The sequence below is a fragment of the Macaca thibetana genome, chromosome 13 (assembly GCF_024542745.1).
Source record: "Macaca thibetana thibetana isolate TM-01 chromosome 13, ASM2454274v1, whole genome shotgun sequence".
NCBI classification, from domain to species: Eukaryota; Metazoa; Chordata; class Mammalia; order Primates; family Cercopithecidae; genus Macaca; species Macaca thibetana.
The window spans coordinates 14,637,808-14,926,165 of NC_065590.1; the positions used below are offsets into that span (position 1 = coordinate 14,637,808).

The following is a 288,358-nucleotide window of genomic DNA, read 5'->3' on the forward strand; positions in this document are numbered from 1 at the left end:
ATACCTATGGGCCAGAGCTAAAACTCTTTTCTCATGACCTCCCAATTTTTTTTTTATTTTTTTAAATTTTTATTTTTTTTAATACTTTAAGTTCTAGGGTACACGTGCATAACATGCAGGTTTGTTACATATGTATACATGTGCTGTGTTGGTTTGCTGCACCCATTAACTCATCATTTGCATTGGGTATTTCTCCTAATGCTATCCCTCCCTGCTCCCTGCACTTGATGACAGGCCCCGGTGTGTGATGTTCCCCACCCTGTGTCCAGGTGTTCTCATTGTTCAATTCCCACCTATAAGTGAGAACATGCGGTGTTTGGTTTTCTCTCCTTGCAATAGTTTGCTCAGAATGATGGTTTCCAGCTTCATCCATGTCCTTGCAAAGGACATGAACTCGTTCTTTTTTATGGCTCCATAGTATTCCATGGTGTATATGTGCCACATTTTCTTAATCCAGTCTGTCACTGATGGACATTTGGGTTGATTCCAAGTCTTTGCTATTGTGAATAGTGCCGCAATAAACATACATGTCCATGTGTTTTTATAGGAGCATGATTTATAATCCTTTGGGTATATACCCAGTAATGGGATCTCTGGTTCAAATGGTATTTCTAGTTCTAGAACCTTGAGGAATTGCCACACTGTCTTCTACAATGGTTGAACTAGTTTACAATCCCACCAACAGTGTAAAAGTGTTCCTATTTCTCCACATCCTCTCCAGCACCTGTTGATTCCTGACTTTTTAATGATTGCCATTCTAACTGGTATGAGATGATATCTCATTGTGGTTTTGATTCGCATTTCTCTGATGGTGAGTGATGATGAGCATTTTTTCATGTGTCTGTTGGCTGCATAAATGTCTTCTTTGAAAAGTATCTGTTCATATCCTTTGCCCACTTTTTGATGGGGTTGTTTGATTTTTTCTTGTAAATTTGTTTAAGTTCCTTGTAGATTATGGATATTAGCCCTTTGTCAGATGGGTACATTGCAAACATTTTCTCCCATTCTGTAGGTTGCCTGTTCACTCTAATGGTAGTTTCTTCTGCTGTGCAGAAGGTCTTTAGTTTAATTAGATCCCATTTGTCTATTTTGGCTTTGGTTGCTGTTGCTTTTGGTGTTTTGGTCATGAAGTCCTTGCCCATGCCTATGTCCTGAATGGCATTGCCTAGGTTTTCTTCTAGGGTTTTATGGCTTTAGGTCTAACATTTAAGTCTTTAATCCATCTTGAATTAATTTTTGTATAAGATGTAAGGAAGGGATTCAGTTTCAACTTTCTACATATGGCCAGCCAGTTTTCCCAGCACCATTTATTAAATAGGGAATACTTTCCCCATTTCTTGTTTTTGTCAGGTTTGTGAAAGATCAGATGGTTGTAGATGTGTAGTGTTACTTCTGAGGCCTCTGTTCTGTTCCATTGGTCTATATCTCTGTTTTGGTACCAGTACCATGCTGTTTTGGTTACTGTAGCCTTGCAGTATAGCTTGAAGTGCTGACTCTAGTTTTTTAAAAACAAAGCTTCTCTTCCTTAACCAATTGCAAATCAGAAAGCCTTTGAATCTACTCATGACCTGTAAGATATCCTGCTGCTTCACAGTAACTCTTTTAGGCCAAAACCAATGTGTAATGTCTATGTGTTGGTTTATGATTTTGCCTGTAATTTCTGCTTTTCTGAAATTGTCCCTGCCTTAAAAAAACCCTTACCTGCATGCCATCAGTGAGGTCAGGATTTAAGTGTTAGCTGTCTGGTCCTCTTTGCTTAATGTTCTGTAAATAAATGCCTTCCTTTCTACTGCTACAAACTCAGTGTGAATTTCTGGTCTTAGTATGCCAGCGAAGTAGCTGAGTTTGATAACATGAGCCCAGTTTACAGAGGGCATTAATCCATTCATAAGGAAGGGTTGTCATGAATTAAACACTTTCCATTAGGCCCTACCTCCCAGTTCTGTTGTATTATGGATTAAGTTAACACCAAATGGGTTTGGGGAGACACAGTGAAACCATAGCATTGTCCTAAAAGATGCTCATTCCAAGCCCTGTGCTCTGCTATACATGTGGGCAGAGCTGCCTTCCCCAGCTTCAGGGAGAGCAGTGAGGGTCAGAGACGGCCATTGAAAGTCAGCTGAAATACATGAAGGAGAAAGGCCTAGGGTGCAGACAGGGACTACTACATCCATCCAGAAAAAAGAAAACGAAACAAAACACATGTACTTTCAATCTAGAGCTGCATCCCTCTAAAACATTGTTTCCCAGCAGGTTGGTTGTAAGTGAAGGAATCTGGGAAATAAGGTCTCAAGATATGCTGCATTGGTATGGTGATTACTTTAAACTGAAGGCACTTAGAAAACAGCAAATATACAAAGGGGATTTTCCTAAATCTTCTTTATCTGCCTAAAGGCAAATTCTCCTGAAGGAAGCCAATTGTAATGAAAACAGAGTTGGCTTGATCTTATAATGCTTTTAAAGTTTAGCAAAAATGCCATGCCCTTGTGCAACAGAAAATGAGTCACTTTTCTCTTTAAAGTCCCGAGGTTAAGGAAGTTACAGTGCTTTAGAGTGCACTCAGGGGGGTGCAAGTTGAAGATAATCAAGAAGTGAGAATAAAAGTGTTCTTTCAGTCTCCTTTCTTTCCATATGACCCAGGATGGAGGAGAAGACAGGGAGTGTCCTTTGGCTGTTTTCCCTCCCTGGTTTCTGAGTCCTGGCACCATGTTAAATGTGCTGCCCATGGTTGAAGACATGGTCCCCCAAATGATGAAACTGGACGAACTAAGCGATGGGACTAAACGCTTACCCACGCAACCTTAGCTTATCCACCTTGTGTGATTTCCCTTTGACTTCCCAAACCTGTGTGATTTGCCTGGCTCCCTCAAAAACGAATCTCTAGAGAGACTGTGTTGCCTTTGGGCAAGGGTCCTTTAATGTGCTACACTGCCTGCTATTATGGCCCATGCCAAAGCATTTACCCTTCAAAAAGATGGTTCCAGGTAACTTCTGAACTTAAAATCCCCTTACTAATTAAGAACTATCTTAATCGGAGACAGAATAGGCAACTTAAAAGACCGTAGCAACCGAGCGGTCATTTTTCTACTGATGGGACAATATCGGGACTAAAATCTGGCTGCAGAAGACATTTTACTTCTATGTTGAAAGCAGAGCTCTCCCTTCCACAGAAGTAGCAGTAGAAAAGCACAAAATGAGTAAGTTGTGAAGCTGCAATGCACTGCAGAGAACCAGCAATGTGTCTCATAAAGAGAATTTCTATTTCCACTAGGGGGCGCTCTTAGGTTAGAAATACCATGTGCTCCCCAGCGTTAGTAGCGAGTAATCTCACTGTGGGAAAAAGGGGAGAAGAACTCTGTTCCTAGAAGACTGCAATGGCATTTTCCTGACCTATAAGTCTGGTCTACAGCATTTCCTGTTGCCTAACAGGATTACTTCCCTAGGCTGTAAAAATTCCTGTATATTTGGCACACACAGAGAGAATAAGAGACCACAGATAGAGAAAGAAGGAAAGAAGGAAAGAAAGTTTTTTGACAGGATAGCTGGAAGAACAGCCCAGAGATTGAAGGACAGATTTGAGGCTGAGATTTGCTCCATACTCACTGCTCCAACGAATGAATTCCCTGCCCATGCACCAAAATGATATGGCTCTGATGACTGGAGGGGCCCAGGTCCTTTGTTTTGTGCTGGTTTAGATAAAATGGCAGAGATGCCCATCAAGTGCTTTTAAGGAGCTGACAGTTTATTAGGCAAGAAAGAAGGAAGAAAAAACAGCTTCCCCATACAGAGACAGAGGGAGGGGGAATTTGAATAAAGAGAAACCCCGTGTATGGTGGAAAAGTGTTTGCTTATATTGGGATGCTGGAGGAGGCAGTTTCTGGTTTGCATAGGGCCCAGGGGATTGGTTTGACCAGGTTTGTTATTTACATAGCCTGCAAAAAACCTGGCCCTTCCACCTTGGCTCTTTAATATGCAAATGCATGTCACCATGATATTCTGAACAGATGGTAGCATTTGGAGGCAGTCATTACACCTGGCACACATGGTGACAAGAAGAAGAAGGCTTAAATTGCCATATTGAATGGATTGTTTCTAATGTCCGGCATTTGCATATCAAAGCTTGCCGGCCTGGTCCTTCAAGCCATTTTTCTTTTGGAAAAGAAATGGTTTGGGGGTTGCTTTTATTAAAAGAAAAAGCCTTACCAAGAACTTATTTTACCCTCTTTATCTACCTAAAAATTATGTCTTAATAACTCCTGTATTAATTTGGCCACCTTTAATCAGGCATCGATAATATCCCTGGAGTCCCCTAGACTCCAGGACACTGATGCTGGTGTAATTGGGATCACTTCCCTTGCTGCTGAAGCAAGCTCGGATGCCCTGGGCCAAGCTGGGGATGTGAGATATAATGTGTGCAAATCTGCATCCAGTTTTTTCTAGATTCAAGTAATTTCTCTGCAAACATGGGCATTTGCTTGATAGAAGATGGGGCCTCTCTCTTGGATTTGAGACAAGGAGGCTGGCATCTGGGCCAGAATGATGTCCCCAGTCACTGTTAAAGAGTAAAAGGTAGGGTGGCATTGATGATACAAGACGCTGACATGAACTGAGCAGCAGCCATTCTCACTTACGAGAAAGGGTTCACTGACCTGGTCTTTCCCAGGGAGTCTTCCCCTTACCTTCTCTCCAGAAAGCCAGACTCCAGGGGAGCTGCACCCGAGCCTCCAGGAACATGGCAGTAGGGAGTGCAGCTCAGAGCGTTACCCAGGGGATATGATGTTGATTCCTGTGCTTTGGGGACAATTGATCGTTGGAGCCTGAATTGATGCATAGTTTCAAGTTTACCCTAATCCAAGCTCCTATAATTGTAGGAAGAAACAAGTTTTTTTGTTTTGTTTTGTTTTGTTTTTGTTTGTTTGTTTGTTTGAAGTAATCCAATCTGGCATTACTTTTCAGCCTGTCATGCTGAAAAACTGAAGGAAATAATACCCAATGGCAGAAAAGAGGGTAGTACATGGGGGTCCCCAAACCAACAATAAGGTGCAGCTCACTTAGTCTGTGGGTATTTCAGAGACCTATAGCTTGGTATGATAGTGGATCTATGAGTGACACATGCATTGAGGAATCATGGTATCATTTTTGTGCATTGGCAGTGACTTGCTTGACCCTACACTGGCAATAACAGTAGCTTTGGTAATTACAAGCTGCTTTTGAATATATTAAAATGCTTCTGATTAAATCTTTTTTTTCATTTCAGACAAGGAAGCAATTTCACACTGACAGAGATGTTAGTGCAGCACAAAAGATTTTTATGCCTACCTAATCCATTTGAGAGTAATGTGAAGATCTGATATCGCCATCTTCTAAGACTTTGTTATGCATTCCCTACAAACAAGGATTCTCTCCTACATTATCCCAGTACAATTATTAAATACATTACTGTATCTAGTCCTTAAATTTTGACAATTGTCCCCCAAATCTCTTTTGCAACAATAGGGTCTCTAGAGAGAAATACATTTCCTCCACACAAATCTGTCCTGCCCTGGTCTGACCTAGGACCCTGGGGACACTGCCCCTGTGCTGAGTTACTGAGATGAGCCAGCCCTGCAGCTGTGCCCAGTCTACCCCACACCCTGCCGATTTATACGTACCCAGAACATAGCCCCCTGCCCTGAAGACTTTTTTATAGGCTGGTCACACCCTGTGCAGGCATCAGTCCCAGCAAGGACACAGCATGGACATGAGGGTCCCTGCTCAGCTCCTGGGGCTCCTGCTGCTCTGGCTCCCAGGTAAGAAAGGAGAACATTAGGAATTTACTCAGCTAGTGGGCTCAATACTGCCTGGACACTCAGGGAAATATTCTTATAATGTGATTAATAGTTTGAATATTTGTTTTTATGTTTCTAATTTCAGGTGCCAGACGTGCCATCCAGATGACCCAGTCTCCATCCTCCCTGTCTGCATCTGTAGGAGACACAGTCACCATCACTTGCCAGGCAAGTCAGGGCATTAGCAATGAGTTAGCCTGGTATCAGCAGAAACCAGGGAATTCTCCTAAGCTCCTTATATATAAAGCATCCAATTTGCAGACAGGGTTAGCATCTCAGTTCATTGGTGGTGGATCTGGAATAGATTTCACTCTCACCATAAACAACATTCAGCCTGACGAGGTTGCAACTTATTACTGCCAACAGGAGAATAGTTCCCCTTGCCCAGTGTTACAAGTCATAAACTAAACCTCCCAGGGAAGCAGATGTGTGAGGCTGGGCTGCCCCAGATGCTCCTCCTGGTGCCTCCATCTGTGGAGAGCATTTCTCAGACTGAAGCCATACTTGGAAGGTCACTGGAAAGTTTTGGTAGAAGGGCCATAAAGCCTCTTGTATACCTTAACTGTCTTTCCTTCTTCTCAGCCCTAGCAGCACAGACATGGCAACGCCTCTCCTGATTTTGTTAAGAACAGATATTATTACATCTGAGTCTGAGTTATGGTGTGAGTTGGAATTAATAGCACAAAGGAGAAGCCACTCTTGGAATTCCAAGTAGAATTTTTTTCAAAATACAGGGAATGAGAGTCTAAACTACAGCTTTTCAAGGCTTGGGATCATGGTAGTTAAATGTGCAAATACTGGAACGGAGGGATTCTTTGGAATTCCCCAAGAATCCAGAGTTTATCCACCACAGAAGGATTAATCGCCAATCATGTGGTCCTCAGACCTGCCTGGGAAGCTCAGGATTGGGGATGCTGATGCTCCCAGCTGCCTAGAGGACTTCATTAGGTGATTCTCCAATCCTCACCTCTGTCCATGTATCTTGCTGAGGTGCTGATAGATAGTATTGAATCCTCCTTTTCTGACTTCCAAATCTCAGCAAGGGCTTTTCACTGGTCAACTCTACTGAAAACGAAAGAGGTAGAAGGGGTTCTGGAAGATGTACTTCTAGGATGGTAGTAATGATGGGGAAGTAACAGCTGACATTTCAGTGCAGTCTTTACATTACAGCTCTCAGGGGTTTGTCAGGTGATGGCCCCAGAATACATTGGGATGTGCTTCCAAATACTATCAACAAATTTGAGATAATAGCAAGGACATTTTATTAAGTCATATATTAAATAAAAAATTAGAAAAATAGGAATTGCATTAAATGTATATAGCAATCATTTCAAATAAACTTTGTGGACTACATATATGTGTGTGTCATACACACATATGTCATACACATATATGCTTGTGTGTCATACACACAGAAGTGTAACATTCTTTGTCCTTAATATAAAAACCTTGCTACTCAAAATTTTTCCAGAAACCAGCAGCATCACTAAGACCATGTCATAAATGCAAAATAGCAGACCCACCTTTCATTAACTCAGTGGGAATCTGCATTTTAACAAGATAACAGATCTATAGAGGTTTAAGAAGCTATGTTTTAGGGAATGTTTACTTCAGCTAAGGAGTATTTGTTTTTATTCAATGTGGCAATTTAAGAAAATTAGTTTAAAGTTACATGTTATTAATAAAAACACATCCAATTTTATTTTTAACACCATTTGATTTGATTTAATTTTATTTAAATTAACTTCAGTTTGCTTTTTTAATGCTGAAGGTTGAAAAACAATCTCATTAATTATTTGTCGATGACATGATCAAATACCTTGAAAATTAAATGGAGAAAAGGTCTTAGAAACTTGAAGAATTACTAAGGTTAAAGAATAAATGCACGTTTTGGGTATTTGTGTTGGAGCTGTTGGGACTTAAATTTGCTTCTGTAGCTTGACCTCAGGATGTTGGTCATTGTCCAGGATAATCACTGCTCCTTCAGTCTTAACCCCAGAACAAAGAAAATCCATACATTAGCGATAAACTCAGTGACCTACAGCAGAACCACCCAGCTGAGCCCTGCCTAGATCAGCTGAATTATTGTTATTATGAACATCTGTAAACATGAAAATAAATACAAGTATTGTAAGCCACCACATTTTGAGTGATTTTTTGCAAACCATTACTGTTAAAAACATAATTACATTATTGAATATCCACACATATAGATATATAAATTTTGTGAAAATTGACTTGATAAATTAGAAAACCTAAAAGAAATAATATATATATATATATATATATATATTTTTTTTTTTTTTTTTTTTTTTTTTTTTTTTTGAGATGGAGTCTCACTCTGTCACCCAGGCTGGAGTGCAGTGGCTGGATCTCAGCTCACTGCAAGCTCTGCCTCCCGGGTTTACGCCATTCTCTTGGCTCAGCCTCCTGAGTAGCTGGGACTACAGGCGCCCGCCACCTCGCCCAGCTAGCTTTTTGTAGTTTTTAGTAGAGATGGGGTTTCACTGTGTTAGCCAGGATGGTCTCGATCTCCTGACCTTGTGATCCGCCCGTCTCAGCCTCCCAAAGTGCTGGGATTACAGGCTTGAGCCACCACACCCAGCAAGAAATCATAGTTGAATAAATAGAATACAACTTAGCTCATTTATGGAAACATCTAACAGTAATGGTTAGTAGAGTTTACCCATATGATATGATTTGGCTCTGTGTCCCCACCCAAATCTCATCTCAAATTGCAATTCCCACATGTTGAGAAAGGGACCTGGTGGGAGGTGGTTGGATCATGGAGTGGTTTCCCCCAGGTTGTTCTCATGATAGTGAGGGAGTTCTCACAAGATCTGGTTGTTTGATAAGTATCTGGAATTTCCCCTGTGCACTCTTTCTCTCCTGCTACCATGTAAGACGTGTCTTGCTTCTCCTTCACCTTCAGCCACAATTTTAGGTTTCTTGAGGCCTCTCCAGCTATTCAGAACTGTGAGTCAATTAAATGTCTTTTGTGTATGAATTACCTAGTCTCAAGTAGTATCTTTATAGCAGTGTGAAAACAGACTAATATATCATATGTAGCAATACTCAACAGAGGAATCAGAATGAGACTTTATATATATGATACACACTTATTGAAAAATAATTAAGTTCACATTTTATAAATAATACATGTTTATACATATATGTGTTTATATGTGATCTATATGCATACATATTTAGATATATTGCTTGCATAAACTTATCCATACAAATAGTCATGTTTTAACAAAGTTATATGACCATATTTATGTGTATATACACACATACACATACAACACATACACATGTACAAAATTATCAGGGTGCCAAGGAAATGTAGTTTAGCCTTTCCAGGCCCTACCTTACAGAAAGAACCCAGAAGATTAGAGAATATAAATGAAACAAATTCTAAAACATCAAGACTCATGTGTACATTTTGTTAAATAATTTTGTTTTTACGTTCGTCATTTTCTTTAAAGTTTTATAAGGTGCTCTTTTTTGGTCACCTTTGTAATTTAGATTTTAGGTTAAATTTGTGACCCATGAGGGATGGTGGCTGCTGGACTGAAGGTATTTGGATTTCACCATTGTTTAGGTAGAGGTGATTGCACTGTTATTTGTAAAGGAAATGTTTGCAATATGTTAGGTGGTAACACATTGCTCTCGATGTGTTGAAAAAGGAGTTCAAATGTGGGAAAGTGAGCACTGTTGATGGAAAGTCACAAAGGCAGATTGGGATAGAACAAGCCCTGTTACCCATGAGAAGAGATGAATCTGAAAGAGACTAAAATAAGGGATGAGCCGCAGGACAAGGATTCAGATTTCTGGTAGCTGCTGGCAGGGCTGTTGTCCTTCTAGAGGCAGCAGTGAGGGGAGCAGCTCTTTTCTCCCCAGGAGGCAGCCTGAATATGGAGCCACAGGCAGCATGGACCTCCACAGCCTACATCAGCAGTGCCATTCTTGGAATTTTTCTACAGGCTTTGCCTGGAGTTATGGCTTCCCAACAATTTGTGAGCAATTTAATATGCTATAGTAAACCCCTTTTTGTTTAGGGACTTGACATTTGTAACCAACAACAATGAGCAGTTCACACTAAGTGCAAGATCACAGCCTCCTCTTTTCTTGCTAAGTATAATGCTTTCCAGGCGGGCCTGCCAGAGGAGGCCAAAAGAAACAATCTCTGTATCATCAAGAGTACAGGACCAATAAGCTCAGGGGAGCCACCAAGTTCTCATCCAGTTGCACCATCTCATGGCACAAAAAGAGAGGACTGAGGAATCTTTCTGTAATCCTTCAGCTGTTCTTTCTGCAGCCTTGGGTAGGTTCTCCACGTGCATGCACTCATCAGTGCTCTGGAATACCGAGGGAGGGCTTCTGGGGATAGCCTGGGCTCTGTCTGTGGAGCTCCCTTCTCTATTTCTCTGTCTCCACCTTTCTGGACCACCAGCTCTTCTTCCTCTATTCAGGGATACTCCTAGGGTTCTGCTAGGGATTATTCCTGAACAATTTTCTGGAAACTTCCTCAGGGTGTAAGATGGATCAATTTAAATCGCACCTCCTCTGCTTTCCAATTCGCTGGGACAATTATCTTTGATTTCTAATGTCCAATGACTTGAAAAAAACTGCTTCATGTAGTTTGTGCTGTGTTTTAGTTAATCCAGAGAGGAGTGTCAATCTGGTCTATGCTAATCTGTTTTGGATCCAAACTGAATTTCTGGAAGTGACGTGTGGATTTAGAATTTTGCACTCCTTGGGGTTCTGTATCAGAATCTCGCAGTGCAGGAATAGCAGGTCCTAATCTGGGGTCGCAATTGGGCCCTCACTGCCATTTCCTCATCTCCTGCCCTGTCTCACACCACACCCAGCCTTCTGCACACAAATACAGAAACTTCACCATCTTCACACCATCCTCATATCACCCTATAAGCAGCAACCCCTTGGCCTCACATTGCACCCGGGGAGTGAACACCTTTTGTGTAGCCACTCCCAAGAGAATGAGCCCATGGAGGAGGACAGTGTAGTCTCTGGGAATTAGGCTTGGAGTATTAAATTTGAAAGGTCAAGGTCCCAGGAACCTAGAGAGTCATGTTGCGGAAGAAAATTGACTCTAAATTAGCACAGTTTCTCTGTGGGAAAGACTGGAGGAAATCCAGGTGCGGGGCTTTCACTTCTGGGGCCCAGAGCAAGAGGCCCCTCTTGTTGGGTGTGACTGTGGCTCTGGTTGATGCATTATTGCTGTGACACTTTGATACTCCCATTAAAATACAAGATTGGAGGCCTCCAACCATGATGCTGTCAGTGTCCACAGGGCTCCTTTATGATTCAGTAGGTTGTTGAGGACTCCCTGGCCTTGATGTTCTCGCAGCAGGGCTGGTTTTGTCTCCACCCTCATCCTTCCTTCCTTCATGTCTTCCCTGAAACTCAGAGCAATTCCCCAGGTGATGTGATCTTGTCTTCATCCTACTTTAGAGAAAATTGATCCCCAGGAATTCTGGGCTGTTTCAGCAATCTAGATTTATTCAAACTTAGGTTCCAGTTCATGGGCCATCTTGTTTTGTTAAAGAAAGAAAAGTATTTTTTTTTCTTGGAATCAGTTTTGACATCCCTATTCAGAACTTTCATGCTGATGTGCTGACAGAAATAAGGCCACATGTCTCAAGTAGGTAGATTATGGAGTCCTCCAAACCAAGAATAAAATGCCCATTTAGTTGATGAATACTAAAGAGGCTGTTGGCTTCATATAATGATTTGCCTGTGAGCTACACACCTTTGAGAATGCACAGTGGTATGCATTAACAGTGGATTCCTTGGTCTTAAAATGATAAGAAGGATAGCTCAATGCCGTTATAAAACGCTTTATAATTCCTCGGGCATTCTCTTAGGAACTGCCATTGCTATTTTCTTTTTAAAAAATTGTAAAAATTTCACCCTTACAGAAAAGTTTTAAGTGTAGTGCAATGTACCACTTTTTTTCCACTGGACCGTTTGAGATTGACTTGATGACCTCATAGTCCCAACCTCTAAGACATTCTCTATATAACCTAATACAAGTGTGGATTCTGGGAATCAGCATTAATACATCACTCCATCTAGCCCTCAGGTACATTTCGAGTTTTGTCAATTGTCCCAGTAATGTCTTTTGTGACAAAATAATCCAGTCTAGATTCACGTGTTGCCTTAACTGGCCCACGCCTCTTTAGTGTCCTTCAGTCTGGAACAGGTGCTCAGTTTTTACTTGGACCTTATGACTTTATTACTTTTGAAGATTAAACACCAATTACTGTGTAAACTGGTTCTCAACTTGCATGTGATTGAGTTTCTGGGGGATTAACTCTGCTAGTGTTCCTGTGACAGGAATACCCAGAAGTGATGTTGTGCTCTCACTGCAACCTAACCGGGGGGTGCGTGATTTCCATCTGCCTGCCCCATGACTGAGGAGGTTCAGTTTGACTCCTGTTGAAAGGGGTGTCTGCCAGGCTTCTCCCCTGGACCTTCGATCTTTTTCACTTTGAAAGTAAAAAGAATTTGTGGAGAAGTTCTTTGATACTTCATACTTCATGAATATCCTCATCCTAATCAAAATTTGGACTCATGGATTCAGTTTCTTCAATGGGTTAGACTGAGCTACCTTCATTATTTTCTTGGTCAACACTCCCTGAATTTGTCAGTGGGAGCCCCATTCACTCTTACGCCTACTACCGATGGGTGGCTAAGCCATGGTGGTGTGACTTATGCACAAAACTCCTGCTGACTGTCTTGGGGTCTGATGCTCTAGGGCATCTGCTTGCAACCAGCCAGCCAGGATCCTATTCCAGAGAGATGCAACAAACGTGGGTGATCTAGATTTAAAATGCACATATTTTCTGAGTAGATGTGATGGTCATTGGCTTTCCCTTCACTGTACTTCTACTGACTGCCCATGGCCATATCTGCCCCTGCTGCTCTCGCTGAAGCTGGAGAAGACAGCTCTACCTGCACACATGACAGGCCTCAGGGCCCAGAATGAGCATCCCCTGGGATGCTCTCAATCAGTGAAAAGAGGGGAGGTGTATACATACCCCATCTCCCTCACCTCTCAAGTGAAATAACCCAGAGGCATTTTCCCCATGTTTCCATATGGGTTGAGTTCTAGTTGTGCTCAGCAGTAGCTGCTTGCTGATGTATGTCTCACCATCCATCTTCTCTTCCCTCCCTCCTTTCCCCCTTCCTTTCCTGGATTTCCTGCAGCTTGTAAACATGTTGTCAGCACGGAAATCCTTATTGCTAGAAATCCAATCTAAGTCTATAGACAAATCCTCATTTGTAGCAGTATCTCTCATCTAAATTCTTGCCACTTCTCCTTTTTTGATGGGTAGAAAAATTCAGAAAATTCAGGAAACAGTTAATTTTTCTTTACCTGTCTGTCTTAGATTGGACTCAGGCAGCAAGTTATTTCTTCTGGGTCAAAATATTAGGGGCGCCTCTAACAAATAGGTCCACACTATGAGGTCCACATTAAAGTGGCAGCAGCAGAAGAATCCTCCAGCCCAGGAACCCCCAGACCAGAGCGCCCTGACTCAGATCCCTCCAGCTCTCTCAGTTTATAAAGCTGCTGGCTGCTCCTTCTTCTCCTCTTCTCCCAGCCATTTGACTTTGGATTCTTCTTTAGGGGAGGACAGGTGGAGGATGATATGGTTTAACTATGTGTCCCCACCCAAATCTCATCTTGAATTGTACTCCCATAATTCCCATGTGTTGTGGGAGCGATAATTTGAATCATGGGGGCAGCTTCCCCCACACTGTTCTGGTGGCAGTGAGTAAGTCTCACGAGATCTGATGGTTTTGTCAGGGGTTTCTGCTTTTGCATCTTCCTCATTCTCTCTTGCCTCCACCATGTAAGAAGTGCCTTTCACCTCCTGCCATGATTCTGAGGTCTCCCCACCCATGTGGAACTATAAGTCCAATTAAATCTCTTTTTCTTCCCAGTCTCAGGTATGTCTTTATCAGCAGCTTGAAAATAAACTAATACAGGAGATGATAAGGGGGGTTGGTAGCCTGAATAATCCTGCTCTCTCCACTTAAAAGAGGTCCGTGTCGTAATTTCTGGAACCCATGAATCTGCCTTATATGGCAAAAGGAACTAGGCAGATGTGATTATGGATCTTTCTATGGGAAAATCATCTTGGTTTATCTTGTGGGTCCCAGATAATCACAGGTGTCCTTATAAGAGAAAGGCAGGAGGATCAGATTTGGGGAGATGTGACTGTGGAAGGAGAGGCTGAGTGATATGAGGAAAAGGCCATGGCCAAGGAGAGATAGCAGTGTCTGAAAGCTGGAGAAGGCACAAAAACAAGTTATTCAAGGGAAGGTTGACTTTAGCCCAGTGAGACCTGTGTGAGATTTCTCCCTTCCAGAATTGTAAGAGAGGAAACAAATGCTGTTTGAAACCAGCAAGGACATGGAGATTTGTTACAGCAGCTACAGGAAACACATACACAGGGAGAGAATGGGATTTGCCTCTCTAAGGGGATGTTTTTCTCTGATCTCCCAACCCTTTCCAACTTGTCAGCCTTTGGTGTCAATTTTGACAAAAGATGGAGCACAGTTTACTATGAGGAGAGCTAGCACAGAATTCCTCTTAGGGAGAAAATCTCCTGGGTAAACCCCTTGATTAACTTTTGTACATTCTGAGTATCTGAGACACTAGGGGTCAAATCCCACTGTGCCTGAGAGAAGGGTGGGTTTGCCTAACAGGAGAATAAATTAGATTTGCAGGACACAATCTGAGATTGAAGGACAAAGTCAGAGATGGAAACAAATAGAAGAAAGGAGGAAGGGCTCAGGGCAAGGCAAGATGTACTCCTGCCCTCAAGTCTGAAATAAAGCCATTTAGAGTTTGTAAAGGCTTGGAGAAAGTTGCATTTTGTAGAAGAAACTGCAGAAGGTGCTTAGTTTAATGTTAGGATTGCATAATATGAGACAGATGCAACACGGAACTGTGAATTTCATAGCATCTTGGATTTGTCTCTTCTACCATTTTATAGGTTATGGGATCATCTGTGGCTGGACATATCCGTGTGGAAGGAACCGACTTAATGTCAGACACACATGGATTCAAATCCCAGTCCCAGCACTCACTGACCATGTGACTTTGTGCAAATCACCCATGCCCTCGAATGAACGATCTTCTCATCTCTGAAATGGAGCCCTGTAGATATCAAGGGCTGTCCTGAGGGTTTAACCAGATGATGTGCCATGAAATTTATCTTTATTTTTTTAGAGAAGAGTACTCAGTTCTAGGTTCTGTGCACCTCTGAATCTACTAGAATGAAGAGGTTTTAAAAGATATGACTAGTCAGATGTCATTTTCAACACAAAGGCATCATTATTAATTCTACAATAGGTGCCCCACTGTGGGCTATGGGTTTCATGTGCATTTATTTCCACCATAAAGTCTTTTACCTATCTATTTATGTGTAGCACTAGAAAGTTGAACAAGAAGATTGCAAATGACTATTGGACATTTAGTCTAGATTTTCCCTGAGCACTTTTTGTGCTATTTTTCAGGGGCTGCTATAATAAATTGCCAAAATTTGGTGTCTTAAAACAACAGATATGCATTCTCTTATAGTTCTGAAGGCAGAAGCCTAGAATCAATCTCACAAGGCCAAGATCATGGTGTTGGCAGCCAGGCTCCTCCAGGGGCTCCAGGGGAGAGTCTGCTCTTGCTCTTCCAGCTTCTGGTGGCTGCAGCTTTCCTTGCCTGTGGCCACGTTACTCCAGTCTCTGCCCCTGTGGTCACTTTGCCTTCTCTTCTCTCTGTGTTAAATCTCTCTCTGCCTCTCTTATAAGGATAGACACTTGTGATTGCATTTAGGGCCAACCTGGTTAATCGCTCCATCTCAATATGCTTAATTTACACCTGCAAAGGCCCTTTTTCCAAATAAGAAAGACATTCACAATTTCCAAGCAAGAGGACCTGGCATTTTGGGAACCATACTCAGTGTATTAAACTATTAAAGTGTCCACTCTTTGCACACACCATACTGCCTCTCTCACCTCACCCCACTTCTTTTCCTTTTTCTCATGATCGCAAATCATGAATTCACTTCCATAAGTGCATCCAATGCCACCTATGTCCAGGTTCAGAGTTCGGAGAGGCACCCACAGGAGGGCCTTGCTCAGAGTTGGCATGGAGACCCGCTTTGTTCCCCAGCATCATGCCCAAGGAAGGACAGAGCCAAAGGCAGCCCTCAGCCATCTGGAGAAGCTGCCTCTATAGACAACAATCAATCGTAGGCTGTGACTCAGGAACTCTGATGATCTTCAAAAGCCTGCGTCCTTGGCCCTTATGGAAGGTTTGGGTGTCTACTGACTCAGATAGGATCCACCTTTGCTTCCCACTTGCCCCTTTCCATGCCCTAGGGAAATATATTTGGTGTAGACTGAGTGAGGTGACAAAATTGTCCAAAGTATAGAAATGACTATCATTTTGTTTGTATTTTTCTGAGCTAAGTTTATGAGGTATTTTGAGATGTCTGCAAAGTGTATGAGAATCAGATCTTGACCCAGTAGTTGGAAGAAATTCCTAGTTTAGGAGTAAAATGTTTTATCCTCCTAGTTTAGGAGTATAATTTTTTCTACAATTTGGGACACAAAAATCAAATGTTGGCCCACCTTCCCCTGCCCTGGCCTCAGCTACTGCTGACAACTGTTAGGAAGGTCCACTTTCCACCCACTTCTTTCATCTGTCTCCTAACCGATTCCTGTGATGGAGAAGGCCAGAGGGTCCCAGAGGCTCCTTATGAACACAGGAGAGCTGGGGGGCTCCTGGGATCTCCGACTACCTGGTCTGAGCTCAGAACAGCTGTTTCCTTGGCAACCACTTAGAGCTTAAAGCAGAACAAGCCCATCTCCAAAGGAACAGAATGTCCAGTGACCTCTCTACAGACATCTGGTTGGCTCTGGGGTGACCTCTGCTCCAGCCTCTAGAGAGGAGCCCTGTGAATGGGGCAGCATCACTGGCCCTGCTCAGTCCAGCCTCAGCCTCTGTGGGACCTGAGGCATCCCCACCACCTCCACCACCCCTTAGCAGCCACAGGTGGAGTGAGCCTGACTGCCCTGCGAGGCTCTTGGAGAGGGGCACTGGTTCAGGTCATCAGGCAGGCAAATTGGCTCAAAGGAAACCTGTGTCTATTTAACCCTGGGGGCATGGGCTCTGCTTCTAGAGCAGCTCTGACAGGAACTATCTGCTCAACCGCACTTCCCTTGCTCTTAGGTCCAGAAGCAGCAGGTCCTCTGGACACTCCAAGATGTGCTTCCTGGCCCTGCTCCTCTGCCTCCCGGTGACGTGCTTTCAGGATGAGTGCATTTCCCCCTGCAGACCATGAGCAGGGACTTTAGCCTTGCACCCAGCAATGATGGGCTAAAACATGCTTTGGAAATTACAGTGTGACATAAGGAGGTGATTTGCCTTTACTCTCTATTAGGAAAATGAGGCGTAGAGTCCAGGGCTTACCACGAGGCAAAGGGTCCCACAGCCCTAAATTTCTCCTGTCTTCCTTAGGACCACAGAGACTCTGTCCCTCCTCCCACCCCATGTCTGCCTCTCTTGAGAGGCTCACTGAGGTCCTGGTCAGGTTGTGAAGAATGAACCTGCCCATTGGTCCCTCAGGGTGGGGTTGCACCATGCTGTATGACCTTTCATAGTTACCCTGGTCCTGAGGACACCTCTGCAGCCATTTCTATCTGGACTCTTGTGCACAGGAAAGGTGGGAAGGTCTGGGGTGCTAATATCTGTCATGCTTAAGCATGGCATGGGCCTTTTAAGAAAAAGGGCAAGTTTCTTCCAATGCTTTGGGAGTAGCAATGCATTACACTGCCTGAACAGGTTGTCCTTGCGGGATGGAGGGGGTAGATCATCCTGACTCAGTCTCCAGAGACCCTGACAGTATCTGGAGGTGAGTTTGTCGGCAGCATATGGAATTGACTTTTCCTCCATCACTTGTAGAAGCAGCACAGATATAGGCAGCTCCATGGTCTGGTACCAACAGAGACTCTAGGAGGCTCCCAAGCTGCCCAGCTTTGGGGACTCTCCCTGGGCTGCTAGAATCCCTCCCAGATTCCATAGAAGTGGCTCCGGCTTTTACTTCTCCCTTGCCATCCAGATTGAAGGCTGAAGATGTCGGGATGTTTTACTGCCAGCAGCACTTCAGTCAGCCTCTCACCCTTTCTGGATGGAAGACTCTGCCCTGCTGCAAAGACACCTGCTTCATGAAGGAGCCATAACCTGAGAGTGTAAAGGGTCCACATTGTACACGTCCATGTTCTCAGAGTCTGTGCTTTCTGACCTGTTGATGCAGGGGCAAATTGAAGAGTTATTTCCTCACATTATACCAGATCTACAGAGGAGAAGAGGCAAAGGGGGAGTGACGCCAAATTATTTTTCTAGACAGGTGTTTCACCTGGCTTAATTTATTATTTTCTCCATTTTCTTGCAGTGTATCAGAGTACCACAAAACTTGAAAGAGTGAAACAACAATTTACTATTTGTTATGACCTGCCGCCTGTCCTGGACTCTCTCATGCAGCTGCAGTCAGCTGGGTCAGTGGGGTGGGCAGTTCCTGTTGGCCTCACCCACCTGCCTGTCAGTCAGTGCTGGCTGTGGCTCCTCTTCGTGACATGAGAGGCCACTGGGAGCACGCCAGCTCAGCTTCAGGCCTTTAAATATGAAGTGTCTGCAGAAATTTTTGTGTTAATAATAAAAGTGCTTCTTGTTAGAAACATGCACTGGCAATTCTGAACAATATCAGACAAATATCAGATAAAATATTTCTTCCTACTGACCATTTCCACTGCTCATCATCCCCCAATGCCTCTTTATGTCACTAACCACTTTACCCACTTTCAGCAGTTGGTGCTGGTGGTTACCCGGCACCTGGGTCTCTACTCCGTGACCTCTCCTAATAGGTTAGATGAGTTTACACTCCAAGAAGGAGGTGAAAGCTGCAAGGCCTGGGCTCTCGGGCACAGACTTCTTTTTACCACATTCTACTGGCCAAAGCAAGGCCAGAGCCCAGCCTAGATCCAAAACATGGGGAAATAGGTCCTCCATGGGAGAACCATGTGGCCAAGTTTTTCTAATCTCCTATAAATGTCTTGAATTATCAATTTCACATCAACAAAGGTAAGTATGGGTGCAATATAAACGAATGGTTTTTGTGTGTCATTAATTGAGCTAAGTCTTTATATGAGAAGTGTGTTTTATTCTCATCCTCCAGCTGAAGATACTGATGTAACAAGAGGTCATAAAATGTGTCCAAGGTCATCAGATTGTAAGCCAGGATTCTAATCAGAAAATCTGATTCACAGATGTCAGTGAGGTGCGTGACAAGCTAGGGATTCTGCAGGGCTAGCTGGATGGGACACTCTGTGAGAGGCCCCAGGACTGCTGCTAGAGAGTGGAGTAGTCCCCATGCAATTCTCTGCGCACATGATTTCATCTCTTAACACCATTTAATAAGTTCATTGATTGATATGAAGATAAGGAGTGTGATAAAGATGTCATTTTTCATAGCTAAGAATCACAAGAAAAAGTGTTATTTTATGTTACTGCTAAGATAGTGACAAAGAAACAAGAGAATAACATGAAGACAAAAGAGAAAAAAATAGATTGAGGCCTTTGGATAGCAGGTTGAGACTCCTAGAAGAGGAACACATGGGGCATCTCCTTTCAGAAGATGCCAACAAGCAGGAAAAGGAAATGCGAACTAGAGCAAAATCTTGGTTACTCACAAGGAGCCTAAGAGGAAATGAGAACCTCTTCTTCCTGAGCGCCAGAAGGTGGAGAAAAAAAATCTCAATGAAAACAAACAAACAAAAAACACAAGAGAACTTAGAGGTATTTCATGCTCAACACATTCCACAGAACACCTTGTAACTAACACAGGTGGAGTTGATAATCTTAGACTTGATATATATCCCTAATCTCACCCACTTGCAGTCTACTCTCAATTCAGTAGCTACAGTGGTCTTTTAAATAGACGAATCACGCTTCTCCTAGGTCAAAATCTTGCACAAGTTTTCACATCACACAGAGTAACAGCCCAAGTCCTTCTGATGCCTACCAGGCCCCATCTGCCCTGAATCATCCCTGTTACTTCTCCAACACCTTTTATGGCTCTGCCCTCTGACTCACTGGGATTCTGCTTCCCTGGTCTCCCGGTTCTGCCCCAAACAAGCCTCATACAGTCCCATCCTTGAAGCTTTAGTCTCACTGGTCCCTCAGCAGTGATGCTTTTTCTCCAGATCCCTATTGGGCTCACTCACTCACAAAGTCGGCCTAAAGGTTCCCTTCTTAATGATCCTCCTAAATGTTTTAATAGGACACCCTACTCCGTGCTTTCATTGGAAACACTTTTCACATTCTGACTTATGATCTATTTTACTTCTTTATGATTTTACACTTGATAGGTTGACTCTCTCTAGTAGAACTTAAGCTTTATAGGGTCAGGGGCCATTGTTTATTATTTGTATTGCTGTATCCCAGTGTAATGGGAGTGCCTGGTAAACAGTAGGTGCTTAGTCGAGGGCCACTCTTCCCAGGAGTCTGCATGTCTAGAAGTCTGGGAGGACTGTAAAGAGTGGATTAAACTGCTTGTGATATGGACAATGTTCCCTCTTCCTTCTTTTATTCATTTTTCGTATTCATTCTTCAGGAAATAAGGCAAATCACAATTCTCAGAGTTTAACGCATGGACTTTGTCTCAAGTGATATTTTAGGTGGCATTTTCCAAAAGCATATAATTATAATATAGTATTATTGTATGCAATTGATCACATTCTCTCTCTACATATAACATGATATATAATAATATATACTACACTAGGTATAACTATACTAAATTTATTGACTCTCTATTTAAAAGATAAAACTTATCAGATTATTTTAGGAGTCAGATAATTAATATTTCAGTTTTTTTTAGCCCAGAAGTAAAACTGAATACACTATCTAGGTATTAGATAAGAGAGAAAACAAATTTCTGCAATTTTTATTAATGATTTCAAATAGAATGCAACCCAAAGAGCTTCTCAACCTGTTCAGGGGAACATCCCTCACTACCACATGTTCACAATTCTGAGGAACACAGGAAACCCCAGATTAGATTCTTGTGTAGATGAGTAGTGTAAACAGAGATTTCCAAACTTTTAAAGAGAAAAGAGCCTGAGTCTGGGTGAGCGGATACATTATGCAGCATGGTGTGGCACAGAGAATGGAAGATGCCCCAAGGAATTCTTCCTGGCCTGCTGCACAGCGCCATCTACTGTCTGCAGGGAGTGGAATCACACACTGAAGAGTGAGCCTGGAGTCTGCTTCTCTGTGCAGCTCTGGTCATCCTTGTACCCACAGTGCTGGGCCTAATTGAGTGTTGTCCTTTACTAGATCTTCCAAAGAGTGGTGCAGCTGAGTGAAGCTAAGATGTTTCATAGGAAAGATAACCAAGCTGAAAAGGAAAAGTGTCTTTGGACAATGAATTTCTGATTAACGACTTTTCAGCCAGGTACAATCATGCACCAAGGGAGATGACTGGGGATACTGGGAGAAGAAAGAGAAAAGAAACCACAGGCTTCTATTATTTTTTTCCAACAGGTTTGTAATACACACCATCTGTCTGACTCTGGGTGATTGATGAGGCAAGAGGGCAGGGATTAAATTCCATGTCCTGGCTGGGCATGGTGGCTCATGCCTATAATCCCAGCACTTTGGGAGGCAGACGCAGGTGGATCACCTGAGGTCAGGAGTTCAAGAGCAGCCTGGAACAACACGGTGAAGCCCCGTCTCTACTAAAAATACAAAAATTAGCAGAGCGTGGTGGCACGTGCTTGTAATCCCAGCTACCTGGGATTCTGAGAAAGGAGAATCGCTGGAACGCGTGAGATGGAAGCTGCAGTGAGCTGAGATCCTGCCACTGTACTTCTGCCTGGGCAACAGAGCTAAACTTGGTAAAAAAAAAAAAAAACCTGTGTCCACAGGGGAGAAGTTTTGCCCTCATGCTGAGCCAACAGCCTTTTCTGACCTGACCTCCTGGGCACGGGCTGCTCAGTGCAGAGAAGAGGAGGCAGGTGGAAGCCTAGCCCCTGCCCCAGCCTCTTTGCACATTCCTCCCAGCTGTCCTGCTGTCCAGAGCCCGTGTCAATGCCTGGGTCAGACCTCAAGTGAGGAATTGCTCAGTTCAGACACAGAGGGAACCATGGAAGCCCCAACTCAGCTCTGCCTCCTATGACTCTGGCTCTCAGGTGAGGGGAAGAGGAAATGGCTCTGCACTGAAACTCGATCGACCTTGTTGGTTCCTCTGATCTGGCACCTCTTGCTGAGCAAGAATAATAATTATCATTCAATGTAGATCAGTGATTCTGGTTGTACCAGAAAGAGAGTGACTTGATGTAGTTTATATGGGTGACTTTCATGTTGTATTCCAATCTCAGGTACTTCCAGAGAGGTTATGTTGATGCAGTCTCCCGCCTCCATGTCTTTGTCTTCAGGAAAAAGAGCCTGAGTCATCTATGGGTCTAGTCAGAGCACTGGCAATTCCTTAGCCTGATGTCAGCAGAAGTCTGGTCAGGCTCCCGTGTTCCTCATCTGTGGTGCATCCACCAGGGTCACTAGCATCCAGTGTGGTTTAGTGACTGTGTGCCTGGGATGGACTTTACTCTCACCATCAGCAGCCTGGAGCCTGAAGACTTGACACTTTATCACTTTATCAGTATAGTGGTGTGTGTCCAACAGTGTTCATTAGCATGAAACAAAACCTTTCAAAACACAATAGGTATTTTCTTTTTCTTTTGATCATGCCAGCTGCTTCTTTTATGGACAGCTGCTTTGGTGACCCCTGGATTTTTAACATGATTACCTCTATTTGAAAATTTGGAAGTTGCAAGGAGTAAATTGCCACAAACATTTTATTGTGATTCTTGACTTTTTCCTCAGACTTAGTTGTACAGCCAGGTTTTAGAACAATTTCATTGCCAACAACATTTGATCAGACTCATAGGTGTGGATGCTTAAAAATAGATTTCTCATGCCTCATGCAACAAGGAAACATCTCATTCTCCCCTTATAAATAAGATGCGCACCCTTATCAAAGTGCACAAGAAAGTCTGGTAGATTTTTTTTTACATTTCTTCCATGTGAGGATGCAGAGAAGGGAGAATCTACAAGGAATAGGCCCTCACCAGACACCAAATATTCCAGTGCCTTGATCTTGAACTTCCATCTCCAGAACTATGAGAAATAAAATTCTACTGTTTTTAAATTACCCAGTCTGAGTATTTTGTTATAGCAGCAAGAATGCACTAAGACAGGAAGACAGAAATTGCTACTGCGAAGTGGGGTGCTGCGGTCACAACTCCTAAACTCCTAAAATGTGGAAGTGGCTATGGGTAGAGGCTGGAAGAATTTAGAGGTGTGTACTGGCAAAGCCTGTATTGCCACCAACAGACCACAAAGGGTGACTCTGGTGAGGGCTTAGAGGAAGAGCAGAGCTGTAGAGAAAGCCTCAGTCTCCTTAGAGACTGTCTAATTGTTGCGAAGACAATGTTGGCAGAAATATGGACAATAAAGGGCATTATTTTGGGGAATAGAGGTGAATAAGTAACATGCTATTGGAAACTAGGGGAAAGACACTTCTTATCATAAAGTGGTAAAGAACTTGGCAGAATTGTGTTTGTGTCCCAGTGTTTTGTAGAAGGCAGAACCTAAGAGTGATGAAGTGGGATGTTTGGCAGAAGAAATCTCTAAGCAAAGGGTTGAGGGTGCAGCATGGCTTCTCTTGACTGCTTACCATAAAAGGTGACAAGAGAGATATGAATTAAAGAAAATCAAAAGGAAACCAGAACCTAAAGACTGGAAAATTTCTCAGTCTGGCCAGATCATGAAGAATGAAAAAGCTTTTTTGAGGGAGTACACCAAGGATGTGGTCAAGTGAACATTCGATACAGAGAATAGTAGACTTATAAGGATGGCAGATGCTATTCATCAAGACAATGAAGTATGTCCCTGAAGGCATTTAGGAGATTTACCAGGCTGCCACTCCCATCACAGGCCTAGCATGCCAGGGTCTTGAGAGTGGAATGGAAAGGAGGGCACAGGGCACCAGTGTGAATTTAGGGCTCTGTGGCCAGGACTATAAGAAGGGAGATGGGTAACTGTGGCCAACCAATGTTTTGTTTCATGGTATGGTTGGTGGTCACCCATGTGTGTTCTCTCTGAAAATTCATTAAGTTGGGCACTTATGACTTGTAAATATACATACTGTGAATATGTTATGTTTTTTATATGTGGGGTTTACCCTACAAAAAATATTAAATCAATTAGTCTATAAAGCATAATGTCATTTCAACTAATCAACTTCAAATGAATTTTTCAAAGAATCTCATCAAATTATATTTCATAATATCATAGATTCATTTTCACATGTCATGTATAAGTCCATCTCAACAAACATAAGAGGTTCTACAATTTACAAGTTTCACAAAGTCTTAATGATCTCAGGGACACATGAATCACCACCCTGTCTTTTTGGTCCTGCAAAAAAATTGAAATTCCAATCTACTGAAAATGAATTGTACTTAACAGTGATTCTTAGTGCCTCTAAATTTATGAAACAAATTAGGTAATATTCACAGAACAAGAACAATTTGCTTCAAAGTATTTTCTACCCCCGAGACTGCACTGAAGCCTCTGCCAACTTTACTCATTGAAAGGTGAAACTAAAACCTAGTCTTTTTCCTACTTGGTATATCATTCATAGAAATGAGATGAGTAAAATTCAAGTAGATAGGTGATGAGAGTTGTTCATCGTCATTCATTTTGAAGAAGAGCATCACAGAGAATTCTGGCGACCCCATTTAAGAACAAACCTGTCAGTCACTAGTTCTAAAGTTAGATCATATCAATATTTGCAAACCTTATCTCAGAACAATGGGTCCCATGCACATCCAATAAATAGATCTTTTGCGTACAGTCTTCATGTTTCTTGCCCAACTTCTGTTTGCTCTTAGAATCTTGTAGTTAAAATGACCATCTTTATGGTGATATAATTGATACACCATGTATTTCTTCAATTTAAATTGAACAATTTAATTATTTTAATATATTCACAGAGTTATGCAATAATCACATTGTGAAAGGAAAATAAACCACGGGGCCCCAAAATCATTAAACTAAAGGGAAAAGTCAAGCTGGGAAATTCTTAGGGTCAACCTGCCTCCCATTCTATTCAAATCATCCCTCTGCTCACTGAGATTAATTCATACCTTATTGCCTCTTTGGAAAGGCTAATCAGAAATTCAAAAGAATGCAACTGTTTGCCTTACCTACGTGTGACCCAGAAGGCTCTTCCCTGCTTGAGTTGTCTCACCTTTCTGGACATAACCAATACACATCTTACATATATTGATTGATGTCTCATGTCTCCCTATAATGTATAAAATCAAGCTGTGCCCCCACTACCTTGGGCACCTGTCATTAGTACCAGAGGTTGTGCCACAGGCTCATGTCCTTAACCTTGGAAAAAAAACTTTCTAAATTAACTGAGACTTGTCTCAGATATTCAGGGTTTATAAAATGAATCACTTATAGAGCATTTCCATCAGTCTTAAGAAACCCTGTGCCTATGAGCAGTCACTTGGATTTTGCCCATCTCCTCAGGCAAACAAGAGTCTACTTTCTATGTTTTTTAGATTTGCCTATTGTGGACATTTCACATAAATACATTCACATATAGGCAGTCTTTTGTGACTGGTTTAGTTCACTTACCAAAATGTATGCCGAGTATTGCTATGTTATAATGTCTGTGGGTACTTAACTTCTTTTCATGACCTAATAATATTCTATTGCATATAATACTATATTTTGTTTTTCCATGTATCAGTTAATGGGTATTTGTTTTTTCTAGTTTTTATCTCTTTGAATATTGCTGCTACGGGCATTCATACACTTTTTTGTGTAGATATATGTTTTCATTTGGGAGTGTATAATCCTATAAGTGGAATGGCTGGATTATATGGCAATTGCATGTTTTACCATTTGAGAAACTGCCAGACTGTTTCCCAAAGTGGCTGTAACATTAGGCTGTGTAGTAAGAAGAAGGAATCTCTTAGTGAATGAGTATTGAGAACAGCTGAAATATTTGAGGATGTAAAAAATAAATCTGAGGTAGCTCAGGGATATTCATTACTCTTTCAATTTTTCCCACTCTTCATACATGAGGGTCTCCAGTTTCTGCCTTGTGGATGCCGACTCACTCCCAAAGTTATTGAGAGGAAGGTACAGGCTGAGAACCACACTGGGAAGTTGGGTTACAGAAGGAGGGATTGGCTCAAGACTCAAGCTAGGAAAAACAAATCAAAATTAAAATGGGGAGCTATATAAGGAAAAATAAGAACTTCCTGTGGGAGGAACAAGAAATTGAGAAGGAATGCCTTGTCTTTATGCTGTGTGCCTATCTTTAGCTTTCTGGGCTCTTAAACTTCTGTCAACAACCCCTAATTGGAAGTGACTGGGACACTAATGTCTACTCCTTTTACTAGTTAACTGTTTTATTGGTTGTCGAAACTCCTCACATAAAGTAGAAGAACCTCAAGGAGGCAGATTTTTTTAATGCCTAGTTGAATCAATCCCATGAATCTCATACAATAGGACAAAGTATATTTTATTAATAAATGACCACTGTGAGTGAGTTCTAACCAAAACGGAGGGAAAATATAGGAAGGATCAAAATGCAAAGAAAATACATTTTGCATACGCATCTACAGTCTTAAAGAAAACACAGGAAGTTGTTTTCAGGTCTGTGTCTCTGTTTCAGGAAACTCATCCTCCTGCTGAGAGGAGCACGTTGCAGTCTCCTCAGCCTCCATGGTGTTGATGGTGATAGTGAAATCAGTTCCAGATCCAGGGAGATGGAACCAGGCTGGGACCCCACGACCACGGTGGAAGCCCTTAACATCCTTACCGTGTCTTGTGAGATATTTATTTATTGCCCTTCACAAATTGAGTTTAAAATATTTGCATTTTATTTTCTATCTACTGTTCTGCTGTCAGGCAGTATTTTTTAAGATGGTGGGATAGGGAGCAATTAGTCCCTTCTGAACATCTGGTCAGTGGTTAGTCTGATGAGAGGAGATTTTGTTAAGGGAACATTAGTGCTTCAGTTGTCCTGATTTAACATGGATTCCCTTCCCTTGGGGAGTGAATACACGTTTTACTCTGGCCTTCACAACAGTGTAGAATCCAGAAGTGTTGGTATTAATGCCACTGTGTTGCTTTTTATGATTTTGTTTTTACACTTTGTTTTTTTGTTTTACTCATATTTTTAATATAGTTTATTTTATTTGTCTTAAATTTTCCTTTAAGGATAAACATGAGGAAAATTATATACGCATACTTTAATTTTATGAAGCCTACATGAATCTACAATTTTGTACTTCTAAAGTCAAGAAAAAATTGATCATTAATTTTCAACATATACTTAATTAGCATAACAGCAAAACTGCTCCTTTTATTGCCTTCACCCTGACTCTGCTTTATGTTTTTGCATAAGGAATATTATCATTTTTATTTAGATTTTTTAGATTATAATTACATGGTATCATATTACATACCTTATATTTCAAGAATTATTCCTATACAGTGACCTGCATTTATAAGTGAATTTTCAACTGATTTAGATTCTTGGTTTAATCATTTCTACCAATCAAGCAAGATTCCTTCCAGCAAGATTGTTTTGTTTTGTTTTGTTTTGTTTCTTACATTTCCTGGTTTGTTTTAAAGCATAAAACTCAGGAAGTGCCTGACTAAAGAGATGCATATGGCAAGATGAGGGGGTAGGTTGAGACAGGATGAGATGGTGCAAAGCTTCCATGTCCACTCCAGACAACCACCTGCCAGCACTTCAATGTGTTTACCAAACCCAGAAGTTTTACTAACAGATTTTTATTTTTATTTTTTTATTTATTATTTTTATTTTTTATTTTTGAGATTGAGTCTCACTCTGTTGCCCAGGCTGGAGCATAGTGGCACCATCTCGGCTCACTGCAACCTTGACCTCCTGGGTTCAACGATTCCCCTGCCTCAGCCTCCTAAGCAGCTGGGACTACAGGCACCCACCATCAAGCCTGGCTAATTTTTGTTTTTAGTAGAGACAGGATTTCACCGTGTTGGCCAGGCTGGTCTCAAACTTCTAGCCTCAAGTGATGCACCTGCCTCGGCCTCCCAAAGTGCTGGGATTACAGACGTGAGCCACTGTTCCCAGCCACCAACAGCCTTTTAAATTGCAAGGCACAGCTTCCTTTACCTGAGCATACTGCTTAAACTCTTGATGAATCAAAATAAATCTTTCAAGATTTTCTATTTTTTTTTACATGTTCATGAACTTTTTGTTGAGGTATATTTTCAAAATTGCACATTTCCTTCATATTTGATCATTTCCTTAGTTCACAAGCCTGGGCATAATCACTTTTTGTGGTTATGTAGCTATCACTACATTGTTCTCTAGGAACCGGGCTCACAAACTACATTGCTGAAGCAAGCTTGATTTTTATCTCTGAAAAAAAAAAAAAACTCCCTCAGATTTTGGATTTTTATTGGATCTTGATTTTTTAACACAGAAAAATCACCTGTGTGTTTGCTTCCAAATTTTGCCTAGATTTCTGAGTCTGTTTAATTTGCACTCATGAATATATAACAGAGGCATACGTATTTTAAATTATGTTTCTCTTTATCACCCCTGTTCTAATGACTAGTATACAGGGAAATATTTCATTATTGGGCTTGACTTTCAATTTTGTTTTTCTGTCTGTTTCACTCTTTCTTTTCTTTATTTAATCTCATATACCTCTACTTTGTGAACTGAGACTGTTCTTCCAAGTTTTATATTACTTATTTGCTCATTTGCAGGGCCAGTTCTGGTTGCTACAGTCCTGCCCCTTAGTTGCTTTTTTAAACAAGTACATTTAGAGTTTTATTTTCTCATAGATCAGCAGTGTTGATAGATCCATGCTTACCTTTTCACTTGTTATATCTGAGTGAAATGAGTATGAATGAGTATGTTCGTTCCATTTTCATCTGGGTCCTGATATTTTTTCTTCATTCTATTGATTATGTAAAATATTTTGTAGAAATTTTCTTCGAAAATTGCAGGATGTTTTATTTTGTTTTTTTTCTTTAATCTTTTAAAAATCAAGCAATTACATTTGTTTATTTCAATTAATAATACTCAGCCATGATAATCTGTTAATTACAATGTTTTGATCATGATGCAGTTTCATCTACGACTCTTTGTTGTTTATTTATTCAAAACTCAGTCATTCATTTGGTGATTAATGGTAATGTTCCATTACTGTGAATGTAAAGCTCCTGTGACTCTAACTCACAAAATGCAAGCTGGGGCAATAACTTATATATCATTTGAGGTTATCCACAATCACACATTCCTATCTCCCAATGTAGTTTATTTCTTTTATACGTATGTATCAAATAACATTTTGCAATTTATTTCTTTAAAGCTACAAAAATGTATTAATGCAAACTGATTTATTAGTCTTTTCTTTCATGCTTAGTGTTTTGCATATTCTCTTTAAGAAATCTTTCCTACATGCATATTCATGACATATCTTTTTATACTATTTTCTAAAAGCTTTATTATTTTGCCTTTCACATTTCAATTTCTGACTAATTTAGAGTTGATATTTGTATCAATGTAGAAGTAAAAGGAAGAGGTTAAGATTCATTTTAATGTAATATGGATATACAATTGATCCAATATAATTCAGTTATTATTTTTTTTTCTACTACATCACTGCTATGGCCTGAATGTCTGTGTCACCTCCAAAGTTCCTGTTAAAACTGAATCCCAAGGCAACAATATTAGAAAGTAGACCCTTTGGGAGGTGATTAGGTCATGAGGGCTCAGCACTCCTGAATGAGATTCATGCCTAGTAAGGTGGCTTTACACAGACTTGCCACTTTTGCCTTTCCGCCTCCAACATGTGACGACACAGCCACGAGGTGCAATCTTGGAAGCAGGAACAGTCCTCACCAGACACCAAGTTTGCCAGCGTCTTGACCTTGGAATTCACAGCCTTTATAACTGTGAAAAAATAAATTTATATTGTTTGTTAATTATCCAATCTAAAGGATTTTTTTGTACAAATGGTTTGAGACAATTGCTGTAGCACTTTTATTGTAAATTGAGTGATTATATATATGCAGATCTGGTTTCAGATTCTCTGACTCATTGCACAGGGTTAACTCTCTTAGCCTTCACCAATACTACACTGTTTTCATTCCTGTTCCTTAACATAAGCTTTGATATTGGAAAGTGTTAATATTCCAATCTTGTTCTTATTGTGTAAGATCACCATTGTTGTTTTTTTTTGCCTCTTTGAATGTCTATCTGCGTTAGAAACAGCTTCTAAATGACAACAAAATTCACAAGGATTTTGATTGTCACAGTATTCAATTAATTCGGAGAGAGTTGTTATATTCACAGTGTTAAGTTTTCTAATACAAGAACATGGTTAAACATTTCTCTTATTGAGTCTCCTTGATTCTCTGTCAGTAACCTTTTGTACATTTGCACATACTCTTTATAACTCTTTATTTTACCATAATATCAAACAGTGACGAGTGGGAAAAACACTGCAAGAAATATAAACTTGACCCAGATTCTACTATCAATAGTTGACTTTCTACTTCCATATTCCTTCTCTAAGTTGGTATCCTAGGTACTATTAATGCACACAAAACGAACTACCCCCGAACTTAATAACGCATGAAAACTGCAATCATCTGCCTATCATCTCTATGGTTCTGGATTTTGCCTGGGCTCCCAAGGCTCCTGTCAGGCTTTCCTAAGGATACAGTCAGTGAGTGGTTAGGGTAGGCGTCACCTCAAAGGTGGATGACATTAGACATAAGGTTCTCAGCTGGGGTTGCCAATTCATGTGGATGCTTGGTTTACTTGAAACTTCCAGAGGAGGAGCAGGCAGAAGTTATGCAGCGTTGATGACCTCTTATAGACTCAGAAGACAAACAGCATTTCTTCTACACAGTCGCATGCCTACCAAAATTCAACAGAAGGAAGCATAAGGCAGTAGGTTCAATGGGAGGAGAGTCAAGATCACACTGTTAGAAAAAAATGTAGGATAGGAGATCTTGTCACAGCCATGTTGGAGAATGCAACAGGCATCAGTCCACCCTGTGACCAAAGCAATTCACATTCCTCCCACATGCTAAACACTCTAATTCTCACCTCAGCATGTCCAAGTATTATTCCATGATAGTGTTACTGCATCTTCAAAACGATATCCTAGGGGAGTGATATCAGCGAGATGACTGACTAGGAGACACCAGCCTTTGCCTGCCTACCCAAAAAAAATACAAACACAAAAACAAAGGCAAGACCAACAATTGTACAGCTATCCAAGAAGGCAAATAGCCCTTGGAGTGTTCAAGAGCCCAATTAAGAGTGTGCAGAAACACAATTAGAAAAAACGCCCAGAATAACCATACAGAAAGCGTTGCTGGAAGATGGCATGCCTGAGAGTCCTGAGACCTCTAAGATGAAAGAAGCAGGAGGCAATTGTTATCAGCCAGGAGGCAGGGCCACTGCAGTCCCCATGGTCTGCTCTGTAAAGGACCCTGCAGCCTTTGCAGCTGATGACCTAAGTAAACCCCCAGGCAGCCCCGACCCCTACAACATTCCCAGAGGAGGCCCATTAGGGTTCATTGTTGAGGATTATAGCAGCCTGCGCCACAGAGGACACTGCTGCTTTTGGCATTAAGGTAACCTGCAGCTATAATCACACCACCCCAGAGAGGAAGATGCTGTGAAACCCTCCTCCCACACCCTCTCAAGAAGCATCCCCTGCTGTGCCGCCTAGGATGGGGCTTCAATGCCCTAAACCCAGGCTCCAGGGCCTCATCCAGTGCTGGCAACTCAGACACTGAGCCACCTCCATGTGGACCAGCCCAGGCCCAGGCCCAGGGTTGCTGTCACTCCAAATGCACTGTCACTCCAAGTGCACCAGCACTCCAGAGCCTGGTCCTGTGGCCGCTGTGGGAATTGCCTAAGACATAAAACAAATAGAAAATATCCAGCCACACAGTAGAGTGAAACACAGAGAAAAACCACACAGAAAGGATCACTGGGAGATGGCATACCTGAGAGTGCTGAGAAACAATGGCAAATACATCAAGAGTAATAAAAGACATTGGTCTGTAGGATCAAGAAAAAACACACACACACACACACAGAAAAAATAATGAAACTTATTCAGGGTGAATGCCATGCGTTACCCTAAATAGTAGTGTAACCGTTCAGGATAAACTACAACTGTACATATTATAGTTAAAACGATGAATGAGACAAAGAGAAAAATCTCAATTGTATCAAGAAAAAACTGGCTCATTATACCAGAAACACAATAATGAAATAACTGGCTAACTGTTCAGAGACTGATAGAGGCTAGAAGACAGTGGGATTACATATTTATATGCTAGGTCGGGGGTACTCAACAAATGGTTCAATATCCTGTTAAAACACGCTTCAAAAATAAAGGTAAAGTAAAAACATTTCTTTATTAGAAAATGAAGAGAAATGATTACTTGCAGAGATGTGCTCTATAAGACATTCAAGAGGAAATTCTTCAAAATCACAGGAAATCACAGCAGATAGTAGCTTGAATGCATAGGGAGAAAAGAATACTTCAAAAATAATAAAGAAACAAGAAAGAAGCAAGAAGCAGTCAAACAAAAGTGTTTACTTCAATTTATATGAGATTGTAGCACAGGGAAAACCAAATTATTATAATGAATATCAGAATACCAGTTACCTTGATTGGGATGGGGGAGCAATTGTTGCCTGGGAAGGTGCACAACGGGTGAGTCTGGAGAATTTGAAATATTCTAGAGATTCATCCGGATGGAGAACATACCTAAAACTTAGTTGCATATTTAACATTTCCATCCTTTGTGAGTGTTTTATATCAATTAAAAAATTTAAGAAGCCAATCCTTTACTCTTAATTCAATGTGAATAAAAAAATAAGAATCATCATATGTTTATGGAATCTTAACCTTACTAAGGAGAAGTGAGAAATGCACCTGGGAAATTCTAAGAAACAAGAAATCTAAGAGAGAAGACAAAGGGAAAAGGGAATTTATCTTACTCATGCAGCATAGATTTTATCTCTATTGGTCTCTCTAAACAGAGACAATATTTAAGTCATTTTGCCCTCAAGAGAGGCTCCCACCATCCCCTTGGCTCTTTCCACCCCACTGCACCCACAGGGGAGTTGCATATTATCCCCTGGGAGGACCTTCCCTTGTGAGTCTGAGATAAAAGCTCAGCTCTTACCTTGCCTTGACTGATCAGGACTCCTCAGGTCACCTTCTCACAATGAGGCTCCCTGCTCAGCTCCTGGGACTGCTGATGCTCTGGGTCCCTGGTAAGGACAGCAGGCAGATGAGGGAGGAGAATGGGGTGGGAGGGTGAGCTCTGGGGGCCCCACTGCCTCCCATGTGTGTTCCATCCACATGTTAGATGTGTAGGTCTTCTTCTCCAGCATGAAACATACGATGTACTGATCTCTGAGAGTGAGGAAGACTTTAGAAGAAGGAAGGATATATGCCCTGAAGAAACTCAAGTCTTAGAAAGAGGGTGATGGTATAGGAGACCTCTTTGTGTCTGTTGAGCTCTTTTTGAAATTGGATATTCTTGAAATTGCAAAGAAATTATACAGGCTGGAATAATAAATCGAAAATTATGAACGTGATGCATAATATTTTTATGTAACTTTACCCTCTTCAGTCACCATTCCAGGAACTAGTGGAGACATTCTGTTGACCCAGACTCCACTGTCCCTGCCCGTCACACCTGGAGAGCCGGCCTCCATCTCCTGCAGGTCTAGTCAGAGCCTCCTGCATAGTAATGGAAACACCTATTTGGATTGGTACCTGCAGAAGCCAGGCCGGTCTCCACAGCTCTTGATCTATGAGGTTTCCAAGCGGGCCTCTGGAGTCCCAGAGAGGTTCAGTGGCAGTGGGTCAGACACTGATTTCACACTGAAAATCAACCTGGTGGAGGCTGAGGATGTTGGGGTTTATTACTGCATGCAGACTACACAATGGCCCCCCCACAGTGCTACATCCTGGAACAGAAACCTCTCTGCTGGGGTTGCCCAGCTGCCCACATGTGCTGCTTGTCTGGGGAGCAGCTGAGCAGGGTCTCTGAGTCTGCAAAAGGGGAAGCTGTTGGAGAACTCAGGTTTGCTGTTGAGGACTCTGGGCCATGAATCCTCAGCTGCACCTCAAGCACTACCTGTTTATTTACTTCTTTATGTTTTCAAGACAGGGTCTCGCTCTGTTACCCAGCATGAAGTGCAGCGGTGTGATCATGGCTCACTGCAACCTTGAAATCCCAAGCTCAAGTGATTCTCCCACCTCAGCCTATAGACTAGCTGGAAACACAGGGTGCATGCCACCAAGCCTGATTAATTTTTGTAAATTTTTTTTTTTGTAGACATGGGGTTTCACCATGTTGCCCAGGTTGCTCTTGAAATCCTGGGCTCAAGTCATCCACCCAAGTCGGCCTCCCAAAGTGCTGGGATTAGAGGCATGAGCCATCACACCAGATTCCCGCTCTTGTTGATGTTCCTGTCACCTGACACAGCCTTGACTGTCATAAGTAGCAGGAGTATGAGGAGGTTCTAGGGCCCTGTGAGTTAAAAATCAGGACGAAAAGGAAAGGAGGATGGAAGCTCATCTTCATCCTCCCTCCTTGCTTACAGTTGTTTATTAAATTTATTCAGCAAAAGAGCCAGACAATTGATCATTTCTGGCAAAACACATTGAATACATCTTAGGGTTTAACAGTTTGATATAGGATAGATAGATATAGATATAGATATAGATATAGATATAGATATAGACATAGATATAGAGATAGATTATAGATAGATCTTTTTTGAGACAGAGTCTCTGTCGCCCAGGCTGGAGGGCAGTGGAGCAATGATCGCAGCTCACTGCAACCTGTGCCTCCCAGTTTCAAGCGATTCTCCTGCCTCATCTTTCAAGTAGCTGGGATTACAGGCTCTCACCAACACGCCCAGCTCATTTTTGTATTATTAGTAGAGACAAGGTTTCATCATGTTGGCCAGGCTGGTCTCAAACTCCTGACCTCAAGTGATCCACTGGGCTTAGCCTACCAAAGTGCTGGCATTATGGGCATAAGCCAGCGCACCTAGCCATATTTTTAAGAAAGTATTTGGTTATATTTAAAATTGTCATTTTCCTACTTTTTTTTGTAACTTCCGCTTATTCTGCTTAGCACTCATTGCCCACTCCCTAAGACAGTAGAGACAGCATTCTCCACTAGTTCTCCTCAGAGGGAGCTGGCTGAGGACAATCGGTAACATCTTGGTAGTGAGTGTCCAATAGATTTTGTAATTTCATAGCAGATACAAGATACTAATACTGAAACTTTTTCTTTTTATTACAATTGCCTCTCACTGACAGAAAACGGGGGTTCTTGAAATTCCAAAAGTTGGTTTTAGAAATAAAAAGCAAATCTTGGAAGATGTAGTATACTAAAGATGTAGTATTTTCCATGGATCACTGGGAAAATAAAGGATGTCGTAAACTTTTTTATTCCTCAAAGTTCAGAATTCAAGATTGGACAGACTGCAGGAAGGGGGGCACGAGGGGATACAGGAGAGGTCAGCTATTGTTCAGTTAAACTGCCCTTGGTTTATGGTGGGTGGGGATGTGGATGGTGGTGGGCATGGCGGTTCATGTGGACCCACAAAGGGGCCAAATATGTTTCTTGTGTAGAACCACAGAGTTGAAGGCACTGCTGCCTGGCTTCCTGGGTGGAGCCTGTGCCACCAGGAGTCCCAAAGGAAAGTAATGTTGTGAGTAGGGCTTTAGGTCTGTAATCACCAAAGGTTTAGTGAAGTTCCTGTGCAAGGAGACCTGAGGTCATGTCACTCAGTCCGAGTCAAATCACAACAGCCAAGCAGAGCTTCTGAAACTCATTCTGCCCCTAGAGGAGGTTTAGCAGAGACCACTGGTTGGATCTGGAGATGTCACAAGCACTGACATGCTGAGCCGAAGGCCAAGCACAGTCTACACCAGCAGGGGGCGCAGTGGGGATCCAGAACGATGTCCGTGATTCAGACATGTATTCAGAGTGTTCTGTGCAAGTCTGATGATTTGGAAGAGCACGCTGAGTCTGTGGGAGTTTCATGTTCTTCTAGCCCATCTCCTCCAGCTGCCTGATGACTCAGAACTCAGCAAATGCCCCCATGGAGGATACAGGCCTGTAAAGAGGCTTCCCTGTGCAACCCCTGAGGGTCAACCCGATTCATTTTTCCCAGGAGACCTCCTCTGTCTGTGCCAAGACAGAGCTTGTGTCCATATGCAAACTTGGCAGATTTGGCAGAAGGACAAAATGTCAGGAGAGCATCAGCTCAGCCAGAAGGGGCCCTATTCACTTTGGAATTTCAGGTCACTTTGTTCTCATTTCTTCCACCACTCTCTGATGTTATTAATATAAAATTTTGTATTGTTTTCTCTCCAGGTTCTTGCAGTGGTTCTCTTAGCCTTTCGACCCCACATCGTTGTCCCAAAATAGGAAGATTCCTTTTGAAACTTACTAGTCATTTAGAAATGGCAATTTGGGTTCTAAATTATCACAAAAAGCAATAAAAGGTTTTGAAATAAGTGAATGTATAATTTTTACACGATGAGATCATTACCTGAAAATAAACCTGACTCCCATATTCTAATGGTAGTGGGATGGAAAAAGTATGCTTTGCATGGTTTCACTCAAAATAATTCCTCAAAAATATTTGTGAAGATATTTAAACCAAGCTTTCCTCTGGAATCTTACCTAGAATTTAATTTATTTGTATTTTTGGGCAATTAAATAAGAATTTCTGTCAAATTACCCAAGATTACACAGCACTGCAAGCTAGTATTTCAATTGTTCCTGGTTTTTTTGTTTGTTCATTTGTTTGTTTCGTTTTGTTTTTGCTTTTTTTTTTTTTCGAAACGTGACTGTCCTTGTGATAGTGTTTGGAGCTGACACCATTATTCAGGAGCTGTTCAATTAAATAATAAGCACATCACTAACAAATGAAGAAACATGAGATTGTTACCGTTTGTAATGATCAGCTGTGGGGCAGACTCACATGCCTGAGCTGTGCACTTCTTTACATGAAACCATGAAAATGTCAGCTTCAGGTACAGGTTACCCTGAGACATAAAACTGTAGATGCAGTCCTTGCTCTTCTCACGTAGACAATTTCCTTCTCAACTGCAGACTCACGGCTGTGGCTGCACCACATCTAGGCTGGGGGAGACTCAGGTCTCACTCAGGGTTGGCAAGAACCTGGAAGACCTGATAGGACCTGATCCCACATGACCAGGGAGACTGTGTGAGAAGAGTTTTCCTAAACACCACTCAGAAAAACATCATGCAATGTCATTTCTTATTTGTTCTGTATCATTAACTGAGGAAATTCTTCCCTATGAGATCCTGCTGGTTAATCTTGTACATGTGAGATGATTATGATGAGATATATCACAGATTGAACAGTTGGTCACCAGGAATTTTATATTCACTGCCTGAGGCATAAAATTCTTGCCCCATGTTCTCTTGCTTACACTGGGCTCTTGACTCTAAATGTAGAGACACACATCATTCTCCCTGTGAGGCCCTTGGCCATAGCGCATTTTTGGGGCCTACTTACCAGGTGCCAGGGAAGGGGAGATTCTAACACTTGCATTGAATCATCTTCACCAGTTACCCTGGAAACAGCAGACACCAGGCAACACTTGAACTGGCTCAGGAGCACTTTTCATTTGCAGGCCCTCTGTCCGTCAGTGCTTGTGGAAACGGGGCTGTTTTCTTCTCTAGATTGACTGGAGGGAGCCATGCAGGATGGCATTCACCTCCCAGAGATGCATCCTAGAAACACATTTTCACACTGTCAGGGTCCTTGTGCTTTCTCAGTGTGGCACACACTGCACAATGTGTCCCTGCTCAAGGTCCCAAGTTGCACAGTCAGAGCCTTCTTCCCTTGACCACAGTCAAACTTGACTTGAACTATGTTTGTTTTGCTCCAACGAACATTTTATGTCACATTGTTCATGGAAGAGACATCCCCGCTCTACACCACTGACCCTTTTCACACTGCTGCACCCACCAGGTGATTTGCATATTGTCCCCTAAAAAGGTCCCTCCATTGTGAGTGTGAGATAAAAGCTCAGCACTAACCTTGCCTTGACTGATCAGGACTCCTCAGGTCACCTTCTCACAATGAAGCTCCCTGCTCAGCTCCTGGGGCTGCTGGTGCTCTGGCTCCCTGGTAAGGAGAGGATTAAAATGAGGTGGGAAAATGGGGTGGGAAGGTGAGTTCTGGGGCTCCACACCTTCATATATTTATTTCAACAATGTGTTAGAGGCACATGGTCTATGCTCCAGGAAAAAGAATTCATATTTTTGTGTCAGGAATAAGCATGAATCACCTCCCAGGAACAATGACCAGGGCTCTGGTTAAGATCTTGAAAATAAAGAGTTCCCTGCTGGCTAGTAAATAATGGGTTCATTTTAGAAAGTTTACTTTTTATGATATAAATCCAAACTTGAAAATATATGTAACTGTAAATCAATATCTTAAGGGAAATCAGGAACCTTGGTCAAAATGTGTCTATATACCCTTGTGATTCTCTGTTATTATTTCAGGATCCAGTGGGGATATTGTGATGACCCAGACTCCACTCTCCTTGCCCGTCACCCCTGGAGAGCCGGCCTCCATCTCCTGCAGGTCTAGTCAGAGCCTCTTGGATAGTGAAGATGGAAACACCTATTTGGATTGGTACCTGCAGAAGCCGGGCCAGTCTCCACAGCTCTTGATTTATGAGGTTTCCAACCGGGCCTCTGGAGTCCCAGACAGGTTCAGTGGCAGTGGGTCAGACACTGATTTCACACTGAAAATCAGCAGAGTGGAGGCTGAGGATGTTGGGGTTTATTACTGCATGCAAGGTATAGAGTATCCTCCCACAGTGGTACAGCCCCGAAAAGAAACCTCCCTGCTGGGGTGTCCCAGCTGCTCACATGTGCTGCTTGTCTGGGGAACAGTTCAGCAGGGTCTCTGAATCTGCAGAACAAGAGGCTGTTGGAGAATTCAGGGCAGAGTTTGCTACTGAGAACTCTGCCTGGGACGACAGGTGCATGCCACTAAGCATGGCTAATTTTTCTATTTTTTTTGTAGAGTCGGTGCTTCACCATGTTGCCCAGCCTGTTCCCAGCCTCATGGGCTCAAGCCACCCACCTGGCTTGGCCTCCCCACGTGCTGGGAGTCCAGTGTTAGCCATTGTGTCAGGTCAGTGCCCTGTTTATGTTCCTGTCTCCTGTCACAGCCTTGACTCTCATAAGCGACTGGAGAATGAGGAGGTTCTAGGGCCCTGTGAGTAAAAAATTGGGAGGAAAGGGCAAGGAGAATGGAAGCTCATCTGAATCCTTCTTCCTTGCCTGCATTTGTTTAAATTTATTGAGCAAAACAGCCAGACAATTGATCGTCTCTGGCAAAACATGTCGAATACATCTTAGGGTTTAACAGTTTGGGGTACATTTTAAAGAAAATATTTGGTTATATGTAACATTGGCATGTCCCACTTTCTAAATCCCTGCTTCTTCTATTTACCATTCTTCTCCACTCCATGAGACAGTAGAGACAGGATTCTCCACTAGTTCTCCTCAGGGGGAATTGGCTGAGGACAGTCAGTAAAATCAAGGTTGTGAGTGTTAAATATATTTTGTAATTTCATAGCAGACACAAGTTCCCAATACTAAAATCCTTTGATTACAATTACCTCTTGCTGATAGAAAAAGGGAGTTAATAACATTTCAAAAGTTGGTTTTAAAAATAAAATGCATATGCTGGAAGACGCAGTATACTAAAAATGTCGTATTTTCCATGGATCACTGAGAAAATACAGGATGATGTAAACTGTTTTATTTTCCAAAGTTCAGAATTTGAGATTGGGCAGACTGCAGGAATGGGAACATCAAAAGAACATAGGAGAGGTCAGCTACTGTTCAATTAAACTGCCCTTGATTATGGTGGATGGGATGTGGATGGTGGTGGATATGGTAGTTGATGATGTGGATCCAAAAAGAGGCCAAATATGTTACTTGTGAAGAACCACAGAGTTGAAGGCACTGCTGCCTGGCTTCCTGGGAGAAGCCTGTGCCACTGGGAGTCTCACAGGAAAGTAATGTAGTGAGTAGGGCTTTACTTCTATAATCACCAAAGGTTTAATGAAGTCCTTGTACAAGGAGACCTGAGGTCATGTCACTCAGTCCAAGTCAAATCACAGCAGCCAAGCAGAGCTTCTGAAACTTATTCTATCCTTCGAGGAGGTCTAGCAGAGACCACTGGTTGGGTCTGGGAGATGTCAGAAGCACTGATATGCTAAGCAGAAGGCCAGGCAGGATGTAATCCAGCAGGTTTTGATAAATGACAATTTTTATATTAAGTTGCCATAAAAATCAATAAAAGATTTTGAAATAAGTAAATGTATTATTTTTACACAATGTGGTCATTACCTAAAAATAAATCTGATTTCTATATTCTAACAGTAATGGTATAGAAAAATGTATGATTTGCATAGAGTCACTTAAAATAATGCTCCAAAAATATTTATGAATTTTTCATGAGCATGTCAGTTACCTGTCATGGGGTGATATGATTAAAGTAATGTTTGTATCAAAAGGACAAAATATCTTTTTTTCTGGTTAAGAAATGAATCACATCAGAAATTATTGTCTATTCTAAGATGATGGATCCCATTGTGAATGAATTTAAAATTGTATTTCCAAGAAGAAATGTCAAAAAAAAAGGAAATCATGGAATACAGCAAGGAATTTGTCACACATACAAAGAATGACAAGTCTTTACTTTTCCATTCATGAGTGAGAACACACATCCAACCCAAAATCTATCGATTTCCCTCCCACAATCACCAGTGTGGAGACTAAAGGTAGTGCAATTAAAAATATATTCCTAACCAAAAAAAGTTCAAAAACAAAGAAAGAATGCTTTATAGAAAATATTTTGCAAAACAAAGAATGACATGTCTGTAGAAGGTATTCACAAGTGGGGACTCACATCTAACCAAAATTCAAGGGATTTCACCATCACAAACACTACTTTGGAACCTGGAGATGTTGCACATCCTCCTGTGAGCAGGACGCTCATTGGGACCCTGCACAGTGTGACGGCCCCAAACACAAAGCTCTCAAGGAAGCTCAGCCTCTCCGTGTGGAAGGAGAGGTTGTGGTGCCAGGGAATGTGTCCACAGAGGGTAGAATCAGGTGGGCTCAGGCAGTTGCCTGGAGAGTCTTTGAGGAAGAGGACATGAGGCCTCAGTCATGGGTACATGCTCCTCTTCTGTGTGAACAGGGGCCAGGTCTCTCCAAGGCACCTTCCAGAGCCTCTTCCTTCCTAACTCCTTGGGGCGTTCAAGCCCCACAGACCCTCCAGTGTTGGCTGCCATATCCTCCCTGGAGCAGCCACTAAAGTTTCCTGCTGTCCTCATGGCTGCAGGGATGCTCAGTCACGTCACTGGGAGGAGATCCTAGTGTTTCCTGTCCTTACCTGCTACAGGCATACTTGACTTGAACTATGTTTGTTTTACTCCAACGGACATTTTATATCACATTGTTTACAGTAGAGACATACCCCTCCACCATTGACCCTTTCCACACTGCTGCACCCACCAGGTGATTTGCATATTGTGCCCTAGGGAAGGAGGTAAAAGCTCAGCTGTAACCTTGCCTTGACAGACCAGGACTCCTCAGTTCACCTTCTCACAATGAGGCTCTCTGCTCAGCTCCTGGGGCGGCTAATGCTCTGGCTCCCTGGTAAAGACAGAAAAAATATGACCTGGGAAAATGGGGTCAGAAGGTGAGTTCTGGGTGCTCCACAGCTTCCCATATTTATTTCAACCATGTGTTAGAGGCACATGGTCTATGTTCCAGGAAAGAGAATTCGTATTTTTGTCTTACAAATAATCAGGATTCACCTCCAAGGAACAATGACCTCTGATTAAGATCCTGAAAATAAAGAGTTCCCTGCTGGCTTGTAAATAATGGGCTCATTTTAGAAAGTCTACTTTTCATGATATAAATCAAAACTTGAAAATATATGTAACTGTAAAATGGAAATCATGAAAGCTGCTCATAATGTGTCTATATAACCTTGCACTTCTCTGTTATTATTTCAGGGTACAGTGGGGATATTGTGATGGCCCAGACTCCACTCTCCTGGCCTGTCAGCCTGTCACCCCTGGAGAGCCACCCCTATCTCCTGCAGGTCTAGTCAGAGCCTCTTGTCCAGTGATGGATACACCTATTTGTATTGGTCCCTGCAGAAGCCAGGCCAGTCTCCACAGCTCCTGATCTATTTTGTTTCAAACCGGGCCTCTGGAGTCCCAGACAGGTTCAATGGCAGTGGGTCAGGCACTGATTTCACACTGAAAATCAGCCGGGTGGGGACTGAGGATGTTGGGGTTTATTACTGCATGCAGGCTCTACAGCTTCTTCCCACAGTGGTACAACCCCATAGAGAAACCTGCCTTCTGGGGTGTCCCAGCTGCTCACATGCACTGCTTGTCTGGGGAGCAGGTCAGCAGGGTCTCTGAGTCTGCCGAAGAAGAGGCTGTTGGAGAATTCAGGGCAAAGTTTTTGGCTGAGGACTCCGGCCCATGAGACCCTCAGCTGCACCTCAGTCCCACATGTTAAGGCCCCATCAGCTGTCACATGTGGCCACGTGCTCTGAGAACAGCCAGCTCTGATGAAGGAAGAGTGAGTGAAAGCTCATCCTCAGCCTCCCTGTCTGGCCCATATTTGTCGAGTCCATTTATTTGCAGAACAATCAGATCATGGATGCAGGTTAGTGCTAACTCAAGTGAAATACATGTTGGAAATGACTGGTTTGGGGATAGTTTTATACATGGTAATACTTGGTCATGTTGGGAAATTACTGTCTTCCCGCTTTCCAAACTTTCTCTCTCCTTTACCACTCGCACGAACCTACCCTTCCTAGTATTATGGTGGAGAAAACATTTTACACCAGCTATTTTCATGGGAATATAGCTAAGAATAATCAGTTATCATGTTTGTTTTTTTTACTACTTATAGATTTTTAAAATCCAGGGGAAATATAAATCCTAATACTGAAATAGTTTGATTTACCTTAATTACCTTTTGCTGACTGAAAATGGGGTTCTTATAATTCCAAAAGTGGGATTTGAAAATAAACAAAATAACTCAGAAGGAAAACATGAAGTTTACATAATGTACCATAAGAACGATGTAGAATTGTATGAGACTTTTATTCTCAAATTCTTAGAATTTTAAAAGTATTTTACTGACATAGTACTTTAGAGAGGAAATATTTAGTACTATGTTGTCATAAGAAAATCATTCAAAGAATGAATAAATGCATTATTTTTATGTGACACTATTTTTTCCTGAAAATAAATCTGAATCCTCTATTTTAGTTGTAAATGCATAGAAAAATTATGCTCTTAATAGATTCTATTGACAATAATGTTCTAAATTTATATGCTTTCTTAATACAAGGGCTACGGTCTGATACATATCTGTATACGTTTTGCCATGCAAATTTTAAACCTAACAGACAAGCTTTCTGTTAAAAAAGCAGTAGTGCTTTCTCCACCATAATGCTAGAGAGGGCAGTTTTGTGTGAGTGGTAAAGGAGAGAGAACGTTTGGAAAGTGGGAAGAGAGCAATTTCCCAATATGACCAAGTGTTACCACGTAAAAAACTATCCCCAAACCAGTCATTTCTAACATATATTTCACTTGTGTTACCACTAATCTGCATCCATGATCTGATTGTCCTGCCAAATAAATTTATATGAATCCGAGTAATGAGTGACGTCTGTTACATGTGATAACACGGTGTAGAGATAGAAGAAGGCTGATTGAATCAATAGAACAAGATCCTGATGCAGGCTAATGGTTTAAATTATGCTTGAGATGATTTATGTTAAGATAACAGATTCTGTAGTAAGTGCAATTAAAATTCCAATGTGTCATTTCTGTTAGGTTTAAAAGTTGCATGGCAAAATGTATATACATATTTATTAGATCGTAGCCCTCAAATTAAGAAACATAAACACTTAATATGTTATTCAAAAATACTAATTCATGCATCATTGAGCCTAAATGTTGTTACAGAATGCAGTAAAAGAAAATAAAATGTAAATAGCAAGAACAGGAGCTAAGCAATGCCATCGTCACTTTTAGCCCTCCTGTGATTGACAGCACCTAGCCACCTTGAATTTCTGCTTTTTTATGAGACAGGAGATAAAATCAAAACCCATTCAAGGTTGGTTAGATATGTTTTTAGGAAAAGCAAACAAATGTACAACCTGCATGATGCTGATATCCCAAAGGTCTATACTCTCAAGTCAAATTGGTGGAAAATACATGATTCCAAATCTGAAAGAGGAGAGATACAAGGAGAATCAGAGCATAATCAAATTTATTGCAAAGAAGCCTCAAAATATGGTGGACTAAATGGGACAAGGTTTCTATGTCTGTGCCATGGCAGTGCAGAGGCAGGCAGGTGACCTTGGTGATGTAGGTGGCTCTGCTCCATGAGGTCACTCAGGTGGGCAGGAGGCACGAACACCCTGAGAACACAGCCTTCCTCCTACCTTAGAGTCACTGCCCCCATGGCCATCCTCAGCAGCATGAGGTGGGACAGAGTGGAGAGAAAGTTGTTTATTTCTAAGGACCAAAAATAAAAACAGAAACAAATAAAACCTCAAGCTTTCCATCAGTGACAAATGTACTTTTGACTCAATCACAGATTTGAGAAATTTTCCATTAAGTGGATCTCCTGATAAAGCCACATTCATTGTTTGTTTGTTTGAATCTGAAAATGTGTTTACATGATTCTTGTAGATATATTTTGACAATAAACATACATATGTGGTAGCCTATTTGAAGCAGTCATTTACTATTTCATAATTGCTGCTAAAAAGTCATTTGTTAAAAACTCTGTGACTCTAACTGTTCTTTTTTTTTCTTTTTTTTTTATTATTATTATTATACTTTGACTTCTAGGGTACATGTGCATAACGTGCAGGTTTGTTACATATGTATACTTGTGCCATGTTGGTGTGCTGCACCCATCAACTTGTCAGCACCCATCAACTCGTCATTTACATCAGGTATAACTCCCAATGCAATCCCTCCCCCCTCCCCCCTCCCCATGATAGGCCCCAGTGTGTGATGTTCCCCTTCCCGAGTCCAAGTGATCTCATTGTTCAGTTCCCACCTATGAGTGAGAACATGCGTGTTTGGTTTTCTGTTCTTGTGATAGTTTGCTAAGAATGATGGTTTCCAGCTGCATCCATGTCCCTACAAAGGACACAAACTCATCCTTTTTTATGGCTGCATAGTATTCCATGGTGTATATGTGCCACATTTTCTTAATCCAGTCTGTCACTGATGGACATTTGGGTTGATTCCAAGTCTTTGCTATTGTGAATAGTGCTGCAATAAACATACGTGTGCCTGTGTCTTTATAGCAGCATGATTTATAATCCTTTGGGTATATACCCAGTAATGGGATGGCTGGGTCATATGGTACATCTAGTTCTAGATCCTTGAGGAATCGCCATACTGTTTTCCATAATGGTTGAACTAGTTTACAATCCCACCAACAGTGTAAAAGTGTTCCTATTTCTCAACATCCTCTCCAGCACCTGTTGTTTCCTGACTTTTTAATGATTGCCATTCTAACTGGTGTGAGATGGTATGTGGTTTTGATTTGCATTTCTCTGATGGCCAGTGATGATGAGCATTTTTTCATGTGTCTGTTGGCTGTATGAATGTCTTCTTTTGAGAAATGTCTGTTCATATCCTTTGCCCACTTTTTGATGGGGTTGTTTGTTTTTTTCTTGTAAATTTGTTTGAGTTCTTTGTAGGTTCTGGATATTAGCCCTTTGTCAGATGAGTAGATTGCAAAAATTTTCTCCCATTCTGTAGGTTGCCTGTTCACTCTGATGGTAGTTTCTTTTGCTGTGCAGAAGCTCTTTAGTTTAATTAGATCTCATTTGTCAATTTTGGCTTTTGCTGCCGTTGCTTTTGGTGTTTTAGACATGAAGTCTTTGCCCATGCCTATGTCCTGAATGGTACTACCTAGGTTTTCCTCTAGGATTTTTATGGTATTAGGTCTAACATTTAAGTCTCTAATCCATCTTGAATTAATTTTAGTATAAGGAGTAAGGAAAGGATCCAGTTTCAGCTTTCTACTTATGGCTAGCCAATTTTCCCAGCACCATTTATTAAATAGGGAATCCTTTCCCCATTTCTTGTTTTTCTCAGGTTTGTCAAAGATCAGATGGCTGTAGATGTGTGGTATTATTTCTGAGGACTCTGTTCTGTTCCATTGGTCTATATCTCTGTTTTGATGCCAGTACCATGCTGTTTTGGTTACTGTAGCCTTGTAGTATAGTTTGAAGTCAGGTAGTGTGATGCCTCCAGCTTTGTTCTTTTGACTTAGGATTGTCTTGGAGATGCGGGGTCTTTTTTGGTTCCATATGAACTTTAAAGCAGTTTTTTCCAATTCTGTGAAGAAACTCATTCGTAGCTTCATGGGGATGGCATTGAATCTATAAATAACCTTGGGCAGTATGGCCATTTTCACAATATTGATTCTTCCTATCCATGAGCATGGTATGTTCTTCCATTTGTTTGTGTCCTCTTTTATTTCACTGAGCAGTGGTTTGTAGTTCTCCTTGAAGAGGTCCTTTACATCCCTTGTAAGTTGGATTCCTAGGTATTTTATTCTCTTTGAAGCTATTGTGAATGGAAGTTCATTCATGATTTGGCTCTCTGTTTGTCTGTTACTGGTGTATAAGAATGCTTGTGATTTTTGCACATTGATTTTGTATCCTGGGACTTCGCTGAAGTTGCTTACCAGCTTAAGGAGATTTTGGGCTGAGACAATGGGGTTTTCTAAATATACAATCATGTCATCTGCAAACAGGGACAATTTGACTTCTTCTTTTCCTAACTGAATACCCTTGATTTCTTTCTCTTGCCTGATTGCCCTAGCCAGAACTTCCAACACTATGTTGAATAGGAGTGGTGAGAGAGGGCATCCCTGTCTTGTGCCAGTTTTCAAAGGGAATTTTTAATTGTGATGTTAGAGTGTCAAATTTAGATCTTTCCAGCTTTCTCTTGTGGGCATTTAGTGCTATAAATTTCCCTCTACACACTGCTTTAAATGTGTCCCAGATTTCTGGTATGTTGTATCTTTGTTCTCATTGGTTTCAAAGAACATCTTTATTTCTGCCTTCATTTCGTTATGTACCCAGTAGTCATTCAGGAGCAGGTTGTTCAGTTTCCATGTAGTTGAGCGGTTTTGATTGAGTTTCTTAGTCCTGAGTTCTAGTTTGATTGCACTGTGGTCTGAGAGACAGTTTGTTATAATTTCTGTTCTTGTACATTTGCTGAGGAGTGCTTTACTTCCAATTATGTGGTCAATTTTGGAGTAAGTGCGATGTGGTGGTGAGAAGAATGTATATTCTGTTGATTTGGGTTGGAGAGTTCTATAGATGTCTATTAGGTCTGCTTGCTGCAGAGATGAGTTCAATTCCTGGATATCCTTGTTAACTTTCTGTCTCGTTGATCTGTCTAATGTTGACAGTGGGGTGTTGAAGTCTCCCATTATTATTGTATGAGAGTCTAAGTCTCTTTGTAAGTCTCTAAGGACTTGCTTTATGAATCTGGGTGCTCCTGTATTGGGTGCATATATATTTAGTATAGTTAGCTCTTCCTGTTGAATTGATCCTTTTACCATTATGCAATGGCCTTCTTTGTCTCTTTTGATCTTTGATGGTTTAAAGTCTGATTTATCAGAGACTAGTATTGCAACCCCTGCTTCTTTTTGTTCTCCATTTGCTTGGTAAATCTTCCTCCATCCCTTTATTTTGAGCCTATGTATGTCTCTGCTTGTGAGATGGGTCTCCTGAATACAGCAGACTGATGGGTCTTGACTCTTTATCCAGTTTGCCAATCTGTGTCTTTTAATTGGAGCATTTAGTCCATTTACATTTAAGGTTAATATTGTTATGTGTGAACTTGATCCTGCCATTATGATATTAACTGGTTATTTTGCTCGTTAGTTGATGCAGTTTCTTCCTAGCCTAAATGGTCTTTACATTTTGGCATGTGTTTGCAATGGCTGGTACCGGTTGTTCCTTTCCATGTTTAGTGCTTCCTTCAGGGTCTCTTGTAAGGCAGGCCTAGTGGTGACAAAATCTCTAAGCATTTGCTTATCTGTAAAGGATTTTATTTCTCCTTCACTTATGAAACTTAGTTTGGCTGGATATGAAATTCTGGGTTGAAAATTCTTTTCTTTAAGAATGTTGAATATTGGCCCCCACTCTCTTCTGGCTTGTAGAGTTTCTGCTGAGAGATCTGCTGTTAGTCTGATGGGCTTCCTTTTGTGGGTAACCCGATCTTTCTCTCTGGCTGCCCTTAAGATTTTTTCCTCCATTTCAACTTTGGTGAATCTGGCAATTATGTGTCTTGGAGTTGCTCTTCTCGAGGAGTATCTTTGTGGCGTTCTCTGTATTTCCTGGATTTGAATGTTGGCCTGCCCTACTAGGTTGGGGAAGTTCTCCTGGATGATATCCTGAAGAGTGTTTTCCAACTTGGTTCCATTTTCCCCCTCACTTTCAGGCACCCCAATCAGACGTAGATTTGGTCTTTTTACATAATCCCATACTTCTTGCAGGCTTTGTTCATTTCTTTTTCTTCTTTTTTCTTTTGGTTTCTCTTCTCGCTTCATTTTGTTCATTTGATCCTCAATCACTGATACTCTTTCTTCCAGTTGATCGAGTCGGTTACTGAAGCTTGTGCATTTGTCATGTATTTCTCGTGTCATGGTTTTCATCTCTTTCATTTTGTTTATGACCTTCTCTGCATTAATTACTCTAGATATCAATTCTTCCACTTTTTTTTTCAAGATTTTTAGTTTCTTTGTGCTGGGTACGTAATTCCTCCTTTCGCTCTGAGAAGTTTGATGGACTGAAGCCTTCTTCTCTCATCTCGTCAAAGTCATTCTCCGTCAAGCTTTGATCCATTGCTGGCAATGAGCTGCGCTCCTTTGCTGGGGGAGATGCACTCTTATTTTTTGAATTTCCAGCTTTTCTGCCCTGCTTTTTCCCCATCTTTGTGGTTTTATCTGCCGCTCGTCTTTGATGATGATGGTGACGTACTGATGGGGTTTTGGTGTAGGTGTCCTTCCTGTTTGATAGTTTTCCTTCTAACAGTCAGGACCCTCAGCTGTAGGTCTGTTGGAGATTACAGAGGTCCACTCCAGACGCTGTTTTCCTGGGTGTCAGCAGCAGACGCTGCAGAAGATAGAATATTGCTGAACAGCGAGTGTACCTGTCTGATTCTTGCTTTGGAGGCTTCCTCTCAGGGGTGTACTCCACCCTGTGAGGTGTGGGGTGTCGGTCTCCCCTAGTGGGGGATGTCTCCCAGTTAGGCTACTCAGGGGTCAGGGACCCACTTGAGCAGGTAGTCTGTCCCTTCTCAGATCTCAACTTCCGTGTTGGGAGATCCACTGCTCTCTTCAAAGCTGTCAGACGGAGTCATTTGCATCTGCAGAGGTTTCTGCTGCTTTTGGCTTTTGTTGTTGTTTACTGTGCCCTGTCCTCAGAGGTGCAGTCTACAGAGACAGGCAGGTTTCCTTGAGCTGCTGTGAGCTCCACCCAGTTCCAGCTTCCCAGCGGCTTTGTTTACCTACTTAAGCCTCAGCAATGGCGGGCACCCCTCCCCCAGCCTCGCTGCTGCCTTGCTGCGATATCGGAGACTGCTGTGCTAGCAATGAGGGAGGCTCTGTGGGCGTGGGACCCTCCCGGCCAGGTGTGGGATATAATCTCCTGGTGTGCCTGTTTGCTTAAAGCACAGTATTGGGGTGGGAGTTACCCGATTTTCCAGGTGTTGTGTGTCTCAGTTCCCCTGGCTAGGAAAAGGGATTCCCTTTCCCCTTGCACTTCCCAGGTGAGGCGATGCCTCGCCCTGCTTCAGCTCTCGCTGGTCAGGCTGCAGCAGCTGACCAGCACCGATTGTCTGGCACTCCCTAGTGAGATGAACCCAGTACCTCAGTTGAAAATGCAGAAATCACTGGTCTTCTGTGTCGCTCGCGCTGGGAGTTGGAGACTGGCGCTGTTCCTATTCGGCCATCTTGCTCCGCCTCTTCTAGGGTTTTTATGGTTTTAGGTCTAACATTTAAGTCTCTAATCCATCTTGAATTAATTTTCATATAAAGAGTAAGGAAAGGATCCAGTTTCAGCTTTCTACTTATGGCTAGCCAATTTTCCCAGCACCATTTATTAAATAGGGAAACTTTTCCCCATTTCTTGTTTTTGTCAGGTTTGTCAAAGATCGGATGGCTGTAGATGTGTGGTATTATTTCTGAGGGCTTTGTTCTGTTCCATTGGTCTATATCTCTGTTTTGGTACCAGCACCATGCTGTTTTGGTTACTGTAGCCTTGTAGTATAATTTGAAGTCAGGTAGCATGATGCCTCCAGACAAAGTTGGTTTTGAACTCAAGCAGTCCTCGTGTATTGGCTTCCCAAAATGCTGGGATTACAGGCATGAGCCACTATGCCTGGCCTTTTATTTTATGTAGATCACTGTCCCTTAATGAGTATTACATAACTGTTATTATAAATCTTGTATAGGAGATTACATGTGTTGGCCAGGCATGATGGCTCATGCCTGTAATCCCAGCACTTTTGGAGGCCAAAGTGGGCAGATCACCTGAGGTCAGGAATTCGAGACCAGCCTGGCCAACATGGTAAAACCCCATCTCTATGCAAAATACAAAAAAAAAAAAAAATTAGCCAGGTATAGTGGCACATGCCTGTAGTCCCAGCTACTGGGGAGGCTAAGGCAGAAGAACTGTTTGAACTTGGAAGGCAGAAGTTGCAGTAAGCTGAGATCATCCCACTGCACTCCAGCCTGGGCAAATGAGTGAGAATCCGTCTTAAAAAACAAAACAAAACAAAACAAAACATAATTCGTACAGTATTCCAAAAAACAACAGTATGCTTTGCTTTTCATTACCATGAATCTATAAGTTATTAAGCTTTCAGTACTGCAAATATTGTCACATATTAACAGTTTGACTTGAAAATATGTACAATTTCTACTAAAAATAGAAAATAAAAGCCTGTCTTTAGAAGCTTCCAAGGACATTATAACAGAAGTTATATTTTCCACAATTTGGGTTTAATTAATCTTATATAGTGCAATTGATTTAAATAAAATTTTAATTTTTGAACACTATTGGGTTTACAGAAACATTGTAAAAATAGTATAATGTTCCTGGTAAGTACCCAAACTCTGCTTTCTCTATTACTAACATTTTATATTAGTGTGGTGCATTCATTACAATTAAGGCATCAATATTGTTATACTATTATTATCTAAAAACCATACTTGTTCAAAATTCCTCAGTTTTTATTTAGTGTCCATTTTCTGTTCTAGTATACATCCTAGAATCACATATTACATGTAGTCATGGTGAGAGAGACTCCAAGTCAGTCAGTGTTGAAACAGGGAATATTAAAAAAGAACCAACATAGATTACAAAAGGAAGACTCGAAGCTTCCGGAATGATTTTCTTTCTATCTAAAATCATTTTCTATCTTTCATCCTATCAGCACTCATAAATTACACACACTCATAACCTGCCACAAATTACTGGCAGATTGTGAAAGTGGAGCAGGGCATGTCACATAGTGAAAGCAGGAACAAGTGAGTGAGAGGGGAGATACTACACACTTTTAAACAACCAGATCTTGTGAGAGCTCACCTGCTATCATGAGGAGTACCACGGAGATAGTACTAAACCATTCATGAGAAATCCACCCTCGTAATCCAGTCATCTCCCTCCAGACACCACCTACAACACTGGGGATTACAGTTCAACATGAGATTTGGGTGGGGACACATGTCCAAAACATATCACAGGGGTTTCCCTATGTTGCTTAGGCTGGTCTCAAACTCCTGGCCTCAAGTGATCTTCCTGCCTCAACCTTCCAAAGTGCCAGAATTACAGGCATCAGCCACCATGACCAGACAGAATTTTATTTCTCAAGGGGCTTTTCATCTCACTTGAAATTTTAGTTTAGGGATCTCCCAACTTACAAAGGGTTTCTGTTCCAAAATTTTGTTTCTAAGTCAGGTAGGCTCACTTTCCTAAAGAAAATGAGAAGAAGCCAGTCTCGAAGCAAGCAATAAAAGCCTGTTGCCTCACGGGTGAACTATGATGTTGCTAAATCCATCAGAAGTAATTTTACTTTTGCTCTTTGTTGAATGGGCTACTGTGAGCTTGTGGGGGCACCTAACCACCATTTAGAATTCTATAAATAATTCTATAATTTATAGAATTATTTCTTTGAAGCAGGTCATGCTGTCATGTGTGGTCAAAAGGGAATTAGTGATGAGAACGGGGCTTTCTCTGCCTCTCTCCCTTTTGACTGCCAAGGTCCAGGGAAGTTCACATCTACAGTGGTCAGGGGCTGGCCAAGTAGATCCCCACCAGTTGCTGGATAATGCCTGTGAACTACTGGCTTGCATCTGTTCTGAAAAACTAACTTCTGGTTTGCTTGTTTATTCACCAGTAGTTCACATAATTTTCTTATGACAATCTGGCACCTAACATAGATCCCAAAAGAGTTTAGGAGGATTTACCCTTTAGGCAAAAAATATTGGCAGTGTTTATAATCCCCTCAAAAAGAGAGAGGGAGAAAAAAAGAAAGAAGAAATTTTTTAAAGGCAGAGATAATATCATGTAACTAAACTAAATAACTTTCTATATCTGACTGAAAATAAATTTTTGTTTTTTCCTTATTTTGGCTCATTTGGTAAGCTAACAAACTGGAAGAACTAGTTTTAACCAAACAACTCTAAAAGATTTCAGAATTTGAAAACTTAAGAATTATGAATAGATTTGATTCATTTAGCCCCAAAATTATCAAAAGAAGTATATAAAATATTAATAGTCAATTTTCCACCAAAACCATTGAGCTATAGAATTCCAGATATCAAAAATTCTAAGGAAATGTTGTGTTTTAGAATCAAATCATGTACTAGGCTGAAATTAAACACCATTACTGAGTATTGTTATTAGGATAAACATCTTTCCATACTTTGGTGAAATTGGAAATACTCTTGCAGAAGTGTTTTCATCTCTCACCCAGAAAAAATAAATAATGACTTCTTCCTCCTTCCACTTAAGGTAAAATCCTACCTTTACGTATATTGCATCATCCCTTGTTTTGTGATTATTTGCTTACAGATTTTCTCTCAGTGCTCTCTAAGCAAAGAGAACAGGGTACTGGTCAAGATTGTGGATCTAGGGGATCACTGATCTAGGTCCTATTCCAAATTTGATTCCTCACCTGCTAAGCTTGCAAGTGCAATTCATTTAAATTCTCTGAAGGTTAAATGTTTCATCTAAATAGGGATAATAATAAACACCTATGTCATAGAGTTGTTTGAGATTAAATGAGATAATACATGTAAAATTATGTGCCTGGAATACAGCAAGATTTTTGTTGTTGTTGATGATGATGATGATGATGATGATGATGATGATGATGATGTTTTTCTAGACCCAGTGCACAACTGCTTGAACGTATTAGATAATCAATACATGTTTCTTGAACTGAGATGAATTTCCCTATGTTGTCTGCCTAGTGAAACCCTACATTTTCTTCTAGAGGAGATGACATTTGAGCAAGATCTTAAAGAAAATCAGATGCCTTCACCTGACCACTGCTTGGTGATCCCATGGCACTTTGTACATCTCTTCATTAGCTCTCATCTCACCAGCCCATAATTATTGTATGTGCTGCCTTCTGAAGCTTGCAGCTGACTACATCAGGTAGAATAAAATCATCCTTTCATAAAACAGTGACCTCCTTTTTTATTTGCATTTCCAAAGTCAAGCATATGATAGGTAGACAATGAATGCTTGCTCCTGGGCTGTGCTAAAGGTATCTATAACCACTAAGCCCAAAGAGTGTCATGTGCTTTCAAAAGGAAGGAGCCAGTGTTTATATCACTTTTTCTCAACCTTCAAGGCTCCATTCAAACGCCACCTCCAGCATGAGGCACTATCCAGTCCAATCCACAGTCATCGTTCCCTTTCTGAGTCCTTCCAGGAAATCAGACATAGTCATTTGAGGTGTGTGTTAATGATCTTTCCTCAGAGGCCCTGTGAGCTCTTTTGCACGGTACAAAGGCATGTAATAGGCAGGAAGCTAGTATTTAATTGCTAGGCTTAGTTATAGTTTTCAGTGTGTACTTCTCCAGAATTATCCAATTAACCCTAACTTGAGAAGACAGGCAAATTGGATTTGCACACACTGGAGTCAATTCCTGATACCCCCGGGGTGTGAATGAACAGAGGTCTTCTTGCTGGCTTCTGTAACAGTATCTCTCTTTGGCCAGCACCCAATTTTTGGAACCATTATAAGCACATAAAAACAGCATTTTACACAAACCAAAAAATAGTTTCCAACCATGTTTCTGTGGCATTGTGAACAGTAAATTCTACTTTGAGTTATATTTCCGCTAATTAAATGAAATGAGAAGTGGGCTCTAGTCCCCCAGAAAGAGACTGGAGGGAACCACAATCTTTCCTGTGATTAGATACACCACTAAGGAAATCTGACCCTGGGCAACTGAAAGCTGCCTATTCTCATTAAGAAGAGCTACAGACTGACACTTTTCAAAGACTAGTAACTGGACACTTACTTCTTTCACAGATTATCTTCTTTTCCCTTTTTCATACTAGGAATTATCAGGGATTATAACAATCATCAACATTACAAGCCTCCAAAATCACATTTTTTAACTTTTTGAAATGCCCTCCCACCTAACTACCCTACATTTGACACTTGCAGCCATCCTCTGGAGAAGTAGACAAGATCGACCGTCTCACTTTACAGAAGTGCAAAGAGTAGCTGGCCTAATGCCACAGCCAATGAACAGATGAAGGAGGCCTACAACCACCCAGTCTTCCCTGCTTCTCCTCACTCCTCCCTTCTGACCCCCTTACGTCACCACTGATCAATAGATCACTGTGTGGCCATTCGGCATCTTCCTGTGCTGTGTCAGGCAAGAGAACTTCTGGAAAGAGAACATCTCATGTTTATTAAGGAGATTGGGTGTCCTTGTAGAAAGTCCTGCCATGCACAACCCGTCTTAACCGATGTGTTTCACCATACTGAAGGCAAGTTGCCATCTAGCATAGTTGAAGGGGGGCCACTTGTGGTGATCTTTGTTCTTGCTGAGATATGGAAAGAAAACAAGGAAATGAGCTCATTTTCAAAGAAAATGAACATTATTTCATGTGAAAGAAAGATGAGTAAAGTGACAGGAAGGAAAAAAAGCTTAGGGTTGGTGTGAGATACACAGACAAGGTGTTAGCCCCGCATACAGTGCTGCTGGCCCAAGTTAACTCCTGGCTTTTCCCTATATATGTGGTGTGGAAAAGCTATTTATAAAATGTGTTTAAATATTTAGAACCAAATACATCAACATTATTGGGAAACATTGACTTGGACCAGAACTCATTTCCTTGCCCTAGTCCAATGTGAATAACAAAATGAAGAATATCAGGATGATTCGAGACCAGGAATACTACAGATGTCTAACACTTCCATCTGGAATCCCCAAAGAGGCCTGCTTTTAGCCTCCTTACTGGTTGGTGACCTGGCATGACAGAAATGACAGAAATCTCAGAAGACTGGCCTCATGAATAATCTTTAGTATCAATCTAACAAAGCAAGCCTTCTAGAAATTACCTGACTCTGCAATTCCCTCTGCTGCTTCAGGTGAAAATGTTCAGGTCCATCTGCCACTGTAGTGAAGGACTGCTTTGGGTAGTGTCTGTGGAGAAACTTTTTAAAGGACATAGTTAAAATATTGTGCTACAAACTCTTGAACACCAATTGTTTTGTCCTTCCTCTCTGTGACAGTGAAAGAGGGCTGTGCTCTTGGCAAAGGTCACTGATTATCTGTCACTCAGTTATCCCCACTCTCTCCCATAACTTTAACTTCAGCTTCTCTGTTCTAGGAGATTCTTCTCACAGGCTCAAGGCTCTCCTACCCCGCATCATTGCTCCCTCTACCCCACACACCCAGCATGTGTCCAGCTAGTCTATCCTTCAGCCAAACTTCCTTAAAAAGAGGCCTTACCTCACTGTCCCTACCCATCTCCTCTCTGACTCACTCCTTAACTCCATGACAGGGTTCTGGTTTCTTTCCCTTGCCTGTTGTGACTTCCTGTGGACACAGTCAAAAACCATTGCATAGTCCTGTTGTATGACATCCCCTCCATCTTGAAATGTCCTCTCCCTCAGTTCCTATATGTTACCACACACGCTTGCCTTGGCTTCTCCCTCTAGTTGTTTCTTCCCTGTCTTCTGTGGGCTCCTTTTTGTCTGCTCACTCCTTCTTCAGTGTCCTCAAATGATCGGTGTCCTCAAATGGGCTTCCTTCCCTTCTCAGCTGACACCATCACCAGGGAATTACAGTTTCTCAGCAGTGTTGGGGCCTCTCTATCTCTATGCTGGTCATGCCCATGTGTGAGCTGCAGACCCAGTGGAATTTCCATTTGTGCATCCCATGCCCAGCCCACCCTCCACTAGTCTCAAATGCAGCCGTTCAGCCCTACCCCAGTCCTCAGACAAGTTCCTCTCCTTGGATCCTCTTTTTCCTTCGTGAGTGTCCAGTTGCCCAAGTCAAAAACCTGGGAGTGATATAAATTCCCCACACATCCAGTCAGTCACTCATCAACTCTATTGATTATGTCTGCTAAATATATCTCAATTATATGTACTTATACATATGCATGTATCTTCTTCACTACATTTGTAATTGTGGGCTGCACTTACCTTTCAGAGAACAACAACACTGGCCCCTCTTGCCCTTCTAGTCAGAAGTGCCAAGATGATGAGAGCTAGCCATGACAAACCCACAGCCAACGTTACACTGAATGTGCAAAACTGGAAGGGCATCCAAATAGAGGAAGGAAGAGAGGAATAGATAGGAAATCAAACTGTCTCTGTTTACAGATGACATGATTCCATATCCAGAAAACCCCACAGTCTTGGCCCCAAAGCTGCTTCTGCTGATAAACTGTAGCAAAATCTTAGCATACAAAATCAATGTGTGAAAATTACTAGCAGTCCTATACATCAAGTCAAGAAGAGAGTCAAATGAAGAACACAATCCCATTCATAATTGCTACACACAGAAAAACTAAAATACCTAGGAATACAGCTAACCAGGGAGGTGAAAGATCTCTAGGAGATCTCTAGGAGAATTACAAAACACTGCTCAGAGAAATCAGAGAAGACATAAACAAACGGAAAAACATTTCATTCTCATGGATAGGAAGAATTAATGTCATTAAAATGGCTATACTGCCCAAAGTAATTTACAGATGCAAGCTATCCCTATTAAACTACCAATCGCATTCCTCACAGAACTAGAGCAAACTATTTCAAAATTCATGCGGAACCAAAAAAAGAGCTCTAATAGCCAAGCAATCCTCAGCAAAAAGAAAGAAGCTGGAGGCATCATGTTAACCAACTTCAAACTACACTACAGGGCTACAGTAACCAAAACAGCATGATACTGGTACAAAAACAGCTCATCATTTTGAGTTATGTTTCTTCAATACCCAGATTTTTTGGAGTTTTTAATATGGAGAGGCATTGAATTTTATTTGAAAGCCTTTTCTAGATCTACCAAGCAAATGGAAAACAAAAAAAGGCAGGGGTTGCAATCCTAGTCTCTGATAAAACAGACTTTAAACCATCAAAGATCATAAGAGACAAAGAAGGCCATTACATAATGGTAAAGGGATCAATTCAACAAGAAGAGCTAAGTATCCTAAATATATATGCAACCAATACAGGAGCACCCAGATTCATAAAGCAAGTCCTTAGAGACTTACAAAGAGACTTAGACTCCCATACAATAATGGGAGACTTTAACATCCCACTGTCAACATTAGACAGATCAATGAGACAGAAAGTTAACAAGGATATCCAGGAATTGAACTCAACTCTGCACCAAGCGGACCTAATAGACATCTACAGAACTCTTCACTCCAAATCAACACAATATACATTCTTCTCAGCACCACATCGCACTTATTCCAAAATTGACCACATAATTGGAAGTAAAGCACTCCTCAGCAAATGTAAAAGAACAGAACATCGATGCAAAAATCCTCAATAAAATACTGGCAAACCGAATCCAGCAGCACATCAAAAAGCGTAACCACCATGATCAAGTGGGCTTCATCTCTGGGATGCAAGGCTGGTTCAACATACACAAATCAATAAACGTAATCCAGCATATAAACAGAACCAAAGACAAAAACCACATGATTATCTCAATAGAGGCAGAAAAGGCCTTTGACAAAATTCAACAGCTCTTCATGCTAAAAACTCTCAATAAATTTGGTATTGATGGAACGTATCTCAAATAATAAGAGCTATTTATGACAAACCCACAGCCAATATCATACTGAATGGGCAAAAACAGGAAGCATTCCCTTTGAAAACTGGCATAAGATAGGGATGCCCTCTCTCACCACTCCTATAGTGGTGGAACTCCTATAGTGGTGGAAGTTCTGACTTCCACCATAGTGGTGGAAGTTCTGGCTAGGGCAATCAGGCAAGAAAAAGAAATAAAGGGTATTCAGTTAGGAAAAGAAGAAGTCAAATTGTCCCTGTTTGCAGATGACATGATTGTATATTTAGAAAACCCCATTGTCTCTGCCCAAAATCTCCTTAAGCTGATAAGGAACTTCAGCAAAGTCTCAGGATACAAAATCAATGTACAAAAATCACAAGCATTCTTATACACCAGTAACAGACAAACAGAGAGCCAAATCATGAATGAACTTCCATTCACAATAGCTTCAAAGAGAATAAAATACCTAGGAATCCAACTTACAAGGGATGTAAAGGACCTCTTCAAGGAGAACTACAAACCACTGCTCAGTGAAATAAAAGAGGACACAAACAAATGGAAGAACATACCATGCTCATGGATAGGAAGAATCAATATTGTGAAAATGGCCATACTGCCCAAGGTAATTTATAGATTCAATGCCATTCCCATTAAGCTACCAATGACTTTCTTCACAGAATTGGAAAAAACTACTTTAAAGTTCATATGGAACCAAAAAAGAGACCACATTGCCAAGACAATCCTAAGCCAAAAGAACAAAGCTGGAGGCATCACACTACCTGAGTTCAAACTATACTACAAGGCTACAGTAACCAAAACAGCATGGTACTGGCATCAAAACAGAAATATAGACCAATGGAACAGAACAAAGCCCTCAGAAATAATACCACACATCTACAGCCATCTGATCTTTGGCAAACCTGACAAAAACAAGAAATGGGGAAAGGATTCCCTATTTAATAAATGGTGCTGGGAAAATTGGCTAGCCATAAGTAGAAGCTGAAACTGGATCCTTTTCTTACTCCTTATATGAAAATTAATTCAAGAAGGATTAGAGACTTAAATGTTAGACCTAAAACCATAAAAACCTTAGACGAAAACCTAGGTAATACCATTCAGGACATAGGCATGGGCAAGGACTTCATGTCTAAAACACCAAAAGCAATGGCAACAAAAGCCAAAATTGACAAATGAGATCTAATTAAACTAAAGAGCTTCTGCACAGCAAAAGAAACTACCATCAGAGTGAACAGGCAACCTACAGAATGGGAGAAAATTTTTGCAATCTACTCATCTGACAAAGGGCTAATATCCAGAACCTACAAAGAACTCAAAACAAATTTACAAGAAAAAAACAAACAACCCCATCAAAAAGTGGGCAAAGGATATGAACAGACATTTCTCAAAAGAAGACATTTATGCAGCCAACAGACACATGAAAAAGTACTCATCATCACTCACCATCAGAGAAATGCAAATCAAAACCACAATGAGATACCATCTCACACCAGTTAGAATGGCAATCATTAAAAAGTCAGGAAACAACAGATGCTGGAGAGGATGTGGAGAAATAGGAACACTTTTACATTGTTGGTGGGACTGTAAACTAGTTCAACCATTGTGGAAAACAGTGTGGTGATTCCTCAAGGATCTACAACTAGAAATACCATTTGACACAGCCATCCCATTACTGGGTATATACCCAAAGGATTATAAATCATGCTGCTATAAGGACACATGCACACGTATGTTTATTGTGGCACTATTCATAATAGCAAAGAGTTAGAATCAACCCAAATGTTCATCAGTGATAGACTGGATTAAGAAAATGTGGCACATATACACTATGGAATACTATGCAGCCATAAAAAAGGATGAGTTTATGTCCTTTGTAGGGACATGGATGCAGCTGGAAACCATCATTCTCAGCAAACTATCGCAAGAACAGAAAAGCAAACACCGCACGTTCTCACTCATAGGTGGGAATTGAACAATGAGATCAGTTGAACACAGGAAGGGGAACATCACACACTGGGGCCTTTTGTGGGGAGGGGGAAGTGGGGAGGGATAGCATTAGGAGATATACCTAATGTAAACGATGAGTTAATGGATGCAGCACACCAACATGACACATGTATACATATGTAACAAACCTGCATGTTGTGCATATGTACCCTAGAAAAAGTATAATAAAAAAAAGAAAGCATTTTCTGCATATATTGAGATAATCAAGTGGTTTATATCTTTAGTTTTGTTTATGTGATGAATCAGATTAATTGATTTGTGTATGTTGAGGCAACCTTGCATCCTGGGGATGAAGCATACTTGATCATGATGGATTAACTCTTTGATGTGCTGCTGGATTTGGTTTGCCAGTATTTTGTTGAGGATTTTTGCATTGATGTTCGTCGAGGGTATTGTCCTGAAGTCTTTTTTTGTGGTGTGTTTCTGCTAGATTTTGGTATCAAGATGATGTTGGCCTCACAGAATGAGCTGGGGAGGTGTTCCTCCTCAATATTTTCAAATAGTTCCTGTAAAAATGGCACCAGCTCTTCTTTGTACTTCTCGTAGAATATGGCTGGGAATCCATCACATCCTGGGCTTTTTGGGTTGGTAGGTTATTTATTACTGATTCAATTTTGGAGCTTTCTATTGGTCTGTTCAGCACATCAATTTCTTCCTGGCTGAGTTGTGGGAGGGTTTATTTGTCCAGGAATTTATCTATCTCTTTGAAGTTTTCTAGTTCGTATGCATAGAAATGTTTGCAGTAGTTTCTGATGGTTGTTTCTATTTCTGTGGGGTCAGTGGTAACATTCCCTTTGTCATTTCTAATTGTGTTTATTTGAATCATCAGACTTTCTTATTAATATTTTCAAGAAACCTACCCTGAATTAGTAGATCTTTTGAATGGCTTTTTTGTTTTTTTGTTTTGTTTTGTTTTGTTTTGTTTCATGTCTCGGTTTCCTTCAGTTCAGCTCGGATTTTTGGTTATTTCTTGTCTTCCTCTAGCTTTGGGGTTTTGTCTTGCTTCTCTTTCAGTTGAGATGTTAGGTTATTAATTTGAGTTCTTCCTAACTTTTTGATGTGGGATTTAGTGCTATAAATTCCCCTCCTAACATTGCCTTAGCTTTGTCCAGAAGCTCTAGTATGTAACTTTGTTCTCATTATTTTCAAAGAACTTCTTGATTTCTGCTTTAATTTCTTTACTAAAAAGTCATTCAAGAGTATGTTGTTTGATTTCCATGTAATTGCATGATTTTCAGCAATTTTATTAGTCTTGACTTCTATTTTTATTGCACTGTGATTTGAGTGTGTGTTTGATATGATTTCAGTTGTTTTGCATTTGCTGAGGATTGCTTTATGTCCAATTATGTGAGTGATTTTAGAGTATGTGGCATATGATGATGAGAGGAATGCATATTCTGTTGTTTTTGAGTGGAGATTTCCATAAAGGCCTATCAGATCCATTTGATCCAATGTTGAGTTCAGGTCCTGAATATCTTTGTTAATTTTTTGCCTCAATGATATGTCTAATACTGTCACTGGAGTGTGGAAATCTCCCACTATTACTGTGAAACATACTTTGTAGGTCTCTAAGAACTTTATTTATGAATCTGGGTGCTCCTGTGTTGGATGAATATATATTTAGGAGAGTTAGGTCTTCTTGTTGAATTGAAACCTTTGCCATTATGTAATATCCTTCTTTGTCTTTTCTATTTTAAGTTCTGGTATACATGTACAGGATGTGCAGGTTTGTTACATAGTTAAACATGTGCCATGGTGGTTTGCTGCACCTGTCAATCTATCACGTAGGTATTAAGCACCACATGCATTAGCTATTTCTCTTAATGCTCTCCTCTCCCCCACCTTCCCAACAGGCTCCGGTGTGTATTCTTCCCCTCCCTGTGTCCATGTGTTCTCATTGTTCAGTTTCCACTTATGAGAACATGTGGTGTTTGGTTTTCTGTTCCTGTGTTAATTTGTTGAAGATTATGGCTTCCAGCTTCATCCATGTCCCTGCAAAAGACATGACCTCATTTCTTTTTATGGCTGTATAGTATTCCATGGTGTATATGTATCACATTTTCTTTATCCAGTCTATCGTGGATGGAAGTTTGGGTTGATTCCATGTCTTTGCTGTTGTGAATAGTGCTGCAATAAACATAAGTGTGCATGTATCTTTAAAACAGAACGATTTCTATTTCTTTGGATATAAACCTAGTAATGGGATTGCTGGGCCAAATGGTATTTCTGCTTCTAGAGCCTTCAGGAACTGCCACACCGTCTTCTACAATGGTTGAACTAGTTTACATTCCCACCAACAGCATGAAAGTGTTCCTGTTTCTCCACAGCCTCTCTAGCGTCTGTTGTTTCTTGACTTTTTAATAATTGCCATTCTGACGGGCGTGAGATGGTATCTCATTGTGGTTTTGATTTGCGTTTCTCTAATAAACACTACTGAGGTTGAGCTTTTTTTTCATATGTTTGTTGGACGCATAAATGTCTTCTTTTCAGAATGTCTGTTCGTGTCCTTTACCCATGTTTTGATGGGGTTGTTTGTTCTTTTCTTATAAATTTGTTTAAGTTCCTTGTGGATTCTGGATATTAGACCTTTGTCAGATTGATAGATTGCAAAAATATTCTCCCATTCTGTAGGCTGCTTGTTCACTCTGATGATAGTTTCTTTCCCTGGGCAGAAGTGTTTATGTTTAATTAGATCCCATTTGTCAATTTTTGCTCTTGTTGCAATTGCTTTTGATGATTTCATCATAAAATCTTTGCCTATGTCCTGAATGGAACTTCCTAGATTTTCTTCTAGGGTTTTTTTTTTACAGTTTGGGGTTTTACATTTAAGTTTTTAATCCATCTTAATTTTTGCATAAGGTGTAAGGATGAGGTCCAGTTTCAGTTTTCTGCATATGACTAGTCAATTTTCCCAGAACCATTTAAATAGGGAATCCTGGCCAAGTGTGGTGGCTCACATCTATAATCTCAGCACTTTGGGAGACTGAGGCAGAAGAATCGTTTGAATTCGGGAGGCAGAGGTTGCAGTGCGCTGAGATCATGCGACTGCACTCCAGCCTGGTGACAGAGTGAGACTTTGTCTCAAAATAAATAAATAGGCTTAGGATTGTCTTGACTATTCAGTCTCTTTTTTGGTTGCATATGAAATTTAAAGTAGTTTTTTTTTTTAAATTCTGTGAAGAATGTCAGTGGTAATTTGATGTGAATAGCATTGAATCTATAAATTACTTCGGGCAGTATGGCTATTTTCAAGAGATTGATTCTTCCTACCCATGAGCATGGAATGTTTTTCCATTTGTTTGTATCCTTTCTTATATTCTTGAGCAGTGGCTTGTAGCTCCCCTTGAAGAGGTCCTTCACACCCCCTCGTTAGCAGTATTCCTAGGTATTTTACTCTCTTTGTAACAATTGCGAAAGGGAGTTCATTCATGATTTGGCTTTCTTGTCTATTGTTGGTGTATAGGAATTGAAGAATATTGGCTATTGCTGGTGTATAAGAATGCTTGTAATTTTTGCACATTGATTTTGTATCCTCAGACTTTGCTGAACTTGCTTATCAGCTTAAGGAGTTTTTGGACTGCGATGATGTGGTTTTCTAGATATAGAATCACATTGCCTGCAAACAGAGACAATTTGATTTTCTCTCCTATTTGAACTTTCTTTCTTTCTCTTCTCTTCTCTTTTCCTTTCTTTCTTTTCTTTCTTTCTTTCTCTTCTTTTTTTTTTTTTTTTTTTTTTTTTTTTTGAAGGGTTTTTCATACCTCTATCTCCTTCAGTTCCACTCTGATTTTAATCATTTATTTTCTCTACTGCTAGCTTTTGGATTTGTTTGCTCTTGCTTCTCTAGTTCTTTTAGTTATGATGTTAGGGTGTCGATTTGAGATATTTCCAGCTTTATGATGTGGGCATTTAGTGCTATAAATTTGCCTCTTAACACTGCTTTAGTTGCCTCCCAGAGATTCTGGTACATTGTCTCTTTGTTCTCATTGGTTTCAAAGAACTTCTTGATTTCTGCCTTAATTTCATTATTTACCCAGAAGTCACTCAGGAGCAGGTTGTTCAATTTCCATGTAGTTGTGTGGTTTTGAGTTTCTTAATCTTGAGTTCTAATTTGATTGCACTGTGGTCTGAGAGACTGCCGTGATTTCAGTTCTTTGGCAATTGCTGAGGAGTGTTTTAATTCCAATTTTGTGATCAATTTTAGAGTCAATATCATATGCCACTGAGAATAATATATAGTCTGCTGTTTTGCGGTGGAGAGTTCTGTAGATATCTATGAGATTCACTTGATCCAGAGCTGTGTTCAAGTCCTTTCTTGTTAATTTTCTGTCTAGATGATCCAATATTGACGATGGGGTGTTAATGTCTCCTGCTACTGTTGTGTGGGAGCCTGAGTCTCTTTGTAGGTCTCTAAGAACTTGTTTTATGAATCTGGGTTCTCCTGTACCAGGTGCATACATATTTAGGATAGTTAGCTCTTCTTGTTGATTCCTTTACCATTATGTGATGCTCTTCTTTGTCTTTTTTTATCTTTGTTGATTCAAAGTCTGTTTTGTCAGAAACTAGGACTGCAACCACTGCTTTTTTCTGCTTTCCATTTGCTTGGTAAATTTTCCTCCATCCCTTTGAACCTACATGTGTCTTTGCACATGAGATAGGAACCTTGAATACAGCACACCTGAGTCTTGACTCTTCATATCCAATTTGCTGGTCTGTGTCTTTTAATTGGGGCATTTAGCCCATTGACACTTAAGGTTAATATTGTTATGTTTGAATTTGATCCTGTCACCATGATGCTAGCTGGTTATTTTGCTCACTAGTTGATGCAGTTTCTTCATAGTGTCATTGGTCTTTGTACTTCAGTACATTTTTGCAGTGGCTGGTACCAGTTTTTCCTTTCCATCTTTAGTGCGTCCTTCAGGAGGTCTTGCAAGGCAGGCCTGGTGGTGATAAATTCCCTCAGCATTTGCTTGTCTGGAAAGGATTTTTCCTTTACGTATGAAGGTTAGTTTGGCCAGATATGAAATTCTAGGTTGGAAATTCTTTTCTCTAAGAATGTTGACTATTAGACGCAACTCTCTTCTGGCTTGTAGGGTTTCTGCTGAGAGGCCCACTGTTAGTCTGATGGGCTTCCCTTTGTAGGTGACCTGCCCTTTGTCTCTGGCTGCCTTTAACATTTTTTCCTTCATTTTGATCTTGGAGAATCTGATGACTATGTGTCTTGAGGGTTGATCATCTTGTGGAGTATCTTACTGGAGTTCTCTGGATTTCCTGAATTTGAATGTTGGCCTCTCTTGCTAGGTTGGGGAAGTTCTCCTGGATGATATCTTGAAGTGTGTTTTCCCAACTTGGCTCCATTCTCCTTGTTTCTTTCAGGTAGTCCAATCAGTCACAGGTTTGGTCTTTTACATAGTACCACAGTTCTTTGAGGTTTTGTTCATTCCTTTTCATTCTTTTTTCTCTAATCTTGTCTGCCTGCCTTATTTTGGCAAGATAGTCTTCAAGCTCTGATATTCTTTCTTCTGCTTGAGCGACTCAGCTGTTGATACTTGTGTTTGCATTACAAAGTTCTCCTCATGTGCTTTACAGCTGACTCAGGTCATTTATGTTCCTCTATAAACTGGTTATTCTAGTTAGCATCTTCTGTAACCTTTTGTCATGGTTCTTAGCTCCTCTGCTGACAGAAGTAGTGTTCGGAAGGTGGATAATAACAAACTTCACAGAGCTAAAGGAGCATGTTCTAATCCAATGCATTGATTTTTTCACCCCCCTTCCAGTGATGCCAGTGATTTGTAGAATTGGCCTCTATATATAATGCCATACTTATTGGAGGTTTTGTTCCTTCCCTTTTATTCTTTTTTATTTTTGTCTGTCTTATTTTAGAGAACCAATCTTTAAGCTCTGGGATTCTTTCCAATGTGTTGGGTTAGAACATGCTCCTTTAGCTCAGTGAAGTTTGCTATTACCCACCTTCTGAAGCCTGCTTCTGTCAATTCATCCATCTCAGCCTCCACCCAGCACTGTGCCCTTACTGTAGAGGTGTTGTGATCATTTGGAGTAAATGAGCCACTCTGGCCTTTTGAGTTTTGAGGGGTTTTTCATTCCTTTCTCATCTTCATGAGTTTGTCTCATTTTGATCTTTGAGGCTGCTGACCTTTAGATGAGGTTTTTTTGGGGACTTTTTGGTTGATGTTGTTGGTGCTTTCTGTTTTCAACAGTCAGGTACCTCTTCTGTAGGGCTGCTGTGGTTTGCTGGGGATTCACTTCAGGCCCTATTTATCTGGGTCCTTCCCACACCTGGAGATGTCACCAGAGAAGGCTGGAGAACAGCAAAGATGGGATCCCATTCGTTCCTCTGTGATCTCTGTCCTTGAGGGGCACCCACCTGATGCCAGTAGAAATGCTCCTCTATAAGAGTCTGGTGACCCATTGGGGTGTCTCATCCAGGACCCATTTAATGAGACACTTTGGTTGTCCCTTTGTGAAGGGGGTATGCTGTGCTGGGAGAAATCCCACCCATCTGGGCTGCCTGGATTCCTCAGAGCAAGTAGGGGGAAAGAATAAGTCTTCTGGTTTGTGGAGACAACAGCCACCCTTCCCCCCAGAGGCTCAGACCTAGAGAGATCAGAGTTCTCTCCCTAATTCCCTGGCTGGAGTTGCTGGAGTTCCTACAGAGAGACCCCACCCAGTGAGGAAGGATGGGTCAGGGTCAGCCTAAAGAGGCAATCAGGCTTATGATCTGCCACGGCCAGCATGCTGCACTGTGGGGAATACTTCTTGAGATCAAGCCATCCAGTCTCCCTGGCATCAGCAAAGGAAAAACAGTGGCCTGGATCTGTAGAAATGGCTGCTGCCCTTCCTCCCTAGTTCAGTGTCTTAGGCAGCTAGCAGCTGCAGTGATGGCTGCTGTCCCTTCCTGGAGGAACTCAGTTTCCTCAGGCAGCAGGCAGCCACAGTGATGATGATGCCCCTCTCTTGGGAAGCTCAGTTTTATTAGGCAGCCAGAAGCCACAGTGATGACTGCTCCCCCTCCACCAGGGAACTCAAGAGGGTTTAGGCAGCAGGCAGCCCCAGTGATGATGACCACCCCTCCCCAACTTGGGAACTCGATAGTTTTAGGCAGACTCCAGCTGAGTGGCTCTTGAGAATCTGCATGGCTCTGTGGTTGGGACCCAAGGCCCTGGTGGTGTGGTCTCATGAGTGGGATCTTCTGATCTGTGGATTGCAAAGATCCATGGAAAAAGCAGTTTCCCAGGATGGGTAGCATGCTCACTCACTGCCTCCCTTGGCTGGCTGAAGGTGAGGGCTCCTCTCGCCCCCTGTGGCTCCCAGGTGGGCCAATGCACCAGCCCAACTTTCCTTGCTCTCTATGGGTCATGCCAACCACCTAGTCAGTCCTGATAGTACAACCTGGATATTTCAGTTGCTGGTGCAGGATTTGCACACTGTTTTAGTTCTTCTCAGTGGGAGCCTTAAACTGCAGCTGCTTCTAGTTGGCTATCTTGTCCCTGCCCCCTTGTCTTTTTGGAAAATTATTGTTCATTTGACATCTGTTTTGTCTGAAATTAGGATTGCAACCTCTGCTTTTTTTCTGTTTTCTATTCATCTGGTAGATTTTTCTCCATCCCTTTATTTTGAGACTATGAGTGTCATTATGTGTGAGATGGGTCTCTTGAAGACGACATGCCATTTTGTGTGTCTCTCTCTTTTTTTTTTTTTTTAATCTAGCTTGCCACTCTGTGCCTTTTAAGTGGGGCATTTGCCCATTTACATTCAAGGTTAGTATTGATTTGTGTAGATTTGATCTTGTCATTGTGCTGTTGGCTGGTTATTATGTTGACTTGTTTTTGTGGTTGCTTTATAGTGTCGCTGGTCTGTGTGTTTAAGTATGTTTTTGTATTAGCGTGTAGTGGTCTTTCCTTTCTGTATCTAGTATCCCTTTCTAAAATCTCTTGTAAGGCAGATGTGGTGGTAATGAATTACGTCAGATTTTTCTTGTCTGTAAATGATCTCATTTCTTCTTCACCTAGGAAGCTTAGTTTAGCTGGATATGAAATTCTTGGTTGAAGATTTTCTTTAATAATGTTGAATATAGTCCCCCAATCTCTTCTGGCTTATAGGATTTCAGCTGAGAGATCTGCTGTTAGCCTAATGGGGTTCCCTTTGTAGATGGCCTGCCCTTTCTCTCTGGCTGCCTTTAACATTCTTTCTCTCATTTTGACCTTGGAAAACCTGATGCTTATGTGTCTTGAGGATGGTCTTCTTGTGTAGAAGCTTGTAGGAGTTCTTCGTATTTCCTGAATTTGACTGTTGGCCTTTCTAGCAAGGTTAGTGAAGCTTTCATAGATGATATCCTGAAATATGTTTTCCAAGTTGTTTGATTTCTCCACCTCCCTTTCAGAGATGCCAGTGATTTGTAGAATTGGCCTCTTTATATAATCCCATACTCCTTGAAGGTTTTGTTCATTCTTTTTCATTTTTGTCCCTCTTATTTTAGAGAACCAATCTTCAAGTTCTGAAATTTGTTCCTCAGATTCATTTTTTCTGCGTTAATACTTGTGATTGCATTGTGAAATTCTTGTATTGTGTTATTCGGCTCTTTCAGATCTGTGAGGTTCTTTTTTTTTTTTTTAATACTTTAAGTTCTAGGGTACATGTGCATAACGTGCAGGTTTGTTACATATGTATACTTGTGCCATGTTGCTGTGCTGCACCCATCAACTTGTCAGCACCCATCAACTCGTCATTTACATCAGGTATAACTCCCAATGCAATCCCTCCCCCCTCCCCCCTCCCCATGATAGGCCCCGGTGTGTGGTGTTCCCCTTCCCGAGTCCAAGTGATCTCATTGTTCAGTTCCCACCTATGAGTGAGAACATGCGGTGTTTGGTTTTCTGTTCTTGTGATAGTTTGCTAAGAATGATGGTTTCCAGTTGCATCCATGTCCCTACAAAGGACACGAACTCATCCTTTTTTATGGCTGCATAGTATTCCATGGTGTATATGTGCCACATTTTCTTAATCCAGTCTGTCATTGATGGACATTTGGGTTGATTCCAAGTCTTTGCTATTGTGAATAGTGTCACAATAAACATACGTGTGCATGTGTCTTTATAGCAGCATGATTTATAATCCTTTGGGTATATACCCAGTAATGGGATGGCTGGGTCATATGGTACATCTAGTTCTAGATCCTTGAGGAATCGCCATACTGTTTTCCATAATGGTTGAACTAGGTTCTAATTTATTATACCAGCTACTTTGTCCTTCAGCTCCTGTAACACTTTATTGTTGTTATTATTTTCCTTGGATTGGGTTTTACCATTCTCCTGAGTCTTGATGATTTTTGTTCCTATCCATATTCTGAATTATATTTATGTAATTCCAGACAGTTCATCCAGGTTAAGAACTCTTGTTGGAGAACTGGTGTGGTTGTTTGAAGGACATATGACACTGAGGCCATTTGAGTTACTGGAGTTCTTGCATTGGTTTCTTCTCATCTCCACATATGGGTTTTCCTTTAATTGCAGTGTAGATTGAGTACAGTCAGTAGACTTATTTTTGTGTTTTCACCAGGCTGAGGCTTTGTGCAGGGTCTTTATTTGAAGCTGACTTCTCATTTCTGATTTCAGAGGGGAGCATATTAGTACAGTATTTTTGCCGTTAAAGCTTTGGGATGTGATCCAGTAGGTGGCACTTGGGCTTACTGATCAGTTGGTAGACTCTTGCTTGGTTATGTGGCTCCCCTGTTTTCTCACAGTTGCAGCCATTTTCCCTCTCAATGATATGAAAATGTGCTTCTCTTCCTCTTGAGTACTGGCTGTAGATCATGGCTTGGCTCCTAGGCTGCCCACTGTAGCTCTGGGGCAATCTCAGTGTTTATATTTCTTCCCCAACTTAGAGGCAAAAGAGGAAGGGACATTAGTAGTGGTTGTGGCCAAGGGTCTTCTGTCTGTCTCCTCAGGGTTCCACCCCTGGAGAGATACAGGTCAGCAACTGTTCATTGCAATCAGCCCAGGATGGAGAATTTGTGCTGTGGGGGCCAATCCAGGGGTTCCCTGTCTTTAATGAGCAGTGGGGAGTGTGTAGAACCCATGGGAGATGGTCTGGCTTCCTCTCCTTGGGTCAACTAAAGCTTGTTGAAGGTGTAGAAAAGGGTATTAGTTCTTTCATTAATCTGAGGGTAGCAAGGACTGTTCCACTGCAGAAGCAGTGGCAGAAAGGCTTTCAGTTGCCCCTGGAGGCTCTGTCCAGGGAGTGGTTGAGTTGCTACTGGCTCAACAGCTCTGGTACGGGGGTGGGTAGAGGTCCAGGCCTGCAAGACTTGCCTAGTGAGAAGATATAGGAATGGGAACCCAGGTAACAGTCTGGCCACTTTTCCACAGGGCTGCTGCAGTATGCCCAGGGCCCACTTCAGTCGCTAGTAGCCTCAGATTTTCCAGTACCTGAAGTTATCATCAGCGAAGGCTGTGAAATAGCAAAGATGGAAGCCTATCACTCCCTCTGGAAGCTTTGCCCTAGGGAGGTATGAATGAACCTGTTACTGGCCCAAACACACCTGTAGGAGGTGGCTGGAGACCCCAGTTGGGAGGCTTTGCCCAGTGAGGAGGAATGACATTGGGAGAGCACTTAAAAAGCAGTCTGGCCACATTTTTATAGAGCACCTGTGCTATGCCGAGGGTACACATCAGCCCCTGATCTCCTTGGACACTTCAAAGACTGAAGGTTGAAGTGGCTAAGTTGCAAAAACAGCAAAGATGGTGGCCTGCCCCTTCTCTCAGGAGCTCCGTCTCAGGGAGGTTCAGCACTGCTGCTGGTGGCTGGCTGGAATTCCAAGCCAGTTGCTCTTATCCTGTGAGGTGCTGTGGAAGTGGGGCCTGCAGGCTGTTGCTGCTCAGCTCCCTGGATTCAGCCTCTTCCCTAGGGATATGTACGAGGGTCCAACCTCCCACTTTGCCAGAGTTGTAGCTACTTTCACAGGAAAGCCCAGGTACCTAAGGCTCCCAGGTCTCCATGTGTGCCTGAGTGGCTCCTGTGCCAAGACTCCACATAGCTCCACCAGACTGACAGCCCTGGTAAAGCGGGTTCACGAGAAGATCTCCTGACCCAACGGTTGCAAAGATCCATGGAAAAAGCATGGGTTTCCGGAGTCACACATTCACTCACTGCTTCCCTAGGTGAGGGAGTTTCCCCTGGCTCTGTGTTGCTCCCAGGTGGACTGTTGTTTTGCCTTTCTTTTCTTCATTCTCCTTGGGTCAAGTTGTTTCCCTAGTCAGTCCCAACGTGAGTACCTGGATGTTTCAGTTGAAAGTTCAGTATTGACTCTCCCCTTGTGTTCCTCTCTGTGAGAGCCAAACACACCAGCTGCTTCAACTCGGCCACTTTGACGAGCCCACAGCCCTCTCACTGTTGTATTTTTATATATAGCATTTACAACTCTATAAAGTACTTCATTATACTCATTTTACAGGTGAAGATATTTTAGGCACATAAAGACTGAATAAGATCTAAGTCCTTAAAAGATGCAAAATCTGGAACTGACAATGTACATAACTGCTACGTGTCTCAAACTTAAGACGTAATTAGGCATTTCTAAAGCTCCACACTTTTTAAATGTTGAAATTTTTTAGAGTTTTAAAGAATGATTTACTTAACAAATATGATTATGGGGATGTGTGGCCAATATGGCTGACTAGAAGCAGCTACGGAATACAGTACCTTCAACTGAAACAACCAGGTGCTCGCCTTACCCACATAATCAAGGAAACAACTCCAGCCAGCCACCAGCAACAGTGTTTTATCCACCTGAGACAGAGCTCCTAGGGGACAGGGCAGGCCATCATCTTTGTTGTGTGGGCAACTTGGCCATTCCAGCCCATGGACTTTTGAGAGCCCAAACCAACTGAGGGCAGAAGGGATCCCCCACACAACACAGCTGATCTACCAAAATGTGGCCAGACTGCCTCTTTAAGTTGATCCCCAATCCATTCCTCCTCACTGGGCAGGACCTCCCAAATGGGGCCTGCAGCTACTCCTGCAGGTGCTCTCAGGCTGACAGAGATTTGAATTCTCCCTGGGATGAGTTCCCTGGGGGAGAAGGGAGCCGCCATCTTTGCTGTTTGGGTGACTCAGCTGTTCCAGTCTGTGGGCTTTGGAGAGTCCAAAGTGACTAGGGTGGAGGGAATCCCCAGAACAGCACAACTGCTCTACCAAATCATGGCAAGATTCTTTAAGTAGATCCCCGATCCGTTCCTCACTGGGTGAGACCTCCCAAGTGGGGCTTCCACCCCTTAGTTCTAGAGTTGACAGAGATTTATATTCTCCCTTGGAGAGAGTTGTCGAGGTCCTGCCAATTAAGAAGGAATGGGTCAGGAACCTGCTAAAAGAATCTGCCTGGTGAAGATTTTGTAGAGTACCTATGTTGTGCTGGGAGATCCCTTCGGCCCCTGGTAGGTATGGATTCTACACAGCCCTCAGGCTCAAGTGGCTAAGTTGTGCAAACAGCAAAGATGGCAGCTCATCTTTGGCCATCTTATCCCAAGAATTCAAATGTCTTTGGGCCCGAGAACACTAGCAGTAGTGACTGGAGGTCCCAGTGGTGTGATTCCTCACCAGACAGGACCTTGAGAACTCCATGCCAGGGAGAATTCAAATCTCTGGCAGCCTGAGGACACCGGGGGTGGTGGCTGGAGGCCCGAGTTGAAAGGACCCTCACTGGGCAGGAACTGGAGACTTCCATGCCAGGAAGAATTCAAATCTCTGGCAGCATGAGAACACAGGTGGGGGTGGCCGGAGGCCCCAGTTAGGAGAACCCTCACTGGGTGGGACCTCAAGAACTCCATGCCTGCAAGAATTCAAATCTCTGTCAACCAGAAAACACCAGGGCCGGGGGTGGCTAGAGGCCCCAGTTAGGAGAACCCTCACTGGGCAGGACCTAAAGACCTCCATGCCAGAGATAATTCAAATCTTTGTCAACCCCAGAACACTGGCAGGGTGGTTGCAGGCCTTAGTTGAGAGGTCTCTCACTGGGCAGGACCTTGAGACCTCCACACAAGGGAGAACTCAAATCTCTGTCAGCCTGAGAACACAGGTGGGGGTGGCTGGAGACCCCAGCTAAAAGGACCCTCATTGGGTGGGACTTTGAGAACTACATGCCAGGGAGAATTCAGATGTCTGTCAGCCTGAGAATACCAGTAGGGTTGGCTGGAGGCCCCGGTTGGGAGGTCCCTCACTGGGCAGAACCTTGAGACTTCCATGCCAGGGAGAATTCAAATCTCGTCAGCCTCAGAACACTGGCGGGGATGGCTGCAGGCCCCCTGTTGGGAGGTCCCTCACTGGGCGGGACCCTGATACCTCCATGCCAGGGAGAATTCAAATCTCTGTCAGCCCCAGAACACCAGTGGGGTTGGCTGGAGACCCCAGCTAAAAGGACCCTCACTGGGCACGACCTTGAGAACTCCATGCCAGGGAGAATTCAAATCTCTGTCAGCCTGAGAACATTGGGGGTGGGGGCGGGTTGGCTGGAGGCCCGAGTTGAAAGGACCCTCACCGGGGGCAGGAACTGGAGACCTACATGCCAGGAAGAATTCAAATCTCCCTCAACATGAGAACACAGGTGGGGGTGGCCAGAGGCCCCAGTTAGGAGAACCCTTACTGGGTGGAACCCCAAGAACTCCATGCCTGGGAGAATTCAAATCTCCATCAGTCCGAGAACACCGGCAGGGGTGGCTGGAGGCCCTGGTCGGGAGGTTCCTCACTGGGCAAAACCCCGAGATCTCCATGCCAGGGAGAATTCAAATCTCTGTCAGCCTGAGAACACCAGTTGGGGTGACTGGAGGCCCCAGCTAGAAGGACCCTCATTGGGCAGGACCTTGAGAACTACATGCCAGGGAGAATTCAGATCTCTGTCAGCCCGAGAACACGGGTGGGGGTAGCTGGAGACCACAGTTGAGAGGTCCCTCACTGGGCAGGACCTCAAGACCTCCATTTCAGGGAGAATTCAAATCTCTGTCAGCCCCAGAACACTAGCGGGGGTGGCTGAAGGCCAAGGTCTTTCACTGGGCGGGACCCTGAGACCTCCATACCAGGGAGAATTCAAATTTCTGTCAGCCCCAGAACACCGGTGGGAGTGGCTGGACGCCCTGGTTTGGAGGTCTCTCACTTGGCAGGACGTCAAGACCTCCATGCCAGGGAGAATTCAAATCTCTGTCAGCCCCAGAACACTGGCGGGGGAGGGTGGAGGCCCCAGTAGGGAGGTCCTTCACTGGGCCAGACCCGGAGGCCTCCATGCCAGGGAGAATTCAAACCTCTGTCAGCCTGACAACACTAGTGGGGGTGGCTGCAGACCCCAGCTAAAAGAACCCTCATTGGGTGAGACCTCGATAACTATCTGCCAGGGAGAATTCAAATCTCTGTCAGCCTGAGAACACAGGTGGGGGTGGCCAGAGGCCCCAGTTAGGAGAACCCTCACTGGATGGGACCCCAAGAACTCCATGCCTGGGAGAATTCAAATCTCTGTCAGCCCCAGAACACTGGCAGGGGTAGCTGGAGGCCCGGGTTGGGAGGTCCCTCACTGGGCGGGACCTAAAGACCTCCATGCCAGGGAGAACTCAAATCTCTGTCAGCCCCAGAACACTGGCGGGGGTGGCTGCAGGCCCCCAATTGGGAGGTCCCTCATGGGGCGGGACCTCGAGACCTCCATACCAGGGAGAACTCAAATCTCTGTCAGCCCAAGAACACCGGTGGGGGTAGCTGGAGGCCCAGGTTGGGAGGTCCCTCACTGGGTGGGACCTAAAGACCTCCCTGCCAGGGAGAACTCAAATCTCTGTCAGCCTGAGAACACCAGTTGGGGTGACTGGAGGCCCCAGCTAGAAGGACCCTCATTGGGCAGGACCTTGAGAACTACATGCCAGGGAGAATTCAGATCTCTGTCAGCCCGAGAACACGGGTGGGGATAGCTGGAGGCCACAGTTGAGAGGTCCCTCACTGGGCAGGACCTCAAGACCTCCATTTCAGGGAGAATTCAAATCTCTGTCAGTCCCAGAACACTAGCGGGGGTGGCTGAAGGCCAAGGTCTTTCACTGGGCGGGACCCTGAGACCTCCATACCAGGGAGAATTCAAATTTCTGTCAGCCCCAGAACACCGGTGGGAGTGGCTGGACGCCCTGGTTTGGAGGTCCCTCACTTGGCAGGACGTCAAGATCTCCATGCCAAGGAGAATTCAAATCTCTGTCAGCCCCAGAACACTGGCAGGGGAGGGTGGAGGCCCCAGTAGGGAGGTCCTTCACTGGGCCAGACCCGGAGGCCTCCATGCCAGGGAGAATTCAAACCTCTGTCAGCCCCAGAATACTGGCGGGGGAGGGTAGAGGCCCCAGTAGGGAGGTCCTTCACTGGGCCAGACCCGGAGGCCTCCATGCCAGGGAGAATTCAAACCTCTGTCAGCCTGACAACACCGGTGGGGGTGGCTGCAGACCCCAGCTAAAAGAACCCTCATTGGGTGAGACCTCGATAACTATCTGCCAGGGAGAATTCAAATCTCTGTCAGCCTGAGAACACAGGTGGGGGTGGCCAGAGGCCCCAGTTAGGAGAACACTCACTGGGTGGGACCCCAAGAACTCCATGCCTGGGAGAATTCAAATCTCTGTCAGCCCCAGAACACTGGTAGGGGTGGCTGGAGGCTCCAGTTGGGAGGTCCCTCACTGGGCGGGACCTAAAGACCTCCATGCCAGGGAGAACTCAAATCTGTCAGCCCCAGAACACTGGCGGGGGTGGCTGCAGGCCCCCAGTTTGGAGGTCCCTCATGGGGCAGGACCTCGAGACCTCCATACCAGGGAGAACTCAAATCTCTGTCAGCCCAAGAACACCAGTGGGGGTAGCTGGAGGCCCGGGTTGGGAGGTCCCTCACTGGGTGGGACCTAAAGACCTCCCTGCCAGGGAGAACTCAAATCTCTGTCAGCCCCAGAACACTGGTGGGACTGGGTGTAGGCCCCAGTAGGGAGGTCCCTCACTGAGCAGGACGTTGAGACCTCCATGCCAGGGAGAATCCAAATCTCTGTCAGCCCCAGAACACTGGTGGGGCTGGCTGGAGGCCCCGGTTGGGAGGTCCCTCACTGGGCAGGACCTCAAGACCTCCATGCCAGGGAGAATCCAAATCTGTCATCCTGAGAACACTGGAGGGGTTGCCATAGCAAGGTGCTCTACCAAAATATGGCCACACTGGGTCTTTAAGAAGGTCTCTAATGCATTCTTCCTCACTGGGCAGGACCTCCCAACCAGGGCCTCCAACCACCCCCACCAGTGTTCTGGAGCTGACAGAGATTTGAATTATCCCTGGTATGGAGGTCTCGAGGTTCCCCCCAGTGAGGGACCTCACAACCGGGGCCTCCAGCCACCCCCGCCAGTGTTCTGGGGCTGACAGAGATTTGAATTCTATTTGAGATGGAGGTCTTAAGGTCCCTTCCAGTGAGGGGTCTCCTAACCGGAGCCTCGAGCCACCCCCGCCAGTGTTCTGGGGCTGACAGAGATTTGAATTCTCCCTGGCATGGAGGTCTCGGGGTCTGGCCCAGTGAGGGACCTCCCAACTGGGGCCTCCAGTCACCCCCACCAGTGTTCTCGGGCTGACAAGAGATTTGAATTCTCCCTGGCATGGAGGTCTCGGGGTCTGGCCCAGAGAGGGACCTCCCAACTGGGGCCTCCAGCCACCCCCACCAGTGTTCTCGGTCTGACAGAGATTTGAATTCTCCCTGGTATGGAGGTCTCAAGGTCCTGCTCAGTGAGGGACTTTCTTACTGGGACCTCCAGCCACCCTCGCCGGTGTTCTGGGGCTGACAGAGACTTGAATTATCTTTGGGATGCAGTTCTTGAGGTCCCTTCTAGTGAGGGACCTCCCAACTGGGCCCAGTGAGGGACCTCCCAACTGGGAGGCCTGGAGGTCCAGCCCAATGAGGGTCCTTTCAGCTGGGGCCTCCAGCCACCCATACCGGTGTTCTCAGGCTGACAGAGATTTGAATTCCTGGAATGAGTTCCCATGGGCAGGAGCAAGGAGCCATCTTTGCTGTTTGTGCAACTTAGTTGTTACAGCCGGCAGGCTTTGGAGAATCCATACCTACCAGGGGCAAAAGGGATCCATCAGCACAGCACAGCTACTCTACAAAATCTTGGACGGCAGATTCTTTTACCAGGTTCCTGCCCATTACTCCTTACTGGGCAGGACCTCGACAACTTCTTCCCAGGGAGAATTTAAATCTCTGTCAGCTTGAGAACACAGGTAAGGTGGTGGAGGCCCCAGGTGGGAGGTTCCACCCAGTAAGGAGGAAAGAATCAGGGATCTGCTTAAAGAATCTGCCTGGCCACTATTTGGTAGAGCAGTTGTGCTGTGCTGGGGGATCTCTTCTGCCCCCAGTCGGTTTGGACTCTCCAAAGTTGGCCCCACCCTCTCCCCCAGGCCCCAGTTGGAAGGATTCCCACTGGACAGGAACTCCAGAACTCCTTCCCAGGGAGAATGCAAATTTCTGTCAGCCCGAGACACCGGCGGGGTAGCTGGAGGCCCTGGTTGGGAGGAACAGATTGGGAATCCCCTTAAAGAATCTGTCTGGGGCCGGTCACGGTGGCTTACGCTTGTAATCCCAACACTTTGGGAGGCACAGCAGGCCGGATCACTTGAGGTCAGGAGTTCCAGACCAGCCTGGCCAATATGGTGAAACCCCATCTCTACTAAAAATACAAAAAATTAGCTTTGCGTGGTGATGGGCACATGTAGTCCCAGATATTTCGGAGGCTGAGGCAGGAGAATTGCTTGAATCCAGGATGTGAAAGGTGCGGTAAGCCGAGATCATGCCACTGTACTCCAGCCTGGGTGATAGAGCAAGACTTCTCAAAAAAAAAAAAAAAAAAAAAAAAAGAATCTGGGCACATTTTGGTAGAGCAGCTGTGCTGTGCCAGGGATCCCTTCTACCTCATCAGTTTGCACTGTCCAAAGCCCACAGGCTGGAATGGTTGTGTCGCCCAAACAGCAAAGATGGCGGCCAGCTCCTCCCCCGGGAAACTCATCCCAGGGAGCGCCAGCATCCTTGGCACAAGTTGGCAAGTATTGGCTGAAATGACAGGTGCCCTTGGGAAATTTGAAAGGGTTATCCACGTACGGTTGCTGATTATTTTTACAATTTTCCTGAGATGTCTTTATCGTTCTCTGACTCTCCTGTCTATGGTCAGACATTTGGCTCTCATAGGTGACTTTCTGGCTGAAGAATGTGGATTCTTCACTGTCTTGTGCTTAGAGGGGGCTCTGTAATCCCAGAAATGTCCATATCTGATGAAAGAAAGCAAAGAAGAATGAAGCAAAAAGAGATACATATCATATTCATAAGAAGATTCAATGCTATTAAGATGTCAGTTCTTTCCAATGTATAGATTCAATGCAATTAAAAATCTAAGTGAAAATGTTTATATGGAGAGGCAAAAGAACTTGAATAGCTAACACCATATTGAAGGAGAAGAACAAACTTGGAGGACAGACACTACTCAATTTCAAGGCTGACTGTGAGGCTACAGTAATGGAGACAGTGTGGTATCAGTGAAAGAACAAACGGATAAAATGAGATAGAGAGTTCAGAAATAGAAACACATTAATGCATTCAATTAATTTTTGTCAAAAAAGTAAAGGCATTATGATGATGAAACAGTTTTTTCAGGAAGGGCTTCTGGAATACCTGGATATCCACATGCAAAAAATAAATAAATAAATCACAGACCTTACACCCCCACCAAAATTAACTCAAAATGGATCATCAACATAAATATACAAAAACCCATAAAATTTATAGAAGATAATATAGAAGAAAATACAGATTATCTTGGGTTTAATGATGACCTTTAGAAAAAACACCAAAGTTGAAGTCAATAGAAGAAAGAATTGATAAGTTGGACTTGATGAAAATGTAACATTTTTACACCATTAGAGACACTGAAAGAAAAGAAAAACCACAGATGGAAAAAATATTTGCCAAAACATATCTGATTGAGAACTATTATTCAAAACATATTAGTATTATTAAAGCTGATCAGTAAAAGACATGAGCTAAAGACCTTAACAAGTACCTCACCAAGTAAATTATACAAATGGAAAATAAACATATGTAATGAGGCTACATACAATATTTCCTTAGAGAAATGCAACCATGAGATGCCACTGCACACGTATTAGAATAACCAAAATCTAGAATGACTGACAACATCAAGTGCTGGCAAGGATCTGGAACAAAAGGAAACTTCATTCATTGCTTGTGGGAATGCAAAATGGTGCAGCCACTTCTTGAAATTTGTATTTTATGTACCTCAACAGCATGGCCTTCACTGTTCACATTCCTATTATCATTTTGGTCAACCACTTAACCAAGGTCTAATAAGTTCCACAAGTTTCCTCATCTTCCTGTCTTCTTTGCCTATTACCCAGTTCCAAAGCAAATTCTGCATTATCAGGTATTTTTAAAGCAAAACCCCACTCCTTGTTGCTAATTTCTGTTAGCAACACAGAATAACACAGAAAAACACAAATTTTTGTGTTGCTATAAAAAAATACCTGAGACTGGGTAATTTATAAGGAACAGAGGTTTGTTTGCCTTACAGTTTTGCAGGCTGTAGAAGCATGGCAGTGGCATCCACACAGTTTCTGGTCAGGGACCCAGAAGGCTTTTACTTGTGGCTAAAGGTGAAGAGACAACAGGTATGTCACACATGGCTAGAGAGGTAGGAAGAGAGGGGAGGGGTGCCACACTGTTTTAAATAACCATCTTTCATGTAATACAGTGTGAACTCACTCATTAGTGAAAAGAGGGCAAAAAGCTATTCAGGAGAGATCAACCACCATGACCCAAACACCTCCCACTAGGTCCCACCTCCAACATCGGGGATCAAATCTTGACACAGTATTTGGAGGGTACAAGTTTGCAAACAATATTACTCTCTTTTAGTCTTTGACTTTGGACAATTTCATTATAGTGTATCTTGTTGTGAGTACCTGGATTCACCTTATTTGGTTTCCTTTGGGCTTTCTGGACCAGGCTTTCTGTTTTCTTCCCCATGCTTGATAAGTATGTCATTATTCCTTTAAACATTTTTCTGTTCCTTTCTTCCTCTTTTCTCCTTCAGGCATGCCGATAATGTGAGAGTGGTCCTGCTTGACGGTGTCCCATAACTCTCTAAAGTTGTCTTCACCCTTTTTGCATTATCTTTTTTTTTTTTTTCTGATCCTCAGATTAGGTAATTTTCAGTGACCAGTCTTAAAGCTCACTGATAGATTCTGTCAATGAACACCTCTATTAAATTTTTTTCAGTTCAGTTACAGTACACTTTAGATCTATGATTGGTTTGACATTATTGTATAACGTTTTTCCTTTTCTTGAAGTTCTCAGCTTGTTCTTGCAAAGCTATCTTGACCTCAGTGATTATTGTTACGACCACTATTTGGAAATATCTATCAGATAAATTACATATCTGTACTTCACTCAGGTGCTGGAGATTTATCTTGTTTTCTTACTTTGAATGTATTTCCTTGTTTCTTCATTTTTCCTTGACTCTCTCTGTTGGCTCCTGTGCATTTGATAAGACTGGCCTCATGTAGGAAAAGGATCTCACCAAACTTTCCAGTCAGAGATCTTCAGGTACCTCTCAAATCCCTGTGTGCTATAGTGTTGTCTTTGTTTTTTGTGGCTCCCTGGAACTTAGGATGTGCCATGCCTTGCCGGTAACCAAAAATTGGTTAAGGTAGGAGCCAGACGATCCAGATGTAGTTAAAAAGTTAGAAGGCTGGATGAGTGTTTCAATTCTTTCTAACTACATGATGAAGATTAGTATGGACATTTATCTCCCACTCTCTCTCCATTAAGCTTGGTAGAGGATCTGTGACAAACACACGTATGCACACTCTGGATGCAGCCTCTGATCCTGAGGAGACAGCTTCTGAATGTGGGCCCATTGTATGCTTACGTCTTTGTTTTCTGTGGTCTAAACACACTCAAAAATACAAAATCCTGTCGCCTCCTAGAGCAAAGTTGTCAAGAAAACAGTTCCTTGGGCACTAACTATAGAGGCTGTGGAATTTGATGCATGATCCAAAAATATTTTCATTTAATAAACATCTTTGCATGTCACACATTTAATGGGAAACAAAATACGTTAACAGTCTAGTAATACAATTTTATCTTTTAGATTTTGTTTTGTCAGCACGTATTCTTTTTGTTTTGTTTTGCATTTGAGATGGAGTCACTCTGTCGCTCAGGCTAGAGTGCAGTGGCACGATCTTGGCTCACTGAAACCTCTGCCTCCCAGTTTCAAGTGATTCTCCCACCTCAGCCTCCTGAGTAGCTGAGACTATAGGCATGCACCACCACCCCCGGCTAATTTTTGTATTTTTAGTAGAGACAGGGTTCCACCATATTGTCCAGGCTGGTCTTGAACTCCTGGCCTCAAGTGATCCACCCGCTCTGGCCTCCCAAAGTGCTGAGAAAACAGGCATAAGCCACTGCAGGCAGCCAGCACATATTCTTGTTATGCTTTTAAAACTAGTTATTGATTTAGAGTTTACTCATTGGTAGATCCTAGTGCAGAAGCTATAGAGCAGCAGTCCCCAACTTTTTTGGCACCAGGCACCAGTTTTGTGAAAGATAATTTTTCCACAGATGGGGGTTTGGGGGATGGTTTCAGGATGATGATTCAAGCATATGACATCTATTGTGCACTTTATTTCTATTATTACTACATTGTAATACATAATGAAATAATTACACAACTCATCATAATGTAGAATCAATGGGAGTCCTGAGCTTGTTTTTCTGCAACTAGATGGTCCCATCTTGAAGAGATAGGAGACGATGACATACCATCAGGCATTAGAGTCTCATAAGGAGCATGTGACGTAGATCCCTTGAATGTGCAATTCACAATAGGGTTTTCACTCCTACGGGAATCTAATGCCTTTGCTGATCTGACAGGAGGCAGAACTCAGGTGGTAATGTGAGCAACGGGGAGTGGCTGGAAATACAGATGAAGCTTCACTCGCTTGCCTGCCACTCACCTCCTCCGTGCAGCCTGGTTCCTAACAGGTCATGGACCTGTCTGTGACCTGGGGGTTGGGGACCCCTGCTATAGAGGATCCGGATTTAAATTCAGAAGAAGTCAGAATGAAAAAGAAAGAATTATATTCTTTAGCTAAATGGTTTCACAGTTAACTAAGAGAAAGTCAGTATGAGTTGAAACGTTTATCAGTGTTAATAAGAATGAAAAATAAGTACAATATGCAATTACTATTAAATGTAATTTGCCCATAGTTGCACACTGAATTCATTATCATGGCAGTTAAGTATCAGAGCTTCTGCATTTCTCACTCTTCATTTGTGTATTCAGCAACCATATGCTAAGGTACTAGGACAAGCACTGGAATTACAAGATAAAGATGATACGGTCCACCCCTCAACAACTGTATGCTATAATCTGAAAAAACAAACAGGCAATTCCCATACAGAGTCATACATACAATGACAGGCATAAGACAGCACTTACTGGAAAACACAGAAGGGATACTAGGCCAGGTTTGTGTCAATATTGTAGGCTTTTTGGTGGAGGCAATTCATAGGTTAATATCTGAAGGAAAAGGAAAACACATGGAGAATAGAGGGAAGAAGTAAATGCAAAGAGCTGGAGGTGAGGATGATCACTGTGGAACTCCATGTAGTTTAGTTTGGCTGGATGCTAGAACAAAGGGGCAGAGTGTGGTAAGTGGTGAAAGATAAGGCTGAATAACTTGACAAGAACCACACTGATGTGGGAGTTTTGATTCCATGCTAAGGAATTTTCAACTTTTCCCAGGGGCAAAAGTAAACCAATAACAAGGTCAATGACTGGAGATTTAAAATGTCACTGGTCAAGTGACTGCTTGTGACCTGTAATTGCTTAACTAATTATTATCAACGAGTGTGGGGTCTGTTCGCCTTAAATCACTACCTTAAACCTTGAGAAGTTGATGATGCCTTTGTTTTCTGAGAACAGTTTCAGTGTGCAGGCTGACAGTTCTATAGGGGTGGCAGAAGAAAAGTGTAGGGCCAGAAAAAAAGGGATACACAGACTTCTCACGATTTTTTTAAAGCTATGGAACATGACGAATTAACAAGGCATAAGTATACTCTTCACTGTGAATGTTTATGTTTTCACATCTTTCACTGGATATGTGTAAGAAAAAATATTTAATGTAGCATTTATTAACCAAGCAATTGAGAGGAATACCGTTTATTTCAGAAATCAATGATTTGAATTTAATTCATAAATTTTGGCAACATACCTTCACTACTTCCTGAACATAGGCAGCATCTGAAATAAATCAAATATTACTTATAATGTTTCAGTCAAACAAGGGACATTATCATGTAAACCCACTGTAAGTCATGGAGCATCTGTCCTGTAGATTGATCATCCCTAATCTAAAAATCTGAAATCCAAAATGCTCTACAATCTGAAACTCTCTGAGCACGGACATGACGCCACAACTGCAGCATTCCACACCTGACCTCATGTGACAGGCTGCGGTGAAAACAGTAAAAACTTTGTTACCTGCAAAAAATTACTGTAGAACATCATAGAGGATTACCTTCAGGCTATGTGCATAACTTATATATGAAACATAAACGAATTTCATGTTTAGACTCAGGTACCACCCCCAAGGTATTTCATTAGGTATACACAAATATTCCAAAATCTGAAAAAAATCTACTTTTGGTCCCAAGCATTTTGGACAAGGGATATTTAACCCGTCCTACTGGAAAAATAAAATTCCTTTTCAGTATGACAGAAATTAAGAGATTGGCTTACCAAACTTGAACGCTGCAGGATTTTCTCAAGCCGCTCAATTTGGTCATCCTGTTTTTTAATAGTTTTTCTTATCATGGCATTTTCTACTTCAAGCCTAAAATGTGCATTTTAAAATAATTACTCTCACACATAAATTTTTTAACATCATGTAAACTCTACATAAACTTCTGAAGGTATAATTACACAAATTCTTAGCAATTGTAAAAGTAGATGATTGGGCTACTGTGTCATTTTTCTACCTGCGTTTTGTTGATAATATGAAAAATTTAGTAATAATATAGAAAAATGATGTATTTCAACATAGCTTACAAATGAAACTTCTTTGGTTTCACAAAGACATACTTATTATCATAACTGATACAATTTTCATACTACAGTGCTCTTTTGCTTTATAAATACTCAAGTTATTTTGTGTGCTGCTTCAAATTTTACTTGTGTGCATGGCCTTCCGTCTTCTTAGTACATCTTATAGTAGCTGTAAGTTGATCCTGTATTTCTTGAAACTAAAACAAAGAATTAAAAAAAAATTACATTTGGAAATGATCTAAATGTCCATTAGTAGATAAACGAACCAACAAAATACATATAAAATGTTTTTAGACTATTAAGATCTTTTAAAAAAGATCATAATCTAGTAGAAACCATCCCATTACCTTTTTTGTAATTAATTTGAGTGGGACACTGCTACACCCCTTCAATCTGCATACTGTTTACGGCTACTTTTGTGCTATAATGGCAGGGCTGAGTTATTGCAACAAGGATCTTATGGCTCACAAAGCCTTAAAAAATACTGTCTGGCCCTTTACAGAAAAGTTCACTGACCCCTGCTCTAGGACTAAAACACAACATTCTTCTTGCTTTTGAATTACATTTTATCAGATAAACACTCAAACTTACAAACTGGTAAAATGTGGAAAGATAAAGGATTACCTCATGCTAAGCATTTATATTTTGAATTCTAAACGCTACCACATCAACTATAATTTTTTTTTGTATGTATGCATTTAGTTTTATTATAGCAAAGCAACTTGCATATTTTTTAATATTTAAAACTAAATAAGCATCATCTTTCCTTTCTAGGGAAACAAGAAGAAAATTTAAAAATAAGCAGAAACAGGGACGGGCCCGTTGGCTCACGCCTGTAATCCCAGCACTTTGGGAGGCCGAGGCTGGCGGATCACGAGGTCAGGAGATCGAGACCATCCTGGCTAACACGGTGAAACCCCTCTCTACTAAAAATACAAAAAATTAGCTGGGCATGGTGGTGGGCACCTGTAGTCCCAGCTACTTGGGAGGCTTAGGCAGGAGAATGGCGTGAACCCAGAAGGCAGAGCTTGCAGTGAGCCAAGATCGCGCCACTGTACTCCAGCCTGGGCAACAGAGCGAGACTCTGTCTCAAAAAAAAAAAAAAAAAAAAAAAAGGCAGGAACAAAATTAAAATCAACAAAGTCAGTTCCAAATAAGATCCTACAGGATCTTATTGACTTTCCCACCGAATAGCAGGACTCAAGTCATCATTAGGAGAGAAGTAATTTAAAAGCGTCATCTTAAACTGCAAGGATGCCCATTAAACATGCCAAAGGAGAAGCCTTGTTGTCTAAATGCCCACTTAACCAACCCAAACATCTCAAACCCATCCTTTGCTGACCTTCTATAACCCCCTTTTTAGTTTACCTTTTTCTATAAACAAGAGAAAATAGATACATGTTTGCAAATGCCAACTGTCCATATTCATATAGAGACAGAGTGTGCTCTCTGAGCCCAATACAAAGAGAGAGTGAGGACTTTCATCAAAATCAAAATTGATTCAGTAGAATGGCCTTTCTGAACAAGTTAACCTGAAATCTATGAAATTAAGTATACACAGGTTCTTTATTCATTCAGAAAAGTAGAGATTAAAAATAAGATAATTTTCTGAAACATTCCATTAGGCATTATCCTCTGAATTAATCTGGCTTGCCTCACCATGCCAATAGAGAAATCACTAAAAACAGACGGTTTAACAGGGGAAAAAAAAACCTCTCTGAACTTCTGTGAGAAATGATGCATAATTCTCAACTTTCCTAAGGTTAAATATTTAAGAAAAAAAATATGTATAAAAAATGGCAGAATGAAAGCCAGAGATTAAGATACAGGTGCAGGCCGGGCGCGGTGGCTCACGCCTGTAATCCCAGCACTCTGGGAGGCCGAGGCGGGCGGATCACCAGGTCAGGAGATCGAGACCATGCTGGCTAACACGGTGAAACCCCTCTCTACTAAAAATACAAAAAATTAGCTGGGCATGGTGGTGGGCACCTGTAGTCCCAGCTACTTGGGAGGCTTAGGCAGGAGAATGGCGTGAACCCAGAAGGCAGAGCTTGCAGTGAGCCAAGATCGCGCCACTGTACTCCAGCCTGGGCAACAGAGCGAGACTCTGTCTCAAAAAAAAAAAAAAAAAAAAAAAAGGCAGGAACAAAATTAAAATCAACAAAGTCAGTTCCAAATAAGATCCTACAGGATCTTATTGACTTTCCCACCGAATAGCAGGACTCAAGTCATCATTAGGAGAGAAGTAATTTAAAAGCGTCATCTTAAACTGCAAGGATGCCCATTAAACATGCCAAAGGAGAAGCCTTGTTGTCTAAATGCCCACTTAACCAACCCAAACATCTCAAACCCATCCTTTGCTGACCTTCTATAACCCCCTTTTTAGTTTACCTTTTTCTATAAACAAGAGAAAATAGATACATGTTTGCAAATGCCAACTGTCCATATTCATATAGAGACAGAGTGTGCTCTCTGAGCCCAATACAAAGAGAGAGTGAGGACTTTCATCAAAATCAAAATTGATTCAGTAGAATGGCCTTTCTGAACAAGTTAACCTGAAATCTATGAAATTAAGTATACACAGGTTCTTTATTCATTCAGAAAAGTAGAGATTAAAAATAAGATAATTTTCTGAAACATTCCATTAGGCATTATCCTCTGAATTAATCTGGCTTGCCTCACCATGCCAATAGAGAAATCACTAAAAACAGACGGTTTAACAGGGGAAAAAAAAAAACCTCTCTGAACTTCTGTGAGAAATGATGCATAATTCTCAACTTTCCTAAGGTTAAATATTTAAGAAAAAAAATATGTATAAAAAATGGCAGAATGAAAGCCAGAGATTAAGATACAGGTGCAGGCCGGGCGCGGTGGCTCACGCCTGTAATCCCAGCACTCTGGGAGGCCGAGGCGGGCGGATCACCAGGTCAGGAGATCGAGACCATGCTGGCTAACACGGTGAAACCCCTCTCTACTAAAAATACAAAAAATTAGCTGGGCATGGTGGTGGGCACCTGTAGTCCCAGCTACTTGGGAGGCTTAGGCAGGAGAATGGCGTGAACCCAGAAGGCAGAGCTTGCAGTGAGCCAAGATCGCGCCACTGTACTCCAGCCTGGGCAACAGAGCGAGACTCTGTCTCAAAAAAAAAAAAAAAAAAAAAAAAGGCAGGAACAAAATTAAAATCAACAAAGTCAGTTCCAAATAAGATCCTACAGGATCTTATTGACTTTCCCACCGAATAGCAGGACTCAAGTCATCATTAGGAGAGAAGTAATTTAAAAGCGTCATCTTAAACTGCAAGGATGCCCATTAAACATGCCAAAGGAGAAGCCTTGTTGTCTAAATGCCCACTTAACCAACCCAAACATCTCAAACCCATCCTTTGCTGACCTTCTATAACCCCCTTTTTAGTTTACCTTTTTCTATAAACAAGAGAAAATAGATACATGTTTGCAAATGCCAACTGTCCATATTCATATAGAGACAGAGTGTGCTCTCTGAGCCCAATACAAAGAGAGAGTGAGGACTTTCATCAAAATCAAAATTGATTCAGTAGAATGGCCTTTCTGAACAAGTTAACCTGAAATCTATGAAATTAAGTATACACAGGTTCTTTATTCATTCAGAAAAGTAGAGATTAAAAATAAGATAATTTTCTGAAACATTCCATTAGGCATTATCCTCTGAATTAATCTGGCTTGCCTCACCATGCCAATAGAGAAATCACTAAAAACAGACGGTTTAACAGGGGAAAAAAAAACCTCTCTGAACTTCTGTGAGAAATGATGCATAATTCTCAACTTTCCTAAGGTTAAATATTTAAGAAAAAAAATATGTATAAAAAATGGCAGAATGAAAGCCAGAGATTAAGATACAGGTGCAGGCCGGGCGCGGTGGCTCACGCCTGTAATCCCAGCACTCTGGGAGGCCGAGGCGGGCGGATCACCAGGTCAGGAGATCGAGACCATGCTGGCTAACACGGTGAAACCCCGTCTCTACCGAAAATACAAAAAAAAAATTAGCCCGGCGTGGTGGTGGGTGCCTGTAGTCCCACCTACTCGGGAGGCTGAGGCAGGAGAATGGCGTGAACCCAGGAGGCGGAACTTGCAGTGAGCCAAGATTGCGCCACTGCACTCCAGCCTGGGTGACAGAGCGAGACTCCGTCTCAAAAAAGAAAAAAAAAGATACAGGTGCATTATAAAGATAATAACATTTAAAATAATTAATAATAATGAAAATACAAAAGAAAGCATGCACTATAAAATTTTAATAAAATTAATTATAATAAAAATACAAAAGAAAGCCATCCACTAAAATTAGTACCCCGACACTTTATATTGGTTAACCAGCTCCAGATTAACAGTTGTTGGCGTGCAAAGTTTCATACATACTTGACTTCTTATCTGGTCTAATTTCTTCCTTGAATCCTGCATCTCATTTTCTAAATGGACGCAGTGACGCGATGAAGCATCCAGCAAAGCTTTTGTTGACGATTGTTTGTTTAAGACATCATTTCGTTTCTGCTGAAGTTGTCTCACAACTACCTGATAAGATGTTATTTTTGTTACTAATTTTACAAATCATCTTATTATTAAACCATTAATAATATTTAACTCTGAAGTATACACTTTGAAAAATATCACCACACAGACCGATTCACCTTCTTTTCCTCATGTGTACTCACTCCTGTGTATTACTGAATCCAGTTGAGGATACAGAAGGTGTTATCTTCCTGCCAAATTGGTATTGTTATTCACGCAACATATTCAGTCCACTAGTCATTCCTCCCCCGATGAATTTGCAATGCTTAAAAACCTTCTGAAGTCTCAAAAAGAAATGAGTATGTGGGTGAGACTGATGGTAGTAACTTATACATTGTGGAATGATTTCCCTCTTTTTTTTAATTAGAAACTCAAATCAACCTCAGAGTTCTTCACATTAAATCATATGCTTAAATCCTTCCAATAGATTTCTATCTCAGAAAAAAAGTAAAATTCCAGTGGCCTTAGATGCTCTAAGTAACCTGCCCTCCACCTCCTGCCCTGACTCAGCTGCTACTCTCTCCTCCCTACTCACTCCATTCCTACTCTATGTGAATCCTGACACTCCTCATCAGTCTGAAATCCTCCTCAGTCTGCAAATGGGGATCCAGTCAAACTAATAAATCACAGATAGCTATGCCTCTCTTTGTCCTGGACAAAGTTATATCCAAATGATAGTAACTGAGCCTTGAAATAAAAATTATGAGCAAATTTTTTCTTTAAAAACTGAAAGTAAGGGGGGGCGGAGCAAGATGGCTGAATAGGAACAGCTCCAGTCTCCAGCTCCTAGCACCAGCGACACAGAAGACAGGTGATTTCTGCATTATCAACTGAGCTACTGGGTTCATCTCACTGGGGAGTGCTGGACAATCTGTGCTGGTCAGCTGTTGCAGCTCGACCAGCAAGAGCTGAAGCAGGGCGAGGCATCACCTCACCTGGGAAGTGCAAGGGGGAAGGGAATCCCTTTTCCTAGCCAGGGAAACTGAGACACACAACACCTGGAAAATCGGGTAACTCCCACCCCAATACTGCGCTTTAAGCAAACGGGCACACCAGGAGATTATATCCCACACCTGGCGGGGAGGGTCCAATGCCCACGGAACCTTCCTCATTGCTAGCACACCAGTCTGTGATCTAACCGCAAGGCAGCAGTGAGGCTGGGGGAGGGGCGCCCGCCATTGCTGAGGCTTAAGTAGGTAAACAAAGCCCTGGGAAGATCGAACTGGGTGGAGCTCATAGCAGCTCAAGGAGGCCTGCCAGTCTCTGTAGACTCCACCTCTGGGGACAGAGCACAGCTAAACAACAACAACAACAACAACAAAAAAGCAGCAGAAACCTCTGCAGACGCAAGCGACTCTGTCTGACAGCTTTGAAGAGAGCAGTGGATCTCCCAACACAGAGGTTGAGATCTGAAAACGGACAGATTGCCTGCTCAAGTTGGTCCCTGACCCCTGAGTAGCCTAACTGGGAGACATCCTCCACTAGGGGCAGACCGACACCCCACACCTCACACGGTGGAGTACACCACTGAGAGGAAGCTTCCAAAGCAAGAATCAGACAGGTACACTCGCTGTTCAGCAGTATTCTATCTTCTGCAGCCTCTGCTGCTGACACCCAGGCAAACAGAGTCTGGAGTGGACCTCAAGCAATCTCCAACAGACCTACAGCTGAGGGTCCTGACTGTTAGAAGGAAAACTAACAAACAGGAAGGACACCCACAACAAAACCCCATCAGTATGTCACCATCATCAAAGACCAGAGGCAGATAAAACCACAAAGATGGGGAAAAAGCAGGGCAGAAAAGCTGGAAATTCAAAAAATAAGAGTGCATCTCCCCCTCCAAAGGAACGCAGCTCATCACCAGCAATGGATCAAAGCTGGATGGAGAATGACTTTGACGAGATGAGAGAAGAAGGCTTCAGTCCATCAAACTTCTCAGAGCTAAAGGAGGAATTACGTACCCAGCGCAAAGAAACTAAAAATCTTGAAAAAAGAGTGGAAGAATTGATAACCAGAATAATTAATGCAGAGAAGGCCATAAACGAACGGACAGAGATGAAAACCATGACACGAGAAATACGTGACAAATGCACAAGCTTCAGTAACTGACTCGATCAACTGGAAGAAAGAGTATCAGCGATTGAGGATAAAATGAATGAAATGAAGTGAGAAGAGAAATCTAAAGAAAAAAGAAGAAAAAGAAATGAACAAAGCCTGCAAGAAGTATGGGATTATGTAAAAAGATCAAATCTACATCTGATTGGGGTGCCTGAAAGTGAGGGGGAAAATGGAACCAAGTTGGAAAACACTCTTCAGGATATCATCCAGGAGAACTTCCCCAACCTAGTAGGGCAGGCCAACATTCAAATTCAGGAAATACAGAGAACACCACAAAGATACTCCTCGAGAAGAGCAACTCCAAGACACATAATTGCCAGATTCACCAAAGTTGAAATGGAGGAAAAAATCTTAAGGGCAGCCAGAGAGAAAGGTCGGGTTACCCACAAAGGGAAGCCCATCAGACTAACAGCAGATCTCTCGGCAGAAACTCTACAAGCCAAAAGAGAGTGGGGGCCAATATTCAACATTCTTAAAGAAAAGAATTTTAAACCCAGAATTTCATATCCAGCCAAACTAAGTTTCATAAGTGAAGGAGAAATAAAATCCTTTACAGATAAGCAAATGCTTAGAGATTTTGTCACCATCAGGCCTACCTGACAAGAGACCCTGAAGGAAGCACTAAACATGGAAAGGAACAACCGGTACCAGCCATTGCAAAAACATGCCAAAATGTAAAGATCATCGAGGCTAGGAAGAAACTGCATCAACTAACGAGCAAAATAACCAGTTAATATCATAATGGCAGGATCAAGTTCAAACATAACAATATTAACCTTAAATGTAAATGGACTAAATGCTCCAATTAAAAGACACAGACTGGCAAACTGGATAAAGAGTCAAGACCCATCAGTCTGCTGTATTCAGGAGACCCATCTCACACGCAGAGACATACATAGGCTCAAAATAAAGGGATGGAGGAAGATTTACCAAGCAAATGGAGAACAAAAAAAAGCGGGGGTTGCAATACTAGTCTCTGATAAATCAGACTTTAAACCATCAAAGATCAAAAGAGACAAAGAAGGCCATTACATAATGGTAAAGGGATCAATTCAACAGGAACAGCTAACTATCCTAAATATATATGCACCCAATACAGGAGCACCCAGATTCATAAAGCAAGTCCTTAGAGACTTACAAAGAGATTTAGACTCCCATACAATAATAATGGGAGACTTCAACACCCCACTGTCAACATTAGACAGATCAACGAGACAGAAAGTTAACAAGGATATCCAGGAATTGAACTCATCTCTGCAGCAAGCAGACCTAATAGACATCTACAGAAATCTCCACCCCAAATCAACAGAATATACATTCTTCTCAGCACCACATCACACTTATTCCAAAATTGACCAGATAATTGGAAGTAAAGCACTTCTCAGCAAATGTACAAGAACAGAAATTATAACAAACTGTCTCTCAGACCACAGTGCAATCAAACTAGAACTCAGGACTAAGAAACTCAATCAAAACCGCTCAACTACATGGAAACTGAATAACCTGCTCCTGAATGACTACTGGGTACACAACGAAATGAAGGCAGAAATAAAGATGTTCTTTGAAACAAATGAGAACAAAGATACAACATACCAGAAATCTGGGACACATTTAAAGCAGTGTGTAGAGGGAAATTTATAGCACTAAATGCCCACAAGAGAAAGCTGGAAAGATCTAAATTTGACACTCTAACATCACAATTAAAAGAACTAGAGCAGCAAGAGCAAACACATTCAAAAGGTAGCAGAAGGCAAGAAATAACTAAGATCACAGCAGAACTGAAGGCGATAGAGACACAAAAAAACCCTCCAAAAAATCAATGAATCCAGAAGCTGGTTTTTTGAAAAGATCAACAAAATTGATAGACCACTCGCAAGACTAATAAAGAAGAAAAGAGAGAAGAATCAAATAGACGCAATAAAAAATGATAAAGGGGGTATCACCACCAACCCCAAAGAAATACAAACTACCATCAGAAAATACTATAAACACCTCTACACAAATAAACTAGGAAATCTAGAAGAAATGGATAATTTCCTGGACACTTACACTCTTCCAAGACTAAACCAGGAAGAAGCTGAATCCCTGAATAGAACAATAGCAGGCTCTGAAATTGAGGCAATAATTAATAGCCTACCAACCAAAAAAAGTCCAGGACCAGATGGATTCACAGCTGAATTCTACCAGAGGTACAAGGAGAAGCTGGTACCATTCCTTCTGAAACTATTCCAATCAATAGAAAAAGAGGGAATCCTCCCTAACTCATTTTATGAGGCCATACATCATCCTGATACCAAAGCCTGGCAGAGACACAACAAAAAAAGAGACTTTTAGACCAATATCCCTGATGAACATCGATGCAAAAATCCTCAATAAAATACTGGCAAACCGGATCCAGCAGCACATCGAAAAGCTTATCCACCATGATCAAGTGGGCTTCATCCCTGGGATGCAAGGCTGGTTCAACATACGCAAATCAATAAACGTAATCCAGCATATAAACAGAACCAAAGACAAAAACCACGATTATCTCAATAGATGCAGAAAAGGCCTTTGACAAAATTCAACAGCTCTTCATGCTAAAAACTCTCAATAAATTTGGTATTGATGGAACGTATCTCAAAATCATAAGAGCTATTTATGACAAATCCACAGCCAATATCATACTGAATGGGCAAAAACTGGAAAAATTCCCTTTGAAAACTGGCACAAGACAGGGATGTCCTCTCTCACCACTCCTATTCAACATAGTGTTGGAAGTTCTGGCTAGGGCAATCAGGCAAGAGAAAGAAATCAAGGGTATTCAGTTAGGAAAAGAAGAAGTCAAATTGTCCCTGTTTGCAGATGACATGATTGTATATTTAGAAAACCCCATTGTCTCAGCCCAAAATCTCCTTAAGCTGATAAGAAACTTCAGCAAAATCTCAGGATACAAAATGAATGTGCAAAAATCACAAGCATTCTTATACACCAGTAACAGACAAACAGAGAGCCAAATCATGAATGAACTTCCATTCACAATAGCTTCAAAGAGAATAAAATACCTAGGAATCCAACTTACAAGGGATGTAAAGGACCTCTTCAAGGAGAACTACAAACCACTGCTCAGTGAAATAAAAGAGGACATAAACAAATGGAAGAACATACCATGCTCATGGATAGGAAGAACCAATATCGTGAGAATGGCCATACTGCCCAAGGTAATTTATAGATTCAATGCCATCCCCATCAAGCTACCAATGAGGTTCTTCACAGAATTTGAAAAAACTGCTTTAAAGTTCATTTGGAACCAAGAAAGAGCCCGCATCTCCAAGACAATCCTAAGTCAAAAGAACAAAGCTGGAGGCATCACGCTACATGACTTCAAACTATACTACAAGGCTACAGTAACCAAAACAGCATGATACTGGTACCAAAACAGAGATATAGACCAATGGAACAGAACAGAGTCCTCAGAAATAATACCACACATCTACAGCCATCTGATCTTTGACAAACCTGACAAAAACAAGAAATGGTGAAAGGATTCCCTATTTAATAAATGGTGCTGGGAAAATTGGCTAGCCATAAGTAGAAAGCTAAACCTGGATCCTTTCCTTACTCCTTATACGAAAATTAATTCAAGATGGATTAGAGACTTAAATGTTAGACCTAATACCATAAAAACCCTAGAAGAAAACCTAGGTAATACCATTCAGGACATAGGCATGGGCAAGGACTTCATGTCTAAAACACCAAAAGCAACGGCAACAAAAGCCAAAATTGACAAATGGGATCTAATTAAACTAAAGAGCTTCTGTACAGCAAAAGAAATTACCATCAGAGTGAACAGGCAACCTACAGAATGGGAGAAAATTTTTGCAATCTACTCATCAGACAAAGCGCTAATATCCAGAACCTACAAAGAACTCAAATTTACAAGAAAAAAACAACCTCATCAAAAAGTGGGCAAAGGATATGAACAGACATTTCTCAAAAGAGGACATTCATACAGCCAACAGACACATGAAAAAATGCTCATCATCACTGGCCATCAGAGAAATGCAAATCAAAACCACATACCATCTCACACCAGTTAGAATGGCAATCATTAAAAAGTCAGGAAACAACAGGTGCTGGAGAGGATGTGGAGAAATAGGAACACTTTTACACTGTTGGTGGGATTGTAAACTAGTTCAACCATTATGGAAAACAGTATGGCGATTCCTCAAGCATCTAGAACTAGATGTACCATATGACCCAGCCATCCCATTACTGGGTATATACCCAAAGGATTATAAATCATGCTGCTATAAAGACACATGCACACGTATGTTTATTGTGGAACTATTCACAATAGCAAAGACTTGGAATCAACCCAAATGTCCATCAGTGACAGACTGGATTAAGAAAATGTGGCACATATACACCACGGAATACTATGCAGCCATAAAAAAGGATGAGTTTGTGTCCTTTGTAGGGACATGGATGCAGCTGGAAATCATCATTCTCAGAAAACTATCGCAAGACCAGAAAACCAAACACCGCATGTTCTCACTCATAGGTGGGAACTGAACAACGAGATCACTTGGACTCGGGAAGGGGAACATCACACACCGGGGCCTATCACGGGGAGGGGGAAGGGGGAGGGATTGCATTGGGAGTTATAACTGATGTAAATGACGAGTTGATGGGTGCTGACGAGTTGATGGGTGCAGCACAGCAACATGGCACAAGTATACATATGTAACAAACCTGCACGTTATGCACATGTACCCTAGAACTTAAAGTATAATAATAAAAAAAATTTAAAAAAAAACAAAACTGAAAGTAAATTATAAATGCCAGTGGGAAGATTAAATCAAATATGGTTTGGCTAAAATTTACCACATTTTCCCCATATTATAATATAAGTAAAATTAGATGCCTTTACAGAATGGAATGATCATATCTATACATAATTTGAGATTGAAATAGTTTCAGATTTAAGTCAAATTGATATGAAGAAAAACAAAATTGTACCAACTAAGATATATTTAAAGCTACTGAAGAAAAATAATTATGAAATAAGGAATACACTTCAGTTCATCTGGGAAATCTGAAATTAACTGTCGAAGTACCCCACTTAATTGAATCAATTTCAAAATACCATTTTAGGTATGAGCATTTCCATATATCTGATTTATCATGGTCTTGAAATGTCTTGAAATGAAAAAAATTATTATTTCAGCAGTATAAGGCTACATTATTAATATTAGTCTACATTAACATTTTATAACTTAAAATTGTATAAGTGTCACATGAATTTAATCAGAGGAAAGAATCTCTCAGTTTTAACTCTGACTTGCTGGAAACAAGGAATGTTTCTCAGCTGATATAGCAGATACATTTATCATATGTATCCTTTTTTATATTCAACTAGATCCAACATTTAGCTGTAACCAAATATTACTTCAAATTTTACTTCAGGAAGTTTGAAAAATACTTATTTTTCTTGACACTTACTTCTCTTTCTGCTTTCTCTTTTTCATTTTGGCATTCTTTTTCCTTCAAATGATTCAATTCATTGACCAACCTCTTATTGTCTTCCTGTAGTAAAAGACGGTGCTTTCTGCACTCAGCTTGAAAGTTTTGTACTCTAGCATCACATCTGGCTTGAATATTAAGTATTGCTTTTTCTCGATTGTCAGCTTTGTTGCGAGCATCATCCAGTTGCTGTTGAAGTAACATATTTTGTTTTTTTAGTTGACAAAATCTTTCCTGCTTTTCTATGCATTTTTCCATTTTATCATATTCATTTTTGTACATTTTTTCAATGTCCTTCATTTGACACTGTTTTTGGTTTAGTTCTCTTTGTACATGTTCAAAAACCAAAGACTTTTCTTTCAGAGCCTCTCTTGTGTAATGGAGCTCAGTTTCGAGGACTCTGAACTTACTCTCAGCTTTAGAAAGTTGCTGAGAAAGAGTCAGAACACAAGAATTCGAATTTTCCTGTAAATGACACCATTTATCTACTGTGCCCTGGAAAGCAAGCTCTTGGTCTCTTTCTGATGAGTGACTTTGATCATGATCAGATAGAGCAGCATTCAGTCTACAACGGTATGATTCCGTTTCTGTTTCCAGTATTTGCCTGGTCTGTGTTTCCTTCTCCAGTTTGGAACGGAGCGTTGCGTTCTCATCTGTCAGAGCAGCAAGCTGTACACTATAATCAGCTATCGTTTTTGCTAATGTTTCCCCATTCCGTTTTAGCGTCTTTTGAAGGTCTTCATGCTTTCTTTTCATAATTTCAAAGTCTTTTAAGTATTTCTTTTCCAGGTTTTGGTTTTTTATTGTGTCTATTTCCAGTCTGAGCGTGGCAATTTCATCTTCCATCAAGTGGTTTTCATGTAGCAGATCTTCTTCTTTTTTATCAGTATCAGAAATCTAAGTAAAACAAAGAAAACTTATAACTAGTACCCAATAGGATAACATATTGTGATTGCTTTTGAAATTAAATAATAACCTGTGCATTTATACAATGAGAGGGTTGCCATAACTGGGTATCTAACTGGGAAAAAAGAAGTTGAGTCAAAACCTCAAACCTCAAAAAGCATTAATTCCCCAAAGTTTGAAAGTTTATTTGAAGACAGTGAATCCATGAAAGCAAAAAAAAAAAACCACTCGAAAATTTTTTTAAATTTCAGAATTAAAAAAGGCTTTTACTGAATTACAACAAATTGCAAAGCATAAAGAATTAATAACTATGATCACGTTAAAAAATTGGGTTTACACTCTAACATCTAAGCTATACATCTCCCTATAGTGAGAGCCTTAGCCTGGCAGATATTTGGACAGATGAATGACATTTTCCAAATTCTTTAACTTCCCTTTTCCTAAAATATTGTATAGATATTCTACTTTTCTAATATTGTTATGGTCAGTTTTAAGAATGACATTTATTGATAAATGATAAGTCTAGATATTGTACTAAGCACTTTTACATGCACAAATCAATGAACTCATGTAGTTATAATTCTAAAGCAAAAGGTTAAAAATATAAGCAAGCTGCAGGACTTTTCCCAGCTTTTCTGACTCTACTTCTAGTGCTCTTCCACCAAATCCGTTACTTCTGTGAGGTAGATATAGACATACAAAAATAATCTTTTATTTCAAAACACCAAAAGTCAAGAAAATTAAATTTATAAAGCTCTTCCTAGAAAATCATGAGATTATTTGCTATTGTGATCACTTTTATTTCTTTTCCATAACATTTGAAACAGTAATTAACATGAAATAGGGGAAAATATGCTGAACTATGTCACTAGGAACAAAATACTCACAATATCATTAAGTATACATTATAGAATAGCATTGTTTTCAAAAGGTCTTTGAACTAAAATAAAATATTTCAAGATTATAAATAATTGTAGCTATAAATTCCTTGATTCATTTTTAAGATGAAATACAATTTGGGGTTTTTTTTTTAGGCTTAAATAATATACATTAAATGAAAGAGATATTATAAGTAACATTAAAAAAAAGTAGAAATATGAAGTTTTACCAAACCTGATTTGAATTCTTTCCTACACTCTTCAATTCCATCTCCAGTGATTTGAGAGCCAGTTTAACTTGTTCTGTCACATCAACTTCTATCCTATGTTGCTCTTCTGTTGTTCTTAACTTTTCCCGAACTTTTTGGTGCAACTCTTCAACATTTCTTCTTTTCTCTTTTTCTTGCTGTATGGTAAATCTGTAAATATACTTATCTTAGTATTTATTTTATCAGTGAGGAGTAAGCTTTAATTTTTTATCTTGTGCAAATTCCTACCTAAGGGGTACCATGGATTCTCATCAGATGGATTTTATTTGACCCCGTATATTGTGACTTGCTTTTCAATCTGACTCTGGCATAACATTATGAGACAAGGAAGCAAATATTTAATCAAAAATATATTTCCTTGCCATACCTTGAAATTGCCCTGCAAAGTCTCTTGTGGGAAAAATCCACATTCTATAGAGAACCCCCTTTTCCCCTTTGTTTTCCTTCCTTTCTATGAAGATCCAGGAGACAATCAGCTAAGAACCAGGCACCCTTTTTAAAAGGTCCCATAAGAAAACATTTTACAACCTGCTCTCTCTGAAGTCTGCTGAGAGATTCCTCTGCACAAGAAAACTTGGTCCCCACAATCATTTACCTTAACCTGAACATTTCTTTCCATTAATCCCAGGTCTTCAAATAAACTCAACCAATTGTCAACCAGAAAATGTTTAAATTTATCTATAGCCTGGAAGCCCCTGCTTTCAGTTGTCCTGCCTTTCTGAACCAAACCAAAGTATTTTTTAAATGTATTTGATTGATGTTTCATGCCTCTCAAAAATGTGTAAAACCAAGCTGCGCCCCTTGGGCACATGTTCTCAGGACCTCCTGAGGGCTGTGTCAGTGGCCATGGTCACTCATATTTGGCTCAGAATAAATCTCTTCAAATATTTTACAGAGTTTGACTCTCTTTGTTGATATTAGAAAATAAAACATTCATATGTTGCTTATTATCCTAATAAAGTTTCTATGTTCTTAAATACTATTTTTCTTTCTAGTTCTCATGTTTTTAATTTCTCACCTCAATCTCATCCAAAGGACATGTATAAGTTGAAATGTACTGACAAAAGAACACCCTGCATAAGTTTCTGTTACTTGTAACTCTAGCAAATATTACGAAAAAAGATGCTGAAAATTATTCAGTAAAGTTACAAGATAAAAATTACCTTTTCTTCACACAGTAATTACTTTTCAATTAGGATGAATCATTTAGAGTTAATTAACATAAAGTAACTTTTTATAAACAAGTTGATACATTCACTAGAAATATATTTCCACCTTCATGAAACATTCATTGCAAGTATCCCTAAACTAATTTACATTGTAAGATAGCACTTTTGATGTGTTTATGAAATATATATCAGCAGATTAGTGTAATCCAAGACTAGGTTAAGAATGTAATATGTTACCCCCTACACTTTTTAAGATTGTTTTTTGGGCAACACTTTCAATCTATCCTGTTGATTAGTATGTATTTTATAAACAATTTTAAAATCTGTTTTGGAACAACACAAGATCTAATATTTAATTAAACAATAAAGAATAATACGTGTCTTCAGCATAAAACTTTGAATTAATTTTATCTACATAGCAGAGGGATGTTGAATAAGCTAATCAGTAAACACTTTCCATTTTACTTTTTATTCCCTGCATATTAAGAATAAAACTGGATAATTTTTTTTTTTTTTTTTTTGACAAGGAGTCTCGCACTATCACTGGGCTAGAGTGCAATGGTGCAATCTCAGCTCACTGCAACCTCCGCCTCCCAGGTTCATGGGATTCTCCTGCCTCAGCCTCCTGAGTAGCTGGGATTACAGGTGCACACCACCACGCCTGGCTAATTTTTTGTATTTTTAGTAGAGACAGCATTTCATTATGTTGGCCAGACTGGTCTCAAACTCCTGACCTCGTGATCTGCCCACCTCAGCCTCCCGAAGTGCTGGGATTACAGGTGTGAGCCACCGCACCTGACTGATAATTTTTAAAATAATTATTCTGGATAAAGAAAATATCTATTTTATACCCTGTTGATTGAATTATAAATTAATATAAACTTTCTTAAGAACAATTTAGAAATATTGATCAAAGATCTAAAACAGATCTAAAAAAGTTTCTGTACTTTAACCAGAAGAATTTATCCAAAGTAAATAATTAAAAATGTAGAAAACTACGTGTAAATAAAAGATGTTCCTTGTAGCATTAATACAAAAACTTTTTAAAACCTAAAATTCAATTCATCAATTAAATAATGAGATTTCCAAAGGGTAAAATTCTATACAGCCATTAAAACTATGATTTAAAAGAATATGCATTTAATTATTAGAGAAGTATTCACAATTAAGAACTTGTGATATTATATCCAATAATTTCACACTCCATAAGATTAAGAAACTTTTTTCCCTGTAAATCCTAGAAGGAAAGTTAGCAATTACAAAAATTTTCCTTATACGTCTTTAGTATAAAACAAATAGTTCTAACATTTCTTTAGAACAAGGTCATACCTCACACTACAGAGTTCTTGTTCACATTCAAGTTTTTCATGCTCTAAGCACGATTTTATTTCTTCTTTTTCAGATAGTCTCTTCCGTAGTACACTAACCTTATTTTTCATTTTTTGAATTTTTACTATAAGTCGCTCACAGTGATTATCTTTAAGTTTTATTGATCTTTTACAAAAACGAAATGCATTTTTAATTTTTGATAGGCGAACACAATCTGTAACCGGGAAAAAACAAAATAGAGATAAAATACATGAGTAAGTTTTTGGATATAAAGGACTGTGCATTTTTAACATGCATTCATTCATACATTGAACAAATATGTACATATTGAGTGCCTACAAGGTAGAAGATATTATACTAAGGTCTGCAGATAAGACAACACCTCTGCTATTGTTTTAGCTTAAAGCATAATGAAGAACCAAGATAAAAAGGTGACAATTATAAACTCAGACAGGTCCTGTAAAAAAAAAAAACCATAGTTATATGACTGCGTAAGATAATTTGATCTATACTTCACCCAGGGAAGATTTCCCTGAGGAAGAGACACTACACTGAGAAATGAAGGATGAGAAAGAAGCAGTTAGGCAAAAAGGAAAGCAAAACACCCTGGCCAGTTTACAGCACGTGCTGTGCCGAAGCTCTGCTGCAATCTATTACTAGCTCTGATGGAGTAACGGACAGGAGTTTTCATCTTACCTGAAACAATAAAAAACAAAACAGACAAAATACATTAAGCAATGATTTCCAACACAGTGGGCTTCAGGCAATGAAGATGGTAGGTAATCACTGTAAGACAGAAAACATATATAGCAGGCCTTATAATTGTCCCAGCTCTTTTGACAGAGTTTTGACAGAGGTTCAAGGCCATGACAAAGGGAGAAAATCTGACATAGAGCTGGGGTTATGAAGCTGAGAGGCTAGTAAAACCAAAGCAGATAGAGATCACAGGACTGAAAACTGGAGAGAAGAAAGCAGTACAGGAAACAAATCCTGGAGATGTGCAGAGATTCCCTCTTGGGTATTTAGTGGAGTAACGAAAAGTGCTTGTGTGCTAGGAAACTTCCTAAGAACAGTGGAAAATAAAATTTAAAAGAAACAGTTAAAGAAAATCAGCAGAAACTATGCCTGGGGTTCACACAATGACTGGAAGAGGGTCCATTCCCATGCACCAGGCCAAAATACCTCATACTTCTCATGCTTCACATGACAATGAATATTCAGAAAGGTCTTGCCTCAGGAGTGAGGAATTACCCCAAATCTAAAAGCAAGAATGGAAAGATTATAAGTAAATCTCTGTACTCCAAATAAAACTCAAGACAGTAAGTGGAGGCAGGGAAGGTATTTTTTTTTTTTTTAAAACCAGACCATACTTGTGGAGATGCAAATTACATTGTCAGAAGTAAAAACTATAGTGGATGGAAATAAACACAAATTAGAGATGACAAAGGAAAATATTCCTAAATTTGACACAATAACCTGTGAGAAACTTTCAAGCAGCTAATCAATAACTCCCTAAATAAAAAAAGAAGAGATAGAAAAAAAATTAAAAGAAAAAATGGCCGAAAATATTCTAACCTTAATACAAACCATAATCCCACAGATTCAGGGAGGAAGTGTCTGGGACAGAAAAAACTGAAAATGTATCATTGTCATTTTTTTATACCATCTATGATGTATAGTATTACTGAAGGTGGACTGTGATAAGTTAAAATTATATACTAAAAATCCTAAACATTAATATAGCAAAACAGTTATCCCTAATAAACCCCAAAATATATGCAAAATTGAATCATAAAAAATAGTTGACTAAAAGAAAGCAGAAAAAGAAGGGGAACAAAGAACAGCTGGGACTAACAGCAATCAAACAGCTACTAGACAAACATAACTATTGTCAATGACATTATAAATGACACTTGTCTAAGAACCTCAACTCAAATGCAGACTGTCAGGCTCAGTAAGAAAGCAAGACCCAACTACAGGCTGCCTATAAGAAATGCACTTTAAATGTAAAGACACAAATGGTTACAAGGATGGAAAAAGATACATGCTAACAGTTGCCAAGGGCAGCTGAGCAGGAGTGGGCTGTGTTAATACCAAAGTAGATCTCATAGAAAAACAAACAAACAAACAAAAAAACCAGCAATAAATAACAAAAGGTCATGTCACAATAGTAAAAGGTTAAGTTAATCAACAAAACATAACAATCCTAAGTGTTTATGCACCTAATAACAAACCAGCTTCACAATATATGAGACCAAAGTGGATAGAACTACAAAAAGAAACAATTTCTAAGTAATCTGAGGTTTCGATACCCTTTACTCAATAAGTGATAGAACAAGAAGGCAGAAAATCAGCAAGAATAGACTTGAACAACAGCACGCTTTTCAAGTACCCATGGAACACTTACCAAAAATAGGTCATATTTTAGGCCATACAACAACTCTCAACTAAAGAGTTGAGTCAGAAGGATTTAAGTCATACAAAGTATGTGCCCTGACCACAAATCAATCAGATTAAAGACCAATAACAAAAATAACTCTGGGAAATACCCAAATATTTGGAAACTAAGTAACACACATCTAAATAACCCTGGGTCAAACAGGTAATGAAAATGAAATAGAAATTAGAAAATATTCTGAACTGAATAAAAATTTGTCAACCAGAATTTGTGGAATGCAGCTACAACTGTACTTGAATAGAAATTTTTAGCACTGCCAAATGTCTATATTAGAAGAGTCTCAAATCAATGACCTTGACTTCTACCTTACGCAACTAGATAAAAGAAGAGTGAATTAAACCCAAAGCAAGCAGAAGAAAGAAAATAATACACATCTGCTGTGGTCTGAATGTTTGTCTTCCCCAAAATTTATATGCTGAAAGCCAATCACAATGTGACGGTATTAGGAGGGGTGATTTTTACATAAGCCAAGCCCTCATGAACAGAATTAGTGCTTAGTGCTCTTATACAACAGACCCCAGATCTCCTTCACCCCTTCTGCTAAGTGAGGGCGCAGAGAAAAAGAATTCATTCATGAACCAGGACATGTTCCCGAACCATACACCAAATCCAACAGCATTTGGATCTTGGACTTTGCTGACCCCACAACTGCAAGAAATCAACTTCCGTTGTTTGACCCAGTCTATGATATTTTGTTATACTCTTGGTTTCAGAAGAAACAATAGAAAAAAGTCAACACAAAACACTTTGAGGAGATCAATAAATGTGATAAAGCTCCATTTAGCCAGGCTGCTCAGAAAAAAAAGAAAAAATACAAATTACAAATTTCAGAAATAAACAAAGTGACACTATTATAGATTCTACAGATACTAAAAATATAACAAGATATTATAATTTCTATGTAAGTAAACATGACAACTTAGATAAAATTAACAAATTCCTTTTAAAATGAAAATTAGCAAATCTCAATCAAGAAGCAATAGATAACATGAATTGCCCTATATCTATAAAAGAAAGTTAAGTTATAGTTAAAAACTTTGCTAAAAGAAAACTCCAGACCCAGCTAGCTATGTTGGTGAATTTTACAAAACATTTCTGGAAGAAAATAATACAATTATACACAAACTCTCCCAAAAGAAACAGAAAGAAGAGTATATCTCAACTCAGTCTGTAATGTTAGCATTGCCCTGAACTAAAACCAGAAAATATTACCAACAAGAAAATTCCCTCATAGCATGAATGTAAAAATTCAACCAATTTGTGATACAACGAAGACATCCTCCAATAGTGGAGTGAATAAACTGCGGTTAAACAGCCATATGGTGGAATATCACTCTACACATAAAGAAATGAGAAATCAATTCATGAAAACATGTGAAGGAACCTTAAATGCACATTACCAAGTGATGTAAGATAATCTGAAAAGGCTACTTACTGTATGATTCCAACTATATGATCAGGAAAATGCAAAACTATGGATAAAGTAAAAGTGTGCCAAAGGGTGAGGGATGGCAGGAAAGGATACATAGGCAGAGCACAGAGGATTTTTTGGGAAGTCAAAATAATTTCTATAACATGGATACACATCATTGTACCTTTGTCCAAACCCATACATATACAGTACCAAGAGTAAACCCCAATGCAAATTATGGGCTTTGGGTAATTGTAATGTGTCAATTTAGGCTCATCTGTCATAGCAACGACCACTATGGTGAAGGATACTGGTAATGAGGGAGGCTACATATGTGTTGGGGTGGGGGTATACAAAAAAATATCCAAACCTCCCTCTCAATTTTGCCAGGAACATAAAACTCGTCTAAAAAATAAAAGTCTTTATAATAAATTCTAAATGAGACTTTAGTAAGTTTAATCCAATAATATAATAAAAAGGTAATACATCATAAACAAAGGGGGTTTTATTCCAGAAAAGGAAGGGTTGGCTTAACATTGAAACATCATCATTATTTAGCATAAAATGAACTAAAAGAGAAGACCCACAGGATCATCCCAACAGATAGAGGCATCTGATAAAATTTACTCCTGCTATTTCAAAGAAGAAACACTCTCAGCAACATAAGAATCCGAGGGAAGTTCTTCAGCATGATAAAAACGTCTATGATGAATCTGCAGCTAACATGCATCATAGTGAAAAACTGAATGCATTTCCCATAACATGAGGAACAACACAGGAATGTCTGCTTTCACTACTTGTATGTAACATTGTTCTGAAGATTCTAGTTAATGCAGTCAGGCAAGAAAAAGAAATAAGAGGCGTCCAGGTTTAAAAAAAGAAATAAAATTGTCTTTATACACAACTGTGACCATACAACATGTATGGGTAAACCTCAACCTGTGGGCCAGCTTCTTGTCTATGTCAATAAGCTTTTACTGGAACACAGCTGTGTTCATTAATTTATGGATGGTCTATGGCTGCTCTCATACTAAAATGGCAGAGTTTATCAGCTGCAAAAGAGACCCTTTTACCACAAGTCTAAAATATTCACTATCATTAGTAAGAGGGTAATTTGAGAAAGAAAGGTTTAATAACTTTTTGTCTGTGAAGAAAATCTGATCAAATCTACCAAGAATATGCCAGAACTAATAAGTGAGTTTAACAAGATCGAAGGATACAAATTCAATATTGAAAAATTAACTGCATTTCTATATGCTAGCAATAAACAATCAAATCAAAATTTTAAAATTAGCATTTTCTATAGTTTTATAAAAATGTATATTTGGATTAGCAATGCTCAACCTGTATAAAGTCAAATACATCTATACTAACTAAACTATCATTTACAACTTCATCAAAAATGAAATACAGATAAATCTGATAAAATATGAAAAGACCTGTAAACTAAAACCTGCAAATTACTACTGAGAAAATTAAATATTACTTCTATAAAAGCAGACATACACTTTATTGAGTAGAAAGATTCACTATTGTTAAGATGTCAATTCTCCCCAAATCTATAAATATGACACAATCCCAACTTAATTTCCAACAAGCAAGCAGTCTTTATTTTATTGATAAGCTGATTCTAAAGTTCATATAAAAATGCAAAGGATCTAGTGTAGTCAAAACAGAATAAAGAACAGAATTGGAGGATTCATTTCAAGAATTACTATAAATCAACAGTAACCAAAACAGTGTGCCACAGGTACAGGCTGAGTATCCCTTATTCAAAATTCTTCAGACTAGAAGTTTTTCAGATTTTGGATTTTGGAATATTTGCACATACATGATGAGATATCTCAGGGATAGGACCCAAGTCTAAACACAAAACACATTTATTTTTCATATTTACTTTATACACGAAGACTGAAGGTAATTTTAAACAATACTTTTAATAATTTGGGACATGAAACAATGTTTGTATACATGAGGTCGGATGTAGAATTTTTCCGCTGTTGCGTCTATATTGGCAATCAAAAAGTTTGGGGTTTTAGAGCACTTCAGATTTGGGATATTTAAATTAGCAATGCTCCACATGCATAAAGAAAGTTAAATACAGAAAATCCCCAACTTAAGGTGGTTTGACTTATTGACTTTACAGTGGGTTTACTGAAGTATTAAATTGCTTTTGACTCAAACACTGGGTTTACCCCAATTTGAGGAGCATCTGTAAATTAATAAAACTCAATAGAGAGTCTAGAAATACATAACACATATGCAACCAGCTTATGTTTGACAAAGGCAGCATGGCAATGCAGTGGAGAAACGATAGCCTTTCAACATGTGGTGCTGGAACAACTGGCTGTCCATATCCAAAAAGTGAACTTGAATCCATACCTCACCTCACTCCATATACAATAGGAAACTCAAAAATGGAGGATAGATTTCAATGTAAGATCCAAATCTATAAAATTTCTAGAACAAAGCATAGGAAAAAATCTTTGTAACCTTGTGCTAGGCAAACATTTTTTACATATGGCAAAAAATGCAAAATCTGTAATTCAACAAACAATTAAGTTGGACTTCATTACGATTAAAATCTTCTGCTCTTCAAAAGATACTACAAAGCAAGTGAAAAGTCAACCCAAAAACTGGAAAAAAAATACCCTTGTAAAAAAGTAGCTAAAAAGTAATAGTATCCAAATACATACAGAATTATTAAAACTCAACAGGTAAGAAAACATCAACCTAATTTTCTAAATGGCAAAAGATTTGAAAAGACAGTTCAACAAAGAAGATATACAGATGGCAAATAAACATGGAAAGATGCTCAACATTTTAGTCATTAGGATCGTGTACATTAAACCCACAATAATATACATAATACACCCATCAGAATGACTAAAATTAAAAAAAATAAATACAGCACTACTGTGACAACATAGCAACTGGAATGGTCATTTACTGCTGATGAGAATAGAAAATAGTACAAATATTTTGGAAAATCATTTAGCAGTTTTTAAAAACAGGAATATAAAGGGCCATGAGGAGACTTCAGTGGGTGATGGATATATGTTGACTATCTTGATGATAGTAATAGTTTCACATGTGTATACATCTGTTAAAACTTATCAAATGGTACCTTTTACATGTGTGCACTTTATCATATATCAATTGTACCACACTAAAGCTACCGACTGTAGAAGCAAACACCTAAGGCACTGGCTGTGACACAGAAAAGGGTATGCAATGATGCAGTATAAAGTTCGAGGATGGAGATCTTATTGCTATAAGAGGTCCTTATAGCAATAAATGGCAGCTGGGTTTTCAGCAAGCAGGTAACATGATCAGATGTGATTTTTTATAACTATATAATTATGGTTGCAGAACAGGTCATGGTTTTGGAAGGCAGAATAGTAGGAAAGACAGTTATAAGGTTATCATAGTATTTCAGGTGGGAGGAAATGGTAACTTGACCATGAGTAAATGGGTAATGGCATAGAAGAGAAGCAGAGTAAACAAACACATTGGGCCTGCCATTCACACTGAGAAAAGTACAGTGAGGAAATGATCATAGCTCTTTGACTGAAAGGGTACAAGACACAGTAGTTTTCATTCTATGTTGACATAAGGCATATTTCTGAGATGAACATTCTTGTGACATATCAGTACTGTACAGTACAGTGGTAAGCAATGTGTGCATACATTGCTATAGGATTAAAAAAGCCTTATATTTATGTATTGGTCCTACCTTTACACTTCATTTCATGTTGATCAATGAGTAATATAACTTTCTTACAATTGGAGCAAAGCGAGTCATCCTCTGAGGCTATTTGAGATGACTGAATTATGTCATCAAAGTCATCCCTAGAATGTATTTGGTTTTTCACCTAGAAAATAAACAACACTGTTTCAAAATGTCCCCAGAATATTTATAGCATATACTAAATATACAGAAGTGGGAATTACCCATCTGTTTATATGAGCACAAACACAGGTGCTTGTTCTGTACTTTTTTTTAAAAGCAATTTCCTTTATGTTGACTCTAGTTCAGCAGGTCACATGGTCTACGGAAAAATTAGTTTCCCAGTTCCTATGCCATTCAGAAAACTGACAGAGAGACTTGGGTTAATTAAGGAACAAAGATTAAGAAAATGTCTTCCTGAGGTTGAATTATCTTAATTGCAAAAACAATCTGTTTCTACATACAATTATGTATTTAGATAATCCCATTTTACACAAGAGATTTTCATAAGTAAAAAATTCAAATGGATCAAATAATTGGTGAAGAGAAAAACCAGAGTAGCAGCAAGTGACCCTCTAAGTCTTTTTGAAGTTGAACTTTCCTCAAAGCCAGGAGCTCTACTTTACTTGTAATATGCTTACCTCATTCTTAAATCTTTGCATATATCACTTAATTCCACTTTTAGACATACGGCTGATGTTCTGTCACCATGTGGTGGAGAATAATGCACGTTTTCTAATTCAAGTTTTATGCTTTCATACTTACTTGCACTACAGTTGTCATATAACGGCTTCTGGAACACATTCTATATTGGTTTTGTACTGTTGTGTTTGTAATAACAGAAACACCATGATCTTTTTTTTTTTCTTAAATCACAGGCTTCATTTCTTTGGAGCAAGTAAGCCACATATCTAAAAGGCTTTTTGAATCACTAAATTGAGGCATATGTCCGATGTTTACTTTCCAATTAGTGGTATTTTGGGATTTTTTTTTTTTTTTTTTCGATCATTTGCCTAACAACCTATTTGTCTTCCTTTATTTCAACCATAACTACTTCTGGGTTTCTTGCCTTCGTACTTTCTGTATCATTATAAAATTTTTCCTTGTTTGGGTTAAAACCATGTTCAGTATCTGGTTTGTTGTCATTTTCACAGTCTATACTTTATTTCCACTTAAATAAAGCTGGGGTGACTGGCAAGCATATTCTGGGGACCCAGAGTATGAATGAGATAGAAAGGCATTTTTGAGACCGGGTTATTTTTGTTCAGGAAATATCTGGACTACTACAGAGACAGACATGCCAGATGCATCACTTTCCTGACAATCAGGTGAATCATTTGTCAAATTAGAGGGTATTTACTTAAGTTTGTTCTTCCTGTGGAGTTATTAGGTAGTTGCTCTTCCTCAATACAAGCAGTTTTGTAATTTTCACAAATTTCACCGAAACTCTGCTTTATTTGTGATGAATTTTAAAGTTTTCTTTACCCTAATTTGTCTTGTTTGATCCACATTTTCTCATACTTTTGCACACAAGTAAGTCCTGCATATATAAAGAGGTCATTTCTATCACAATACTTTTTCAACTAGTTGTTGAGACAATTTTTGCACATGCAAAAGTGGAAGATAAATTTGCTAGTTTTGTTTCTCAGATGTCTTTTCTGTCAGAGTACATGTTTTAAAAATAACTTTAAATAATCAAGTGTAAAAAGAGAAAAATTAAAAAATAATTAAAGTTTAATATTAATCTTTTTAATCTATGTTTTGTTTTTTTTTTTTTTTTTTTTTTGAGACGGAGTCTCACGCTGTTGCCCAGGCTGGAGTGCAGTGGCGCGATCTCGGCTCACTGCAAGCTCCGCCTCCTGGGTTCACGCCATTCTCCTGCCTCAGCCTCCTGAGTAGCTAGGACTACAGGCGTCCGCCACCGCGCCCGGCTAATTTTTTGTATTTTTAGTAGAGACGGGGTTTCACTGTGGTCTCGATCTCCTGACCTTGTGATCCGCCCGCCTCGGCCTCCCAAAGTGCTGGGATTACAGGCTTGAGCCACCGCGCCAGGCCTTTAATCTATGTTTACCTACTCCCAAATCACTGGATTGTAACTAAGAAGTGAAAAATAATTTGCGTTAGCCTAAAAGAGGTGCAAAAACATAAACCATGAAACTTTAATTTGTCACTGTTTGTTTGGACTAAACTTGACTAATTCATTATGTGTTAAATTTCCCAAAAATGAATTAGGAGATGACTTGTGGTACTATAAAGGCACCATCACTTTAAAAGATTTTATCACTATACCTACAGTGTACACTCGAGTGCTTTTTCCAAAGATTACTAACTAGTGATCAGGCAAACTTTAAATTATTAGGAGCCAAAATCAACACCAGTCAGTAAGAAAAGCAAATTCGTACATTTTAATGCAAATTATATATTGTAATATGATTGACAGTGTTATATACTTATATAGATTATAGGCTTAAGTTCTAAGGTCTACTAATGACAGTGGATTTAATAAATTTAATAATATTTACAGATTTTCTATATTGAAATACATTAGGCAGTTATTGTTTGTACCCTAATACCAAAGGTGCCATTCTGCAAGGTATAATTCTCTTGATAGCCAGTTGGGTTGATTTTATGACCCATTCTCTCCCTGAATATAAAAACTGAAGTCAGAGGTCCAAAGGGAAAATTAATTCTTAACTTTGGTATTAGTGACTGGCAATAAAAAAAACTGCAAAGTTTGAACCACTAGCAATAATTACTCCTTTAATCTGAATCCAATACAGTGATCGTCACTGTTAAATTGTTTATAATTTCTATTGCTTAAAATTGTAATTCAATATTTGATGTTACCTTCTTTAATATAATAGGAAGCTATAAAAATAGAAGTGCAAACAATATCAGGAACTTTTTAACTCAATTCCAAGAGTAAAGATTAGATATACATTACTATCGATTCCAACACTAAGTTTTAAAACTAGTTAAATGTTTTTAAAATGAAATATTAAATTACAATCAACTGATACTAAAAGGCTAATCCAAAGGTAAATTCATTTCAAATATGCTGTATTACCAAAGCAAGGAAAACAAGATTAAACCAGAAATTTGATTTTAAATTTTTACATACCCGTGGCTGGTTATTTTCATAGTCTTCAAGCCTCTTTTGCTCTCCCTCTGATGCCATTTCTAAGTCTTGTTCTGCTAAAAAAAAAAATAGATATTTAGTTAAAACGAGCTACACAGAACAGTTAGATAAAAGCCACAGTCGGCCGGGCGCGGTGGCTCATGCCTGTAATCCCAACACTTTGGGAGGCTGAGGCGGGTGGATCACGAGGTCAGGAGATCGAGACTATCCTGGCTAAAAAGGTGAAACCCCGTCTCTACTAAAAATACGAAAAATTAGCCGGGTGTGCTGGCGGGTGCCTGGAGTCCCAGCTGCTCGGGAGGCTGAGGCAGGAGAATGGCTGAACCCGGGAGGCGGAGCTTGCAGTGAGCCGAGATTTCGCCACCGCACCTCCAGCCTGGTGGGCAGAGCCAGACTCCGTCAAAAAAAAAAAAAAAAAAAAAAAAAATCCATAGTCTTTCTAAAACCAGAAAATAAAAGTGTTTAAACGAAGCTTAATCTTTAGTATAATATTTACTTCTTTAAGAAATGCTTTTAATCCTCCAAAACTTCAGCAAACTACTTGGGGAGGCACATATGTCACCAGGTTCAAGCCATGCAAACATGGTCAAAGATTCACTCACAAATTTATCCACCCAACATCAATAAACAAAACCATCAGAAATAAAACAAAATGTAAAAATCCAATAGAAACAGATGAAGTAATAGCACACTGTTCTTTACTTCACAATAGTACCTTATAACAGCACATTGAGTCTGTTGTTCATTATTAATCATTTCCAAAATGACTGCTACTGTTTACACTTTTATCAACGTGCAGTCTCTTCTTTATATCTAAAATATTTTCCTCAACTATTCTGACACATTTCTTTCACAATTTAAGACTTAGCTACGTGAAGTCTTCCTTGACTCTGGCCATCTTTCCTCAGATAAACGGTTTTATTTAATACAGGTTTTATAAAATATGTAGTTAAGGTTTCAAAAGCGAGATCATGTCTCAATAGAAGAGTGTATCTATTCCAATGTAAACATGTTGACTGATAACGAGAAAAATGATCCTTATAAAGAATAGCACATCATGAGCCTGAGAGAGTAAGTGTCAAAGCTGATGGGAGGATGCTATGGCCTATCTTTAATGCAATACATCAGATTCAATTATACCATTATACTACAAGCATTTATCATGTTCAACTATTTTTCCTATTATTTAGGGAGTACAAAGTTGTGAGGACACTTCCAATAAATATACAATTTATTTCTCATCAGAGAAACTGTTTGAAATTAATTATCTTAGATAGACAGTTGTAGAATAAAAATTAATAAAACTATTCATTTTTTTTTTTCATTCATAGGTGGGCTACTGCTATGTCTGCATTGCTTGTATCCTGCAGTTTGGCCCTGTCAAGAAGTTTCTGAATCCACTCATACAAGAAGATATATAAACTACATCAACAATAGTGTATAGGCTGGGTGAGGTGGCTCACACCTGTAATCCCAGCACTTTAGGAGGCTGAAGTGGGTGGATCACAAGGTCAGGAGTTCGAGACCAGCCTAACATGGTGAAACCCCATCTCTACTAAAAATACAAAAATTAGCCGGGCATGGTGTCATGTGCCTGTAATCCCAACTACTCAGGAGGCTGAGGCAGGAGAATCACTTGAACCTGGAAGGTGGAGGTTGCAGTGAGCTGAGATTGTAACATTGTACTCCAGGCTGGGAGACAGAGCAAGACTCCATCTCAAAAAAAAAAAAAAAAAAAAAAAAAAAAAAAAAAAAAATTCCAAACAACAAGAAAGTATATAAGCTTTCAATGTGAAAAATAATTGTCAAAAATGAAAAATTTCCACAGACATTAAGAACTTTTTGTACTTCAAAATCAGTGCAATGTTCACTGAATATATTGGTTTTGTTATTCAAAGAATAAATGCTATAACTTTTTGTTTCTCAAATTGGTTTTATTTGATATACCATGCTAATCTCTAAGGCACATTCATGGAACCGTGATCTTATTTTAAAATAGGGTTCTTAGTAAAATCCGTCAAACTTCCTTAGTTCAAATAAATTTCATTTGATTAATTATTATCAACACTTCTATGTAACGCTCACAAATTATTCCCACCACTTCTTTCCTCTTTATTTAGCAGTAGTATCTTATATGTATAATTTCTATTTCCTAAATTTTTGTTCCTTCCCCTCTGGCTAGAAACATACTCAGAAATAATAGCAAAATGACACTGTTATGTTACAAACTGCTATCAGATGGCAAACAGGTATATGGAAAGGTGCTCAACATCACTGGTCATCACAGAAATGCAAATCAAAACCACAATGAGGTATCTTCTCACCTCAGTTAAAAAGGCTTTTATCCAAATGGAAGGCATTAAGAAATGCTGGTGAGGATGTAGAGAAAGGGGAACCCTCGTACACCACTGGTGGCATTGTGAATTAGTACAGTCACTATGGAGAACAGTATAGAGTCCACAAAAAATTAAAAATACAACTACCTACATGATCTAGCAATCCCATTGCTAGGTAACCACTCAAAAGCAAGAAAATCAGTATTATAAAAGAGAAATCTGACCTGACATGTTTATTGCAGCACTTTTCACAATAGCCATAATTTGGAATCAACCTAAATGTACATCAACAGACAAATGGGTTTTAAAAATGTGATATATATACTGCTCAGTCATATGAAAGAATAAGATCCTCTCATTCGCAATGACATGGATGGACCCAGAGGACATTATATCAAGTAAAATAATCCAGTCACAAAGGATATGAATAGACATTTCTCAAAAGAAGACATGCATACAGCTAACAGGCACATGAAAAAATGCTCATCATCACTCGCCATCAGAGAAATGCAAATCAAAACCACAATGAGATACCATTTCACACCAGTTAGAATGGCAATCATTAAAAAGTCAGGAAACAACAGGTGCTGGAGAGGATGTGGAGAAATAGGAACACTTTTACACTGTTGGTGGGATTGTAAACTGGTTCAATCATTGTGGAAAACAGTATGGCGATTCCTCAAGGATCTAGAACTAGAAGTACCATATGACCCGGCCATCCCATTACTGGGTATATACCCAAAGGATTATAAATCATGCTGCTATAAAGACACATGCACACGTATGTTTACTGTGGCCCTATTCACAATAGCAAAGACTTGGAATCAACCCAAATGTCCATCAGTGACAGACTGGATTAAGAAAATGTGGCACATATACACCATGGAATACTATGCAGCTATAAAAAAGGATGAGTTTGTGTCCTTTGTAGGGACATGGATGCAGCTGGAAACCATCATTCTCAGCAAACTATCGCAAGAACAGAAAACCAAACACTGCATGTTCTCACTCATAGGTGGGAATTGAACAATGAGATCACTTGGACTCTGGAAGGGGAACATCACACAACGGGGCCTATTATGGGGAGGGGGAGGGGGTAGGGATGGCATTGGGAGTTATACTTGATGTAAATGACAAGTTGATGGATGCTGACGAGTTGATGGGTGCAGCACACCAACATGGCACAAGTATACATATGTAAGAAAACTGCACGTTGTGCACATGTACCCTAGAACTCAAAGTATAATACAAAAAAAAAAGGCTTCACATGTTGTCACTCCTTTGTGGGTGTGAGAAATTTAAAAAATAGAGCTCATGGAGATGAAGAGAAAAATCACCATTACTGCAGTCTAGGAAGGGTGTGGGTGCGGTAGGAAATTAGAATGCTTAATAAGTACAAACTATAGTTAGACACAATGAATAAAATCTAGCATTTTATAAAACAAAAACATGACTACAGTCAGCAATAACTAGTTGTACATTTTAGCGGTACTGAGGAAGTACAAATTAAAAGCATAAAGAAATGGTTAATGCTTGAGGTGATGGATAAACCATTAACCATGATGTCATTATTACATATTGTATGCCTGTATCAAAATATCTCATTTACTCCATAAACATAAACATCTACGATTTACTCATTAAAATTAAAAACAACAAAAAAATAAAGTAACACACATACAAACACACAGTGTACTAATCAGAACATCTGATTGGTTTAATATAATAAGTGTAACAAAATTGACCAGAACCAATAAAAGTTAAAACAAACCAAATATGTTATCAGACAAAACATTTCATTAGATAAAAGCCATAATTTGAACTGACTTTTAAAGCAAAACAAATATTTTAGAGTACCAAAATAGATCTCTTTAAATAGCTAAAAAACATTGAAATTCCAAATTGGAAACTTCAGAGTATCAAAATGTAAAAGTAGAAACATCTGAATAAAATCTTGTATTTTAAGGCCAGGCCCCGGTGGCTCATGCCTGTAATCCCAGCACTATGGGAGGGTGAGGTGGGAGAATCACCTGAGGTCAGGAGTTCAAGACTGGCCTGACCAACATGGAGAAACCCTGTCTCTACTAAAAATACAAAATTAGCCAGGCATGGTGGTGCATGCCTGTAATCCCAGCTACTTGGGAGCCTGAGGCAGGAGAATCACTTGAACCAGGAAGGCAGAGGTTGCAGTGAGCTGAGATTGAGCCATTGCATTCCAGCCTGGGCAATAAGAACAAAGCTCTGCCGTTGCTTTTGGTGTTTTAGACATGAAGTCTTTGCCCATGCCTATGTCCTGAATGGTACTACCTAGGTTTTCCTCTAGGATTTTTATGGTATTAGGTCTAACATTTAAGTCTCTAATCCATCTTGAATTAATTTTCGTATAAGGAGTAAGGAAAGGATCCAGTTTCAGCTTTCTACTTATGGCTAGCCAATTTTCCCAGCACCATTTATTAAATAGGGAATCCTTTCCCCATTTCTTGTTTCTCTCAGGTTTGTCAAAGATCAGATGGCTGTAGATGTGTGGTATTATTTCTGAGGAATTGGTTCTGTTCCATTGGTCTATATCTCTGTTTTGGTACCAGTACCATGCTGTTTTGGTTACTGTAGCCTTGTAGTATAGTTTGAAGTCAGGTAGCGTGATGAGTTTGTGTCCTTTGTAGGGACATGGATGCAGCTGGAAACCATCATTCTTAGCAAACTATCACAAGAACAGAAAACCAAACACTGCATGTTCTCACTCATAGGTGGGAACTGAACAATGAGATCACTTGGACTCAGGAAGGGGAACATCACACACCGGGGCCTATCTTGGGGAGGGGGGAGGGGGGAGGGATTGCATTGGGAGTTATACCTGATGTAAATGATGTGTTGATGGGTGCAGCACACCAACATGGCACAAGTATACATATGTAACAAACCTGCACGTTATGCACATGTACCCTACAACTTAAAGTATAATAATAATAAATAAATTAAAAAAAAAAAAGAACAAAGCTCTAACAACAACAACAACAACAACAAAAAACCTTATATTTTTAAAAAATGTATTTTCCTTATGTATGCAAATCTCATTTTTGAAAACCTAAATAAAAATGATAACGGCTGCATTATTTAGATGAAATCCTGAAATAATATAAAAAAGTGAAATAATTGAGAATAGAAAGACTATGAGCATTACAAATAGATTAATGTACATCTTTCCACAGTTAAATCTGCATTACAAAGTTTACCTGGTGTGGATGTTTGTACACCCTTCATTTTGGTGGCTGTATTCAGAACAGAATCTTTATTTTCAATTGTAGCCTGAATGGTTTTAAAACAAAATGATTAGCACATGATGTATATTGTATAGGATATACAGTTAATACAAATGTAAGAGCAATTACCTTCAAGGTGGGCAGATTCTCAGGATACTCTAACAAGCAAAAAAAGTATATAATCAATCATATGTAAATGTGGTAAGGCCAACCATACATTCATGGAGTGTTAGCATCAAACTCAATACTCTTGCCTGTATTAGTGTAGGGTTTCATGTTTTTCTAGTTTGTTTCTTTGAGATAGTAACATGACAGAAATGCACTAAAGAAATTAGGAATATAGGCTTCAAAAAACATACCGTTACAAGTTAAAAATGAAATTATGCACCACATCTATTACTAAAAAATAAGGATTAATGTGGATATGCTGACTAACAAGGAGAAATGTGATCTAAAATCAGAGGAGCAACTCGTAACCCTAGAAATATATGTAAAAGTTGGTGCTAACTGTGACTGCATGACTTTCATGCAAGACATCAGAAGGATTTATACAATTACAACAAAAATATTCATCATGTTCTTTAACTTGCCCAATAATTGAGAAGGCCCACAATTACAATGACACTTAACTTGAATGTACACTTCACACCTCTTCAGTGGAAGTGTCATGAATTCATCAGTTTGGATATATGTTTGATGAACCTTAGTAGATAATATTCATTATTTATCACACCCATGTGGTGTAATAATCTGCCTATATTTCTTGTATCCTCTAGTTTAGCCTTCAGAAAATTTCTTCATCCACTAATGGCAAGAAGGTATAATATATAAAACCCATCAAAAACTATAATAAATTATACATACTTATACAAAATGAAATTGCTCCAGGCATTAGATATTAATGAACTTATACATTTTGAAATCAGGCCAATATACAGTGCAAATAACCATTTTAGGATTCAATTAATGCAGTCAACATTATTTTTGTCTCTAAAATTAGTCTGCTCTGGAATAGCACTTTATTATAAAGAATTTTCACTAAATAGTTATTTTAACAAAAAAAAACCCAGCACTTTGGAAAAAAGCTAATGTATTCATATTAAATTTTAACTCATTCGAATAACTAATAAAAATATATCTCTGATGTCTGATAGTAATAAACAGGAATAATGAGACACTGAGGTTTATCCCAATTCTAGCACTCCTTCCTGATTCCAGTAGACATTGGAGCAGCCAGAAGTCAGATCTTCTCGTATGTAAATATTCCAAATGTATTTGAAGTGAGCTCGCTCAGGTTTCCTCAGCAGAAACCCCAAAATTACCTAACTAACTTCTTCCTTTCCCTCTTTCTTGCCTTGCAATCCCTCTTTCTTGATGAAAATAATTACTACATCAGTGGTCACTTTGCTTCTCATTCTCCAGTGTTTATGGGTTATTATGACAACTTCTTCCCTCTGGTTGTAGCAGAACCATCTGACATCTATAACTTCTATTACTTCTTCTCTTTCTCCTTCTCCTCTCCTTAGAAACATGCTCTGAAATAACAGCAAAATTATGCTATACCCTGATCCTCTTATGTTTTGGACTGTTTTCCAACGGTTCTTCTACATGATTTCAATGTAGGGAAGTCTATAACCTTGTTACTAAGATCATGGCTGAGGAACAGCAGCATCAAAATCACCTGAGAACTTACTAGAAATGCACAATCTCAGGCCTGCTGAATCAGAAAGTGCATTTTCAATGATCCCCCTGCTGATTTATTCAGGGGTGGGACGTTCTCTTCTATCTTGAGTGCACATGACATTAAATGTGTATTGCCAAATTACCTGTTCCAGATTTCTGACCAGCCATTATTCTTGTGGCAGTATTCAAAACAGGAACTTTCTTTTTAAATATAACCTGAATGGAATAAGAAGCAAAATAGTCAATACATAATATACGTTTCATAGACTATACAATTAGTAATTCAAAATATAAATGAAAGAGTAACTACCTTCCAGGCTGACTGTTTCTGAGGAGATGCTGAAAAGCAAAAGAAATATATAATCCATCATATGTAAATATGATAAAGTTATCCATACATTCATGCAGTGTTAGCATCAAGCTGTATCCTCCTGCCTGTACTAGCATAGGATTTGATGTTTTATAGTTTGTGTCTTTGGGACAGGAACATGAGGAAATACACTGAAGAAAATGGAAATACAGGCTTCCAGAAAATACACAGTCACAAATTACAAAGAGATATTATGGGTCATGTGTGTATTACTGAAATAAAGTGTTGACATCAATGTGGATATCCCGAATGATGAAAAGAAATGTGATCTAAAATCAGAGGAGCAACTCATACACCCAGGAATCAATGTCAAAGAAGGTAGTAAATGCTACTGCATGTTTCTCATGCAAAACACCAGAAGGATTTATACCGTTATACTACTAATATTCATCATGATCTTTAACTTGCCTGATAATTGAGCAGGTACACGATGACAATGACACTTCTGTAGAATGTACACTTCACAAGTCCTCAGTGGAAGTGTCCCAGCTTCATCAGCTTGGATATAGGTTTGGAAAATCCTAGTATATAATATTCTTTATTTCTCAAACCCATGTCGTGTAATAATGTGCCTACATGTTGTTTCCTCTAGTTTAGGCTGGGAAGATCATGTCCAAGACCAGCAGCATCAGCATCACCCGAGAACTTACTACAAATGAAGAATCTCAGGCCTGCTGAATCAGAATGTGCAGCATCAACGAGTCCCTCGCTGATTTATTTGGGGAAGAGAAGTTCTTTTCTGTCTTGACTGAACACATTAAATGTGTTTTGCAAAATTACCTGTCCCAGATTGTTGTCCATCCTTTCTTTCTGTGGCTGTATTCGAAACAGAATCTTCCTTGTCACTTGTCGCCTGAATGGAATTTGAAACAAAATAATCAATAAATAAAGTATGTTTCATAGACTATACATTTACTAGTTCAAAATATAAATGAGATTTTAATCACCTTCAAGGCTTTTTTTTTCTGAGAAGACACTGAAAAGCAAAAGAGATACATAATCACTCATATGTACATATGATAAAGTTATCCATACATAATGCAGTGTTAGCATCAAGCCGTATCTTCCTGCCTGCATTAGTATAGGCTTTGATGTTTTCTCCTTTGTGTCTGGGGATTGGAACATGACAGAAATACACTTCAAAAAAGGAATACAGGCTTCACGAAATATACCCTTACAATTTCAAACATGGTATGATTAGTCGTATGTCTAAAATTAAAATAAAACCGTGTCAATATCAATACAGATATGCCGAGTGATGAGCACAAATGTGATCTAAAATCAGTGGAGCAACTCATACACCTGAGAATCAATGTCAAAGCAGGTAGTACATGATCCCGCATGTCTTTCATGCAAGAAACCAGAAGGATTTACATAATTATACTACAAACATTCATCACGCTCTTTAACTTGCCCAATAACTGAGATGATACACAATTACAATGACACTTCAGTTCAATGTACACTTCACGTCTCTTCAGTGGAAGTGTCCTACATTGATCAGCTTGGATATATGTTTGCTAAAATCTAGTACGTAATATTCATTATTTCTCACACTCGTGAGGTGTAATAATTTGACTAAATTTCTTGTATTCGCTAGTTGAGACTTCCAAAAGTTTCTTCATCCACTCATGGCAACAAAGGATAATATATTAGCCTCAATAAAAATATCATCAATTATCAATCTTGACATACTTCTACAAAGTAAAACTGTGACAAGCATTAGATATTAGTAAATTTTACATTAGGAATCACTCTAATATTCATTGAAAATGACCATTTTAGGAGTTAATTAGATTTCAACATAATTTTTGCTTCTAAAATAGTCTTCTTGAGAGTATCATGGTATTCTGTAAAGAGGTTTCATTAAATAGCTATTTTATCCAAGAGTTAGCTCCTTGAACAAGGAAGGCAATGTATTCATATTCAAGTTTATCTCATTTTTTATAACTAAAATCAACAAAACGTGTATCTCTGATGCCGAATAGTAACAAAGAAGAGTAAGGAGTCACTGTGATTTATCCCAATTCTAGCATTGTTTCCCGCTCCAGTAGTTCCTGCAGCAGCGAAAATCAAATCTTCTTTAATACAAATACTGAAAATGCATCTGTAGTGAGTTCACACAGATTTCCTCAGCAGAAAATCCAAAATTACATAAATAACTTCTTATTTTCCCTCCTTCCACCCTCACAATCCCTCTTCCTTGAGGAAAATAATTGCTACATCAGTGGTCTGGTTAGTTCTCATTCTACAGTGTTTATGGGGTATAAGGATCACTTTTCCCTCTGTTTATAGCAATACGATCTGATGCCTATAATATCTATTACTTCATCTCTTTCACCTTCCCCTCTTGATGGAAACATGCAGTAGAATTAAAGCAAAATTATTCTGTCCCCTGAACCCCTTATGTGTTGAACTGCTCTCCAATGGTTCTTCTTCCCAATTTCAATGTAGGGCAGTCTATAATCTTACTACTCAGATCATGGCCAAGGACCAGCAGCATCAGGGTCACCTGAGTACTTATTGAAATGAAGACTCTCCAGTGTGCTGAATCAGAACGTGCAGCTTTGATGAACTCCCCACTGATTTATTTGGGGAAGTGAATTTCTCTTCTCTCTTGATTGAATATCACATTAAATGTGTATTGTAAAATTACCTGTCCCAGATATTTGTCCATCCTTTATTTCTGTCGTTATATTTGAAACAGAATCTTTCTTGTCACTTGTAGCCTGAATGGGATTTGAAACAAAATAATCAATACATAGAGTATATTTCATAGACTATACAGTTAATAGTTCAAAATGCAAACGAGATTTTAATCACCTTCCAGGCCGGTTGTTTCTGAGAAGACACTGAAAAGCAAAAGGGATATATAATCAGTCATATGTACATATGATAAAGTTATTCAAACATTCATGCAGTGTTAGCATCAAGCTGCATCTTCCTGCCCATCTTAGTGAAGCCTTTGATGTTTTATATTTTGTATCTTGGGACAGGAACATGACAGAAATACACTGAAGAAAACAAGAATACAGGTTTCACGAAATATACACTAATCATTTCAAACATATTACGATCTGTCATATGACTAAAACTAAAATAAAACAGTGTCAATTTCAATAAGGATATGTCAAGTGATGAGGACAAATGTGGTCTAAAATCAGAGAAGCAACTCAATCACCTGGGAACCAATGTCAAAGGAGGTGGTACATGCACCCGCATGTCTTTCATGCAAGATACCTGAATGATGTAGACCATTGTACTGCAAACATTCATCATGCTCTTACTGTAAAATCTATACTTCATCTCTTTCTCCTTCCACCCTTAGTGAAAACATGCTGTAGAATTAAAACAAAATTATGCTGTCCCCTGAGCCCCTTATGTCTTGACCTGCTCTCCATATTTCTTCTTCCCAATTTCAACATGGGGAAATATATAATCTTACTGCAAAGATCATGTCCAAGACCAGCAGCATCAGTGTCACCCGAGAACTTATTACATATGAGGAATCTCAGGCCTGCTGAATCAGAATGTGCAGCATCGATGAGTCCCCCGCTGATTTATTCGGTGGAAGAGAAGTTATTTTCTATCTGGACTGAACATGACATTAAATGTGTTTTGCAAAATTACCTGTCGCAGATTCTTGTCCATCCTTTATTTCTGTGGCTATATTCGAAATAGATACTTTCTTGTCACTTGCAGCCTGAATGGAATTTGAAACAAAATAATCAATTAAAAAAGTATATTTCATAAACTATACAGTTAATAGTTTAACGTATAAAAGACAGTTTAATTACCTTCAAGGGTGGTTGTTTCTGGGAAGACACTGAAAAGCAAAAGGGATACATAATCACTCACATGTACATATGATAATATTATTCATACACTCATGAAGTGTTAGCATCAAGCTGTATCCTCCTGCCTGTATTAGTGTAGGCTTTGATGTTTTCTACTTTGTGTGTGGAGACTGGAACACGACAGAAGTAGATTGAAAAAAAAGGAATACAAGCTTCACGAAATATACCCTTACAACTGCAAACTTGGTATGATTTGTTCTATGTCTAAAACTAAAATAAAACAATGTTAATATCAATGTGGATATGCCGAGTGATGAGGACAAATGTGATCTAAAATCAGAGCAGCAATTCATACACCTGAGAATCAATGTCAAAGCAGGTGGTACATGATCCCACATGTTTTTCATGCAATACATCAGAAGGATTTACACTATTATACTACAAACATTCATCACGTTCTTTAACTTGCCTGATAACTGAGAAGGTACACAATTACAATGACACTTCAGTTGAACATACACTTCACATCTCTTAAGTGGAAGTGTCCTAAGTTGATCAGCATGGATATATGTTTCCTGAATTCGAGTAAATAATATTCATTATTTCTTAAACCCATGTGATGCAATAATTTGCCTAAGTTTCTTGTATTCTCTAGTTTAGCCTTTCGAACATTTCTTCATCCACTCATGGCAACAAAGTATAATACATAAACCTCAATTAAAAGCATCCTCAATTATATTAATTTTGACATACTTCTACTAAATAAAACTGCTACAAGCACTGGATATTAATAAGTTTTTCCATTCCGAAATCACACCAATATTCATTGAAAATGACCAAGTAGTCAGTTTATCAATTCCACATTACTTTTGTTTCTAAAACAGTCTTGTTAGGAGTATCATGCTATTCTCTAAAGAATATTCATTAAATAGCGATTTTATCCAAGACTTTGCTCTTTGATCAAAGAAGCAAATGTATTCACGTTCAACTTTATCCAATTTTTACAACTAAAATCAAGAAAACATGTAAGTCTCATGCCTAATAGTAACAAAGAGCAGTAATTAGTCAATGTGGTTTGCACCAATTCTAGCATTCTTTCCTGCATCCTGTAGTTCCTGGTGTTTCCAAAATCTAATTTTCTTTATGCAAATATGCCAAATGCCTCTGAAGTGAGTTCATTCAGGTTTCCTCAGCAGAAAACCCAAAATTACATAAATAACTTTATTTATGTGGCTTTTCCCTCCTTCCTGCCTCACAATCCCTCTTCCTTGAGAAAACTAATTGCTATATCAGTGGACTCATTAGTTCTTGTTCTACACTGTGTACGAGTTATTACGATTACTTTACTGTCTGTTTTCAGCAGTAGGATGTGAATGTAAAATCTATACTTCATCTCTTTCTCCTTCTACCTTTGGTAAAAACATGCTGTAGAATTAAGGCAAAATTATTCTGTCCCCTAAGCCCCTTATGTCTTGACCTGCTCTTCAAGGTATCTTCTTCCCAATTTCAATGTGGGTAAGTCTATAATCTTATTGTGAAGATCATGTCTAAGACCAGTAGCATCAGCATCACCCAAGAACTTATTACAACTGAGGAATCTCAGGCCTGCTGATTCAGAATGTACATCTTCAACGAGTCCCCCGCTATGTGTTCAGGGAAGAGAAGTTCTTCTACATTTGGACTGAACATGACATTAAATGTGTTCTGTAAAATTACCTGTACCAGATTTTTGTCCATCCATTATTTCTGTGGCTATATTCGAAACAGAATCTTTCTTGTCACTTGTAGCCTGAATGGAATTTGAATCAAAATAATCAATAAATAATGTATATTTCATAGACTCTGTAGTCACTAGTTCAAAATATAAATGAAAATTTAATTACCTTCAAGGCTGGTGGTTTCTGAGAAGACACTGAAAAGCAAAAGGGACACATAATCACTCACACGTAAATATAATAAAGTTATCCACACACGCATACAGTGTTAGCACCAAACTGTATCCTCCTGCCTGTATTAGTGTAGGCTTTGATGTTTTCTACTTTGTGTCTGGGGACTGGAACATGACAGAAATACACTGACAAAAGTGAACACAGGCTTCATGAAATATACCCTTACAATTGCAAACACGGTATGATTTGTCATATGTCTAAAACTAAAATAAAACCATCTCAATATCAATGTGGATATGCCGAGTGATGAGGACAAATATGACCTAAATCAGTGAAGCAACTCATACACCTGAGAATCAATGTCAAAGCAGGTGGTACACGATCCCGCATGTCTTTCATGCAGGAAATCAGAAGGATTTATATAACTATACTACAAACATTCATCACGCTCTTTAACTCATCCAATAACTAGGAAGGTACACAATTACAATGACACTTCACATCTCTTCAGTGGAAGTGTCCTAAATTGATCAGCTTGGATATATGTTTGTTGAAACCTAGTAGATAATTTCATTATTTCTCACTCCCGTGTGGTGAAATAATTTGGCTAACTTTCTTGTATCTGCTAGTTTAGCCTTCTGAAATTCTCTTCAAACATTCACAGTAACAAAAAATAATATATTAGCCTCAATAAAAAGATCATGAATTACCAATTTTGACATACTTCTACAAAGTTACACTGTTACCAGCATTAGATATTAATAAAATTAACATTCAGAAATCACTCCAATATTCATTGTAAATGACCATTTTAGGAGTTAATTCGAATTCAACATAATTTTTGTTACTAGACCGGGCGCGGTGGCTCACGCCTGTAATCCCAGCACTTTGGGAGGCCGAGACGGGCGGATCACGAGGTCAGGAGATCGAGACCATCCTGGCTAACACGGTGAAACCCCGTCTCTACTAAAAAATACAAAAAACTAGCCGGGCGCGGTGGCGGGCGCCTGTAGTCCCAACTACTCGGGAGGCTGAGGCAGGAGAATGGCGTGAACCCGGGAGGCGGAGCTTGCAGTGAGCTGAGATCCAGCCACTGCACTCCAGCCTGGGCGACAGAGCGAGACTCCGTCTCAAAAAAAAAAAAAAAAAAAAAAAAAAAATTTGTTACTAAAATAGTCTTGTGGGGAATATCACACTATTCTCTAAAGGAGTTTCACTGAGTAGCTATTTTATCCAAGAGTTAGCTCCTTGAATAACGAAAGCAATGTATTCATATTCAAGTTTATCTCACTTTTATAAGTAAAATCAACAAAACATGTATCTCTGATGCTTGATAGTAACAAAGAGGAATAACGAGTCACTGTGGTTTATCCCAATTCTAGCACTGTTTCCTGCTTCCAGTAGTTCCTGGAGCTGCCAAAATCAAATATTCTTTTATGCAAATATTCCAAATGTATCTGAAGTGAGTTCACTCAGGTTTCCTGGGCGGAAACCTCAAACTTTCATAAATAATCTCATCTTTTCCCTACTTCCTGCCTCACAATTCCTCTTGCTTGAGCAAAATAATTGCTACATCATTGGTCTTGTTAGTTCTCATTCTACAGTGTTTTTGGGGTATTAGGATCACTTTGCCTCTGTTCATAGCAATACGATCTGATGTCTATAATATCTATTACTTCATCTCTTTCTCCTTCCCCTCTTGATGGAAACATGCTGTAGAATTAAAGGAAAATGATGCTGTTTCCTGAGCCTGTTATGTGTTAAACCGCTTTCCAACGGTTCTTCTTCCCAATTTCAAAGTAGGGAAGTCTATAATCTTAGTACTCAGATCATGGCCAAAGACCAGCAGCATTAAGCTCACCCGAGAACTTAGGAAGAATCTCAGGCGTGCTGAAACAGAACGTGAACCTTCGACGAACCCCACGCTCACTTATTTGAGGAAGAGAAGTTCTCTTCTATCTTGATTGAACCTGACATTATATGCGAATTGTAAAATTACCTGTCCCAGATATTTGTGCATCCTTTATTTCTATGGCTATATTCGAAACAGAATCTTCCTTGTCACTTGTAGCCTGAATGGAATTTGAAACAAAATAATCAATGCATAAAGCATAGTTCATAGACTATACAGTTATTAGTTCAAAATATAAATGAGAGTTTAATTACCTTCAAGGTTGGTTGTTTCTGAGAAGACACTAAAAAGCAAAAGGGACACACAATCACTCATATGTACATAAGATAATGTTATTCATACATTCATGAGGTGTTAGCATCAAGCTGTATCCTCCTGCCTGTATTAGTGTAGGATTTGATGTTTTCTACTTTAGAAATACACTGAAGAAAAGGAATACAGGCTTCACGAAATATACCCTTACTATTTCAAACATGGTATGATTAGTCATACGTCTAAAACTAAAATAAAACCGGGTCTATATCATTATGGATATGCTGCGTGATTAATATAATGTAAAATCAGAGCAGCAATTCATACACCTGAGAATCAATGTTAAATAAGGTGGTACATGCTGCATGTCTTTCAGGCAAGAAAGCAGAAGGATTTATACCATTATACTACAAACATTCATCATGCTCTTTAACTTGCCTGATAACTGAGAACTTACACAATTACAATGACACTTTAGTTGAATGAACATCTCACGCCTTTTAAGTTAGAAGTGTCCTAAATTGAACAGCTTGGATATATGTTTCCGGAATCGGAGTAAATAATATTCCTTATTTCTCACACCCGTGTGATGTCCTAATTGGCCTAAGTTTCTTGTATTCTCTAGTTTAGCCTTCCAAACATTTCTTCATCCACTCATGGCAACAAAGTATAATATATAAACCTCAATAAAGAGCATAATCAATTATTAATTTTGACATACTTCTACTAAATAAAACTTCTACAAGCATTGGATATTAGTAAGCTTTTCCATTCGGAAATCACGCCAACATTCATTGAAAATGACCATTTTGGCCGGGCGCGGTGGCTCAAGCCTGTAATCCCAGCACTTTGGGAGGCCGAGATGGGCGGATCACGAGGTCAGGAGATCGAGACCATCCTGGCTAACACGGTGAAACCCCGTCTCTACTAAAAAATACAAAAAACTAGCCGGGCGCGGTGGCGGGGGCCCGTAGTCCCAGCTACTCCGGAGGCTGAGGCAGGAGAATGGCGTGAACCCGGGAGGCGGAGCTTGCAGTGAGCTGAGATCCGGCCACTGCACTCCAGCCTGGGCGGCAGAGCAAGACTCCGTCTCAAAAAAAAAAAAAAAAAAAAAAAAAAAAAAAATGACCATTTTTAGGGTCAGTTGATGAATTCAACAGTATTTTTATTTCTAAAATAGTCTTGCTAGGAGTATCATGCTATTCCCTAAAGAATATTCATTAAATTGCGATTTTATCCAAGAGTTACCTCTTTGATCAAAGAAGCCAATGTATTCATATTCAAGCGTATCTCATTTTTAAAACTAAAATCAACGAAACATGTAAGTCTGATGCCTAATAGTAACAAAGAGGAGTAATTAGTCATTGTGGTTTATCCTAATTCTAGCATTCCTTGCTGCATCCTGTAGTTTCAGAAGCTGCCAAAATAAAATCTTCTTTCTGCAAATATGCTACATGCATCTGAAGTGAGTTCACTCAGGTTTCCTCAGCAGAAATCACAAAATTACATAAATAACTTCTTCTTTTCCCTCCTTCCTGCCTCACAATCCCTCTATCTTGGGAAAATTAATTGCTATATCAGTGGACTCGTTACTTCTCGTTCTAGTGTCCGCGAGTCATTACGATCAAGTTTCCATCTGTCTTTAGCAGTACGGTGTGATGTTTGTAAAATCTATACTTCATCTCTTTCTCCTCCCACCCTTGGTGAAAACATGCCTTAGAATTAAAGCAAAATTATGCTGTCCCCTGTGCCCCATACGTCATGATCTGCTCTCCAATGTTTCTTCTTCCCAATTTCAGTGTGTGGAAGTCTTTAATCTTACTGGGAAGATCATGTCCAAGACCAGCAGCATCGGCGTCACCCGAGAACTTATTACATATGAGGAATCTCGGGCCTGCTGAATCAGAATGTGCAGCATTGAAGAGCCCCACGCTGATTTATTCAAGGAAGAGAAGTTATTTTCTATCTGGACTGAACATGACAGTAAATGTGTTTTGCAGAATTACCTGTCCCAGATTCTTGTCCATCCTTTATTTCTGTGGCTGTATTCGAAACAGAAACTTTCTTGTCACTTGTAACCTGAATGGAATTTGAATCAAAATAATCACCAAAAAAGTAGGTTTCATAGACTCTGCAGTTACTAGTTCAAAATATAAATGAAAATTTAATTACTTTCAACGCTGGTGGTTTCTGAGAAGGCACTGAAAAGCAAAAGGGATACATAATCACTCACACGTAAATATGATAAAGTTATCCATACATGAGTACAGTGTTAGCATCAACCTGTATCCTCCTGCCTGTATTAGTGTAGGCTTTGATGTTTTCTACTTTGTGTCTGGGGACTGGAACATGACAGAGATACACTGACAAAAGGGAACACAGGCTTCATGAAATATACCCTTACAATTGCAAACACGGTATGATTTGTCATATATCTAAAACTAAAATAAAACCGTGTCATTATCAATGTGGATATGCCCAGTGATGAGGACAAATGTGACCTAAATCAGTGAAGCAACTCATACACCTGAGAATCAATGTCAAAGCAGTTGGTACACGATCCCGCATGTCTTTCATGCAGGAAATCAGAAGGATTTATATAATTATACTACAAACATTCATCACGCTCTTTAACTCATCCGATAACTGGGAAGGCACACAATTACAATGATACTTCACGTCTCTTCAGTGGAAGTGTCCTAAATTGATCAGCTTGGATATATGTTTGTTGAAACCTAGTAGATAATATTCATTATTTCTCACTCCCGTGCGGTGTAATAATTTGAATAAGTGTCTTGTATCTGCTAGTTTAGCCTTCTGAAAGTTTCTTCAAACATTCACGGTAACAAAAAATAATATATTAGCCTCAATAAAAACATCATGAATTACCAATTTTGACATACGTCTACAAAGCCACATTGTTACCAGCATTAAATACTAATAGAATTTACACTGAGAAATCACTCCAATATTCATTGAAAATGACCATTTTGGAGTTAATTCGAATTCAACATAATTTTTGTTACTAAAATAGTCTTGGTGGGAATATCACACTATTCTCTAAAGATGTCTCACTGAATATCTATTTTATCCAAGAGTTAGCTCCTTGAACAACAAAGCCAATGTATTTACATTCCAGTTTATCTCATTATTATAAGTAAAATCAACAAAACATGTATCCCTGATGCCTAATAGTAACAAAGAAGAGTAAGGAGTCACTGTGGTTTATCCCAATTCTAGCACTGTTTCCTGCTTCCAGTAGTTCCTGGAGCTGCCAAAATCAAATATTCTTTTATGCAAATATTCCAAAAATACCTGAAGGGAGTTCACTCAGGTTTCCTCGGCGGAAACCCCAAAATTTCATAAATAACCTCTTCTTTCCCTACTTCCTGCCTCACAATTCCTCTTGCTTGAGCAAAATAATTGCTACATCATTGGTCTTGTTAGTTCTCATTCTACAGTGTTTTTGGGGTATTAGGATTACTTTTGCCTATGTTCATAGCAATACGATCTGATGTCTATAATATCTATTACTTCATCTCTTTCTCCTTCCCCTCTTGATGGAAACATGCTGTAGAATTAAAGGAAAATGATGCTGTCTCCTGAGCCTCTTATGTGTTAAACTGCTCTCCAATGGTTCTTCTTCCCTGTTTCAAAGTAGGGAAGTCTGTAATCTTAGTACTCAGATCACGTCAAAGACCAGCAGCATGAGGCCCACCCGAGAACTTATTACAAAGGAAGAATCTCAGGCGTGCTGAAACAGAACATGAACCTTCGACGAACCGCACGCTCACTTATTTGGGGAAGAGAAGTTCTCCTCTGTCTTGATTGAACCTCATATTAGATGCGTATTGCAAAATTACCTGTTCCAGATATTTGTGCATCCTTTATTTCTGTGGTTATATTCGAAACAGAATCTTCCTTGTCACTTGTAGCCTGAATGGAATTTGAAACAAAATAATCAATACATAAAGTACAGTTCATAGACTATACAGTTACTAGTTCAAAATATAAATGAGAGTTTAATTACCTTCAAGGCTGGTTGTTTCTGAGAAGACACTAAAAAGCAAAAGGGACACATAATCACTCATATGTACATAAGATAATGTTATTCATACATTCATGAGGTGTTAGCATTAAGCTGTATCCTCCAGCCTGTATTAGTGTAGGATTTGATGTGTTCTACTTTAGAAATACACTGAAGAAAAGGAATACAGGCTTCATGAAATATACCCTTACTATTTCAAACATGGTATGATTAGTCGTATGTCTAAAACTAAAATAAAACCGTGTCTATATCAATATGGATATGTCGATTGATGAGGAGACACATGATATAAAATCCTCAGCAATTCACACACCTGAGAAACAATGTCAAAGCAGGTGGTACATGATCGTGCATGTCTTTCAGACAAGAAAGCAGGAGGATTATTACACCATTATACTACAAACATTCATCATGCTCTTTCACTAGCCTGATAACTGAGAACTTACACAATTACAATGACACTTTAGTTGAATGAACATCTCACGTCTTTTAAATGGAAGTGACCTAAATTGATCAGCTTGGATATATGTTTCCAGAATTGGAGTAATAATATTCATTATTTCTCACACCCGTGTGGTGTCATAATTTGCCTAAGTTTCTTGTATTCTCTAGTTTAGCCTTCTGAACATTTCTTCATCCACTCATGGCAACAAAGTATAATATATAAACCTCAATAAACAGCATAATCAATTATTAATTTTGACATACTTCTACTAAATAAAACTCCTACAAGCATTGGATAACAGTAAGCTTTTCCATTCAGAAATCACGCCAACATTCATTGAAAATGACCATTTAAAGGTTAGTTGATGAATCCAACATTATTTTTGTTTCTAAAATAGTCTTGTTGGGAGTATCATGCTATTCTCTAAAAAATATTCATTAAATCGCGATTTTTTCCAAGAGTTACCTCTTTGATCAAAGAAGCCAATGTATTCATATTGAAGCATATCTCGTTTTTGTAACTAAAGTCAACAAAACATGCAAGTCTGATGCCTAATAGTAACAAAGAGGAGTAATTAGTCATTGTGGTGTATCCCAATTCTAGCATTCTTTCCTGCATCCTGTAGTTCCAGGAGCTGCCTAAATCAAATCTTCTTTCTGCAAATATGCTACATGCATCTAAAGTGACTTCACTCAGGTTTCCTCAGCAGAAATCACAAAATTACATAAATAACTTCTTTTTTTCCCTCCTTCCTGCCACACAATCCCACTTCCTTCGGAAAACTAATTGCTACATCAGTGGTCTCGTTACTTGTCATTCTAGTGTCCGCAAGTTTTTACGATCAAGTTTCCCTCTGTCTTTAGCAGTACGGTGTGATGTCTCTAAAATCTATACTTCATCTCTTTCTCCTTCCACCCTTGGTGAAAACATGCTGTAGAATTAAAGCAAAATTATGCTGTTCCCTGAGCCCCTTACGTCTTGATCTGCTCTCCAATGTTTCTTCTTCCCAGTTTCAGTGTGTGGAAGTCTATAATCTTACTGCAAAGATCATATCCAAGACCAGCAGCATTGGCGTCACCAGAGAACTTATAACACTTGAAGAATTTCAGGCCTGCTGAATCAGAATGTGCAGCTTTGACGAGCCCCAGGATGATTTATTCAGGGAAAAGAAGTTCTTTACTATCTGGACTGAACATGACATTAAATGTGTTTTGCAAAATTACCTGTCCCAGATTGTTGTCCATCCTGTATTTCTGTGGCTATATTCAAAACAGAATCTTCCTTGTCACTTGTAGCCTGAATGGAATTTGAAACAAAATAATCAATACATAAAGTATAGTTCATAGACTAAACAGTTACTGGTTCAAAATATATGTGAGAGTTTAATTACCTTCAAGGTTGGTCGTTTCTGCGAAGACACTGAAAAGCAAAAGGGACACATAATGACTCATGTGTACATAAGATAATGTTATTCATACATTCATGAGGTGTTAGCATCAAGCTGTATCCTCCTGCCTGTATTAGTGTAGGATTTGATGTTTTCTACTTTAGAAATACACTGAAGAAAAGGAATACAGGCTTCACGAAATATACCCTTAAAATTTCAGACATGGTATAACTCGTCATATGTCTAAAACTAAAATAAAACCATGTCTATATCCGTATGGATATGCCGAGTGATGAGAAGAAATGTGATGTCAAATCAGTGCAGCAATTCATACACCTGTAAATCAATGTCAAAGCAGGTGGTACATGATCTTGCATGTCTTTCAGGCAACAAAGCAGAAGGATTTATACCATTATACTACAAACATTCATCATGCTCTTTAACTTGCCTGATAACTGAGAACTTACACAATTACAATGACACTTTAGTTGAATGGACATTTCACGTCTTTTAAGTGGAAGTGTCCTAAATTGATCAGCTTGGATATATGTTTCCGGAATCTGAGTAAATAATATTCACTATTTCTCACACCTGTGTGGTGTCACAATCGCCTAAATTTCTTGTATTCTCTAGTTTAGCCTTCCGAACATTTCTTTATCCACTCATGGCAACAAAGTATAATATATAAACCTCAATAAAGAGCATAATCAATTATTAATTTTAACATACTTCTACTAAATAAAACTTCTAGAAGCATTGGCTATTAGTTAGCTTTTCCATTTGGAAATCATGCCAACATTCATTGAAAATGACCATTTTAAGGGTCAGTTCATGAATTCAACAGTATTTTTGTTTCTAAAATAGTCTTGTTAGGAGTATCATGCTATTCTCTAAAGAATATTCATTAAATCGCGATTTTTTTCCAAGAGTTGCCTCTTTGATCAAAGAAGCCAATGTATTCATATTCAAGCGTATCTCATTTTTAAAACTAAAATCAAAGAAACATGTAAGTCTGATGACTAATAGCAACAATAGTCATTGTGGTTTATCCCAATTCTAGCATTCTTTGCTGCATCCTGTAGTTCCAGGAGCTGCCAAAATCAAATCTTCTTTCTGCATATATGCTACATGCACCTGAAGTGAGTTAACTCAGGTTTCCGCAGGAGAAAACCCAAAATTACATAAATAACTTCTTTTCCCTCCTTCCTACCTCACAATCCCTCTTCCTTGGGAAAACTAATTGCTACATCAGTGGTCTCGTTACTTCTCGTTCTAGTGTCCGCAAGTTATTACGATCCAGTTTCCGTCTGTCTTTAGCAGTACGGTGTGATGTCTACAAAATCTATACTTCATCTCTTTCTCCTTCCACCCTTGGTGAAAACAAGCTGTAGAATTAAAGCAAAATTATGCTGTCCCTTGAGCCCCTTACGTCTTGATCTGCTCTCCAATGTTTCTTCTTCCCAATTTCAATGTGTGGAAGTCTATAATCTTACCGGGAAGGTCATGTCCAAGACCAGCAGCATCGGCATCACCAGAGAACTTATTAAATATGAAGAATCTCAGGTCTGCTGAATCAGAATGTGCAGCTTCGACGAGCCCCACGATGATTTACTCAGGGAAGAGAAGTTCTTTTCTATGTGGACTGAACATGACGTTAAATGTGTATTGCAGAATTACCTGTCCCAGATTGTTGTCCATCCTTTATTTCTGTGGCTATATTCGAAACAGAATCTTCCTTGTCACTTGTAGCCTGAATGGAATTTGAAACAAAATAATCAATACATAAAGTATAGATTATAGACTATACAGTTACGAGTTCAAAATATAAATGAGTGTTTAATTACCTTCAAGGTTGGTTGTTTCTGAGAAGACACTAAAAAGCAAAAGGGACACATAATCAATCATATGAACATAAGATAATGTTATTTGTACATTCATGAGGTGTTAGCAACAAGCTGTATCCTCCTGCCTGTATTAGCGTAGGATTACATGTTTTCTACTTCAGAAATACACTGAAGAAGAAGAATACAGGCTTCACCAAATATACCCTTACAATTTTAAACATGGTACGATTAGTCGTAGGTCTAAGACTAAAATAAAACCGGGTCTATATCAATATGGATATGGCGAGTGATGAGGAGAAATGTGATGTAAAATCAGTGCAGCAATTCATACACCTGAGAATCAATGTCAAAGCAGGTGGTACATGATCCTGCATGTCTTTCAGGCAACAAAGCAGAAGGATTTACACCATTATACTACAAACATTTATCATGCTGTTTAACTTGCCTGATAACTGAAAACTTACACAATTACAATGACACTTTAGTTGAATGGACATTTCCCATCTTTTAAGTGGAAGTGTCCTAAGTTCATCAGCTTGGATATATGTTTCCGGAATCTGACTAAATAATATTCACTATTTCTCACACCCGTGTGGTGTCATAATTCGCCTAAGATTCTTGCATTCTCTAGTTTAGCCTTCTGAACATTTCTTCACCCACTCATGGCCACAAAGTATAATATATAAACCTCAATAAAGAGCATAATCAATTATTAATTTTAACATACTTCTGCTAAATAAAACTCCTATAAGAATTGGATATTAGTGAGCTTTTCCATTCGGAAATCACGCCAACATTCATTGAAAATGACCATTTTAAGGGTCAGTTCATGAATTCAACAGTATTTTTGTTTCTAAAATAGTCTTGTTAGGAGTATCATGCTATTCTCTAAAGAATATTCATTAAATCGCGATTTTTTTCCAAGAGTTACCTCTTTGATCAAAGAAGCCAATGTATTCATATTCAAGGGTATCTCATTTTTAAAACTAAAATCAACGAAACAGGTAAGTCTGATGACTAACAGTAAAAAGAGGAGTAATTAGTCATTGTGGTTTATCCCAATTCTAGCATTCTTTCCTGCAACCGGTAGTTCCAGGAGCTGCCAAAATCATATCTTCTTTCCGCAAATATGCTACATGCATCTGAAGTGAATTCACTCAGGTTTCCTCAGCAGAAATCACAAAATTACATAAATAACTTCTTTTCCCTCCTTCCTGCCTCACAAACCCACTTCCTTGGGAAAACTAATTGCTATATCAGTGGTCTGGATACTTCTCGTTCTAGTGTCCGCGAGTTATTACGATCAAGTTTCCGTCTGTCTTCAGCAGTACGGTGTGATGTCCATGAAATCTATACTTCATCTCTTTCTCCTTCCACCCTTGGTGAAAACATGCTGTAGAATTAAAGCAAAATTATGCTGTCGCCTGAGCCCCTTACATCTTTATCTGCTCTCCAATGTTTCTTCTTCCCAATTGCAATGTGTGGAAGTCTATAATCTTACTGCAAAGATCATGTTCAAGACCAGCAGCATGGGCGACACCCGAGAACTTATTACATATGAAGAATGTCAGGCCTGCTGAATCAGAATGTGTAGCTTCGACTAGCCCCACGCTGATTTATTCAGGGAAGAGAAGTTATTTTCTATCTGGACTGAACATGACAGTAAATGTGTTTTGCAGAATTACCTGTCCCAGATTCTTGTCCATCCTTTATTTCTGTAGCTATATTCAAAATAGAATCTTTCTCGTCACTTATAACCTGAATGGAATTTGAAACAAAATAATTAATAAATAAAGTAGGTTCATAGACTCTACAGTTAGTAGTTCAAAATATAAATGAAAATTTAATTACCTTCAAGGCTGGTGGTTTCTGAGAAGGCACTGAAAAGCAAAAGGGATACATAGTCACTCGTACGTAAATATGATAAAGTTATCCACACACGCATACAATGTTAGCACCAAGCTGTATCCACCTGCCTGTATTAGTGTAGGCTTTGATGTTTTCTACTTTGTGTCTGGGGACTGGAACATGACAGAGATACACTGACAAAAGGGAACACAGGCTTCATGAAATATACCCTTACAATTGCAAACACGGTATGATTTGTCATATATCTAAAACTAAAATAAAACCGTGTCATTATCAATGTGGATATGCCCAGTGATGAGACAAATGTGACCTAAATCAGTGAAGCAACTCATACACCTGAGAATCAATGTCAAAGCAGGTGGTACACGATCCCGCATGTCTTTCATGCAGGAAATCAGAAGGATTTACATAATTGTACTACAAACATTCATCACGCTCTTTAACTCGTCCGATTACTGGGAAGGCACACAATTACAATGACACTTCACGTCTCTTCAGTGGAAGTGTCCTAAATTGATCAGCTTGGATATATGTTTGTTGAAACCTAGTAGATAATATTCATTTTTTCTCACTCCCGTGTGGTGTAGTAATTTGACTAAGTTTCTTGTATCTGCTAGTTTAGCGTTCTGAAAGTTTCTTTAAACATTCACAGTAACAAAAAATAATATATTAGCCTCAATAAAAACATCATGAATTACCAATTTTGACATACGTCTACAAAGTTACACCATTACCAGCATTAGATATTAATAAAATTTACATTCAGAAAACACTCCAATATTCATTGAAAATGACCATTTGAGGAGTTAACTTGAATTCAATGTAATTTTTGTTACTAAAATAGTCTTGTTGGGAATATCACACTATTCTCTAAAGAAGTTTCACTAACTACCTATTTTATCCAAGAGTTAGCTCCTTGAACAACCAAGTCAATGTATTCATATTGAAGTTTATCTCATTATTATAAGTAAAATCAACAAAACATGTATCTCTGATGCCTAATAGTAACAAAGAAGAGTAAGGAGTCACTGTGGTTTATCCCAATTCTAGCACTGTTTCCTGCTTCCAGTAGTTCCTGGAGCTGCCAAAATCAAATATTCTTTTATGCAAATATTCCAAATGTATCTGATGTGAGTTCACTCACGTTTCCTCAGCGGAAACCCCAAAATTTCATAAATAACCTCTTCTTTTCCCTACTTCCTGCCTCACAATTCCTCTTGCTTGAGCAAAATAATTGCTACATCATTGATCTTGTTAGTTCTCATTCTACAGTGTTTTTGGGGTATTAGGATTACTTTTGCCTATGTTCATAGCAATACAATCTGATGTCTGTAATATCTATTACTTCATCTCTTTCTCCTTCCCCTCTTGATGGAAACACGCTGTAGAATTAAAGGAAAATGATGCTGTCTCCTGAGACTCTTATGTGTTAAACTGCTCTCCAATGGTTCTTCTTTCCAATTTCAAAGTAGGGAAGTCTATAATCTTAGTACTCAGATCATGGCCAAAGACCAGCAGCATGAGGCTCACCTGAGAACTTATTACAAAGGAAGAATCTTAGGCGTGCTGAAACAGAACATGAACCTTCGACGAACCCCACGCTGATTTATTTGGGGAAGGGAAGTTCTCTTCTATCTTGATTGAACATGACATTATATGCGTATTGCAAAATTACCTGTTCCAGATATTTGTGCATCCTTTATTTCTGTGGCTATATTTGAAACAGAATCTTCCTTGTCACTTGTAGCCTGAATGGAATTTGAAACAAAATAATCAATACATAAAGTATAGTTCATAGACTAAACAGTTACTAGTTCAAAATATAAATGAGAGTTTAATTACCTTCAAGTCTGGTTGTTTCTGAAAAGACACTAAAAAGCAAAAGGGACACACAATCACTCATACGTACATAAGATAATGTTATTCATAGATTCATGAGGTGTTAGCATCAAGCTGTATCCTCCTGCCTAAAATAAAACCGTGTCTGTATCAATAAGGATATGTCGAGTGAATAGGAGAAATGTGATGTAAAATCAGAGCAGCAATTCATATACCTGAGAATCAATGTCAAAGCAGGTGGTACATGATCCTGCATCTTTCAGGCAAGAAATCAGAACGATTTACACCATTATACTACAAACATTCATCATGCTCTTTAATTTGCCTGATAACTGAGAACTTACACAATTACAATGACACTTTAGTTGAATGAACATTTCACGTCTTTTAAGTGGTAGTGTCCTAAATTGATCAGCTTGGATATATGTTTCCAGAATCGGAGTAAATAATATTCATTATTTCTCACACCCATGTGGTATAATAATTCCCCTAAGTTTCTTGTATTCTCTAGTTTAGCCTTCCAAACATTTCTTTATCCACTCATGGCAACAAAGTATAATATATAATCCACAATAAAGAGCATAATCAATTATTAATTTTGACATACTTCTGCTAAATAAAACTCCTACAAGAATTGGATATTAGTGAGCTTTTCCATTTGGAAATCATGCCAACATTCATTGAAAATGACCATTTTAAGGGTCAGTTCATGAATTCAACAGTATTTTTGTTTCTAAAATAGTCTTGCTAGGAGTATCATGCTATTTTATAAAGAATATTCATTAAATCGCGATTTTTTCCAAGAGTTACCTCTTTGATCAAAGAAGCCAATGTAGACATATTCAGGCATATCTCATTTTTATAACTAAAAGCAATGAAACATGCAAGTCTGATGCCTAATAGTTACAAAGAGGAGTAATTAGTCATTGCGGTGTATCCCAATTCTAGCATTCTTCCTGCATCCTGTATTTCCAGGAGCTGCCAAAATCAAATCTTCTTTCTGCAAATATGTTACATGCATCTGAAGTGAGTTCACTCAGGTTTCCTCAGCAGATATCACAAAATTACATAAGTAACTTCTTCTTTTCCTCCTTCCTGCCTCACTATCCCTCTTCCTTGGGAAAACTAATTGCTATTATCAGTGGTCTCGTTACTTGTCACTCTAGTGTCTGCAAGTTATTACGATCAAGTTTCCGTCTGTCTTTAGGAGTACGGTGTGATGTCTATAAAATCTATACTTCATCTCTTTCTTCTTCCACCCTTGGTGAAAACATGCTGCAGAATTAAAGCATAATTATGCTGTCCCCTGAACCCCTTACGTCTTGATCTGCTCTCCAATGTTTCTTCTTCCCAATTTCAATGTGTGGAAGTCTATAATCTTACTGCGAAGATCATGTCCAAGACCAGCAGCATCGGCGTCACCCGAGAACTTATTACATATGAAGAATTTCAGGCCTGCTGAATCAGAATGTGCAGCATCAACGAGTCCCACGCTGATTTATTCAAGGAAGAGAAGTTATTTTCTATCTGGACTGAACATGACAGTAAATGTGTTTTGCAAAATTACCTGTAGCAGATTCTTGTCCATCCTTTATTTCTGAGGCTGTATTTGAAACAGAATCTTTCTCGTCACTTGTAACCTGAATGGAATTTGAAATAAAATAATCAACAAATAAAGTAGGTTTCATAGACTCTGCAGTTACTAGTTCCAAATTTAAATGGAAATTTATTTACCTTCAAGACTGGTTGTTTCTGAGAAGACACTGAAAAGCAAAAGGGATACATAATCACTCATACGTAAATATGATAACGTTATCCATACATGCATACAGTGTTAGCACCAAACTGTATCCTCCTGCCTGTATTAGTGTAGGCTTTGATGTTTTCTACTTTGTGTCTGGGGACTGGAACATGACAGAAATACACTGAAAAAAGGAAATACAGGCTTCATGAAATATACCCTTACAATTGCAAACACGGTATGATCTGTCATATGTCTAAAACTAAAATTAAACCCTATCAATATCAATGTGGATATGCCAAGTTATGAGGAGAAATGTGACTTAAGTCAGTGGAACAACTCATACACCTATGAATCAATGTCAAAGGAGGTGGTACATGATTCCCAATGTCTTTCATGCAGGAAATCAGAAGGTTTTACGTAATTATACTACAAACATTCATCATGCTCTTTAACTTGTCCGGCAACTTGGAACGTACACAATTACAATGACACTTCAGTTGAATGTACACTTCACGTCCCTTCAGCTTGGATATATTTTTGCAGAAACCTAGTAGATAACATTCATTATTTCTGACACCAATGTGATGTAATAATTTGCCTAACTTTCTTGTATCCACTAGTTGAGCCTTTCGAAAGTTTCTTCATCTAGTCATGGTCACAAAGGTTCATATATATTAGCCTCAACAAAAATATCATCAACTGTCATTTTTGACATATATCTCTAAAGTAAAAATGCTACAAGCATTAGATATTAATAAGGTTTCTATGCAGAAATCATTCCAATATTCATTGAAAATGACAATCTTAGGAGTTAATTTGATTTCATCATAATTTTTGTTTCTAAAATAGTCTTGTTAGGAGTATCATGCTATTCTCTAAAGAAGTTTAAATAGTTATTTTATACAAGAGTAAACAAAGCCTTGAACAACAAAGCCAAAGCATTCGTAATCATGTTTATCTCATTTTTATAACTAAAATCAACAAAACATGTATCTCTGATGCCTAATCGTCACAAAGAAGAGTAATGAGTCATTCTGGTTTATCCCAATTCTAGCATTCTTTCCTGCATCCTGTAGTTCCTGGTGCTGCCAAAATTAAATCTTCCTTATGCAAATATTCCAAATGCATCTGAAGTCAGTTCACTCCGGTTTCCTCAGCAGAAACCCCAAAATTATATAAATATCTTCTTCTTTTCCCTCCTTCTTCTCTCACAATCCCTTTTCCTTGAGGAAAATCACGGATACATCAGTTGTCTCATTAGTTCTTGTTCTACAGTGTCTAGGGGTTATTACGATCACTTTTCCGTCCGTTTTTAGCAGTAAGATATGACGACTGTAAAATCTAAACTTCATCCTTTTCTCCTTCCACCTTGGGGAAAACATGCTCTAGAACTGAAGCAAAATTATGCTGTCCCCTGAGCCCTTATGTCCTGGGCTGCTGTCCAATGTTTCTTCTTCCCAATTTCAGTGTAAGGAAGTCTATAATCTTACTGCGAAGATCATGTCCAAGACCAGCACCAACAGCATCATCCGAGAACTTATTACAAATGAATCTCAGGCCTGCTGAATCAGAATGTGCAGCTTTGACGAGCACCCCGCTGATTTATTTGGGGAAAAGAAGTTCTTTTCTATCTTGATTGAACATGACATTAAATATGTTGTGCAATATTACCTGTCCCAGATTGTTGTTCACCCTTTATTTCTGTGACTATATTCGAAACAGAATCTTTCTTGTCACTTGTAGCCTGAATGGAATTTGAAACAAAATAATCCATAAATAAAGTAAGCTTCATAGAATATACACCTACTACTACAAAATATAAATGAAAATTTAATTACCTTCAAGGGTGGTTGTTTCTGAGAAGACACTGAAAAGAAAAATGGATACATAATCACTCATATCTGAATATGATAAAGTTATCAATACATTCATGCACTGTTAGCAACAAACTGTATCCTCCTGCCAGTATTAGTGTAGGCTTTCGTATTTTCTACTTTGTGTACGGGGACTGGAACGTGACAGAAATACACTGAAAAAAGGGAATACAGGCTTCATGAAACGTACACTTAGAATTTCAAACATGGTATGATTTGTCATATGTCAAAAACTAAAATAAAACCGTGTCAGTATCAATGTGGATATGCCAAATGATGAGGACAAACGTGACCTAAAATCAGTGGAGCAACTCATACACCTGAGAATCAATGTCAAAGCAGGTGGTACATGATTCCGCACGTCTTTCATACAAGAAATCAGAAAGATTTACACCATTATAGTACAACATTCATCATGATCTTTAACTTGCCCAATAACTGGGAAGGTACGTAACTACAACGACACTTTGGTTGAACGTACACTTCACGTCTCTTCAGTGGAAGTGTCCTAAATTGATCAGCTTGGATATATGTTTGCTGAAACCTAGTAGATAATTTTCATTATTACTCACTCCCGTGTGGTGTAATAATTTGCCTAAGTTTCTTGTATCTGCTAGTTTAGCTAGTTCCAAAAGCTTCTTCATCCACTCATGGCAACAAAGGATAATATATTAGCCTTAATAGAAATATCATCAATTATCATTTTTGACATGCTTCCACAAAGTAAAATGGCTACAAGCATTAGATATTAATAAGGTTTACATTCAGAAATCACTCCAATATTCATTGAAAATGATAATTTTAGCAGTTAATTTGAATTCATCATAATTTTTGTGTCTAAAATATTACTGTTGGGAGTATCACGCTATTCTCTAAAGAAGTTTCATTAAATAGCTATTTTATCCAAGAGTTAGCTCCCTGAACAGCGAAGCCAATGTATGCATATTCAAGTTGATCTCATTTCTACGACTAAAATCAACAAAACATGTATCTCCGATGCCTAATAGTACCAAAGAGGAGTAACAAGTCAATGTGGTTTATCCCAATTCTAGCATTATTTCCTGCTTCCAGTAGCTCCTGCAGCAGCCAAAATCAAATCTTCTTTTATGCAAATATTCCAAATGCATCTGAAGTAAGTTTACTCAGGTTTCCTCAGCAGAAACTCCAAAATTACATCATTAACTTCTTCCTTTCCCTCCTTCCTGCCTCACAACCCCTCATCCTTGAGGAAAATAATTGCTACATCAGTGGTCTGGTTAGTTCTCATTCTACAGTGTTTATGGGGTATTTGGATCACTTTTCCCTCTGTTTATAGCAATACGATCTGATGCCTATAATATCTATTACTTCATCTCTTTCTCCTTCCCCTCTTGATGGAAAACATGCTGTAGAATTAAAGCAAAATGATGCTGTCCCCTGAGCCTGGTATGAGTTCAACTACTCTCCAATGGTTCTTCTTCACAATTTCCAAGTAGAGACATCTATAATCTTAGCACTCAGATCATGGCCGAAGACCAGCAGCATCGGGGTCATCTGATAACTTCTTATAAATGAAGAATCTCAGGCATGCTGAATCAGAACGTGAAGCTTCGACGAACCCCCGGATGATTTATTTGGGGAAGGGAAATTCTCCTCTGTCTTTATAGAACATCACACTGAATGTGTTTTGCAAAATTACCTGTCCCAGATATTTGTGCATCCTTTATTTCTGTGGCTATATTTGAAACAGAATCTTCCTTGTCACTTGTAGCCTGAATGGAATTTGAAACAAAATAATCAATAAAGTATATCTCATAGACTATCCAGTTACTAGTTCAAAATATAAATGAGAGTTTAATTACCTTCAAGGCTGGTTGTTTCTGACAAGACACTGAAAAGCAAAACGGACACAAAATCACTCACAAGTACACATGATAATGTTATTCATATATTCATGAAGTGTTAGCATCAAGCTGCATCCTCCTGCCTGTATTAGTCTAGGACTTATGTTTCCTACTTTGTGTCTGGGGGCTGGAACACGATAGAAATACACTGAAGAAAAGGAATGCAGGCTTCACAAATATACCCTTCCAATTTCAAATATGGTTTGATTTCTCATATGTCTAAAACTAAAAATTCCTGTCAACATAAGTGCGGATATGTCCAGTGATGAGTACAAATGTGATCTAAGATCAGAGCAGCAATTCATACACCTGAGAATCAATGTCAAAGCAGGTGGTACATGACCCCACATGTCTTTCATGCAAGAAATCAGAACGATTTACACCATTATACTACAAACATTCATCATGCTCTTTAACTTGCCCGATAACTGAGAACTTACACAATTACAATGACACTTCAGTTTAATGTACACTTCACGTCCCTTAAGTGGAAGTGTCCTAAATTGATCAGCTGGGACATGTGTTTCCGGAATCCGAGTAAATAATATTCATTACTTCTCACACCCATGTGGTGTAATAATTTGCCAGTTTCTTGTATTTTCCAGTTTAGCCTTCCAAACATTTCTTCATCCACTCATGGCAACAAAGTATAAAATATACACCTCAATAAAAAGCGTCATAAATTGTTACTTTTGACATACTTCTACCAAATAAAACTGCTACAAGCATTGGATATTAATAAGCTGTTCCACTCAGAAATAACTTCAATATTCATTGAAAATGACCATTTTAAGAGTCGGTTGAAGAATTCAACATACTTTTGCTTCTAAAATAGTCTTGTTAGGAGTATCATGCTATTCTCTGAAGAATATTCATCAAATAGCTATTTTATCCAAGACTTCGCTCTTTGATGAAAGAAGCAAATGTATTCACATTCAAGTTTATCCAATTTTTATAACAAAAATCAACAAAACACGTAAGTCTGATACCTAATAGTAACAAAGAGGAGTAATTAGTCATTGCGGTTTATCCCAATTCTAGCATTCTTTCCTGCATCCTGTAGTTCCTGGTGCTGCCAAAATTAAATCTTCCTTATGCAAATATTCCAAATGCATCTGAAGTCAGTTCACTCCGGTTTCCTCAGCAAAAAACCCCAAAATTATATAAATATCTTCTTCTTTTCCCTCCTTCTTCTCTCACAATCCCTTTTCCTTGAGGAAAATCACGGATACATCAGTTGTCTCATTAGTTCTCGTTCTACAGTGTCTAGGGGTTATTACGATCACTTTTCCATCCGTTTTTAGCAGTAAGATATGACGACTGTAAAATCTAAACTTCATCCTTTTCTCCTTCCACCTTGGGGAAAACATGCTGTAGAACTGAAGCAAAATTATGCTGTCCCCTGAGCCCTTATGTCCTGGGCTGCTCTCCAATGTTTCTTCTTCCCAATTTCAGTGTAAGGAAGTCTATAATCTTACTGCGAAGATCATGTCCAAGACCAGCACCAACAGCATCACCCGAGAACTTATTACAAATGAATCTCAGGCCTGCTGAATCAGAATGTGCAGCTTTGACGAGCACCCCGCTGATTTATTTGGGGAAAAGAAGTTCCTTTCTATCTTGATTGAACATGACATTAAATATGTTGTGCAATATTACCTGTCCCAGATTGTTGTTCATCCTTTATTTCTGTGACTATATTCGAAACAGAATCTTTCTTGTCACTTGTAGCCTGAATGGAATTTGAAACAAAATAATCCATAAATAAAGTAAGCTTCATAGAATATACACCTACTACTACAAAATATAAATGAAAATTTAATTACCTTCAAGGGTGGTTGTTTCTGAGAAGACACTGAAAAGAAAAATGGATACATAATCACTCATATCTGAATATGATAAATTTATCAATACATTCATGCACTGTTAGCAACAAACTGTATCCTCCTGCCAGTATTAGTGTAGGCTTTCGTATTTTCTACTTTGTGTACGGGGACTGGAACGTGACAGAAATACACTGAAAAAAGGGAATACAGGCTTCATGAAACGTACACTTAGAATTTCAAACATGGTATGATTTGTCCTATGTCACAAATTAAAATAAAACCGTGTCAATATCAATGTGGATATGCCAAATGATGAGGACAAACGTGACCTAAAATCAGTGGAGCAACTCATACACCTGAGAATCAATGTCAAAGCAGGTGGTACATGATTCCGCACGTCTTTCATACAAGAAATCAGAAAGATTTACACCATTATAGTACAACATTCATCATGATCTTTAACTTGCCCAATAACTGGGAAGGTACATAACTACAACGACACTTTGGTTGAATGTACACTTCATGTCTCTTCAGTGGAAGTGTCCTAAATTGATCAGCTTGGATATATGTTTGCTGAAACCTAGTAGATAATTTTCATTATTACTCACTCCCATGTGGTGTAATAATTTGCCTAAGTTTCCTGTATCTGCTAGTTTAGCTAGTTGCAAAAGTTTCTTCATCCACTCATGGCAACAAAGGATAATATATTAGCCTTAATAGAAATATCATCAATTATCATTTTTGACATGCTTCTACAAAGTTAAAATGGCTACAAGCATTAGATATTAATAAGGTTTACATTCAGAAATCACTCCAATATTCATTGAAAATGATAATTTTAGCAGTTAATTTGAATTCATCATAATTTTTGTTTCTAAAATATTACTGTTGGGAGTATCACGCTATTCTCTAAAGAAGTTTCATTAAATAGCTATTTTATCCAAGAGTTAGCTCCCTGAACAGCAAAGCCAATGTATGCATATTCAAGTTGATCTCATTTTTACGACTAAAATCAACAAAACATGTATCTCCAATGTCTAATAGTACCAAAGAGGAGTAACAAGTCAATGTGGTTTATCCCAATTCTAGCATTATTTCCTGCTTCCAGTAGTTCCTGCAGCAGCCAAAATCAAATCTTCTTTTATGCAAATATTCCAAATGCATCTGAAGTAAGTTTACTCAGGTTTCCTCAGCAGAAACTCCAAAATTACATCATTAACTTCTTCCTTTCCCTCCTTCCTGCCTCACAACCCCTCATCCTTGAGGAAAATAATTGCTACATCAGTGGTCTGGTTAGTTCTCATTCTACAGTGTTTATGGGGTATTTGGATCACTTTTCCCTCTGTTTATAGCAATACGATCTGATGCCTATAATATCTATTACTTCATCTCTTTCTCCTTCCCCTCTTGATGGAAAACATGCTGTAGAATTAAAGCAAAATGATGCTGTCCCCTGAGCCTGGTATGAGTTCAACTGCTCTCCAATGGTTCTTCTTCACAATTTCCAAGTAGAGACATCTATAATCTTAGCACTCAGATCATGGCCGAAGACCAGCAGCATCGGGGTCATCTGATAACTTATTATAAATGAAGAATCTCAGGCATGCTGAATCAGAACGTGAAGCTTCGACTAACCACCGGATGATTTATTTGGGGAAGGGAAATTCTCCTCTGTCTTTATAGAACATCACATTGAATGTGTTTTGCAAAATTACCTGTCCCAGATATTTGTGCATCCTTTATTTCTGTGGCTATATTTGAAACAGAATCTTCCTTGTCACTTGTAGCCTGAATGGAATTTGAAACAAAATAATCAATAAAGTATATCTCATAGACTATCCAGTTACTAGTTCGAAATATAAATGAGAGTTTAATTACCTTCAAGGCTGGTTGTTTCTGACAAGACACTGAAAAGCAAAACGGACACAAAATCACTCACAAGTACACATGATAATGTTATTCATATATTCATGAAGTGTTAGCATCAAGCTGCATCCTCCTGCCTTTATTAGTCTAGGACTTATGTTTCCTACTTTGTGTCTGGGGGCTGGAACACGATAGAAATACACTGAAGAAAAGGAATACAGGCTTCACAAATATACCCTTCCAATTTCAAATATGGTTTGATTTCTCATATGTCTAAAACTAAAAATCGTGTCAACATAAGTGCGGATATGTCCAGTGATGAGGACAAATGTGATCTAAGATCAGAGCAGCAATTCATACACCTGAGAATCAATGTCAAAGCAGGTGGTGCATGATCCCGCATGTCTTTCATACAAGAAATCAGAACGATTTACACCATTATACTACAAACATTCATCATGCTCTTTAACTTGCCCGATAACTGAGAACTTACACAATTACAATGACACTTCAGTTTAATGTACACTTCACGTCCCTTAAGTGGAAGTGTCCTAAATTGATCAGCTGGGACATGTGTTTCTGGAATCCGAGTAAATAATATTCATTACTTCTCACACCCATGTGGTGTAATAATTTGCCAGTTTCTTGTTTTTCCAGTTTAGCCTTCCAAACATTTCTTCATCCACTCATGGCAACAAAGTATAAAATATACACCTCAATAAAAAGCATCATAAATTGTTACTTTTGACATACTTCTACCAAATAAAACTGCTACAAGCATTGGATATTAATAAGCTGTTCCACTCAGAAATAACTTCAATATTCATTGAAAATGACCATTTTAAGAGTCGGTTGAAGAATTCAACATACTTTTGTTTCTAAAATAGTCTTGTTAGGAGTATCATGCTATTCTCTGAAGAATATTCATCAAATAGCTATTTTATCCAAGACTTCGCTCTTTGATGAAAGAAGCAAATGTATTCACATTCAAGTTTATCCAATTTTTATAACAAAAATCAACAAAACACATAAGTCTGATACCTAATAGTAACAAAGAGGAGTAACTAGTCATTGCGGTTTATCCCAATTCTAGCATTCTTTCCTGCATCCTGTAGTTCCTGGTGCTGCCAAAATTAAATCTTCCTTATGCAAATATTCCAAATGCATCTGAAGTCAGTTCACTCCGGTTTCCTCAGCAGAAACCCCAAAATTATATAAATATCTTCTTCTTTTCCCTCCTTCTTCTCTCACAATCCCTTTTCCTTGAGGAAAATCACGGATACATCAGTTGTCTCATTAGTTCTTGTTCTACAGTGTCTAGGGGTTATTACGATCACTTTTCCGTCCGTTTTTAGCAGTAAGATATGACGACTGTAAAATCTAAACTTCATCCTTTTCTCCTTCCACCTTGGGGAAAACATGCTCTAGAACTGAAGCAAAATTATGCTGTCCCCTGAGCCCTTATGTCCTGGGCTGCTGTCCAATGTTTCTTCTTCCCAATTTCAGTGTAAGGAAGTCTATAATCTTACTGCGAAGATCATGTCCAAGACCAGCACCAACAGCATCATCCGAGAACTTATTACAAATGAATCTCAGGCCTGCTGAATCAGAATGTGCAGCTTTGACGAGCACCCCGCTGATTTATTTGGGGAAAAGAAGTTCTTTTCTATCTTGATTGAACATGACATTAAATATGTTGTGCAATATTACCTGTCCCAGATTGTTGTTCACCCTTTATTTCTGTGACTATATTCGAAACAGAATCTTTCTTGTCACTTGTAGCCTGAATGGAATTTGAAACAAAATAATCCATAAATAAAGTAAGCTTCATAGAATATACACCTACTACTACAAAATATAAATGAAAATTTAATTACCTTCAAGGGTGGTTGTTTCTGAGAAGACACTGAAAAGAAAAATGGATACATAATCACTCATATCTGAATATGATAAAGTTATCAATACATTCATGCACTGTTAGCAACAAACTGTATCCTCCTGCCAGTATTAGTGTAGGCTTTCGTATTTTCTACTTTGTGTACGGGGACTGGAACGTGACAGAAATACACTGAAAAAAGGGAATACAGGCTTCATGAAACGTACACTTAGAATTTCAAACATGGTATGATTTGTCATATGTCAAAAACTAAAATAAAACCGTGTCAGTATCAATGTGGATATGCCAAATGATGAGGACAAACGTGACCTAAAATCAGTGGAGCAACTCATACACCTGAGAATCAATGTCAAAGCAGGTGGTACATGATTCCGCACGTCTTTCATACAAGAAATCAGAAAGATTTACACCATTATAGTACAACATTCATCATGATCTTTAACTTGCCCAATAACTGGGAAGGTACGTAACTACAACGACACTTTGGTTGAACGTACACTTCACGTCTCTTCAGTGGAAGTGTCCTAAATTGATCAGCTTGGATATATGTTTGCTGAAACCTAGTAGATAATTTTCATTATTACTCACTCCCGTGTGGTGTAATAATTTGCCTAAGTTTCTTGTATCTGCTAGTTTAGCTAGTTCCAAAAGCTTCTTCATCCACTCATGGCAACAAAGGATAATATATTAGCCTTAATAGAAATATCATCAATTATCATTTTTGACATGCTTCCACAAAGTAAAATGGCTACAAGCATTAGATATTAATAAGGTTTACATTCAGAAATCACTCCAATATTCATTGAAAATGATAATTTTAGCAGTTAATTTGAATTCATCATAATTTTTGTGTCTAAAATATTACTGTTGGGAGTATCACGCTATTCTCTAAAGAAGTTTCATTAAATAGCTATTTTATCCAAGAGTTAGCTCCCTGAACAGCGAAGCCAATGTATGCATATTCAAGTTGATCTCATTTCTACGACTAAAATCAACAAAACATGTATCTCCGATGCCTAATAGTACCAAAGAGGAGTAACAAGTCAATGTGGTTTATCCCAATTCTAGCATTATTTCCTGCTTCCAGTAGCTCCTGCAGCAGCCAAAATCAAATCTTCTTTTATGCAAATATTCCAAATGCATCTGAAGTAAGTTTACTCAGGTTTCCTCAGCAGAAACTCCAAAATTACATCATTAACTTCTTCCTTTCCCTCCTTCCTGCCTCACAACCCCTCATCCTTGAGGAAAATAATTGCTACATCAGTGGTCTGGTTAGTTCTCATTCTACAGTGTTTATGGGGTATTTGGATCACTTTTCCCTCTGTTTATAGCAATACGATCTGATGCCTATAATATCTATTACTTCATCTCTTTCTCCTTCCCCTCTTGATGGAAAACATGCTGTAGAATTAAAGCAAAATGATGCTGTCCCCTGAGCCTGGTATGAGTTCAACTACTCTCCAATGGTTCTTCTTCACAATTTCCAAGTAGAGACATCTATAATCTTAGCACTCAGATCATGGCCGAAGACCAGCAGCATCGGGGTCATCTGATAACTTCTTATAAATGAAGAATCTCAGGCATGCTGAATCAGAACGTGAAGCTTCGACGAACCCCCGGATGATTTATTTGGGGAAGGGAAATTCTCCTCTGTCTTTATAGAACATCACACTGAATGTGTTTTGCAAAATTACCTGTCCCAGATATTTGTGCATCCTTTATTTCTGTGGCTATATTTGAAACAGAATCTTCCTTGTCACTTGTAGCCTGAATGGAATTTGAAACAAAATAATCAATAAAGTATATCTCATAGACTATCCAGTTACTAGTTCAAAATATAAATGAGAGTTTAATTACCTTCAAGGCTGGTTGTTTCTGACAAGACACTGAAAAGCAAAACGGACACAAAATCACTCACAAGTACACATGATAATGTTATTCATATATTCATGAAGTGTTAGCATCAAGCTGCATCCTCCTGCCTGTATTAGTCTAGGACTTATGTTTCCTACTTTGTGTCTGGGGGCTGGAACACGATAGAAATACACTGAAGAAAAGGAATGCAGGCTTCACAAATATACCCTTCCAATTTCAAATATGGTTTGATTTCTCATATGTCTAAAACTAAAAATTCCTGTCAACATAAGTGCGGATATGTCCAGTGATGAGTACAAATGTGATCTAAGATCAGAGCAGCAATTCATACACCTGAGAATCAATGTCAAAGCAGGAGGTACATGATCCCGCGTGTCTTTCATGCAAGAAATCAGAACGATTTACACCATTATACGACAAACATTCATCATGCTCTTTAACTTGCCCGATAACTGAGAACTTACACAATTACAATGACACTTCAGTTGAATATACACTTCACGTCCCTTAAGTGGAAGTGTCCTAAATTGATCAGCTTGGATATATGTCTCCTGAATCCGAGTAAATAATATTCATTATTTCTCACACCCATGTGGTGTAATAATTTGCCTAAGTTTCTTGTATTCTCTAGCTTAGCCTTCCGAACATTTCTTCATCCACTCATGGCAGCAAAGTATAACACATACACCTCAATAAAAAGCATCACCAATTATTAATTTTGACATGCTTCTAGTAAATAAAACTCCTACAGCCATTGGATATTAATAAGTGTTTACATTCAGAAATCACTCCAACATTCTTTGAAAATGATCCTTTTAAGAGTCAGTTGATGAATTCAACATTATTTTTGTTTCTAAAATAGTCTTATTAGGAGTATCATACTATTCTCTAAAGAATATTCATTAAATAGTTATTTTATCCAAGACTTTGCTCTTTGATCAAAGAAGCCAATGTATTCATATTCAAGTATCTCTAATTTTTATAACTAAAATCAACAGAACATGTAAGTCTGAGGCCTAATATTAACAAAGAGGAGTAATTAGTCAATGTGGTTTATCCCATTTCTAGCATTCTTTCCTGCATCCGGTAGTTCCTGGTGCTGCCAAAATCAAATCTTCTTTATGCAAATATTCCAAAAACATCTGAAGTGAGTTCACTCAGGTTTCCTCTGCAGAAACCCGAAAATTACATAAATAATTCTTTCTTTTGCCAGCTTCCTGCCTCACAATCTCTCCTCCTTAGGAAAAATAATTGCTACATCAGTTGTCTCGTTAGTTCTCCTTCTATAGTGTCTGTGAGTTATTACGTTCACTTTTCTGTCTGTTTTTAGCAGTACGATGTGACTTATGTAAAATCTATACTTCATCTCTTTCTCCTTCCACCGTTGGTGAAAATATGCTGCAGAATTAAAGCAAAATTATGCTGTCCCCTGAGCCCCTTATGTCTTGACCTGCTCTCCCATGTTTCTTCTTCCCAGTTTCAATGTGAGAAAGTTTATAATCTTACTGCGAAGATCATGTCCAAGACCAGCAGCATCAGCATCACCCGAGAACTTACTACAAATGAAGAATCTCAGGCCTGCTGAATCAGAATGTGCAGCATCAACGAGTCCCTCGCTGATTTATTTGGGGAAGAGAAGTTCTTTTCTGTCTTGACTGAACATGACGTTAAATGTGTTTTGCAAAATTACCTGTCCCAGATTGTTGTTCATCCTTTATTTCTGTGGCTGTATTCGAAACAGAATCTTCCTTGTCACTTGTCGTCTGAATGGAATTTGAAACAAAATAATCAATAAATAAAGTGTGTTTCATAGATTATACATTTACTAGTTCAAAATATAAATGTGATTTTAATCACCTTCAAGGCTTTTTTTTTCTGAGAAGACACTGAAAAGCAAAAGGGATACACAATCACTCATATGTACATATGATAAAGTTATCCATACATAATGCAGTGTTAGCATCAAGCCGTATCTTCCTGCCTGTATTAGTATAGGCTTTGATGTTTTCTACTTTGTGTCTAGGGACCAGAACACGATAGAAATACACTGAAAAAAAAATAAGGAACACAGCCTTCACAAAATATACCCTTACAGTTTCAAACATGGTATGATATGTCATATATCTAAAACTAAAATAAAACCGTGTCAATATCAATGTGGATATGCTGAGTGATGAGGACAAATGTGATCTAAAATCAGAGGAGCAACCATACATCTGAGAAACAATGTCAAAGCAGGTGGTACATGATCCCGCATGTCTTTCATGCAAGAAATCAAAAGGTTTTACACCATTATACTACAAACATTCATCATGCTCTTTGACTTATCCGATAACTGAGAAGGTACACAATTACAATGACACTTCAGTTGAATGTACACTTCACGTCTCTTCAGTGGAAGTGTGCTACATTGATCAGCTTGGATATATGTTTGGTGAATCCTAGTAGATAACATTCATTATTTATCATACCCATATGGTGTAATAATCCGCCTACATTTCTTGTATTCTCTAGTTTAGCCTTCAGAAAGTTTCTTCATCCACTAATGGCAAGAAGGCATAATATATAAACCCCATCAAAAACTACAAAAAATTATACATATTTATACAAAATGGAATTGCAGCAGGCATTAGATATTAATAAATTTTACATTTGGATATCAGTCCAATGTTCATTGAAAATAACCATTTTAGGATTCAATTAATGCATTCACACATTATTTCTGTCTCTAAAATTAGTCTGCTCTGCAATATCACTTTATTATAAAGAATTTTCACTAAATAGCTATGTTAACAAAAAAGTCAGCACTTTGGAAAAGAGCTAATGTATTCATATTAAATTTTAACTCATTCGAATAACTAATAAAAATATATCTCTGATATCTGATAGTAATAAACAGGAATAATGAGACACTGAGGTTTATCCCAATTCTAGCACTCCTTCCTGATTCCAGTAGACATTGGAGCAGCCAGAAGTCAGATCTTCTCGTATGTAAATATTCCAAATGTATTTGAAGTGAGCTCGCTCAGGTTTCCTCAGCAGAAACCCCAAAATTACCTAACTAACTTCTTCCTTTCCCTCTTTCTTGCCTTGCAATCCCTCTTTCTTGATGAAAATAATTACTACATCAGTGGTCACTTTGCTTCTCATTCTCCAGTGTTTATGGGTTATTATGACAACTTCTTCCCTCTGGTTGTAGTAGAACCATCTGACATCTATAACTTCTATTACTTCTTCTCTTTCTCCTTCTCCTCTCCTTAGAAACATGCTCTGAAATAACAGCAAAATTATGCTATACCCTGATCCTCTTATGTTTTGGACTGTTTTCCAACGGTTCTTCTACATGATTTCAATGTAGGGAAGTCTATAACCTTGTTACTAAGATCATGGCCGAGGAACAGCAGCATCAAAATCACCTGAGAACTTACTAGAAATGCACAATCTCAGGCCTGCTGAATCAGAAAGTGCATTTTCAATGATCCATCCACTGATTTATTCAGGGGTGGGATGTTCTCTTCTATCTTGAGTGCACATGACATTAAATGTGTATTGCCAAATTACCTGTTCCAGATTTCCGACCAGCCATTATTCTTGTGGCAATATTCAAAACAGGAGCTTTCTTTTTAAATATAACCTGAGTGGAATGAGAAGCAAAATATTCAATACATAACATATATTTCATAGACTATACAATTAGTAATTCAAAGTATAAATGAAAGAGTAACTACCTTCCAGGCTGACTGTTTCTGAGGAGACACTAAAAAGTAAAAGAAATATATAATCCATCATATGTAAATATGATAAAGTTATCCATACATTCATGCAGTGTTAGCATCAAGCTGTATCCTCCTGCCTGTACTAGCATAGGATTTGATGTTTTATAGTTTGTGTCTTTGGGACAGGAACATGAGGAAATACACTGAAGAAAATGGAAATACAGGCTTCCAGAAAATACACAGTCACAAATTACAAAGAGATATTTTGGGTCATGTGTGTATTACTGAAATAAAGTCTTGACATCAATGTGGATATCCCGAATGATGAAAAGAAATGTGATCTAAAATCAGAGGAGCAACTCATACACCCAGGAATCAATGTCAAAGAAGGTAGTAAATGCTACTGCATGTTTCTCATGCAAAACACCAGAAGGATTTATACCGTTATACTACTAATATTCATCATGATCTTTAACTTGCCTGATAATTGAGTAGGTACACAATGACAATGACACTTCTGTAGAATGTACACTTCACAAGTCCTCAGTGGAAGTGTCTCAGCTTCATCAGTTTGGATATAAGTTTGGATAATCCTAGTATATAATATTCTTTATTTCTCAAACCCATGTCGTGTAATAATGTGCCTACGCTTGTTGTGTCCTCTAATTTAGCCTACAGAACGGTTCTTCATCCATGCATGGCAACAAAGTATAATATATAAACCTTATCAAAAAGTATAATAAATGATCAAATTTGTCATACTTATGCAAAATAAAGTTGCTACAAGCATTACACATGAATAACCTTTTACATTTGGAAATCACTCCAATATTCATTGAAAATAACAATTTTAAAAGTCAATTAATGAATTCAAAATTATTTTTGTTTCTAAAATAGTCTGATTTGAAGTATCACGTTATTCTCTAAAGCATTTTTATTAAATTGCTATTTTATCCAAATGCTACCCCTTGAAAAACAAAGCCAATATATGCATATTCATGTTTATCTCATTTGAATAACTAATATCAACAAAACACATATCTCTGATGCCCAACAGTAACAAAGAGGAGTAATGAGTCACTGTGGCTTATCCCAGTTCTAGTACTCCTTCCTGCTTCCACTGGTTCCCACAGCAGCCAAAATCAAATCTTCTTTTAGGCAAATGTTTGAATATGCATCTGAACTCAGGTTTCCTCAGAAGAAATAACAAAATTACATAAATAACTCCTTCTTTTCCCTCCTTCCTCCCTCACAATCCCTCTTCCTTGAGGAAAGTAATTGCTACCTCAGTGGTCTTGTTAGTTCTCGTTCTACAGCGTTTACAGGTTATTAGCATCATTTTTTTGTCTGTTTTTAGCAATACTAGCAATACAACGTAACCTCTGTAAAATCTATACTTCATCTCTTTCTCCTTCTACCCGTAGTGAAAACATCCTGCAGAATTAAAGCAAAATTATGCTGTCCCCTGAGCCCCTTATGTCTTGACCTGTTCTCCAATGTTTCTTCTTCCCAATTTCAATGTGGGGAAGTCTGTAATCTCACTGCAAAGATCATGTCCAAGACCAGCAGCATCAGCATCACCCAAGAACTTATTACAAATGAAGAATCTCAGGCCTGCTGAATCAGAATGTGCAGCATCAATGAGCCCCTCGCTGATTTATTTGGAGAAGTTCTTTTCTATCTTGACTGAACATGACATTATGTGTTTTGCAAAATTACCTGTTCCAGATTGTTGTCCATCCTTTACTTCTGTGGTTATATTCGAAACAGAATCTTCCTTATCACTTGTAGCCTGAATGGAATTTGAAGCAAAATAATCAATAAATAAAGTATGTTTCATAGACTATACATTTACTAGTTCAAAATATAAATGAGATTTTAATCACCTTCAAGGCTGGTTGTTTCTGGGAAGACACTGAAAAGCAAAAGGGATACATAATCACTCATATGTAAATATGATAAATTTATTCATACATTCATGTAGTGTTAGCATCAAGCTGTATCTTCCTGCCTGTATTAGTGTAGGCTTTGATGTTTTCTACTTTGTGTCTGGAGACTGAAACATGATAGAAATACACTGAAAGAAAAGGAATACAGGCCTCACAAAATATACCCTTACAATTTCAAACACGGTATGATTTGTCATATGTCTAAAACTAAAGTAAAACCATGTCAATATCAATGTGGATATGCCGAGTGATGAGGACAAATGTGATCTAAAATCAGAGGAGCAACTCATACACCTGAGAATCAATGTCAAAGCAGGTAGTACATGACCCCTCATGTCTTTCATGCAAGAAATTAGGATTTACACCATTATACCACAAACATTCATCATGCTTTTTAACATTTCCAATAACTGGGAAGATACATGATTACAATGACACTTCAGTTGAATGTACACTTCACCTCTCTTCAGTGGAACTGTCCTAAATTGATCAACTTGGATATATGTTTCCTGAAATCTAGTAGATAATATTCATCATTTCTCACACCCATGTGGTGTAATAATTTGCCTAAGTTTCTTTTATCCACTAGTTGAGCCTTCCAAAAGATTCTTCATCCACTCATGGCAACAAAGGATAATATATTAGCCTCAATAAAAATATCATCAATTATCAATTTTGACATACTTCTACAAAGTAAAACTGAAACAAGCATTAGATATTAGTAAGTTTTACATTCAGAAATCACTCTAATATTCATTGAAAATGATCATTTTAGGAGTTAATTAGAATTCAACATAATTTTTGTTTGTAAAATAGTCTTCTTGAGAGTATCACACTATTCTCTAAAGAAGTTTCATTAAATAGCTATTTTATCCAAGAGTTAGCTCCTTGAACAAGGAAGGCAATGTATTCACATTCAAGTTTATCTCATTTTTATAACTAATATCAACAAAACATGTATCTCTGATGCCTAATAGTAACAAAGAGGAGTAAGGAGTCACGGTGGTTTCTCCCAATTCTAGCACTGTTTCCTTCATCCAGTAGTTCGTGGATCAGCCAAAATCAAATCTTCTTCTATGCAAATATTCCAAAAGCATCTGAAGTGAGTTCACTCAGGTTTCCTCAGTAGAAATCCCAAAATTACATAAATACCTTCTTCTTTTCCATCTTTCCTGCCTCACAATCCCTTGAGGAAAATAATTGCTACTTCAGTGATCTTGTTAGTTCTCATTCTACACTGTTTATAGGGTATTAGGATCACTTTTCCCTCTATTTATAGCAATACGATCTGATGCCTATAATAATCTGTTACTTCATCTCTTTCACCTTCCCCTCTTGATGGAAACATGCAGTAGAATTAAAGCAAAATTATTCTGTCCCCTGAACCCCTTATGTGTTGAACTGCTCTCCAATGGTTCTTCTTCCCAATTTCAATGTAGGGAAGTCTATAATCTTACTACTCAGATCATGGTCAAGGACCAGCAGCATGAGGGTCACCCAAGAACTTACTACAAATGAAGAATCTCAGGTGTACTGAATCAGAACATGCAGCTTCAACAAACCCTAAGCTGATTTACTTGGGGAAGGGAAGTTCTCTTCTATCTTGATTGAACATGACACCAGATGTGTTTTGCAAAATTACCTGTCCCAGATTGTTGTCCATCATTTATTTCTGTGGCTATATTCACAAGAGAATCTTTCTTGTCACTTGTAGCCTGAATGGGATTTTAAACAAAATAATCAATACATAAAGTATATTTCATAGACTATACAGTTAATAGTTCAAAATATAAATGAGAGTTTAATTACCTTCCAGGCCGGTGGTTTCTGAGAAGACACTGAGAAACAAAAGGGGCACATTATCAATCATATGTATATACAATAAAGTTATCCATATATTCATGCAGTGTTAGTATGCAGCTGCATCTACCTGCCTATATTACTGTAGGTTTTGATGTTTTATACTTTGTGTCTTAAGACAGGAACATGACTGAAATACACTGAAAAAAACAGGAATACAAGCTTCATGAAATATACACTAACAATTTCCAACATATGATTTTTCATACATCTAAAACTAAAATAGAACAGTGTCAATATCAATAAGGATATGCAGAATGATGCGGACAAATGTGATCTAAAATCAGAAGAGAAACTCAATCACCTGGGAATTAATGTCAAAGCAGGTGGTACATGCACGTGCATGTCTTTCATTCAAGATATCTGAATGATTTAGACCATTACACTGCAAACATTCATCATGCTCTTTAAACTGCCAAATAACTGAGAAGGTACATAATTACAGTGACATTTCAGTTTAATGAACATTTCATGTCTCTTCAGTGGAAGTGTCCTAAATTGATCAGTTTGGATATATGTTTCCTGAATCTGAGTGAATAATATTCATTTTTTCTCACACCCATGTGGTATAATAATTCACTTCAGTTTCTTGTATTCTCTAGTTTAGCCTTCAGAACATTTTTTCATCCACTCATGGCAACAAAGTATAATATATAAACCTCAATAAAAAACATAATCCATTATTAATTTTGACATACTTCTACAAAATAAAACTGCTATAAGCATTGGATACTAATAAGCTTCTACATTTGGATATCTCTCCAATATTCATTGAAAATTACCATTTTAGGAGTCAGTTGATGAATTCAACATTATTTTTGTTTCTAAGATAGTCTTGCTTGGAGTATAATGCTATTCTTTAAAGAATATTCATTAAATAACTATTTTATCCAAGAGTTAGCTCTTTGATCAATGAAGCCAATGTATTCATACTCAAGTTTATCTAATTTTTTTGTTATACTTAAGTTCTAGGGCATTTGTGCACAACGTGCAGGTTTCTTACACATGTATACATGTGCCATGTTGGTGTGCTGCACTCATTAACTCATCATTTACATTAGGTATGTCTCCCTAATGCTTTCCCTCCCCTATCCCCAAATCGCACGACAGGCCCCAGTGTGTGATGTTCCCCACTTGTGTTCAAGTGTCCTCATTGTTCAGTTCCCACCTATGAGTGAGGACATGCGGTGTTTGGTTCTCTGTCCTTGGGATAGTTTGCTCAGTATGATGGTTTCCAGCTTCATCCATGTCCCTACAAAGGACATTAACTCATCCTTTTTTATGGTTGCATAGTATTCTGTGGTGTATATGTGCCACATTTTCTTAATCCAGTCTATCATTGATGGACATTTGCGTTGGTTCCAAGTCCTTGCTATTGTGAGTAGTGCCACAATAAACATATGTGTGCATGTTTCTTTATAGCAGCATGATTTATAATCCTTTGGGTATATACCCAGTAATGAGATGTCTGTGTCAAATGGTATTTCTAGTTCTAGATCCTTGAGGAATCGCCACACTGTCTTCCACAATGGTTGAACTAGTTTATAGTCCCACCAACAGCATAAAAGTGTTCCTATTTCTCCACATCCTCTCCAGCACCTGTGGTTTCCTGACTTTTTAATGATTGCCATTCTAACTGGCGCAAGATGGTATCTCATTGTGGTTTTGATTTGCATTTCTCCGATGGCCAGTGATGATGAGCATTTTTTCATGTGTCTGTTGGCTGCATAAAAGTCTTCTTTTGAGACGTGTCTGTTCATATCCTTCACCCACTTTTTGATGGGGTTGTTTGATTTTTTTCTTGTAAATTTGTTTAAGTTCTTTGTATATTCTGGATATTAGCCGTTTGTCATGTGGGTAGATTGTAAAAAATTTTCTCCCACTCTGTAGGTTGCCTGTTCACGCTGATGGTAGTTTCTTTTGCTGTGAAGAAGCTCTTTAGTATAATTAGATCCCATTTGTCTATTTCGGCTTTTGCTGCCATTGCTTTTGGTGCTTTAGTCATAAAGTCCTTGCTCATGCCTATGTCCTGAATGGTATTACCTAGTTTTCCTTCTAGGGTTTTTATGGTTTTAGGTCTAATATTTAAATCTTTAATCCATCTTGAATTAATTTTTGTGTAAGGTGTAAGGAAGGGATCCAGGTTCAGCTTTCCACATATGGCTAGCCAGTTTTCCCTGTACCATTTATTACATAGGGAATCCTTTCCCCATTTCTTGTTATTGTCAAGTTTGTCAAAGATCAGATGGTTGTAGATGTGTGGTATTATTTCTGAGGGCTCTGTTCTGTTCCATTGGTCTATATCTCTGTTTTGGTACCAGTACCATGCTGCTTTGGTGACTGTAGCCTTGCAGTATAGTTAGAAGTCAGGCTCTAGCATGATGCCTCCAGCTTTGTTCTTTTGGCTTGGGATTGTCTTGGCAATGTGGGCTCTTTTTTGGTTCCATATGAACTTTAAAGTAGTTTTTTCCAATTCTGTGAAGAAAGTCATTGGTAGCTTGATGGGGATGGCACTGAATCTATAAATTACCTAGGGCAGTAAGGCCAGTTTCACGATATTGATTTTTCCTATCCATGAGCATGGAATGTTCTTCCATTTGTTTGTGTCCTTTTTTATTCGTTGAGCAGTGGTTTGTAGTTCTCCTTGAAGAGGTCCTTCACATCCCTTGTAAGTTGGATTTCTAGGTATTTTATTCTCTTCGAAGCAACTGTGAATGGGAGTTCACTCATGATTTGGCTCTCTGTCTGTTATTGGTGTATAGGAATGCTTGTGACTTTTGCAGGTTGATTTTGTATCCTGAGACTTTGCTGAAGTTGCTTATCAGCTTAAGGAAATTTTGGGTTGAGACAATGGGGTTTTTTAAATATATCATCATGTCATCTGCAAACACGGACAATTTGGCTTCCTCTTTTGCTAATTGAATACCCTTTATTTCTTTCTCCTGCCTGATTGCCCTGACCAGAACTTCCAACACTATGTTGAATAGGAGTGGTGAGACAGGGCATCCTTGTCTTGTGCCAGTTTTCAAAGGAAATGCTTTCAGTTTTTGCCCATTCTGTATGATATCGGCTGTGGGTTTGTCATAAATAGCTATTATTTTGAGATACGTCCCATCAATACCTAGCATGAAGTCCTTTTGAATTTTGTCAAAGGCCTTTTCTGCATCTATTGACATAATCCTGTGGTTTTTGTCTTTGTTTCTGTTTATATGATGGATCACATTTATTGATTTGCATATGTTGAACCAGGCTCACATCCCAGGAGTGAAGCCAACTTGATTATGGTGGATAAGCTTTTTGATGTGCTGCTGGATTAGTGTTGCCAGTATTTTATTGAGGATTTTGCATCGATGTTCATCAGGGATATTGGTCTAAAAGTCTCTTTTTTTTTGTTGTGTCTCTGCCAGGTTTTGGTATCAGGATGATGCTGGCCTCATAATATGAGTTAGGGAGGATTCCCCCTTTTTCTATTGATCGGAATAGTTCCAGAAGGAATGGTACCATCTCCTCTTTGTACCTCTGGTAGAATTCAGCTGCAAATCCATCTGGTCCTGGACTTTTTTTGGTTGGTAGGCTATTAATTATTGCCTCAATTTCAGAGCCTGTTATTGGTCTATTCAGGAATTCAGCTTCTTCCTAGTTTAGTCTTGGGAGGGTGTATATGTCCAGGAATTTATCCATTTCTTCTAGATTTTCCAGTTTATTTGCCTAGAAGTGTTTATAGTATTCTCTGATGGTAGTTTGTATTTCTGTGGGATTGGTGGTGATACCCCCTTTATCATTTTTTTATTATGTCTATTTGATTCTTCTCTCTTTTCTTCTTTATTAGTCTTGCTAGTGGTCTATCAAGTTTGTTGATCTCTTCAAAAAACCAGCTCCTGGATTCATTGATAAGTGTTTTTTGTGTCTCTATCTCTTTCAGTTCTGAACTTATCTTAGTTATTTCTTGCCTTCTGCTAGCTTTTGAAGGTGTTTGCTCTTGCTTCTCTAGTTCTTTTAACTGTGATGTTAGGGTGTCAATTTTAGATCTTTCCTGCTTTCTCATGTAGGCATTTAGTGCTATAAATTTCCCTCTACACACAGCTCTAAATGTGTCCCAGAGATTCTGGTATGCTGTATCTTTGTTCTCATTGGTTTCAAAGAACATCTTTATTTTTGCCTTCATTTCATTATTTACCCAGTAGTCATTCAGGAGCAAGTTGTTCAGTTTCCATGTAGTTGAGCGGTTTTGAGTGAGTTTCTTTTTATTATTATTATTATTATTATACTTTAAGTTCTAGGGTACATGTGCATAATGTGCAGGTTTGTTACATATGTATACTTGTGCCATGTTGGTGTGCTGCACCCATCAACTCATCAGCACCCATCAACTCGTCATTTACATCAGGTATAACTCCCAATGCAATCCCTCCTTCCTCCCCCCTCCCCATGATAGGTCCCGGTGTGTGATGTTCCCCTTCCCAAGTCCAAGTGATCTCATTGTTCAGTTCCCACCTATGAGTGAGAACATGTGGTCTTTGGTTTTCTGTTCTTGCGATAGTTTGCTGAGAATGATGGTTCCCAGCTGCATCCATGTCCCTACAAAGGACACAAACTCATCCTTTTTTATGGCTGTATAGTATTCCATGGTGTATATGTGCCACATTTTCTTAATCCAGTCTGTCACTGATGGACATTTGGGTTGATTCCAAGTCTTTGCTATTGTGAATAGTGTTGAGTGAGTTTCTTAATCCTGAGTTCTACTTTGATTGCACTGTGGTCTTAGAGACAAGTTTGTTACAATTTCTGTTCTTTTACATTTGCTGAGGAGTGCTTTACTTCCAGCTATGTGGTCCATTTTGGAGTAAGTGCGATGTTGTGCTGAGAAGAATGTATATTGTATTGATTTGGGGTGGAGAGTTCTGTAGACGTCTATTAGGTCCACTTGGTGCAGAGCCGAGTTCAAGTCCTGGATATCCTTGTTAACTTTCTGTCTCGTTGATCTAATGTTGATAGTGAGGTGTTAAAGTCTCCCATTACCATTGTGTGGGAGTCTAAGTATCTTTGTAAGTTTCTAAGGACTTGCTTTATGAATCTGGGTGCTCTCGTATTGGGTGTATATATATTTAGGATAGTTAGCTGTTCTTGCTGAATTGACCTTTTTCGCAAGATGACCAAATAGGAACAGGTCCCATTTACAGCTCCCAGCATGAGTGATGCAGAAGATGGGTGTTTTCTGCATTGCCAAATGAGGAACCGGATTAATCTCCTGGGGCTTGTTGGACAGTGGGTGCGGCCCACGGAGTGTGAGCCAAAGCAGGGTGGGGCATCACCTCACCCGGGAAGTGCAAGGGATTTGGGAATTCCCTTTCCTAGCCAAGGGAAGACGTGACAGACAGTACCTGGAAAATTGGTACACTCCCACCCTAATACTGCACTTTTCCAACAGTCTTAGCAAATGACACACCACGAGATTATATCCCGCACCTGGCTCAGAGTGTCCCACACCCACGGAGCGTCGCTCACTGCTAGCACAGTAGTCTGAGATCGAACTGCAAAGTGGCAGCGAAGCTGGGGGAGGGTTGTCTGTCATTGCTGGGGCTTGAGTAGGTAAAGTAAGCGGCCCAGAAGCTTGAACTTGGTGGAGCCCACCACAGCTCAAGGAGGCCTGCCTGCCTCTGTAGACTCCATCTCTAGGGGCAGGGCATAGCTGAACAAAAGGCAGCAGAAACTTCTGCAGACTTAAATTTCCCTGTCTGACAGCTTTGAAGACAGTAGTGGTTCTCCCAGCACAGAGTTTGACATCTGAGAACAGACAGACTGCCTCCTCAGGTGGGTTCCTGACACCTGAGTAGCCTAACTGGGAGACATCCCCCACTAGGGGCAGAATGACACCTCATACAGCCAGGTGCTCCTCTAAAATGAAGCTTCCAGAGAAAGCATCAGGCAGCAATATTTGCCGTTCTGCAATATTTGCTGTTCTGCAGCCTCCGCTGGTGATACCCAGGCAAACAGGGTCTGGAGTGGACCTCCAGCAAACTCCAACAGACCTGCAGCTGAGGGGCCTGACTATTAGAAGGAAAACTAACAAACAGAAAGGACATCCACACCAAAACCCCATCTGTACGTCACCATCATCACAGACCAAAAGTGGATAAAATCACAAAGATGGGGAGAAACCAGAGCAGAAAAGCTGAAAATTCTAAAAATCAGAGTGCCTCTTCTCCTCCAGAGGAATGCAGCTCCTCACCAGCAACAGAACAAAGCTGGACAGAGAATGACTTTGATGAGCTGACAAAAGTAGGCTTCAGACGATCAGTAATAACAAACTTCTCCAAACTAAAGGAGAATGTTTGAATCCATCGCAAAGAAGCTAAAAACCTTGAAAAAAGGTTAGATGAATGGCTAACTACAATAAACAGTACAGTGAAGACCTGAAATAACCTGATGGAGCTGAAAACCATGGCACAAGAACTACATGACACATGCACAAGCTTCAGTAGCCAATACATTCAAGTGGAAGAAAGGGTATCAGTGACTGAAAATCAAATAAATTAAATGAAGTTAGAAAAGAAGTTTAGAGAATAAAGAGTAAAAAGAAATGAATAAAGCCTCCAGGAAATGTGGGACTATGGGAAAAGACCAAATCTATGTCTGATTGGTGTACCTGAAAGTGATGGGGAGAATAGAGCCAAGTTGGAAAACACTCTCCAGGATGTTATCCAGGAGAACTTCTCCAACCTAGCAAGGCAGACCAACATTCAAATTCAGGAAATACAGAGAATGCCACAAAGATACTCCTTGAGAAGAGCAACTCCAAGACACATAATTGTCAGATTTGCCAAAGCTGAAATGAAGGAAAAAATGTTAAGGGGAGCCAGAAAGAAAGGTCGGGTCACCCACAAAGGGAAGCCCATCAGACTAACAGCGGATCTCTCAGCAGAAACTCTATAAGCAAGAAGAGAGTGGGGTCCAATATTCCACATTCTTAAACAAAAGAATTTTCAACCTAGAATCTCATATCCAACCAAACTAAGCTTCATGAGTGAAGAAGAAATAAAATCCTTTACAGATAAGCAAATGCTGAGAGATTTTGTCACCACCAGGCCTGTCTTACAAGAGCTCCTGAAGGAAGCACTACACATGGAAAGGAAGAACCAGTACCAGCCACTGCAAAAGCACGCCAAATTGTAAAGACCATCAACACTAGGAAGAAACTACATCAACTAATGAGCAAAATAACCAGCTAATATCATAATGACAGGATCAAATTCACACATAATAATATTAACCTTAAATGTAAATGGGCTAAATGCTCCAATTAAAAGACACAGACTGGCAAATTGGATAAACTCAAGACTCATAAGTGTGCTGTATTCAGTAGACCCATCTCACAGGCAGAGACACACATAGGCTCAAAATAAAGGGATGGAGGAAGATCTACCAAGCAAATGGAAAACAAAAAATAGCAGCAGTTGCAAACCTAGTCTCTGATAAAATAGACTTTAAACCAACAAACATCAAACGAAACAAAGGTTTATCTAATTTTTATAACTAAAATCAACAAAACATGTATATGTGATGCCTGATAGTAACAAAGAGGAGTAATGAGTCGGTGTGGTTTACAGCAATTATAGCATTGTTTCCTGTTTTCAGCAGTTCCTGGATTTGCCAAAATCAAATCTTCTTTTATGCAAATGTTCCAAATGCATCTGAAATGAGTTCACTCAGGTTTACAGCAGAAATCTCAAAATTACAAAAATAAGTTCTTTTCCCTCCTTCCTGGCTCACAATCCCTCTTTCTTGAGGAAAATAATTGCTACACCAGTAATCTCGTTAGTTATTGTTCTACAGTGTCTACAGTTTATTACAATCACTTTTCCACCTGTTTTTAGCAGTACGATGTGACGTCTGTAAAATCTATCTCCTTTCACTCTTGGTGAAAACATGCTGTAGAATTAAAGCAAAATTATGCTGTCCCCTGAGCCCCTTATATCTTGAACAGCTCTCCAGTGTTTCTTCTTCCCAATTTGGGGAAGGGAAGTTCTCTTCTATCTTGATTGAACATGACCTTAGATGTGTATTGCAAAATTACCTGTCCCAGATATTTGTGCATCCTTTATTTCTGTGGCTATATTCGAAACAGAATCTTCCTTGTCACTTGTAGCCTGAATGGAATTTGAAACAAAATAATCAATACATAAAGTATAGTTCATAGACTATACAGTTACTAGTTCAAAATATAAATGAGAGTTTAATTACCTTCAAGGTTGGTTGTTTCTGAGAAGACACTAAAAAGCAAAAGGGACACATAATCACTCATATGTACATAAGATAATGTTATTCATACATTCATGAGGTGTCAGCATCAAGCTGTATCCTCCTACCTGTATTAGTGTAGGATTTGACGTTTTCTACTTTAGAAATACACTGAAGAAAAGGAATACAGGCTTCACGAAATATACCCTTACAATTTCAAACATGGTATGATTAGTCATATGTCTAAAACTAAAATAAAACCATGTCTATATCAATATGGATATGGCGAGTGATGAGGAGAAATGTGATGTAAAATCAGAGCAGCAATTCATACACCTGAGAAACAATGTCAAAGCAGGTGGTACATGATCCTGCATGTCTTTCAGGCAACAAAGCAGAAGGATTTACACCATTATACTACAAACATTCATCATGCTCTTTAACTTGCCTGATAACTGAGAACTTACACAATTACAATGACACTTTAGTTGAATGGACATTTCACGTCTTTTAAGTTGGAAGTGTCCTAAATTGATCAGCTTGGATATATGTTTCTGGAATCTGAGTAAATAATATTCATTATTTCTCACACCCATGTGGTGTAATAATTCCCCTAAGTTTCTTGTATTCCCTAGTTTAGCCTTCCAAACATTTCTTCATCCACTCATGGCAACAAAGTATAATATATAAACCTCAATAAAGAACATAATCAATTATTAATTTTGACATACTTCTACTAAATAAAACTCCTACAAGCATTGGATAGCAGCAAGCTTTTCCATTCAGAAATCACACCAACATTCATTGAAAATGACCATTTTAAGGGTCAGTTGATGAATTCAACATTATTTTTGTTTCTAAAATAGTCTTGCTAGGAGTATCATGCTCTTCTCTAAAGAATATTCATTAAATAGCGATTTTATCCAAGAGTTACCTCTTTGATCAAAGAAGCCAAGGTATTCATATTCAAGCATATCTCATTTTTATAACTAAAATCAATGAAACATGTAAGTCTGATGCCTAATAGTAACAAAGGGGAGTAACTAGTCATTGTGGTTTATCCTAATTCTAGCATTCTTTCCTGCATCCTGTAGTTCCAGGAGCTGTGAAATCAAATCTCCTTTCTGCAAATATGCTACATGCATCTGAAGTGAATTCACTGAGGTTTCCTCAGCAGAAATCCCAAAATTACATAAATAACTTCTTCTTTTCCCTCCTTCCTGCCTCACAGTCCCTCTTCCTTGGGGAAACTAATTGCTACATCAGTGGTCTCGTTACTTCTCGTTCTAGTGTCCACGAGTTATTACGATCACTTTTCTGTCTTGTCTTTAACAGTACGGTGTGATGTCTGTAAAATCTATACTTCATTTCTTTCTCCTTCCACCCTTGGTGAAAATATGCTGCAGAATTAAAGCAAAATTATCTGTCCCCTGAGTCCCTTATGTCTTGCCCTGCTCTCCAATGTTTCTTCTTCCCAGTTTCAATGTGTGGAAGTCTATAATCTTATTGTGAAGATCATGTCCAAGACCAACAGCATCGGTGTCACCCAAGAACTTATTACATATGAAGAATCTCAGGCCTGCTGAATCAGAATGTGCAGCTTGGACGAGTCTCCTGTTGATTTATTTGGGGAAGAGACGTTCTTTTCTATCTGGACTGAACATGACATTAAATGTGTTTTGCAGAATTACCTGTCCCAGATTGTTGTCCATCCTTTATTTCTGTGGCTATATTTGAAACAGAATCTTTCTCGTCACTTGTAACCTGAACGGAATTTGAAATAAAATAATCAATAAATAAAGTATGTTTCATAGACTCTGCATTTACTAGTTCAAAATATAAATGAAAATTTAATTACCTTCAAGACTGGTTGTTTCCGAGAAGACACTGAAAAACAAAAGGGATACATAATCACTCGTATGTAAATATGATAAATTATCCATACATTCATGCAGTGTTAGCATCAAGCCGTATCCTCCTGCCTGCATTAGTGTAGGCTTTGATGTTTGCTACTTTGTGTCTGGGGACTGGAACATGACAGAAATACACTGACAAAAGGGAACACAGGCTTCATGAAATATACCCTTACAATTGCAAACTTGTATGATTTTCATTTGTCTAAAACTAAAATAAAATCGTGTCAATATCGATGTGGATATGCCGAGTGATGAGGACAAATGTGACCTAAATCAGTGAAGCAACTCATACACCTGAGAATCAATGTCAAAGCAGGTGGTACACGATCCCTCATGTCTTTCATGCAGGAAATCAGAAGGATTTACATAATTATACTACAAACATTCATCACGCTCTTTAACTCGTCCGATAACTGGGAAGGCACACAATTACAATGACACTTCACGTCTCTTCAGTGGAAGTGTCCTAAATTGATCAGCTTGGATATATGTGTCCTGAAATTAGTAGATAATACTCGTTATTTCTCACACCCATGTGGTGTAATAATTTGCCTGAGTTTCTCGTATCTGCTAGTTTAGCCTTCCGAAAATTTCTTCATCCACTCATGGCAACAAAGCATAATATATTAGCCTCAATAAAAATATCATCAATTATCCATTTTGACATACTTCTACAAAGTAAAACTGAAACAAGCATTAGACATTAGTAAGTTTTACATTCAGAAATCACTCTAATATTCATTGAAAATGACCATTTTAGGAGTTAATTAGAATTCAACATAATTTTTGTTTCTAAAATAGTCTTCTTAAGAGTATCATACTATTCTCTAAAGAAGTTTCATTAAATAGCTATTTTATCCAAGAGTTAGCTCCTTGAACAAGGAAGGCAATGTATTCATACTCAAATTTATCTCATTTTTTATAACTAAAATCAACAAAACATGTATCTCTGATGACTAATAGTAACAAAGAGGAGTAATGAGTCACTGTGGTTTATCCCAATTGTAGCACTGTTTCCTGCTTCCTGTAGCTCACGGATCAGCCAAAATCAAATCTTCTTTTATGCAAATATTCCAAATGCATCTGAAATGAGTTCACTCAGGTTTCCTCAGCAGAAAACCCAAAATTACATAAATACCTTCTTCTTTTCCATCCTTCCTGCCTCACAATCCCTCTTCTTCGAGGAAAATAATTGATACATCAGTGGTCACATTAGTTCTCATTTTACAGTGTTTATGGAGTTATTAGGATCAGTTTTCCCTCTGTTTATAAGAATACGATATGATGCCTATAATATCTAATACTTCAGCTCATTCTCCTTCTCCTCTTGATGGAAACATGCTGTAAAATTAAAGCAAAATTATGCTGTTCCCTGAGCCTGGTATGTGTCGAACTGCTCTCCAATGGTTCTTCTTTCCAATTTCAATGTAGAGAAGTCTATAATCTTACTATTCAGATCATGGCCAACGACCAGCAGCATCAGGGTCACCTGAGAACTCACTACAAATGAAGAATCTCAGACGTGCTGAATCAGAACATGCAGCTTAGATGAACTCCTCACTGATTTATTCTGGGAAGGGAAGTTCTCTTCTACCTTGATTGAACATGACATTAGATGTGTTTTGCAAAATTACCTGTCCCAGATGTTGGTCCCTCCTCTATTTCTGTGGCTATATTCGAAACAGAATCATTCTTTTCACTTGTAGCCTGAATGGGATTTGAAACACAATAATCAATACATAAAGTAGGTTTCATAGACTATACAGTTAATAGTTCAACATATAAATGAGAGTTTAATTACCTTCAAGGCTGGTTGTTTCTCAGAAGACACTGAAAAGCAAAAGGGATACATAATCAATCATATGTAAATATGATAATGTTATCCATATATTCATGCATGGATAGCATATTAGCATCAAGTTGTATCCTCCTGCCTGTATTAGTGTAGGCTTTGATATTTTCTACTTTGTGTATGGAGACTGGAACATGACAGAAATACACTGAAGAAAATAGGAATACAGGCTTCAAGAAATATACACTGACAATTTCAAACGTGATATGACTTATCATATGTCTAAAACTAAAATAAAACCATGTCAATATCAATGTGGATATGCTGAGTGATAAGGACAAATGTGATCTAAAATCAGAGAGCAACTCATACACATGGGAATCAATGTCAAAGCAGGTGGTACATGCACCCACATGTCTTTCAATGCAGGATATCAGAATGATTTAGACCATTATACTGCAAACATTCATCATGCTCTTTAACTTGATCGATAACTGAGAAAGTACACAATTATAGTGACACTTCATGTGAAGGTACACTTCACGTCTCTTCAGTGGAAATGTCCTAACTTGTTCAGCTTGGATATATGTTTGGTCAGTCCTAGTAGATAATATTCATTATTTCTCAGATCCACATAGTGTAATAATTTGCCTACATTTCTTGTGTTCTCTAGTTTAGCCTTCCAAAAGTTTCTTCATTTACTCCTGGCAACAAAGTATAGTACACGAATCTCAATAAAAAATATCATCAATTATCAATTTTGACATACATATCCAAAATAAAACTGCTACAAGCATTAGATATTAATAAGCTTTTAATTCAGAAATCACTCCAAAATTCATTAACAATGACCATTTTAGGAGTCAATTAATGAATTCAACATTATTTTTCCTTTCAAAATAGTCTTGTTTGGAGAATCATGATGATCTCCAAAGAATTTTCATTTAATAGCCATTTTATTCAAAAGTGAGCTTTTTGAACAATGAAGCCAATGTGTTCATATTCAAGTTTATCTTTTTTATAACTGAAATCAACAAAACACATTTCTCTGATGCCCAATAGTAACAAAGAGGAGTAATGAGTCAGTGTGGTTTTTCCCAATTCTCTCATTGTTTCCTGCTTCCAATAGTTTCTGGAGCAGCCACAATCAAATCTTCTTTTATGCAAATATTCCAAATGCATCTGAAGTGAGTTCACTCAGATTTCCTTAGCAGAAACACCAAAATTACATAAATAACATCTTCTTTTTCCTTCTTCCTGCCTCACAATCCCTCTTCCTTGAGGAAAATAATTGCTACATCTGTGGTATCATTAGCTGTCCTTCTACAGTGTGTATGGGTTATTACAATCACTTCTTCCCTCTGCTTTTCGCAATACGGTTTGACGTCTATAATATTTATTACTTCATCTCTTTCTTATTCCCCTCTTGATGAAAACATGCTGTAGAATTAAAGCAAAATTAAGTTGTCCCCTCAGCCCGTTATGTCTTGAAGTGCTCTCCAATAGTACTTCTTCCCAATTTCAATATAGGGAAGTCTATAATCTTGCTACTCAGATCATGGCCAAGCATCAGCAGCAACTGCAGCACCTGAGTACTTATTTCAAGTGCACAATCTCAGAAGTGCTGAATTGGAACGTGCAGCTTCAAGGGGCCACCCCCCCACTAATTCATTCGGGGAAGAGACATTCTCTTCTATCTTGAGTGAACATGACATCGAACATGTATTGCTAAATTACCTGTCCCAGATTTTTGTCCATCCTTTATTTCTGTGGCGATATTCAAAATAGAATCATTCTGGTCACTTGTAACCTAAATGGTATTTGAAACAAAATTATCAATACATAAAGTATGTTTAATAGACTGTACAAATATAATAGTTCAAAATATAAATGAGAGTTTAGTTACCTTACAGGCTGGTTGTTTCTCAGAAGACACTGAAAAGCAAAAGGGATACAGAGTCAATCATATGTAAATATGATAATATAATCCATACACTCATCCTGTGTTAGCTTCAAGCTGTATCCTCCTGCCTGTAATAGTGTAGGCTTTGATGTTTTATACTTTGTTTCTTGGGACTAAATGTGAAGGAAATACACTGAAGAAAATAGGAATACAGGCTTCAAGAAATATACTCTGACAATTTCAAACGTAATATGACTTGTCGTATGTCTAAAACTAAAATAAAACCATGTCAATATCAATGTGGATATGCTGAATGATGAGGACAAATGTGATCTAAAATCAGAGAGCAACTCATACACATGGGAATCAATGTCAAAGCAGGTGGTACATGTGCCCACATGTCTTTCATGCAAGATATCAGAATGATTTAGACCATTTTACTGCAAACATTCATCATGCTCTTTAACTTGATCGATAACTGAGAAGGTACACAATTACAATGACACTTCAGTTGAATGTACACTTCACGTCTCTTCAGTGGAAATGTCCTAACTTAATCAGCTTGGATATATGTTTGATGAATTCTAGTATGTAATATTCATTATTTCTCACACCCATATGGTGTAATAATGTGCCTACATCTCTTGTATCTTCTAGTTTAGCTTCTGAAAGTTTCTTCATCCACTCATGACAACAAGGTATAATAAATAAACCTCATCAAAAAGTATAATAAATTACCAAATTTAACATACTTATACAAAATAAAGTTGCTACGAGCATTAGATATGAATAAACTTTTACATTTGGAAATCACTCCAATATTCACTGAAAATAAACATTTGGGAGTCAAGTAATGAATTCAACATTATTTTCATTTCCAAAATAGTCTGGTTGAAGTCTCATGTTATTCTCTAGAGAATTTTTATTAAATAGCTATTTTATCCAATAGTTAGCTTCTTGAAAAACAAAGCCAACGTATGCATATTCACGTTTATCTCATTTGAATAACTAATATCAACAAAACATACACCTCTGACGCCCAGTAGTAACAAGGAGGAGTAATGAGTCACTGTGGTTTATCCCAATTCCATCATTCTTTCCTGCTTCCAGTAGTTCCTGGAGCAGCCAAAATCAAATCATCCTTTACGCAAATATTCTAAATGCATCTGAAGTGAGTCCACTTAATCTTAGAGTCATAATTTAAAAAATCATTTTCTTTATACTCATGAAGGCTCCTGATATTTTTACATATCCTGGATTCAGCAGTTTGGCCTTCTCCCTGTCTCTTCGTCCACTTTTGCCAAAACATACACATCAATGAAATAATGTGTAGATTTTCATAGATTCTTATGAAAATAAACTAAACAAAGTTTCTAAATCACTAGAGACTTCTTTTCTTATAAATAACCAACCAATATGACATAATGCATATATATATGTGTCATGATTGCCATGATTATTGGCAGTTATCCATTTAATACTCTAAAAATGTATTCTTTGATTCCTTTTTTCTAAATCTAGTTTTATATGATACACTATAGGGGTCTCTCAGGTTCTTTTATGAAATAACTACTCAGCAAACACAGCTTCCTAATAAGAAACAAACAAAAAAAAACCACATTTTTTCCAGATTAAACTGCATCCCAATATGCTAACTGATGTGAACGAAGCACATATCATTGATATGCAAAACTTCTACGGAGAAGAAATGAGACCCTGTGGGTCACCCTCATCCTTCTAACTTCTGCTTTCAATTAAGTGACTTCCCACCAGTCTCCTCATCAGAAACCTCCATTCTACCTAGCTAGCTGCTTTCTTTGTTTACTCCTGCCCAATTTGACATATACTGCTTTTCATTCATAAATCTAATGTCCATATTGGTGGACTTCATTCTTTGACCTCCACATTCGTTTCTTCATTATTCTCACCACCACTGCATTGTGACATCTGTACAATCCCATACTGACACACAGGAAGATAAGATTTTACTTTATTAAAATGTTAAATGTGTTAGACACTTGACTAACATGTACAAATTCCTTTTTCACAAAAGCAGTCCCATGACCTCCTCTCTCCCATAGACACTCTTGTTTCACAGCTGTTCTTCACTCACATCGGTTTGAGTATCTATCACCTCTCATTTTGTCTCTATGTTTTCACTTCATATTATGAGTTATTATCATAGGCTCAGGAGCCTATCTTACCTATTTTCCTCTCCAGGAGACAGTACTGAGCAGTAAATTAGAATCTTTCAAGATATGAACACTTTTATGTACACAACACTTTGTAGAGCTATTTTATGTTTAACTACCCATAACGCCACTATGTCTATGCTTTCCAGAGAAACAAGCTCTGAAATTTTATTGAATATAAACTATTCAAAAACTTCTTTAACTACAATGACACTGTCTCTCCTTGATGCACCAAAATCTTCAGAAATAACATGTGAAGACTTGAAAACATGTCAGTAATTGACATGAAAAATGAAGTGTTGACATAATTTTTTGAAGGTATAAATAACACAAGCTGAGATCCTTACTAGATTCAAGAAGAGCAAAGTACATTAGACGGGAAATAAATATGGAACAGGAATATTTTCATTTGTAATGAAAATTATTCTATTTACAGTTTTCAGGAGAGAAAAAAATACACACACACACACACACATTCACACACAAAAACCAGAGCAATACACTTTTACAGGGTGTTTCTTCATTAAGAGCCTGTCATTTGACATCCGGGAACACTCTATAGGGATCAACAAAGGGGTTCTAAATTGTGACCTGAGTAGTTTTGAGTTTAACATTCATGAAGGGGAGCCGAGAGGACAAGTAACACTTTGTTGGCTATTTCTACTCCTTACTGTCATTCTCTGAAAAGCACACACTGAATTTTCTCAGGGTTATGACATGTCAAAAAGACATGCTTTAAGGGGGAAACAGGTGCAATCAACACAGCCATGGGAGAGATACAGTTATGCTTGCTAGGATTTCCATTATTTCTGCTTCATTTCTAATATAGTACAAATCAATAAAAGCAACCACGTAAGCACATCTATGTTGGTATGTCATCATATTTAAGTCTACATGATATCAGCATGAAGAGAGCATAATGTGCTGTAGTCATCACATGGCATATCATGAGATCATACAATAAATCAAGAAATACGTCACTGGGTCAATGTATGTAGATCTGAAATATATATCACTGATTTTACAAAGACCAAGTTGCAGTCATTTTGTGCACTGCCTGAACTTTTCTACAAGTTTTTAATACACAAAATCAAGTTCTACATGTTATCTATGAACGTGCACACATGTGGCAAGAGGTTTTTAAAGTGCATTTGGGTGATTTCTTTCTTTCTTTTTTTTTTTATTTAAATCAAGCTCTTGGTTACATGTCGGCAGTAAGTTTTAGTAGTATTAAAAACCCTAAGACCATAACAGCTCAGAATCACTGTTTTAAAAGACTGCGTCTACCAAAGAGTCAGCAAGGCATGACTACTTACTTTCTTCATTTTTAAAACTCAGAGGTACCCCATGCACACTCCCAAATAAAACTACACAAGTTCCTTAGTTTAATTAGATCCCATTTGTCAATTTTGGCTTTTGCTGCCATTGCTTTTGGTGTGTTAGTCATGAAGTCTTTGCCCATGCCAATGTCCTGAATGGTATTGCCCAGGTTTTCTTCTAGGGTTATTATGGTTTTAGGTCTTTCTTAAAAGTTTAAGTCTTTAATTTGTCTTGAGTTAATTTTTGTATAAGGTGTAAGGAAGGGGTCCAGTTTCAGTTTCCTGCATAAGGCTAGCCAGTTTTTCCAACACCACTTATTAAACAGGCAATCTTTTCCCTTGCTTGTTTTTTCTCAGGTTTGTCAAAGATCAGATGGTTGTAAATGTATGGTGTTATTTCTGAGACCTCTGTTCTGTTCCATTGGTCCTTATATCTGTTTTGGTACCCATACCACGCTGTTTTCATTACTATAGCCTTGTAGTATAGTTTTCTGTTCGGAAGTGTGATGCCTCTAGTTCTGTTCTTTTTGCTTAGGATTGTCTTGGCTATATGGGCTCTTTTTTGATTCCATATGAAATTTCCGTAGTTTTTTCTAATTCTGTGAAGAAAGTCAATGGTAGTCTATAGCATTGAACCTATAAATTACTTTGGGCAGTGTGGCCATTTTCATAATATTGATTCTTCCTATCCATGAGAATGGAATATTTTTCCATCTGTTTGTGTCCTCTCTTACATCCTTGAGCAGTGGTTTGTAGTTCTCCTTGAAGTGGTCTTTCACATCCCTTGTGAGTTGTATTCTTAGGTATTTTATTCTCTTTGTAGCAATTATGAATGGGAGTTCACTCATGATTTGGCTGTTCATCTTTTATTGGTGTATAAGAACGCTTGTGATTTTTGCACACTGATTTTGTATCCTGAGACTTTGCTGATGTTGCCTATCAGCTGAAGCAGATTTGGGGCTGAGATGATTTGGTTTTCTAAATATACAATCATGTCATCTGCAAACAGAGACAATTTGACTTCCTTCCTTCCTATTTGAATGCCCTTTATTTTTTCCTCTTGCCTGATTACCCTAGCCAGAACTTCCAATACTATGATCAGAGTGAACAGGCAACCTACAAAACAGGAGAAAATGTTTGCAATCTCTCCATCTGACAAAAGGCTAATATCCAGAATCTAAAAGGAACCTAAACAAATTTACCAGAAAAGAACAAACAACCTCTTCAAAAAGTGGGTGAAGGACATGCTCAAAAGTAGACATTTATTCAGCCAGTAAACATATGGAAAAAAAAAGCTCCTCATCACTGATCATTAGAGAAATGCAAATCAAGACCACAATGAGATACCGGATCATGCCAGTTAGAATGGCAATCATTAAAAAGTCAGGAGACAACAGATGCTGGAGAGGAAGTGGAGAAATAGGAACACTTTTACATTGTTGATGGGAGTGTCAATTATTTCAACCATTGTGGAAGACAGTGTGGTGATTCTTCAAGGATCTAGAACCAGAAATACCATTTGACCTAGCAATCCCATTACTGAGTATATACCCCAAAGATTAACCATTCTACTATAAAGACACATGCACACGTATGTCTATTGCAGCACTATTCACAATGGAACCAATTCGAATGCCCATCAGTGATAAACTGGATAAAGAAAATATGGCATATACACATCATGGAATACTATGCAGCCATAAAAAAGGATGAGTTCATGTCCTTTGCAAGGACATGGATGAAGCCTGAAAAACCATCATTCTCAGCAAACACACACAGGAAAAGAAAACCAAATGCTGCATTTTCTTACTCATAAGTGGAGTTGAACAATGAGAACACATGGACACAGGGAGGGGATCATCACACACCAGAGCCTGTCAGGGATGTAGGATCCTAGGGGAGGGACAGCACTCGTAGAAATACCTGATGTAGCTGACAGGTTGATGGGTACAGTAAACTACCATGGCACATGTATACCTATGTAACAAACCTGCATGTTCTTCACATGTATCCCAGAATTTAAAGTATAATACAAAACAAACAAACCAACATTAATTCAGGTTGTTGGTTACCAGTAGGCAATGAATTGTAGTAGTATAAAAGATTCTAAGGCCAAAACTGCTCCGAATCAGTGCTTTAAAACCCTGTATCTACCAAAGAGTCACGAAAAAATGATTAGTGACTTTATTCATTTTCCAAAATCAGAATCATTTTCCAAAACAGCTCTGAATCACTGCTTTAAAACCATGTATCTACCAAAGAGTCACCAAAAAATGATTAATGACTTCATTCATTTTCCAGAATCAGAGGTATCACACATACCCAAACTCACAAACGAAAGCACACAAGCACATACACGTGCAGAAATTCAAGCTGGTAATCAGAGCATGTGATTGGGTGAAGATTCAAAGATTCTCAATGTGACAATACCAACATAAAGGAGTTGAAGTTCTAACACAATTGTGATGTCAGCAGGTATAGCTTTTCTCTAGGTAAAGAACAGTATAGGAAACCAGAAATTGAAGCACTGAAAAATATTTAGTTTCAAAATTCACCTCCTTGAACTCCTAACATGCATACAAATTCCACATTGGGATCTTTATCACAACCTAAAAGGCAAAGCATCTGAGCTAGAGCTTACATTTTTAAAATTCCGTTTTCTTATTCTTGTAACTATCATTTTATAAGCATAAACACTAACAAGAGCATCAGCATCATTTAGATCAAATCCTTCTATCTTATTCGGGTAAAAGAAGAATCAGAAGACTACGAACATTTCCAATATATTCATGTCCTTCTTTCCAGATGAAATTTATATTGGCAAATTTACCTTTTCCTGGAGGTGGTGAATCCTTCCGTCTTATGGCTACTTTTGAACTGGGATCTGCTTCTTTTGGGGTAAGCTGAATGGGTTTTACAACATAATGATTAATATATCATGTATATATCACAAGGCATTTTTTTAATTAAAGATGAAAATATATTTGTTTACCGTGGATAAAGGAGGTCGCTCAGAAGATCCTACAAAGCAAAAGGGGCACATAATTAAGTACGTGTAAATATGACACAGCCCACCATCCACTATGTAGTGTTTGTAACCAGCTGAAATCTTCATGCTTGGTCTTGAAACTGTTACCTATTAGGCTCTGGGTTGCTTTTGCTATTGTTTTGGTTAGCATACAGACATGACAGGAATATATGGAAATCATAATATAGGTTTCATAAAACATGTAGTCCAGATTTCGAGAGAGAGATTAGATTTCACATGACTACAACTAACACAGAAAAGTACTTCTACCAATGTGATCCTGTTAACTGAAGCCAAAAAACGTGATGTCAAATGAAAGGACCAAATAGGACCCCAGAAGGATAAATGTCAAAGCCCATGGTAGAACGCTATGGTGTACCCTGAAGAAATCACCCAAGAACCTTTTATAGTATAATACAATAGTTCTCCTGTTCTTCATTTTGTCCTCTAACTTAAAAACTATCAATTTCATTAAAATGTATCATTCACTTCTGCTTGCAGAATGTATTCTGAGTTCATTAGTTGAGGTATCTACATACAGAAGAATAGTTAACAAAAATACTCATGTTGTCCACAGTCATGCAGGCTTCTGGTGTTTTTCCATTTCCCGGATTCTCAACTTTAGCCCTCCTGCCATCTCTTCATTCACTTATGCAAAAAATGCATACATTACACTCCAAATACCTAATGTGTAATTGGATTCCCATAAAACAAATCTAAACAAAATCATTGAATCATCAGAGGCTGTTTTAATGTTAATCACCTTTTATATATCAAAATCAAAATCTTTGCCATGATTATTGACAGTTACATTTTAATACTTAAGAAATATATTTCTTGATTGTTTTGCTTCTACAGTCAGTTTGATATGTAGTGCATCTCATTTTGCTAACATGAAGCACCTATCCTATTGTCGATGTGTGACCCCATAGACAGAAAAATTGAGTCCCTGTGGTTTACTCTTAATCTTTCACCTTCTGTTTCCAGTAAGCTCTGAAGCAACAATAATCCAATATTCCATTCGAGTACGAATATACTAGGTCCACATAAAGTGAGTTATCTCAGGTTTCCTCATCAGAAACCCCCAAACACCTAGCCAGCTGCTACCTTTATTTACACCATCCCACCCCACTTGCACTCTTTTCTGTTGATAAATCTAATCTCACTATCTGGTTTTCATTCTTTGCCTTCCACATTTTGTTCTTCATTATTCTCACCACCCCTGTGATCAAACCCGTAAAATCTCATTTTTATAAATAAGAAGATATGGTTTTCCTTTATTAGAATATGAAAAGTTACAGAAACTGGACTAACTTGTACAAATTCCTTCTTCACAATAGCAGCCCCATGTCCTCCTCTCTCCCACAGACACACTGTTTCATAGTTTCTATTCACTCACATCAGTTTCACTGAGTATCATATCAAGTCTCATTTTATCTTCATGGCTTTATTTTATACTAGGGGTTATTATCAAAGTCTCAGCAAACTATGTTATATATTTTCTTCTACACGAGAGATTACTGAGCAGTAAATAAGAATCTCTTTGGATATAAACACTTTTATGTACACAAAATTTTTGTGAAGCTAACTTATGGTGAAATACACATTACACCATTATGTGTGTTACGTGTTCCAGAAAAACAGGCTCTAAAATTTTATTGAACTACTTAGTTTAAAAACTTCTGCAATTACAATGACATAGTCTCTGCTCAATGCAGCAACATCTTCAGAAATCTCTTGTGAAGACTTGGTAAAATGTCAGTCATTTACATGAAAAAGAGCATTAAGTGACAACACTGCTTGCTGGTATAAATAAAACAAGGCTAGATCCTTGCCAGATTCAAAGAGATCAGAGTGCCACGAGACAGAAACAAATATATAAATCGAAAGATTTTCATTTCTACCAAAAAATTCATGTATTTAAAGTTTTCAGAACAGGACAAAATGCAAGGAAACACAGCGGTGAGGCGTTATAGAGCATCTCTTCACCTGGATGCTATTTATCATTTGACATCCGGCAACCCTTTCCAGGGCTCAACAAAGGGGTTCTAAATTGTGATTTGATCATTCCTAGAGTTCAACATCAACCTTCCCATGTAAGGAAACCAAGGCATCAATGATACTTTGGCCATTTCTTCTTTCCAATGTCATTCTCTGAAAAGCATACACTGGAGTTTCAGAGTCATAGCATGATGGAAAAACATGGCTCTAGGGGGTAATGAATGCAGTCAGTACAGCTATGGCAGTGTATAAAACTATACTCAGGGTATCTGAAGTACTTCTATTTAGTTTCTTACATAGTACAAATCAATAAAGGCAACCACATAAGCAAATCTATGTTGGTATGTCATCATATCTATATTCATTTTGTATCAGCTTGAAGAGACTTTAATTAATTGTGGTGCAGTCATAAAATGGCATACCACAAGACCATACAACAAATCAAAGATGACCAAATTGTGTCAACCTGGATAGATCTGAAATATATACCACTGATTAGAAAAGTCAAGTTGCAGCTATTATGTATGCTGTGTGAAATCGTATAGAAGACTTGATACTTGAAAATGGATTCTACTTATTACCTATGAAAGTGCATGTATCTTGTAAAATATTTTTAATGTGCATTGCAGTGATTTAAAAGTAAAAAGTGTTCATTCTGGCTGTTGGTTACCTGTAGGCAATGAATTGCAGTAGAAGAAAAGATTCTAAGGCCAAAACAGCTCAGATTCATTGTTTTAAAACACTATATCTACCAAAGAGTTACAAAAGAATGATTAATCACTTTATTCACTTTTAATCAGAGATACACGCACACATATACACACGCAGAAACTCAATCTGGTAATCAGAAGATGTGATTAAGTAAAGAGTCTCAATGTAACAACACTGACATAAAGGAGTTGAAGTTCTAAAACAATTGTAACGTCGGTAGGTATAGCTTTTCTCTAGATGAAGACAGAAGAGTATTGCAATCAATTTTGAAGCACTGAAAATATTTACAGTTTCAAAATACACCTCCTCGAATCCCTAACATGCACAGGAATTCAAAACTGGGATCTTTAGATGATGACAGCTTTAAAGGAAAAGCATTTGGGCTAGAGCTCACGGTGTAAAATGTCTGCCTTATGCTTTAAATATCATTTTATAAACAAAGATATTAACAAGAACATCAGCATACTTACATCAAATCCTTCCATCTCATTTGGGGAAAAAGTGAGAATCAAAAAACTATGAGCATTTTCAACATTTTCAACTACGTTTTCTAAAATGAAATCTGTAGTGGGGAAATTTACCTTCGCTGGAAGTTAGTGAATCCATGCTTCCTAAGAATCTAGTTGAAATGTGATCTCTGTCTTCCACGGTATGCTGAATGAGTTTGACAACATAATGATTAACATATCATGTATATATCACAGAGCATTTTGTTAATAATTAAAGAAAATACGTATGTAAAGTTTACCGTGAATAAAGGCGTTTGCTCAGGAGACACTACAAAGCAAAAGGAACACATAACTGACTACAGGTAAATATGACACAGCCTACCATCAATCATGCAGTGTTTGTATCCAGCTGAAATCTTCATGCTTGCCCTTGAAATTGTTACCTATTAGGCTTCAGGTTGCTTTGCTCTTGTTTTGGTTAGCACACAAACATGACAGGAATATACACATGAAAAATCACAATATAGATTCTATAAAACATGCAGTCTAGGTTGCAAGGGTGAGATTAGGTTTCACATGACTGCAAGTAACATAGAAAAGTATTTCTACCAATATGAATTTGCTGAAAGAAGCCAAAAAAAAAGTGATGTCGAATGAGAAAACCAAATAGGACCCCAGAAGAATAAATGTTAGAAACTATGAAGTTGCAATGAGAGTGATGAAAATGTATCATCTGCGGCCGGGTGTGGTGGCTCACGCCTGTAATCCCAGCACTTTGGGAGGCCGAGGTGGTCGGATTACGAGGTCAGGAGATCGAGACCATCCTGGCCAACATGGTGAAACCCCGTCTCCAATAAAAATACAAAAAGTTAGCCGGGCATGGTGACGGGCGCCTGTAGTCCCAGTTACTTGGCAGGTTGAGGCAGGAGCATGGCGTGAACCCGGGAGGCGGAGTTCACAGTGAGCCGAGATCACGCCACTGCACTCCAGCCTGGGTGACAGAACGAGGCTCCGTCTCAAAAAAAAAAAGTATCATTCGCTTCTGCTGGCAGGAAGTGCTCTCAGTCATTAGTTCAGATGTCTACTTGGACAAGAATCGTTTCCATACTCATGTTATCCACAATCATGAAGATTTCTGGTATTTTTTCAACTTCTGGATTCTCAACTTTAGTTCTCTTGCCATTTTTTCATTCACTTATGCAAAAAATGTATACATTACACATCAAATAACTAATGAGTACTCAGATTTTCATTTAAAAAAATGTAACCAAAATCTCTGAATCACCATTGACTTTTTTTCATAATTATCAACCTTTTTTTTTTTTTTTTTTTTTGATACGGAGTCTTGCTCTGTTGCCCAGGCTGGAGTGCAGCGGCACAATCTCGGCTCACAGTCAACCTCCGCCACCCGGGTTCAAGAGATTCTCTTGCCTCAGCCTCCCTAGTAGCTGGGACTACAGGCACATGCCACCATGCCTGGCTATTTTTTTGTATTTTTAGTAGAGTTTGGGTTTCGTCATGTTAGCCAGGATGGTCTCCGTCTCCTGACCTCGTCATCCGCCCACCTCAGCCTCCCAAAGTGCTGGGATTATAGCTGTGAGCCACTGCACCTGGCTCAATCAACCTTTATATATCAAAATCTTTGCCATGATTATTGATAGTTACACTTTTAGTACTCAAGAAATAAATTTCTCATTTGTTTTTTTCTAAAGTCAATGTGATATGCTATAGCATAGCAGTCTCTGAGGTACTTTTATACAATGGCTATTTACATCAAAAACAGCATTTAAAAAAAAAACAGTCAATGTTTTGATATCCAAGTGCATCCCATTCACTAACAAACATGAATGAAGCACATATCATTGATGTGTAACTCCTGCAGAGAGAATAAACGAGTTCCTGTGGTTTCCTGTCATTCTTCTATCCTCTGCTTCCAGTAAGCTCCAAAGCAGCAATAATTTACTCTTCTCTTTGAGTGGGAATATACTGAGTCTACATAAAGTGAGTTCCCTCAAGTTTCCTCATCAGAAACCTCCAAATAACCTACTCAGCTGCTTTCTTAATTTACACTATCCCACCTCACATTTTTTTTTGTAAATCTAACGTCCACTTCTCAACAACGAATGTTATATTTTGATCTACAAGTTTAAATGTTCACCAAAGTTTTAAGAAAAAGTATGTTTAAATTAAATTATATTTGCTATAAAAATTAATAAATTATATTTATAATTTAATTAAAATTAGGTTTATAATTTAATGAAATGTAACAAGTAATTTAATTTCAAATTTATTTTAAATTATATATAAATTATATTTATTTTCAAAAATTATATTAAAGCATAGAAAATTATTCAGCTATATTCACTACTTCACCACCTTTTTTTGTACACAAAAAAATAACATTATCATTATTTGATTGCTCTCGTGGAGCACTTTTTATAATACCAATACCATTTGCTTCTTCTCCAGTTGCTGATAGTGATTTTTCTTCCTAGTTAAAAAAAAAAAAAAAAAAATCTTCAGAAAATGTTGTGTTTCCTACTCCATCAGTCAGTAATCCAAGAAACATTTTCTGGGTCTATAAATTCATAAGGTCTATCCTGGAAAATCTGATAATATGAATAAAATACTAATTTTACTTATTTATCAAGTGAAAAAAGAACTTCATAAAAACAAACAAAAGCAGAAAGACACAATTCATTATTTCTGCAATTCAAGTCAAAAAAATACAGTGACAGCACAAAGGCAGTAACAGTTATTTCTACCTGGGAAGCTTCTGAGACACTGCAAATTTAGCGTTCTATTTTTAAAATAGACAAGTGAAAAGTAAGACTGTGAAGAGTTTCTAGTCAGGGCAGCATGTGCAAAAAAATAAGGCATGAAACAGCATAGCCACTAAGAAATACCACAATAATGTGGTAAAGCTTGGACACAGACAGAGAAAGTGGGGTGGAGAGATACAATGGGAGAAACAGGCCAAACCACAGAAATAAGTGTTATGCTAGAATGCAAATGTTTCCTTCGTGTAATGAGGATACAGCTATAAGCAGATGAGTTAGATCAAAGTAAACATGTTTAAGAAAGGTCACCCTGGAAGACATACACAGATAAAGGTGGAGACAAGAGAGAAACAAAAAAGAACATTCCGAAAGTATAGGGTAGACAGTGTATTACAGTAATAAGATATGAGAAATGGTTAAAGGTAGAAAATACAAAATTTAGTGAGTCACTGGACTGGCAATGTGAGGGAAACCTGGAGTACAGTTTTTCGGCTTCAATGTTTCATTGCTACTTACTTGGTGCTGTTTACTAAGATTAGGAAGGCAGATTACAGAGCAGATTACAAAGAGTCAGGAAAGAATCTGGAAGGCAGTTTGAGACCTATCAAATTCGAGGCACAAAGGGGACTTAGAAGGCTGATCTGGGTAAATACATTTGGAGTAGAAACAGATGACCTTACTCAAAAAAACCATACGTTGTTGAGAAGGTCAACATTTGTAAAATATACTAAACTGGTAGGATTCAGTAATTTAAACATATGAAGAACTCTGACGTTTTGAAAATAAAAAGAAAACAAAACATGGGATTCAAAATTTCAATTATATATTTCTATACTGGATTAAAAGACATAAAATATATTTTCTTAATGTATGCAGATATTTAGTTCTGGAATATTATGGTCACATGCATTTTTGAACTTAATGAAAACAGTTATCTAAAACCAGTAATTCAAGGTATCCTAAGAAAGCTAATTTTTAAAGAATCATCTTAAAAGTTTTTAACTTGTAGAAACGTTTATTCTATTATACAATTATAAGGCATTTAAGCACTACTAAAATATGAGAGAGAAATGTAAAACCCTATTTTAAAGTTCATATGGTTTTCTGATTCTCCTGTAAATGATATACTAACTCTCTAATTGCCTACTTATGCCATAAAGATGATAGTTAAAATTCAGAGAAAAGATCAAGTAAAATAGTCATATGACTATGCAAGCTGAAGATTTACATGTTTTCAAATACACCATGCCTGTCAATCAGGACCCAACACTCACATGAAGAAAGAAGAAATTTATTTTGAAAATCAAATCAAAAGGATTCCTGAGTTTTACAGCTGAATAAATTTATGTGCAAGGTATAACAACTATAAACACTAAAGTGAATAATGCTTCCAGAGAATAACACAAAATGTCACAACCGTAGGAGATAGTTTTAAAAGTAAAAAGCAATATTCCAGAGATAATTCTGTGTACTCTGTTGGCAGTATTTCTTTCCTTATGATTCTATGGAAATAGGTACTTTGTTCAGGAAATAATTATGAGGATTGATTACACTCATCGCATGTGTGTTCTTAAGTACAGATGTTATCAGCACAAGGTAAGTCAGATTAGTTCCAGAAGTAATAATTTATTTCTTTAAGAGGGTTCCAGATTAAAAATATATATTTTCTCATTCAATGAATATAAATTAAAAACCTCCTTTAAAATTAACCAGAAATGTGCCGGTGTGGTGACTCATGCCTGTAATCCCAGCACATTGGGAGGCCGAGGCAGGCAGATCACCAGGTCAAGAGATCGAAACGATCCTGGCTAACACGGTGAAACCCTGTCTCTACTAAAAATACAAAAAATTACCAGGCATGGAGATGGGCGCCTGTAGTCCCAGCTACCCAGGAGGCTGAAGCAGGAGAATGGCATGAACCCAGGAGGTGGAGTTTGCAGTGAGCCGAGATCGCGTCACTGCACTCCAGCCTGGGCAATAGAGTGAGACTTTGTCTCAAAACACACACACACACACACACACACACACACACACACACACACACAATTATTGTATAACTTCAGCTCCTTCCAAAAAAGAGAGAACAAAACCACCATCCACCTTATGGAACAATGAATGATAAATGAAGGCCACACATACCTACTAAATAGAAAGCTGTAACTAAGTATCTTGACAATAGAAACAGAGGTGAAATGAAAGAATAGACACTAAAGACATGTGGTCTACAAGGAAAAAGTCAGACTGAGGTAAATCATTTTTAAGCAAAGGGGAAGGAGGGAGGAACAAACAAAAAACGAGACATGACCAGTCAATCAAATATGAGCTTACAAGAAAAGCTTGTGTTCGTAATATATGCCAAATAATACTCGATAGCATTTACTCTACAATGTGTTTTGTGTAAATACTTATGTAACAAAGAGTTTAATTTGTTTACTGTAAAATAACACATCCCAAGAGTTAACCAGGATCATTCATCTGAAAGCTGAAACATTCTTACAACAGAGAGAGAGAAGAAAAAACAATAAAGTTCCAGCAACTTAACACCTGGAGAAAGAATTTTTATTCAGAATTCAAAAGAGTAATGTATGTCCCGAAAAATATGTATTTAATAGAACATAGCCAGGACTTCAAAAATTTAAGAAAATTTAAACTAAAATCCTAATCCAATCTTCCAGTTAGAAGATATTAGAAAACATGCTGTATCCACCTTTCCTATTTCCTTTCCATCTTTTCTAATTTTTATTTTCTTTTTTATGACATTTTATCAACATAACTCAACTTATACATTCTCAACATTAGAAGAAAATATAAATTCAAAACATTCAAGAAATTTAATAGATTTAATTATGAGATCTGCCATGCATATTATGTTACCTGTAACATTCCATTATAAAAATTTGCCTGTTTGTTGATTCACATTAAAAACTATTAAAATGTTTCTTAGATGTAAGACCTTATTCTAGGTACTCCAGGATACACACAAAGAGGTTTCCTAGCTTCAAGTGGTTCATAGTAATGCAGCAGCTTTACATTATTTTTTCAAGAACTAAGCACAAAAGCCTCTGAAATTTGAAATTTAGAATGAGATACAAAGACCCTGAGTGGATTTTCTTTAAATTACGATGCAACAACTTTGTGAAATTAAAGTCTGACCATAGGAATATGAAGAGTCTCTGCTTATCAAACAGCTTGTTGTTTTAAACTAAATGCATATGCTTCAATTAGATAAAGAGTTTAAAGTATACTCTTAATGAAAAGGACTTGGAAAACACAGTGTAAATCCTCTGTAATACAGATGTGAGAACGGAATTTAAATTTCTGATCTCCCACCACTTTGTGAAATTAGACAAAAAGGTTTGCTGTATTGCCAAGATTGGTCTGGAACTCCTGGGCTCAAGAATTCTCCTGGCTTGATCTCTTCAATAGGTGGGACTACAGGCACATGATACTATGTCTAGTTACATTTCCACAATTTCTAATATTATTTTAGTCTAATTATAGAACCAAGAATAAAAATAAATAGCTCTCTGCAAAAATACTGGATGATGACAAAATAGGTGTGCAAGAAATAAAAAGAAACGATATGCTATGTGTAACAGGGTGATTCCATGGTTCCTATAACAAGTCATCTGATGTATTAAAGATTCATTTAAGCAGAGGTATTATTAGTCATACTCAAATGATATGTAACTCAAAGTAAAGACACTTACTCAAATAAGCCTAGAACAAAATTTGTACCTCCTCTATTGTGGGAAAGCATTCCCAAACATCATTTTTCTATCACTATATTTTCCAGCATTTTTTTTTTCAGATCACACCTCTCAAAGTATTTATCAACTATTTCTTATTTGCCAAAGCAAAAAAAAAAAATTAAAATTAACCCCTCCTATATCTTCAAAATGATTATCTCTAATAAAATTTCTATACAAACATGAAACAATGATAGGTAGACAACTGCTAACTTTTAGAAGAAAATAATATAGAAAATGAGATTCAGAGTGAGAAAATTAATTTCACAAGAGAGTACTCTACCTCAGATTCCAAATCAAACTCATTCATTGTCACAGGCTGTGCAACAATATCTGGTATGTAGAGACTCCTACAGAACAAAAAGATACAACAAAAATGAGTACGTTCATTTTTTAAAAGAAAACAAAAACCATCAGTCTATACATGCAATCCTCTCCAAAAAAAAGGGTAAAACTAAGTCTGAGGAAGGTCAGTTATCTGTATATTAAATAATATTTCTTGGTATAATTAAGATATGGCCTCTGTTTTAGAAAACATTTCAGTTACCTATTTCTGCCTCCACCTCTCCCAGCCTATGAAATATCCAATGCAGACTCACCCTTAAACCCATAGCAAATAGTGGCAGGCAATATAATGGCACATCCAGACAATAATTTGTCCTTATAAATTATCTACCTGAAAGGCTAAACTGAAAATCCAATAGATATCTGACAAAACTTTTGTTACTGAACTGGAGTAAACCTGATGAGCTACAACAAGGTAGAAAAGGCACTGTCTCTTCCCTATTATCTATTTCTGATTCAGAGACTAATCTGTGTCACTGGAAAATGGGAGTCTTGGATCTTCAGCTTTTAAGCTACTAAAAGAGGGCCCATTGATTCTCTTTACCCTAGAACACTCCAGGGAGCCCCCTGAAACACTGCAAATGTTTGAAAGCTGAGTGTACAAAAGTCAATGTACATGTTGTTATGTTGTTATTGGGAATATTCTTCACAGAAAATTGAAACAATAAAATTTTTAAATCCAATTATTGTCATTATAGATCCTGCCTTACTCAGGTCCACAAAAACCAGCAAGCTTAAGAACCTTCATAGACACTCAGATACCCAAGAGAGAGAATGCTGGAAAAGTCTCCATCCTGAGTATGTACGGCTCCATTCCATTCATCACTGTCTAAATATCTTCCTTCCTAGGGGCTCCCACTTCTGGATCCCTCTTCTGGAGATCCATGGCAATCTCCACTCTACATCTTCAGCCTAGGAAAGCCCAGATTCCTCAAAAGACCAGCTATAATAATTGAGAGTAGGAGCTCTCTATTCCTCTGCTTCTGGAAAGTAAGTCAGTCTCAGTCATCCATCCCAAGCATATGCGTGTTACCGACTACCCACCTGAAGCTTCATTGCTGATTTGCCAGCAAATCCTACATTTGACCTACCCTACGTGTATGTGAGAGAATTGAGAAAAGAGGCAGAAAAAAGGAGACATCCACCCTGGCTCACAGATCTATGTACTTAAGCAATCTCCAGCTCCCTAGTTCTTGAGGTGTTCTAAGCCCTCTGTAAGCTGGGGTGGAAGAAGATGATACCACATTCCTATCTGCTCTAGAGACTCTTTCCTGTGGCTCAAATCCTTTTAACACTTTTCAATAAAAACCTTGAAATCTGTCAGTTCCTCCGGTTAAACAAAAAGGCAGCAACCTCTTCAGAACTCCAAGAATGTCCCAATATGCCTTTCTTCATAACTCCCACCATCCTGTGTTTTCAATTCCCTTATCTTTATCAAACTTGTAATAAAAGCAAATATTTGGATTTTTTCCTAAAACCCTCATTTCTGTCCAACTAAGTATTCGATTCTCTTCAACTTTGGCTGTCCCTTGAAAATTCCATTCTCACCCACTTTCATTGGGTTCAACACCTCATTCCATGCTCATCCTCTTCCACTGTGTTCACTAGACCCACTCCCTCTTTCTAAAACTAAAATCACTCAATGACAGAATGATGTCAAAGAAGACCGGGTTTTGAATTAAGAAACCTGAATGCAAATCTCACTTGTGCAATTTACTGTATCCAAATAATTTTCTCCCTTTGAGTTTCAGGTTCTCCACCTGAACAACCACTTGATCAGGATGCTCAACAAGGACTCAAGTATTAGAGGATATTTTCTTTAGTCTCTAGGAATTCCTAAAATTCTGAAATTATATGCACCTCTGATATTATCTATAGGAAAATGGGGAATATTTAGTTGCCGTACATGAGAACTATAATAGAAGATCATAAACCCTAAGAAAAGCAGAAGAGAAAGTAAAAAGAAAACAAGAAAATATTATTAAAATGTCTCAGAAGGAAAAAAAGAATCCAGAAAATAAGAAAAAGCTTCAGCATACTAGGCAGGGTACTCACTTAAAGAGAAACCCAAACCGGGTAGGCAGCAAGTAGAGAAATGAATTAGAAATATCCTTTTAATATAGGCTAAATATAGTTAACATTACATGGACTATATGTAGATATTCTCCATGCACAGTCAGATAATATTTTTCTAGGACTGGCCTGGTCTTTCTTATGAAAAACTTAGGGACCAGCAGCTACAGATAACTGATACCTGCCTTTAAAACGTTGATGGTTAAAAAAAAAAAAAAAAAAAAAAAAAAAAAAATGTAATATGGTTACTACTGCCATTTCCAAAATATTTGGACAAACTTTTGGAGTAGACAGGCTTCAAAACAACACTCTAAAGAGAGTTAATATGTAACAAAATGTGACTTTCTGAATTGATCTGATGTAAATCAGTACCGTGATCCCATTGCCGCATAGATCTCTATCCATCCATACTTATGGGCAAAATAAGTGTTTTGAGAGCCAGGCAGGATGATGGTCAAATCATGGGTTGGCTACCTGTTAACTGTGGAATCATGAGCCAGTATTTCAACCTCTTTAATCCAGAGTTCCCTAATTAGTAAAAAAGCAATAATAGCACGAATAGTTTGTAAAGCTGTGTGAAGATGACATGACATGATAAATGTTAAGCATGTAATACATTGTCTAGCACAGAGCAGAACACTAAACAGATGCTAGTTTCTATTCTCTCTATTCACTTAGTTAACATATCACTTTAAAAAATCTGTGAAGTCATACCTGTCAAAACACTCTTCAACAGGAGGAAGCACTATTAAACAAAAAGTAAAATGCATTTTAAATCAACAATAGAAAAGTATAGAATATTAAAAACATAAAAAAAAGCACAAAGGCTTGTTCCTATAATCTCAGCTACTCAGAAGGCTGAGGCAGAAGTATCACTTGAGAAGCCCATCAGTTTGAGACCAGCTTGGGCAACATAGCAAGAATCTATCCTTATAAAAATAATAATAATAATAATAATAATAAACCAGAAGGCCTGGCGTGGTGAGTCACACCTATAATCCTAGCAGCTTGGGAGGCTGAGGTGGGTGAATCACTTGAGGTTAAGAGTTTGAGACCAAGCTGCACAACACGGTGAAACTCTGTCTCTACTAAAAATACAAAAAGTAGCCAGGTGTGGAGGTGCACACCTGTAATCCTAGTTACTTGGGAGGCTGAGGCAAGAGAATCACTTAAACCCAGGAGGTGGAAGTTGCAGTGAACGAAGATCGTGCCACTGCACACCAGCCTGGGCTGCAGAGTAGTAAGACTGTGTTTCGAAAAGAAAAAAAAAAAAGAAAGAAATGAAGAATAAGTAAATAATACAATAGGCAGGCTCCAAATAACTTACCATCTTCTATAGATTTCGGAGAAATAATCTTTCTCTTCGGGATGTATAGTTTTGAAATAATCTAGAAGAAAAACACAATAGGTTTAAGAATAACATGCAACTTAAATTAATTAGCCACAATTACTACATGATCTAACACAAAAAGTATAGACATTGAAGTCACTCATATGTAGATTCAAACCTCAAGTCTGCCATTTACTTATCTACATATTCTCATGGTGTGATGATTATGATTGGTGATACAGATATTCTCAAAATGTTACGCCTTTCAACACTATTTATTATGCAAATACTATGATATCCATTAGTTTCTATTATTAACCACAACAAACTGGAACAAAAATTTACTCAAATGTAATTTAGAGTATTACTGAATAAAACTAATTATAAAAAAGTAAATTAATCACATTATTTTTCAAAATATGTATGCATGATATATATTTGTGTGAATTGCATTTTGTGGGAAAAATGTGAGAATGTAGTTTTTAGTAGTACTGTATTTAAATACGTTGGCATCGGAAACAGTACAAGTTGATTCTATTCTGTGTGTCAAAAGCTAAAAACAAATTATTGTATAACTTCAGCTCCTTCCAAAAAAGAGAAAACAAAACCACCATCCACCTTATGGAGCAATGAATGATAAATGAAGGCCACACATACCTACTAAATAGAAAGCTGTAACTAAGTATCTTGGCAATAGAAACAGAAGTGAAATGAAAGAATAGACAGTAAAGACATGTGGTCTGCAAGGAAAGAGTCAGACTGAGGTAAATCATTTTTAAACAAAGGGGAAGGAGGGAGAAACAAACAAAAAATGAGACATGACCAGTCAATCAAATATGAGCTTACAAGAAAAGCTTGTGTTCACAATAGATGCCTAATAACACTGGATAGCATTTACTCTACAATGTGCTTTGTGTAAATACTTATGTAACAAAGAGTTTAATTTGTTTACTGTAAAATAACACATCCCAAGAGTTAACCAGGATCATTCATCTGAAAGCTGAAACATTCTTACAACAGAGAGAGAGAAGAAAAAACAATAAAGTTCCAGCAACTTAACACCTGGAGAAAGAATTTTTATTCAGAACGCGAAAGAGTAATGTATGTCCTGAAAATTATGTATTTAATAGAACACGGCTGGGGCTTTGAAAATTTAAGAAAATGGAATCTAAAATCCTAATCTAAGCTTCCAGTTGGAAGATATTAGAAAACACGTTGTATCCGCTTTTCCTATTTCCTTTTCATCTTTTCTAATTTTTATTTTCTTCTATAAGACATATTTTATCAACATAACTCAACTTATACATTCTCAACATTAGAAGAAAATATAAATTCAAAACATTCAAGAAATTTAATAGATTTAATTATGAGATCTGCCATGCATATTATGTTACCTGTAACATTCCATTATAAAAAGCCCATTTGCCTGTTTGTTGATTCACATTAAAAACTATAAAAATGTTTTGTTACATGCAAGACCTTATTCTGGGTACTCCAGGATACATACAAAGAGGTTTTCTAGCTTCAAGTGGTTCATAGTAATGCAGCAGCTTTACAATTATTTTTTCTGAAGTAAGCACAAAAGCCTCTGAATTTGAAATTTAGAATGAGATACAAACACGCTGGGTGGATTTTCTTTAAATTACGATGCAACAACCTTGTGAAATTAAAGTCTGACCATAGGGATATGAAGAGTCTGTGCTTATCAAACAGGTTGTTATTTTAAACTAAATTTATATTCTTCAACTAGATAAAGAGTTTAAAGCATACTCTTAATAAAAAGGACTTGGAAAACACAGTGTAAATCCTCTGTAATACAGATGTGAGAACACAATGTAAATTTCTGATCTCCCACAACTTTGTAAAATTAGAGATAAGGTTTGCTGTATTGCCAAGATTGGTCTGGAACTCCTGGGCTCAAGAATTCTCCTGGCTTGATCTCTTCAATAGGTGGGACTACAGGCACACGATACCATGTCTAGTTAAAATTCCACAATTTCCACTATTTGGAATTCCACAAATTCCAAATAGCTCTCTGCAAAAATACTGTATGACAACAAAATAGATGTACAAGAAATAAAAAAGAAACTATATGCTATGTTTAACAGGGTGATTCCATGGTTCCTGTAACAAGTCATCTGAGGTATTAAAGATTCATTTAAATGGAGGTATTATTAGTCATACTCATATGATATATAACTCAAAGTAAAGACACGTACTCAAATAAGCCTAGACCAAAATTTGCATCTGCTCTATTGTGGGAAAGCTTTTCTGTCGCTATGTATTTTCCAGCAATTTTTTTTCAGATCACACCTCTCAAAGTATTTATCAACTATTTCTTATTTGCCAAATTAACAAAAATTAAAATTAACCCCTCCTATTCCTTTAAAATGGTTATCTCTAAAAAAAGTTATAATACAAACATAAAACAATGATAGGTAGACAACAGCTAACTTTTAGAAGAAAATAACATAAAAATGAGATTCAGAGTGAGAAAATTGATTTCACAAGAGAGTACTCTACCTCAGATTCCAAAGCAAACTCATCCTCTGTCACAGGCTGTGCAACACTATCCGGCCTACAGAGACTCCTACAGAGAAAAAAGATAAACAAAAATGAGCACGTTCATTTCTTAAAAGAAAACAAAAACCATCAGTCTATATATGCACGTCCCCTTGAAAAAAAAAAGGTAAAACAAGGTCTGAGGAAGGTCAGTTATCTGTATATTAAATAATATTTCTTGGTATAATTAAGATATGGCCTCTGTTTTAGAAAACATTTCAGTTACCTATTTCCGCCTCCACCTCTCCCAGCCTATGAAATATCCAATGCACACTCACCCTTAAACCCGTAACAAATAGTGACCAGGCAATATAATGGCACAGCCAGAAAATAATTTGTCCTTACAAATTATCTACCCTAATGGCTCAACTGAAAATCCAATTGATATCTGACACAGCTTTTGTTAATGAACTGGAGTAAACCTGATAACCTAAAACAAGGTAGAAAAGGGACCGTCTCTTCCCCATGATCTATTTCTGAATCAGAGACTAATCTGTGTCACTGAAAAATGGGAGTCTTGGATCTTCAGCTTTTAAGCTACTAAAAGAGGGCCCATTGATTCTCTTTACCCTAGAACACGCCAGGGAGCCCCCTGAAACACTGCAAATGTTTGAAAGCTGAGTGTACAAAAGTCAAAGTACAAATGTATATGTTGTTATTGGGAATATTGTTCAAAGCAGATTAAAACATTAAAAATTACAAAATCCAATTATTGTCATTATATACATCCTGCCTTATTCAGGTCCACAAAAACCAGCAAGCTTAAGAAGTTTCATAGACACTCAGACACCCAAGAGAGAGACTGCTGGAAAAGTCTCCCTCCTGAGTACGTACGGCTCCATTCCATTCATCACTGTCTAAATATCTTCCTTCCTAGGGGCTCCCACTCCTGGATCCCTCTTCTGCAGCGATCCATGGCAATCTCCAATCTACATCTTCAGCCTAGGAAAGCCCAGATTCCTCAAAAGACCAGCTATAATAATTGAGAGTAGGAGCTCTCTATTCCTCTGCTTCTGGAAAGTAAGTCAGTCTCAGTCATCCACACCAAGCATACGTATGTTACCGAATACCCACCTGAAGCTTCATTGCTGATTTGCCAGCAAATCCTACATTTGCCCTACCCTACGTGTATGTGAGAGAATTGAGAAAAGAGGCAGAAAAAAGGAGACATCCACCCTGGCTCACAGATCTATATGTACTTAAGCAATCTCCAGCTCCCTAGATCTTGAGGGGATCAAAGCCCTCTGTAAGCAGGGGTGGAAGAAAATGATACCATATTCTTATCTGCTCCAGAGACTCTTTCCTGTGGCTCAAACACTTTTAACATTTTTCAGTAAAAACCTTGAAGTTTGTCAGTTCCTCCAGTTAAACAAACAAAAAGGTAGCAATCTCTTCAGAACTCCTTGAATGCCATATTCTGCCTTTCTTCATAGCTCCCAAAATCCTGTGTTTTCAATTCCATTATCTTTATCAAACTTGTATTAAAGGCAAATATTTGGATTTTTTCCTAAAACCCTCATTTCTGTCCAACTAAGTGTTCATTTCTCTTCAACTTTGGCTGTCCCCTGAAAATTCCATTCTTACCCACTTTCATTGGGTTCAACAGCTCATTCCATGCTCATCCTCTTCCGCTGTGTTCACTAGACCCACTCCCACTTTCTAAAACTAAAATCACTCAATGACAGAATGATGTCAAAGAAGACTGGGTTTTGAATTAAGAAACCTGAGTGCAAATCTCACTTCTGCGATTTACTGTATCCAAATAATTTTCTCCCTTTGAGTTTCAGATTCTCCACCTGAACAACCACTTGATCAGGATGTTCAACAAGGATTCAAGTACTAGAGCATACTTTGTTTAGTTTCTAGGAATTCCTAAAATTCCGAAATTATATGTACCTCTGATTTTGTCTGTAGGAAAATGGGGAATATTTAGCTGCTGTACATGAGAACTATAATAGAAGATCATAAACCCTAAGAAAAGCAGAAGAGAAAGTAAAAAGAAATCAAGAAAATATTATTAAAATATCACAGAAGGTAAAAAAAAAAAAGAAAAAGAAAAAGAAACCAGAAAATAAGAAAAAGCTTCAGCGAACTAGGCAGGGTACTCACTTAAAGAGAAAACCAAACTGGGTAAGCAGTAAGTAGAGAAATGAATTAGAAATATCCTTTTAATATAGGCTAAATATAGTTAACATAGTATGGACTATATGTAGATATTCCCCATGCACAGTCAGAAAATATTTTTCTAGGACTGGTTTGGTCTTTCTTATGAAAAACTTAGGGTCCAGCAGCCACAGATAACTGATATCTGCCTTTAAAACTTTGATGGTTAAAAAAAAAAAAAAGTAATATGGTTACCACTGCCATTTCCAAAATATTTGGACAAACTTTGGAGTAGACAGGCTTCAAAACAACACTCTAAAGAGAGTTAATATGTAACAAAATGTGACTTTCTGAACTGATCTGATGTGAATCAGTACTGTGATCCCATTGCCGCATAGGTCTCTATCCATCCACGCTTAGGGGAAAAAGAAGTGATTTAAGAGCCAGGCAGGGTGATGGTCAAATCATGGGTTGGCTACCTGTTAACTGTGGAATCATGAGCCAGTATTTCAACCTCTTTAAACCAGAGTTGCCTAATTAGTAAAAAAGCAATAATAGCACGAATAGCTTGTAAAGCTGTGTGAAGAAGACGTGATACGATAAATGTTAAGCATGTAATACATTGTCTAGCACAAAGCAGAACACTAAAGAGATACTAGCTTCTATTCTCTCTATTCACTAAGTTAAACATATCAATTTTAAAAATCTGTTAAATCATACCTGTTTAAACACTCTTCAGCAGGAGGAAGCACTATTGAATGAAAAGTAAAATGCATTTTAAATCAACAATAGAAAACTAAGGAATATTAAAAACATAAAAGAGCACAGCGGCTTGTTCCTATAATCTCAGCTACTCAGAAGGCTGAGGCAAAAGTATCACTTGAGAAGCCCAGGAGTTTGAGACCAGCCTGGGCAACATAGCAAGAATCTATCCTTATAAAAAAGATACTAATAATAAACAAGAAGGCCTGGCGTGGTGGGGCACACCTGTAATCCTAGCAGTTTGGGAGGCCAAGGTGGGCGGATCACTTGAGGTCAAGAGTTTGAGACAAGCCTGGACATCATGGTGAAACTCTGTCTCTCCTAAAAATACAAATATGGCCCAGATGTGGTGGTGCACACCTCTAATCCCAGTTACTCGGGAGACTGAGGCAGGAGAATCACTGGAACCCAGGAGGTGGAAGTTGCAGTGAGCCAAGGTCTCATCACTGCACTGCAGCCTGGGCTGTAGACTAGTAAGACTGTATTTCAAAGAAAAAAAGAAAGAAAGAAAGAAAGACAAAGAAAAAGAAATGAAGAATAAGTAAATAATACAATAGGAAGGTTTCAAATAGCTTACCATCTTCTGCAGATTGTGGAGAAATAATCCTTCTCTTTGGGATGTATGGTTTAGAAATAATCTAGAAGAAAAACACAATAGGTTTAAGAATACATGAAGCAAGTTAAAATAATGATAATTGCCACCATTACTACACAATCTAACACAAAAAGTATAGACATTGAAGTCACTCATATGTGGATTCATACCTCAAGTGTGCCATTTACTTATCTACGTATTCTCATAGTGTGATGATTATGATTGGTGATTCAGATATTCTCAAAAGGTTACTCTTTCAACCCCAGTTGATTATTATACAAATATTCTGATATTCATTAGTTTTTTTATTAACCACAACAAACGAGGACAAAAATTTACTCATATGTAATTTAGAGTATTAGTGAATAAAACGAATAATAAAAAGGTAAATTAATCAGGTTATTTTTCAAAATATATACACATAATATGTATTTGTGTAAATTGCATTTTGTGGGAGACAATGTGAGAATGTAGTTTTTAGTAGCACTATATTTAAATGCGTTGGTATTGGAAACAGAACAAGCTGCTTCTATTTCATGTGTCAAAAGCAAAAAACAAATTATTGTATAACTTCAGCTCCGTCCAAAAAAGAGAGAACAAAACAACCATCCACCTTATGGAACAATGAGTGATAAATGAAGGCCACACATACCTACTAAATAGAAAGCTGTAACTAAGTATCCTGACAATAGAAACAGAGATGAAATGACAGAATAGACAGTAAAGACATGCAGTCTGCAAGGAAAAAGTCAGACTGACGTAAATCATTTTTAAACAAAGGTGAAGGAGGGAGGAACAAACAAAAAAAAGAGACATGACCAGTCAATCAAATATGAACTTAAAAGAAAAGCTTGTGTTCACAATAGATGCCTAATAACACTGGATAGCATTTACTCTACAATGTGTTTTGTGTAAATACTTAGGTAATAAAGAGTTTAATTTATTTAGTATAAAATAACACCCCAAGAGTTAACCAGGATCATTCATCTGAAAACTGAAACATTCTTACTACAGAGACAGAGAAATATTGAGAGAGAGAAAGCAAAAAAAATAAAAATAAAAATAAAAATAAAGTTCCAGCAACTTAACACCTGGAGAAAGAATTTTTATTCTGATTTTGAAAGAGTAATGTATGTCCTGAAAAGTATGCATTTAATAGAACATGGTTGGGGCTTTAAAAATTTAAGAAAATTTGGCCGGGCGCGGTGGCTCAAGCCTGTAATCCCAGCACTTTGGGAGGCCGAGATGGGCGGATCACGAGGTCAGGAGATCGAGACCATCCTGGCTAACACGGTGAAACCCCGTCTCTACTAAGAAATACAAAAAATAGCCGGGCGAGGTGGCAGCGCCTGTAGTCCCAGCTACTCGGGAGGCTGAGGCAGGAGAATGGCGTGAACCCGGGAGGCGGAGCTTGCAGTGAGCTGAGATCCGGCCACTGCACTCCAGCCTGGGCTACAGAGCGAGACTCCGTCTCAAAAAAATTTAAGAAAATTTAATCTAAAATCCTAATCCAAGCTTCCAGTTGGAAGATATTAGAAAACATGCTGTATCCACCTTTCTTATTTCCTTTCCATCTTTTGTAATTTTTATTTTCTTTTTTATGACATTTTATCAACATAACTCAGCTAATACATTCTCAACATTAGAGGAAAAGATAAATTCAAAACATTCAAGAAATTTAAAAGATTTAATTATGAGATCTGCCATGCATATTATGTTACCTGTAACATTCCATTACAAAAAAAGCCATTTGCCTGTTGTTGATTCACATTAAAAACTATTAAAATGTTTCACACATGCAAGACCTTATTCTGGGTACTCCAGGATACATACAAAGCGGTTTCCTAGCTTCAGGTGGTTCATAGTAATGCAGCAGCTTTACAGTTATTTTTTAATAACTAAGCACAAAAGCCTCTGAAATTTGAAATTTACAATGAGATACAAAGACCCTCACTGGAAATTTTTTTAATTACAATGCAAAACCCTTGTGAAATTAAAGTCTGACCTTAAGAATATGAAGAGTCTCTGCTTATCAAACAGGCTGTTATTTTAAACTAAATTCATATTCTTCAATTAGATAAAGAGTTTAAAGTATACTCTTTTTTGTTTTCGTTTTGTTTTGTTTTGTTTTTGAGATGGAGTCTCGCTCTGTCGCCCACGCTAGAGTGCAGTGGCGCGATCTCGACTCACTGCAAGCTCCGCCCCTCGGGTTCACGCCAATCTCCCGCCTCAGCCTCCCGTGTAGCCAGGACTACAGGCGCCCACCACCACGCCCGGCTAATTTTTTTTTTTTTTTTTTTTTTTTTTTGTATTTTTAGTAGAGACAGGGTTTCACCATGTTAGCCACGATGGTCTCGATCTACTGACCTCGTGATCCGCCCATTTTGGCCTTCCAAAATGCTGGGATTACAGGCGGGAGCCACCGCGCCCAGCTAAAGTATACTCTTAATAAAAAGGGCTTGGAAAACACAGTGTAAACTCTCTGTAATACCGACGTGAGAACAGAATTGAAATTTCTCATCTCCCACCACTTTGTAAATTAGGGAGAAGGTTTGCTGTATTGCCAGGCTTGGTCTGGTACTCCTGGGCTCAAGAATTTCCTGGCTTGATCTCTTGAATAGGTGGCACTACAGGCACATGATACCATGCCTAGTTAAATTTCCACAATTTCTAATATTATTTTAGTCTAATTATAGAATCAAGAATAAAAATAAATAGCTCTCTGCAAAAATACGGCATGATGACAAAATAGGTGTACAAGAAATAAAAAGAAACTATATGCTATGTGTAACAGGGTGATTCCTTGGTTCCTATAACAAGTCATCTGATGTATTCAAGATTCATTTAAACAAAGGTATGATTAGTCATACTCATATGATATACAACTCAAAGTAAAGACACTTACTCCAATAAGCCTAGACCAAAATTTGTATCTGCTCTATTGTGGGAAAGCGTTCCCAAACATCATTTTTCTGTCACTATGTAATTTCCAGCAATTTTTTTCCAGATCACAGCACTCAAAGTATTTATCAACTATTTATTTGCCAAATTAACAAAAATTAAAATTAACCCCTCCTATTTCTTTAAAATGGTTATCTCTAATAAAAGATATAATACAAACAGAAAACAATGATAGGTAGACAACAGCTAACTTTTAGAAGATAATAATATAAAATGAGATTCAGAGTGAGAAAACTGATTTCACAAGAGAGTACTCTACCTCAGATTCCAAATCAAACTCATCCTCTGTCACAGGCTGTGCAATATTATCCGGTCTACAGAGACTCCTACAGAGGAAAAAGATACAACAAAAATGAGCACGTTCATTTCTTAAAAGAAAACAAAAACCGTCAGTCTATATATGCACGTCCCTTCCAAAAAAAAAGGTAAAACAAAGTCTGAGGAAGGTCAGTTATCTGTATATTAAATAATATTTCTTGGTATAATTAAGATATGGCCTCTATTTTAGAAAACATTTCAGTTACCTATTTCTGCCTCCACCTCTCTCAGCCTATGAAATATCCAATGCAGACTCACCCTTAAGCCTGTAACAAATAGTGACCAGGCAATATAATGGCACAGCCAGACAATACTTTGTCCTTATAAATTATCTACCCTAAAGGCTAAACTGAAAATCCAGTTGATATCTGACATAACTTTTGTTACTGAACTGGAATAAACCTGATAACCTAAAACAAGGCACTGTCTCTTCCCCGTTAACTATTTCTGATTCAGACTAATCTTTGTCACTGGAAAATAGGAGTCTTGGATCTTCAGCTTTTAAGTTACTTAAAGAATGCCCACTGATTCTCTTTACCCTAGAACACTACAGGGAGCCCCCTGAAACACTGCAAATGTTTGAAAGCTGAGTGTACAAAAGTCAAAGTACAAATGTACATGTTCTTATGTTGTTATAGGGAATACTCTTCATAGAAGATTAAAACATTAAAAATTTTAACATCCAATTATTGCATTATACAGATCCTGCCTCATTCAGGTTCACAAAAACCAGCAAACTTAAGAACCTTCATAGACACTCAGATACCCAAGAAAGAGACTGCTGGAAAAGTCCATCCTGCGTACGTACGGCTCCATTCCATTCATCACTGTCTAAATATCTTCCTTCCTAGGGGCTCCCACTTCTGGATCCCTCTTCTGGAGATCCATGGCAATCTCCAATCTACATCTTCAGCCTAGGAAAGCCCAGATTCCTCAAAAGACCAGCTATAATAATTGAGAGTAGGAGCTCTCTATTCCTCTGCTTCTGGAAAGTAAGTCAGTCTCAGTCACCCACCCCAAGCATATGCGTGTTACCGACTACCCACCTGAAGCTTCATTGCTGATTTGCCAGCCAATCCTACATTTGACCTACCCTACGTGTATGTGAGAGAATTGAGAAAAGAGGCAGAAAAAAGGAGACATCCACCCTGGCTCACAGATCTATGTACTTAAGCAATCTCCAGCTCCCTAGTTCTTGAGGGGTTCTAAGCCCTCTGTAAGCTGGGATGGAAGAAGATGATACCACATTCCTATCTGCTCCAGAGACTCTTTCCTGTGGCTCAAATCCTTTTAATACTTTTCAATAAAAACCTTGAAATCTGTCAGTTCCTCCAGTTAAACAAAAAGGCAGCAACCCCTTCAGAACTCCTTGAATGTCCTCTTCTCATACGTCTTTCTTCATAATTCCCAACATCTTGTTTTCAATTCCCTTATCTTTATCAAACTTATAAGAAAGCCAAATATTCAGATTTTTCCCTAAAACCTTCATTTCTATCCAACTAAGTGTGTGTTTCTCTTCAACTTTGGCTTTCCCCTGAAAATGCCATTCTCACCCACTTTCATTGGGTTCAACAGCTCATTCCATGCTCATCCTCTTCCGCTGTGTTCACTAGACCCACTCCCACTTTCTAAAACTAAAATCACTCAATGACAGAATGATGTCAAAGAAGACTGGGTTTTGAATTAAGAAACCTGAGTGCAAATCTCACTTCTGCAATTTACGGTATCCAAATAATTTTCTCCCTTTGAGTTTCAGGTTCTCCATCTGAACAACCACTTGATCAGGATGTTAAACCAGCATTCAAGTACTAGAGGATATTTTGTTTAGTCTCTAGGATTTCTTAACATTCTGAACTTCTGTGTACCTCTGAAATTGTCTGTAGGAAAATGGGGAATATTTAGCTGCCATAAATGAAAACTATAATAGAAAATCACAAACCCTTAGAGAAGCAGTAGAGAAAGTGAAAAGAAATCAAGAAAATATTAAAATGTCATAGAAGGAAAAATAAAGAATCCAGAAAATAAGAAAAAGCTTCAACGAACTAGGCAAGGTACTCACTTAAAGAGAAAACCAAAGTGGGTAGGCAGTAAGTAGAGAAATGAATTAGAAATATCCTTTTAATATAGGCTAAATACAGTTAATATTACATGAATTATATGTAAATATTCTGCATGCACAGTCAGATAATATTTTTCTAGGACTGGCCTTGTCTTGCTAATGAAAAACTTAGGGTCCTGCGGCCACAGGTAACTGATATCTGCCTTTTAAAAAAATAAGTAATATGGTTACTACTGCCATTTCCAAAATATTTGGACAAATTTTTGGAGTAGACAGGCTTCTAAATAACACTCTAAAGAGAGTTAATATGTAACAAAATGTGACTTTCTGAATTGATCTGATGTAAATCAGTACCGTGATCCCATTGCCACATAGGTCTCTATCCATCCACACTTATGGGCAAAATAAGTGTTTAGAGAGCCAGGTAGGATGATGGTCAAATCATGGGTTGGCTACCTGTTAACTGTGGAATCACGAGCCAGTATTTCAACCTCTTTAAACCAGCGTTGCCTAATTAGTAAAAAAAAAAAAATAATAGCACAAATAGTTTGTAAAGCTGTGTGAAGATGACATGACATGATAAATGTACATGTAATGTGGTGTCTCGCACAGAGCAGAACACTAAACGGATACTAGTTTCTATTCTCTCTATTCACTTAGTTAACATATCACTTTAAAAAATCTGTGAAATCATACCTGTTTAAACATTCTTTAGCAGGAGGAAGCACTATCAAACAAAAAGCAAAATGCATTTTAAATCAACAATTGGAACCTGTAGAATATTAAAAACATAAAAGAGCACAATGGCTTGTTCCTATAATCTCAGCTACTCAGAAGGCTGAGGCAGAAGTATCACTTGAGAAGCCCAGGAGTTTGAGACCAGCTTAGGCAACACAGAAAGACTCTATCTTTATTAAAAAAAATATTTTAAAAATTTAAAAATATCCTGTAGACAGGGCTTGGTGGGTCACGTCTGTAATCCTAGCACTTTGGGAGGCCAAGGTGGGTGGATCATTTGAGGTCAGGAGTTCGAGATCAGCCTGGCCAACATGGTGAAAGCCGGTCTCTACTAAAAATACAACAATTACCAGGTGTTGTGGCGCACACCTATAATCTCAGCTACTCAGGATACTGAGACAGGAGAATCACTTGAACCCAAGAGGTGAAAGTTGAAGTGAGCCAGGATTGCACATGTCTTTCATACAAAACATCAGAAGGATTTAACCCATTATACTACAAATATTCATCATGTTCTTTGACTTGCCTGGTAATTGAACAGGTACACAATGACAATTACACTTTAGATGAATGTACACTTCAAAACTCCTCAGTGGAACTATCCCAAATTGATCTGCTTGGATATGTTTGGTGAATCCTGTTATATGGTATTCATTATTTTTCATACCCATGTGGTATAATAATGAGCCTACACTTCTTGTATTTTCTAGTTTAGCCTTCAAAAAGTTTTGTCAATCACTCATGGCAACAAGGTATAATATACAAACCCAATCAAAATATATAAAAAATTATCAAATCTGATATACTTACACAAAATAAAGCCGCTAAAACCATTAGACATGAGTAAGCTTTTCCATTTGGAAATCACTCCAATATTCATTAAAAATAAATATTTTAGGGGTCAATTAATGAATTCAACATTATTTTTGTTTCTAAAATAGTCTGGTTTGAAGGATCATGTTATTCTCTAAAGTATTTTCATTAAATTGCCATTTTATCCAAAAGTTAGCTCTCTGAGCAACAAAGCCAATGTATGCATATTCACGTTTACCCTATGTGAACAATTAATACCAACAAAACATATATTTCTGATGCCCAATAGTAACAAAGAGGGGTAATGAGTCACTGTGGGCCATCCCAATTCTAGCACTCTTTCCTGCTTCCAGCAGTTCCTGGAGCAGCCAAAATCAAATCTTCTTTTATGCAAATATTCCAAATGCATCTGAAGTGAGTTCCATCAGCTTTCTTCAGCAGAAATCCCAAAATTGCAAAACTAACACCTTTTCCCTCCTTCCTGCCTCACAATCCCCTTCCTTGAGTAAAATAATTACAACATCAGAGGTCTCCTTAGTTCTCTTTCTACATTGTTTATAAGTTCTTCCAATCACTTCTTCCCTGTGGTTTTAGCAATATGATCTGATGCCTATAATTTTTATTACTTAATCTCTTTCTCCATCCCTTTATGATGGAAACCTGCAGGAGAATTAAAGCAAGAATATTCTGTCCTTGAGCCTGTTAGATCTTGCACTGCTCTCCAATCGTTCTTCTTGCCAATTTCATTGTGGGGAAGGATATAATTTTACTACTCAGATCATGGCCAAGGACCAGCAGCATCAGCATCACCCAAGTACTTATTACAAATGCAGAATCTCAGGCCTGCTGAATCAGAATGTGCAGCTTCAATGAGCCCCCTGCGATTTATTCAGGGAAGGGAAGTTCTCTTCTATCCTGAGTGAACATGACATTAAATGTGTATTGCAAAATTACCTGTCCCAGATTTTTCTCCATCCTTTATTTCTGTGGCTATATTTGAAACAGAATCTTTCTTTTCGCTTGTAGCCTGAATGAGATTTAAAACAAAATAATCAATAAGTAAACTACATTTCATAGACCATGCAGTTAATAGTTCAAAATATAAATGAGAGTGTAATTACCTTCAAGACTGGTTGTTTCTGAGAAGACACTGAAAAACAAAAGAGATACATAGTCAATCATATGTAAATATGGTAAATTTATCCCTACGTTCATGCAGTGTTAGCATCAAGCTGTATCCTCCTTCCTGTATTAGTGCAGGCTTTGATGTCTTCTACTTTGTGTCTTGGGACAGGAACATGACAGAAATATACTGAAGAAAACTGGAATACAGGCCTTTTGTAAGTGTATATATACACTTACAATTTCAAATGTGGTATAATTTGTCATATGTCTAAAACTAAAATGAAACAGTGTCAGTATCAATGCGGATTTGCTGAGTGGTGAGGACAAATGTGATCTAAAATCAGAGGAGCAACTCATACACCTGAGAGTTAATGTCAAAGCAGGTGGTACGTGCAACCGCATGTCTTTCTTGAAAGACATCAGAAAGATTTATACCATTAGACTACATATTTATCATGCTCTTTAACTTGCCCAGTTCCTGAGAAAGTACACTTCACGTCTCTTCAGTGGAAGTGTCCTAAATTGATCAGCTTGTGTATATGTTTGGTGAATCCTAGTAGATAATATTCATTATTTCTCACACTCATGTGGTGTAATAATTTGCCTAAGTTTCTAGTATCCTCTAGTTTAGCCTTTTGAAAGTTTCTTCATCCACTTGTGACAGAAAGGAGTAATATATAAACCTCAATAAAAAGTATTATCAATTATCAATTTTGACATACTTCTACAAAATAAAACTGCTACAAGCATTAGATAATAATAAGCTTTTACATTTGGAAACAGCTCCAATATTCATTGAAAATAACCATTTTAGGAGTCAATTGATGAATTCAACATTATTTTTGTTTTGAAAATAGTCTTGTTTGGAGTATCATGCTTTTCTCTAAAGCATTATCATTAAATAGCTATTTTATCCAAAAGTTAGCTCCTTGAAAAATGAAGCCAATGTAATCATATTTAAGTTTATCTCATTTTTATAACTAATATCAACAAAACAAGTATCTCTGATGCCTAATAGTAACAAAGAGGAATAACGAGTCACTGTGGATTATCCCAATTTTAGCACTCTTTCCTGTTTGCAGTAGTTCCTGGAGCTGCCAAAATCAGATCCTCTGTTATGCAAATATTCTAAACTCTTCTGAAGTTAGTTCACTCAGGTTTCCTCAGCAGAAACTGCAAAATTAAATAAATAACTTATTTTCCCTCCTTCCTGCTTCATAATCTCTCTTTTCTGAGGAAAATAATTATTACACCAATGGTCTTGTTACTTCTCATTCTACAGTGTTTATGTGTTGGTACGATCATCTCTTCCCTCTGGTCTTAGCAATACAATCTGATGCCTATAATTTCTATTACTTCATCTCTTTCTCCTTTCCCTCTTGATGGAAACATACTGTAGATTTAAAGCAAAATTATGTTTTCCCCTTAGTCTGTTATGTCTTGAACTGCTCACCAATGATTCTTCTTGCCAGTTTCAATATAGGGAAATGTATAATCTTACTACTCAGATCATGGCCAAGGACCAGCAGCATCAGCGTCACCCAAGTACTTATTACAAATGCAGAATCTCAGGCCTGCTGAATCAGAATGTGCAGCTTCAATGAGTACCCTGCGATTTATTCAGGGAAGGGAAGTTCTCTTCTATCCTGAGTGAACATGACATTAAATGTGTATTGCAAAATTACCTGTCCCAGATTTTTCTCCATCTTTTGTTTCTGTGGCTACATTTGAAGCAGAATCTTTCTTTTCACTTGTAGCCTGAATGGGATTTGAAACAAAACAATCAATACATAAAGTATATTTCACAGACTATGCAGTTAATAGTTCAAAACATAAATGAATGTGTAATTACCTTCAAGGCCGGTTGTTTCTGGGAAGACACTGACAAGCAAAAGGGACACATAATCAATCATGTGTAAATATGATAAAGTTATCCATACATGCATGCAGTGTTAGCATCAAGCTGTATCCTCCTGCCTATATTAGTTTAGGTCTTTATGTTTTATATTTTGTGTCTTGGGACTGGAACATGACAGAAATACACTGAAGAAAACACGAATACAGGCTTCATGAAATATACACTTACAATTTCAAACGTGATATGATCTGTCATATGTCTAAAACTAAAATGAAACAGTGTCAGTATCAATGTGGATATGCTGGGGGATAAAAACAAATGTGGTCTAAAAACAGAGGAGCAACTGATACACCTGGGAATCAATGTCAAAGCAGGTGGTACACGCTCTCGCATGTCTTTAATGCAAGAGATCAGAAGGACATATACCATTATACTACAAACATTCATCATGCTCTTTAACTTGCCTGATAGCTAAGAAGGTACACAATTACAATGACACTTCAGCTGAATGTACACTTCATGTCTCCTCAGTGGAAGTGTCCTAAATTGATCAGCTTGGATATATGTTTGGTGAATTCTAGTAGATAGTATTCATTATTTCTCAGACTCATGAGGTGTAATAATTGCCTGTGTTTCTTGTGTCCTCTAGCTTAGCCTTCTAAAAGTCTTTTCATCCACTCATGGCAACAAGGTATAATATATAAACCTCAATAAAAAGTATCATCATTTATCAATATTAACATACTTCTACAAAATAAGACTGCTACAGGCATTAGATATTAATAAGCTTTTACATTGAGAAACAGCTCCAATATTCATTGACAATAACCATTTTAGGAGTCAATTAATGAATTCAACATTATTTTTGTTTCTAAAATAGTCTGAAGTATCATGTTATTCTCTAAGGAATTTTCATTAAATTGCTATTGTATCCAAAAGTTAGCTCCTTGAAGAACAAAGCCAATGTATGCATATTCATGTTTATTTCATTTGAATAATTAATATCAGCAAAATCTATGTCTCTGATTCCCAATAGTAACAAAGAGGAGTAATGAGTCACTGTGGTTTATCTGAATTCTATACCCTTCCCTTCCTCTAGTAGTTTCTGGAGCAGCCAAAATCAAATCATCCTTTACACAAATATTCTAAAATGCATTTGAAGTGAGTTCAGTTATACTTAGAGTCGTAATTTTAAAAATAATTTTCTTTGTACTCATGAAGGCTCCTAATATTCCTACATTTCCTGGATTCAGCAGTTCAGCTCTTTTGCCATCTCTTTTTCCACTTTTGCAAAAACATAGACATCAAAGAAATAATGCATAATCAGATTCCCATGTAAATAAGTTAAACAAAATCTCTAAATAACCAGAGACTTATTTTATTATTAACTAACCAAATATATATATGCACATATATATATGCACATATATATATATGTCATGATTGCCAAGATTATTGACAGTTACCCTTTTAGTACTCAAGAAATGCATTCTTTGATTCCTTGTTCCTAAAGCTAGTTTGATATGATATACCATAGAGGTATCTCTGGTCCTTTTATGAAATAACTACCTCAGTAAACACAGCTTTCCTAAAGAAAAAAAAAAAAAAACTTTTTCTAGATTAAGCATCCCAATATGCTAACTGACATGAATGAAGCGCATATCATTGATGTGCAAAACTTCTACGGAGAAGAAATGAGACCCTGTGGGTCACCCTCATCCTTCTAACTTCTGCTTTCCATTAAGTGACTTTCCACAAGTCTCCTCATCAGAAACCTCCAAATTACCTAGCTAGATGCTTTGTTTACACCTGCCCAATTTGAAATACACTCTTTTTCATTCATAAATCTAATATCCATATTGGCGGACTTCGTTCTTTGACCTCCACATTCATTTCTTCATTATTCTCACCACTGTATTGGGACATCTGTACAATCCCATACAGACACATGTGAAGATAAGGTTTTGCTTTATTAAAATGTTAAATGTGTCAGACACGTGACTAACATGTACAAATTCCTTCTTCACAAAAGCAGCCCCATGGCCTCCTCTCTCCCATAGACACTCTGTTTCACAGCTGTTCTTCACTCACATCCGTTTGAGTATCTATCGTCTCTCATTTTGTCTCTATGCTTTCACTTCATATTACGAGTTATTATCATAGGCTCACCCATCTACCTTACCTATTTTCCTCTCCAGGAGACAGTACTGAGCAGTAAATTAGAATCTTCCAGGATATGAACACTTTTATATACACAAGACTTTGTGGAGCTATTTTATGTTTAACTATGAATAAAACCACTATTTCTATGCCTTCCAGAGAAACGGGCTCTGAAATGTTATTGAACGTAACCTATTTAAAAACTTCTTTAACTACAATCACACTGTCTCTCCTCAATGCACCAATATCTTCAGAAATAACTTGTGAAGACTTGAAAACATGTCAGTAATTGACATGAAAAATGAAGCACTGACATAATTTTTTGCAGATATAAATAAGACACGTTGAGATCCTTACTAGATCTGAGAAGAGTGCCATGAGACAGGAAATAAATATGGAACAAAAATATTTTCATTTGTAATGAAAATTATTCTATTTACAGTTTTCAGAAGAGAAAAAATACACACACACACACACACACACACACATACACACATTCACACACAAAAAACAGAGCAATATGGCTTTACAGGGTGTTTTGTCTTCAAGGCCCTATTTGTCATTTGACATCCGGGAACAATCTATAAGGATCAACAAAGGGGTTCGAAATTGTGACCTGAGTAGTTTAGAGTTTAACATTCATGAAGAGGAACCGAGAGGACAAGTAACACTTTGACCATTGGCCATTTCCTCTCCTTACTGACATTCTCTGAAAAGCACACACTGGATTTTCTCAGGGTTATGACATGTCAAAAAGACATGCTTTAAGGGGGAAACAGGTGCAATCAGCACAGCCATGGGAGAGATATAGCTATGCCTGCTAGGATTTCCAATACTTCTGTTTCATTTCTAATATAGTACAAATCAATAAAAGCAACCACATGAGCATATCCATGTTGGTATGTCATCATATTTAAGTTGATATGGTATCAGCACGAAGAGAGCATAATATGCTGTAGTTACCACATGGAATATCATGAGATCATATAATAAATCAAGAAATACCTCACTGGGTCAATGTGAATAGACAGATTTTACAAAGACCAAGTTGCAGTCATTTTGTGCACTGCCTGAACTTTTCTACAAGTTTTTAATACACAAAATCAAGTTCTACATGTTATCTATGAATGTGCACATATGTGGTAAGAGGTTTTTAATGTGCATTTGGGTGATTTCTCTTTGATTTTTTTTTTAATTTAATTCAAGCTCTTGGTTACACGTCATCAATAAGTTTTATTGGTATAGAAAACTCTAAGACCATAACAGTTCAGAATCACTGTCTTAAAAGGCTATGTCTACCAGAGTCAGGAAAGCATGACTACTTACTTTCTTCATTTTTAAAACTCACAGGTACTCCACACACACTCCCAAATAAAACTGCATACAAGTTCTTTAGTTTAATTAGATCCCATTTGTCAATTTTGGCTTTTGTTGCCGTTGCTTTTGGTGTTTTAGTCACGAAGTATTTGCCCATGCCTATGTCCTGAATGGTACTGCCTAGGTTTTCTTCTAGGGTTTTTATACTTTTAGAACTTACTTTTAAGTCTTTAATTCATCTCGAGTTAATTTTTGTATTAAGTGTAAGGAAGGAGTCCAGTTTCAGTTTCCTGCATAAGGCTAGCCAGTTTTCCCAACACCATTTATTAAATAGGTAATCATTTCCCCATTGCTTTTGTCAGGTTTGTCAAAGATCAGAGGGTGTAGACGTATGGCATTATTTCTGAGGCCTCTGTTCTGTTCCATTGGTCTATATATATCTGTTTTGGTACCAGTATCATGCGATTTTCATTACTGTAGCCTTGTCGTATAGTTTGAAGTCAGGTAGCATGATGCCTCCAGCTTTGTTCTTTTTGCTTAGGATTGTCTTGGCTATATGGGTTCTTTTTTTGGTTCCATATGAAATTTAAAGTAGTTTTTTCTAATTCTGTGAAGAAAATCAATGGTAGCTTGATGGGTATAGCATTGAACCTACAAATTACTTTGGGTAGTATGGCCATTTTCAAATTACTGATTCTTCCTATCCACGAGTATGGAATGTTTTTCCATTTGTTTGTGTCCTCTTATTTCCTTGAGTGGTGGTTTGTAGTTCTCCTTGAAGAGGGTCTTCAAATCCCTTGTGAGTTGTATTCCTTGCTATTTTATTCTCTTTGTAGCAATTGTGTATGGGGGTTCACTCATGATTTAGCTCTCTATTATTGGTGTATAGGAATGCTTGTGATTTTTGCACATTGATTTTGGATCCTGAGACTATGAGGAAGTTGCTTATCAGCTGAAGGAGATTTGGGGCTGAGACAATTTGTTTTCTAAATATACAATCATATCGTCTGCAAACAGAGACAATTTGACTTCCTTTCTTCCTATTTGAATACTGTTTATTTCTTTCTCTTGCCTGATTGCTCTGGCCACAACTTCCAATACTATGATCAGAGTGAACAGGCAACCTACAGAATGGGAGAAAATGTTTGCAATCTCTCCATCTGACAAAGGCCTAATATCTAGAATCTACAAGGAACTTAAACAAATTTACAAGAAAAGAACAAACAATCTCCTCAAAAAGTGGGCAAAGGATATGAACAGACACTTCTCAAAAGAACACATTTATGCAGCCAACAAACATCTGAAAAAAAGCTCATCATCACTGATCATTAGAGAAATGCAAGTCAAAACCACAATGAGATACCATCTCATGCAGTGGAAACAACAGATGCTGGAGCGGATGTGGAGAAATAGGAATGCTTTTACAATGTTGGTGGGAGTGTCAATTAGTTCAACCATTGTGGAAGACAGTGTGGTGATTCCTCAAGGATCCAGAACCAGAATCCCATTATTGGGCACATACTCAGTGTGTGTGTGTGTGCGTGTGTATGTGTGTATACGCAGTGGTTTGTTCCTATAATCTCAGCTACTCAGAAGGCTGAGGCAGAAGTATCACTTGAGAAGCCCAGGAGTTTGAGAACAGCCTGGGCAACATAGCAAGACTCTTTATTAAAAAAAAAAAAAAATCACGCAGGCCAGGCACAGTAGTTCATGCCTGTGATCTCAGCATATTGGGAGGCCACAGCAGGTGGATCACTTGAGGTCAGAAGTTTGAGACCAGCCTGACCAAACATGGTAAAACCCCGTTTCAACAAAAATACAAAAAAAATAGCCTAGTGTGGTAGCACACGTATGTAATCCCAGCTCCTCGGGAGGCTGAGACAGGAGAATCGCTTGAACCCAGGAGGTGGAGGTTGCAGTGAGCCGAGATTGTGCCATTCCACTCCAGCCTGGGTGACAGGGTGAGACTTCATCTCAAAAGAAAAAACAAGAAATCATGAACTTTGTACATGCTTTAGACCTTGTAGGAAAAAAAGTGTAAGACTTTGATGCTTTATTACAGAGACTCTCATGATTTGTTACAAAGCAGTACTTTAGAAACATACTTGGAGGTTATACTAAAATTATTAGTTATACTATTTGTAGGTAACTAATGAATTAAGAACTCTTATTCCCTTTCTTATGTGCTTAGCATATACTTATCAAATGCGAAGAAGAATATATTATCAAAATTTGTTACAAGTGAATTGCAGTATAAAATAGTCATAATTCTAACAGAATCATATCAGACTGACAGAAAATGGCATCATTAGTAGAATCAATATAATGAGCAGACAGTGTCAAAGAACATGATTTCTGGACAAATGAACCAGGAGCAGCTAGAACAGAGTACACAGTAGTCCCCCTTATCTGCTGTATGTGTAGAAAACACATATTCAATATAATGTTCCTCTTCTCTCACACCACAACAACAATCATCAACACAGAAGATTTCTGTGACCAAATGTGTATATTTCCCCAGCAACAAGCCAACAATTCCGTGGCAGACACCAAATGGGTGCCCTCTAATTCTGACACTATCTACTTGGGGATTGTGTCAGATCCCACAGGTTGAGGGCTCAGTACCACAAGGCTATTCCCCCACAGCAGTCACAAGTCTGGGCCTCCAGAACTTCCAATCAACTTCCAGGTGGACTTCAAGTTGGGTTTCCCAGGACCCCCTCTTTGCTTTGATTAATTTACTAGAGTGGCTCAGAGAACTCATTGAAACACATTTACCAGTTTCTTATAAAGAATGTTCAAGGATACAGATAAAGAGATGCATAGTGCAAGATATGGGGGGAAAGTAACATGCTTCCATGTCCTCCCAGGGCACTCACTCTCTGGGAACATACATGTATTCTCCATACACCTCCATGTATTGGAGAGTTTCCAGGTAGCTGAATACAGCTATCCCGATGCTCTCCAAATCCAATCCTTTTGGGATTTTATGAAAGCTTCATTACATACACATGACTGATTATTGAACATTCAGCCCCTCTCACATCCCAGGAGGTGAGGGGTGGGGCTCAAAGTCCCAACCCTCTATTCACACCCTGATCTCTCTGATGATGGGCCCCACCCTGAAGCCATCTGGAAGCTGCCTGCCATGAGTCAATCATTAGCATACAAATGACATCATGTTGGAAATTCTGAGGATTTTAGGAGTTGTATGACAGAAAATGGGGTTGAAGACCAAATATATATTTCATAATATGACATTGGTGGTTTAGTCACTGACATAATCTGTTCCTAACATCCAACCAACGATATTATCATGGCTCACGGATCCAAGATAATGTGAAGCAGATGATCTTCTTTCTGACATACAGTCAAATAGAAGGTCAACAGTAGCCTAAGACTACATGGCAATGTCTACTACATTCGCCTCACTTATCACATAGCCATTTTATTATCTCACATCAGTGCAGAAAGTAGGGTGACTATAGTACATGATACTTTGTGAGATCACATTCACATAACTTTTATTACAGTATATTGTTACAATTGATCTACTTTACCATTAGCTATTATTAATCTCTTATTGTGCCTAATTTATGCATTAAATTTTATTATAGATATATATGTATTTTTAAAAATTACTGTACACATAGAGTTCAGCACTATTCATGTTTTCAGGCATTCACTAGGGGTCTTGAAATGCATCCCCCATGTGTAAGAGGAAATTACTGTACTTATTGTGTTGAAACACAACAGTTTCTCCACCTCTTCAGTTTAAACTGTTTAGGATAAAGCACTCTAATTCAAAAAATCTAGGTCTATGAAAACTGCACTCTATTCTACGGCAAAACACAGGATACAGACCAGGGTCAAGGATCCCTGCAAAGACTTTTCGGCTGCCAGTGCAGAAGAGCCTAAGAGAGATCAGTGTCCTTACTTTCACTAATCCTTTCCTAGGGAAGATTCTGGTGAGTTTGCTTAGTTCTAGCTGTTCATTCACCCTATCCCTATGTAGGGCACAAACAATGCTTAAATTCAGCTTTCATTTTACCTCCTTCAAAAAAACACACACAGAGAAAATATCACTCCCTTAAAAGCTTATCCAATCTGAGTCTTGTCTCCTCGTCAGAGAGAAGCTTATACAGAAACACTGGGTAGGTACGGCAAGTTGCCAGGGAGTACTTTCTCATATATAAAATATACATAAAGGAACCGTAAACTCACTGGAGCTACCAAGATGTGCCAACAGTTGTCCCCCTACCTAATGGGAAAAACAACAACAACAAATCTTTGTCACTTCATGTAAACAAAACTAGTAGGACTCTCTTGGCATTTTTCACAATGGAAAACCTAGTTATAAGTGAGCCATGCTATAATAATATTATATACTGTTTTCAAACCGATCACTCAAAGAAAGAAGGTCAATAAGAAACATATTTGTATGCCTATAGTATTCACTAGCTGATCTTATTTCCAATTGCAAGGTAAATAGGAAAGACTTTCTGACTCCAGTTTTATAAAGTACAGCCTCTCGAGATTGTCCCTTTCCACTGCTAGTCTATCTGGACCCACCTCACAGAGAAGGATGATCCAGTCAGTGCTGTGTAGTATGCAGCATGAAGTCATTTTCCTCAACCCTCCCATTATGTGGCAAATGTCTATATAAATTATGCTTTTTCAACATGTAAAGCATATGCCATTAAATTCTACATTAATAAGCTAAAAGCAAAAAAGCACAATGGATAGCTCAATTGAATACATTGTTATCTTGGAAATTTATGGTTTTTAATATTGAAAAAGATATCCACTATATTATCCTTAATATAAGACTATGCTGGACATATCAAAACTATGGAGACAGCAGAAATATTAGTAGTTGACAGGGGTTAGTTGGGAGGGAGGAATAAAAAAAGAGAGACAAATTTCAGGGCAGCGTAAGTATTCTAAGATGCTACAATGGCGGGTACATTTATTATACATTTGTCCAACTTTAAAGAATGTACAATACAAAGAGTGAACTTAAATATAAACTATGGACTTTGGTGATTATTACGATGCGTCAATGTAAGATTCTCAGTTGTAACAAATGTACCACTCAGGTGGGAGATATTGATAATGGGGGGAGCTATGCATATGTGGAGGGATGGCGTATATGAAAAATCTCTTTAGGTTCTTTTCAATGTTGCTGAGAATGTAAAACTGCTCTTAAAATAAAGTTATTAATTTTTTTTAAAAGATTGTCACTGAATCTTCTATTACCATATATTGTAGCAAGATGTACTCAATTTGAAATAGAATATGAATATTCTCTCCAGAATTATAGTATATAAAAATACATAAAGCAAATAACTTAACTGTATTAACAGGCAAGAAAATAACTGATAAATGATTGATTTTTTAAATTTCATAATTATAAACAAAAATTTAACAAAATGTAAAACAAAACTGAACCATCTATATAATTAAAATGAAACAAATCTTTTAATTTTAAATCAGAAATCATTACTTATTTTATCTAACCATTTTACTGAAAGGTTAATCAAATAAGAACAGATTATAATTATCTAATATTGCCATAGTAACTTCGGTATAGAAACCTGTTAAATATTCACCAAAATTCCAAAATCTAACAGCACAGAAACTTAATATTTCATATTAAGTTGCAACTGACACAAATGAAATAAGCACCATGCTATGTTATATCACCATATTATTCACTATTAAATAGAATTTTTAAGACAATAACTAAAATTAAGTTGGGGCTATAACTGCTGTGAAAAAAATAATTCATATAACAGTCATAAGACTGTCATTCTTAGAAAAGCCTGCATGCAAAATTGGCCCTTTGCTGCTGTTTGGAAATTTGCATTTTAAAGGTTTGTCACCATTTCCTAACTGAGAAAAGTAGCTCACTGTGCCTAAACTGTTTGCATAAATAATGTGGCTGACTCTGAGCAGCTGCTTTTCTTGTGGAAGTGTGGAATTCTTGTACCTGGGTGAGAGAGAATGCCTATGTAACCAGCTTCCATAAAAACCTTGGCTACTGTGTCAGTCTCTAGTCAGACTCATACTGGTAGACACCACCGCCTATGTGCTGTCAAAATTCCAGGCTACAGGAATTCGGCACATCCTGGTAACTCCACAGGAGAGGGCTCCTGGAAGCTTGTGCCTGGCTTCCCCAAGACTTGCCACATGCCCCTTTGCCCTGAGCCAGTTTTACTTTGTATTCTTTCACTGAAACAAATCAAAGCCCTGAGTAGGACTGTTTGCTGAGTCCTTCCAAGTGAATCACTAAACACAGAGGTGGTCTTGGGAAACCCCAACACTACTGCATTGTATGAAATGAGTTTTCTTTTAGGTGATGTGACATGTGACTACAATCGGAAGGCTGTTTATAAAATACCTTTCCCTAATCTGTTTTCCTTGACAGTTGCCTTTGAGATTCCTTTATTTCCACATGAATAAATCCATAAAGGAATAGAAATAATTATGCCAAAAAAAATGAAAAACAAGCAGCAATCTTATTTTAACCAGAATAAAAAAGAATATGGATGATTAAAAATATATTCCATAGTATGAAAGCTTCTAGAAGAGAAACAAAAAGATCACCGTCAATTGTCTTCAACTCAGCAAGGTTTCTTTTGTAATAATTGGGGATCAGGCCAGGTGCAATGACACGCACCCGTACTCCCAACTACTCCAACGGCTGAGGCAGGAAGATTGCTTGAGACCAAAAGTTCGAGGCTGCAGTGGAGATTGTACCTGTGAATAACCACTGCACTCCAGCCTGGGAAACAGAGGGAGACCCTGTCTCTAAAATGTATCAGTAGGCTGGGGACGGTGGCTCACACCTGTAATCCAAGCACTTTGGGAGGCTGGGGCAGGTGGATCACGAGGTCAGGAAATGGAGACCATCCTGGCTAACAGGGTGAAACCCCATCTCTACTAAAAATATAAAAATTAGCTGGGCGTGGTGGCGCACACCTATAGTCCCAGCTACTTGGGAGGCTGAGGCAGGAGAAGCACTTGAATCCAGGAGGCAGAGGTTATAGTGAGCTGAGATCATACCACTGCACTCCAGCCTGGGCAACAGAGCGAGACTCAGTCTCAAAAAAAATCTATTAGTAAAAACATACATAAAATAATTTGCATCATTCAGGTCATTGTGATAATTATAGAAATATATGTAGCCATTGGATATAGTATAATACTGTACTATTGATCATAGAGCTCATTTAATTTGTTTCTAATTTTTTTTCTTAAGTACTTACAAAACTAAAAATATCTAAAACTAAAAACCATCTGTTAAAGGCAATTCTTCACAGAACAGGTCAAAAAGTCAAAAACTGCATTTAAAATGTAGGATGAGTTATCCACTTCTCCTCCCAAACAGTGGATTTTTATTATTAAGGGTCAATAGGACTTTAATATTATCTGGGGGAATAAAGGAAGTTATGGACCAGCACAATGACTCGTGACTATAATTCCAGCACTTTGGGAGGCTGAGGCAGGAGGATCACTTGAAACCAAAAGTTTGAGACTGGCCTGGGCAACAGAGAGAGATCCTTGTCTCTAAAAAGCAAAAGATAAAAAAGTTAGCTTCGTATGGTGGCATATGCTTGTAGCAGTCTCAGTGAGTTAGGAGGCTGAGTTAGGAGGGTCACTTCAACCCAGAAGTTTGAGGCTGCAGTGAGCTATGATCACACTATTGCACTCCAGCCTGGGGAACAGCAAAAGACTCAATCTCAAAAAAAAAAAAAAAAAAAAAAAAAATCAAGAAAGTTTTATATAGATGGTTAAAGGTGTGGTAATCCAACTGACCAAATATTCCAGCTAAGTAACAGATTAGCAATATTTGAAGAAATATAATACCAGAAAAGTGTTTTACATTAAAACTATGTCAAGTTTGAAAATTTAAAAGACACCTTAAGTGTCTTAACTTGATTTGAAAATTTAAAAGACATTTAAAGTTTGAAAATTTAAAAGAAACTTAAAATCTTAAAGAACCATCATCACTTACACTGTCGTTGTGCTAAAGATATAAAGAAGTTTAGCATTAAAGATTAATAGAATACCAGATATACTTGAGAATAAGTAGCTAATTCTCTTAAAAGAAAATTATATATAGTTGTCAAAAATACCTATGTTAGAAATGTGTTCTAATAATATTTTCTTTAGGGATGAAATTCAAATGTGTTCTAATAATATTTTCTTTAGGGATGTGTTCTAATAATATTTTCTTTAGGGATGAAATTCAAAAGAAAACAGTAAAAGCTGAGCTATTAGAAGAGGTCATGAAAAGGGAATTGCACTAAAACAAAGTGTGCCAGAACACAGAGACTTGGTATATTTAGCACATCACCTTATATTTTTCTCCATGACATTAGATAAAAGATGTCAGCTTCTCCAAACTGCTCGTCTGTAAACTACTTCTGATTGAAACTCGAAACTCTCGAAATGTGGCTGTGTTATGATTCCATGTCGGAGGGAGTCTGGATGTATGTGCTTTGGACAAGCTGGGTCCAGTTACTGCTGCCAGACTTTTGTTTCAGAATGCATCCAGAAGAACTTATCAGGGATTTCAGTACAAATTAAGTATTTCCACAAGGAGCTGATAAGAAGACCACAGTTTTTCTCAGACATTACCCTTAGGTTTTGACAATTCAGTAAAAGTGTGGGCACATGTACTCAGAAGTCAAGACCATTTTCCCTGACCCTGTGCATGTAGCTTCTGCAGTTACAAAAGAGTTAGGCGGGATCTTGGTAGATTTATTCCTCCATATTTGGACACCAGATATACCAATCACATCAGTGGCCCACATTACACCTCAAAAATGGTTCTATTGAAAGGGGCACCGCCAAAGAGCTTTTAAAAGTTAAATCTAATTGACTTTTTAGTAATCTTACTTGTTAGAATTCATACTCCCTCCTTGAAGTTCTCACATTTTTTATTTTTGCAACATCACTTCCTCTGACTCCTCTCCTACTTTTCTCTAGCCACTGCTTTCTCCTTTACCAACTCTTTTTTTTCTGGGGGCGGGAGGGAATGTTAACATTCCCAGGGTTTTGTCACTGGATGCCTTCTCATTCTACATCTGCATCATGGACAGCTCATTGAGATCGCTGACTTTGCCTAATAATTATAATAACATCATTCTACGTCTGCAACTCCAACCTCAGAGTTGGAGGGAAGGGAAGTTATTCTTCCCTATTGACCAGCTGTACTTCTCCATTCACTGAACACGTCCTACTCCTTTCTCATGTGCAGTATAAAGGCTGGTACACAACCTGGAAACGTATGAATGATCCAAGAGTTCTCTCTCCCCACTAATGTTTTACATTCAGTAAATCATGTTAACTGTACCTCTTTTCTGTTTCTGCTTTATATTTCTACTGCCACCAAATAAATATGTTTATATTTCCTAGATCAAGATGGCCTCTTCACTGATGGTTTTCACAGGAAAAAAAACCCTACCAACTCTTATTGTTTTTATAAATAAAAAATTAAATAAAACAAAGAAGGCCTGGCAAGAAAAAGACCAACATTTTAAAATGAGTAAATGGAGTAAATTTACTTTATTTTACCATGAATGGGTGAATACCTTACACTAGACTGATAGTAGTTTAAGGACTGAACTACAAGGAAACTACAGCTTTAACTACTGCAAAAGCTTCTTTTCTCTAGCTTACTTTCTTGTACTCAGAATACAATATGTTTAATACATATAACATACCAAATATGTATTTTCAACAGCATGGGGATTGGCAGCACTAAATCCCATGTTGCTGAAGGGTCAACTGTAATTATTGATTCAGTTACTAACTGCAAAGAATTTATTTTACAAATTAAATAGAAGTTCTAATTATATAAAAAGTCTAATTCATTATAATGTGACTATAAAGAAAACATATAACATAATAACTTAAAAATTTTCTTATTTACACAAAAAGATTATCTAGACTATTAGGAACCATAATTAAACAATAATTTTTTTCAAACAATACTGAGAGTATAAATTACCTACAATTAACTTTTTAAATAATTATAAAATCTAGACTACTAAGAAAGTATTTTTTTAAAGCGTGCAATTTAAACAGTGATTTTTTTAAACTGCTTTTTTGTAACCAGAACATCTTTATTCTTTTTTATCCGTGGTAGTACCATCAAGAGTAATTCACTATCAGAAATCTTACCTGGATTGCTATTTATAGGAAGCTCTTCAGATGTCTTTTCTCTTTTGTATTCAGAAATTAGTCTGAAAATGCTATGTATAAAAACAAATGAAATTAATATTTTAATACTATTATCAAAAACATTTACCAAATATACTAAATTATTAGAGTATCTTAAACAATATCAGGATGTTAATTATCCTATACACTTCTCTTCTATAAGCTCTACAAACTTCTTAGTACCTTTCTAATTAAATAATAAAAACAGGTGAAGTACTCATGAAGCGAGCGCAGCAAACTATCTCACGTCAGCTTGACGTAATGGAAAGTCACCTTCCTGGCTCTTACTGGTAGGTCCTGGCTCTATAGCCAACAGGTATTTGCTCTTGTAAGTTGCTTCTCTTAGGCGCCATGTCTTCTTTTAGATTTTACTGACTTCTTTCACTAGGTTGTTATATAGGTTTAATGAAGTAGCATTTTTAACATTCACAGAGAAATAGTAAAGCAGTGGAATTTGCTCTTGAACTTTATTGCTGAAACTATTCTGAAATCCCAAATCAAACCCAATGTGTAGTTTTTCATAGGTTCTAATATTTAAATGCTTCTGTTTAAGAAAAATGTTAAGTCCTAATTTTGCTTTATTGTTCTATTATTTGTGGCTTATAATTAAGGGCATCTCAACCATTTCATAATTTTTAAATAAACTTATTTATGAATACATTATTTCATTAAAATAGGTAACATGATTGTTCACTATTATTGAGCTCATCAGTTCCAAGGGCAGAAAATTAACAGATGTCAAGATCTGGCTTGAGCTACCACTATTACTTCTCTACAGACTCTAACTGAACATCAGATGTTTGCTAGAATGATGGTTAATCGCCATCAGTGATGTTATCTCCAACTGACATGGAAGACAAAACCCTACTTTCATGTTTTTTAAGTTCCATGAAATACATGAAAATTGACATTTTCTCATTTCCAAGATACATACTAACAAAATATTTACACAACACCCCCTGTGTTACTTACCTCCATTCTCAGTTTATAGATCACCTTACACAAATATTTTTGTAGTGAAAAATCACAATTCTAATATAAGGTGCCACCCATTTTGTTTTGATTCAAACTGTTACTTAGCTAGCCAGCAAACAGTCAAGTGACCTTCCCGTGACTGCAAGATTATGAAATGCTTCACCATGCTAATTTTCTCTGTATTGTTCCAATTTTAGTATTTGTGCTGCCAAAGCAAGCACAAAGCCTTACTTTTACATATAAATGCTGATAAGTCATGGATGAGGCTTAGCTCTGTTAAATCTAACTAAGCAACTTGAGACTCAAATAATTCTGATGAATGGCTTCCTATGAGGTAGAATCTTAAAAACTTGAGATAGTGATGCAAGCAGCTTGAGAGATCTTCATTATTAAAGAAAACAGATCACTTAAGGGGCCAACCACAAGCGGATGCCTACTACTCTAAGGAAAGATGGCATAGAAGCTTCCCCTACCTGAGAAAAGCTCTTACACTGTTTATTTAAAAAGTGTCAGGGTACAGATCTGGTAGCAATAAAGAAAAAAACCATGATCTCTTTCTACAACATTATTTGAATATCTCTGACAGCTTAGAACTATCCCAACTAATATTTGCTTTAAAGAGAAAAAAAAAAGGGGGACTCAAAAATAACTCACCAAGAAGGTCTAGAAGCCCAGGCTAAAATGTGGGCTTTACATCAGGTTTTGAGTGTGGGTGAAAGTGTCAATTTGCTCAGTATGTGTGCTGATAAAGTTAGAATATCCAGCCAACAGAGCAAGGTTCTGCTGTTTTGGAAACAATGAGCATATAAGTATGTGCAAGTGAACTAAAAAAAAGTATGTGTAAGTTTGAAGCCTTTTTATGGATCAACATGAAGATTGGTGGCAAAGGTTAATCATTACCAGACTACAAGAGTTCTTTCAATGGCAAGAAAGCAGCAACAGAATCAATGAAAACAAAGCAATGATTAGAATATCCTTTCCCCTTCTCCTTCTGACTTGTAGAAACTCATTGTCTTCCTTGGACTTAAGGAACCCCATAGGTTCTTGAAAAATTCAAGGATCGGGCTATAGCAGATGGTCCCCAGTAAACAGCACAAGGTTTTTTGATAAGCTGGACATTTTGAGACCCAAATAACTAATTAGAAAAATCAAAGATGTGAAACTACTTTATCCTATGCTTGAAATAAAATGAACAACATTGGAATCCCTAAGGAGAAAAGTCCTAAAAGTTTCAATATCAAGAATCCTGCACCTACTGCTACTTATCTAGTCTTTTGCTTGATTTCTGGCTGACGAAGTTGCACAACTCTTGAAAACTTAAAAACTTGAAAATTTGTCGCTTGAAAACTACTTGAACCAAATTATGAAATCTCACCTGATATATAAGATGCAGTTGTTACAATTATTTTAAACTTCAATTTAGTGTTCACTAGCCTTTTTATGTAAAGACTTACACTTTATTATGAGTCTCAATCGCATAATCTTCTGCAGTCTTTCCATATGCATCTCGAGAAAACACATCAATATTGTGCTGCTTCAGAAGAAGAATGACTATATCTTTTTCACCAAGAGTAACAGCAAGTATGAGGGCTGATCTAAAATAACAGAGAGGTAATTAAAAACTTTAATGACATTTTAAAAGCTAAGTTTAAATACTTTATCAACTTAATATGTTGCCTGTCCATGCAGAATTAACCCAATTACATGTACTAAGAAACAAGCATCTTGGGTGCTCAAGGGTTTATCTTTGTAAATTACCACAAAGGTTAAAAGCAAGGAACAAATAGGAAGCCTCTTGTCCCACTGTGGTATGACATAAAGTTGCTAACTGAAAGTCCTTTGATGGGCAAGAAACTATGCTCAGGTCACCTATCTACAGTAGGCAAATTTAAGTGAAAAATTATTCATTTCTTCCCTAGTCTGATATTATGTATTATAATGCAAAATCAGCTAAGGGGTCAGATAAGAGCTATCTGCAGGCTTGAAACAATAATATTAATAGGAATGCTAATAGTAGTCGTAACTTCAGTTAATGATGCTGATAAGCATGTGCTAGGCATTAAACACCATATATATATATATATATATGGAGGATAATAATGTATCCTTCAAGGGTGGTTGTATAAGTAACATCATATATGTAATATATATTTTATGTATATATATATATTATATATACACAATATATATAAATTTATACATACAAAAAAATATATTTTATATATTTTATATATATATAATAAATATTGTATATTATATATTAGACATTACGTTATGTTGCTTACATTATATACTTACACATTACAATGTGTGTATATATAATATATATTATATATTATATTCACATATGTGTGTGTGTATACGTGTGTGTGTATAAAATATATATATATACACACACACACACACATATATATAAGCACATACTTATATGCTCAGCCGTTGTTTCCAAAACATCAGCACTTTGCTCTGTTAGTGGGACATTCTAACATTATGTATATATGATGTTATTTACACACAACCACCCTTGAAGGATATATTATTACCCTCCTTTTCACAGAAGAAAACATACTTGGTGATAAGTAATGTTACCAAGGTCACACATCTAGCAAGTGGGAAAGCTAGGGATTAAACCCAGTCCTGTGTGAATGAAGCTTGTCTTCATTAAAGTAAAGTTTTATCAATTTAAAGCTATCTTTTCTCCCTCTTCCCATATCAATTAAAAACAACAAAAACACAGCAGAAATTAAAAACTAACATGAAACCCCTACAGCTAATGTAAGATCATACAATCAAAAGCATCACATTATTACATTATAAATAACACCACATCATATTACAAATAACAAATATCTGTCAATATAGAAGCCTTTTATGTGTATAATGTCTATAGAGATGAATCCTGCTATACACTGTTCTTTATGTTACTCAGTCCAAATAATCGTTTTTCTACCTAAGTGATGATCTGTGTTGATATTTCTCACTATATCCCAATAATTAAAAGTTAGTCTTCTTATTAATGTAATATTTCTGACTTGAGTGACTGCCACCACTCTAAAATGACACTCAGGTTTAAAAACAACACAATAAGAACTAAGGTCTGTACCTGTTAAGAAAATCAACTGCATTTACATTTGCATTTTTCTTTAATAAAAATTCCACCATGTTCACTTTTGCTCGACTCACAGCAAGTAAAAGTGGTTGATATTCATACTGTAAAACAACAGCAACAGTTTATAATCACAAAATTACATATTTACCAACTGAACTGAAAACCTTACATAAGATCCTATGAGCTTGAATATATACAATTGAAAGGACATAAGAGGTGGTCCCTTTTTTTCACCCCTCGGCGCTTTTCTAGGTTCTACTCCTTCCCCTGGAAACAACCTTCTCAGCCTCACCACAAGAACTCTGGTCATCTCCAGAGCTCACTTCAAACATTTACCAGCTCCAAGAATCTTTGTTTCTGTCACAGCATTTAGCACGGCATATTTCAAGGATTTCATTGTTTCCCACCTGAGCCAGGAGCTTCTTGAGAGCAGGAGCTGTATTTTTTTCTCTATGTCCTCAAACTCTAAGACATAGTAATAAATGTTTCAGGTATTTTTATTAATGTTCTAAATTATTACCTATAGAGCAGGGTTTCTTAAACTATTAATATATTCCAAAGGATATTTACTTTACCAGAAGTTGCACATTATACCCCAAAAGAAAGATTCCATGATCACCCATGTTTGAAAAATGTTACAAAACTGTGCATTACGTGTCTAGTATTTGAGGAATCTTTTGAACTTCACCTAATCCCTATTTGTAAATACTTATTATGGAGAAGACTAACATCTGAGAAATGAGAGTTTCAGGGATACGGTTGTGAGAGCTTACCAGTAAAGGTGGAGGTTTCCTCTGGGTGACACACACTTGCCTGATTCTCTTCCATCGATGGTGTCAGAATCTCGGATGACAATGTCAGGTCCTCCTGAACAGGAGCACCTGACATTGTCATCCGAGAATCTGACACGATTGACAGTTCATTTGAAGCCTCTCTCTTTTTAATTCGGAGAGCTGGGCTCTGAATTAACAGAGATAGGCTTCAAATGAACTTTCACTGCTTGTTATTAAATAGTCCATGGGTTTTCTCTAGCAATATTTTTATCTTAGCTGTCAGAAAGCTCTGTATGAAATGTTATTCTCGATTACAATCTTAGGACCTTGGTGCAAAGATTTATGTAATTATAATCTTAGGATCCTGGTACATAACTCCTTTAAAAATTTGTATTCTAGTTTCCATATTAATTCTTACTTAATTTTTTTTATTTTAGGTAAAATATAAATCAGAAATAAAAATACAATGGCTTATCAATTAAAGCTCTAATAATGACCTGTATTAGTTATTTATAGCATAATGAAAGCCACTAAATTTATTGCATCTTTTATTTATTTATTTTTTTTGAGACAGAGTCTCGCCTGCCCACCAGGCTGGAGTGCAGTGGCACCATCTCAGCTCACTGCAACCTCCGCGTCCTGGATTCAAGCACAAGCTATTATCCTGCCTCAGTCTCCTGAGTAGCTGGGACTACAGGCGTGTGCCACCATACCCAGCTAATTTTTTTGTATTTTTAGTAGAGAGGGGGTTTCACCGTGTTAGCCAGGATGGTCTCAATCTCCTGACCTCGTGATTCGCCCGCCTCGGCCTCCTAAAGTGCTGGGATTACAGGCTTGAGCCACTGTGCCTGGCCAATTACTTGCATGTTTAGGAGGCAATGCTGAAGAGAAAAATATAATGTTGTCTAAAATATGCATAACCTATGCAACTATACATTATTCACCTTAAAAAGCTTACATGCATTCTAATGGGAAGATGATTATTTATGGTATATATAAAGAAAAATAGTTTATAAAAACACCACCTTCTAAATTCAAAAGTTCAACCCCATCACTAAGGGATTTATGTAAAATACAGACTCTATATTTAAATAGATATAAAATGTCTTGAAAACCTTGAAATATTTACTAAAATATACTATAAAACAGGGCTTGTAAAGTCATCCCTACAGAGGCAAGGGAGATGACCTGAGGAAGTACCTAGGTAGGCACAGTAGCAGAATGGAGACCACACACCTCACAGAAAGGGGCAACCTCTGCACAGCATCCTAAACGTGAGATAGGCTCAAGGGACACCAGATTGGATTCTTGAAGAGAAGCCTGGAATCCAGATCTGTGCGTGAGTCTCCTAAACCTTCCATGTTGAGACAATTCATAGAGGCAAACTAAACACATCTATGGGACACATTTAGACTATAGACCTTGTATTTTTATATTTGCTATGGATATGTCTCCAAGCGATTATATGTAAAGCAAGTATTTTCATGTAAAATACTTCCTTTCTTTAGTTTCTGAATTTTTTTTCCAAAACAGGTCCAAGAATGCAATAAAAATTGTTACTAAGAGTCATAATACCCACTTCAAGCACTTTTGCAACATGCATGCATTTATAATTTATGTTTAATTTTCCCAGATTGTTCATCAAATGGATAATTAGTTCATAGGACTGCTGCAACTATATTATTAAAATAATTTTAAATTACTATTCTAGTGTCCATATTGTTACCTAATTTTTTTATTTTAGGTAAACTATAAATCAGAAATAAAAATACAATGGCTTATCAATTAAAGCTCTAATAATGACCTACATGTATTCTCCGTATTCTTACTAACTTCATGGTTTTCAGTGTTTAAAACTGCTATCCTGATTATGCCATAGTTCTATGTACTTAACTGACATACTGAGGCAGTCCATAATAGAGCTTCAGCTTTTAAAAAAGGTTTAGAATTTTTTACTATTGGAATTGAGAGAACCCTGCTTTTAATAATGATGTATTGACCTAATCACCAGAATGATAACAAAGAGACTCGAAGTCTTGAAAGAGTCAGTCTCTACTTATTGAAAGAGTACCCAATAGTAAATTTCTAACGACCCTATGAATGGCAGTGAATAAGTGATGGTGGCAAAGAAAAGGTGTTATTCTTCAGCTGATAGATACTGCAAATAATAGTCCTTTTAACTTCCCAACCACAGAAGTAGAGACAGATAAAAGTCAGGCTAATATTATTGGAAAGGAGAAATTTAAAGGAAGCAGCGCCTATCATCCAACTCTTCTACAGATTTTTTACGTTTTTGAGAGATGAGAATTTACATTATACTTATCTATTCAGTGGTTCTTAACCAGCAGCCTATCAGTGTCTCAAGAAATTTGTTGTTGTTGTCGTTGTTGTTAGAGACAGTGTCTTATTCTGTTGCTCTGACTAGAGGCACCACCATGCCCAGCTTCAAGGAAATATTTTAAAACATACATGTCCAGTAATATTTAATAGTAAATATTAGATTTACTATATTAAAATCATCAGGGGATATCCTAGACTTAGAGATTTGCTTTTAATTTCCCCAGGTTACTGTCATGCACAATTCTAACTGTGGACTAGCACAGTTGATAATCACTTCAGTCTCATCTCTCACCCACATGGCAAATGCCCTTTATCATTTGGGATTTGGCCGAAAAGAGGAAAGAGCAAAAGATAGAGCCGTTCACTGAAAACTCCATTTACTTTTCCTGGGTAGGGGTAGAGAAGAGACTAGTAAACTCAAAATCCAACTTGATTTTACTATTTATAAGCTCCTTATCTCCCACCTGCCCATCAAGACATTGTGGACTTGAGAGTAGAGTTTAGATGCTTATCTAAGTGACTGTTTCTGCCAGAATTGAATAATGTCCATTAATTGTGTGTTCTTCTCTCTGCTGAACTGTGTGCCACTTCATCGCCTCTATTCACTGCCAACCTGGTTTCCTCAGAGTCCTACCAAAACTGATCCCTAAGCAATTTTGTAACTCATAAACTCTTGCCTAAAGTAAGAATAATTATCCCCAAAACTGAAGAGATCCTTGTCTCAACATATAAATAGAAAACAAACCACAAAACACACAAAAACCCTCTCCACAGTATTTTCCCTCATTACCTAATTTCCAAATTAGCTTGTGCATTTCTGATTGCTCTCCTTTTCCTCATTTCTCGCTCTTAAGCCTTTCCACAGAGGAATCACTTTCAAATGAAATCACCTTCACATACAATACTTGTCAATAGCAGCAAGAAGGACATTTATTGTGAAATGCTTTAATTTTCTTTGAAATTTAAAATAAAGCCTATTAATAAGGGCAAATTTTACTTTCCTGTGTCACTTCACACTGATTAGAAAAAAAGTAATTTAGTGGAAAACCACTTAACTATTCCCTTTCCCAAATTCAGTTGTCATGAATTATAAATTTATTGTAATTCATTTGTTTTTATAATTATTTACCATAAGCACATGAAGAAAAGTTGTACTCTATAATGCTTCTTTAAAAGTTCCAGTATTTAAAGTAAAATCTTAGACAGTTAAGGCATTTCAAAATATTTTCATTCAAGGAATGTTTGATCTTCCAAATATGAAAAATTGGCCCTTACATGTGTCAATGTTAAAATAAATGCATTTCAGATAGTTTGAAAATAACGTTGGTTGATCTATACCTTGCTGCATTCTTCAATATCTGTACCATAAAAAAGAAGTGTTTCTATCATGGATGTATCTTCATTATACACAGCATAGTGTAGAGCAGTCCTTCCAAAGAAATCCATAATATTTGGATCGGCACCATTTTTCAGCAGAATAGTTGCACAAACCTCCTGCCTCAGTTGTACAGCCTGTCAGTATTAGACCGAGAAACATGCAAATACTGAAAAATCAAAGTAAACACTCCATAGGATTTACTAACTAGTTATATAGGGGTATCCAATGAGATAAGTTCTTTTTATTCTATGTACTTAAACCAATCCATCTTATGCTCAAAGAGTCGGCTACTATATACCTTGATCAGAGGTGTCCTGCATTCACGGTCGTAGAGGTTAAGCTCACATCTTGCGGACACCAGGAGAGATACCATGTCCGGTTGGCCAGTGGCACAGGCCAAATGTAGGGGAGTCCTGCGAGAGTGACAGGATTTTTAAAAACAGGTAACTGTAAGCATTAATTAGCGTGTTATTTCTCTGTCTTCAAAATAAATATTTAATTTTCTTGTGAAGAAAGTACAACCTTTGTTAGCACTTATTACTCACCACATTAATGAAAGAGCAGGCTATTTAACAGAAAAAGCTTGGCTTTTGGATTCAGTTTAATTGGGGCTTAAAATTTACTTAAAGCTCTGTCACTTAGCTATTATCTAGTCTTTCTTTGCTTCAATTTCCTTATCAATAAAATATATAAGAGAATAGTAGCTATCCCACAGAACACTGCAGTGATGCTTACATAAGAATCTATGTACAGCATTTAGAACACTTCCTAACACAAATAACAGCTCAATAATTTTTAGATATTACTTCTTATAAAGACATTCTAATTAAGTAAAATGATACAATCATATCTACATTGAGGTGTCTATTAAAGATTAGATGTATCATTGTATTTCAATCATTCGCAGATGCTCATTTTCTCACTATTCTTTTATATAAACTACTATTCTCTTACATATTAATATCTTCTGACATTGGAATACTGTTTACAATTCATTATTTATTACAATTATAACTGGCAACATTTTAAACATTATCTTATTGATATATAAAGTAATGTGGCATCACCCAATCCATGATGCCTTACATTAAGTGGGATACAGTACATAGAATAGGAAGTTCTACTCATATAATTGGCACCTAAATAAAGTACTGTGGAAAAAGAAGGCAAAAATAAAACAACCAATATTTTAAACAAAGTAATTCTTCCTTCAATATTCAAAAAAATAATCCAAAGAAAACTCAGGATTCAATGAATAGGTATGGTTCATTTTTTTTCAATACTTATAGAATGTTATATAAATTAGGTATTTGCAATGATTAATAGTAGTACTTGAGACTGCCATAAGTTTTTGAAAGGGCAGTTAAAGGTTATCTTTTACTATTTTCTAACTTCAGAATTGCTTTTGTTTAAAAAAAAAAGGAATAAAAGATCCAATTGGGATTCAGTCCTAATGCTTCCATTTTAAATCTCTCAGCTTGCTCAGGCTGGGCAGCTAAACATGAAGTTGTTAAGGGTGGAAGAGTCCTGAGAGATGGTAGAAAGTGTCTGCTACATAATAGGTATTCAGATCATGCTTGATAAATAACTGGATTGAAAGAATGCATACATACAGTTGGGGAGTTTATTATGAAAAAAACTATAAATTAAAGCAGTGCTTTTGGAATAGTGATAATCACTTATATTTGCTCGTTTTCATTTTCATGAGGACACTGGTAAACTAAAATGATTAATTTAAAATTGTTTACATATATGTAATAAAACTATAATAAAAACATATTTACATACTAAAATTTATGCATAATAAAATAAGCACAAATAAAAATATTCCCTTTACCTCTGAAGAGGCTAAAAGTTCATAGAAGATGCCAATAAACAAAAAAATAAAAATAAGGCCAGGCACAGTGGCTCACACCTGTAATCCCAGCACTTTGGGAGGCTGAGGTGGAGGGGGTCACCTGAGGTCAGGAATTTGAGACCAGCCTGGCCAACATGGTGAAACCATGTCTCTACTAAAATATACAAAAATTAGCCGGGCATGGTGGCGCACACCTGTAATCCCAGCTACTCAGGAGGCTGAGGTGTGAGAATCACTTGAACCTGGGAGGTAGAGGTTGCAGTGAGCTGAGATCGTACCACTGCACTCCAGGCTGGGCAACAAGGCAAGACTCCATCTCAAAAAGAAACAAATGAACAAATAAATAAATAATAAAATAAAATAGAAAGTGAAAATTATTTTTTTCTGTGCAAGATTTAAATTTCTTCTTTTTCCAAGGATAATTTCATTAGTAAAAAACATTTATTAGAAGTTTTAAACATACTGATCATTTATACATCACGGATAAGAAAAAACATCACAATACACCTGCCAGAAAAGAAGAAATGTTATATTTTGTACACACATTTGGCTTACAAACACCATAGACTGTTTGTGTATATGTATAATCAAACCAACTTTTCTTCAAAGTACATCTTCACACCTCAACATACATCTTTATCCACTGACACCTGCAAAGGTCCCATATTGTCCCATCCTATGGATGCACTGAAATTTATTGATAAATTTATAAAATTTATAAAATCCATTATAAGGGGTTTTCCAAATACATTGCTATTTTAAGCAGTGCTGAGAAAAACAAATTGCATGTATCTCTATTTCCTAGGATATTTTAGTATAATGGAATTGATGGGTGAAGGGCACATACATTTTTAGAGTGTGATACTTACCAACAAATTGTCTATTTGAAAAGTCATCAGAAATGTAAACTTTAAATAGCAGTGTATGTACTGCTAACTCTTTACCCTCACAAACTTGTGGATAGAAAACAGAATTTCACTCCTTTTTTAACTTAAATACCTTCTCCTCCCAGGAACACTAAATATTTTTTCCTATGTGCATAGGTTGCTTGAATATCTGAAAAAAAAGTGCTTTGCTCTACTTTAAATGAGAGTTCTTGTTGATTTGAAGAATTCGCTGTAAAATGAAAATCACTTTTTTATCTATTATGTATACGTACATACTGTCTTTTGTTAATTTTTTCTTATAAACAGGAGGTTTTAATTTTTTATTTTGCTAAATTGACCCTCAGAATGTGTGCTTGTGATATTTATAGGAATATAAACATGTATCAATATAAGTAGGCATTTGTGTTTTTTCTGTTATCTTTCTTATTTTGTGCATTTAAAATGTTTAATCTACATTCCATAACGAACTTATTTCTGTGACATAAAAATCTAGCCAGTTTTCTCCAAATAGTTAGCAGGCACTTCATTTATGAGTAATTCATCTTTTCCTACTAATATGAAATGTCACCATTATCGAATTCTATTAGATTGGTGCAAACGCAATTGCGGTTTTGCCATTACTTTTAATTGCAGCAAACACCGCAATTGCTTTTGCACCAACCTAATAAATTCTTACACATATTGGGGTGTTCCTGGATTTTCTAACCTGTTCCATTCACTGATTTGTTGTTTCAGCTGTTAGTAAATAACTTGTGGAAATTAAGCACATTTTCATATCTAGAAAGGCAAGTCTTTCTGACTCCGTTTCAAAAGTTTTCTTAATGCCATCACAATAGTAAAAGACAGCACGAGTAATTTTAACACTCTGATAACTTTATTTGGATTATGTAAAATTTACAAACACAGAAAGAGCTCAGAGCTTTAGAAAAATGTGTCTTTCTGTTCAAGAACACAGACCACCTTCCCACTTCAAAGTTTCCCTCTAAGGTCCCTCAGTGAAAACCATATTGACATGGGTGTCCATTGATATAAAATAAATATTGGATTTCATCCAAAGAATTTTTAGCCAGGAAGTTGATATATTATGGAAATGATTTCTCTCACTATGCACCTTCCATAATGTATGTAACATTATGCTTTAAAACGTGTACATTAAGAATGAAACGCTGTACATGCTGAATTTTATTAGTGAAATCACTTTAAAATGACTTATAAAGAAGCAGCATGGTGAGTGATTGGAAATCAACTGAAGTTTTGTTTTTGTTTTGCTGCTCATGAAAATGCCCTGGGGTGCTCGCCCCAGCCACGGTTTCCACATCCCAGGTGCGGCTGAGCCTGCCAGGGAAAGTCCAGCCTCTTTGGTGACAGGATTCTCCCCCTTCACCTCTGCACTCCTTTCCCCCATTCCATTCACCCCCACACCTCAGCCCCACCTCCAGTCCTCTATCCCATTGAACCCTCACCCCCATCTCCCCACCCCACACCGTCCACGCCCCTGACCCCCAAGCCTTCATTCCATCCATCTAAGCCCATTCACACCCCCACCCCAAGCACCCCCTACTCCCCACTCCCATCCCCCAACTCACTCCACATCCCGCCACCTCATATACCCCCACTCCCCAGGCCCCGCTCCACTCACTCCCACCCCAGCCAGGCACCCCCTAGGCCCCGTCCATACTCCGAGCCCCGGCCCATCCGCCCCGCAGCCCTCAGCCTGGAAGCGGGTACTTCTCCCACGTCCGCAGGCCTCCTCCCGCAGCCCCGGCTCCCAGCCCCCATTACCTTTCCTTCTTGTCTCTCTTATTGACGTCACTTCTCGTGAGCAGAAGGTACTCCAGTTTCTCCAGCCTACCATAGAAGATAGCTCTGTGGATCCTTCTCAGATGAGACAATTTGATGCGGTATTCGGGAAATGAGAAGCCATCTGAGCACAAGCGCTCCCTGAGGGTGGGCCACCTCTCCGGCTCGTAGTCGTCGAACATCTCTAGGCCGCTCCTTGGCGGCAACTCGTAGCCTGGGAACGACTTTCGGTTAAGGTCACCGGCTTCAGTCACATTTCATCTCGCCTTCGGGGATCGCCGCCTCCGAAGCGCAACAACAAGCAATGCAGTCAGTCCACGGACCTCAGCACACTCAGCGCCTCCCGCCTCTCAGCAGAAACGCCCAACAGAACTGTTAGGACCAGCGAGCACGCGCACCTTAGCCGGCCCCGCCCTACAGGCCCGAGGCAGAGTAACCGCCCTAGCAGCTCTCGCGGAGCCACGTGCAGGCGGCTGTTGCTGCGGAGGCGCCGCGGGCTGGCGGGGCTCCCTGGAGCGCCAGGCGCGCCCTGCCCCAGGGCCTGACTGTCGCCCGCGCCCTCTTCCCGTCTTCCACATGCTCCCGACGCGCGGGGCCTCCCGCGCTGGGCCCCCTGCAGCCCAGGGATAGGGTCGAGTGGCGCCTCTCCGCCTGGTGCCGCCGTCGGGCCCACAGCCTGACTTCGCTACTGCGTCGCCCCCTGGGTCCGCGCTGATGGGCACGAGGCGGGAGGACGGGATCCGGGGTTGCCACCGCTGCAGCCACGCACCACTTGCAGGTGGCAGCTGCAGCTCGGGCTCCAGCGGGGGCTGGCGGGGCTCCCCTGGGATGGCCTCCTGGTCGCTGAGTGCGCCGCCCATCCGGCCGGAGGGTGCGCGCCTCCTGCACCCTAGGCTGAAGCCCGTGGCTTGCTCTCCTGCCGCCTACTGCCTGACTTGCCGCTGCCCTGCCAGGCCCGGGGTCCAAGCGGCTGGAGGCGCAGTCCTGGTTGGGGACTCCCAATCCTCGGCGACCCCTGCTCCAGGTGCTGGTAGCCGCTGCACTGCAGCGCCGGTGGGCTGACGTGGCTTTCCGGAGCTGCTGCTGGCCCCGCCCAAAGGCCCCACAGGCTGCGCTGCCCTTGCCAGCTGCCCCTGACCCGAGCCCAGAGCGCAGGACCTGGCGCTTGGCACTCTGTAGCCACGGGGATGAGGCTGAGCGCCGGTTCTTGGCCTCTTGGCGCCGCTGGGGCCATAACCTGACTTGATCACCCAGTCGCCCAAGTCGTGTGATGGGCACGTGTGAGGAGGGGCAATCGGGGTTCCCATGGCTGCTGCCTGCATGCCACTCCGTGGCCACTAGAATAGGGCTGAGGAGCCGCCAGTGGATGAGCAAGTCGTGGCCGTCGGGATGAGGCTGAGAGTCTATCCATCCGTATGCACCTGCCCAGTCGACTTCCCGACAGCCGCTACCTCAGTGTCCTGTCAGGGAGTGGTTGCTGCTGAGGCGGGGGTGGGGAGGGCATGGAGAATCAGAGATAGTCTGACCATTGCTGCCGGTGCCAGACGTGCAGGTGGCAGCTGCACCTAGGGCGCTGGCAGGGGCTGGTAGGTCTTCTCTTTTGGATGGTCTCCAGGTGGACCATTGCACCGTGGCAAAGCCCGAGGGTCCACTCCACCTTAGCCCACACTAGGAGTCCAGGGGCCACAGAAACGGGTACTGCGTGGCCAACCAGAAGGGGCTCAGCAGCCAGTTCAGCTTTCCTGCCTCTGCAGGGCCTGGTTGACAGTGGTGGCAGTGTCTGGTGCCGGAGTCTGCGGTTAGGGTCCTGGCTGGGGAACGGGTGGGCAGATGGGGGTTGCCTGGCTACTGAAGCCCAAGGGAGACATGCAGATGGCAGCTGCACTACAGGCACAAGAGCAGGCTAGCAGGACTCCCCTGGGGTGGCCTCCGGGTCGCTGAGTGTACTGCCAACCTGGTTTAAGAGTCCACTCCTAATCGACCCTTGCCTGGAGCATGGACCGTGGCACTGGGCACACTGCAGTCACATGCATGGGGCTGAGGGGGTTTTCTGAGATGGAGCCACTGACCCTCCGACTGCCTGACTTCATGCCATGTGAATAATTGCAACCATGTGAATAATTTCATAAAATGTAAATTAAGCACAAATATTAAAAAGAACAAAGCTGAAGGCATCACACTAACTGACTTCAAACTTTACTACAAGGTTACAGTAACCAAAACAGCATGGTACTGGTACCAAAACAGATATATAGACCAATGGAACAGAACAGAGGCCTCAGAAGTAACACCACACATCTACAATCATCTGATCTTTGACAAACCTGACACAAACAAGCAATGGGGAGAGATTCCCTATTTAATAAATGGTGTTCAGAAAACTGGCTAGCCATATGCAGAAAAATGAAACTGAATCACTTCCTTACACATTATACAAAAATTAACTGAAGATGGATTAAAGACTTAAACATAAGACCTAAAACCATAAAAATCCTAGAAGAAAACCTAGGCAATACCATTCAGGACATAGGCACTGGCAAAGACTTTATGTCTAAAACACTAAAAGCAATGGCAGCAAAAGCCAGCATTGACAAATGGGACCTAATTAAACTAAAGAGCTTCTCTGCAGCAAAGCAACTATCATCAAAGTGAACAGGCAACCTACAGAATGGGAGAAAATTTTTACAATCTATCCATCTGACAAAGGGCTAATCTACAAATTTAGGCCAGGCACGGTGGCTCAAGCCTGTAATTCCAGCACTTTGGGAGGCCGAGGTGGGCGGATCATGAGGTCAGGAGATCCAGACCATCCTGGCTAACACAGTGAAACCCTGTTTCTATAAAAATACAAAAAATTAGCTGGGTGCAGTCGTGGGCGCCTGTAGTCCCAGCTGAGGCAGAAGAATGGTGTGACCCTGAGAGGCGGAGTTTGCAGTGAGCCAAGATTGTATCACTGCACTCCAGCATGGATGACAGAGTGAGACTCTGTCTCACACATAAAAAAAAATAACTTAAACAAATTTACAAGAAAAAACCACATCAAAAAGTGGGCAAAGGATATGAACAGACATGTCTCAAAAGAAGACATTTATGCAGTTAACAAACATATGAAAAAAAAGCTCATCATCACTGGTCATTAGAGAAATGCAAAAAAATTAGAATGGTGATCATTAAAAAGTCAGGAAACAACAGATGCTGGAGCAGATGTGGAGAAATAGGAATACTTTTACACTGTTGGTAGGAGTGTCAATTAGTTCAACCATTGTGGAAGACAGTGTGGCTATTCCTCAAAGATCTAGAACTAGAAATACCATTTGACCCAGCAATCCCATTACCAGGTATATACCCAAAGGATTACAAATCATTCTACTACAAAGACACATGCACATGTATGCTTATTGTGGCACTATTCACAATAGCAAAGACTTGGAACCAACCCAAATATTCATCAATGATAGACTGGATAAAGAAAATGTGGCACATATACACCATGAAATACTATGCAGCCATAAAAGGATGAGTTCCTATCCTTTGCAGGGACATGAATAAAGCTGGAAACCATCATTCTTAGCAAACTAACATAAGAACAGAAAACCAAACACCGCATGTTCTCACTCATAAATGGGAGTTGAACAATGAGAACATATGGACACAGGGAGGTGAACATCACACACTGGGGCTTGTCAGCGGGGTAGGGGGCTAGAGGAGGGATAGGATTAGTAGAAATATCTAATGTAGATGGCAGGTTGATGGGTGCAGCAAACCACTATGGCATGTGTATACCTATGTAACAAACCTGCACGTTCTGCACATGTATCCCAGAACTTAAAGTATAATAAAAAAAGTTTTTAAAAAAGAAGACATAAGAATTCTAAGTGGGTACATACCTAACATCTGAAATTTAACATATAAGAAATAAAAATGGTTAGAACTGAAAAGAGAAACCCACAAACCCACAATTGTAGTTGGGGTCTCCATTATAGTTGGAGAGTTTAACACTGCTCTCTCAATAATATAGGACAAGAACACAAAATTAGTAAGGATGTAAGAGAACTGTATAACATATTAACAAAATAGATTAGATTGATAGTCACATAGCACTTCACCTCAAAATAGTAAAATACACATTCTCTTAAGTACATATGGATTAGTCACCAAGATAGCCGGTCCTGGGTCAGAAAAAAACCTAGATAAATTTTAAAGAATTGGAATCATACAATATATGGTCCTTGATTACATGGAATTAAGTTATAAATCAGTAATAGGAAAATAAATGGAAAAATACTTAAATACTTGGAAATTTAAAAATTACTTTTGTTTTTTTTGTTGTTGTTGTTGTTGTTGTTGTTGTTTTTCGAGACAGAGTCTTGCTCTGTCGCCCAGGATGGAGTGCAGTGGCCCAATCTCAGCTCACTGCAAGCTCCACCTCCCGGGTTCATGCCATTCTCCTGCCTCAGTCCCGGGAGTAGCTGGGGCTACAGGCGCCCACCACCATGCCTGGCTACTTTTTATGTATTTTTAGTAGAGACAGGGTTTCACCGTGTTAGCCAGGATGGTCTTGATCTCCTCACCTCATGATCTGCCTGCCTCGGTCTCCCAAAGTGCTGGGATTACAGGCATGAGCCACCGTGCCCGACCCTTTCTCCCTATTAAAAGCTAGCATTCCCACAGTTGTGAAAAGCTGAGGTCACTCCCTCACAGGGCAACAGGGATACCTTTATTAATATCCCTACCTCATCTCCTGGTTGCCAGGCCAATAACTAAGGTTAAATGGTAGAATAATTTAGCTACCAATATGCTGAGCATAACAAGGAAGAAAAGGGACTGTGCCCAAAGAGTAGCAAGAATCAGCTGCTATGTACAAGCAGGAATATGGGGAGGTACTCACAGAATGGATTTTGAGTGCACTGACTTAAAGGAGATGGGACATATTATTGGATGAGGGGAGTTTATTCATTTGGGAGCATGCTCCTGAGATACAAAATTGAACTCCCTGGCAAAGATTCACAGGGATTGTGCAAACTTGTGGCAAGAAAACGTCCTAAGAGACTGGAGAAAAATGATGGTCCACAAAGAACAAAGTTGAAATACCTGAATTGCCCTGGCAGATCATGGAGGAATGGACTAAAAGGTTAAGGAAAATGGGCATGCTGGAATAGATCTATTATATGAAGCCAGAAGACTCAGCAGAGGATATATTCATGGGATGACCCAGAAGACAATACCACTCACCTAGGTCATCACGAACGCCCTGGGTACACGGGCACCAGAATCACTAAGGAGTTCACAAGTGGCTCTCCTCTGCAGAACAGAGCAGGTATTGACAGTCAGAGAAGCAGTCATAGGACATGGCTCATTATATCAGCAGTAGGAGTGATGGGGCCCTGAAGCAAAAGAGGCCAAAAACAATGCTTCACCATTAGAAACCAGGACTTGCAATTATTCTAGTTATTGTGGGAACCAAGGGGGTTGATCTGCAGAGAGTTGTAAAGGTGGTTAATGGAACACAACATTCTAAGGAGCAAATGCACAGGCAGCCTACAAAGAAGCTGCTCAGCACATATAATCAGGAGAATGCAAAATAGAGGTGCAGGAAACTGGGGGAGCTTGCTCAATCAAAAGTCATAGGTTCCCCAGTGTATTAGTCTGTTTTCACACTGCTGATAGAGACATGCTCGAGACTGGGCAATTTATAAAGAAAAAGAGTTTTAATAGTACAGGTCCACCTGACTGGAGAGGCCTCACAATCATGGCGGAAAGCAAAAGGCATGTCTTCCTCATGGTGGCAGACAAGACCGAGGTGAGAACCAAGCAAAAGGGGTTTCCTCTTATAAAACCATAAGGTCTCATGAGACCTATTCACTAACGAGAACAGTATGGGGGAAACTGCCCATGGTTCAGATATCTCCCACTGGGTCCCTCCTGCAACACGTGGGAATTATTAGGGCTACAATTCAAGATGAGATTTGGGTGGGGACACAGCCAAACCTTATCACCCAGTTCCTGGACCTGAGTCAGTTTTCACAGCTGATGATCAAAGAAAGAGGTGGCTGTGTCCTCAGGAGAGAAGACCATGTGTCCTGTAGTGATTCCTCCAATCCTTCTCCAAACGGAACCAGAGCCATATACTGTACATTGGAGAAGGGAAATTCCCTGCCCAGACATTTTGAGCACTACTGGATTGAGGGTCTGAGTTGGCATTGATACCCATAGAAAAAAAGCACCATTATGGCCCCCTTTAGAGAGAGAGATGGAGGGCGGGTAATAAACAAAGTCTTGGTCAAATTCAGCTTATTCTGGGTCTCCTGGGTCTGCAGATCTAAACAGTGGTCCTTTTCTGGTTCTTGAATGTGTAATGAGATTGACATACCTGGAAGTTGGCATAACCTCCCTCATTGAGTCTTTGGTCTGTATAGTTAGAACTAAGGGGAAAAGTTCACGTAGAAGCCTTCGAAACCGTTCTCTCTCCTGTCAAGAAAGTTAATAATAATGGTATGCTGATCACGCAGGATGAATGAGAGGTGGCGAGCTCAGTGGAGGCCTAGTAAGAAAAATGCATTCTATAGGTGGGAGGAAATACTGTTAAGAGTTAGGGGGTTACCACATAAGCAAAATTTTAAATTTTAAAAGTCCAGAGGTAAAGGGTGTTTGAGGACATTCCATCAAATTTTTAAAAAATGAGTAAACTGCTGCATCTTGTATCCACTTGTCACAAAGAAGCACAATGATAGGTGAGCATCTCTGAGTTCTAGAGACAATGTATTCGGCACTTAGAAACACTGCTCTGGGCTTTATGCCAAGTTACACAAAAGGTGGAGTCCAGCTTTGAGTGGAAGACTTTGCCAGGAATAGGAACGGGCTCTGCAGCAAGTCTGAGCTGTGTGTAAGCAGCCCTGATGTGTGGCCCATTTAATCCAGCAGACTTTATCATGTGAGCGTTGTCACTGGAGAAGGATCAGTGTGGGATTTATGGTGAATTCCAGTGGGAGAATCACAACACAGGCCCCTGGGGTTCTGAGTATGGTTGTTCTATCTGAAGCAGAGAATTATAGGTCCATTGAAAAATGCTCCTGGTGTGCTCCAGGACCCCAATAGAGATAAAAGGCTTGACCATGAATACCAAGTAAGTATGCCTTCAAAACTACCTGCCACAAGCTGCATTCTTCAGAATCACTAGATGGTAAAGTCAGGCAGGTTTCAGTAGCTGAGATGGAAATTTCCATCATGAGATAGAACTGGATGAGAGGCATGAATAAGTCTGCATTGGCAGATAGCGGGCCCCCCATGTCTCCCATCCTCAACTCAAACCTTCAAACCTAAGGCAGTATGGGAGGTTTGTAGGACAAGCTGATGGGAAAGGAAAAAGCTCAAACTTGGCTCATGGATAGGCTGGTTCAGTATGCAGGTGTAAGGAGAAGATGGACTGCAGCAACATGACAGCCACGCACAGGACGTCCTTGAAAGGCAAGAGCAAGGGGAAATCTCCCTGCTGGGCAGAGCTTCTAGCAGGGCAACTCATCGTGCACTTGCCGTGGCCCAGGTTGAGAACACGCACTTGGGGCCAGGATCTCTTCAAAAATATTTATCCCATTCTCTTTAGGAGATTACAATTATTTACATATTAGGTCATTTATATTACACTACGCATCTTGAATACTTGATAAAGTTTGTTCAGTGTTTTATTTTCTGCGCTTCTATTGAGATCTTTTCCATGCATCCATTTCTGGGTCCACTGATTATTTCTGCTATGGGGTCTAGAGTGCTGTTAGCTCATCCATTGAACTTTTCATTTCAGATATTGTACATTTTATTTCTAGAATTGCCCTCAGGGGAAAAAATCCAGTTTGATGTAAAGCTCGCCTAGTTTTCTTTTTCTTTTCAATATTCACATTCTTTCCATTTTTTTTTCAGCCAAATCTCTGTTGCCTACTGGTGCCTCCAAACAGTTGTAGTATATATTTTGGGTGTTGTTTTTTTGTTTTTTGTTTTTTTTTTTCAGACGGAGTCTTGCTCTGTCACCCAGGCTGGAGTGCAGTGGCGCAATATCGGCTCACTGCAAGCTCTGCCTCCCGAGTTCACGCCATTCTCCTGCCTCAGCCTCCCGAGTAGCCGGGACCACAGGCGCCCGCCACCACGCCCGGTTAATTTTTTGTGTTATTTAGTAAAGACGGGGTTTCACCGTGTTAGTCAGAATGGTCTGAATCTCCTGACCTCGTGATCCGCCCGCCTTGGCCTCCCAAAGTGCTGGAATTATAGGCGTGAGCCTCTGCGCCCGGCCTATATTATATATTTTGTAAAGAGTTTGCAATTGTTATTGTGTAATTGTTATTGGTAGGAGAGTTTAACTTGATATTACCTACTCTGCTACTAACAAAACTTAAACTTTTAATCTGTCTTCTGTTGAGCCAATATTTGAATGTGTTCATTCCTGTACGTTTATGATATGCATAAAAGTTTGTTGCACAATCTAAACTCACTGGCCATAATCAAAAAATCATTTTATCCCATCCCTACATTTGTTTTACAAATTTACTTTTTCTTTCCCTTAAAATCATCTTAGATAGATCCTATACTTTTCAGTCGCTTTAGTTATTAAAAACTCAGCCCATGCCAAGAATTTGGTTTTTCACCGTAATTCTCACTAGAAGTAAGAACTCCTTGAAGAAATTGCTGATCGCAAAGCTGGAGCAAGGAAAGTTACCTGTATAATCTTACAGGTAATCTCCAGCATTATTTTATGTTCCCCATACTGTGTAAAAAATTAAAATATTTATAAAAATTATAATTAACATATAAATAAATGAAAAAAGAAATGAATTCTATAATTCAGGAACATAATATGATCTCTACAGCTATTTGGAGTTTTTTAAACTAATATTACTGTGTATTATTTTATAATTTTCTTCATGTAGTTCCTGTATAATTGAAGCGTAAGTTATTTATTGTTGTTTCATGGGTTTTTATGCATTTGTAAATAATGTTTCCCTTGGGTATCATAGTGGTAATTTATTTATTACCATATTCAGGAAAGCCATTGACTTTCAGATATGTCTCTTGTAGGAAGATGAATCATATTTTAGCACATCCTGTAACACTAAATACATCTCTCACATATTTTTAAACCTAAATATTTTGAGGATTACTCATAATAAAAATAATTCCATGTTAAAAAAAAAAAACTGTAATGCCTTCAGTAGTAGAACTGTATTTAGAATTAATTCCCTCTACACTTAATAACCTTCTTTGAGTTTCCTACTCTTTGCTTTTTTGAGTTTCCTACTCTTTCATTGGGTGGCTGCTGCCCCTGCCTGGAACTATCAATAAACTTATCTCTGGCAACTTTTCATTATTTTCTATTTTTTTGTTAGCTCTAATACTCATCTCATAAAACAAAAAGGCCAAGTTTATGAGAATTGGTACCACCATTACAGGTACCCACTACCTGTAATGAAATAAGATCTGAGGGAGAGACTCCCATGAGAAGACCACAAGAACTTCACCTTAGAAGGCAGCATTGAGAAATAATTGCCATGTTTCTCCCACCACAGGCCTTTGCACATGCTGTTCCCTCCTCCCGAAATGCTATTCCTTTACTTTAGCCTGTTAATTCTATTTACTACTTTTCAAATCTCAGTTTAGATACCACTTTTGGTGGAAAGTTGTTCCTGATGTCTAACTATGCCAAACTCCTCCACTGGTGACCACGAGAGAACTTCTCTTCTCTTTCATGGCAATTTTTGTGTTTTGTTTCTATAACTATTGTAATAATGGTTTCAGTACCTTCTAGAAAAATGCATCTCAAAATACCTGTGATACAGACCAAGTTTATTACTATTATTTGGGGCAGAGTCTGGCCCTGTCTCCCAGGCTGGAGTGCAATGATGCTATCTCAGCTCACTGCAATCTATGCCTCCTGAACTCAAGCCATCCTCCCATCTTAGCCTCCTGAGTAGCTGGGACCACACCACCATGCCCAGCTAATTTTTGTTTTTGTAGAAACAGGGTTTTGTCATGTGACCCAGACTGGTTTCAAACTCCTGGGCTCAAGCCATCTTCCTGCCTTGGCCTCCCAAAGTACTGAGATTACAGGTGTAAGCCACCACACCCAGCCAAGTTTCTCATATTGAATCCATCACTGACTAAGAAAGACCTTACATCATAAAAGTAGGACACAGCTCACATCATATGGATTCACTTAGGAGTTTGAGGTCTCAAGGATTTATGTCCTCTTCAACAATATGAGTCCACTTTCCCTACACTTGGATGTCATGATAATGTCAAGTTACTATGAAGATATCTACAGGCTTACTCTCAATTTCTGTCCTTGTCTCACTGGGAACTGATAACAAACCATGGAGGCCTGACAAGGTATATAAGGTATATAAACCCTGTTTGATAGGGCTATCCCAGAGAAGCAGACTTGATTGAGCTATGAATCCCCCAGGTCTTGACCACTTGCAGATTCTCACCCAGCAGGCCTGAGACAAGAGCACCTGGGGATGTTGCTAAGGTTGGCCCATGGCCCACACTGTGAATTACTTAGAAGGCTCTAGCAGAGAGTGAGCTGCAGAGGGCAAGAACCATGTGTGCTCTGTCTCATTTGTGTATTGCAGGCATTCATGGCTCAGCTTGGAGCACCAACAGTAAGAGAATGTGGAATAAATTAGTGTGATTCACTCTTTAGGGGAATAAGGAAATTAAAATGAACAGAAAACCTCAGAAAAAATCACCCTGTATTTCTTTTCCCAAATAATAATCACTTTTCACAAACAAAAGGAACTGTCACAGAACATCTATATACTTTTCTAAGATGTACTGCAAGTTCTAAATCCAAGGTGGAAAAAAAGAAAAGAAAAAATATAAACTTGCAACATTTATAATAAACTCTTTAAATATTCTTCAGAATTGAGTAAACCGTGCTGGTAACAGTTCTCAAACACTGCCACTGTCAAGGCATATTTTTAGTCAAAGGTAGAGGTATACCATAAACATGGAAAGTCATGGTCAAAACAGTTGAATTCTGTTTGTATCAACTCCTCAGTCTGTTAAGGGATATACTGTGGATATGGGACTGGCCAGCCTAACCCAAGCTGGCCCAAGACCTTACCCCTGTTCACACAGCTCTTTCATTAATACAACTTTTGCCTACAGCTGACTGTCTCACATTATGTCACGGGCAGAAAAATGTGAAAATCTATATTGGACAGTAAGTAAAACTAAGTATAACAATGTTGTTGAAAGTTGGCTGGGCGCAGTGGCTTACGCCTGTAATCCCAGGACTTTGGGAAGCTGAGGCAGGAAGATCACTTGAGGCCAGGAATTCCAGACCAGCCTGGCTAACATAGTGAAATCCCATCTCTATTAAAAATACAAAAAAAAAAAAAAAAAAAAAAAAAAAAAAGCCAGATGTGGTGCCAGCTACTTGGGAGGCTGAGGCACAAGAGATTACATCTGTAATCTCTACACAGGAGGCAGAGGTTATAGCAAGCCAAGATCAAGCCATTGCACTCCAGCCTGGGCAAAAGAGCGAGACTGCTGGTTTTTGTTTTGTTTTGTTTTGTTTATTGTGTGTGTGTGTTTTTTTTAAAGTACTGGGCAGGTGATTGGCTTAGTAATTGGCAGCTGGTTTGTAGTATTCGTTCTCCTTTTAGAAAACCTATAAGGAAAAGTAAAAGGGAAGGAAACCTTCCCAAACAAGATAAGGAACAAAGAGGTTGTTAAAGGGAAAATAGGCATGTTTGACTAAAGGGAAAATGTCAACACTGGGGAAATGTGCTGATGTTGAAAGCTGGCATAGTTTATCAATAGAAAAATTATGAATCTGAGGCCGGGCGCGGTGGCTCACACCTGTAATCCCAGCACTTTGGGAGACTGAGGCGGGCGGATCACGAGGTCAGGAGTTTGAGACCATCCTGGCTAACATGGTGAAACCCCGTCTCTACTAAAAATACAAAAAAAAAAAAAAAATTAGCTGGGCATGGTGGTGAGCGCCTGTAGTCCCAGCTACTCTTGGAGGCTGAGGCAGGAGAATGGCGTGAACCCAGGAGGCAGAGCTTTCAGTGAGCCGAGATCACACCACTGCACTCCAGCCTAGGTGACAGAGCAAGACTTTGTCTCAAAAAAAGAAAAAAAATTATGAATCTGAAGAAAGAATTATGATGTCATGTCAAGGTCTTCAAATTCTGACAAAAGGAGAGATGTAAAACAGAATAAACACAAATTATCTTCAACAATAAATAAGGATTTCACCCAGTTAAGATAAAATAGACAATAAATAAGACAAGATCTCCAATAGAGTACTGGGGGGATGCACGTTGGCCCCATGCAAATTTCCCCTCCACACCACCCAGTGGACCTGATGGGAAATGAAACAAATGAATAATGAAAGGAAAATTGGTGAAACATGTCAAGTCAACTGTTCAGGGTGTCTCTACAGTGAAAGTGAGGGTTCCCAGGTCCACAGTGATCTTGAGGTAGTAACCTGAACTCCAGGACAGCCTTCCCTTGCAGCAGTTCCATACCCCCATAAGCAGAAAAGGGAAAGCAATGCTGGGGTGCCCCAACAGAGGCTGCAGACCACCCCATGCAAATTCTCCCTGCTCCCATGCAGTCAAGCAACAGAAACCTGTCCAGAAACCAGTAGACAGACCTCAAACCTTAACTCAGAAAGGAAGGCAAGCACATCCTGGATACAACAGAAAGAGATTCAAGAATATTTGCTACATCAGAGCCAAAAGAGTCATTAGAAAGAGCTACACTAGTTTTTCAAGTGCAAAATGGCAACTACGAAAACATGCTATAGGAAGGGAAGGATACTTACAAAATATACCTGGGACATGTCTGGAAGAAAATATCACCTAAAAAATAGAATGACATCCCTCTTCAAGGTCAAGCACATTGACCTAGGAAAATACTTAATAAAATGAATCCCATACAGTGAGATTTCCAAAATTAAGATGAAGTCATCAATAGAATTAGATGAAAAGGGAGAGTTCAGAGTTGAAATAAATTGAGAACTAAACCAGCAAAATTCTGTAACAATTTCTTTAGGCATTTTTACAGTTTCTCTCTCCAGAGCTCATCCCTGCTGGCCGAGGTTGGGCAGGACAGGTCTCAGGCAGGTGACAGTGCAGATGTGAAAGCTCAGGTTAGCTTCCCTTCATTCCTGCTGCCCTGGGGCCTACATGGGGAAAGAGAGGTGAGAGATTCCAAGAAATGAGGTTGTGTCTCCAACTTTCCTCCTGCCTAGAGAACTGTGTCCCTCCACTGTGGCTTCTCCCAGACCTGCCCTACCCATCACCCCCAACTTTCTACAGCTCCTTCAGCCACCCCTCCTTTATCTCTCTTCTCTAACATCAGCAGCATCTTTCCTTTGGCTTCTGATGCCCTGCCCTTGGGCTGCCATACTTTTCTCTTTCTCTCCCTGAAGATTTTGCTTTGAGCCAAATGTCCTGCACTTGCAGTCTTTCCTTTCTTACCACCCTCTCACTTCTCAACCCATTGCAACCTGGCTTCAACCTTCACCACTTCACTGAACTGCAAAATTGTCATGGCCACTTCTTCAACCACCATGTAGTCATCAACTGTAATGTTTTAACCCTTCTTTTACTCACTCTTCCTGCAGGGTTGGATGCTGTTGCTCACCCCCATCTTACAATGCTCCCCACTTTGCTTTTTGAGTTTATTCTTTCTTAATCCTCCTCCTGCCTGTCTAATGGCTTTTTCTGTCTTTTACTGAATACATTTTGTGTGGTCATCCTTTTGGATATTGATGTGCCTAAAATCTTTCTTGCGTCCCTTCTCATTCATTCTCTTTGTCCCATTTTGCTGACATTCAGGAAAGCTTCATTGGATGCAGTGTGGTGACGTGCTGCCCAAGGACGACTCAGAACTCTGTGTAAGAACTTGGGTCTATGAGCCTCCAAAATGAATCTCAGACTGACTATTCCCAGAGGACACTGCAACCTGGGAAATATGCCATTAGGATTTGTTAGTACCCAAAGGAAATAATCTTTGTTAAGAATGACATCACTGAGGCAGATGACTGTTTCAGTGTGATGCCATCTGGTAAGAAGTTACATGATGAGATCTCCAGTATCTAGAGGTATGAGAAATAAATGCATACCTCATTTTGAGAGATCCTGACTCTGAGAAGCCCTTCTGCAGTCCCAGTAAAAACAAAGGAGCAGCAGCCCTGCTGAGGTGATGCTGGACTCATTCTCCATGGGAAAGACTGTACAATCGTGCAGCAACAGGTTAGGAGCGTGGCAGTCCCAGAACAATATCAGAAGTAGAAATTGGGCCAAGGGCATGTTGGAGGCAGGGTGTAGCTAAGGAAATTGTGTGGTGCACATTTGAGAGTAGCAAATTATTTCTGTGAGGCTCATATTGTTAGCAAGGAAGGACTTTTTTTTTTTTTTTTTTTTTTTTTGAGATGGACTTTTTTACTCTGTCGCCCAAGCTGGAGTACAGTGGCGGTGATCTCAGCTCACTGCAACCTCCGCCTCTCAGGTTCAAGCGATTCTTCTGCCTCAGCCTCCCCAGTAGCTGGGACTACAGGCACATGCCACCACAACCAGCTAATTTTTGAATTTTTAGTGAAGACGTGGTTTCACTATGTTGGCCAGGATGATCTCAATCTCTTGATCTCATTATTCGCCCACCTCGGCCTCCCAAAGTGCTGGGATTACAGACGTGAGTCACTGCGTGCGGCTGCAAGGAAGGACTTTTAATGCCCACCCTCCTAGTTCAATACAAACACACACATGCACACTCGCTATTTCCAAAGAGTGTGATGGGGGAAAACAGAGACACAGTTGTAGCATCTGGGTTAGGGCTGAGCCAGCAGGAAACATTAATCAGGGCATCAGGAAACCAGAGTTCTATTCTAAGCTCAGTTTGTAACGTCTTTGTGGACTTGAGCAAGTCACTTCCCTATTCTAAACCTCGTTTTATTTCCTTTGCAAATGAGGAAGTTGAAATGCGTGATCTCTAAGACTCCTCCCAGTTCTTCATCTCATGAGACAAATATAAATCAAGCAACATTCGCTACTGTGATTAGAAAAGCTGTATTTACACACGTTAGCCACTAGAGGGGACGTGCGATTGTTACATGGCTGAAGGTTTCCTGTATTTCTTTACTTTTTATTTGGCCGCTAGAGGGCACGCCTGCTCTGCACTTAAAGCTGACTACTTTCAAGGAAAGACAAAGGAATTCTTGGATTTCTCCATTTTCCTCATCACCTGGGCTTATCAGAGAATTCCAGGGGCAAGCTACCCTTTCCAATTCATCACTGATTTATAAACAAAATTCTAAGGAGTAAGGAATGCATCTTACTTACTTCCTATAACATATTTAAGAATGAATGCTCAAAATAAAAGTAATTTATTTAAAACTTGCGCTGAGTAATTATGACTGCAAAATTTTTGTTCATGTTTTTCATATGATGTTCATTTGCAAATTATCAGAAATCTACATATTCTGTTCATCTCAGCATTATTTATAACAGGGAAAAATTAACTTGCCAAAAATCTAAAAACAGGGAACAGTAAGGAAAAAGCAAATGGTTCTTTTAATCATCATCACTAAAAGTGGTTGTGACTTAAAATAATGACAAAAAAGATGCTTCTATGTTGTTGAGTAAAACATCAAGATAAATTTAAAGTTATATTTCAAGCTTAACTATATTCATTTAAACAGAGAAAAGAAATTTTAGAGTTTATCTTGTTGATGGATTATCAGATGTTATTTTTCTCTTTTTAATGCCATATTCTTTTCAAATTTTCAGTGGACTGGTATACTGTAATATTTGAATAAGAAAAATATAAGAAAAAGAAACCTGTCACACACTTTCTAGTGGATTTTACTGATCAGTCATCTCTGTATTTCTGGCATCAACAAACTGAGCCAGAAACTCAGTGCCTCCCATTTCTTTTTTTTTTTTTTTTTAGACGGAGTCTTGCTCTGTTGCCCAGGCTGGAGTGCAGTGGCTCGAACTTGGCTCGCTGCAACCTCCACCTCCCAGGTTCAAGTGATTCTCCTGCTTCAGCCCCCCAAGTAGCTGGGATTACAGGCGCCTGCCTCCACACCTGGCTAATTTTTGTATTTTTAGTAGAGACGGGGTTTCACCATCTTGACCAGGCTGGTCTCGAACTCCTGACCTTGTGATCCACCAACCTCAGCCTCCCAAAGTGCTGGGATTAACAGGCATGAGCCACCACGCCGGGTCAAATGCCTCCCATTTCTTGTATTCACCTTTAAAACTCCTGTAATGAAGGACTCCCTCCTCCCTCATCTAACCTATTGTGTGAGTGGTGAGTTCTATGATATCATTCCTGATGTGAAACCGAAGTCTCTCTGTTCTAAGTCCATCCATTGGTTCAGTTCTGCCTTCTGACAGAGTCCACACCAGACTTCACATTTCTCTCAATCTTCTTTGTCCTACAAGGGCTTTCTGTTCTTCAAGCTAAAGAGACACCAGTGATTCCATTCGTTCATTCAGTTAACATTTAGGGGCCACATCTTGTGCTACATCCTGAGATTTGCCAGTGAGCAGAGCTCAGAGTATTGAAAAGACAAACACACACGCCAGGCATTTTACTATGCTGTGTTGTGTGCATGACAAGAGTACACAGGGCACCCGGGCACCAGTGAGAAGGGCCTTTCACTGGACTTGAGAGGTCAGCAAGGGTCTGAGAGTTGGAAAGAGTGAGATAGGAAAGCAGTAAGAGGTAGTGTTCTGAGGAGGAAATCTCCAAGGAGATGGGACAGGGATGCTTGTCGAGAGAATGCCCTTACCATCCCCACTCTTCATGAAGTCTCTACTCTGTCAGGGTCTCTCTGCCCTGTGAGCTGCTTGAGGACAAAGACCATTTTATAAACATTTTTATTTCCTCTCTCTGTCTTCCTTTAACACCTAGCCCAGTGCCTGGAACACAAGAAGCCATAATGAATTTTCGTTAGATGAGTGAAGAGTGCTGAGTAGAGCAGAAATGTCACATGCCTCAGTTTAAACATGGGTCATCAGTTTTCTTTCTTTTTTAACATAGAAGTCAAGACTTGATGATCTCTTCGAGTTTCAAGATACCATTAAAGATAAAATCATCCTCATGACTTGAGCTTTGTTTTCACCCATTGTGTTATGACTGCTGTCCATTGTCCTATAACAAAATTCTCCACCTTTCTTTATTTTCTTCCATTTCAATTAACTCATTTATTTACATGTGAGAAACGAATATATAACATAAAATCCACAAGTAAGACTTCCCAGATCCTCTGCTTCTTTCTCTGGCATTAGCCACTGTTTCTAGTTTCATGACCATCTGCTATGGTTTGAATGTATCCCCTCCAGAAATCAAATATTACAAATGTGGTAGTATTAAGAGGTGGGGCCTTTTGGAGGTAATTAGAATACCCAATGCTCACTCCGTAGCTTAGCAGGAAAACACATTCTCAGATGATCTGGAAAGAAAGTCACTCATCTAATAATGACACAATTTTAAAAGACTGGTCAATTCAACTGCATCAAAGACAAAGAAAAACAAAATTTTTTGCATGGCAAGAAAAGACTACCACCACAGTCAAAAAACAAATGAAAGAGTGGGAAAATAGGTTTGCAACTTATATCACAGACAAAGGGGTGCTATCTCTAATATACAAATAGTTCTTACAAATTTAAGGGGAATAGACCAACAATCTGTGGAAAAAATTAAAAAGATATGCATAGAGATTTCATAGGAAAATAATTGGAAGTTGATCTTAAACATGTGAAAAGTTACACAATATGGCTCATAAGAAGATAACTGCAAATTAAGACTATACCAAGATGTCACTTCTCAGCTATGAAAATTCAATAATTTATTCAGATGGTCAGCCTGTTTGATAACAGGAATTCTTATACATTCACGGAAGGAATACAAAATGGTGCAACTCTTATGGAAGGAAAATCCGGTATCTTCTAAAAACATGTATAATTGCATATGCTTGTGTATTTTATTCTCTCTCTCTCTCTTTGTGTGTCTCTTTGTCTGTCTCTATTTGTGTGTGTCTCTACCTCTCGCTGTCTTTCTTCCTCCCTCCTCCTTTCTCTACAGTGAGCAGTGAGCTCAGAGATCCCACAGAGTTAATTTGTTTTTGTTTTTTTTGTTTCTTTTTGTTTGTTTCTTTGTATTGTTGGTTATGGGTTTGTGTGTTGTTGTTGTTTTGTTTGTTTGTGTGTGTGTGTGTGTTTTTTTTTTTTTTTTTTTTTTTTTTTTTTTTTTGGAGACAGAGTCTCGCTCTGTCACCCAGGCTAGAGTACAATGGCATGGTCTTGACTCACTACAACCTCCGTCTCCCGGGTTTTAGTGATTCTCCTGCCTCAGCCTCCCAAGTAGCTGGGATTACAGGCTCCTGCCACCACGCCCAGCTAATTTTTGTATTTTTAATGGAGACAGGGTTTCCCCATATTCGTCAGGCTGGTCTCGAACTCCTGACCTCAGGTGATTTGCCTGCCCAAAGTGCTGGGATTACAGGCGTGAGCCACTGAGCCTGGCCTGAGTTAATTTATTTTACTCGTTTTTATTTTGTATGTTCCTGTTGATCTATTTTTGGCTAGTAGGAGCCTCTATGTCCTTTTGACTCAAGCCATTATTCTTGGATAACTTCCTAGCTTTCTGGCATGGAAAATATTCCAGGATCATCTCGTATGTTTCCTGCCCCAGACCCAGAATCAGCCATTCTTTCAAGGAACCTTGATTCCTTATCCTTTAAGGAACCCTGTTTCCTTTCATTGGAGATCAGGATTAAGAGGACCACATGCCAGTTATGGGCAACTCATTGCCATCAGATTGTGGTCACTTCTGAGCTTCACAGCAGGAAAACAAAATAACCCATTGAATAGCAATAAAAGCAACAAGTATACCAACTACTTAATATAAAAATTGGCATTTTAAGGGAAAAAATAAGCATCTATCCAAACTTTTATGTATGAACTGTAAAGAACAAAATAGTTCTAGATGACGAGGAGAACTGTGTGACAAGAATGAAGTTAAAAAGTCACCAATTTCAGAGCCTAAAGAAAAATGTTCAGGCAACAATATTCATGTATTAAATAATCTATGACTACCTGAATGCAATAAACCTTAGCATCAATAAAATTGGAGTTAACAGACATTGGAAGCCTCCATTGTGAACAGGCATGAAGCACACCTCATTTTCTGTAAAATATCCTTGCCACAGAAGTTACACATGGATTCATTAAGCCTGTAGAACTAGATTCCATTACAAGAAATACAGGAAATAAAGAAAGAGAGTAAATGACACCACAAAGAAACAAATACACACATCTAAATGGTAGGACAAACAATCTGGTTAGGACAATTAGCCTAATATCTGCAACAGGTTAGTGGCGTCAGGCTAAGAGGGCAGAGGGGCCAGTTTAGGTGAGAGAAAGAAGGGTCACGACAGTCAGATTTCATGTGTTACCTTCTATTTGGATCCTGGGCTCACAAGCCAACTATAAAACAATAATGTTCATATAGTTGGGAAAATTCAATTATGAGAAAGGTAATAAACGCTACCAAGGAATTCATGCTAATTTTGTTAGGGATGATAATCAGGATCATGCTATGACTTTTGTAGCTTCTAAGAAATTTTGTCTATGTGAGCTGCTTCTTCCACAAAAACAATATTTTTATGACCTCATTTTCGTTATTTAATATAATCCAACATGAACTTAATATTATAGATTAATATTATTATCTTTATTTTTTTGCCTTTAAAATAAATAAAAATTAAAACACTCTCCTGGGCCTCTGAAAGTACTGTGGGTCTTAGACACTGGGCCTACTGTGTTCAATGGACAAGTCAGTCTTGGTGATAATGCCACAAAGAATTGGAGGAAATTCTTCACAATTATTTTAGACTATAGAGTAAATTAATAAGAATTTAACTCACAAAACAAAAAGCTCAAAGAGGAGAACATAAAATGGAAAAAAACTGAAAAGCAATTTGTAATTTTCCAGACAAAAATTGAGAAGCCACATAGTTAAATACATACCATTAAATAATACGTAAATTAGAAATAGCAAGGAAGAGAATAGTCATCCCTAAAAGCTTTTGCTGACAGAATAAAGTGTGGCAACAATCACAGTGATTAGTAAAACAAAGGCTAAGATTAAAGAAATTAGTCTAAATATCCCCAGTTCTATTTACTGATCCACAACAAAATGGATTACCTGCAACATCCTAGCCATTCTCCTCTGGATGAGCTCTGGGTGGCCTATGTCTCACTAAAAGTGTGGTGCCCAGAGTGGAATAGTCTCCTAGTTATTGCCAGACTGACAGACAGTAGGGCAGAACTCTCGCATTACTTGTTCCAATTGGTGTAAACCAAGGGTGATAATTGGTTCATCTAAATTAATGCAAAAAAACAGATCCCACTGGGAATCTCAAAGAAGGAGGCACTGTTATTCTTGGGAATTTGGCTAGCACCATGGTACCTGGCTATGCAGTACCAGCTTCACAAAAGAGTTTTAGAAGTGAGACACCTCTGGTTCCAGGCATGAGAGAGTAAAAGTACCCCCTTGCTGTGTAAGAGTAATAGTAAGAGTACCGTCTTACTGTGGTCAGCTATAAAAACTGAACAAAATATATAAAATAACTGCTTTTCAGATATTGGACAACAATGCAGTTTTGTGATCCCCTGGATATGGGTCACCTTAAATCTTTGGCCAAATACTAAAGCCTAGCAGAGAACAGCCATGGGGAGGGTGGGGTATGGAGCTGAACAGATTCCAGAGACCACATGTACTGATAGAATTTGGGGTTCTGACCATGCAGAGTGAAGAAATGTTGCTGAACACCCTGAGCATTCAATCTAGAGTCCAATAAAGGCCATGACTTAAGAATAGGATTTCTCTAGCCATAGAATAAGGGAAACTCCAGACCTTAATAAAGTCTAAAACAAACACTCAATAAAATCAAGCTTATTCACCAATAAATCAGTAAAATCCATGACTCCTTAAAAGAAAGCAATAAAGTCCAGACTCTCAGAAACATAGCCTCCACAATGGCCAGGACACAATATAAAATTATTAGATATTTGAAGAAGCAGGCAATTCTAGCCCATAACCAAGAGTAAATAGAGTCAGTAGAAACAGACCCAGACATGATATTGGAATTAGCAAACAAGGATTTTAAAATAGCATCATAAGTGTGCATGTTCAGAAATTTAAAGGAAAGAGTGACTATAAGTGAACAACACATGGGGAAATCTCAAGAAAAACAGTAATTATAAAAATTAAAACTAAAAATTAAATGAAATTAAATGAAAATTCTACAGCTACAAAACACAACATCCAAAGAAAAATGTATTGCCTTAGAGTCAAAACAGACTAGAAAAATGCACGAACCAAAAGGTAATGATATCAAAGACTGAAATCAAAATAATGGCCACAAAACACCCCTGCCTTCTCTACTACTCCCTCATGTAGGTCTTTGCTCAAGATAAAATGGTTTACTCATTCACTGTCGCCTAGAAACACCCATTTTTTTTTTTTCAGTTTCCATGTGTTTGCTCACACTTTTCCCTTACCTGGCTTTAAGATTTAATATGAGAAAAGTGACCTGGGACAGTCAATGTCAGGAGGTACAATCTGCACCACTCACTAGTAATCGAATGAGAGTCTAGACATGTACTATCCTGGGACTGAATTATCTACAGGTCAGATAGTATTTGTTTTATACTATCTCTTCTAATGTCCTTCATTATAGAATGTAAAACTCTCATCTCAGCATATTATTTTTTTAAATGTTGGAAAAATACCCCCTTTAGAGAGTACAATTACAGAGTTACTACACACCTTGCTATCTCAACTGTTCCCTGTCTATACATCCTTATTAGACTGTTCTTGTGTTGCTATAAAGAAATACCGGAGATTGGCTGAGCGCAGTGGCTCAAGCCTGTAATCCCAGCCCTTTGGGAGGCTGAGGCGGGTGGATCACGAGTTCAGGAGTTTGAGACCAGCCTGACCAACATGATGAAACCCCGTCTCTACTACAAATACAAAAATTAGCGGGGCGTAATGGTGTGCGCCTGTAATCCCAGCTACTCAGGAGACTGAGGCAGGAGAATCACTTGAACCCAGGAGCGGAGGTTGCAGTGAGCAGAGATCACACCACTGCACTCCAGCCTAGGCGACAGAGCGAGACTCTGTCTCAAAAAAAAAAAAAAAGAAAAGAAAAGAAATACCTGAGATTGCATAATTTAAAAGAAAAGAGGTTTAATTGGCTCACAGTTCTGCAGGGTGTACAGGAAGGACAGAGCCAGCATCAGCTTCTGGGGAGGCCTCAGGAAATTTCTACTCATGGCAGAAGGTGAAGAGGGAGCTTGCGTGTCACATGGTGCAGGCAGGTGCAACAGCAGGAGTGTGGGGGAGGAGCCACAAACCTAATCAACCTGATCTCACGAGAACTCACTCACTATCCCTAGGACAGGACCAAGCCATGAGGGATCCACCCCCATGACCCAAACACCTCCCACCAGGCCCCACCTCCAACAATGGGGATTACAATTCAACATGACATTTGGTGGGGACACATACTCAAACTATATCAACATCTGTCTGGGATCCCAACTAGTTATATTTTTCTTTCCTACACAGTTATTGGTTTTTATCTCTGGTATATTTAAATACTACAAAAATTTCTAAACAATCTAAAAATTATTTAGACCCAGCTTAGTTGTTACCTTTTCTATGGGGTCTTCTTTCATTCCCCAGCCACTATCTTCTTCTGAACTCTCAGAGAACTTGTGATCTTACCAACACATTTGAGTTGCATTTCTGTAGGAGTTGTTTTGTATACATGTGTTACATCTTTTTCAAGACACTGAACTTCCAGAAATCAGGGACAATATAATCACAGTTCCCATAATGCACAGGACAATGGACTTATATACTGTTTCTTTTTGGTCCTTATCTCTGATCAAACAAGAAAATATGGAGTCATCCTGTCTACTCTTGGAAGGAGTAATCGATCTTTACCAAAGGATCAGTAAACAGAAGGTCAGTACACAAGTCACCTGTGGCTTGAAGGTTTGCGGTAATAAATGTTGTATGAAACGGTCAGAGGAACTAAATGGCAAGTGGGCGAAGACTAAGAAGCTACTCAGAGAAAGACTTTGAAGGAAGGCTGTGGTTGGGAGTGGTGTATGTGTGGAAAGGGACAGTGGCCTCTAGTCTTTGGGGTACTTGAGAGAGAGAACAGGGACAATGATTGGGGTTCCTAAGTGCTTAGACTAAGGGGTCAATATGGCCACAGCATTTGGGATATGGGAAGTAGTGGGGGTCTGTTTGGAAGAGGCTAAGTGCAGGACAGGGAGGACTGAATGTAATAAGCTCAGGCCTTAGAACCCAGGGAGAAGCACAGATAGAAAGGAGCACTGTGGGAATGGAGTCACCAGTGACACACCCTCCTTCATAGAACCCCACTGGTCAGTGTGGGGACCTAGACCACCAAACACTAGACAGGAAAGGAGAATGATCAGCAGTGCCTTCTGTCAGGGAGGTAGGAGTTGGCAACACCAGCAGTCCTGGCTCCCCTAGGCGCCGGTCTCTCTTATTCCTAGAACCTCCACCATTTGAATGGTGTATGTCTTCCTTAATCAAAGACTGGACTTTCTAGCAGTTTGTGGTGTAATTTAATTTGCACAGTACTTCATAATAGTTACAGTTACATGAACTGGTATATAACATTGGGGATAATGTGGTTTTTCTCTGATGATAATTGCCTTTTTAAATAATGATAATTGCCCTTTAAAAACAAGTAATATTCTCACAATACTCCTTCTCTTTCATGTTGGCTGGTCAAGGCAGACTATTTCAGGTCATACTTTAAAATAAAGGATCAAATCCTTGTTTCCACTCTTCGGTTAATACTACTTTGCTGAAATATTTTTATGATTTGTTTCAGTTACAATTAGTTTTCTGCAAGGGCTGACTGATTTGTTGATTTTCTAACTATTTTAATTACTTGGTTAGGTGTTCCATGTAGAATTTTATTTTTCTTTTTAAAGTCTGGATTAATGCCACATATTTTATACTTGCCACCACTTTTCCCACATCCTACACGGTTATTGGTTTTTATCTCTAGTATATTTATCCTCTCTAGTTTAGTGCCTTGTTTTTGAAATTTGTGATGGTGAAGTTATTGAATATGCATTTTCCTTGTTAATATGTTCATTTTTTGTTCTAGAAATTGATATTACACTATAAGCCTATTTGAAACAAACCCACAAAAACAGGTGCCCCAGCTTCTGCCTATAGGAATTCTCAGTAGGATCTCTTGGTAGGAGGTGGGAGAGACTGTGAGACTTCTTTTAGGGGGAATACAAGAAAATGCTTCTTCACGCATTTTCTAAGGAAGCCCTCAGAAAGCTCCACCAATGTCCCTGAACTTTGGCAACCGTGAATTACAAAGACTAGGCCTCCACTGGGGGCTGGAAAAAGTTATCAATGTACTTAAGAATCACCTCGTAGGCTTTTTGAAAGATCAGAACAAGAATGCCACCACAAGAATCAAATCTCTGGGAGGTGCAGTCAGCTTTCCAGGTAATTCTACCCAGCAGCAAAACTTAGAAGCCAACAAGCCAGGTGATAAAAAGCTCAACTTCAGAGCTGTAAATGTGGGGAAAACCCTTTCCAGCACTTGGGACCATGGGCCAGGGGCAGAATAAACAACTGGAAAAGATGGCCAAGCGCGGTGGCTCATGCCTGTAATCCTAGCACTTTGGGAGGCCAAGGTGGGTGGATTACCTGAGGTCAGGAGTTCTAGACCAGCCTGACCAACATGGCAAAACCCCATCTCTACTAAAAATACAAAAATTATCCAGGCATGGTGGCTGACACCTGTAATCCCAGCTACTCAGGAGGCTGAGGCAGGAGAATCGCTTGAACCCGGGATATAAAGTTTGCAGTAAGCTGAGATCTCGTTACTGTACTCCAGCCTGAGCAGCAGAGCGAGACCCTTTCTCTTTTTTTTTGAGACGGAGTCTCGCTCTGTTGCCCAGGCTGGAGTGCAGTGGCGCAATCTCGGCTCACTGCAAGCTCCGCCTCCCGGGTTCACGCCATTCTCCTGTCTCAGCCTCCCGAGTAGCTGGGACTACAGGCGCCGCCACCTTGCCCGGCTAATTTTTTCTATTTTTAGTAGAGACGGGGTTTCACCGTGGTCTCGATCTCCTGACCTTGTGATCCGCCCGCCTCGGCCTCCCAAAGTGCTGGGATTACAGGCGTGAGCCACCGCGCCCGGCCTGACCCTTTCTCAAAAAAAGAAAGAAAGAAAGAAAAAAGAATAAAGAATAAAGAAAAGACACCGCAGAGTACCAGCAGGGAGAATAGGAAGCCAAGTGCTAAGGTCCATCAGTCCAGCTGCTGTACCTATGCTTTATTGGACTTCTCTTCCTACGTGTGACAAACTGGTGTGAGGACAACAATTTTATGAATCTGATTATTTTGAAAAAGGTATTGTTTACTTCCAAAAAGAAAATTAGTTTATTGTACTTTCCATTTCTCTTCGCTCTATGAGTTCTTACGACTTGGGAGTTATTTCTCCTTGACATACTTTCAAGGTTGTCAGTCTGGTTGCTAAATTGCACAACTGTCTAAATTAAGGAAATTAAGTTATCTGCTTTCTGCTTGGTCTCTTTCCTTAATTCTGCAAATCTGTTCCCTGTTACCCTTACTCAACTGTTAATGACTTCCAGTGTGTGTCTGAGGTTCTAATTGTCTTACATTCAAGAAATTAATTCTTTAGAGCTTTTAAGTAGAAAGGGCACAAGTGCCCTGAGCTAGCTATGGGGTCTTGGACAAAGTCCCCTCTCCTCCAGCCTTTTTTCCTTTCCCAGGCAACAGAGTGGGTGCTGAGCTGACGCTAAGCCAAGGGAGTAGGGGAAAGGGGAGGTGTGGGGAGAAGGGTCTGCTGTGCTCACCTTCTTTGATTTTATTTTATTTTTTTATTTATTTTATCTTTTTTATTATACTTTATGTTCTAGGGTAAATGTGCACAACATGCATGTTTGTTACATATGTATACATGTGCCATGTTGGTGTGCTGCACCCGTTAACTCGTCATTTACATTAGGTGTATCTCCTAATGCTATCCCTCCCCACTCCCCCCACCCTACAACAGGCCCTGGTGTGTGATGTTCCCCTTCCTGTGTCAAGTGTTCTCATTGTTCAATTCCCACCTATGAGTGAGAACATGTGGTGTTTGGTTTTCTGTTCTTGCAATAGTTTGCTGAAAATGATGGTTTCCAGCTGCATCCATGTCCCTACAAAGGACATGAACTCATCCTTTTTTATGGCTGCATAGTATTCCATGGTGTATATGTGTCACATATTCTTAATCCAGTCTGTCATTGATGGACATTTGGGTTGATTCCAAGTCTTTGCTATTGTGAATAGTGCCACAATAAACATATGTGTGCATGTGTCTTTAGAGCAGCATGATTTATAATCCTTTGGGTATATACCCAGTAATGGGATGGCTGGGTCAAATGGTATTTCTAGTTCTAGATCCTTGAGGAATCGCCACACTGTCTTCCACAATGGTTGAACTAGTTTACAGTCCCACCAACAGTGTGAAAGTGTTGCTATTTCTCCACATCCTCTCCAGCACCTGTTGTTTCCTGACTTTTTAATGATTGCCATTCTAACTGGTGTGAGATGGTATCTCATTGTGGTTTTGATTTGCATTTATCTGATTGCTAGTGATGATGAGCATTTTTTCATGTGTCTGTTGGCTGCATAAATGTCTCCTTTCGAGAAGTGTCTGTTCATATCGTTTGCCTGGGTGGGGTAGTTTGTTTTTTTCCTGTAAATTTGTTTGAGTTCTTTGTAGGTTCTGGATATTAGCCCTTTGTCAGATGAGTAGATTGCAAAAATTTTCTCCCATTCTGCAGGTTGCCTGTTCACTCTGATGGTAGTTTCTTTCGCTGTGCAGAAGCTCTTTAGTTTAATTACATCCCATTTGTCAATTTTGGCTTTTGTTGCCATTGCTTTTGGTGTTTTAGTCATGAAGTCCTTGCCCATGCCTATGTCCTGAATGGTATTGCCTAGGTTTTCTTCTAGGGTTTTTATGGTTTTAGGTCTAACATTTAAGTGTCTAATCCATCTTGAATTAATTTTTGTATAAGGTATAAGGAAAGGATCCAGTTTCAGCTTTCTACTTATGGTTAGCCGGTTTTCCCAGCACCATTTATTAAATAGGGAATCCTTTCCCCATTTCTTGTTTTTGTCAGGTTTGTCAAAGATCAGATGGTTGTAGATGTGTGGTATTATTTCCGAGGGCTCTGTTCTGTTCCATTGGTTTATATCTCTGTTTTGGTACCAGTAGCATGCTGTTTTGGCTACTGTATCCTTGTAGCATAGTTTGAAGTCAGGTAGCGTGATGCCTCCAGCTTTGTTCTTTCGGCTTAGGATTGTCTTGGCAATATGAGTTCTTTTTTGGTTCCATATGAACTTTAAAGTAGTTTCTTCCAATTCTGTGAAAGAAAGTCATTGGTAGTTTAATGGAGATGGCACTGAATCTATAAATTACCTTGGGCAGTATGGCCATTTTCACGATATTGATTCTTCCTATCCATGAGCATGGAATGTTCTTTCATTTGTTTGTGTCCTATTCTATTTCATTGACCAGTGGTTTGTAGTTCTCCTTGAAGAGGTCCTTCACATCCCTTGTAAGTTGGATTCCTAGGTATTTTATTCTATTTGAAGCAATTGTGAATGGGAGTTCACTCATGATTTGGCTCTCTGTTTGTCTGTTATTGGTGTATAAGAATGCTTGTGATTTTTGCACATTGATTTTGTATCCTGAGATTTGCTGAAGCTGATTATCAGCTTAAGGAGATTATACGCTGAGATGATGGGGCTTTCTAAATATACAATCATATCATCTGCAAACAGGGGCAATTTGACTTCCTCTTTTCCTAACTGAATACCCTTTATTTCTTTCTCCTGCCTGATTGCCCTGGCCAGAACTTACAACACTATGTTGAATAGGAGTGGTGAGAGAGGGCATCCCTGTCTTGTGCCAGTTTTCAGAGGGAATGCTTCTAGTTTTTGCCCATTCAGTATGATTTTGTCTGTGGGTTTGTCATAAACAGCTCTTATTATTTTGAGATACTTTCCATCAATACCTAGTTTATTGAGAGTTTTTAGCATGAAGGGCTGTTGAATTTTGTCAAAGGCCTTTTCTGCATCTATTGAGATAATCATGTGGTTCTTGTCTTTGGTTCTGTTTATATGCTGGATTATGTTTATTGATTTGTGTATGTTGAACCAAGCTTGCATCCCAGGAATGAAGCCCAGATGATCGTGGTGGATAAGCTTTTTGATGTGCTGCTGGATTCGGTTTGCCAGTATTGTATTGAGGATTTTTGTATCGATGTTCATCAGGGATATTGGTCTCAAATTCTCTTTTTTTGTTGTTTCTCTGCCATGCTTTGGTATCAGGATGATGTTGGCCTCATAAAATGAGTTAGGGATGATTCCCCCTTTTTCTGTTGATTGGAATAGTTTCAGAAGGAATGGTACCAGCTCCTCCTTGTACCTCCGGTAGAATTCGACTGTGAATCGGTCTAGTCCTGGACTTTTTTTGGTTGGTAGGCTATTAATTATTGCCTTAATTTCAGAGCCTGTTATTGGTCTATTCAGGGATTCAACTTCTTCCTGGTTTAGTATTGGGAGAGTGTATGTGTCCAGGAATTTATTCATTTCTTCTAGGTTTTCTAGTTTATTTGTGTAGAGGTGTTTATAGTATTCTCTGATGGTAGTTTGTATTTCCGTGGGGTCGGTGGTGATATCCCCTTTATCATTTTTTATTGCGTCTATTTGATTCTTCTCTATTAGTCTTGCTAGTGGTCTATCAATTTTGTTGATCTTTTCAAAAAACCAGCTCCTACATTCATTGATTTTTTGAAGGGTTTTTTTGTTTCTCTATCTCCTTCAGTTCTGCTAGTATCTTAGTTATTTCTTGCCTTCTGCTAGGTTTTGAAGGTGTTTGCTCTTGCTTCTCTAGTTCTCTTAATTATGATGTTAAGGTATCAATTTCAGATCTTTCCTGCTTTCTCTTGTGGGCATTTAGTGCTATAAATTTCCCTCTACACACTGCTTTAAATGTGTCCCAGAGATTCTGGTATGTTGTATCTTTGTTCTCAAAGATTGGTTTCAAAGAACATCATTATTTCTGCCTTCATTTTGTTATGTACCCAGTAGTCATTCAGGAGCAGGTTGTTCAGTTTCCATGTAGTGAGCAGTTTTGAGTGAGTTTCTTAATCCTGAGTTCTAGTTTGATTGCACTGTGGTCTGAGAGACAGTTTGTTATAATTTCTGTTCTCTTACACTTGCTGAGGAGTGCTTTACTTCCAACTATGTGGTCAATTTTGGAATAAGTGTGATGTGGTGCTGAGAAGAATGTATATTCTGTTGATTTGGGGTGGAGAGTTCTGTAGATGTCTATTAGGTCCGCTTGGTGCAGAGCTGAGTTCAATTCCTGGATATCCTTGTAAACTTTCTGTCTCGTTGATCTGTCTAATGTTGACAGTGGGGTGTTAAAAGTCTCCCATTATTATTGTGTGGGAGTCTGTCTCTTTGTAAGTCTCTAAGGATGTGCTTTATGAATCTGGGTGCTCCTGTATTGGGTGCATATACATTTAGGATAGTTAGCTCTTCTAATTGAATTGATCCCTTTACCATTATATAATGGCCTTCTTTGTCTCCTTTGATCTTTGTTGGTTTAAAGTCTGTTTTATCAGAGACCAGGATTGCAACCCCTGCCTTTTTTTGTTTTCCATTTGCTTCGTAGATCTTCCTCCATCCCTTTATTTTGAGCCTATGTGTGTCTCTGCACGTGAGATGGGTCTCCTGAATACAGCAAACTGATCGGTCTTGACTCTTTATCCAATTTGCCAGTCTGTGTCTTTTAATTGGAGCATTTAGTCCATTTACATTTAAGGTTAATATTGTTATGTGTGAACTTGATACTGTCATTATGATGTTAGCTGGTTATTTTGCTCATTAGTTGATGCAGTTTCTTCCTAGCATTGATGGTCTTTACATTTTGACATGTTTTTGCAGTGGCTAGTCCTGGTTGTTCCTTTCCACGTTTAGTGCTTCCTTCAGGATCTCTTGTAGGACAGGCCTGGTGGTGACAAAATATCTCAGCATTGGTTTGTCTGTAAAGGATTTTATTTCTCCTTCACTGATGAAACTTAGTTTGGCTGCATATGCGATTCTGGGTTGAAAATTCTTTTCTTTAAGAATGTTGAATATTGGCCCCCATTCTCTTCTTGCTTATAGAGTTTCTGCCAAGAGATCCACTGTTAGTCTGATGGGCTTCCCTTTGTGGGTAACCCGACCTTTCTCTCTAGCTGCCCTTAACATTTTTTCCTTCATTTCAAATTTGGTGAATCTGACAATTATGTGTCTTGGAGTTGCTCTTCTTGAGGAGTATCTTTGTGGCATTCTCCATATTTCCTGATTTTGAATGCTGGCCTGCCTTGCTAGGTTGGGGAAGTTCTCCTGGATAATATCCTGCAGAGTGTTTTCCAACTTGGTTCCATTCTCCCTGTCACTTTCAGGTACACCAATCAGACATATGTTTGGTCCTTTCACATAGTCCCATATTTCTTGGAGGCTTTGTTCGTTTCTTTTTACCGTATTTTCTCTAAACTTCTCTTCTCACTTCATTTCATTCATTTGATCTTCAATCACTGATACCCTTTCTTCCAGTTGATCGAATCAGTTACTGAAACTTGTGCATTTGTCAGGTACTTATTGTGCCATGGTTTTCAGCTCTATCAAGTCATTTAAGGACTTCTCTACATTGGTTATTCTAGTTAGCCATTCGTCAAATCTTTCATCAAAGTTTTTAGCTTCTTTGCAATGGGTTCGAACTTCCTCCTTTAGCTCAGAGAAGTTTGATCGTCTGAAACCTTCTTCTCTCAACTCGTCAAAGTCATTCTCTGTCCAGCTTTGTTCCATTGCTGGCAAGGAGCTGCATTCCTTTGGAGGGGGAGAGGCACTCTGATTTTTAGAATTTTCAGTTTTTCTGCTCTGTTTTTTCCCCATCTTTGTGGTTTTATCTACCTTTGGTCTTTGATGATGGTGACGTACAGATGGGGTTTTGGTGTGGATGTCCTTTCTGTTTGTTAGTTTTCCTTCTAACAGTCAGGCCTCTCAATGGCGGGTCTGTTGGAGTTTGCTGGAGGTCCACTCCAGACCCTGTTTGCCTGGGTATCGCCAGCGGAGGCTGCAGAAGAGTGAATATTGCTGAACAGCAACTATTGCTGCCTGGTCGTTCCTCTGGAAGCTTCATCTCAGAGGAGTACCCAGCCACGTGAGGTGTGAGGTGTCAATCTGCCCCTAGTGGGGGATGTCTCCCAGTTAGGCTACTCAAGGGTCAGGGACTCACTTGAGCAGGCAGTCTGTCCGTTCTCAGATCTCAAACTCTGTGCTGGGAGAACCACTACTCTCTTCAAAGCTGTCAGACAGGGACATTTAAATCTTCAGAGGTTTCTGCTGCCCTTTGTTTGACTATGCCCTGTCCCCAGAGGTGGAGTCTACAGAGGCAGGCAGGCCTCCTTGAGTTGCCGTGGGCTCCACCCAGTTCAAGCTTTCTGGCCACTTTGTTTACCTACTCAAGCCTCAGCAATGGTGGGTGCCCCTCCCCCAGCCTCACTGCTGCCTTGCAGTTAGATCTCAGACTGCTGTACTAGCAATGAGGGAGGCCCCATGGGCATGGGACCCTCTGAGCCAGGTGAGGGATATAATCTCCTGGTGTGCCATTTGCTAAGACCCTTGGTAAAGCACAGTATTAGGGTGGGACAGACCTGATTTTCCAGGTGTTGTGTGTCACAGTTTCCCTTGGCTAGGAAAGGGAAATCCCTTCCCCCTTGTGCTACCTGGGTGAAGCGATGCCTCGCCCTGCTTCAGCTCTTGCTCGGTGGGTTGCACCCTCTCTCCTATACCCACTGTCTGACACACCCCAGTGAGATGAACCCGGTACCTCAGTTGAAAATGCAGAAATCACCCGTCTTCTGTGTCGCTCACGCTGGGAGATACAGCTGTTCCTATTTGGAACATGTAGTCTAGAGCTGTTCCTATTCGGCCATCTTGGAACTGCCCTCCCTTATTTGATTTTAAACCATACACTTCCACATCTGAAAAACCTGCTATAAAACCTTTCATTTCTTGCTTCCCTGCTTGCTTGATTTTCTCCTCTCATTTCTTTCTTTTCTTTTCTTTATTTTTCATTTCTCTCTTCCTTCCTTTCTTCCTCTCCTCTTTCTTTCCTTCTTTCACTCTTTTAAAATCTGTCAATGTTCATTTCTTTTCTGGACTTCTGACCACAGTTCTGGATTCACAGATATTAGCAGGAAAAATCTAGATATTTAATTTCTAATTTGGCCAAGTCCAAAAGATTTCTTAGGGATTCCAACAAAAAGGAACTCATCAATAATGACAGTTTGAGCCCTTACTGTGTAATAACCCCTATGTGACCCTGCATTAATTTAGACTCTACTCAGCCCACAGCCACCATGCAGCTACCTCCAACAGCTATTGCTGCTCACCGTCTTCCAATCCGATGATTCTAGTTGCTGGTACTTGTTAAACAAAATTATGGGAGGCATTGTTCTGGACTGAGCTACTGCACTAGGCCCCAACAGACCAGACTGAACCAAAATAGAGTCATGCATGCTAAGTGCCATGTAATCAAACTGAAACTTTAAGAAAGCAGATACATCTCCAAACAGACCAGTTTCTGTTCTCTTAAAAACAGGAGATTCCAGCATAATAAGGAACTCCCGTTGGCCCTAACTGTTGACGTCAATGCCTAAAGTCTTGGTCAACTTCCTAAAGGGGGAAATTGTTAAATTAAGTTAAAGCTGCTTCCTTACATAATTTAAGTTCAGCCTAAAGGTTTCTTCAAGTGTAGTGAACTATAACCTAACTGGATGTGTGGGCAAATTGTAATCTATTCTTGTATTGATCACACAGTTTCAGCCAATCACAGGTGGCCGACTGTTCAAATCATGTTCAAATGAGGCAAATGCTGACCTGAAACCAATCCAGCTGTTTCTGTATCTTACTTCCATTTTCTATCCATCACTTTCCTTGTTCTGTCAACAAACATTAGCCGGCCATGTGGCAGCCCTGGAGTCACTCTTAACCCATTCTTTTTTAGGAGCTTCTGATTATCTCCTTCTTTGCTCAATGAAATGCTGTTAAATTTAATTCATTTGAAGTTTTTCTTTTAAAGTACTGAACTGAGACTTGCTTCCTGTTCTCTTAAGTTCTGCATAGCACCTTACTGTCACCCAATCCAGTGTGTGTGCATTATATCCCCATTACTCTGGCCCGAGCAACAGACATATACTGTTTATGACTGAGATAAAGGGACTAGCTCCACTTACATAAAAAGCGTCTACATCAGGATAATGAGAAGAAAAACCACAGACCAGGACAAAATATTTGCAAAAGACATTTCTGATAAAGAACTGTTGTCCAAAATATACTCAATATTAAGAAAATAAACAATCCTTTTTAAAAATGGGCTAAAGATCTTAACCTCTGCAAAGATATACAGATGGCAAATAAGCATATGAAAAGATGCTTCACCTCATATGTCATCAGGGAATTTCAAATTAAAACAACAATTGAGATACCACTATACATTTATTAAAATGGCCAAAATCCAGAACACAAACAATATTGCTGGTTGGTGGGAATACAAAATTATACAGCCACTTTGGAAGCCAGTTTGGCATTTTCATATAAAACTAAACATGCTCTTATCATATGATCCTGCAATTGTACTACCTGGCACAATTTCTAAAGGGATTGAAATTTATGACCACACCAAAACCTGCACGTGAATGTTTATAGCAGCTGTATTCATAATTGCCAAAACTTGGAAGCAACCAAGAGGTCCTCCAATGAGTGAACAGATAAAAAAAAAACAGAATATTTTTCAGCATTAAAAAGAAATGAGCTATCAAACCATGAAAATATGTGAAGAAAAATTAAGTGCCTATAATTAAATGAAATAAACCAGTCTTAAAATAGTACATAGCATATGATTTCAACTATACCATATTCTGGAAAACGCAAAACTATGGAGACAGTAAGGTAAATACACGTACATCCAAACTCATAGGATGTACCTTAAGAGTGAACGCTAATGGAAACTGTGGAGTTGGGTGATAATGATGTGTCAGTGTACGTGCATGAAGTATTACAAATGTACCACTCTGGTGTGCAATATTGATAATGGGGAAACTGTGGGGTGGAAAGAGGGAAATCTCTGCCTCTTCTGCTCAATTGTGCTGAGAATCTAAAACTGCTCTAAAAAATAAAGTCTATTTTAAAAGAAAAATGTCTCTACATACCACTCCAAACATGGAATGGAGGTGGGGGTGGGAGGGGTAATCTTTCCTCTTTCCACTCTTTGTCACTGTGGACAGACATCTCTTTCCCCCAGGGAATTACTCTATTTGGGGGTGGAGGTGGTGTGCGAAAGCAAGCAAGATAGCCTGTCATTGTCCAGTATGCTACTTACGACAAGTAACTCTTCCCATCTGATACGGTTTGGCTGTGTCCCCACCCAAATCTCAACTTGAATCGTATCTCCTAGAATTCCCACGTGTTGTGGGAGGGACCCAGTGGGAAGTAAGTGAATCATGGGGGCCAGTCTTTCCTGTGTTATTCTCATGATAGTGAGTAAGTCACATGAGATCTGATGGGTTTATCAGGGGTTTCCACTTTTGCTTCTTCCTCATTCTCTCTTTCCATCACCATGTAAGAAGTGCCTTTTGCCCTCCCCATGATTCTAAGACCTTCCCCAGCCACGTGGAACTGTAAGTCCAGTTAAACCTCTTTCTTTTGTAAATTGCCCAGTCTCAGGTATGTCTTCATCAGCGGCATGAAAACTGACTAATACAGTAAATTGGTACCAGTAGAGTGGGGCGTTGCTGAAAAGATACTTGAAAATATGGAAGCAACTTTGGAACTGTGTAACAGACAGAGGTTGGAATTGTTTGGAGAGCTCAGAAGACAGGAACATATGGGAAAGTTTGGAACTCCCTAGAGACTTGTTGAATGGCTTTCCCCAAAATGCTGACAGCGATATGGACAATAAAATCCAGGCTGAGATGATCTCAGATGGAGATGAGGAACTTGTTGGGAACTGGAGTAAAGCTGACTCTTGCTATGCTTTAGCAGAGAGACTGGTAGCATTTTGCCCCTGCCCTAGAGATCTGTGGAACTTTGAACTTGAAAGAGATGATTTAGGATATTTGGCAGAAGAAATTTCTAAGCAGCAAAGCATTCAAAAGGTGATTTGGGTGCCATTAAAGGCATTCAGTTTTATAAGGGAAGCAGAGCATAAAAGTTTGGAAAATTTGCGATAAAAAAGAAAAACCTGCCTTCTGGGGAGAAATTCAAGCCGGCTGCAGAAACTTGCATAAGTAGCAAGGAACTTAATGTTAATCCCCAAAACCATGGGGAAAATGTCTCCAGGCCATGTCAGAGACCTTCACAACAGCCCCTCCCATCACAGGCCCAAAGGCCCAGAAGGAAAAAGTGGTTTCCTGGGGCCAGGCCCAGAGTGCCCATGCTGTGTGCATCTTAGGGACTTGGGGCCCTGTGTCCCAGTCACTCCAGCCATGGCTGAAACGGGCCAACATAGCACTCAGGGTCGTGGCTTTAGAGGGTGCGAGCCTCAAGCCTTGGCAGCTTCCACATGGTGTTTAGCCTGTGGATGCACAGAAATCAAGAACTGAGGTTTGGGAACCTCCTCCTAGATTTCAGAAGATATATGGAAATGCCTGGATGCCCAGGCAAAAGTTTGCTGCAGGAGTGGGGACCTCATGGAGAACCTCTGCTAGGGCAGTGCCGAAGGGGAATGTGGGGTTGGAGCCCCCACACAGAGTCCCTACTGGGGCACTCCCTAGTGGAGCTGAGAAGAGGGCCACCATCCTCCAGATCCCAGTATGGTGTATCCAGGGACAGCTTGCACCGTGTGCCTGGAAAAGCTTCAGACACTTCATGCCAGCCCATGAAAGTAGCCAGGAGGGAGTCTGTACCCTGCAAAACCACAGAGGGGGAGCTGCCGAAGACCATGGGAACTCACCTCTTGCATCAGTATGGCCCAGATGTGAGACATGGAGTCAAAGGAGATCATTTTGGAACTTTAAGATTTGACTGCCCTGCTGGATTTCAGATTTTCATGGGTCCTGTAGCCCCATTGTTTTGGCCAATTTCTCCCATTTGGAATGGTTGTATTTACCCGATGCCTGTACTCCCCTTATATCTAAGAAGTAACTAACTTGCTTTTGACTTTACAGGCTCATAGGCGGAAGGGACTTGCCTTGTCTCAGATGAGACTTTGGACTGTAGACTTTTGGGTTAATGCTGAAATGAGTTGAGACTTTGGGGGACTGTTGGGAAGGCATGATTGGTTTTGAAATGTGAGGACATGAAATTTGGGAGGGGCCTGGGGCAGAATGATAGGGTTTGGCTGTGTACCCACCCAAATCTCAACTTCAACTGTATCTCCCAGAATTCTTATGTGTTGTGGGAGAGACCCAGTGAGAGGTAATTGAACCATGGGGCCAGTCTTTTTCATGATATTCTTGTGATAGTGAATAAGTCTCACGAGATATCATGGGTTTATCAGGGGTTTCCACTTTTGCTTATTCCTCGTTCTCTCTTGCCCACTGCCCTATAAGAAGTGCCTTTCACCCTCTACCATGATTGTGAGACTTTCTCCAGCCACGTGGAAATGTAAGTCCAATTAAACCTCTTTCTTTATGTCTTTATCAGCAGCAAACGGACTAATACACCGTCCCTCAGCCAAGGTGCACCTCAAAATCACCAAGCCCAGCCTTCAGTTACCAAAACTGATTAATCAGACAAGGAAGATCATAAGCTCCACACTCTTCCTCCATATTATGGGACTACCACAGGAAACATTGCCTGGTTCGGGTCATACGAGCATGCCTTGGCCCCAATTTTGACGTAAGAGCACCCATGATTTTCTTCTGCTGTCCTGACTCTCACACGTTTTCTTTGGAAGGTGGTGCTGTCTCTATTCCCTGCTCCCTTTGGTTGAATATGACTCAGGCTGGACCAATCAGAGGCTTGCATTCCCCTGGCCATAGTGATTGGTTCCGGGTCAAGCCACACCTAAAACCACGCCCTAAACTCTTCCGTCACTTGAGTTTGTGCATTTCCTCTTTGCTTAAGCATTTTTGGGTTGGGTTTGCTGTCGCGTGCAACCGTAACAGCGCTGAAGATTTATCCAGACAGAGCCTGGTGCCTGTGAGGGTGTGCCCGTGTAAGGCCAGCTGCCACAAAGACAGGAGCCTAGCATCCAGCCTTGAGTTTGTATGCAACTGCATTGACTGGAGACTTCTGAGGAGAGACGAGGCCTCTAGGAGACAGGCTAGGGTGGGAAGCGTTAAGACAGGGTAGGTCTGTGAGGAGCCATCAGGAGCCTCCAAACCTGCCCCAGAACCACCAGTCTGCCTCTGCGGGCCTCTCTGACTCCCTTCCAATCTGTGCCCTTTCTGCAGCTGTCTTCCCTCCATTGTTGTAAATACTCGTGCAGCCAAGTGAGTCCAGACTCAGCCAGCTCTTTCTTATCCATACCCAGGGCTCTGCAGTCTGCTTTCCTCTCCTTCTCCCTTTGCAGCCCATAATTGTGATGGTCTGCCCCACACACCAAGGTCCACTGTCTCAGAACCTCACCCCAGACGCTCTGGAGCCCTTGCCTTAACAGTCAGCCCCTCACTGACCACCCTCAGCTGAGGCTGAGGTTCCCTGACACATAGAGGTTGTCCACTCTGGTGGTGCCCTAGAATCACTTGAAAAGATTGGACAAAACACAGAGGCCTGACCGGGCGCAGTGGCTCACACCTATAATCCCAGCACTTTGGGAGGCTGAGGTGGTCAGATCACGAGGTCAGGAGATCGAGACCATCCTGGCTAACACGGTGAAACCCCATCTCTACTAAAATCACAAAAAATTAGCCGGGCGCGGTGGCAGGCACCTGTAGTCCCAGCTACTCGGGAGGCTGAGGCAGAAGAATGGCATGAACCTGTAAGGCGGAGCTTGCAGTGAGCCGAGATAGTGCCACTGCACTGGCCCTGCAGTGTCTGCCTGGGCGACAGAGCGAGACTCCATCTCAAAAACAAAACAAAACAAAACAAAAAGAAAAACAACAAACAAAAAAATATGCTGAGGCCTGGGCTCCATTTGCAGCTCTTCTGATTTAACTGCTCATGAGTAGGGCCCAGGCAACAGGATTTTGTAAAATTTCCCAGATGATTCTAAGGTGCAGTGATACAGTGTGAGTCCCTGCTCACAATTTCTGGGGAAGCTCCAAGCATGGCCCTTTGCACATGCTTGTTGCATTTAAGGAAAAGTCCAAACACAAAGAGCCTCATGAGGCACTTCAAACTAGTATCCCTTTTCTTCAATCTTCCCAGTGGTTTCCATTGCACACAGAGTGGCCTAGGAGGCTGTGTGTGTGACTTGGCCCCTGTCTGCCTTTCCTCCCTCATCTGGAAGCACTCTCCTATTGCAGAGCATGAGGCATCCCCCCGGCCTTCATTCTGCTCCCTCATCCTGGGGACTTCCATCACAAGCCTGACTTCTGTGCATCAGTCAGCCTGGGCTTAAACATCCCAGGCCACCCCAGCAGAAGCAGGTCTCCTCCCCAGTCACTCCACTGCATCATCTTGCTTCCTTGTCATAGCATTTAGCACTATCTGAAATTACTTTGTTTTTTATCTGTATAAATTTACTTATTGCCCATCTTACACCCCCTCCACCGCTACCCGCCCCCCCCACCACACACACACGTCCAGTAAAGTAAGCCTCAAGAGGACAATTCCGTCTGTTCTTTCATGTCTGTATTCCAGCACCTACTGCCTGGGAGTACACCTGGAGCTCAGCAAACACAGACTAAATGGTTCCATTTCCCCCAGCAGGATGTACAGATGAAAAAAGGCCAGAGGATATCAAATCTCACCACAAGGTGGGAGCATGCGTCCAGTCAATGGAGAGTTCCTCTGTGCTGCGCACTAAAAGCGCTTGGAGAGAAATCGTCAACATAAGGCACCTCTGGCTTTCCATCCTTCCATATCTGTCTAAAGAACCCACATGCTAGGAAGAACAGCCATCAAGCCAGACAAGGAAGCTGGGACTTCAAATTGCCCCCCTCTAGCCTCAACTGTTCTCTCTTTATGATGGGCACATTAATATTCTTCCAAACTATCAGCATCATTTTGAAACTGGCTACAAAATACTTTAAAAGGAAAGATTCCACATGTTCCAGAAATAAAGTGCTTGAATTACTTTTGACGAAGAGGATAACACCCAGTGTTTTAAGAGGAAATCAGCTAAAACTGGAGAGTTGGAACTCTCTGGCTTACTGCTATTTATTGATCAATTACTGTATGCACAAACGTGTTGTGTAATAGTTGATCAGTTACTACTAAGTATAAACAAACTTTCACACTCCTTACCACAAATGGGCTTTAATAATAATAAACTAGTGAAGTCGGTTGGGCACGGTGGCTCACGTCTGTAATCCCAGCACTTTGGGAGGCCGAGGAGGGTGGATCACAAGGTGAGGAGTTCAAGACCAGCCTGGCCAGGTCTTTTGTATTTTTTCTAAAATACAAAAAATTAGCCAGGCATGGTGGTGGGCACCTGTAATCCCAGATACTCAGGAGGCTGAGGCAGAAAATTGCCTGAACCGAGGCAGGCAGAGGTTGCAGTGAGATGAGATCGTGCCACTGCACTCCAGCCTGAGCAACAGAGCGAGACTCCATCTCAAAATAAAAGTAAATTGGTAAAGTCCTTTTTTTATATGGATTTTTCCCATGTATTTGGGAAGACAAAAAGAACATTTGAAACATGAAGCAGGAAAGTGCTCAAATTTGGTAGTTTGAACAATTAAAAGTTAAGGTAACAGTAGTATGCTGTTGAAGTATGCTGAGTGAAGTATGCTGTTGAAGTATGCTGAATGAAGAAGAGAGCAAGCAGCTTGGAGAAAGAAAATCAGTCTTCTGCTTGAGGTCTTAGTCACTTTACCTCTGAGTACCTGATTTGGGGGCCAAGCCCCCAGAACCACACATGTTTCATTTTTCTAGTATTTAACACTATCTGCTCCATGCAAGTTCATTGAACAAATGAATCCATTTGTAGAGAGGGAATGATAATAATATTAGCCTCCGTAGCTAGGAGGTTTAAATGACATAATGAAGCCAAACAGGTTTTGTAACTTATAAAATGCTACAATACGTTGTATATTATGATTAAATGCTAATCATACAGCCCACAATAGGAGAGCCTGAGGCAGGCATGGAGGGGTCATTGTCCACCAGAGACCTGTGGGAAGGCTTCTTAGAGATGGGAGAGGGGCAAAGCTCTAGAGCGTCCTTCTCCACCTTTCTCCATCACTAGCAGTCAATCTGCATTTAGCAGACCCCACCAGGCAGCAGGAACCCCCTTGCCAATCTTCATGGGGAACATGGATTCTCATCTGGGAAGAAGTCCATGCTCCCAAGACCAGAAATGCTTCCCTCTCAGCCAGGTTCTCTCCAAACGGCAGAGAGTGACTTTTCAGCAAATTAGATCTAACAATATTTCTGCCAGGACCCCTCCTACCCCCACCTCACATATTAACATCCTTGGAAGAAAGGCTCTGGAGCCATTCAAAATCTTATTATTGCCACTATAATTATTATAGTTATGACTATGACAATCATTATAAGGAAAATCATCCAAATGTTGTAAGGCAAAAAAAAAAAAAAAAAAAAAAAAAAAAAGGAGGGGACTTCATGGCTCTGAACAAAATTAAAAGGCCGGCAGATAAAGAGAAACGTCAATATCTCTTCTGCCAGGCCACCTCCAAGTGTGTGGGGAAGCTGGGTGTGTACTGCAGGGGTGCAGGGGAACTGCCCCATGGGAGGAAGAAGTCCTTCCCTTCTCCTTCCTGTCCAATACTTGTCTGTTCTCCTTCCCAAATGTCTCTAGCAGCCCTCATTTCCTCTCCGTCCCTTCTTTGACTGCCTGATCTCAGGACCTTGAGACCTCTTGCCTGTATTATTGCAAGACCCCCCCTCACCCACTGCCCAGCCTCTGGGCTCACCCAGTCTCTCTAGTGTTGCCCCAAAGGGATCTTTATCAAACAGATGATATCATGACACTCCTCTGTCAAAACCAGTTGAAGCTTCCCATGGAAAATATGAGAATATATGTGGAAGTCTTCTGCATGGCTTGAAAGGCTTCAGACTGGTGCTATTATATGCATGTTTGTGTCCCTCTGAAATTCACAAGGTGAAGGTGTTAGGACGTGGGGCCTTTGGGAGATGATTAGACCATGAGGGTGGAGCCTATGGGAATGAAATTAGTGCCCTCATAAAAGAGGTGGCAGAGAGACCCCCTCACCCCTTCTGCCATGTGAGGACCCTGCAATAAGGTGCTGTCTATAAGTCAGAACACAGGCCCTCACCAGATATCCGATCTGCCTTGATCTTGGACTTCCCAGCCTCCAGAACTGTGAGAAACACATTTCCCTTGTTTATAAGACACCCAATCTATGGTGTTTTGTTATAGCAGCACTATATAGCAGCCTAAACATGCTAAGACAACTGGCCACTGCCTTATCCTATGGCGCCCACAGGCAGAAAGACGGATTCTTGGCTCCTGCACACACATCACACATTCACATGCTTTATGTCCTCATTTCTCATATTCAGTCAAGTTGTTCTCACAGCCTGGAAGTACCTGCTCATCCTACCGTCTACTTTTTGAAGTCTTTCAAACCTTGGCTCTGACCACCTGTTCCAAATATTTCTCAATGTTGAAATTATCTTCTCAGCCTCTCCTAAGTATGTTATTTGCATTTAAGATACCCACCCTCAGATTTGGGCTAAGTTCACATCGCTAGTTCCCTGAGCCTGCAAGCCCTGGGGGTCACTGTCTCCCCCAATATTTAGCAGTAGCAAATAGTTGGAGCTGAATAAATGCCTGGTGAGTTGAAAGTATGTTTTATTGCTTTACCTTGACACGTTCTTGCAATGGTTCTGTGAACACATCACTGTAATGATCATGGTGCTGCACACGAACAGAAGCCAAGCAGCTTGGCCTGCGCCAGACACCAAGGTGCTGGATCCATGCATAGAGCCTAGCTCACTACAAAGGAAGCAAGGGTGGACCCACTTTGAGTGGGACACTGCACTGGGGAAGTGCCTGGGGTGACTCCATGAGTCACAGTATATAACATAGTGATTAAGAATCCAGGCTCTGTATCTGAATCCCAGTTTCATCATTTCTATCTGTGCAATCCTGGGGAAGTTTCTTCATCTCTGAATTTCAGTTTCTTTGTTTATAAAATGAGGGTAATGATAGCACCCTCACAGGATTGCCAGGAGTAAATTAGATAGCATCAAATACTAGCATTGAAGCAGGCATATACCGATACGTAGAGTTTTGTTGTGATTAAATTAGCACTAACAGTATTGTAAAACAACAGAGTCATATTTCTTTTTTGTGCCTGGGAATAGTGAAGAGGAGTCCAAAGTACCATCCCAGGAATGAGGAGGAGAAGGAGAGGTCGGAACAACATCCCCTGGTTGCCTGAGCACATTCCCAAGATACCAGGCCACCCATCAGCATTTCCCAAGCAACAAGTCACTGTCATTTCCTCCCCCATGCCCTGGGAAAGTGCACAAATTGAGTTCATTCCACAAGTCACTGTCTGCTCTTCTCAGGCCCAGTCATGACCCTCACAAGCTATTTGATACGCAAAGGCCCAGGTATCAGCCATGTTGGACGGGGTTCTGCAGGCATCTTTAGGTACACAAGAGATGAAAGCAGCATGCTTGCAACGAAGTCAGTGCATGGAAGACATGCCTTCTTGCTTCTTTGAATCCAGGTTAATGAAAGTTGAATCCAGTTATCCAAGTGGGAGGAAGACAGTGAGAAAAAAGAAAGAGACGTTTCAACAGTGTTGAGGAACCAGGCAAGACCTGCTTCCCAAGTTGCAGCAGAGGCGGAAGAGTTCAGACCCTGGAGTCAGTCCGCCTGTGTTCAAATTTTGGTCCCATCACTTCCTAACTGCATGACTTCGGGCAAATTATATTGGCATTTTCTATTTCCTTACCTGCAAACTCGAAGTGCTGCTAACATCTATATCATAGAATCATTGCAAGGATTAAATGGGATAATTCATGTAAAGTTCATAGCATAACATTGGACACAATAAATGCTCACTCGGTTAAGAGGGTTAGTAGTAGTGGTGGTGGTGGTGGTGGTGGTGGTGATGGTAGTTTGATCCTGACCTAAACTGGGTGAATAATTTTATACCCATTTCACAGTTGAATAAACTCAGGTTCAAGCAGTCAAGGGTCTTGCTCAAGGTCACACAGTACATGGCAGGTCCAACTCAAGTTCCACTCTGTTTCTGCCTGGGAGCTCAGTGAGTGGTCCAAATGCCCCAAGGAGGAGGAGCTGAGACCAGAATGGACCTTCTCTGGAAATCAGAGGACAAGAAAGATCCGAAGCAAAGACCAAACTGAGCTAGGTAAAACATTAAAACATTCCAAATCATTACTTAGAAATAGTTAAGAGCATGCCTACTGAGAAAGTCACTCTCTTCTACTTCCCTGAAATTGCCAACTTGTGCAAGATTTCACCATTCTGCTCCCTAGTATTCATCTACCTCAGATGTAGTACTTCTGTACTCAGAGGTAGTGCTTCATGGGAAGTCTTACAACCAGGGACAGAGGAGAAGTTTCCTCTAGAAGGAGCCCTAAGTCTATGTGTGTGAGCAGCAAATGCAAGGAGGCTCCAATCTTGACCCCAAACTATTTCAAGAGGGTCTGGACTGCAGAAAAAGTCCACCTGTCTAGGACCTCTCCTGCAGGCTACTATTCTACCCCCAGGTGAAATCTACTCAATAAAAGCATTAAGATAGCATCTATTGACGAACTTACTTAAGGGTCAAAGGTCAGGAACTGCAGCTTGTGTTAGGACTAAAAGAAGAGAGTGACCTCAAAAGTTACAAATGACCTGGGGGAGTTATGAGATGTGGGACACTCACCACTCTTTGGTTATGGCTGTAATGTTGCTGGGAGCCAGACACTTGTCATGGCTGAGGCCCCAAGTATCTGTATGATGACATGACAGGTGCTCATAACAAATAGAAGTCCCATCACTCCAAGTGAGCATTGTGACACACTCTTGCAGCCACTGTCTCCTTTGGTTTTCCTGGCAACTCTGAGAGTTAACCTCAGCATGCATTCTTCTCCACCAGTAAACACAAGGCTCTTCTGGTGGCATCTCAGTAATAAGAGCAGCACAGAGTTTCTGAGCACAAATCTTCTGAGCTTTCCATGATGCCACATGCTGAGGTGCCAGAGTGCTACTTGGCACATTCTGAGACGTGTCACAGCTCCCTGCTTCTTTCTTCCCTTTCTCCAGCACAGGCTTCAGGGGGCACCAAACATTTGAGCCCCTGGTGGCATCTTACCTTTGGTTGTTCTGGATGTCACTGTCACTAGCTTCTCTGAGTAGAAAGAACCAACAGAGACATTTGCAAAAGAGTTGTGAGTTTCAAGTGGGAAGACCTAGGATCTAGGACCAGCTCGGCTCCCTGCTAGTTAAGGATCCCTGGCAAGTCATGAAGCATTTCTATTCCTCAGATTCCTGATCTGGGGTGTAGAGAGGACAACTAAGGGAAATAGGAATGTGACATGACCTCGATGGTACCTGACACATTACAGGTCCTGGAAAAACTGTTGTGGGGGATAAATATGAAAATGCATGCTAAGCAGTTATCCTGGGGCCTGAGCTCAATACACATTGCTACTACACTTATTATTTCTGACCAACTTTGATCCCTGGGATGGTGTCTGTCTAGCATGCTCACACCGGGAGCATCCTCACACTGTCTAGCATCCTCACTCCCACCACTATGGCTTTCACCTCCCCAGATCCCTGAAAAACACCCCTGCCTCTCTAGTCTCCCCAGGGTCTCCAATCTCTCTGGGCTTCCCCTCGCCCAGTCCACTGGGCATGAGTCTCATCCAGCCTGGATGCAGACGTCCGGCCCCACCACCATCCTCACTAACCTACTGAAGCCCCTGCCTCTCAAAGTTCCACCAAGTCTGTGGCAAAACCCCAAGTCAGGCTGAAGGTCCCCATCAAGTATTTGCTGTCTCTCTCTCCAGCTGAGCAGAGTCTTAACCATCTCATATTCATTTTAAGCACATTCCCTGTCCTGGAGCCCAGAACATTCTCCAGGCCTCTGGAGCACCTGGTTGCACCCTCGCCTCCCTTTTCAGCGAGTGACTTTGCCTCCTTGTTCTGGGGAGTCAGGCTCCCTGGGGTGAGTGCTTCTCTGCCTCCCATCAGGACCACAAGGCACATGGGGCCATCGAGAGAAGGGAAAATAAATTGGAGAGGTGACATGGGATGAAGGCATGGCATCCTGGCAGCGGAAATGGGCTGGAGTGTGGCCCTGGGGACTCACTGACCACTAAGCCTTGAGGGAGGAAGCGAGGCCTGATATTGCATCTGGCATGTGGTAGTCACTCAGCAAATATCCACTTACACATGCCCAGTGTTGACGTCTAATAAGCATGTTTTATTGTATTCAAGACCAACCTGAGAATGCTGGTGTCCAGGATCAAGTTGCCCATATCCCTGCCTTTTACAGACTCCAAGTGTGGGGAGGAACTGAAGAAGGAGAGACCTGCCCAATTTCCATAACCCAAGATAACATGCTAGAGAGAGCATATAGCCTGTGGGGAGACTCATTCATCTGCTTGGTGCAGGGGAGACGTTGAACATGTTCATTCGCAGATTTGTCTGGAGAAAAAAGACCAGAGGAAGTGCAGGGGGCAGGTGGGAGGGTGTATTCTGCTTTTCAGAAATCATGAGTCCTCAGAGAATGTACCTTCCAAAGTTCGTACCATTCGGGCGGCCAGCAGCACCGGCACCTGCCATCGTGAGGACACAAGCTGCCTGTCCGGTTTACCCTCTGCGCCTCAGCATGGAGTGAGATGCAGGCCAGTGAAACTGCTCTGTGGACAGGTCAGTAGAGAGAGTGGATCATGACAGGAGCCGAGAAACTGGCTTCTCATTTGGGCCCTGCAGCTGACCGTGTTACACTGTGTGTGACAAAGAACATCATCTTTCTGCCCAAGGGCCTCCATTTGAAATTAGGATCTTGGCCCAGATCAGTGGTTCTCAAACTTGGATGTGCATCAGGGCCATCTGGAGGGCTTGGTAAAACACAGCTGCCCCCACTCCGCCACCACCAGAATTTCACACTCAGCAGGTCGGAGGTGGGGCCTAAGACCAATTCTAACAAATTCCCAGATGGAGCTCATGCTGTTGACCCAGGGACCACGCTTTGAGAACCACTGGCCTAAATAATGACCACAGCTATTTCCAGCTGTGAGATTTTAGAATTTTGTTTCTAAGAAGCAGTGTAATATGGGAAGAAGAAATTAAGAAATAAAGGAGGATTTTAGAAGACACATGAGGCCTGGTGCAGTGGCTCACACCTGTAATCCCAGCACTTTGGGAGGCCAAGTGGGAGAATGGTTTGATGCCAGGAGTTTGACACCAGCCTGGGCAACATAGCGAGATTTCATCTCTACTATAAAATTTTTTAAGAAATTGCCAGGTGTGGTGGCATGCACGTGTAGTCTTAGCTACTCAAGGCTGAAGATGGAGAATCTCTGGAGCCTAGGAGTTCCAGGTTACAGGGAGCTATGATCACAACACTGCACTCCAGCCTGGACAACACAGTGAGACCCTGTCCCTAAAAGAAGAAGGAGAAGGAGCAGGAGGAGCAGGAGAATGAGGAGGAGGGGAGGAGAAGTTTCTGAACAGTCCCCTCAAGCAACAAGCAGGTAGCTGGGCATTGCCCAGGTCTGGCAGAAATGGAGCTGTGGGCCTAGCGGGACTACTGTCTCCTCTTTTCCACTCTTAGGATTTCTTTTCATTTGGTTTTCATTGGCTTCTGCATCTGAGACCATATTTCACAGCAGCTGCTGGAGTCTGTAATGAAATGCTTTATGGGAAAGCACTTTGAAAATATGAAGGAAAAGACGGGGGTTTATTTTGAACGTCTGTTTATATTTTCTGTTTTACCTCCATCAAAAAAGCAAATGATGATTGCAATAAAAGACAGAGTTGTAGTTGCTGGGAGACAGTTGAATGGGATGGAATTGAACTTATTTGAGTTAAATAAGAGTCTCATTATCCCTATGCATAGGAACCAAACACTGAATGGATGTGGAGGGAAGCCTGGGTGGCCCCAAAAACAAAGGAGACATGCTCTACCCTAGAACTGGGAAGGAGACAGGCCAAGGTGCCACAGGACACAGGCATGCGAGGGCCGTGAACAAGGTGTGTTCATTTTCAGAGGATCTGGGAGCCACTTGCAGGCGAGTTCTTCCGTATCTTGGGCCCTGAATTCTTGTGGGCCAAAATGCCTTGGGGTCTGTGGTCAGAACATTCAATCAATGCCCCGGGCACAGAATGAGAGTTCAAGCTCCCCGACCCCTGGTCAGTGTCATTTCCACTGTCTCAATATCTTTCATGGTCTTGAGGTTTCTCACCTACAAGTATAGCAGAGCCCCCTTAGACTTGAATCTGACCCCTTTTTATTTGGGGTTTTCTTTCTATGCAGGTTCAGCTGCTTCTCTAGACACCTATGCTTGCCTCTCATCCCAACACACAGAAGCATATAGATCTGCAGGGACCAAAAGGCAAACTAAGCAGTTTGCTCATGAACAGTATCACCTGACATGAGACCTCTGGGATCCCTGCCCCAGGCCCCGTGCCTCCAAGGGCTCTGCTCTGGCCTCCTGAGCCATGACTCTTCCAATGAGGAGAAGCGCTTGGGGGACTAAGGGGATAAGCCCACCCGGAGCCCCTCCTCACATAGCCCATGCTCCAGTACACACAGTTAACCTGGGGGTAGCCAGGAGGTGGTCAAAGGGTGGATATTTTGGGGGAGGCCTTTGAAGGGTCAAGATGTCCACCCATCTGTGCACAAGCCCCTCAGGGTTCAAACAAGAACTGGGAATGGGGTCAAGGGAGGGCTCAGGCGTTCATTTGCACTCTTGCACAGGTCCTGCCAGCACTTAGACCTGCCTATAAAACTGAGTTGAGTGCCAGTTTCCCAGAGGAATTGCATTCTATTTGTATAGGGAAAGAGGCTAAGGAGACACAGAGCAAGCCAGTATACTGGCAGTCTTCAGGCCTGTGCCAGGTCTGTCTGGAAAAGCCCAGGCAGATGGTTGCACGGCCTGCAGAGCCCAGAGGCCCCCACTGTGCTGGTAGAGTTGTCCAGCGTCACACAAGAGCCCTTCTCAGAGGGGTCAGCTCCGCTCTTCACCACAGTTGTTTCAGGCCAAGATCCCAGCTACTCTTGAGAACACCTGTAAGTGGACAGCCAGCCAGGGTGGCGCCAGGCAGCCCAGCCTCAACAACCCCATGACCTTCTCCTGACCTCTGCATAGGGCCAGGTTGGGCAAAAGCCCCAGGTTCAACCCACTGGGCAGTGTGGTGTGGAAACACATTTGAGGCACCAAAGACCTGTTTTCCATGGGCTTCACCAGAATTGAAACAGACTGGAACACTGAACTATTACCAAGAACAAAAATAGAAGTACTGGATTTAACCCCCCAAAATCAGTTGAACAAATACCAAATAAAAGATACCTTAATTAACCAGAGCATTAAAACCTCAGTGTGTCAGCAAACCATGAGCTTATATGAGCCAATTCTCTGCTAAAACAAAAACAAGAAGCAAATGCAAACTTAGATTGCGTTAATAGAAGTATAGGGTTCCAAATAAAGGAATTAGAAACGGCCTAGACCACATGTAATACATTGTGCTCTGTTCCGGTAACCCATTTTTTTAAACGACGATTACAAACCAAAGTATTCTCTAATCCACAAATTAATATGGCAAGGAGGTTGGAATGTAGCCTTTGGAGAATTTTGAAGAAATGGCTTTTTAGCCCAGAAAGAAGATAAATCTGGGAGATTTGAGAGCTACCTTCCAAAAATTGATGGATCATATGAGAGAGTGCTTGTTTCAACCTAAGTACTACAACAGGATTCTGAGAAGCACACTCCACAGAAATTGACACATACCCCACAGATAGAAATTGACACAACTTTTCTAGAGAACCACATGGCCCTCAATGTTAAGGTCATTAAGAATTCCAACATCCTTTGGCCAGGACTTCCACTGCTAGGAATTTATCTTCAAGAAGTAATCAGAATGTGGCAAAGATTTTCCTACAGTGATGTTTTTGGCAGTGTTGTTTATAATATTGAAAAATTAGAAACAGCCTAGGTATCCAAAACTAAGACTACCTTACACACATTACAATATATCTATGCCACAGAAAATTTGGTGACCATTAAAAATATTTAATATATTTTCAAAAACTTTAATGATATGAGAAATGTCAGAATGTCAGTGAAAAGAACAAGCTGCATCCAAAATCTACAGTCAATGTGATTCCAATTTTGTAAAACATATGCCTGCTCACACATGCACAAATAGGAAGAAATATACCAAAATGCTAACAGTGCTCATCACTGCGGGTTATATTTATTGGGGATGTTTTCCAAATTACTTTTTCTGTATTTTTCAAATTTTCTGCAATGCATATGTGTCATCTTTATAATCAGAGAAAAGTACTAAACATATTTGAAGAGCAGTTACATGCTGAATGAGTGATAGATTCAGGGATGACTTGAAGCTGGAACTGCTCAAGAACAGCTTCCCAATGAGGTGTGACCTTCTCTCTGTGAGTGTCCTGGTCTGCATTGGATGCAGGGGTTGAACAAGAGAGTGGCCAAGTGTGAGCATGGATGGGATGAAAAGGAAAATGACCTTTACTGAGCGTCTGCTACAGATTGGTTTCTATGTTCCAAAGCTGATATTAAAAATCAAAATAACTTCTGCAATGAACTAAAGCTGATAAGAGTTGGAGCTGAGACCTGATCCAGGACTTCCTGGCTCTAAAGCACAAATTTGAAGCAGCCTTCTTCACCTGCAAGAGCCAGGCCTGCATCAGTCACCTGTTTATAAGGCCAACAGCCAGATCACCTCTTGCAATCAACAAACAGGTAGGAAATCTTGCAATTTTTTACTAAGAATTGTCTACTGACAGATTTGTGTGGCCTTCAGGTGGAGACATCTCTTGGATAGGAATTGCTTAGGGAGTCACTGGACCACAGCTGGATTCTCAGAGTCCAGTGTTCCCTCATCACCACACTTCCTAAAGGCCAAGTGGCCTTACTTGTTATGTGGACCAAAGCTCCAGCTAATAGACTCCTTTTAAAGCCTTTAGGATGCAGTCCCTTCTATTCCAGAAGCTCAAAGCTACCTCCAGAGGAAAATAAGCCATCCCGGTTTAAGATAGCCTATACTGTCCCCTCACCTTTACTGTCTTCCCCACCTTAGCCATTTTGCTAAGGTGCCAAAGAGCACATGGCTCACCTCTCTGTCCCAGACCACAATACTGAGTCAACAAGGAAGTGCAGAGGAACAGGGTGAACCGGGGATTTCATTGAGGGCTCCAGACACCAAACTTGCAACAGTGATACATCTGTCTCCCACTAAGATTTTAGACTTCTAGAGGGTTACTTGAGTAAATGAGTTTTTATTTTCACGAGGGATCTTCAATGGGTCCCAGAAAAAAACAAGCCATCAACATAATCGTTCGTAGAACCTTCTGAGCACTGATGCATTCCTGAACTGTTAGCTGCTGCTCCTCTCCCTCCCTCCCCACACCAGCTGCACACACACACACAGACACACACACAATCACTCACCTTCCTGGTAAAGACTCTGAGCACCAAAAAATTTGAACTATTCCTGGCTTTAGCCAACAGAGTATGGAAAGCAATTGTTTTCAGCAAAGCCTTGCCCAAATGTGGAAGATGAATGTTCTCAGTGGACAGGCCCAACACCAACCTCCTGAGGAGCACCTTCTTACCTAAGGGAGGTAGATGTACAACCTGCATTGACAGACACAGGGCCATCAGCTCTGAGGGCAAATGCCCCTTGTACAGCCTGTCAAGAAATAAAATTGTCTCCTATCTCAGAACTAGGGGTAGGGGTGAGGGACTTGAGGGAGAAGTATGTTTCTTGTTTTCTGATTTCCAGGGATTTTTAAACAGCCCTCAGTTTTTTAAAAAATAAGCTCTATTTCCAAATCCTTCCTAAACTGATATATTTTCTAAGAAAAGGCAGTCTTTGAGCATCAACATATATTTAAGAGAGTCAGAAATGTCCAGCATGGGACACTTGGCTCCCATCCTTCATGAAACTATCTTCAGAGCATCTAAATATTTTCCCCAGACAACCGTAATAGCCCACCATGGGTCTCCAGCTATATGACCTTGGGGAATTCATCTGACATCTCTGTATGTCACCCTCCTGCTCTATAAAATAAAGGTGTGATCATCAAGATGCCTCCTAGTTTTAAATTGTATGATTCAACTCAACTGTGAATTGGTGTAGACCAAGGGTTGGCAAACTACAGCTTGCTGGTCAAATCTGGGCCTTGCTAATTGTGTAAATAGCATGTTAATAGAGCCCAGCCATGCTCATTCATAGGTACTGTCTATGGCTACTTTTGCACTACAATGGCAGAATTGAGCATTTGGGGCAGCATTGATCCACAAACCCAGAAATATTTACTCTGATCTTTTACAGAAAATGTTTGCTCACTTCTGGTTTCAACCATTAGAAACTGAGAGCTTGAATTTGACAATGAGAAGCCAGGCATTCTGTAGGGAGCTCACAGCAATATGTTCATAGGATTCTATTTATATTTTCAGCCTGTGCCACCTCTTGGGATCACACAGCAGGCAGCAAACTTATGGAACGTGGTAAGTAGAACTTTCTTGTCATTGTCCTAAAACTGCTGGTTGCAAGCTTCAGTGAGTGCCCCCTTGGCAGGCACGCTGTCTCCCTCTCAGTTCTCTCCACATCCTAGAGATTTCCATCATGTCCTGCTCACTGTGCCTTTTACCAGATTTTAATGTTTTTTAAAAATCTGTCCTCAAACAGAAGCCTTTTCTTCCTCTTGAGTGTTTTAATTGCTCTTCTCTGGACCATGTCCAGGATCATTATGTCT

At 39.2% G+C, this 288,358-nt stretch overlaps 1 protein-coding gene, 3 long non-coding RNA genes and 2 gene segments (V, D, J or C); 2 read left to right on the top strand and 4 right to left on the bottom strand.

Moving 5' to 3' along the window:
* The first annotated feature begins 5,730 nt into the window (after positions 1-5,730).
* LOC126934377 (immunoglobulin kappa variable 1D-13-like) lies at positions 5,731-7,900 on the top strand. The segment is given in 3 exon segments: positions 5,731-5,789; positions 5,914-6,204; positions 7,857-7,900. Coding segments are annotated over 3 exon segments (390 nt in total).
* Positions 7,901-29,097: 21,197 nt separating this feature from the next.
* On the bottom strand, positions 29,098-38,228 carry LOC126934482 (uncharacterized). Of its 2 annotated transcripts, XR_007718955.1 has the most exons (5): positions 38,155-38,228; positions 37,628-37,845; positions 33,232-33,319; positions 30,765-30,934; positions 29,098-29,962 (listed from the first exon to the last, which is right to left on the bottom strand). It is a non-coding gene; the product is annotated as an uncharacterized LOC126934482 (long non-coding RNA). The 2 variants fall into 2 exon arrangements; XR_007718956.1 differs by lacking the exon at positions 30,765-30,934.
* On the top strand, positions 33,249-42,293 carry LOC126934454 (immunoglobulin kappa variable 2-40-like). The segment is given in 3 exon segments: positions 33,249-33,322; positions 38,623-39,262; positions 42,168-42,293. Coding segments are annotated over 2 exon segments (462 nt in total).
* A 10,546-nt stretch (positions 42,294-52,839) lies between these two features.
* LOC126934481 (uncharacterized) lies at positions 52,840-59,223 on the bottom strand. Its single transcript, XR_007718954.1, has 2 exons — positions 55,824-59,223; positions 52,840-55,306 (listed from the first exon to the last, which is right to left on the bottom strand). It is a non-coding gene; the product is annotated as an uncharacterized LOC126934481 (long non-coding RNA).
* A 1,730-nt stretch (positions 59,224-60,953) lies between these two features.
* LOC126934485 (uncharacterized) lies at positions 60,954-75,169 on the bottom strand. The gene is made up of 2 exons (XR_007718960.1): positions 74,302-75,169; positions 60,954-73,776 (listed from the first exon to the last, which is right to left on the bottom strand). It is a non-coding gene; the product is annotated as an uncharacterized LOC126934485 (long non-coding RNA).
* A 3,483-nt stretch (positions 75,170-78,652) lies between these two features.
* Positions 78,653-236,476, bottom strand: ANKRD36C (ankyrin repeat domain 36C). Of its 50 annotated transcripts, none has more exons than XM_050755271.1 (89): positions 236,103-236,476; positions 231,874-231,988; positions 231,536-231,709; positions 227,079-227,185; positions 225,430-225,570; positions 222,962-223,032; positions 209,285-209,313; positions 209,118-209,190; positions 207,429-207,457; positions 207,262-207,334; positions 205,453-205,483; positions 202,639-202,705; positions 199,401-199,461; positions 198,782-198,812; positions 195,920-195,986; positions 193,394-193,454; positions 192,781-192,811; positions 189,932-189,998; positions 185,571-185,610; positions 183,419-183,447; positions 183,252-183,324; positions 179,923-179,951; positions 179,761-179,833; positions 173,423-173,451; positions 173,254-173,326; positions 171,526-171,554; positions 171,359-171,431; positions 169,667-169,695; positions 169,500-169,572; positions 167,812-167,840; positions 167,645-167,717; positions 159,520-159,548; positions 159,353-159,425; positions 157,648-157,676; positions 157,481-157,553; positions 155,774-155,802; positions 155,607-155,679; positions 153,903-153,931; positions 153,736-153,808; positions 152,028-152,056; positions 151,865-151,937; positions 150,151-150,179; positions 149,984-150,056; positions 148,286-148,314; positions 148,123-148,195; positions 146,408-146,436; positions 146,241-146,313; positions 144,540-144,568; positions 144,377-144,449; positions 142,663-142,691; positions 142,496-142,568; positions 140,815-140,843; positions 140,648-140,720; positions 139,084-139,112; positions 138,917-138,989; positions 137,224-137,252; positions 137,058-137,130; positions 135,373-135,401; positions 135,206-135,278; positions 133,532-133,560; positions 133,365-133,437; positions 131,679-131,707; positions 131,512-131,584; positions 129,821-129,849; positions 129,655-129,727; positions 127,651-127,679; positions 127,484-127,556; positions 125,479-125,507; positions 125,318-125,384; positions 123,596-123,624; positions 123,429-123,501; positions 122,622-122,650; positions 122,455-122,527; positions 120,746-120,774; positions 120,579-120,651; positions 119,739-119,767; positions 119,572-119,644; positions 117,875-117,903; positions 117,719-117,791; positions 112,132-112,205; positions 109,017-109,155; positions 101,412-101,625; positions 98,880-99,063; positions 96,840-97,757; positions 89,088-89,240; positions 84,823-84,893; positions 84,391-84,484; positions 83,864-83,892; positions 78,653-78,841 (listed from the first exon to the last, which is right to left on the bottom strand). In XM_050755271.1, the coding sequence occupies exons 1-88, from the start codon at positions 236,300-236,302 to the stop codon at positions 83,869-83,871; spliced, it is 6,393 nt and encodes a 2,130-aa protein (XP_050611228.1). In that variant the 5' UTR covers positions 236,303-236,476; the 3' UTR covers positions 78,653-78,841; positions 83,864-83,868. The 50 variants fall into 50 exon arrangements, with proteins under 50 accessions (XP_050611228.1, XP_050611227.1, XP_050611226.1 ...); XM_050755270.1 differs by having other exon boundaries at positions 112,132-112,202; positions 125,312-125,384; XM_050755269.1 differs by having other exon boundaries at positions 125,312-125,384.
* Positions 236,477-288,358: the final 51,882 nt, after the last annotated feature.

Excerpts from the sequence above, each read along its gene's own strand:
- ANKRD36C (XM_050755269.1), bottom strand. The coding sequence starts at position 236,302 with ATGTTCGACGACTACGAGCCGGAGAGGTGGCCCACCCTCAGGGAGCGC. Across the intron at positions 223,033-225,429 it reads ATTGAGACTCATAATAAAGT|CATTTTCAGACTAATTTCTG; the intron begins GTAAGTCTTTAC and ends TTTTATACATAG. Across the intron at positions 179,952-183,251 it reads TTCACTAACTTCCAGCGAAG|GATCTTCTGAGCGACCTCCT; the intron begins GTAAATTTCCCC and ends TTTGCTTTGTAG.